At 43.4% G+C, this 288,358-nt stretch overlaps 3 protein-coding genes across 6 annotated transcripts; all 3 read right to left on the reverse strand.

Moving 5' to 3' along the window:
- Nucleotides 1-37,234: 37,234 nt before the first annotated feature.
- On the reverse strand, nt 37,235-50,049 carry LOC139754257 (uncharacterized). Its single transcript, XM_071671606.1, has 3 exons — nt 49,819-50,049; nt 45,693-45,869; nt 37,235-39,321 (listed from the first exon to the last, which is right to left on the reverse strand). The coding sequence occupies exons 2-3, from the start codon at nt 45,867-45,869 to the stop codon at nt 38,776-38,778; spliced, it is 723 nt and encodes a 240-aa protein (XP_071527707.1). The 5' UTR covers nt 49,819-50,049; the 3' UTR covers nt 37,235-38,775.
- A 2,024-nt stretch (nt 50,050-52,073) lies between these two features.
- LOC139754256 (uncharacterized) lies at nt 52,074-68,435 on the reverse strand. 2 transcript variants are annotated; one of them, XM_071671605.1, is made up of 8 exons: nt 68,304-68,435; nt 66,438-66,589; nt 64,989-65,110; nt 62,861-63,115; nt 61,918-62,199; nt 60,801-60,908; nt 59,077-59,163; nt 52,074-52,209 (listed from the first exon to the last, which is right to left on the reverse strand). In XM_071671605.1, exons 1-8 carry the CDS (start codon nt 68,322-68,324, stop codon nt 52,202-52,204), a joined length of 1,035 nt encoding a protein of 344 aa, XP_071527706.1. In that variant the 5' UTR covers nt 68,325-68,435; the 3' UTR covers nt 52,074-52,201. The 2 variants fall into 2 exon arrangements, with proteins under 2 accessions (XP_071527706.1, XP_071527705.1); XM_071671604.1 differs by lacking the exon at nt 52,074-52,209 and having other exon boundaries at nt 56,524-59,163.
- A 5,633-nt stretch (nt 68,436-74,068) lies between these two features.
- Nucleotides 74,069-232,340, reverse strand: LOC139754258 (neuroligin-2-like). Of its 3 annotated transcripts, none has more exons than XM_071671609.1 (10): nt 232,242-232,340; nt 214,076-214,225; nt 145,452-145,649; nt 122,235-122,428; nt 97,221-97,450; nt 95,883-96,105; nt 94,162-94,313; nt 93,293-93,405; nt 83,931-84,105; nt 74,069-79,626 (listed from the first exon to the last, which is right to left on the reverse strand). In XM_071671609.1, the coding sequence occupies exons 3-10, from the start codon at nt 145,591-145,593 to the stop codon at nt 78,879-78,881; spliced, it is 1,977 nt and encodes a 658-aa protein (XP_071527710.1). In that variant the 5' UTR covers nt 145,594-145,649; nt 214,076-214,225; nt 232,242-232,340; the 3' UTR covers nt 74,069-78,878. The 3 variants fall into 3 exon arrangements, with proteins under 3 accessions (XP_071527710.1, XP_071527711.1, XP_071527708.1); XM_071671610.1 differs by having other exon boundaries at nt 83,949-84,105; nt 94,162-94,316; XM_071671607.1 differs by having other exon boundaries at nt 94,162-94,316.
- Between the last annotated feature and the right edge of the window lie 56,018 nt (nt 232,341-288,358).

Raw genomic sequence — 288,358 nt, forward strand, 5'->3', positions numbered from 1 at the left:
ATTTCCATGAAGTCCTTTCTCAGCTCAACACAGATAATCACAGGAATATGGTTTTAAAAGACAAAATACACAAGTTCATAAAAAGAGCTACCTCCCACATGATTAGGGATATATATATATATATATATATATATATATATATATATATATATATATATATATATATATGTGTGTGTGTTTTCTCCAAGAAAAATGAAACAAGGGCATGAATGGACCCAGCAACGTCTCCACACAAACACAGTCATTTGTGTGTAATATCCAGCAGAATATTCTGGACAGTCTCCTCTTTTCCGTGCGGGAATAAGAAGTAGAGAGAGAGAGAGAGAGAGAGAGAGAGAGAGAGAGAGAGAGAGAGAGAGAGAGAGAGAGAGAGAGAGAGAGAGAGAGAGCGAGAGCATATTCAATGTTTACACTTTTTTTTCCAGTTTCATGATATAGGCTGCACACGACCGGATATTGCTCCCGCCATTGATGGCCTGTGATCATACATATGTATACACTCACTCATGGGGATACACATTCATACAAGTTATAACGTTCAGCATTATGTGAATATGACAACGCTTGGAGGTCTTCCTTCCCTCACTGTGGCTCTGTAACTAGAAGACCAACAATTATGATCTCTCGTTATTTTTTCTCTTCCATCGCTCGCTCGTAGTTTCCAATACTCAAGCACTCGGTGTAATCATGGTGGCGTATCGTGGTGTACTACGTTACATCGTAGCAGCTAGTGTTACATTAAGGGAGCCCACCTTACTCCCCAGATGGTTGGGGAGGTTCTGCCATACCACCAGTGGTAGGTCGTCTTCCTCTGTGGTTGATAATGGCTGATAAAGCGTGGACTGTTTGTTTCCGATAATTGGCGCTCTTCCAGAGCGCAAATATTGCTCGACAAAGATTAGCATAAACTCTTCGCTCTCGGTGTTCTTCAGTGGGAGCTGATGCTATCTGATAGCGGCTCTAAGGGTTTGAATACTGCAAGGGAGAGTGGGGGGTTTAGCCCATACCAGCGGTGATAATACGACCACACCCTTTCGCTGTTTTGACAGTAACCAATGGTTTATCAGCGGGTGTTTGTTCCACAGTGACAAATCTCGCTTTGAAAACTCAATGTGACTCGGACGGGTGTCACCAGAAGCACAACTGGGTTCACCACGCATCATCACTAGTCTACAGCCAGATCACTCATGGCCAGGAACTTTCTCATCTTTCCTTCATCGTTTAATATTCCTTCTTGGTTTTCTTCTTTTTTAGGTGATCGGCTCTCGTCACTTCTCAAGGACTGTTGCTGCCTCTCGGTGGCTTTTGTTAAACCTGAAGTCGTCATTGTTTCTTTGAAGGGGGGTACATCTGGTCTAACCCTGGTGATGTACCACGACTTGCGATACAAGAGTATATAATGCTGCGTGCTTTGTTCCCCCCCCCGACCTCGTGGGCTGCATTAGCTAAATACGTTCTGCGTCGCAACACACCACTGTGAAATAACAAGCCCCACCACATTCACCTTGGGGGAAGGAGAGTGGCAACTCCCCTTAATCTGATGGATAAATCTTTCTTTTCTAAGATAGGATGGAGAGAGATCTTTTTCCATGAAGCTGTCTTTGTACACTGCAAAGTATTGCATATGCTCCAACGTTGTATACATCTGGTGCGTAAGCATGTAATTGCTCTGTTACCAGAGGTATCAGGTTAAGTCCTAGGGTTATCAGAGTAAGGGGGTCATCTATATCGTCTGAGGCAAATGGAAAAATTGAAATAGTCTGGCGAGTGTAGCCCATTCGTCCCCCTGGTGAGAGTGCCGGGAACTAACATCATCAATGGTCATTTCAGCACCACTCGATGTTGCTTCCAACATCTGCTGCATACAGGTCGCGTCATCGTCTTCAGAAGTCAGTCATCACGTAATATTCTTAACAGAAATTCCTTAGACGCCTTCATCACCACCACACGTCATCACCACTCTGACAAAACACGTCACTATTACAGTCACTGTCACATGGACCCACAGTCAGCTGATGTCAGCCCCATTTCAACGTCGAACACCATCAACACCAGACTTCAAGCCTATCGTCAACATCCCATCAAAATACGTCGCAAAGCTACGGACTTTGAGCCACAGCGGAAATATAAGTAAAGACATTGTTGAGCTCTTAATTGGGCTAGATCTCCACCGTTCCACCCTCCTCCAGGCAACCACAACAAGGTTCGTTCCGCCGTTCCCCCTCCGAACGTAATCAGCTCGTAAGGGATGCAGGAATATGGTCTCGAGGACGTCGGTGTGGTTTATGGCGCTTGGGGGGGGGGATTCGCAAGGATGTAATTGGGTCCTTCCCTTGAGGGGGTGGGGGGGTTAACACTCCTTTCTCCTGAAAGGCACTACTAGGACCATAAAGCGTGGGGGGGGGGGGGGGGGGTCAGATAACAGGATTATTTTTCTCTAAATGTACTCTACTTTAAATGACCTAAGTTACATTTCCAGGGATTATTTTAGAAGTACCATTTTCTCGATCAGTGATCTGGATTTCTCCACCCGTTTCGCCTCCAAAGTAATCTGGATTCTGAAAAGTACGAGCCTGAGTCCAGTCGCCATATTATAAGTATTTCATGACGTGGGATTTCAGCGGGCAAACTCCCTCACTGGGCAACAAGATGTATTATGAGCGACAGACCACAGGAGATTACGTGTCAGCAGAAGCTGCTTTATGCAGATGGTGGAAAGCGTTTGCTGCCGATGACATCAGGGGTCCTATTTTCCTGCGTCTGGTGCTATTTTCCTGCATCTGGTGCTATTTTCCTGCATCTGGTCCTATTTTCCTGCGTCTGGTCCTATTTTCCTGCGTCTGGTGCTATTTTCCTGCGTCTGGTGCTATTTTCCTGCGTCTGGTGCTATTTTCCTGCGTCTGGTGCTATTTTCCTGCATCTGGTGCTATTTTCCTGCGTCTGGTCCTATTTTCCTGCGTCTGGCCCTATTTTCCTGCGTCTGGTGCTATTTTTCTGCGTCCTGGACAAGGCAATAATTCATTAATGACATATGGGAAAGCGTAGTTCACTATGTATAGCTTCCATAGCGAATTATACGACTTTTCGGCAATCTTTTTTTTGTTTTCTTTTGCCTCGTACACCCAAATGCACGTTACTTTAACACAGACACCACACAGATTATCAATGTAAGTCTCATTAATCCTTCAAGACCCTTAGAAATGGTTAGCCAAGCAAGCGGCAGAGCGATGTGCTGAATTATCAATTATATCTCATTACTATACACGTATGTAGTACCTTCAAGTCTCCATTATATACGTCCTGCCCAGTATGTGGAGAGAAATGCTCACTTTTCCACCTCGACAGCAGTGAATAATGTCTATGCACTGAGCTATCCATATCCCCAACATCTTCCCACATACGCTAGGAGGCCCCACATAGCCTCTTTCATAATTTCCAGTCTTCCATAGACCCAGTTCAGCTAAGAGCCCTGTCACAATTAATTCTATATAGCTCGCCCAAGTCCCCAGTCCCTTACGACACCTCTTCCATACTCATCAACCTCTGGCACTAATTTTCATTTGCACAAGAATAATCTGATATCCTTCACCTTTCAACTCCCATCATCTGGTTCTAATGGCACCTTAGCATTCAGATTTAGTATTCAGATGTTTTATTCAAGGCGTCCCACGACCCGATCTTATCTTCTTAACTCTTATTCAAGTCATACTTATGCTTTCTGGAAACCCCAGAATCGTCTTTTATAAGCCATCGATTCTATTTACTGTTTCGTACCAACATTTCGATCCCATTTCTCACACTTATGTTCCCTCTTATTTTTTCACCTTTACATTAACCCTAGTATATGAGTGTTACGTCATCAATGAATGTCCTTTGTTCTTCACCTAGAGAGCTCTGTGACTCCTTCTTCCATCATGCTGTACCCTTCCATGACTTTCCGATCTTTCTCACTTCACATAACCTCGTCTGTTGCGGACGATAACAGCCCCCGAACGTGTCTCATCTGTTACCCAATGCTTTCATTCACATCACGTTACCAAAAAGATCACCGACGTATCATTTTCTATTATTCCTGTCAACACCTTGCCTTATTCTGTTGGCTGCTTCTTCTCCTTGTTTGAATTCTAACCAACACAAGGTTGTCCCCTCTCCCACCAAGCGTCGTAGAAAAAGGCTCAGCTCATTCTGCATTATCTGTAGCGTATATGTTCTTATCAGTCATACACGTCTTAGAATGATTAATTTGGTGACAGTAGATATGCCGTACACACACACACACACACACACACACACACACACACACACACACACCCTTCCAGCAGGCTCCCACCAAATTCCATTTCCCCTCTGCTTTCAGCATCCCTAACCAACACCATCCTCAATACATCATTCACAACATCTGATATCCAAATCTTTTCATCCATCCTTCCCGAATATCATGGTTTTAATATTCGACCTCTTTCTATACCCTCAAGACGAATATCTCAATATAAATTCTATCTTATCGCCTTCTATACCTAAATTCGTCCTTAGCAATATAGATTGAGTCTTTCATATCGAAAGAGAAATTGTGCTTGAGTCTTCCCTCCCCTTCCATGCAAAGTCAACGCTTCCGCTGCGCATCACTCTCATCCTAAAGGTGATATAAGAGACTGAGTCACACGCCTCATACCTGCATGAAAGACTGAGTCACATCCGCCTCACGCCCCTCATAAGAGACTGAGTCACACGCCTCGAACCCGTATGAGAGACTGAGTCACACGCCTCATACCTGCATGAGAGACTGAGTCACACGCCTCATACCCGTATGAGAGACTGAGTCACACGCCTCATACCCGTATGAGAGACTGAGTCACACGCCTCATACCCGTATGAGAGACTGAGTCACACGCCTCGTACCCGTATGAGAGACTGAATCACACGCCTCATACCTGCATGAGAGACTGAGTCACACGCCTCATACCTGCATAAGAGACTGAGTCACACACGCCTCACGCCCGCATGAGAGACTGTCACGCCCGTCTCACCCCCGTCCCTGGTTGGGTGAGGTGAGAAGGATGAATAAGACCACTGCTTATGTTCACTCACCCTTCCCGTCTCTTACCGTCTCGTGGTGACACCTACATCCCCTCTGCTTCCTCTGTTAGTCTATATATTGCTCTGTTACATCCTGTTTATCCGTAACAGTTAACGGGAGAGATTCACTGACCCTAGCTGATCCTGTGAGGGAAACTGGAACAGACGGTTATCAAGATAACAAAACGGAACTACATGGATGACAAAGTACGTGTAAGATCACCCCAATTATTACGAACTCCTTACGTTTGACAGTCATTAACATTGTTACGTTTGACAGTCATTAACATTGTTACGTTTGATAGTCATTAACATTGATACGTTTGACAGTTATTAACATTGTTACGTTTGATAGTCATTAACATTGTTACGTTTGATAGTCATTAACATTGTTACGTTTGATAGTCATTAACATTGTTACGTTTGACAGTCATTAACATTGTTACGTTTGACAGTCATTAACATTGTTACGTTTGACAGTCATTAACATTGCAAAGATTTTCTGATAGACGAGTGGCAACCGGAATAATCATATTCCTTTCAAACCCTTACTAAGTGTTCTTGGTGATACGCGGCTCACTAGATCAATAAGAACATGGTGGAAGAGGGTCTGTGAGCACTGTCAAGGGAGGTGAAGTGTTCTTCAGCTGCCACGAATTACTAAATACTATAATCCTTTCACTGGGAAGGGGACTGCTATATACTCCTATGCCAGGGACAACTATGTATCTTTTCTATACATACTGTTCAACAGAACGACAACGGGTACTATGACCAAATGACACTTGATTGTACCTTAATGGTGCTATGAGGCACAGACGACATGCGACAGACTTCTACATGCGTTTCAACAGAGAACTAATCATAGAAAATCTTGTGTGTGTGTGTGTGTGTGTGTGTGTGTGTGTGTGTGATAGGCCAGTGTTAGTCTTATTAAGCAACAGATCCGTATTGAGCTGCGGTTACCAACCAAATGCATTTGAACACACACACACACACACACACACACACACACACACACACCAACGACTATTTCATTTCACTGCAAGCTCTCCGGTTCATGGACGGAGGTCCTGAATAAGGAAGGAAAAATAAGAAAGGGGGAGGAAAAAAACCTAGGGTGAAAAATGTCTCAAGAATCTTGGGAGGAAAGAAAACGAGAGCCTTAGAAAACGAGCATAATGATAGGAGATAAGAGATGGCAGGATGTGCGCAGTGCACGTAAAGGGGAGGGAGAAAAAAAGAGTATAGCCAGGTGGTTCACTCGTGATGAGAGAGAATGTAAAACCAGCATTTCTCTAACGGCGGAAGCATAATGGCTCCCAGGGGCACTTCACCCACGTAACCACGGAGACGGTCAGACACATAGATATCATACCGAATTGTGGCACATCATAAACTACGAGGGAACATCATTAATAAATGATAAACTACGCGAACACATCACCATCAATAAATGATAAATTACGAGTACACATCACCATCAATAAATGATAAACTACGAGGGGACATCACCATCAATAAATGATAAACTACTAGTACACATCACCATCAATAAATGCGGAGAAAACGGAAGATTTAATATTTTTCTTGTATTAAATTCAGGGCTAACTGATCTTTTCCAAGCATTCTGTCGACCGATCGAGACTCCAGGCCCGTCTTCGTTAATGACACTGCAGGTAAGCTTGACAAATGGTCAGCTAATTGTCAGTTCTTCTTAAGGGCATCATTAGACCCGCGGACAATCTAAGGTATGTCGCTCGGCTTCCCTCCTGCAGCAGAGAGAGAGAGAGAGAGAGAGAGAGAGAGAGAGAGAGAGAGAGAGAGAGAGAGAGAGAGAGAGAGAGAAACTCTTACATGTAAGAAAACGAAGCAGTTTTCAGATTTTTTTTTCTAATGCTAAATTTCCAAGGAAAATTCATCATTTTGACTCTACAATAAACCACTGTAATCATTTTTGCAACGATTGGTCGATCGTTTGAATAACATCCTCAACCACTTCTGTATAATAGGAGGCCTTCAATATGGTATTTCAAGTAAACCTCCTTAAAATAGCTTCCCCTCCAAAATGATAAATGATACAACGTTGTGGAACAGTCTCAACCCACCTTTGGTCACAAAGAAAACGGTGCCTTCATCTGTCATCACCTAACCTACCGCTCTACCGGCCGAGGCTACGACTTGATTACGTGTTTGCTGGTACGAATGATACGATCAATGAACAAGTGGAACTCGAAGCACATGAAACTCTAATTAGAAGTAAGGTATCAGCTGAGTTAGTGTCTAGAAATCCACACCTCGTGTAAGCCTTTATAAATTCCATGAGTACTTCCTTACGAAGACATAGAAAGAATCTAACCCTACTTTATGTCTAACTACGTCTATATCTCGACTATAGTTTCATCTTACAGAGAAGTCCTGAACTCGAGATCAACACGCTTGGATTCAATGAATGAAGAAATTTTCGACAATTACACCACGTGAGAAGCCAGACAAATGCGTCAAAGATCCCTCAAGATTCCATTCGTCAAGTTGACTTAAATCCAGTAATTTGCGTAACGTCTCCTTCACTTGCATACGCAATCTCACAAACTCGAGCCGCCCGCCGTAAAACGAGAGGAGAAGATTTGCACGTCCCTTGAGATTATACCACAGACGTTTGAATTCGGAATTACCCATTTCCATTCCACATATCTGGAATTCATCAGTGCCTCATCTGAGAACGTCTTGAACCATGCAGATTTCTCCATCTCATAAAGATCGTGTGTGTGTGTGTGTGTGTGTGTGTGTCTGTGTGTGTGCTGCTGTGTGTCACATTATGGCTGGAGGACTGATTAAGGTTCGCTGCTGCTCGCTCCCCCAAGACGCTCTCACAAAGTCTGGCTTAAATCTTCACTTCTGTCGTATTACCCGGGATGTCACACCTCGCCTCTGGTGCTACGTATATTACTAGACAACTCAAAAATCCATATACACTTGTTTCTTCAGATGTCACTGATCTATTGGCTTCAATATCACGATAGATATGAAGGTGGACATAGTACTTTCAGATGAAACGGACACTGTGATCCTTCAGTCTCTCTGTCCGTCTGCTTGTCTGTATCATCCCGTCGGGTGTTGTACACACCCAAGTACATACGGTTACACTGACGTCAACGGTCTTTTCTGTGACCCTTTCTCTTTTTATACTATGATTTCTGGTCATTCTTTAAGCATGCCAGTAGGTCAACAGAGTTCTACGTGCAGTGGGATCAGTGCCGATCAGTTTTATGATAATCTTGCAATGCCTTTAATCTGCAGGTTAGAATGCGGAGACAGACTGACCTTTGAGGAAAAGCTGGCTGCAGCTACTGATAAAACTGAGACCGAATGAATCGTCTCATTCGTAGATTCGTGATGGCAGACACGCAAATGACCCCAGCTTTCGTCATACACGAACACGCATGTTCGTAAAGTTGTGGGTTATTGGGAGAGCAGAGACCCTTTGGAAGAAAGTCTTCGCCTCTCATTTCAAATTCGTTTTAAGCCTTCTCGTTCCATCAAATATCTTTTTTGATCAGTGAATCCCGAGGTTTCTTTTTTTCTTATTGCCCCTCTCTTGGGAACGTTGCTAGGGAACATACAATACGGATCTCGACTCCTGTGAAGATATATATTCTGTTTCTACCGACGGACTGTGGTGGCTATTTCAGTTCTTCGACAGACCAATTGACTGTCACTCGAGAGGACCCAGTGTCAGCCCCGAAAACACTCCTGGTCTGGTCCTCTTTAGCTTCCTTTTCGTATTCCCTTAACCCTTTCAATCACTCATTTTAAACCCCCCGCCGTTTGGAAATTAGGCATCGTAACCATTCTTTATCCCTGTGTAATCATTGTCTCTGGCTGCAAAGCACACACACACACACACACACACACACACACACAGACACGAGCGCGCGCGCGCAAAACGAATTATCAACGATGAGTGGAAAATACAGGTTTTAAAGTCCCTCATGATTAGTACATAATTCGCCCGATGTTCGACGGCGCCGAACAAGGCCCCTTCCCGCCAGAGGTGTGATGTAAGCAGCGCGCTTGCGCACATGTCAACAGATGCAAGCAAGCAAGGACATCGTTGTACACGGTGCCAGGTCTCCTGTCACTAACCCTGAAATAAACGTACCATCTGTAGCCTCATCGTAGTTACAAATGTCAAAAAAAGATTTTGCAAACTATATTCATGTTATTTCAGAACATTCTCCATATGCCGATATACAATATACAGCCCATCCCAAGTTATTCATAACGCTTAGAACTTTAAGATGAGGTCACTTAAAATATTCATAATATAGCAGTGCCATGAATTTTACTGAACAATATGTGTTTCTCGCCATGACACACTCAAGTCTGGCTGATGAACAACATGTGTTTCTCGCTATGATACACTCAAGTCTGGCTGATGGCAGTGTTATAATGATATTTGGGTACTATCAACAGCTGAAAATCTAGGATGAGGACTAATGTTATCAAGGATGATTTCTGGTACTTCATTTTTGGTAGTGGTCAAAGGGAAGATATTCAAGAGTTCATCATCGCTGCCTCGACCTCTCTAGTCATGGAGCATGGGACACCCTTCCTTTCCCTTCACTTCATAACTTGAGTATGCGATGAAGATCATGGCTGAGATGCTCCCGGCGGGAGATAGGCAAGTGTACATCAATTCTCCCGATGAAATTCGTGGCTCACAGGTGAGTGATCGACCTCTCTCTCTCTCTCTCTCTCTCTCTCTCTCTCTCTCTCTCTCTCTCTCTCTCTCTCTCTCTCTCTCTCTCCTGCATAAATCCCACTCATCAAGGTACATGGCACATCACTCACTCACACAAGTTTCTTACGAATCGCCTGTTTTTCCCACCACCATTACACACACACACACACACACACACACACCAGTTTGAGAAGGGGGATAACCTACATTTGCATAATATATTCAACGAAGTCTAAGGTTTTCAGAAACTATCTGAAAGAAGAAGAAAACCATTAACCCAGCCGGGGGAACTTTCGCTCATGGCGGAATTAAGTTCGCCTTAAGATGGCTTACGACATATTAGTTTAGCAGTTAACTGCCTTAACATTAGCTAGGATGGCGTGACAAGTGACCCCGCAGTGTCCAGAGCGAGCTGTGTGATACTGGGTGCCTTTCCGGCAACACGTCCTAGAGTTAATGGACTATCAATCAAATACTGAGGACTGGAAGTTGTTGTGACAGGGTACCACTCTCTAACGGATGTCTCCGAGTTAAGTTGAATTCAGCTAAGTTGTAAAGATAAGCAGAGGCCCTTCAGTGATCCACATTTCGAGCAGGTCTTTACGTCTCCAAATCATCATATATTCCTCCTCGTTCCAACTTCCTGGACAGGGGTTTTCTCCCAGCGCTTCCTCCTAGCTTTAGTATTTCAGCAGCAGTTTGTAAGTATTTTGTACAGTCACACGAATCTTAAAGAGCTTAACATGCTAAGCAGAAAAGCCTTAGTGATATATACATAATCTGACTCAGTGTTTCCCAGTTGGATTATCCTCAGTTCTCAGTCGTGTTAAGTTCCTCGGTATTATGCACAATGGCCAGAGGCTACTCCATGTTTTGCATGATGGCCAGGGCGTAGCTGGCCTTATGAGAGGGCAAGCCTAGCCCGCTCCCAACAATTTTTATATTTTTCGTAAACAGTTTAATACATGTCTATCACTCCTACTAGTGATATTGTATTAAAACTCTTTCATTGTAGTTTGATGTTTAAGTCAAAGTGAAATTGAAAATGGTTAACTTGACAGATCATAACAATTAAGCCTCTAAGGGACTCCCAACTGATTCTCTTACCCAGAGGCCCAAGAATTTTATCGCCATCTCTGGCCACAAGTTCCTCCATGCCTTCCAAGGTGGTCGAATACTCACGACTTTCCATTGATACTATAAGTTCCTCGGTTTATGTATTGTATCTTAGATTTCTAGGTGAATCTCGATTACCTTCAGTGTTTCAAAGAGTTTTGAGTCCCATCTTGATCAGATTCTAGCCATTATTGCTGCGTGAATCCTCTTTATCACCATCGGTTCTTCTTTGTTGTCTATCAATGTCCCTAAAGACACACCACTCCTCTGTATCATGACCGGGAGTTCTTTGTTAAAAGATGGGAATCCTATTTTCTATGAGATAGACAGTGTTTCCTAAGCGTTCCTGAATCATCATCTTTAAGGTACCTTAAGACTTTATCCTCAGCGTTCCATCTGAAATCCAAAGCTTCCTCGATTGTTTTTAATCGAGGCGTGTACGATCTCTTGGCGCAGCATAATAATCAAACGACCCTCAGATATTGCGTCCTTCAAATGCTCATTAGAATTACCTCAGCCTCACAGCCCTTGTGTGAGAAACATTCGGGCGAATTAAGGGAAATCTTGGGCATCAACGAAAGGAAAGTTGTCCCGAGGACGACAGAGGGAAAAAAGAAAATAAAAATCATAATTTGCAAGAGCTGTTAACGGCAGATGTCCCCGAATGGTCGGGAACTGCGCCCTGCTATTTGACTGGCGACTCGTATTATGAAAGCAAATACCAGCACACGCCCATGGAACACTACAGAAACTAACAGCACTTATGGTTGTGTCTGCTGCCCGGACACCAGTCCCCGTAAAGTCTGGCTTTGATTTTCATTCCATGGCAAGATTTTTTTTCTGTCTTATGTAGGGAACGCCAGACCTCCACACACACACACACAAACACATACACACACACAGACAAACACACACGCACACATACACAATCGAAGTGAATTTGTAGGGCTGATCAACTCGCAAAGTTAGAAAACAATACACACACACACACATACACACACACACAAACACACACACAGCTGTCTGATCGAAGTGAATTTGTAAAGCTAATCAACTCGCAAAGTTAGAAAACAATACACACACACACACACACACACACACACACACACACAAAAGCGGTGGGATAGTATCCCCGTAACACTGGCGTGTGTCTGCTGGCAAGAGACGTTTTAATGACACACCGCAGTCGGGATTCGTTGGCTTTATTTGAATTTTGCACTTAAAAAATGAGACAGCAAACCCTTGCGCTTTTATACTGAGGAGAGAAAAATCTCTATGCAATTCTTTACAGCAAGCATTTCCGTGTCGTATTTCAGAAGCCTGTGACTGAAGCAAAAAGAATTTTCTGTACACACACTGATGACTGACGAGAAATGATAATATCTCACCTTTACAACCTGTTCTATTTACAGAAATGTAATTTCCTCATTGGCTCGTCCCTCCATTCGATTTATGAGTTCTAGTAAGAGGAAACACCGTGGAATAAAATCAGACATGACCTCAAAACGTTTGCAATATTGCATCATAATCAGATTGATAACGTTTCAAGGCAGACGACACGCTAGAGATAAACGTTTGCCCTTTTGCATCATTATCAAATGACAACAGGCAAAGTGAACGTTCACTCTGGAGATAAACGTTTAGGGTGCTGCCTCATTATCAAATAATAATACCTCAAAATAAACCACACACTTGAACTAAAAAACGTTTGCCGGCACTACTTCGTTATTAGGTGATAATCATTCCAAAAAAACGTAACACTTGAGCAAAACGTTTGTGATATTTCCTCCTTAGCAGATGATAACAAAGTAAGCGACACACTCTCTCGAGTTAAATCATGAAACCAGCGAAGTCTTCACAGTAAGCTTTAAGAGACTTTACATTCAGCTGAAGAACAGCAGACCCAAGCGGGTCTTACAGGTGAACCCCGAAGCAGGATGTGTGAGTTGTGTGGTGAGGGGGAGGAGGACTTACTGAGGAGGACTTACTGGAGCTACATTGCTACTGGCTTGTGAGGAAATCCTCTCGATACGGGACTGTGTGGCGTAAACTCAAGAAGAACTATGGTACACCACGTACTTTCGCTCACAGACACACACACACACACACACACGGGCATTTCTCGGTCCATACACGCAAAACCTACTTCACCACACAGTGATACAATCTAAAGCTTTCCTAAGCATCACAGACTTAAAGAAATCGTTAATACACTCATTAATCAGTACTTTTTAAATGCTTCATTTACCCACGTGTCCATGTGAGTACACTAACGACCACAGTGTCAAACAGAGATTAATTACGCTACACCTTCCACAACCCTTCAATATAAGACCACGTCGGTCCCTGCTTCAGTGTGGGATTTTCGTAGATCGTTTTTTTTTTTCCCCCCCGTCCATACGTTCCTCCTCATTAACATATCAGGGGGGGGGGTCTTTATGTAAATGAAATTAAATATATAACAGCCACTTCACTCTCCGCCGAATCTTGGCAACAATTTGTACCCATCACAGGCTACAGGATGAATGAGGAGGAAAGGCTTCCTGCTCTTCCTCCTCCTCCTCCTGTCATGATTGATTAGACTGAGCTTGTGGAGGTGAGGAGGCCCAGGTTTGCTAACCCCACTTACGTATGAACCGAGTACCCACAGCCACGCTCTGGTGAACACAATTATTTATTTCGACGCTTTTAACGCTCGAGGGGAAAAAAAAGAAATCATCAGGCAAATGGACTGGCAATTCACATACTGTTTAATTAATGGCGACAGTACAATATATATATATATATATATATATATATATATATATATATATATATATATATATATATATACTGCTTTGCCGTTTTCCGTGATTGAAGGAAGCGCCAATAGCAGATCAAGGACCCTACAAACGTTTCTGTGGTTTACCTCTGGCATCTACATATGCCACAGTTTAGCCCACTGATAACAATTTGCCCCCACATCGCCCGAATTCTTCTATCCCGTGCACGTTTCACACCCTCCTGCATGTTCAGACCTCAATGCATCTTTCACTCTATTCTTCCATCTCGCTTCCCCACCTGCTTCGTTCCGTACGATTCAGTCTGTCACCTCGCGACCATAGAGGACTAAGGTGATGCTCGGGCTGGGGTGAGTCTGTACCAAGGACCCGTCTTACAACTCCCTCTTTATGGGCGTTCATTCTCTCGGCACACTCTCCCTTCCTTCTGCCACTAGTCCCCTCCACTCTCCACACCTAGTCACCAAGAAGTAAGACACGAAGCGCAGGGAAACGAACACAATAATTAAACAGCGGTAGGAAATAGCGACTAATCTTACGTGGTCTGTCCATGGACACGATAAAGTAAGCAAACTTTTATGAAAGATCCGGAGCCACTTTGGCAGAAATATAGGAAAGGGGAAATTTCGTTTTGAGAAAGATATGCTGCTGTTCTCTGGGTCTGCTGGCGTTGCTGACAGTCACCTGGCGAACAATAATCAAGTCACCACCAGTTAGTCTACAGGATCCATGTACCTCCCAACGACCTAACTGATCCAGTTAGCCAAATCCAAACGACAGGCGGAATTAATCTAAAGTACATCCACAGCCCCTGGAGTTATATATATATACACACACTTCTTCCTCCAACAGTGTCGGCTTCAATGCTTTTACCCACAACCTGGAACCAACTTACCATGGAATACATGGCTGCTGGAATAATACATGATCCTCCTTAAAAAGGATTAATGAACATGGCTACTGGAATCATACAGGATCCTCCTTAAAAAGGATTAATGAACATGGCTACTCGAATAATACAGGATCCTCCTTAAAAAGGATTGATGAACATGGCTACTGGAATCATACAGGATCCTCCTTAAAAAGGATTAATGAACATGGCTACTGGAATAATACAGGATCCTCCTTAAAAAGGATTAATGAACATGGCTACTGGAATAATACAGGATCCTCCTTAAAAAGGATTAATGAACATGGCTACTGGAATAATACAGGATCCTCCTTAAAAAGGATTAATGAACATGGCTACTGGAATAATACAGGATCCTCCTTAAAAAGGATTAATGATTGAGTGTTTGCTGTGTTATGCTCCAACATCCAGAGCGAGCCCGGAACATGAAACATTCATAATGACAGGCAGGAGTACTGTTAATTCAATCATGGAGCTGCTAATGACTGTGAAACGAGAGAATTCGCGCCAAACACAAAGGGTTCATGCTCTTTATTTCTCCTCAATTTTCTTGATTTTTTTGTGGAATTCGGTGAAGGATACGAGTTTTGAAACCCTCTTGTAATTTTGTTTTGAAACCCTCTTGTAATTTTTAGGAGGATGATGTCTGATACATTTTATAAATGAATGCTTCACTGTAGCGCCTTAAACGATAACAGACGGAGAAAAAAAAAATTCTATTCCCAATTTTTAACAAATTTATCATAAACTAGAATTTTTTTTTCCCGATTTCTAACGACTTTATCATAAACTAGAATTTTTTCCCGATTTTTAACGACTTTATCATAAACTAGAATTTTTTTCCCGATTTTTAACGAATTTATCACAAAAAAAAATTGGTTCTTACAGGAAAAGCTAGAGATAATACGATACGATTTATCTTTCTCGATGGAATTCAAGCTATAATACCTTGCTAGAGACAAAAAGACAACAAAATCCATAATGCTTTATGGCTCAATCCCCAGCCAGGTTTGAGGGAGACTTATGTGCTTTTTATACACATTCGCCATTTCCTGCGTTAGCGAGGCTAAGAACAGAGGACTGAGCCTCAGAGGGAGAAATCCTCACTTGGCCCCCTTTTCTGTTTCTTCTTTTGGGAAAGGAAAAACTTACAAGTCTTGTTCATAATCATTATCTCCTCTTACATATGAGTTAGTGCAGTTTCTATTCGGACACTCGACACCTATAATGGGGAAACTGATTATTACAAGTTGGAGCCCAAAAATAAGATCGTATAGTCTTAGATTTAATGGATGATAAGAGGTAATGGTCACTGAGAGATCTCGAGAGCTAATTGTCACTAGTGGATATCAAAAGCTAATGGTTGTTAATAACGTCTTCAGCACAACAATACGACCCTCGGGTACGACGGTACAACCCTTGAATACGACGGCACGATCCTTGGTTACAATGGCCTGGATTTTGAGGTGACCTTATATGTTAGGTTGAAGGTTACGCCACCCATGTATCTAAGGTTTGTACCATTATACTTAAGGGTCGTACCATTATACTCAAGGGTCGTACCATTATACTCAAGGATCGTATCATTATACTCGAGGATCGTACCATTATACTCAAGGATCGTACCATTATACTCAAGGATCGTACCATTATACTCAAGGATCGTACCATTATACTCAAGGGTCGTACCATTATACTCAAGGATCGTACCATTATACTCAAGGGTCGTGCCATTATACTCAAGGGTCGTGCCATTATACTCAAGGGTCGTACCATTATACTCAAGGGTCGTACCATTATACTCAAGGGTCGTGCCATTATACTCAAGGGTCGTGCCATTATACTCAAGGATCGTACCATTATACTCAAGGGTCGTACCATTATACTCAAGGATCGTACCATTATACTCAAGGATCGTACCATTATACTCAAGGATCGTATCATTATACTCAAGGATCGTACCATTATACTCAAGGGTCGTATCATTATACTCAAGGATCGTACCATTATACTCAAGGATCGTACCATTATACTCAAGGATCGCACCATTATACACAAGGGTCGTACCATTATACTCAAGGGTCGTACCATTATACTCAAGGATCGTACCATTATACTCAAGGATCGTACCATTATACTCAAGGATCGTACCATTATACTCAAGTTGCCTACCCTAATGAGAACAACTCACTGTTTTCAGTCTAGAGGATAACTAATCCCACGATCTTACAACACTTACTTATCCTACTTAATTCTGGTACCAGTATCATGATAGAGAGAGAGAGAGAGAGAGAGAGAGAGAGAGAGAGAGAGAGAGAGAGAGAATGTCCCTCCGTCAACGACTTCGGAGGAGGATCGACCAAGAAGGAAAACACTGGGGAACCCCCAGCGAACAAACACAAACTGAGAGGTCGAACGAAGTTCAGGAAGCGAGGACTTGTGCCACACCCTCTTAAATGCTTTTTTGAGACATCGAACCCCGTATCAAAGGCTCACCAATTTCCCCTGAGAGGAGGAAGAGGAGGAGGAAAGCCGCGAATCGAGAAGGCGAGACGACCTGTAGCCCTTGCACAGCGATAGCCGCAGTGATGATGTGACAGAAGGGAACGAGACGATGTATATCACCCTACCCCAGGATGCCTTTTGTGAAGGAGTCTTAGGGGGCTACTACTTCAGAACCCCATCTCCAGGGGGCCTCTGACTACATAGCCCCCATCTTCTGGGGCTCATTTAACTCCAAGGCTGCGTTACACTCAGTAGCAGGGACAGGATGGACACCTCTGAAACGAGGAGTTCTTTGGAGAGATTGACGTAATCTCTTTCGTCAACTGACAAAGACGTCTCCCGCTCGCCAAAGGTGACTCTTCACTCGTGGCGTAATCTCCAACAAGTGGACCCCTGTAACACCTTCATATATAAATATATAGACAGATAGATAGATAGACAGATAGATAGCAATATGCATAGAAATATAGACAGACAGATCATCCATCACTAAAAGCAGCACAGAAAACAAAGAATGGCAGAACTTATGGCAACCATTATCCACAAAAACAATTCTATTTGTGCTCGCTGACCCCTTTTGCCTAACTGGCAAAACAGGTTGACCACCATCAATCCCTAATGAGCAAATAGATGACCTTGTTCACCAGAGCTTACGAGCCCATTACCTGCTTAGGCTAACCATCAAAGCGACTGCCCAATAGAATTAAGCAGCAGTTCTGAGGGCTGAGTCCATATATATATATATATATATATATATATATATATATATATATATATATATATACATATGTGTGTGTGTGTGTGTGTGTGTGATGGGGAAAACATCCCCAATAATTGATCAAAAATCTGTAAAATTTCCGAGGACAGGACAATATGATGTAATTGGCTATGCAAGAGTGATTAGAGAAGTATCCTAAACGATGCTAACTACCTGTTAAACTGATACGAGAAGTGATGGACGAAAAACCTATAAAAAATAACATAGCAATATAAAGTAATGCATTTAGGAAATAAACACATGCAAAATACGAATTCAGGGTATCTGGAAACTCACTCCCAGAGGTTCGATGGAGAGACAAATAATTGAATTACGATTTGAAAAGTAAAACTACATGAAATACACTAACGAAGTAGTTACCGCTCGTAAGGCGAACACAGAGCCAGGCTTCACTGCAAAAGACTATCAATAGAAAACGTTTATATATCTAATGACGTTCATCCTGAGTATCATAATTGTTGCCTCTACGTTATCAAATAGACGGTATATGACAGAGAGAAAAAAAGAAAAAATACAAAGAATAACTAACAAGCCTATTCTGGGCAGTACTGGAACACTAGCCAGTGGTAAACTGGAACGAAATTTAACCAAATTGCCCAATCGTTTCTTTCGGCAGAAAACTCTATATACAAGACAACAGGTCCCCCTGTTGGCCAACTTGTCGTCTCTCTCTCTCTCTATCTCTCTCCCTCCCTTAGAGATATATATCAAGCCCCTCACCTTCCCACCGCACACATAAAGAAAGCCATCAACCCCAGACTTGGGGACTATTCCGGCTGGAACTGCCTCTCCATTAAGAGGCCATCCGCTACTGTCCAATTTTTTTTTTCTTTTTTCGTGTGCGCGCGTCGGAGAGATTCCCCTGACTAGCAGACGACGGCGGGAGTGGACGCGGAGGTATACAGGTGGATATAATCCTTGAATGGAGATTACCTTTTCGTTTTTTTTAAAGGAACTACTGAAAAGGATACGAAGCTTTTAAGGGTAAACCATTCTTACTCAGGGACAGACGACACTTTCATAAAAAAAAAGGGGCATAATTTGTGAGATATCGACAGGAAAAACAAGACGATCTCTTTAAGGAAAAGGAAGAAATATTCATGAAACCTCTTTCAGGGGCACGACCTGTCACTGAACAATCTTCAGGGGAGGCGACCCAGCAATGCCTTAACTTCACCTTTTTTGGTTTCACAGAATAACTAGGGACACGAAATAATTACCTTGGTCATTATTTTTGGTCTTAGAGAATACCTAGGGACACGAAATAATTACCTTGGTCATTATTTTTGGTCTTCTGTCGAAAACACAAGAGGTAACTTTCCTTTGAATTCTCTCTGACGGACATAATGTGCTAGGATGATAAATGGTATTCCCTGGGGCATATGAGATTCAAAACATTCGACCATTTTCAAAAGTTATATTTTAATCTGTGTGTCATTTTCAGTGACTCTGCACCAGCCACAATAAAGCATTCTGGCGGAAAAATATTAAAAGACATAACGTTAAAGAGAATGTCACCCTAAAATTAATAGGTTTACAATTAACAGTTAACAGGTTTAAGTTTGTTTCATATTTCTTAATGTACGTTAGCTTGCATTTTGTCAGTCATATGTCACTGTTCTGACACATCATCTGTGTATTTCGGGAGGCTATGCAAACTATGCAAAGCAGGTATGAAAATACTGCATTTGGGACCCAATACTGTGGAAAGGATCGGATCCTGTGGAGAGGATCGGATCCTGTGGAGAAGATCGGATCCTATGGAGAAGATCGGATCCTATGGAGAAGATCGGATCCTATGGAGAGGATCGGATCCTAGTGACACACAGCCACATCGGATCCTAGTGACACACAGCCACATCAGAGTTGAGTCTTATTCTGCATTCGGGCAGTGACCCCAAACATGACAGATTGTTCAGTCCTCACCATCAGTCTGGATAAAAAGAGGAAAAAATACTTTTCGGTGGAAAACAGAGCAATCTTTCAAAGTCTGTGCAACATTCATCATCTCTCTCGGAAGCCCACCACATTCCCACAGAACTGTAGGTTACTCAGTTGATTCTAACCACTGGGATGCCACTACGAAACACACTACGTCAACATGCCAACACCTTCGTCCATACAAGTGTCAAGATGGGTGCTGGAGCTGTGATATCATCCTCCCACCAAAGAATATGAACAAACGTTAAAGGCAGTTATCAGGAAAATAATGTGTTAGAGAGAGAGAGAGAGAGAGAGAGAGAGAGAGAGAGAGAGAGAGAGAGAGAGAGAGAGAGAGAGAGAGAGAGAGGACTTTTTTTTCCTATTTCACTAACCCACGTATTGCAACCCTCCCATAGTCTCAGGGGCCCCTCAAAAAAAAATGTGATTTAAAGTCCATTTTCCCCATAAACCCCCCCTTAAACTCGTTCTAAATTGATACTAACTACTGTGACAGCTCCTTGTGGACTTAGATAGTGCTATTCACTCCGGTTGTGAATAACATTTTTCCCTTATGGCTTCCTTATCATCCATGGAGAGAGTATAAACAAACCTTACATGCCATTCATGAATCGTGGCTTCTGGGGAGGAACGAAGCCATCAAGTTGGATTTCTTTTGGCATCCTACCAACAACCAGATAAGTGGGATGGAACCGTTTCTAAGCGGCTTTAAGGACGATGGAAAACTACTGTAGTCTACAGTGTTTTGTTTCACCTGATACTCTGATTCCCTTCCTCAGAGGTGGAAACAGGACACTTAGTGGTTGACAGACAAGAACCACTTAAGAGATAAAGACAGACTTGAGGTCGCTGTATATAACTATATGATTTCAGTCTGAAATTTTGAGGTACTGGAAATAATCCTTTGGAGTATAAAGACGTTTTATACTATTGAATGTTATATATTGCATGTGAGGCATTAATGGAGCTAATACAGTGTGGGATTCTCTTGACATAAATAACACCTTACGTTCTAGTGATGACCTTCGGTACGATTATAAACTAACACAACAGGATCATAAGTTGGGCCAATAGGTTTAGCAAGTTGAAGGAGTCTTATAATCTGATCACCTGGTTAGTTAAAGGAGGGATTGAACCCTACATGTCCCTAAGATTATACTGTGCCACTCACCAGATCTAAACTAGCTACCGCCAACGCTTCCTGTATCCCTTCACACTTGCTGTTTAAATTCCTGTCGCTCTAGGACTCTACACTTCTTTATCACTCAGTGAATTTCGACCGATCGATTGATAGATTCATGTATCTATGAGTCTCATTACTAGTCTGGGCTTCAAACCTCATCAGAATATACGATACGAATCAAGTTACAGGCAAGGCTATGACACCCAAGAGTTGTAGCTTCTCAGGGTTGCTGTCACAACGGTATAAAGGCGTTCTATACATTTTCTAACAGGGAGCAACGAAGCTGATCTCATTTTTTCCCCGAGAGGTCTGAAGGTTTCGTCGGTCAAATATCTGACGCTTATTCTCTCCAGAGAAGTCTCTGAGAGCGTGGAAGAGGTATGAAGACTGCAGAAAGAAAATCACGACTATTCTCTCCACAGACAAGACCAAAAACATTGTGTAGGAGCGACGGAAGGAGGAATGATCCGTCCTCACAGTATGAGTGAGGTTCCTTGCTAATATGACATCAAGGCATGAAGTCAACATCCTCGAAATCCACGTCTCATCACCCTTAGATAATCAGATTCCAAGTTCCTGCCTAAGACGAGGAACATAAACCCCTTTGACAGGAAGATCAAAGTCCACGCCCTCTTTGTACGAAGTGATAGCGTAGACTGCAAGACTTTCGTTCAAAGTAACTTGGCACTGTGGATATAACAAACCTTGGTCATGATTAAAAGTATAAACTCAAACCGTAACTCAAAAGTTTTCAGGATCAGTGCGTGGGGGCTCTCTCGCAGCTGACACTACGTCAAGGAGCATCATCATCATGAAACTGGCCCGATCATACATCGCAAAACAATTTTAAGATGTTGCCTCTCGTCTTTAACACGCGGTTTAGCTCTGTAATACCCAGTTCCGGTAGCGCCTACAGCTCTAGCTCATCTGTACTTCAAAGCACCACCACGAGCTAGCTCGAGCGAGGACTTATAATATTCAGGGATAGGTTTGTGTCAACGGGACGAAAGTACATGGGGATCATCCGTTCGCTAGCAAGTCAGGCGACGACCAACAGACGACCTATCTAACTGATAACCGAGGATAACAAGATCATCCCAACAATATAGATATGCCAGTAAGACCAACTCCCAACCTCAAAGTTAACGAATTTGGCGTAAAACATATGACAACACGGAACACAGTGTCTTTGTACATACGTACAAATACTTACATCTACTTTCGTCATCCATTCAACAGCTATAAGCACATAGCGCACGAGACACACCCCCATCGTCACATGTAATATGATGAAACATCAAATCGATACATACTAAATGTGAAGCATATAACACTACTTATCAAAAATTAGAGTTAAGTTCTTATTAGCCATTATAACCAAATTAAGTGTCATAATCATAATAGAGAAATATCGGAGGCATATTAGACAATGAACATATCCGAAAACTTTCTGATAGATTAGATATTGAAAGGCACTGTCCATCCAGGTACAACTCTGAAAAATATGGTTTCAACTGGCCCCGTTGTTTCAGAGGAAAAGAATCTTGTGCGAGTCAAAGGCAAACTGTGATGGAAACAACTCAAAATTTACAGAAAATCCTATGTTATACGTTGGAATCACTTAGCTGAAGTCACGATTTATGTCAAATCTGCCTTGAGATAATGAAGTTTAGGCCCTTAAAAGAAATCGCTTTGAAATATTCCCGATTTGGTTGAGGTGGTCCATGGTTTCAGAGGTTTTTATGTGGCTTTACGTGTGTATATATATATATATATATATATATATATATATATATATATATATATATATATATATATAGCAGGCCTAATTTGCATTATCGATAATCCTATAAGTTTCACTAAAAATAAGTATTATTTGTGAAACAACTACTCATGCAGGTGTAGGTCAAATCTGAGCGAAGTCTCCCTCCAACGAAAAACTCGTTCAAAGAAACATCAACTCTTGGTACCGGCAGCCATCTTGGATGGTGACTGGAGCCACCGGACATTTTGAAATGAGACTTCATGAGGTTAATCCACGCCAAGTTTGGGTTAAATTGGCCCAGTAATTTGGAGGAAAAGACTGAAATGTGTAAAGTTAACGAACGGGAGACAAGGAACGAACAACAGAGGAGGAAGGATGCCAGGCAATTGGTCAAAACTTGCGTGGTCTTTTGACATGGAGAGTTCAAAATGAGATAAAGACAAAATGAAATATATTGCCATCTTTACAGGGGTGGACGAGGGTTCATTGGTTCAGATCCAGAGTTACTAAGGCACGAAGAACATGGGGGAGAAAAAAATAAGCGTTTCAAACACCAACTGCGAAATATAATCCTCATATGCTGGTTATCACGTTTGTTGCATATTCATGAATGAAATGAACCTTCGCGTCACTAAGTCTCATGCATCTACGACGCAAAATACATCGATCTAGACACGAAATGTATCTATAATATGTACCATCACTAACGGGAGGAAAGAGCATATATACACACACACACAGGGCAATGCCTTTCAAACGCTATACAACACTCGAAATGAGGAAGTCGAACACACTCCCTGGGAATATACGCACATTCTTTATTCATTTCGACAGTCAACACGGAAGCTGGATTTGTCTCTCTCAAATGTTACGTTCACTAACTATTAAAGATGGATATCGGCGAAATGTTACGTTTACAAACCATTAAAGATGGATATTGGCGAAATGTTACGTTCACTAACCATTAAAGAGGGATATCGGCGAAATATTTTCAGTTGTTATGCTTGAAAAAGACGGGAAATAAATATAAAGACTTCGTTTTTTTATTCACGCGATGCCTTAAGGGAAGCCCTTGGTCACAATGGGACAACCCTTTGATTATGTGTCCTGGCCTATGCTCTAACGTTTTCATTATGAGATTAGAGGACACATTACCACACCCAAAGGGTATATAGTCACAATTAAAGACCTTAAATATGTTCTTAAGGTGTTCAAGATGCTGAAATTTTATACATATAGTATACCTTACTTTACCTTCCCGTCCCAAGGAGTAGCTTTAAGGAGCTCTCGGAGAGCTCAGGAAGCCATCCACTTCCATCGGGCGAGAAAACAAAGTCATGAAATATGGTGAGGTGTGTATGTCTCTGAGGGCTGAAGACACGACAGCTGAAGAGTCGGCGTTGTATGTCTTCAGTGTCGATGCTGCCCTGAGCATGACGGGTTTTGTGACATTTTGTGAATTGCTGGGGAACGACCCTACTGAGAGAGGGTACACTTGTCCATCAGCACCGACACAGCGCATGGAAATGTACTGGTTCGAAGCACCACTTTAATACACCTGAAGTCGGGCCGGACTGTACTTTCTGAAGCATCTGCTGCATATTCATATACTGACGATAGATATGAAGCTTTCTGAAAGGTATATGAAGTCTATATCACTCAAATAACGACTGTTACAGATGATACAGGTAGTCTAATTATGAAATGCATTTTTAAAAGACGTCTTCGTCCAACACTGGCACAACTCACAAAACGAGCATGTCTGAAAAAACAGCACACACACACAAAAAAAAAAAACACAAACATTAAATCAAGTTCCAAAAAAATTGTGTTTGAATTTGTGAAAAACACAAATTGAATATCCGAAGGGGAATAATCAATTGTGAAAAAAATAGATTACGTTATCATAATGTGTAACGAGGGAGGTAAATTAAAATCTAACGTAAGTGCATCTGGAGGAAGAAAAAAAAAAGAATCTTTATGAACTTTCTTAATAGTCTGGAAGCCCCAGCAATATATTCCATAAAAATTGCAGCTTCGTCTATGTCACTGAAAATCTGGTTGCTATTTTTGAACAGGGAACTCTACCGTATACCACAAAGCAAATGCTGGGAGCTTGACAATTTCCGTAATGCTATTGCGGGCTTTTATATATATATGTGTGTGTGTGTGTGTGTGTGTGTGTGTGTGTGTGTGTTCGCTCGCGCGTGCGTGTTTTTTCAAAGGCAACAAAAACGGTAAAAATTACCAAATTGCTTCTACATTAAGACTGAGAATATTCTTATGAGAACACATTTGATGTCTTTTTAAACATCACTTTTACTTTCAAGGAATATTCAGTGCATTTCATACGGGAAATATATGTATAAAAGACCAAACAGTTTAAAGAGAGAAAGGGGATATACGTTAGGTTTTAAACTAAATATTTCCGAGCCATCGATTAACTCTTTTTATGCATTAAGAGGCCTGTAGGTGATAATGAAAGGCAATTATTTATGGATTAGGCTTCAAATTAAATAATTCATGCAATCAATTCATTCCATTTCCTCTTACTATTAACGTTTTATGTTAGTCTTTATACATCAAAACGCTTGTGGGAGATAGTGAAAGGCATTGCCCTGTGTATGTATACTGGGCTTCAAACCAAGAGACTCATACCGTTAATCAATTCCAAATCCAATCTCTTACTAAAGTTTAATGCATCACGTTGCTTATAGATGACACGGGGAGGTAATGAATAGAAGGTTGCGCTAAGCAATATATGACATGCATCCACCGCTCAGGGGAGTAATGACGGCAAGTAATCGGAATGGTTAGTGATGGGGGTGTGAGCCAGCTAGCACCGTGGCGTTTGTTGCGTACTCCACCCTGGCCCTGGTGATTTTATTTTTCGCTCAATTTGCATCGCCCAGTCCAGAGACTCGTACCCTCTCCATGTCTATCGATCCCAACACTTGACAACACAAGACACACGAAACCCTACACGCTCCACTCCAGGTTTTTCTTCGTCTTATACCAGAAAAATGTTAATCATCACAACTACTGTCATATTCTCCTAAGTTTACATCATCTACCTTCTCTAAATAAGCTACTATTTGATGACATACCCCTAATAGAATTAGACTATTTACATATTCTTCTATGTTAAAGCAGATTACACTTTGGGCAATCGCATCTCTTTTGCTATGTATGGGTACCAACTTCGGCTGGGGTCCAAGCACCATAACTGTGACAGACTTTGCCACTCCCCAACAGCTTATGCCTCGGCTCAAGATAACCCAAAGGGGACATGGCCCTCACAAGACAGTAAACCCGATAAGGATTAGTACTTGCCCAAATCATCACCGACTTATTAAGTCGTATATTTACGATACTGTCAAGACTACAGCCTCCACCGAACATGTAAGAAATTCCTTCGCGAAAAACGAAGGGAAAAAAAGAACTATGTTCCGCGAGTATCGGTGTAAATCTTGCTATGCTGTTGTAGACGCATTCTACACTTCGTAGTCTATGTTGAGGGCGAATGTTCTGGGTCAAATCCTGATCTGATATAACCAATGCATGACTGCTGTGGGCCGGGGAACATGTCCACTCCCACAGTATACCATGATGAGAATAATAAAACTCCAACAAAAAATCTTTTTTGGGGAAAAAATTATGCTACAGTGACATTTTCCCTGACATGTACACATTCTGGGGTCTCAATCCTGTTAGCTCCAACACCTAAACACCCCTATAATCACACTTGCAGAGGGACATTCTGAAGTCTTAACGATGTTAGAGCCAACACCAAATTAAGTCAGTGGCGAGACACGTAGCCCACAGGGAGACATCTCGCCACTAAAGTGGATTAAATTCGTCAATCGCCACACCACATCTAGATATCTGAAATATTAAATCCCCGAGACATGGCAAGCCTCGCACAGGCTGAATATAACATCCCTAAGTTGTAACCCAGCCCGTGTTGACGGTAGGTTAAGAACTCTTCGATATTATGATACTAACAACCTCGCTATATATCTAGTAATAGAACAGGAAGTCTCGATGTTGTAGTTAAAACAGAAGTAATTTTCAATTTATCATATATATATATATATATATATATATATATATATATATATATATATATATATACAGTGAGTGAATAAAGGAAAGCAGGGTAATGATCCTATTACAGAACTGACCTACTGCCTCCGAGTGTTTTTCATTCTTCTGTATATTTACCTATTATTCTTGGCCTTCCCCATCCTTGGAAGGAGGTATTGTAATCCGTAATGACCTACTTGTACTGTCCTGGGTAGGGAGTATGACAATAATGGGGCCCCATCTCTTGAGAGAGAGAGAGAGAGAGAGAGAGAGAGAGAGAGAGAGAGAGAGAGTGTGTGTTCATGGGGTCACGTGTAAGTCTGTAAAAGCAAATCGTTCCGTTGGTACAATTTGCTAGAGTTATGGACCGTTACGAAAGGCCTTGTCTCGGTGAGGCACATACACCAACATACCATATAGCAAAGGTGTGACCTCAGTTTAAGGAGTACATCTGCACCAGCCATCCGTCTCTGTTTAACAAAAACTCTGGCTCCAAAAAGCCAGATTATATAAGCGAAAGACCATATTCTACCATGTGCCAGATCACAGGAAAAGCCAAAGAATACTAATGCATTTCACCAACTATAGTGTTCACTAATTCTATCGCTACCTTCAGTAACACGAGCTGCAAACCTGTGTAGATCCCCGACAATCCTGCAGTAAGGATGTGTAGTCGCTCCTTACCTACAATGCGAAGGAGGAGCCCTCCAGCCAGCAGACGGTAACTGGACGAAGGAACTGACCTTGACTACACATGGATATGGTGTGAGCAACCTGTGGATTCTGTAGAGGACACAACTCCTGAATGAGACCTAAATGTCCTGATTCTGATACAAAAGGATTAGACGAATGTGACCAACGGGCTAACCTTCCAATACAACAGAGAACTGCTCGTACCTCCTGGCTATTCAACCCCGAATGCTCTCTACCCTACGATCGCTGGTCACCTAGATGAATTAGTCACAAAGATCATTTACCCTGGACTCCACTGTATCTGGCGGCGGATCAGACACTGCTGAACTGTTTCTCCAGAATAGAGACGGCCCCAAAGAGCCATGCAAAAGCGATGGAACATCCTCGGGAACAGAGAAAGAATCTCAGAACACTGGAAAAAGAGGGGTCGCATGTACAATGTGCCGGTTGTAACCATTCTCATATGTGGGTGGGGGGAACCGTGTCAAGATGACCAACACTAACAAACAATTGATTTCAGTCATCCAAGGACTTTGAAACGTTTCAAAAGACACCAGGTCGTGTGAAATGACATCATGTGGGCCTCATAGCACTATTCTCGTTTCTTTTTCTTCCAAAAGCTTCTTCATTAATCTACGCGTCTCCACCGCATGCCTGGTGATCGTCACCCATAAAAGAGACTTTGAATAACCTGATCCCTTCAGAGATTCGTCCCGAGGTGATCTCTCGCTGGGACCCAGGGTCTGTGTAATTACGTAACTTACGTAAGGAAGTATACAACAACCATCAGTATTCCCGACGCTAAACTAGGGAGACTCAGAGAACCAAATAGCCTGCTGGTCACTGTCCGAGGCCGTGTTGGTGAGGTATGGACATACGCCTGAGACTAAGAATGGAAAATGAAGTAATACTATTAGCAGTAAAGATAACACCCTTTTGGTTCCTCTTATAACACGTAGCCTATTGGAATGGCACATGTAATCCTGTTTATACTTAATGCACTTCATGTGCTTATAGTATGTGCTCTTGTTTAACTTACACATTCGTCGTACTTATAATTCCTCTTACTCTATGATCCCTTTCGCAGTCTATATAATCATCTATGCGAACACACACACACACACACACACACACGTTTGATCCTTTAAAAGCCACTTAAAAGGAAACAAAAGATTTTACAATTATTACACTGCTGTCTTTATCTTCTTGTTCGAGACGAAAAAAAAAAAAAATCACACGCAGTTGGCTCAAGGAACTTTGTAAAAAAAAAAAGTATCATTCACGTGTGGAAAAAGAAAGTTGAAAACTGTATTGCCATTAGATCACCAATAGAGAAGAAATGACTAAGACATGTTGAATACTGTTATGACCTGATGAGCCTTAGCATCCCCACGACGAATGGTAATCAGAATCTGTTTTTCTTTATTACTGAAGGAGGCAGAACTCTGCGTCCGCGCAAGTCTTGCGAACAGTGGCAGCTTCAGCTGCTGTATTCTCGTCTCTTACGTCATCAAAGCAAGAAATTTAGAAAGGATACTGTGGGTCGCGGACGATGACATTGGACATCATTCTATTACTCTCTTAAAGCCTGTGGATGTAAAAGCCACAATATCTTATAAAAATACGCGAGTGAATTACTTGATAATCTTTTTCCCTTTAGCGAAGTTATAGCGATGATATTTTCAAAAATTCTTTTATAAATATTCATCAAATAATCTGACAACACTTGAGCTAACACCCAATAGAAATAATGAGATATTTCGTGACAAAATATTCATCCGTTCACGACTTAAATATCTTACACCGTTGTGTAACATGTAACAGCGTGTATCCGAATATTAACATTTGTGTTAGTGATCTTAACATATGACTGGCCAGTTTACTGCGCGTTTTCGATGCGCAAGACATACACTCATTAGATCTAAGTCTCCTAAATACTCCGGCTGAGTGTACTTCGTTCACAGGATAACATATACGTATAAGCTGCCTTTAAATACTAGGGAGGATATAATGAAAGGCATTCCCTTACAGTGATCTACAGTTCATATCTACTGATGAAGTTTGTAGTCCTAGAATCAAAAACTGATTCATCATGTCTTCGTAATAAAGGCGAGAAATTCATTAAACATTCTACCTATCAGTACGCAGGCTATCCACTTTTAAACATTTTCAGCACTGATTTACTGAACAGTAAACAAATCTAACACGAAACAATTTGAAGAGATAGATGTCCAACGAGAAATCTACAAAAGAAAAAAAAAATGTTCAAGTTCCCGTTTTCTTTTTTGAACTCTATCCCTGGTTCAGACTTGTATCTGCAAGGGGGACTAATAGAAATTTCTAAGGACAGAGGAAGATCGTTGTTCACTTGTATGTACGAGGTGAAAAAAAAAATTCGCTCTTGTATAAAGACTTTTAAGGCAATATGTTCTCTCTCTCTCTCTCTCTCTCTCTCTCTCTCTCTCTCTCTCTCTCTCTCTCTCATATACAACGCCTAAATTCCACAATTCGTTCTTTTAAAGTCTATATTTTCCTGCGGTGAGCGCTACGCGGCTGCCCTGCCTCTTTGGACAAAACCTTGTCATAATGACTCGTTAGTTCACCCTCTTACCTGTAACCGTTTTCTTCTATTGCCTTTTAAGGGGAATTATACCACACCTGGCTTGGACTCTGGGGTCAGAGTGTGGTCTGTGTATCTCTGCAACACTCTCTCTCTTTCTTTCTCTTCTTCCTGTGTGGTTTGTGCATCTCTGCAACTCTCTTTTTCTTCTCTCTCCAAACTGACGCAAAGAAAAAAAAAAAAGATACCAAAAACTCGCTATGCTGGCTTCCTCCACTTTCACCACAGTAACTTCCCTGGGCGGTTTGAGCGTCCTGGTAAACATGGTTCCCCTGTGGTCACCAGACCAAGTGTTTGAACAACTGGCTACCAACCTCACCAAGCCCTCGAGCACGTCAAACTTTTCACAAACTTAATACGAGAGAGAGAGAGAAAAAAAAATAGTTTAATAAACATCTATTTTTTTCTCATGGGACTACGATTTCAAATATGGAATACAAGAATCATTTTGAAGATAGCTGCTTATACGAGAACGAATCATTCAGGGACTGGAATACTCTCTAAACTACAAAGAAAACGTAAGATTTTGGAAATTTACATACTCGTTTTTTAAACAAATTAGAAGCCTCGCTTAAAGGAACAGGTCCTCACCACTGGACAGCCTCGCTGTCGAACTAGATATCATACGACTGAAAGCTATTGACAGGCAACAAATCAAAAAAAAAGTCTCAATCCTTAACAACTCGACTACAGCCCACTGGGTTGAGAAATTATTTCATAATTAGCGTGGCCCACGCTTTCCTGGCCTAAAAAGACCGATGCCGTAAAGATAAGGAGGGGGGGGGGGGGGGGGAATAGAGTCGTTTTTTTCGTGGTCCACCCAAAAAGAATCTCGAAGTAATTTGGCAACAAACAGGTAATAATTGTTGCGTGAAATAGGACTCATTACCTCCTCGTCAAGAAGAAAATGGGAGCATTTTGGAAATGTGGCGTTTCTTTTGTAACTGTCGCTGCTGGCGACCCCTGGCAATACCTGGAGGTGCTGCCACCGCTGGAGTGTTGGTGGGACTTTTATTGTTGCTGTTGCTCTTGGTTGCTGTTGGTGCTGCTACTGCTGCGGTTTTTGCAGCTGCTCGACTGTTCTGTTGTTACAGATGTTGTTGGTCCCGCTACTGCTGCTGTTCCTTGTGGTGTTGCTCTTAGTGTTGAGACTTTCATACAGTAAAACATGTCCAAGTTTCATCCAAAAATGATTTCAAAATTTTCCGGAATCATCCTTTTTTTCCTCAGTAGCTGGACATACCAATTGCTTTCCTCATTGTTTCTTCTTCTTTTCCATTTGCCTGGATATATTGTTTCCCTGTCGTATATGAACATCAGATGTTTTACTGCCATAAGTCACAGTGGCTTTCCCCTATTTGCCTTTACGTTTAGGTTTCAGTTCTACTCTGGTTTCACTTGTTCATTAGTTTTGCGCTTCATCGGTCCCGAATGCTTCTAGATCCTCTGTTTCTGATGCTCTTATTTCATCTTACAGGTTCACAGAATACTGAACTCGTCTGTCTTATATAATCAACACACCAGTAAATGTCATTATATATATATATATATATATATATATATATATATATATATATATATATATATATAGTAGATAACGATACCTTGTCGAACCGCCTACCGGGTTTCGAACCATCGTCATCATATAATAATATCAGTGATAATGGCTGCGTTTAAGGTATCAGAATTCACGGACAAAACTTAGTTGGGAATATAAAACTACACCAGAGACAAACATCTACATTTTGATACCTAAAATCGACAGTGATGAACCGGACTCAACTGGTAAGTTCGATATTAATAAGCGTTTAACATTGGTATCATACTCGAGAATCAAATTACTGTGCGAATTCTATTGAGCTAAAAATGTTAGTGATGAATAAGACCCAAGTCTGATGACCTAAAATGAGTAAGCACTGAAAATGGCGACAATACTCGGGGATTCACAGAGACCAACATTCAAATTCAGATCAAAGAAACTAGATTTTTTTTCCTCTTTACATCTAACTTGTACAAACCCTGCTTGTTACAAGACACCGACAGAACAGACAAACGTACACTGTCGAGCTAAAAAAGATTATTCCCTGTCTGAGAAACAAGCTAGAGGAAACTTAGAAAAGATGAAAAATTAACATTTTGTTATCACGTATAATCTGCCGCTTATCCACGACCAAGCCCTATAGACCTATCTCTTGTTTCCACTAATCCCTTCATATGCCTTGTTTCAGTCCACTAGAAGCACTTCGTCTCCTGCAAACCACATCACTCTATTTCGCTTTATCCCTTGCATACATTACACCCTCCTGTATGTTCAGACCCCAAGCCTTCACAGCATCTTTCACTCTATCCTTCTATCTCCTCATTGGTTTCTTATTTTTTCTTATTCCTTCCATTTCTGACATTAACATTGATTTGAAAGATTAACATTGATTTGATACGGGTATTCAAAATGGTGAAAGGTTCAGATATTTTCGATATCAGGACCCATTTTAGATGCGTCTGAATTCACTGGTATTAATGGATACAAATCTAATTGGCAATAGGTTTACTTCGAATGAGGCAAAGCACGTATTTCATAAAGTTAGCATATGGAATGATTTACCAATTAAGAGCACTTGCAAACAACACGATACAGACAACTTTATGTAGAAGACTTGACAAAATACTTCGCTTCATACACACGACCAATATCATCTGCGCCTCCTTAACTACATAAAAAGTTTACACGAGTTTCTCCTTACATCAAGTCTGTTTTTCTTCTATACAACACCAAAAAATTTCTGTTTTTGACCTCTTCCACTATCACAAATAGCCTTAAAATCCGTGGTAGTCCTTTGTATTAAAAACACGTGTATGTGCCTGTGTTTCATAGGCCATGAAATGAGAAAGTGAAAGTCAAGAACACATTACTGGCAGCGCAACACAAGGGACCCTAGAAACACGAATTACCGTTTAACAATTTGTCATCACAGGAAGAATCACAGCTTAAACCTTCCCCTCGATTTTTCTTTCCTAGACCCAAGACTCTTTAATGACTGTCTCCAAAACGCACCGACACCTAATCTTCACGGAACACTTCCGCGACCTCGCTAACCCTCACATGCACTGCCGTACTGTATAATTTGGCCACCGCTGGGAATGCGTGCGTGATATTGAGTCGTGTGTTGGGAGAGGGAAGTGTGGCTACGTGTGATTAATTCCCCACGTCAGAGTACACTGCTATTTTGCCTTTAAGGAAAATGGGCGAGTTGTATCGCCACACACACACAGGGCTTCCGTGGTGTAGCGGTCAGCGTCGCTAACAACTTGGACGCGAAAGTCGGCCCACTGTCAACCCACCTGTTCATCTTCCCATCATGATGATAAATGGTTACCTGGCTTAGGCTCGTGTATGGATATGCATACACACATAGGAGTAACGACATGGTGTATATAAGTGTATGAGTTTAAGTGACAGGGCAACACTTAAAAATCTCCACGCAAGAACAGTCTCACTCTCTCATACACACGAGTGGAAAACTCTCCCAATACTACATAAATAGCACACACACAAACACACACACACGAAAATAAGTTCATTCAATTAAATAAACTACTGAAGGCCCTTCACATGCAGTGGATTTACAGATACTAAACAATGCTTCATCCACTGATTTCTTTATGGCCCCACCCTCTCTCTCTCTCTCTCATCTACCTTTCCCCTTGCTAGGCCCTGGAACTCACTCGAGAACACAAGGAGTTTCATAGAAAAATAGTTCCCTTATTGTTTAGACACAAGGAAGGCAATTTTCTTGCATTATGCATAACACAAATCTTCACAGGAGTGCATATGAAAGATAACATAAAAGCCTGTTGGCATAAGACTAAGTCAGCAGTGCCTCTTATCTAAACCCAACGATATCTACTCCAGATACGTGAGGGTATGAGGGTAAATTACACGCCATGTGGCTATATAGGGGTCATACTTTAGTTCGCTTTTACGGTGTATATTTTTGCACTTATCAACACTAAGTTTCAAATGCAGTAGCGAGACGAGCCCCCAGTCTATCAAAGCCAACTCGTAGCTGTAGGATATTCTTCTGTAGCACTTTCCTAATTCTACGAATTCTGATATTTTGCCAAAGAACCCCAGCAAAACAGTGTCACTAATGTACATCAAAAGATATCTGGTCACTAAAGCTGAACCCCTGGGAAAAAAAAAAGGGAGTGGATTAATTCTATACAAATCCATTCACTTTGAGTGGGAATAGATAGAACTAAACACGGTTTCCCCAACCCCAGTCTCGCAGGCATGCATGTCCAATACCCTTAGGGTCAGACATGCTGCCATAGATTATATGTAAATGCATCAACACATGAAAAAAAAAATCAGCCTTAGGCAAGGCATATAAAAGCATATATGGATGAAACTCAATCAGCGAATACGCCAGTTGCAAAATACCCCAAAGCCTGAATGTGCAAATGAGCAGCAGTTATTGAGAATTGCACGACAAACACATTTGCACACACGTTGTTGACGACGCCGGCGGTAAAGAACCAAATTAAATGCCTTAATTAGACTGATGGGTGAACAGTGAGGTGTCCAAGGTCACACCTGGGGACCCTCACACTCATAGTGTCAGTCACAATGAGGCATAATGAGGCTTAGTTACGTCAGCTCTTTTCTGATAGCAGTACAATTATACGTCGAGAGAAATACGACTCTCTTGGAAATATAGAAATTACATTTCCTTGAAAACCAAGACATATATATGATTATATGGATGGTCTTACAATACATATAAATCATATACGGTCATTGATATATTTACGTAATACAGGAGAGTAATGGATAGCTATAGTTATAAAGGCTCTTAATACCATGTGTTCTCCTAAGATTACGTAAAAATATATACGAGAGGTATTCACAAATTAAATTGCCAATATCATCTTGATCATGCAGGCACCAAGGAGCAGCTAATATCATAACCATCACCCAAAGTGTATTATCACCTTCACTATAATTAGATACTGTGGCACTCATTATCCCCACGGCAATATAACGAGGCTTGATGTCACATTATTATCAGGCTAATTGCTTCGTCAGAATCTCCCCCCCCCCCTCTTGTTTTTGAGAGAGAGAGAGAGAGAGAGAGAGAGAGAGAGAGAGAGAGAGAGAGATGTCATACTAGATGGCTGTTTCCCGCGTTAGCAAGGTAGCACCACACACACACACACACACACACACACACACACACACACACACACACGAAGAAAGGTTGCATTCGCTCTCTCATCCATTCATTCTCAAGCTGTCATGTACAATGCACCTAAAACCACTGCTCCTTATCCACAACCAGGCCCTACCTTGAAAATGACTTGAAAACCCTTGAACATTGTTTGAAATACAGTCGAAAGCTTGGAGCTTCTGTGTTTATTATTCCAGCGAGTTTACTTGTATCAGTGCGTCATGTGTGTGTGCAATTTACTACAAGATACATACTCACTGGTACTATTGGTATTAACAAATACATGGAAGGGAGACAGAGCAAGTATTCTGAAGGATTGATCACTGTGTTCAATCACGGGGAGGCGGATGTTGTATCTGCAACGAAGTGGGATGCGGAGTGAGAGAGCCCTGCTGAATGGGTTAGTGAAAAGGGAAGAGGTTGTGAAAGCCTTGCACGAGATGAAATTGGCAAAGTCGTCGAGATTGGATGGGACTGCAAGCGAGTTTCCAGAGAAAGGGGTTTGTTAGTCAAGATATTCGCTGTAGGTACAATTCAAGATGAGGTACCTGACGAATGGCGGACTCCACGTACAGTCCCTTTTGTATAGAGGCGAAGGGGAGAGGAATGAGAATTTGAATCACATAGGTTCAAATCATTTGAGTATACCTGGTAGAGTGTATGGGCAAGTCTGATGGTAGAGTGTATGGGAGAGAAGTAATGGAGGAAGTGGTGTGTATATAAAGCAGTTCCCTGGGGAGGAACCGAGGGACGTCTGGGGAGAAAAAGATATGTAAAACCGGTTTTTGTTTTAGAAAATATACGAGAGTAATACTTGGAGTATGACCACGACCTGTACTGGGGCATTTACGATTTTGGAGAAAGTGTTTGATAGGGGTGGCAAGAGATGTTCTTTCAAAACTTACTATGGATATATAGGGTATAAAAACTAAATACTGTAAAGAGTTTTTGCCTAGAAAGTAAGGCAGGTGTGCGAGTGGGAAGAGAAAAAGGCAAAATAGAATACAGATCCGTGCCAAAGGTGTGAGGGATATCACCATGGGTGTTTAATCTATCTGGATAGGATGGCCACAGGGGCAAGTGCAACTGGTATTGTTCATTCTGACAGACAGGTAGTAAGGTAGTAATGAGACACGAGCTGTCAATCAGGATCTAATTCTCAATGCTTCGTCACTCGTCTTGGTGAGGAGAATATATTCCCCGGAGACAGACGACTGTCGAAACGTTGAGATATCAAATCCTGATTGGCAGCCCGTGTCTCATTGCTACCTTATTGGGTAAATGAAGAGTTCTTGGTGAAAGGTGTCGTTCTACAGTATACTGCACAAAACATATGGGGAAAAAACATTGGAGGCTGAATTGAATCACATGGGGGAAGAGAAGATTTAAGGTCCTGGGAGTCTGTAGGGTATGGATGTTAGACTGTTATATTATACATGGCAGCTCGAGACAATATGAACAAATAAGGCCATTCTTCATCGGTTCCTGACGCTGTCTTGCAAAGGCATGAAAGGCGATTACATACAAAAGAATATATATAACAGTTAATACTCCTACTCTCGTAAATGTTATTCTTTTACGTGTCCTACATTCAAACACATGCTCAAACCAAACACATACTCTCTCTACCCTGCTGAACCTTATCTGTATATCTTACATCATCATATATTTGGTGCAAAATCCCACTGAATTCAAAGGCTTAACCTATAGATAATATATGACAATATATAAAACTTTTTATTAATCTTATTTTGTATATATATATATATATATATATATATATATATATATATATATAAATGCATCGTCCCCTTTTTGTTTATATAACCACACACACACATCTTAAAGACTTCACCTTCATGATCCAGAGCCATTTCGGCCCAGGCATGGTCCCTTCTTAGTGTGGAAAAAAGACACGTACACAAGGTCAAGTAGCCTTTGCATCTGACACGACCTGGAGAATGAGGCGTTTCACCATAAACCGTGACCTGACCTGGGAGGTTAAGGTCATAATAACACAGAATGGCAATCTTACAGATTCATTACAGTATCATGAATTATTCTACTAACAGAAAACTATCTACCCACTCCATGAAATTGTTTGTGGCATTCATAATACCAGGATGAACAATTCTTCTGTCAAGGTCATTAGACTTGAAAGCAATGTGACAGTTACTTCTGTGAATTACGTGATTAAATAATCAAAACAGGATAAAAAAGAAATCACACTTTCTTTTTGATATATTTTCTTATCAATATATTCTAGCGGAATGTGTCTAACAAAAATTTACTCCAAATTAATTTCATGTTTTGTCACCTTGCTTTAATGAAGAGAAGAATCATGAAATAGACTCTACTCCATAAAGAATTTTCTTTCATAAGATGGACAGTTCTCCTTCAGAAACAAGAATCTGTAATGAAGTCATGAATTTGGTAAAATCACCATGAAAAGCAAAGGGAGATGACCCCATCCTATCTGGTCAAGGCTTTTACCTCTCGGGTCAGGTCACAGTGTGTGTGTGTGTGTGTGTGTGTGTGTGTGTGTGTGTGTGTGTGTGTGTGTGTGTGTGTGTATGTTTGGAGGGATAATGCAGCTTTCCGAAAGTCATATGCTAATCAGATGCAAAAGTTATCCGTGCTTGTATTATATCTACTAATCATCTTCTTCCTCCTCTCTCTGCTCTTATTTGTACCAACTGAAAACGGCTAATCTTATATTAACGTCTTAATACTAACAAAATATATACACATACACTGAGGGGGAAAACCTACATAACTAGACAAGTAGCAAAATACATACATTTCACTAAAAAGAAAATGGGGAAACAAGGTTCTTAGGCCGAGATCAACATCAACATTACAACACTCTAAGATAGCCAAGGATTTGGCTCACTGTTGACACTATGTTGCTGACTTCGTCATCCTATACATCAGAGAAACCAGGTCCTCACCCACTCCAACCCACTAACCTTTTACCTCAGGTTATATCCTTAGCATCAGGCAATCTGACCTACATGACAGCTAAAAACATATGCCTAAAGATTATAACAATGCACGCGACCTTCGCTTCCCAACTAGTTTATCTCTAGCTATATTTGGCAGTAGTGGGGAACTTCGTATGCTAAACCTGGTGTTCATTATGACCGGAAAGCAAACGTTTTCAAAATCCAAACAATACAAACCCCTGAGTATTTTTAATATAAACATTAGCAGATCTGATATATCATCAACCAGGCACGTCCTCAGCTTATTCGTCAGTCTAGTCACTGTGGTTCACAGAGGAACCATTGTGGTAGCAGTCTCTCTCTTATCCAGTTAAGGAGCACATCGGACTATATACGGCGGCTGGTTTAGTAGACCCTGTTCCCGTAACTCCTTGCGTAGACACCGCCACCGTTAACACCAGCGTCGTAAGTTCCGATCAATCCACCAATGCCCTGAGATAGGATGCTGTCCACTCCTCTCCTGAAGGAATCCTCCAGGCAGAGACTCTTCGTGCTGATAACGGACTTCGTCAGGAGCTGGGTGGTGCTGATGATCGTGGTGGAAAAGGAGATCTGTGTCTTGATCCTCGTGGTGGCTACGACATTCGTGGTGTAAGAGGTGCTGAGCCGCGTCACGTAAGAGGTATTCCTGATGGTCTTCGTCACGACTTTAGTGTCCGTGAGCGTCACGGGAATATGGGCAGTGTGCGATAGTCCGATAGGCTGGTAGTCAATAGAGGCCTGTGGCAGATACTTGACCTGGGTAGTGGCGACGTTGAGGTAGGCCGTCCTGGTGACGGAGACGATCTTCGGCTGCGTCACGACCAGGGGCACCGCTCGAGTGGTGTACACCGTCTTCAGCACCACATCAGCTTCCACCTTGGGCACCACCTGCGTCACATACACTGGCACCTGTGGAGTACCACCGGCTGGGGATTAGGCAAAGATGTTTCTCCAACACATTACCGACACATATGTAAGCTGGATTTTCCGTGGCTTTGAGCAGAAGAGGGTGATGAAAAATTTACAGCTTTGACTTCAACAGAACATAAGAACAGGAACATCCTTTTAGGAAGGGGGAGGAGAAGGCTTTGAAATGATGAACTGCCGTGATTCAACATTTTTGGTGACAGCAAATTTTTGTTTTCCCGATGAAATGAAAGGGAAAAAAAATATCAACGGAAGAAAAACGTAATTAAGCCTATTCATTTGGCCGGCAGTCTTGTACCTTGAAAAAACCTGCGTATACAGAACCAGATGGTTCAGGTTATCATACAGGAATCTTATTCAAAACGAGAAACCTGATCTTATTCCTATTTCTCGATTATGAACACTTTTACGATCAAGTGACCATATAAAGGTTCCATTCAAGGAAGCAATGACTATGTGATGTGCATAGCAGTTCCGATTCAAAAGATCGATGTCTCAATATTTTGTTTTTTCGCGTTAGCTGAGACGGCATGGGCAACTGAAGCCCTAACCACGGCCATCTCATGAACGCTCTCTCTCTCTCTCTCTCTCTCTCTCTCTCTCCTGTAGCCTGAGCTAAGTACCCATTTCATCGACCAAACCCTAGGCGTGGAGGAACAGCTAAGTTTACTGTGGACCGACTGTTACAAATAGTTTTCGAACCTATACGCTCGACTCTAGGCAGCTCGTGAATGCGTCACAGACAGAAACGCTAACCACCACACCACGGAAGTCCATTACTTCCCACTCAAATAATGAGTGATCTATTGACAATAGTAAATTACCTCTAACCCTAGTGAATAACGATGAAATGAAATGGTTCCGATTCGTCTGAGCAGTACCAAGGGGAAATGATCGATATAATTCTCTTAATGTTCACTGCAGTACTTTCACTTTCAAGTAATAACGCAGCTATAACTTCAGACGGCACCTGTTTAAAGCAGATGACCAAAGCAGGGTCATATAGTCACTGTGTTGCTTACGGCAACTCGAGGATGAATCGTTGTGATGTCTGCCTCTTCTCCTACGCTGCGAAGATTTTGAACCTCTTTAACCCCGACATGTCCTTCCTCACCTACGGTAAAACTTACTATATATGAGTGTTAGCTTATACAATGATTCCATTTCGTTACCCCACGGTAGTCCGACAAAGACGCTTTGTGACCACTATAATCCTTTGTGACCACTATAATCCTTTGTGACCACTATAATCCTTTGTGACCACTATAATCCTTTGTGACCACTATAATCCTTTGTGACCACTATAATCCTTTGTGACCACTATAATCCTTTGTGACCACTATAATCCTTTGTGACCACTATAATCCTTTGTGACCACTATGATCCTTTGTGACCACTATAATCCTTTTGCGCTGTGTTCACAGGATGAGCAAGGGTTGCACCATAAATCCGTCTGTGATACCCGCACAACACAATTTGATATTTTAAAAGTTATTTTTTTTCCATTTACTGCAAAGCTCATATATCCACTTCTAATTCGTTCTCTATAACCTGACTTTTGCATTTCAGTAAAGGCATGGTCTTGATGTGGACTTTGGTCCGTAAATGAGCCTCGAACATCAAAAAATATTAAGTTACAGTCATGGTCTGAGATGGAGCTTAAAAGAGATATATGATTTTTGGCTATCTTTAGCAAATAAAAAAGTGGGGGTGGGAATCACTATGTACCAAAAACAAGGAGAAAACTTGTCCAAAATAAATTGCCTCCCGTTACAAGGAAAGAAAATGAAAGCGCTTTCTGTGTTGGATGGACACACGGGACTCGTTATATCAGTGGTTGTTAGGAGCATACAAAGACCCAACACATGTTACCCAACAAACAACATTGCTCACTGCAAAATACGCATGGCTTCATACACCCGTCAGTCTATCACTTGTTGACGTGGAATTAATGTCGCACAAGTTTCGAATCATTAACTGAAAACAATTACTAGGAACTTAAAAGTAAAACAAAGTTTGGAGAGTTATTATTGCTTCCGGGGATAAACAGGTGGAAAAAGGCGATTGTTATCCACAGTAAAATCTACTAACTAGTATTCCGTCAAGTTGTCGTTTCGATATCGCGAAACAAATCGGCAATAAGGAAACTGACGCAGAATCAACCTCCATTCCCTATGGTAACAGGAAAAAGTCTAACTCGCTCCAATACGTTAAAGACATAGCGTCAAAATGTGTAAACAACATACTCACCGGAACAAAATTTCCACGAGAGGAAAATGCAAATGTAACGAGATTGTGTAAATGAGAATTTAAATAAAAGACCCGCTAATGAACTACATAACAAGCGATCAGAAACCAACTCAGAAAGAAGAATGTTAGCAATGCATCAGATATAGTCAGAGCCAGTAAACACCACGCAGTCCACAGTTACTGCATCCAGACACGAAGCTCAGGTACATGCAATATCCAACATCCTTATCACTACGTAAAAAGACAAAGCAATAAACTACATTCGAGCTAAATTACCACTCATTAACCGTGTACTGACAAATCGGCATCCTCCAAGTTCAAATGGTTCGAAGCAGGCGTCTCGGCGATAAGAAATGGTGGATGGCAATGGAGCAGCAGATTCCACGGAGGCGAGAGCGTTTATATGTGAAATAGCCACCCGGGTCACTCTTCATATTAAAGCAGCGAAATGACGAACGATGAGAGAGTGCAAAAGCTCAAGGAGGTGACACTTGCAGGACCCAATACACAACTTTCACTACGGAGCCAAAGAAGTGGAGCGGTGAAATACGAATTCGCTAGAGTATTGAGGAAAAGTTCAAAACAAGATAGGCGCGCTCGAACACATTGTATGACAAAAATAGTACCTTTAAATCAAACATTCTTAAGAAAACACACTCTCGTCCTCTCAAATGCTGGTAGTGTTAGAAAACATCCAAACCACGTTGCATCATTGAAATTAGTCAGTTACTGGAAATAAGGTTTCTAAGTTTCCACTAACGCGCTGTGACATTTCCAATTTGTTCACGTTAAAAAAATACCCATAGAAGATAAGGCGGCATCTTGTGCAATTTCATGAGAACATAGTTGTGAAGAAATGTATAAAAAAAGATTACTTTTCAGACCCGACTTCAGCGTTCATGCACTACCCCACAAACATGTATACCTTACTCTACACGCATCAGGATATTTTGGAGGTAGAATGAAATGAGAATTCAGGTTATGGACGGGAGAACCTGATGATATTTGCTCTACTAGTCTGTACCTGGCATGAACCCAGGTCAAACAAGAGTGGACCCAGTAATCCCCGTTACGATGACCTATTCAAGCAATTCGAACCCACTAGTTCAAACATAACCTGTAATCACTCAGCATATTCACCAAACACCATCCAAATGGCTACCTATGTTTTAAGTGCTTAATACACTTCGTTGTCATTACTGAAATATCAACTGAAGACCGACCAATCTTTCGTAAAGAATAATATCTTATGCGACAAACATTATATCCTAGTATAAATATACCATCCATACCCGTGAAAGTGTACCGCCAACATGGTAACGGTTGTCAAACAGCCGAAGCCTATGCGATTCCAGCAGCCAATTTAATTTAATTATATAATTCAATTACTCCAGCGACTAAGTGAGATTAGATGAAGTTTTAACACGTCCTTTTGATATCAGTGTATTACATATAAAAATTTTTTTTGTCAATATACATAATACTTATCGTCTCATTTAATGTTCACTAAAATATAATGCTCAATATCATGCTTCACTACTATTACTAAAGTCTAAACATCATACTAACATTGCACAACACAATCAGTCGATGTTCCAAGATAATAACATTACAGAGCTATTCTACATTACTACCATTAATGAATATATAATCGCATCACCATCACTTACCTTCCGCCGCCTAGCTGATGTAGGGGCCTGAACATGCATCATTCGTCTTAAAGTGACGAATCTCTGAATATTATTCACTTTACAAGTTTTCCGAGTAGCAACACACTATTTAAGTAACGTGCTACACAGCAGGGGGTACTGTACACTATATATATCCAGCGCTCTCCTACCAAAGAGGAGGGCAAGACACGACTAAATTGGTACCAGGTTGCAAGGGGTTAATGACGGTTAGTTTGAGCATCGAACCGACCGTTTGACTGGATCATTGTTGACTTGTTAAACTTGATGCTGAGTGTCTCCATCATTATCATCATCAAATCTAAAGCTTTTGAATATCAAATTAATGGTACTTGTTTTTTTTTTATCAATCTTATTAAACCGGCGATCATTTCCTTTACGAGATCAAATCTCATGGAAAAGCTAGTATCATTTCATTGCTACGCTGGTGAAAGAGCTGTGTTCCCAACTTATCGCATAAAGAAATATATATACAAGCCTTTCTTGCTTTGGCTAATAATGTTTCTTACGACCTTTATCATCATAACTTTCCACACAAGCTTCTCCCACTACATTAATCATGGTTCTCTTTGTTTCCATTAGATCCAATTCAGACGGCTGTACAATTTCTTCACGTCATAATGAACGAACTAATCACACATCTCATCCTACGATCGCTTCGTGCAGTTCAAAAGAGCATTACCGCTCGGTCGACACAAACTTGACGGAGGGGCTGAACGGAACGGTATTCACCATAAAACAAAACGACTTCGTAAAATAAAAAAAATAAAAAAGTGACCAATACTTCGAAATATCACCCTGTTGCTGTGACTACCACTAGATACAAAATTTTTAATTTCTTTTGTTTCAATCTCCACAATAAATACTGTCGACGACTTCAGGTCACTTCGAAGTATCACGGAGCTTCATGCTAGCGCCAAGCCAAACATGTTTACATTTCTTCTGATGAATTACTTTCTAACAGCTGAATACATATTCATCTTCACCCAAATGATCCTTAAAAGCCCATAAAGAGTAACTCAAAATAGTAATTTATGAAATAAACGCATATTTCTATATAAATTTGCGTGGTAAACTTTCTTTTAACATTCGTATGTTAAAATGTACAGCATTACGTTATCTACAACAAACATAACTACTCACATATAGTCTATATACTTCATTACAGCATCAGTCAAGATACAACGGTTACTAATGCGGAAACACCACCACCCAAATGAGTCCTGGATCTCAAACTTGGGCTCATTCAGTGGTTCACTCCTTTCAAACCATAATTTTCAACGAAAAACTTCCTTACCTCGTCATGGTCATCCATAATCCATATGGATTAAACGATTATCTTGCCTTTCTATTTCCTTCCTCGTGTGATTAACGCTTGAGATCCCCTGAATGTCCTTACACCAAATGGAGATATGAGCCATTGTTCTTAAACTCACTGGTAAGTAAATAGTTTTCATAACGTAACATTAAGGAAACGCTTCTTAAAACAGAGATAAACAAAATCACAATTGTATAAACACAGGAACACCAGCTACATCCTTAAAACGCCAGTGGTCTGGGTAAACTGAAGCATGGAGGGTGTATTTACGAAATAAAACTAATCCAGATCATTAGCTACAATAAAAAAGTATAAAAAACAATACTGCAATAGCGCCATCAAATCGTTAAAGTACGAACCTATACACAAGAATGTGTAGAAAATGGTTACGTTAGCGTGTGAAGAGCATCACAGAAAACGTGTTTGACGAGGCATATCTTATATAGAACGCTAAGGGTTGACTTTGATCACCCTAACATATATGGTAACCATTGACTCTCCACCTTCTGCAATCCTTCGTAAACCGGCGGAACTTTGCAAGAATTGCATGCAATTCTATTCATTCTGCAGACTTGTTTCGCCACCTTTTCGACTTTTGTAGCGTTATCTTAAAGACTGAGATAGCAACTAAAATAGATACCAGACATCGCTTTAACGCTAGATTGGCACGACACGAGTCCGGGAGAGTTATTCTCCTGAATCAACAATCCTTAGTAAGACCCATGTGCCAACGGTGTAACATCAAGATAGTGGGCGTCTTGTAGCACCTACACCAACACTGTCGCTACGTCAACTAAGTATATGATATGATCTTACGTTTTACCTAATATTTTTCAGAATCACTTCTCTATTACTGGATCTAAATACCATTTTTTTTCAATTGGTACTTTCGTCGAAAATGATACACAAAGGAAAAGGTAGTATAAAAACAAGGGAATTAATGATCTGTTAAATGTCGCCCGCTATCATGATGGCTCCTATTATTCCCACAGTGGGATCTAGAGGATCGAATCTAAATAACCTGCACCAGAGGATCGAATCTAAATAACCTGCACCAGAGTGTTTCACTGTCTTCCCCTCCCCACTTTTTTCCTCACCTGTTTGTAGTCCTTGACGTAGGAGGTGATGTACTCGGTGCGGACGAAGCAGGGGACGGGGATGACTTTAGGTCCCGATGACTGTTTCTTCTTCTTAAATATGAAGGGTTCGGCCGACGCACAGACTACCAGAATCAGCATGAACGCCAGTACCAACACGACCACTCCGCGACTCATCTGCCAAACACCGGTACACTAGTGACACTCGAATTAACAACATGATAAGGTACACATAAAACAGGACAGACAATGATGTGTCACAGACACGATACAGCTAAACTTTTTTCTGTGAAGTCGTATGGATAGCATTATTATTCCATAGGTAAATTTTTCTGTTGGCAATATGATTTCATAGTTTCAACTCCTTGATTGACTACCATCCTCATTTAGTACCCTACCTTTAACTCACATATTCTTGTATACTTAATCACAGTTTCCCGCGTCAGTAAAGTCGCGCAAGCAACAAACGAGAGTGAGTCGCATTCGTTCACATCCATACTTTCATATGTCATAAATATACATTATAGTGTTAAAATGCCCTTAATCTTCTTCGTAATAGTGAAGTTTTTATTGTATGGAAGCACATACGAAAACCAGATAATAGAAAGCCTAATGGTCCATGACGAGGTTATCTTTTGGGGGATAGGAAGAGTATCTCAAATTCCTTATATATATAGATTGTGATATGGTAGCTTACGAGCTTTCAGCTCGACTATCCTGTCTCCTATATAGGTAAAGACCTTTAAGATCCTATTACTCTCCTCCACCAGACAACCTTGTCGTAAACCATTCGGTCTTCTGTAACCTGGCGTGCCAGTATACTCCCACAAAATGAAAAAAAAAAAAAAAAGATCGTACTACCAATAAAGTTAAAGACGCCATCCTTTATCATCAGCTACGTGAGCTTAATGCCTGGAATAAGGGCTCTTAGTACAGGGCGGTGCCTTTATTCTATGCAATGAAATCGTCACATCATGACCTGCATAAACACACAACGCTTTCTCTTTCTCGTTTGTGCCTTCACCTCTCTCTGTTACCTCACACACTCGAGTCATCGTCCACCTGATGTTATTGTTCTCCCTATGGGAACAGCTGACGGGTAAAAATAATCCTGTCTCTCTTCATTTCTTCCAGCACTTTATTTTTCTCTCGCTCCTCTTACTTTCTCCGTTCTCATTATCCGTAGAGCTTTCACGTTATCCACTTCTATTCACGATCACGAATGACACAGTACTCGACCATCTAGGTCCCTAGATTAGGAGTTTACAGACCATCTGTGACATATAATACCCGACTTCAAGCAACACTGGGCATTGTTAGTAGTTCCAGTACTTCGGTGTCTTGCTAAAGGAGGTGAACACGGTGGCGTTGGACAAGGTCATCGAAGAATGAAATATTCTCATGCGTTCGGCGACAAGCTGAGCCTCAGACAGATCGTGTTCCTCCAAGGTAATTGCGCTGAATTATTTTCTCTTCCGTGGCGTGAGACGCACGGCGGAGAGTACGATACCTCACCTTCCCTGGATGAACCGGACAGGACAGGACTCAAGACTGTAGTGGACAGGACATGGCGTTATGGACGACGCCAAACACCGATAGGATACGATGACACTCCGTGGACGGGACAGACCACTGTGGGCGTCACGAAGCACCGACGGACGAGAGAACAGGACGAAGCGCTGCAGATCGGACGGGAGGCGATTACAACGTACGGCCACAATCGACATTGCTAACTAATTCGGGAAATTATGTTGGTATGGAAATGCAATGAATACCTACGGTTTTGCATCAAACTCTCCTCTAATGTTCACCAATAACCTCTATTGTCTTCGGCAATCCCATTTAAATGTTAAATAAATTGACACCATAAAATTTTGTTTCAATAAATCTAGGCTACACAGCTCAGAGTAAAAAGGTGTATAATATTTCAAACATTTTTCACAAGTGAAAAAGAAACAGCTGCTTTAATTAATTATACTGCAGTGGTATTCAGCATAATCAAACACGACCTTCTGCAGGTATATTTCAGTGGATGATTATCATGGGAAAGTTCATTACTGGCTTATCGTTAAGCTACGTCGGGCAAAAGGGGTTGTGGCTAGGCTCGTTGCTGGCCAGAGGCGTCAGGCTCCTGCAGCACTGAGTCACGTCAGTATATTTTGTTCCACAGGAAACAACGTGGTGTTACGTCCTGTTTGGTGCACAGGTATATTAAAGGATATTGCAAACATATCCAAGTAAAAGGGTATATCACTGAATTTTAAGGGTGATCGTATTTCACACCGCTTCATCCATATTGGTATCAGTTTTCTAATTTTTTCGGAGCATCGGTTTTCAGGGAGTGTCAAAACATCTAACCGAAGACATTTACGTCACGACAATATATTTCACTCTTGGTCACGTGAGAAGTTTAGGGAGATACAATCTTATTCCATGTGGCTAGCTTCACTGTTATCTGTTATCTGAGAACATAGGATGTAACTACATTGATCCATTATTTTTCAACAGTTGGTTATGATTCTCATGAAAGCATGAATGTAATTGTCTATGAGGCTTTCTTCACAGTCGATTCTGCTGAGAATACTGGTAAGCAATGCCTTGTTCCACGATACTTGGCTCTTTGCTGGCTCTAGAGAATATATAGTAATGCTCCATACAGCTTGTTTCACTGTTGGTTCTGATGAAAAGATAGGTATGTTACAGCCTTGTTCCAGATGGCTAGCTTCACTGCTGGTCCATGTGAAATTCTACGATGCAGTCTAGTTCCATACGTTTCACAGTTGTTTCTGGTGAAAATGATGTAAGGCTTGTTTCACTGTTGATGCTGGTGGAAATACAGAATGTTCCTGCCTTGTTCCGCGGGGCTTGCTTCACCGCTGGCTTCACTGAAATTATACCTGTCTATTGAAATACCTTTCACAGCTGGTTCTGGTGAGAATACAAGAAGGTAATGCACTGCTTCACTTGTGCCGCGAATTAGGAGCCACACCCACGCTAACTTCCCCTTTCATGATAATGGCAGTCTAGGCAAAGGACAACTTTTGAGTTAAAAACATCAAGTTATTCCTTGAAGTTAGTGGGACACATACACACGAGATGGGGCCACACGAGTATAAAACTCCGACCTCATACAGTACTAATTGGTAATTACAATTAAACACAAACGACATGGGGCCCCACCACTCTCAATCGCCCTCCCTGCACAATGCATATTGGTAACAACACACATTTAGCTGAAAATGTTCGAAATAGGACCCCACTAATGTAAAACAACCTCCTCGTACATTACAAATAGACTACTGAACAGTCTTTTCTAAATAGGGAGTAATCAACTAAAACACAGTACAAGACACTAAGTAACACCCAGAAAAATTATCAACGAAGAGACACTTCTATAGTAGTACACTCATGGAACATGCTTGGAATGCTATAAACATTATATGATAGTAGAGAAACAATGTGCCAGTGAATTCTAAACTCCTTCCTTATATATACACACGTCATCACAATGGGTTAATATCGCATATAAATACACTCACAAACACGTATGCACAAAGATACACTCAAACACATACGTAAGGAAACACGCAAGATACACAACGAATAAGTTACTACCTCATTATATTGCACAAATCGTTAAATCACAAACGCATATTAGTACAAGGGCATACAAAACCACACATACATATGGTTATCAGCTTGTTTGTATGTAACAATACTCAACTATTAGTAACGAATTACAAACACTTGTATTTCTAATGTACGAGCGGAGAGTTTTATACTTTTTTATGACCCATTTTATAAACAGTCTCAGCTACACAATGCGTGTGTGTATGTGTGTGTGTGTGTGTGTGTGTGTGTGATTGCTATTTGCGTGTTACTGTGGCGGAGATCTCCACCCGTGTTGCCCGTTGCTTAACATTGTATATATATGTACCTTATCTTTGCACCTGTATGTGTATACACTCACATCCTCGAGCCTAATCTGCAGTATGTGTGTAAACACACACACACACGAGTAAAGACATTTGCAACTACACAAAGTTAAGACACGGGGCAACACGAGCGTAGACCTCTACCCTGGTAACAGACAAACGGTTATCACACGCTCACACCCACCACCTACCTTGCCTCTGGTCTGGTCAACGGTAGAGTGGCGGCAATCGCGTCGCTGCGGCTTAAATAACCTCAGTGCCAGTGACGTGCGACATCAACTCGAGGATCAAGCTCGAGGGGGTGGAATGGTGGGGGATCAGGAAGTGTTCCCAGGGTAGTGCTGGGAGGGAGAGAGGGAGGGAGAGTCTGAGGTCAGCTGTGCTCCCTGGCGAGTCATAATACTTTCTCCCGCATTTTTTCCAGACGAGAGAAATGTCATGTATTCCCCGTATCTTCTGTTCATCTGTCGTTTTTGGGGAAAAATGAGGCGGGTCTTGTCTTAGAATTTCAACTGTCATGGTTTGCTTTTATTATATCAAAATGCCCTTTCAGTTCGAACATTCATTTTTACTCTCTCTCTCTCTCTCTCTCTCTCTCTCTCATAAACTGTGAAAGTCTAATACACATGTTACCTCGCAATCACATCACAGCACCTTGAAACTACTCTCAGCAAACATTCACCATTACATCAGCAATCAGAATACAGAACATCTGCATCACTATACAATCCACAATTACCCTCTTCACCCTTGAGAATCACGATTCCATCATGTACCCTCCCATCACCATCAATGAACAATTACACAAAATTAAAACTATCCTAAATGTCCCATACGACACACATGACATTCACTCCTACTATCATGAACATAAACACAGAGGCCGTAAAGAAGTTAAACACTCCGGGAACACTCACGGATATACGATTTGATAGAGAAAATCTTTGAAATAACCCGAAAAACAATTTATCTGCTCCACCCTAAACTACGCCTCACCTGCCTAGACATCCATCGACTTTGTCAAAAGCATATACAACAAAGCACGCCTTTCAGAACACTCACAACAATCCCCAGCTGCTTAACTACTACAGACATACAGCATATGCACAAGGAAAGGAGAACACTTCCATTATAGTTTAAATTCGCGTCCTCATCCATGTTCTCCGTACCAGCACTATACCGCTCCCATCCAAATCATTTCACACCCAACCTGTCCATTTCAGCAACATAAACCTACAAATCACTCTTACCCCAACATACATGATACTGACAAAACGGGAAGTCAATGAACAGAACCATGATATGTGAGGCGGCCGGGGTAAACCATGGAAAGGTCTGCAGGTACTGGTTGTGGACGGGGATTGTGGTTTCGGTGCATTACATATGACAGCTTAGAGACTAAATGTGTGCGAATGCCGTCTGCTCCTGGCGCTACCTAGCTAACACAGCAAAGTGCGATTAGGCATGGAAAACATTATGTATGTATATATATATATATATATATATATATATATATATATATATATATATATATATATATAAAAACAACGATGTTACCAGACTCCGCCGGCAAAGGGTAACGCCGCAAGCGGTAAGTAATTCCGGCGAGGATGTCATTGCCTGCGGAAGGAAATGAATATAGCGTCGTCGCTGTCGAGAAGACCCATAAAAACGATACTGCGGTAACTTAATACCTTTATAACTACCTCGCAAACGCGGGAGACAGCGACAAAGCAAAATAAATAAATAAAAGTAAAACAAAGATTATCAGTCCTATATCAAGGCTTTTTACGTACAGCCCGTCAAAAACGAGCAAACCATACAAAAACCATGTATCGCAGAAATACGAAATGATTATATGAAAAGATAAAAGGAAACCTACTCGAAATTAATGTTACAAAAAACTGTGCGCAAAAACAAATACACCCCCCCCCCCCACCACTCCCTTCCTGTTGGCACACACGCCTCTTCTCACGCGATAAAAAACTCGATCAGTAAAAGAAACACAGTTAAACTTGTCATACTGTTTCTCTTTAGTGTTACAGGTCCAGATCCGTTGCTCTCAGAGCAACGTTAATTCAATTTGGTTTTGAATTCATGGTTGTAGATTCCACGCTGGTGTCACAAAGTGGGTAATCAACTATAATAGAGTGGAGAAATTGTAGACTCCGTTAGGGTGGGGTCAATACCTAGCAGAGGTGTTTGTTTACATCCATCTGTCACTCTCACTCGAACCGCACTACAACTGGTACGTCCACTTAAAAGAGCTGTCCATTCCCTACGAACTTTTGCTTGCTCGGTATTTCGCTCTATTTCTCGCTCTCGTTCACGCATACTCATTTCTCCTTTCCCTAAAAGCTTTCTATATCTTTCCTTTCTCATGTTGGCCTAATGGAACAAACTTTCCCTATCGCTTACCATTTTACCAAACCGGTTTACATTGTGCGTCCGCCCAGTCATCTAGGTCACTGCCTTCTCTCGCTGGCACCCACAGCAGACCAGAACCTTAACTGACAGGAGTAACATGACGTTTCCCAAAGTTCACGTCTCTGTCTCTCGTCTTCACCATCACCATCAGCGTCCTGCGTAATCACATTTTCAATTATTTGAGTGGTTAGCAAAACTGAGTGATCTGATGTTTTTCACGATCAATTTTTATGCAGAGGTCTCTAGTTTGGATTTCTTTAAACACACGTTATGAAATAAACTAAATCTTAACACTGCTTAACAGGATATGGAAATAGCTTCACTTACAGTAAAATCCGAGCACAACATTTATCCTGTTTAATCCTACATAAATGAGTAAACCAAGCAAAACACTGATACATCAAAATATAATTTCCCGCCAGTCTAGAGATGAAATTATATTCTCTTGGATAAATTCACGATCAAATAACATTCGAATTACGGGTTTAGATAAGAATATCCTTTGATTGGCTCAATCAACACTTCCTTATAGGTCTACTGTCAGTCAACAGATAATGGCCACCGAACCACAATGCGTGACGTGTGTAAACATAGTGAATATATATATATATATATATATATATATATATATATATATATATATATATATATATATATATATATATATATGAGGGGGAGGGGAAGGTTCAGCGAAGCAGCCTTTGCACAACTTTCCATTTCATCTACGTAAGTGACCATTACTTTCTTTTATCTTCTCAATAAATTCATTACATGGTGCATAGTCAGTTTCTACAATCTTAAGTGTAACACTACATTCAATTCATGTGTGGGTTTCTCCAAATTCGATTGTGAAGACTGTTGCTGGGCGATTATATCGTTACCTTTTGTCAGCTTAGGTTGAAAGCCTTACTTAGGTGGCAAGTACGAAAGTGATCAGGTTGTCCGAGTTTTTCCAAGTAGAAAAGTTTAAGCTAGAACACTTCCAGAGTGCTAAGAGATCGCCCCTGGCGAAAAACAAAAATGATAATCTAGCGTGACTCTATGCAGTCCCCAGCTTCGCCATGCATGAGTACCCATTCCGAGGCATGAAAGGAAAACTTACCTTAAAGCAATTCGTGAAAGTATTGTCTCAAGTTACATACGAAAAGTGAAAGTGGAAGATGAAAAAGTTTATTTAAATGATGCGGGGTAACCAGTTTCCGCTGTTTGAGTCATGTACAGGCAGCCTATGTTATCAGAGCAGGTGCTGTGTTTGTAATTCCTTCCTCTTCTGTTCCCGCAACATTAAATGCTGAATCAGTCATATAAAAGCTACCAGTACCTTCTTATAAGCCAAACCCCATGTCTAGAAAATCTCAAAGTTCGTATGACCGATGATCACTTTCGTATTGTTTGGGTAAAGTCTGACATTCGGCTGTTTATTAGGAATCTTACTATTTACAATGAAACAGACGGAATTCCAGTATACGGGCATTGTACAAAAGCAAGTTAGGTGAAAGTAAATGTTTGGATTACTGATGTACAAGTTTGTTGAATATGGAAAAGTGGTGAATGAGAGGTTGGTGGCATGTGCACAGCTTTGGACTGGGTATGAACAATGTGCATTCACGAGCAGTAGAGGATATGTGGATCAGGTGTCAGCTTTGAAGAATTTGTGAGAGAAGTACTTAGAGACAGAATTTGTATGTGCCATCTATCTTTAGGAAGCATATGATGGGGTTGATAATGAAGCTTTATGGCGGCTTAACCAATTTATGGTGTGGGATAAAAATTACCAGAATCATGGAGAAGTTTCTACCAAGAGAGTACAGCATGTGTGCAAGTAAGACTACGTGGCTCCACTAAAAGGTAGGTCCTGACACCATGGCTGTTTAATCTGTTAATGGTTTAGGAATTGAGAAATGTAAATGCTAGGGTCTTGGAGAGGGGCGGTTTTGTACTTTGTTGGGGTTAGGGGTCATGGAAGATGAGCAAGATGATGTTTCCTAGATGAGAGATATGGTGGAAGACTAAAGTGAAAAATTACAGAAGCAGATGTCAAGTTTGAGAGAGTGTGAGAGGAGAAACAATGTCTGAGTATGGGAGAATGTGAGAAAATCAGAGCTAAGAAAATAAAACTAATGTTATCAATTTTAGCAGGGGGGAGAGACATACTGGTATGAGTGAGAGTTTGAACAGAGAGGACATGGAGAAAGTGCAGTGTTTTAGATACGCAGGAATGGACATGGCAGCAGATGAAACCATGGTTGTTCAAGTAAGCCATGGGGTAGTAAGGGGGGCCAAGTCCTGAGTGCAAAGAGGTGTGTATGCAAAAAGAGGTTACTGTGTGAGGATAAAGGGTATGTATGATGACACAGTAGTCCCATCTGTGTCGTATGGATGCAAGGAATGGGCCCTAAATAAAAAGAATGCACAGGGTGGCTTTCTGGAAAAGAAATGTTTGCAGACATGTTGTGTGAGGAGGAATGGTCAAGTAAGGCATGACATTCTGAGAGGTGTGTGTGTTAGTTGGTGGAGTATTTTTGAGAGAGCTGAGGTTACACCAAGACTGAAAAGTCACCTTTAACAAGGCTGTATCATTGAAAGAATCTCATCAAAGAACTACTCACTGTAAAAGAATAAAGAACTACTCACTTTGAGTCTACATTTCTTTACTATTGGAAGTGGCTAGGCTGCACAAGTCTGATTAAGAAGGTCATGGGTAATGTAAATCTTTCATAAAATTGGTCCTGGAGTCCTTGAAAATGAATATATACATAATGTACTTTCCTCCCACAGGAACAACTTCTCTGAAACATCTGCGGTACACAGGAACCTGGCTGCATCTAGATCTAGCATTTTGAGCAATTTTTATCCTAATGCTACCTCAAAAAGAAACAATCTGCACATTAAAAAACAATTCTCAATAGATATTCAACTGTAGCAACCTCAAATATACTTCATCTCATATAAAAAATATATTCTTGGAATAACAACTATTTGTGAACATCATGATTCTCTAGTCATGCAAAAGCAAAGGAAAAATCTGAGGCGCTGTGGAAGTTTTTATGGATGGGAGAAATCCGAGTGTACAAAGAGCAACAATTATGCTTGAACGAGTACTTATCTTAATGCTCATTATAACTACAAAACCCATGAATATAAGTCATAACATGCGAAAATAAGAGCAATAGAGATGGATAGTTTGCAAAGAACAGTTGGTTAGCATTTCTGACTGTGAACCATGCATAAAAATCAAACCTTTGGAAGAGCAGACAGCTGATGGTCAACACAGGGTTTCTGTCTCTCTGTGCCTGGTCAATAAATTGGTACCTGGCTTAGGGCATTCCATTGCCTGTGCAAAAATTGTGGTGTGAAGTCATTGGAAAGACTTTATTATGGATGGTATGGTCATGAAGAATGTATGGATGATGGTAGGTTTAAGAAGAAAAATGGGGAGGAAGTAGTCCACAGAAGAGGTGAATGTATGTGGTGAGAGCCAATTATGGATAGGAATACTTCTGATAGAGAAGCTATAGATATGACTAGGGATAAGAGGCAATGGAAACATTCTGTGTATGGAGTCGTATTAATGATGATTACTGTCACGAATCTACTTTAGTGTGTAAAAAGAAAAAGCATCATTTTTGTAAAAGTGGCAGCCCACATTTCAAAGAGGAATGAGCTGAGGATGTTTGAGTGATGTAGACAAATGGAGTACTGACAATAGAAAAGAATTGAAGAAATTTCCTCAAACAAAATGGGGAGGAAAAGCATTAAAACTTCTTTTCTCACTCATGATTATGTACTTCAACAGCTAAAAAGTAACAAGAGACCTAACTTTCTTAACTCCCTTCACTTTCTGAACAAAAAATGATCACTAAAAGCATCTTTGTTACCCACAACAGAGGCCAAAAATCTGCAGTACAAGATCAAGCAAAAATCTGTGGGTTACTCATAAATGATCCTGACAATTAATTTTTAGGGAAACAGACAATCAAATAATAAAAAAAAATTCGCATTTTGACAATTGTCAGCTACCAGGTATCAAGCTTATTTAAAAGTTCCATTCTATATCAGCATCATCAACACGGCAAAAATTGCATCTAGTGGTAAATGTACCCACACAAAATCATGCATATATTGCTACTGGCACTGAAATAACAAACATCCACCATTTGCAACTAATAATAAATGGTTACGATTTCAAGGCTGTCAACTGTGGGGACTCAGCAACATCTACATAAACTATGATACCTCCCTCTTCCCCTCAACAGTTAAGCTATATTATTCTTTTCCTTTTTCATCTTTCCCTCTTCCTATGACCTTTCTGACATTAAGGGTCAAGTTTACATACTCCTGCTGATCTCTAACCAAATAACCTGTCTAATTTTTCATTACTTGCAACAATAGACAAACTCCTTAACCTGCATCTTATTTGTATTTCTCTCAGCCTCATACCCTGTATTCATCATAAAAAAAAAAACAAATATTTTGTAATGAATTTATTATGATGGCTTACAAGTCCTTTTTTCTGTCACCATGTGTTATTAATCACTCCCTTCTTTGCATGATGGCTTATCAAAATCTCTGAATATGAATCATAAAAATTAACATAAATGGTAAAAAGCCTAACACAGTAAAAGCAAGCCAGAAAAAAGAATAGTGTGACACCAACAATCATTCAAACTTGACCATATGAGAGGGCCACAGACTGGACACAAGGCTGACTTAGATATACATGTCACCTTATTACTCAGTGTATGCAACCTAAAGGGCAACTGCAATAATTTCTATTCACATCCATATGAACTGATCCTGAAATAGAACACATTCTAAGGACCTATCCTCAACATCTGAGAGATTGAATGAAGCAAAGGTTTGTAAACAAGCCATTTAATGGCCTTGTAAAAAAAAAAAAAAAAAAAAAAACTGGCCCCTTCAGGAAACTGACAAAAGACCTACATCACTGCAATCACAATTCAGGGCAATATGTAATCAAGTAAATCACATACAGAATCCACCTCCAAACTTCCAAGTCCACTCATTAGTAACTACAATTAGGAATGAATGCAGTTTATATCCATTCTTTGGCAATTCACTGAAACCAACAATTCTCTGTTAAATTTCAAATACAAGAAATTTGGCAGTACAGTACTGAGACAAATATCAACCAACCATGCTTTATATACTAAATGGCCAAGTTTGTGAGCCTGTATATGTGTAGATAACTGCAAGGAATCTGGACTAGAATTATTCTTACCAAACAGATGTTAATGATAATCCCCTTGACCTAAAATGCAAATACACTCATGAATAAAGTCACTACCATAGGAGTGCAACTGCTGCTCCAGTCATCTGAACTAAATAAAATGCTAAGAACTGCAAACTAAGGCATTACATTCCTCAATTTTCCAGGACTGAATTTTGGATACAATCAATCTTAAAAACAAAATCCCTTACAAGAGCAGAGGATATTACTTGATCGCATAAAAAAGTTAGAACTAGTAACCTTACAAGTTCATGACCTTGATATCACTAGCAACATAACACTTTCTAATGTAGACAGGCCTCCTCTAGAGATCTGTTGCAGTTTGATCAACCCCATCAAAAGGAAAGATCATCATAATGCCTGCTTCATCTACTCTACGAGTAGGAGTGGTGGCCCTTGGATGAAACACTATGATCATAATATGGCAAACATTCTACATGTCATCTTGCTGTACAGCATGCAAAAAGACTATACGATATGGTCAAAAGAAGGGAAAATTATATAAAAACTACATTCTTACATGTAATAAAGGCAATATTCTTACACCATCACCAAGTTTGACATATCAAAATTTTACTCAAAATCTAACCATTTACAGGGATATCTTAAACATAAGTAGTACACATGATATCTGATGTAAACTACCATTATTCCCCAAGAATCAAACCCAAGTGTGGTAACCAGGCTACCTGGCTACTTCTACCTAATGTTCCTAACTAATGGTCAAACCTACTCCTAATACATTATGCTCGTGCTAAAGTCCCTACCTACCACTTCTACCTAATATTTCCACCAAATGTTCTTACCTACTACTTGTCTATTACTCTTACCATTTTGCCAAAAGGCTGGGCTAACATATGCCAATGACCATAAGAAAATTTAGAGTTACGGAGAAAACAGAGTTAAGTGTTATCCAGTGTTCTAAAAAACAAGGAGAGACTGCGTGTCTTTGGACAAAATGCCAACAGTCCACATGTGGGTGAGGCAGAAAGAAAAGACAGCTGCCTGGATCAGATGAGTGCAACTTAACCAGTGAAGAGCTGGCTCATGAAGCAGCTGTCACTAACCCTCCTGATACCTAGGCAGTTAGTACAGATCATATACCTTCCTGGTTGGTGGCTGCCTACCAACTTGGGGTTTAGTGGTCCATAGTTTACATCAGATTTCATGTGTACATGTTTGAGATATATATGTATGCACATTACTGTAGTGCCTTGTGATTCGATTAAAAAGCCTTCCTTCCTTGTCCACAGTGAGAGCAGCAGTATTTCAATCTTGCAAGGATGCATGACGCATCAAGATATGATTACGAAGGGGATGCCATTTTAAGCTCACCGTAAACTAGGGGTTAGGCTACCTGACTGCCACACAGATGGACTGGCATTCGATTGTCAGGGTAAAGTAAATGGTTTACATTTACAGTTATCTTCAGGAAGAGCTTAGGATTATTCAACTTCAATGTACTGTAAATGTATACCAAAGAAAGTAATTGCAGACAGATCCCACGAGCAAGTAACACTGCTCTTACTACATCAGAGTACAAAACAATGTTAATCATTCAACTTTTCTATATTTGTATATTTACTTGCCACCAGGAAGACCTGCTAGAAGCATCACCATAAAACAAGTACTATACAAATTTTTAATGGGGCAGGACTGGGAGAGGTACTTTTCTTTCAGAGGAGATAAGTGCAATCAATGATACAATACCAAGAGTGTGAGTATTTAGGAAAGATAAATTACACTTGCAGGAGATAAGATGGTAGAGTACCATTATGATCAGCTACATCCTGAGCGCCAAAATCTTTCAGCTTCTCGGCACATCCTGTTTTCCGTGCTCCACTCGCCAACCAAAGAGCTGAAAATAAGCATAAATGCATATAGAGCACAAGACAGTGAAATCAACAAAGCTGAATTTGTAGTTGTAAACATCAAACTACTTCAAAAAAATTCTACTTTCTTTAAACCAAAAAAAATTCATTATTCTAGCATTTTTGATCACTATCAGCTTATGTACAAAAAGAATGATGTCTTCTTTCAAATAAATAATTTGTAAAATGCCACTCAGCTAATCTAAACTTTAAGATGATCACATGATAAGTAAATATGCACTAAAATTCTTTTTGCAAGGCTTTAAGAAAATATACAAAATTCTTTTTGCAAATGCCCTCAACAAGAGTTTCTGATTAATTCAAAAAGGCTTTGAGGCCAGAGTACTTGGAGGGATTTTCATTTTTTCAATAAGACTATGTGCTGGGCAGTTTTATTCAGCCAAAGCAACTGGATGTTCACATGAGAAGTCCAATCACCCAACAAAATATTCATCACTTCTGAAAAAAAAAAATTCTCCCATTCCAACAATCCCACAACCAGCATGTATGGCAAACACTATCGTAACACAAAACCTATATAGAAAAACCACAACCAAAGGTGCTCCTGAAAAGCACAGGGCTTAACTACATTTCCTGCCCTTGGGGCAACCTTGGTTCCTGAGTGCTTCATGGTACAGCAATGATTAAGATGTACAAGTGATTCTAACTAAACCACTGTGACCTGGGGATTATCCTCCTCAAGTTGCTGCCAATAGCCATAACCCTATAACAACAGTATCTACACAAAAGAAAATACCCTTTCTCCCATGACTGATCTACACGAGCCAATTCTCTCCCAAAATGTTGATCAATGTTAATCCAACAGAGTCAAAATTATGGAGGCTTAACAGTCTGAAGTCCTACCCAAGGAATGAAACCAGTGTGATTCTAGGGTAACATTCTAGTCTCTCCCTCAGTGAACTTCCCCATTAAAGGACACACACACTAAGCCTCCATAGGAATAGAAAAACAACACAATCAGGGAACAAAGTAGGAGGATGGGGAGAAAAGTTATTAATTGCATAACAATGTCAATAAATGTACAAATCACAAATGAACATTATACACAATAACCTGACTAAATCAGAAAAGGATACAAAATATTGCACCCTTCCACTGTGGTTATGAATATTTACCATCATTCAAAAGTAAAAATGCAAAAAACAAAAAAATCAACTGTGAGGAGAAACATGAAAAATCTCGAGGTCAGTGTCATAATGTGGCAACTAATGCCAATGTGTCTCCAGGTACACTAGATTTTTTGATATAATGTAGTTTCATGCTATGGTAAACCTATGAACAAACAAATGAAAACCACAAGATGTTTCTGAACGTTAGAAATAAAAGGTAGGCAAGCTCAAGCCAATGTCAAATAACATTCAGTACCAAGCAATGCCAGGTAGCAATAGCTTGGGACCATCTCACTACTGTGCCATGATATCACAGACCTTAGGGGACTTGCTATATAGTCGTTGATGCCTGTGAATCCCCCTATATACACATCACCTTAGAGAGTTGAATAATGCTTTTATTCCAAAGCAAGCAATATCTCTCAGGGAAGGTCAAAGGGCACTGTCATGAATCATGAAAATAAATGGATATTTTGCACACTTTGGACTCTTACCTGTCCTTCCATTGCTATCTTGAGTATTAACTTCACAACCCATTTTTATTAGCATCTCAACCATAGCTATCTGTCCCTCCCTAGCAGCACAATGTAAAGCTGACATTCCTGAAATGAAATCAGATGATTATAAAAACATTATGATAAACAACAGAAATACTTCAGCAAAAATTTTCAAGGAAAATTGGTTTTGTAGATCAAAAAGACAGTCGAGTTTATCTGCATAAGCTGGCTGGGAAAATTTATACAAATAGTTGGTGCTGAAAGGACTTATTTTACATAAGGCCTCTTTTGCCTACTAGCCCAGTACTTCAGCAACAGTTCATGCAATTATATAAGAGGATAAACAGGTGGCTTTTCTGCTTTGGCACTGTGGCATCCACAATGAAAGTCTGAAAAGCCAATAAATTTACAAAAGACCTGTTGAACTGAAACAAGATTACCTGCTGCAGATTCTGATGATATCTACTCATTTCCATCCATTCACTGACAACTTACCAAAAGAATAATAATCTATTCTCATTATGAGTTCTTTTATCCAGTTTTCTGACATTGAGACAGAGCATTCTGGTATTCAGTTTATAGATAAGTTGGTGTCTATTTGAATGAAACCTTTCTCCTAAGATTTATCCTATTCTTTTTTGTTACCTCCAGTAACAGTTGGTGACTGCGGTGTGTGATACTTTTTCCAGCTACGGAAGAAGAATGCTAGGAACATCTATGGCTAACTAGTGGAATCAGGCATTAGTCAATTTCAGACGAGGGTGTAAAATAATTAAAAACAGTAAAAAGACAGACTTTGCAATAAGTATGAAATGCAACTAAGGAGAAATTCAAGATGGTGGTTTAGCAAATACTGGACTCTGCCTGCTTTTGGTTAAACCATGAGTGACAGGTCACCTTTGGCAAGTATGCATCATTAGGAACAGTCTTGTCAAAAAACTTCTCAACAATGGAGCTCATGGAAAAGGAATCCTGGAGTAACTCTCGGACCTTTTCAAGAAAGGGATACTGGGACAATTATGAATAAATGAATCATAATGAAGAAGCTTTTATATGACCCATCTTGAGGTATACCAGAGCCCAACAAAATACAAAAGGAAAATATCTAACTTACCTGTCGATGACAAGAAATTTACGTCCACTCCATATGTTTCAATTAAGCTTCTTACAACTTCCAAATGACCAGCTTCTGCTGCAATGTGAAATCCAGTTCTTCCAGTTTTGTCACGAGCATAAATATTAGCTTGGTGCTCCGATATAAGCAATCGGGCAATATCCATGTGTCCCATGCAGAGAGACTCCATTAAAGGAGTGTTGCCACAGGCATCACTTTCATCCCTTGTATAGTTACCTCGGGACAACAGACATCTGACTGTTAATTCATGTCCATGCATGGCTGTGAAATAAATATGAATATTTTCATCCATTCAATATATAAATTTTTCAATAATGTAACACAATGAGGAATCTAATCAAATACAGTACTTAGTTACCATGCAATGTCTTTCTATGTCATTCCATTCCCAAATAAATGGGGGGGGATTAGGTACAGAGCCTCCACATCAATCACACACTTTTTTTTTCTATATCAGTCTAAGTCAAGCATATTCAAGTGATACTGGAGCTTTTACACTTATTAGAGCACCTTTTCTTCACTTTATGCACCAAGATGATTTGTCAATTCAGCACAAGGTCTTCATCTATACCACTTTCATAAATACTGATTTGTCAGGTGGACCCAAGTTATTCATTCATACCACTTCAATACAAACAGTGCTTGCTTCCAGTGCATTAAAGCTCATCACTCTTCTAACATTTTCATATGAAATATCCCTAGCTCTGATCAAATTTCTCCCTACATTCATCTAGCTCCTCTGTGGTCTACCTCACCTCTTTGTACATTCTAGTGTAATAAAATATGCTTTCTTGAGAAGCCTATTATTTAGCATGTGTTCTACAGGAAAATACCATAATGAAAGAAACAAATAATCAACATAAAACTTATGGTAAATACCTGATAACCATTAATTAAAATACTGTATGTATCACAAACTTACCTGCCGTGTGCAAAGGAGATCTTCCATTCTTACTGACAGTGTTCCATAGTGTATTGTCAGTATCCAGTAAATAATTTATTATTTTTTCATCTCCTTCTCTGCAAGCAAGATGGAAACTAGTCCAGCCATCTTTATTAACCAAGCGTATATTGGCCCCATTTCTTATGAGATGTTCAATTATTTGAAGATTTCTCTTGGTGCAAGCTAACATTAATGGCGTCCAATCAGCACGCTTCAGAGGGTCAATACTTGCACCTGAAATGATCAGTGTAAAATCTAGCTTAAAGATTTCAATGTGATTGTCATAACTTATTTTCAATTACTTGGTATGCCTTTTCAACAATTCTGAGAAAGGTTGTACATTCAGAATGATCTCTCAACATACCAGATGTTAACCCTCTTCACATTTTTGGTGCCAAAACCTAATGCTAACATTCTAAGTGTTAATAGCTGTACATTATATGTCACCAAGGGTTCATGTCTTCTGGTTTGGAGAACATGTACAAGAAGCCTGCTGCATGAAATGCGGGAAAGAATGCATGCTGCCTCACCACAAATCCTGCATGCAGGAGAAAATGGCTATATCCAGAATAATGCAATTCATAAATCTGAAACATTATATCAAGTAGCGTCCCAATGCAAATGTGAAAAACTAGAAAAAGTGCAATACTACATCCTTAACAAACATAGCACTATAGTTATGAATACAAAAGTAGGAAAAGTACAAGACAGTTTTATTTCAAGTTAAGGGCTGACAAAGAAATGGAAAAAATGAAAAAGATCTGCATAGGTACGTGTGTGGGCATTTATGTATATACATGTGTATGTGGGTGGTTGGGCCATTCTTCCATCTGTTTCCTTGCCTGGGAGATAGAGATTAAGTGTAATATAACAGAATCAAGTTTGACAGTACAGAATGATGAAGGATGACTACTATAAACTGTCCTCCTCAGAGATCTATGTATCAAAAGTGCCATCTTAGGGAAATGGGGACTGATAAAATTGAGAAATAATGGAGGTTTGTTGTATTTGTGCAGTGAACATTTTATGCATTAAAGAACCTTGTTTTGACATATGATTCACCTACATACTTGGTAATGACATGTAGGTCATGATAATTTTCTAGATTATCAAAACCACTTGACTCGTACCTAATCTTTCTTACTTACTCTGAATACTATACACTTGATGAAGGTGCTTGTTTGGGAGTCACAAATGAAGAAGACAACACTTGCTTTAACTTACAAAACTACTGGTAAGAAGACTGAGGAATGCCACTAAGTATACTGAAGAGGGAAAAGTAGAGGGAAGGTAGTAAAAAGAAAAGGAAACATACCCATGTTTGATAGATCATGTGGAGTTTGAGAAGAGTACGAAACAAATCATAAGTGGTGGTATTGTGGCATAGATGACAAAAGAGACAAAATTATTATTGTTTGAAATAAGCCTGGAGACTCCCATGGCACTGCTCTCACAGACAACCATGATGAGCTGGTTCATACAAAACTACAGTAGAACAATGTAACAGCAGAACTATGAAGAAAATATCTTTATTGGTAGCTGTAAAACTAGAATGAAAATACTGAAGTGGGATGATATTTCACAGGCACTTTGAGCAGTCTCTGTACCATGACTTAATAAAAATAATCAGTATCAAAGACCAACTTTGTTGCTCATATCTGCCTTTATATGCCTATCCAATACTAAAAGTAACAGGCTTTTGATTATTCCACTTGTTTACATATCAGTACAGTATTCAACTGGCATATACTTTCATTTTGGGAATTTATATTAAACCAATAAAGGGTATCTTCCGTACCTATTATTACTTAATGCCTTCTCTTTGCAGAAAAAAAAAAAAAAAAGGCAGTTACAATCAAACCCAAAGTGAATATATGCACATGCAGCTTTTTGATAAAATATCAATCTGTGCAAACCTGCTCATTCTGTTCCTCTATGACATATATATTACTCCCTAAGAAGACCACTTACTGTACACTATCAGTGGTCTCCTTACCAACAAGTCTATCAAAAGTAAAGGTGTACTGTACATAAATCAATATTTCAGATTGAAATCTAGATTACTCTAACACTGTAACTATTGTTATAGATTTTTCAAAGCCATTACCATGATCTAAAAGGATCTTCACTAGGGGGAGATGTGATGCCTGCACAGCCGAGTGTAATGGTCGCTTGCCATCAACATTTTGTTGCTCCAGACAGATATCACATCCATGCGACAAAAGCCAGCTGTAAAAACAATTTCTATCTGTAAATAAAGTTTAGCAAATGCAAGGTTATTAAATGTAACAAAACCATTCAGTCATTAATTGTGACCTGTTTTTAATTTTAATAATTCTGGTAATTTTGACAAAGAAAATCTTAAAAATTACAGCAGCAAAGATTATAACATTGTCATGTCATCACTGCAAAGAAAAAGAATCTCATGACATGATAAAGCATACAGCTTATCTGACTAGATCCAGGTGACCATTATGGCAATCACAATATCAAGATAACTCCTTTAATGAGAGGGTGGAATTCTTTTTCTTTGGGATGTAAGGGAATCTCATCAAACAGTTTGTGATCCATTCATATCCAGGAATGAGAGCAGGATCGTATTAGAATTACCCAAGTTCCTGTCTAAATTCTTTTCAGATTCACATGCAAGAAGCCAAGCTACCTATACTCAGGGAACAGCACTTCCATCACCTCACCAGTTAAAAGAAGCAATGTCCCCTTTTCCATTCCCAATTAGAAATGCATCATGCAGCGACTTTTGGGCGAAACTTTTTGTATATCTTCAGAAACAGACCCTCTGTGCTGTCAAGGAGACAGAGAAATAGGACCTAAAACAAACACATGAGACTGCACAGTGTTAGCTGTGTCACCAGTATCATAAAACTGCAACAGATGGTGTAATAGCAGTCATCACCATAACACTGCGGAGTCATCATCATTGCACTGCACCAGAATGCATACTGCTAAGTCAATGATCATAATGCACCAGCCTTGATAACTGGCCTAAACTTATTTGTTTTCCCTCATAATGCATCCCTTATACAGGCAAAGCTTTATTCTCCAGCATCTGCTGGACCCAGGTAGTGCCTAATGTGAAAACATGCTGGTTATAAGAGAATTCCCCTCAATATTTTACTGTAAAAATTTCTGACAGTAAATTGCCATTTTCAAGTACACTGCACAGTATTTCATATATTCATACAGGATACCATCAATTGTCTTAAAACATTATTAAAGGTGGACAAACTAAAAACACCACGTGAAAATGGTGTCCCTTCTGATCACTTCAGTTTGGACAGTTCATGCTGTGTTTTGCTTGTTCTTTTTACCTTGAAAAAGCCATTTCTGATCCTGATTTAGCAAAAAAAATCCCAACATGCACTGTGAACAAACTGAACATGCTGGTTAAAATCATATGGGTATCAATTACCACAGTCTGCATTAGTACAAGGAGATACTGGAAGTTTGGATGCAAGAGCTTTCCAGTTAGTTAAATGCCAAATAATAAAGCTTTTACTGAATAATGCTAACAGTGACAAAGATTCACTAGACCTACCCCATGACCTGTGTACAGCCAGCTATAGCAGCAACATGAAGTGCTGTGTCACCAGATTTACTGTGAATGCACTTTTGCCAATCAACTTCGTTATGACAAACATGAGCCTCCAGCCACGACAAGTCACTCCTCTGAACTGCTGACAGAACATCCTGAAATCCATTATGCATCTATGTACATAAACATACATTTTTTTCTTAAATGTGGGTCAGAAAGAAACGAGAAATGTAGGTTTTAAAGAATGAAATATCTTCCTACTATAGGCAGAACACTATGAACAATTAAGAGGGTGCTTTATCAGGATGAAGATTAAAACACAGCCTTACCAAAAGTATATCCATGAAGATTCAAATCCTTCAATTATCATGATTCATACAAGGCCAGCATATGCTTGTTAAAAGCGATTTAATGAACATACAATCAAAGCCCTGGCACAAGATGTCAAAGCAGAAAGGGTGACGTGTTGCTAAGTGGCCACCTACCACCATCACTGACTGACAGCCGTACTGGAGTCAGTGCTTCAAGCCTGTTACTGTACGGGATCAAGACAATTTTGGAAATGAGGAAAATGGCAAGGAGAATAAATATGCTAACCGAGCTCTACAAATGGAAAAAAAACATTTCCTCTAAACAAAATTTCTCATGAAAGGATGGCCACTTGAAAAAAGAGGAACTAAAAGATAAATCAATGGATAAGCTAAGAATCAAATTTGCCTTTTATAACAATCTGTCCTCCATTCCAAATGATCTTCTGAAGGGGAAAACCATCAGGTCTCCTTCCCAAGTACCTCTTCCTTACCTTTCCTCCATGTTACTCCCTCGTATTTACTTTCCTCTTTGACTGCTGAGGAATCAACCTCTCCCCTTTTTATATCAGTGGCATTGTCCCTTAGGATTCTGTTCCATTTCTTACACTCTTACTTTTTAACTCAGACTTCCATTCTTCAAGAGATCACCAAGTTCACACATACTCTGATGACAACATATTCCTTAATTTCTTACAAATCCACAGCATATTACCAAAATTTCTTCATAAACTCATATTTGAGCTGGATATCCCCACAGGGAAAACAAAACCTGGTCTAGTTAATTTCCTCTAACATCCAATATCTGCAAAAGTGCAAAGGCAGCTTCTTATTGCAGCCATACTTAGCCATGTGGGGGAAGGAAGGAGATGGCAATGCAGTTGGTGTTCTTCAAAAGTCACAAGGAAAAATAACGATAAAAGGAGCAGAGTTCTTATAAAATCTACAGATTTCAACAGGAATTTCATTTAATTCTACATTAATTAAACAAACTTTTCCCTGATTTTTCATAACCCTCCCCATTATCATTGACACAAGATGCTTCAAACCACATTCTGCCACTTTCACAGGTCTACACAAGGTCTACTATTGACAAAACAATACATAACAGTTGTAAAGTTATTCTCTGTGGTGAGCCTTAACTTTAACACAATTTATATCACATTTTACCTTGAGATTTTTCTTTATTAGTTGTGCTTATCGGATGTACGATAAGCAAACATGCCTCAAAGGATAAAACTTTTGTGAGGATTTATTCTGGCGAAACAATTAGTCTAACTTCCGTCAGAATGTTATGGTAATGTGCCTCTAAAATAAACTTTTACCATAAAACTCCTCAATCATTTTGGATTTATACACGTCCTTTCGTCTGGTTAATCAAATATATCATGCTTTCATAATACAAGATTCCATATACAACCTTGAGAAAAAACTTGTAGCCTTACACTGAACCACAAACAAGGTGGCCTTTACCTCTACCAGGTTTATTGTCCTTATAAACCAACAGTATTCTAATCCTTTACTGCTGTTTGATCACTTGAAAAGCAGCTGTAAGCCTTACCGAATCAGACTGAGAAGACATGATTAATCTTGTAAATAAATTTGCGAAAAGTTTATGAATCGGCGGCACAATCAAAACTTGTAAACAATGGGAAGGTGGACGCACTCACATCAAGACACTAAATTCAGATTTTTTCCCTAAATTTTTGGTGGTAGTTCGATATTTTGGACAATATATTTCAATTGTTCCTTTCACTAACTACTTGATATAACAGAATTCTTTGCTATGCTGAAAGAACTTTATTAATCCTAGCTTTACATTATACTTCTTAGTACCTTTGTGTGTACATTTGGTAATGATTCTTTTTCATTGCAGTAGAGTACATTTATAGTATTACTTTATCTTTCCAGCTATATTATTATCATACATTTCTTTTTTAGATAGTAAGTGGTTTATTTCCTGTCAATGACAAAGGAAAAGTAGTTATATAAACTCAGTGAAGCTCACAAGGTCATTGCCTGAATGTGTGCATAAAAACATTCCAAATAATGGAGCATTGATTAGGTGCAGATGTATCTTACTTGATTACCTGTACATGGCTTTTTAAATAATAGTATTACTTTGGACGTATCTTATTATCAGACATTAATCGAGTATTCAACGAAAAAAAAGTTTGGCTTCATAATATTGATTAGTGATATATTAAATACTGCAGCGTAAGATTTCAGTTACCCTCGTGTAATATATCTACCGATTTCTTTTTTCAGTTACCATTTAACCCGATTATATTTTTAAACTTAAATCTCAAAACACAAAAACCTTTGACAAAGTTACCTTAGCAATTATAGACATTAAAAGCGGAGTCTAGGGTGGTCAGGTCGTAGGAGGGTGGGATGCCACGCAGCAAAATCGTGTACCACATCATTCGTGGGTCATTACTGTAACATTCATATCACATGTGCGAACGCGCTCTAGGGAAGGTCGGGGCCAGAGAGAAAAGTGGAAAAATATGGGTAACAAATCAACGTTAAATCGGTATGTACAAGTATCTGCAGTTAATGGCGAGCTGCTACTATTGTTGCAGGATCAGGATGAGTAGCAAAGTGGAGCATCAGTAGAGCTCCTGATGCCGCTGGATCCCTTGAACTACTGCAGGAAGAGACACTGATGCCGTGTCCTGCGGAGCGACTGCAAGGTGAAGTGGCAATCATGGGTCTCGTCAGGCTACTACTACAAGAGGAGACAACGATGCTGAGTCCTTTGTGATGGATAAATGTATTTTTAAATGTCTATCTGTGACGTAGTCTAACCATCCATTACAATGTTCATTATATTGACGACAAAATCAAAACCAGTGATGTTTTGTTATTTTCGTCATCATGTAACTTGACATGCCTAACGATCGTATATCATCCGTCATAATTTCGGAGTGTCTTAACTTTGGTAAACAAAAAAAGCTTCTTCATTTCGCTTGGTCTATATATAATACTCTCCTGCCCCTAGAGTCCCTTCTATGGAACTGCCACAGCTCTCAGTAAGCCGGCCATGTCCTCCGGGTGGGACAACAGGTCCTAAAGTGTGGTGATGAGTGCAGAATTGAGTATTTAGCTGTTAAGTCTTCATGTTTTCATCCTGGGCACGTGATATGCTGAAATTGTGTTCGTAATGTTGGAGAGGGGAATGGTGTTCAGTTCAAAGCCAACGCGTAACTGGCACAAATAAGGTGCATAGTTTAAATGGGTGTACGTCTGGTGAGGTGATATTTGAAACTGGATTGGGAGGGCGATTGTTTAGTGCTTGTTTGGATCACCTTGGTGTGAGTGTGTTTCGTCCTGACGTGTTCGCTGTGGGTAAGTTTATCATTCCTGTTTGGGAATGGTGGTGGCTTACTGAATGGTTTGGACACCAATGGTCTAGCACTGCTGCAGAGAACAGTGCTCGATATAGTGAGGTGGTATTGTATAGGGAGGATATTTCATTGTGAAAGTGTTTTGTATATTACAAAGCCCCAGTGAACCCTTCTCAAGGTATTTCTGCAGCTTCAAGGCAGTGTGCTGCGACCAGTAGCAGGGAAAGGGTGGACTCCCTTAGACTAAGCCCCCTTCAACGAGATTGCATTCTAATGGTACGTTCTCACCGAACGTCGTTTTCACACACGGCATAATCACAAGCTTTCGGAATACGATCATACTAATATAAAGTACAATATCAAAATTTTCAGGCAATGACATTTTTTGAATATCGTCGTTAAAATGAAAAACTTCCACTCAGGAAATTTCCCCCGTAGTCGGTCAATTGCTTAACTATCTGGCATATTGTCCTCGGACAAAACCTGTCTATGGCCCGTCATTTTCATTACTTTGACCATTTATTTGCTGGTAGTATATTTGAACTTTACTGTACGTATGTTGCAGAATGTTTTCACGTTAGCATTAGAACTGGATTCGGGATACCAGTTTTGTCATCGTAAATGCAGTAGAGAAAAATCTTTGCCACGGCTTCGTTTGTCAAACAATTTCCTGTAATTGAAGGACCGATTGGTTGGGCAATGATTTAAAACTCTTTAGGGTTTCATTTACCATTTTCAGCTATATATGCGTTATACTGATGTTTACTTTGACGAATGAATCTACCGTTTTTCTGCGTAGACACACCTCTACTTCCAACCGGCGCGGTGGGCGGTGTGTGTGAACTGAGAGAGTATCGACTCTCGCTACTTAGCAATTTGCAGCTCAAACTACTTCCAAGCTCTCATTGTCCGTCTTGCTTATGTCGAGGTCATTAATAGTACCGGTATCGTCTCACTACATGTGGCATTAAGTTCAGTTTTGATGGAGTAACAAGTTCAGTTTTGATGGAGTAACAAGTTATTGTGATATCACTGCCTACGTGGCATGTGAACCCGAGAGTTCGAAGCCAGACGTGGGTAAACGGGGGCGTTTACTGAAATGAGGCCTCGAGAAAAAGACATTCATAATTTTCACCGTTTTGATAACGATTTAACCGCCAAAGTTGGGGTAACCATGGGTGGGGTTGGTAGAAAGGAAAACGTACCGTGAGGGATACAGGAAAGTGAAATATGATTGGACGGGTTTACCTCGCATGAGGCAGCGGAGTTGCCTTGTTACCTCCTCACACACAGGCCACAGTCGCCTCCCGCTCGACTACCCCAGGCTACCCACCAATGAAAGCTTCGAAGCAGCGAGTCGATAGTCTTGATTCACACCTTACTTATCGTTCACTGGTGTGAAAACGGTTTTGTACTGTGTATATACATATCGTTTTGTAGTTTTGATTTACAAATTCAACCTCATGGAAAAAGATGGTTCACTCATCAATCTTTGACAGAACGCTTTTTAAATTGTTCCTGAAATCATGAGAGTTTTGTCTCGAAAATGTCGAATAAGCTGGCGATTTTTTAGTTCCTTCGATAGGTACATATATAAACATGGCCTCTCGGAATTACTCTCGATTATATCACTTCTTACACGGCTACATAACACTTTCATAATGGCAAACAGTACACATTACAAGGTCATTAACACTTCGAAAACAGAAGTGGTCCAAGCCACCGAAGTGACAAGGATCAAAAATTGTCATTTTGGCTACATTTATCTCTAATCTTGCCACCTATCTCACTAATACTTACATGGTTCACGTCCCACAGTGCTTGAAGTATCACTTCACCACTTCCGAGCGTGAGATCCTTCCTTAGACACTCGAAATCACTTTCGAACAAGGCACTGCGTTGTGGTTCGACCCTCGCCGAGCCGGCTTTGCGAATGCCCCAGCGTCTCTTTTACACGATGACGTCACCGCATACTGTGTATTCCTACGCGTTCCTCTGTACGTTATTTTAACAGGGCCTATTGATCATAGTTAAAAGCGATATTATATCACTCAACTCATGCAAATTAGCTCGTGAATCAAAGTATGTATAGCTTTTAGCTGCATTTCTCTCCGTTACCAAGAAATTTACTTCACTCATAAAGGCTTACATTTTAAAAGCACTGCGCGTGACAGTTAAGGAATAAGGACATTTTTTCCGGATTAATAGATTGCTGGTTGCTTCTTAATGACTGTTTTTGTAAAATAGAAATTATTTCCAAAGAAATTATGATTACGTCACATGTGTGACCATTGTGCGTTTGTGATTAAAGGTTTATTTCGTGTTAATGCTTAAAAAGTTGAGTCTCGTTACTGTTGCTGGATGACTGACGTTCAAATCCGAGATGAATTAGATGGTTATGATGTGAGGGGATCAGGTATGAGAATTTCTCTTCTCATAATTTGTTGAGAACGTATTACCGGATAAGAGAAACGAAAGGGATTGTTGCGGTTTAACGTTTTTGGGGTATATCGAGGAGAATCTACTGTTTTGTGTTCGTAGCTTAAGTTTTAATTACGTCGATGATGATGTTAATAGTTGTGCGAGTGTTAAATGGCGGATTAATCACACTGTAAAGAAGTCTTGTATTGGGAGATTTCGCTCGTTTATTTCAGTTTGGCATATATTTTTCGTTTTCTTTTATGACTAGACGGAAACAGATTACAGAAAACAAAAATAAGGGAATGCCAACCTCAACCCAATAGTTTAGTACGAGTAGAGGTTAATGGGTAAATAGAGTTTAATGGGGAGTCATATTACATGTATTTAAAACTAGCACGACATTAACCCAGAATTTATATTACTGAAAATTCCCATTGGTCTAGTAATAAAGATGTTATTAAGTGCAGAGGTTTTGCATCATTCCCCCTTTTGTGCATAATCTGTACATGGATTTTGTTGGATTTATTGGCAAATTAGAAACAAATGCTCTTTCAGTCGTTCCTGAAACACACATTTTGGTGAATAGTTCATCTCGCATCAGGTTCAGTAATACGATTGCGTCGTTATTCACCTTCGATGGAATTGAATGTAAAAATATCATGGTTTGCTGAACAAACTACTCAAACTAACGGAGTTCTAGACTTTATAGCAACCGAACAACGAAACTGAAATACTTTTAGTAGTAGTTTCGAGTTGATTTTCCCGTTAATCACGGCGACACCGTGTTAGAGGCTGGCAATATCTTACCTTCGCCTCATCCCTACGACAGATGTGATAATTGACAACTAAAGGGTCTAATACAGATCAGTATTTCCTTATCCATCCACGATGATTTTGAGACTGCCAAAGCAATGTGATCACACTAGTCCACTGCCCTTAGTAGAGATCAATATCAGGTGTACAAGTAATGAATGTAGGTTCCAGTATCTTTTTTAAAGCCATATTGGTCAAGCGGTAGGTTCAAAGGAGAATTTTAGGAATGTACATCTACTTCTATATCCGATATAATCCCATCCAGAATGCAGTGTGCTCTTGACTCCTTTATCCTGTCATTTGACAGGCCATGTGGACAGACTTAGACACCTTTTGTCTATGTTAAGTTTCTTGCTAGTGTACTGAAGAGGACCCTAGTGTTTGGACCGAAGCATACAGATTCCAGATATCTTCACTCCCAAGATACATTTTCCGAACTAGGCTACTCGAGCAGTCCTTAAATGAGGCTCTTTGTAGCTTCGTGGCTGAACCCCATGCGAAAGCAGGGTAAAGGTAGACGCTTTCGAGATAAGAAGGTCCTTAGAAGTTTGAGTCTCCTGGTGTTAACTCAGGACCACCTCTTGCTAAAGGCTTCTGTATCCCGAAGTTCATAAATGAATACATCGTGATCCAAAATTAGATGCAAAGGTGTTTAGTGCAGTCAAATGTGACCAAATCATCTTTCATACGCAGTACAGAAATAGTCATATAGTAAAAACCACAGGGAAATGAATAATGGGCAGCCATTTGAACAATTTATTAACCCTACTTCATGAGTAACTTATTGCCATCAAAGACAATTCACATAAACAGATTCACAGTGATTTTTTTTTTACCTAATGCCGTATGCAAATAAGTAAAGCTTAACCTTTCACAAATATTGGGAAAGTAATCCTTATTGGCATAAAATATACGGTCCAAAACCACTGACCATCTGACGTACAGATTTTCAACGTAGAATCTCTGAAGGCAAGTGTATTACAATCCAGTACGAAAAAGAAAATATGGGAATACAAGCAAAGTCTCCTTCACGTTATCTACAACTGTTAAAAACTGCCAACCGAGTCAAATAAGGTGGCAATGGCCAACTGTGCAGGTAAATCAGAATGTGCAATGGGTCAAAGGACTGCAGGTAAGGGGTGGGGTGCGGGAGGAACCTCTGTGTGTGTGTGTGTAGATTTGGGTCTTGCTCCACACATACCCCTTTAGATAACACTGTGTTCCCCCCATTCACAGAGGATAACACAGTGCAATACATGGCGAGGTTATGTTCGTGAACTGTGTGTGTATTTATTTGTGTTGTCTTGTTCATAAACGGAGGCGAGTTTACACCTAAGTCCCCCAAAAAAACTTTATGGAGTTTACATTTTGGTGGCTCAACAATGACTTAGAACGAGTTTACATTTGGTGGCCTAACCACTGCGTGGGGAGTTTTCATTTCACACGTCCCAATGCGATGAGTTGACCCTTGATGTGGCCTGATACCTACATAAACATTATGAACCCACTGTGATTTTGATCTGGGAACGCGCCATAACACAAATGACTGATGGTGCTGTAATACCTGTGCATTATATCATCCCAACAACTCGTCAACCTCAAAAGTAAAACAATGAGTATGTACACTTTGAAATGACCCCCAAACACTGATGTGGAAGGCTTGCATTCCGGCTGTCATAAAACACGTGCAAAAAGATTACATTTGAAATGCCCAAGCACCTACGAGATTTTCAGACCTGCACCTAAATCTATCAGTACTTTGTTCCTTTCATCCAATATCGATAGATTCCAGTTGTTCATCGTTATGCTAATGCAAGGAGCGACTCCTGATACTATTTTTAAACTCTCCATTAACATATTGATGTTTATGTTTAATGTCTTGTGTTCCCTAGTCTCACTGATTCCTTCTACTTCATAGCCAAATGAAAACATGCCATTCACGACTCTTTAAATCTTGTAACCATTTATAGATTCCATTTCTTTAAGATCCATTTCGACCTTTACCTTACTTATCAGTTTCCCCGTTTTGCAATGTTTCAGGATCGTGAATGCTGTCCTTGTCATCTGATATATCTACCATTATCATCATCGCTGGGCAGTCAACAAACCCTCTAGTGATATTTTACATGTAAGGTAATTGATATCCTGCTTTTGTATTAACCAATACATTCATAGTTTGACACCCCCCCTTACAGAAAAAAAAAACCCTTTGGTTAAGCATATTGCTCTGCTGGTCATTTCCTTTGACAATATATAGTGTTAATTAACCAGTCCATATTGGTTTCTGTATCAGAGTTATACTTAGATTTTACAGATTTGTAATTAAAATTGAAAGAGCATGACAGTCTGAAATTCCCCAGTTGCAAAGCCTCGTCAAGGGGAACTCTATATTACAAACAGATTTTACAGCAAAAGGCTTAGATCTAACCTCTGCAACTCGAGCACTGTGCTCCACCACACATTCATGAGGTTCAAGGGACACCGTGATACCTAAACACACTCGTTCTCTTCACTGATCAAACTAGGGAACTCCAACGCAGTTGGGCTTCTCATAATTAATTGAATTCAGTGTGCTCCAACTTGGTTCACGTTTGTGATTACCATTTGCGTGTCATGGGGGGAAAGTTTTTCACACTCATGCCAGTCCGTGTGTTGACTTTGTGTATATATGTACCATGTCTTGTCTCGTATGTGTATCACTCACTCACACCCTAGCTAGGTACCTACATATCAACCAGCCCCGAGTGGGGAGGATGAACACTTGAGTTGGGTGTGAGCCACTTGCAACGCCCAGGATTCGAACCTGGGCAGACCCCTACCTTAAGTAGGCCCGTGTTGTCTCAAGGTCAGTAATGCTAATGCACCAATGTGTGTGAGTGAGTGTGCATATGTGTGTGTGTGTGTGTGTGTGTGTGTGTGCAGTCACCAGTACTCCCCACACACACAGGATAACACAGTATAACACAACCATGTTTAGATTAAACGACTCAGCTCACTTGGGGTCTTTGAAGCTAGGATAGTTATTTTCCTTTGAACACGAATGACAGACAAATATTCCACTAGGAGAAAAAAAAAAAAGACCTTTCGTATATAAACATACAATAATACATTCAAGCTGTATGTAAAGTCCTAAAAACCTCTAATTCATCCTGAAGTGAACATTTCCTCCCTGAACCTAACCGAGCTGAGTCTATTTTCAGAAGCGGGACCGGCCACAGGAGGTCCTCACATCAAAGGTCTCGTCTACAAAAGAAAAAAACAAAAAGGGCGTCAGTACAAATGGCTCGTCATGGGGAGGGAAAAATAGTAGACATACGCAACCATACACCAGAAACGTTCCTTTAGGATTTGGGTTAAAACAAAATGCATGATTGGTTAGTGTCACCCCGTCATCCACAGGGCCAGGGAGAGAGAGAGAGAGAGGCTTTCTGAAGCCCTTTAGAGCGAGTCTTAGCTTTCCTCATGAATCACCCAAGATACCTGGGGAAAGCTGTGAGACGAGAGACAGGCACTCCTAACACTGTTTATATTCGTCTTACTTTCACGATCCCCCAACACTGTTGGCGTTCGTGTTACCCTCACGTACACAGGAAGTTCTTGCATTATCATTTCGCGCGTCTTTGTACAAGATTTACACACGCACAATTGGGGACAGCCAGATGTTCGTGACGGTGTATAGATCATCCATGAATTTTCCGTCTACATGGTCATTTGAGGACACTACTACTGAATTGGATGACGTTTTTACTAACAATCATAGTAACCGAATCAGATTGGGTAATGCGATTGGATCACTTATAATCGTAACTGTGCTGTCATGATAGCTTCTTTACCCCTTATATATATATATATATATATATATATATATATATATATATATATATATATATATATTCACACATACCTACTTCATTTTTCATTACAGGATGTTAGGGAGGAGTGAACCGACACGATCAGCCACAGAAAGACTTGAGCACAGAACTGAAGATTCTACTCCTCATCTTTAAGGAGATGTAGACTTTGTGTACATGACCGCTGTAACTCAAGAGTGGCTCCAGTTCTGAAGTGCCTCTTGATGTTGGGGCTACGTCATGGCACTAGTTAGAGGGTACAGGGCAGTAGTTATCACAGATGATGAAAGAAAAAACAATTGTTTTATGAAAAAAAAATGACAGATTTTCATATAAAAAAAAAATCATTAATGAATAATGAGATTGAAATTACAAACTCCCTGTGCCAAAGGGTCACTTTACCCTCAACTGAGTGGCTTAAAGAATAAAGTACTGTACTGCTGGTCACATTATATTTTTTTTCAAGACCTTACTCAAGTCTTGGGGCAGCTGATCGAGTCAACATGGTCGTACAAAAGAAGACTAAAATGAGAACACTTACAAAACCATCAAAGGAACATTTAAAACGAATGATAAAACACTACTGACTTGCACCAACTGGTCAGGAATGTCAAGCAAAAAGCAGCATATTTATTCTCTCAGTCACACTTTATGAATCTATTTTTACAATATCCATTAAAAGAGTAAAAATGGTAACTTTCACGATCGATGCAGCTGACTGCATTGAAGCTCGTCGCTTGGCAACGTTGCATTACTGCTCTGTATATACAAGGATTCCTGTGCAATTACGAGTAACCTGTGTCATACAATCTTTCACCATAAATAACTGTATAAATGTTTTAGGATACCTAAAAGCACAACAATATCGGAATTCATCCAGTGATTGGTTCAGACTTGTACATCTACGGAGTTTGGCCTCTCTATTCACAGAGCAGAGTCACACTGCTGGACTATGGTACAGAGTCTTGGGCACCGCCCTCACACACGCAGACACACACACACACACAGATTCATTTGAGCCTCACTCACTCTGCACCTGATTAATATCTTTTTTTTCTCTGCTACAACGTCCTGGCTTGAACCAGGTCATTATATCTCTCCCACAGTTGAGCCTCACGAGACAGAACCACCGGTGGTGAGTGATGTCGTGAAACGAGCGAGGAAAATAGTCCCTCTTCACCCTCGACTTCTACACTAGTTTGTGCCAACGGCGTTCACTTGTGACCCCATTTATTTCATTAGTAGTCCTTTCTTTTTCGTATAAATGAACCCATAAAACGGGAAATGTATCTTTCTTTTGCATGGTTGCTCCCAGGTTTTGTTTGCCGTTTATATGCCCAACGTTCCAGACAAGTTCCAGACTCAAAATTTTTTCTTTTGGACTGTTGGGCCGCAAGTCTTTGAAGTCTTCGACAACCTTTTGAGCAGCAATGGAGCACAGGGAATGTCCGGCACGTCCTACCCTAATGGAGTTATTTGTCACATTTTATCACACAGATCTCAAGCCTGTATAAATGAAAAACATGTACTAACGACCTTTATCCGCAAGAGTGTGAGAGAGACCGGAGTAGTACCACGTTAAATTAATCAAGAAGCGTGGGATGTGCAGAGGTCTACACAGACTGAGCTTGTGGTAGTGCGGGGATTTGGGGGGGAGCGGCGGGGCGGGCTTGGGCTATGCTAGAGACCCTGTTAGTACCGCTATACTCGTAGTTCGCCTATATTGGAGTCTTTAGTTGGACTCTTGGAGGAGGAGGTGGAGGTGTGGGGGGAGGTGAGAGTAAAGGACGTCTGCTTCAGTAGCGGTTGAGCCTCTGAGCTGTGGCAGGGAACCTGTGGTGGTGGAGGAGCCCTTGGCACAGACAGGGTGAGGCTGGTTCCCCCGTGCTGGTTCGGGCTCTCACTAGTCGCGATTTTTGCCATGGTGCCGCGGGGCAAGGTGTGGAGGTGAGACACCCCGTGGGCCGTGCCGTAGTGCGCTGTCTGATTGGGGTAATCGGCGAATTCTGGCGGCGGGAGATGTGTGGTCTGAGTCATGGGTATGGGCTGAGTGCCCTTCATGCCCGCCGATCCCATGCGGGAGGCCACCTCCGCTTTGACGGACAGGCTGGGCGTGGGAGGGGTGTGCACGTCGCCGCTGATGCTGTGTGCTGGTGCCAGTAACCCTCCGTTTTCCGCCACCTTCTTGGCCTCCATGCGCGACTTGTCTCGCTGGTAGTAGACTCCAGCGAAGATTAGGACGTTGAGGATGAGGAGGGAGCAGCCTATGGCGATGGTGACGGAGAGCGCCGTGGAGTAGGCGGCGAAACCGTCGCTGAGGGAAGCTGGGGAACGGAGGCCCGTCCCGTTGCTACCTTCGGCGCTGGCAGGCGTCGACTGCAGGACCGCAGAAACGTTGTACTGCCGCGTCGTCGTTGCTTCAGTTGTCGTCTCCGGCGGCAAGATTACTCTGAGGGACGACAAATTACTCATTAACAACGTCTTCCTCTTTCAATCATAGACTGGTATCAAAGAGATACAGCAACACAATATAAATAACTCTCAAGCATTGCGTACCACAGAAAGGGAGGCACAACTTTGATTTAAATAGCAGTCAAGATATAATATTTACTGATGAATCTGCAGGAGAGAATCATGAATGGAACTCGACTTTGCAAAGAAACAATCCAGTGTTGTCATGTACTAGCGGGACTAAGAGGTCATTCTTTTGCATGCAATCTACATCAAATCACAATTACATTTCATACCAGAATGGACGAATGAACACTCTGTGCATAGACAGAGTGAGCGCACATAAGCAAAAGAGAAAGTCATAGCTTTAAGAGTCATTCCTCAGCAAACGGAATCGCTGAACAAATTATACATCTTTACAACCAAACACGCACCAAAGGTACATCACCTATAACAGCCAGGCTTGTGTAACCAAAGGGCCGGAGAAGAAGAAATTATCAAGCGAAATCATAAACAGCCAAAACTACAAATACAATAGTATAAAGCACAGATCACAAATTAGCCATGTTGACACTGCAAACACTAACTCACCGCAGACCACACACACAACAATAACACCTCTGTAACCCGGGGATTCTGGTCGACACATCCCTCCCATCCGTCAGGTCAAAGCGGGAGGACAGGGGTCAATACTGGTGTCAGGTCCTCTTCTTCCCGGACTGAGTTCTAAATCGTTCCCCTGCCATTAAGTAAGGGGTAAATATCCTTAAATAAAAACTGACTCGAATATTGGAAGCTTTCGATTGTATCTAAAGCCATTTTCAAGTTTGAAAACGGCTTGAAATACAGTCGAAAGCTTGGAGCTTCTGTATCTGTTTTTCCAGCGAGTTTACCCTCATCAGTGCTTCACGTGTGTGTATGTTTTACTATTAATACAAGAATCATCTGATACATAATGTTGGTGGTGTTCCCAAAGATGTCTTCTGGGGCCTTCTATTTTCTTTTTCTTTTTTTACAAAAAGGACGTCAATGTTACAGACAGCACTGTAACTATTACGAGAACGGAACGCAATATTTCCTGTATTGCAAACTAACAGATAACAATGGTCTTCTTCAATACACCACAGTCCTCATTAGGATTATTCTTCGTGACCAGAGACGATTTCCACAACCTACGATAATCAATAATAATAACTCGATTATCTGGTCGGCAGAATTGCGCTTCACAATAACCTAAAACACACTTGTACTCTGTTACTTTTGTAACAAAACAACACAGATGTGGTATTCTATTATCCCTAGGGAGAAAGGATACGAAAATTGGCAAAACTACACAAATAAATGATAAAGAATAAATATGCTGTCTCAATATGCAAAGTCTGAAAGACAGCGTGCTCCCTAATTTTACACACACACACACACACACACACATATATATATATATATATATATATATATATATATATATATATATATATATATATATATATATATATGACAGTTTTTGAAAGATCGAGTCTCAGAATATGTAAACGAATTTCACAAAACTGAGTAATTCAATAACAGTACGTGAAAAGCACCAATATTCGTTTTCTATGCTGTTAGTTGAATATTACACCTTGCCTCACCGTCTGGCACGGGTAGCGTTTTGTGATTGATGAAAGTCGACCCAAAACATACTTCGTGAAATGGACGCGGTGGATTGCTTGGTCGTGTGGGGGTTAGGCTAATGGATTTCTGATTGTGTACAAGGCTCTGCCGTGTCGCGTGCGTTGTTGGGCGGGATGTTGGGAATTGAGACTGGCTTGGCGGAGTGTAGGCAATGGGAGGACCTCGGCTTTCAATCCCATGTGTTAAAATCATATGTCCATGTTGTATATTATACCATTTTGGAGGCCTGATTACACGGGTACTACTCTACGATGGGCATACAAATTTAACATGCATATCCCTTTCTTCGGCTAAGAACAACTTTTTATATAAGCCTGTTGAATAATCTATTAAATTTCTTACAACAAAATTAAAATCTTTAAATAACCCCGTGCATTTGAGCTCGTGTTTGGATCATGACTTAATAACATACAAGTAACAATTTATAAATCACTGATCCCTTGAATCCGTGCATTCTGTTATTGAAACTTACAGATCACGCGCGACACCCAGTTCAAGGACGCCCGCAGACCAGAGGTGGTGTTTAGTCTTCTGAACCAAAAGAATGCAAGGGATAAGGGGTGTAGCGACTCACTGACACATACGACACTTCATGGCCTGTGGTCCCGACTGGTGGACGTGGCCAGCTTCCTAAGTGATGCAGGAGCCTCATAAGGATAGAAAGGACTCCCAAGGCAGAAAGGTAAGGTAATTATATATGCAGTCGCAGACATGGGAGAGAAAAAAAAAAGGCCCCATCATAATCTTCGATGAAAGGTACGATAAAAAAGTAAGAAAGAAAAGATTAATCAAAGGTCGTGAAGTGTTTGTAGACCGACGGTTGAAAGTGGTAACTCAGGAAGAGGAAAAGACAAGAAGGGAAAGCATTCCGCAACTTCGCTGGGCGAGGAGAGATGGAAAGGTGTCAATCGTCATGTGGTCGGTGTCCCACACACAAAACTATGGTTAGCAGCAGCCAGTTTCAAAGTTCAAGTGCTATACAGTTTGAGGCATAGGCAGACAGATCACGAGAGCAGTGGCCAAAGTAATATCTGCAGAACACGAGTATTAAGCAACATCACAGCAGACGGGAAAGGGAGGGCTGCAGTGTGGTGACTGCAAGGAAGTAGGAAAAGGAGGAAGGCAAAAATAGTGAGGTGGAAGGAGAGCTACGCATGTACCACTCCCTACGGGGAAAGATGAGACCTCTGTAGATATAGAACTGCTCTCGAGAAAAACTAATTACAGCACCTGTACTACACCCATAGCTTTTGGGATGCTGGTTTTGTGTCGTTCATCATATAAAGTTTCCTGGACATAGCAGAGAACTTGCCGATGTTATTGCAGGGCTGAAGTAGCTTTCTTAGTACAGTATTAAGAAAGAACTGACTCAGAGATACGGAGACATGGCGTTTCTTCACTGCTGAATTGAGCCTCGTTATTGTTTCTCTGTTCGAAGATGCATTTGAGGTCTGAATTACGAGAAGATATTGTTCAGTGCGTTAAACGAGGGAGTAGTGAGTGAGGAGAGGAAGGAATGAGAGGTGAGGAAATGCTCCATTAACCATGTGCATTATCATGAAGCTATAAATTGTGGGTTGATCAGCCTCCATTGGAATGTCCGTATCCGCCCCCTACTGATGCTTTACTTGTGAGACCAACTGGCATGTATAGCCGGGGAGGAGGTACACTGGTATCAAAAAAAGAAGACGAACTTTAAGAATGGTGCTCTCAAGGACTTTTCATCTCCGCCATAAACAGGAATGACTAACCTAACCTAACCTATGAGTCTGGAAGGTCCTCAATGATTTCCAGATCTAGTATGATATTACTTATTCTCATGTACTTATCAAACTTATCGATCCTGGGGCATTTCTGATGCGTATCCTTCCTTCCTATATCTCTACGAACAAGTTATGATTCTCCTTTCCTAAAACATACTCATCATTTACACAATATCTAGGTTATAAAAACTTACGTTACCGTAGCATATCTCTAAAATCATGCGATGAATAAACCCGCAAGATGGCTATCTTTGAACATTATAATGGAAGACGACGTATAAGAATTTTCCTCTAAAATGTTAAGGCGAAAAAACAGGAAAACTTTCAAAGCGATGGTGGAGGAAAGGAAGAAACGAGTAAGGAAATGCGGCGAAAACCTGATGGTAGGGATGAGAAACGTGTGGGAGATAGGGAGAAGAGAGGGTTTTCTAGGGGAAGTTTCCTAATACAATGACCCTGGCAACTTCTCAAGATGGATGGTCGTCAAGACAGCACGTACAGCTCCTCCATCATGTACTGGTGGCCGACTAGACCACCTAGACTACATCTCACACGTAAACTAGGTTTGCTTACTAGAACCAAGTCAGGTGCTTCTGAGGTGAATTTAGTTTTCCTAAGTTAATGAGAACGTCATTCGTCCGATTTACTACAGATTGTTAAGGTAACTGTAGTTCACCTCTAATGACGTGTTCTGGTTATTTTTTACAGGATATCACAAGTCATAGTCGGACGACCCTTAACACTTGGGGTTTGGTCATGCAGGGTGTGTGGTACCAGTGCTTTAAGAGTGGCCCAAGAACATCCACTTGGTGCATGAGATCTACAACTACAGTAAGCCATGCAACCTTGCCCGGCCCGGCCCCGGTACCTGGTGACTGGCTCGGACCTGACGAAGCCCCGGTAGGAGTTCCAGTCGTTGTGGTTCTCCAGCTGGTGGTGAGACTCCGGTGCGTCCTCCCCTGCCCGGTGGAGCTGAGGCACCAGCTGAAGCCAGAAGCTCAGCTGGTGCGAGCGGTAGTGGTCCTTCACCCGGGGCTTGACGTCTGCAGGAGACAAACACAAAAGTTAAGGGATCAGATACGTAACGCTTGAGTGGTAGCGTAAAAGGTCGCAGGAGGCAAGCTTTCAACAAGGCCCTACAATGCTAAAAGGGCCAGGTATGTAAAGCCACAGTGGCAAAGTCTATAGGAAAAGAGCATCCAATCAAAAGAAGCAAGAACGTGCATAGTGAAAGAGCAGTTATGCAACACCCTGACGGTAGCATTGAATATGCAGGGAACAAGTCATAGACTCTTTGATATGCCCGGTGATGAACAAGCTGACCTGAGGCACATGGTGGAGCCTGCTTGTCTCTGACGAGTGACTATTAACCAAGTTGCAACTGTCATGTGATGTGTGTTGGGGTAAGTTTAGAATGAGAGCTAAAGTCTCTTATGCATCATAAGAACTAAGAGAAATTCATGATACTATTACCAACAGATAAGCTGCCTCGTATATGGATTTGTCTAACCATCAATTCCAACAATGAGGGATATCATCTGCTGATTACGTTTACCTGGTTCTCAAGAAATCAATCAATAACGTTTATCTAGGACAAATCTTTTTCAAGAAAGGACTTCCTAAAAGTCTGCTATATCGCACAACGGGAGATAAAAACTCGTGCTACTTAAGTCTTCTTGCAACAATGGTTTTCAGTCTGATCTGTAAAACGACGTGAACTGAATAACAGACACACGTTTGTACATTCGTCACCAAAAGGTTAAAATTACGCCTACGGATGCTCGTAATACACTACCCTTATGAGCAAGTCTGAACGAAGACCTATGTTATCTTCATCTATAACGCGGGTATTGCAAACGCGCTGTCTATACCAGCTAATCTTGAGTATCCTCGACATAAAAGCATCTGTGAAAAATAAATATCTAGTTGTGACCAGCACGTAAAATCTGATCAATGAGACTGTATCTCTGAGGTTGACAAGGGTTGAGAACACGACGGGCCAGAGAGGCGAACCGGTAGTGGTAAAAGAGGTTCAGTGTCCAATCGTCACAACACAGGCGAGGGCAAAAAAAAAAAAAAAAAAAAAACATTAGCTAGCGCTACAAGGAAATGAATAAAATAGAGGTCTATTATAAGTTGTGGCTTCTCCTATAACTGAAACATGTGGTCGACATGTATGCTGTAGAGCTGTTGCCTTTGGCATCTCCTATGACCTTGAGCCGTAGCCTTTGGCATTCCCTATGGCCTTGAGCCGTAGCCTTTGGCATTCCCTATGGCCTTGAGCAGTAGCCTTTGGCATTTCCTATGACCTTGATATGTTATGATCGATACGTAAGCTGCGCTTGTAATGTAGGCACGAATAAATCGACCGATGGAAGGCATCTCGCTCGCATATACAGAGTCCTCGAACCCACATGGCGTAATCCGTTGGCATAGCAAAAATATATAAAGTCTCGCTCTCAGGCATCAATAAAGACCTTGTGGAGATCACACACTCGAGACCATATTATAAACATTTTAACGAAAGTGTTGCAACTAATCCAAGCATATCTTTTCGCATCTCGATTCGAAAAATAGACATTAAGAAACGGTAATGCTCGTTCCTACCTTGCGGATAAAATGTGTCAAGAGCCCAGGTAATCATATAAACCCCTGGCGTAGTACCTGAGTTTGTCTGCTGGCTAGGCTACGCCAGTATCAGCAACAGTGAAAATGACAGGAGAAATTAAGGTCAAACACCTCAAGCAAACTCGGGAAACGTCTTGACTGAAAATCACAATGAAGTTTGTTTATTCCTTGCACCAACAAAGAGTCAAGTTACTATACACGTCCTTCAGACTCATTAGCTTTCAGGATGGAAGTGGATAATTAGCTCAAAACAAGCACACGAGAGAAACCCTCCACACACACACACACACCCGGCCCAAGGCAGATGAACGAATGCTAATTAAAAGAGAGACGGAGACAGAGAGAGAATAATTTCTAAAACTATCCCTTCCCGCCTCACGTCTTCTTCCTCTCCTCAAACCAACCAACGTTTTCCTTGCTCTCATGCTTAACCTATTATCGTTTTCTACTCACCTCTTCACAGAGGCTACCATTCTTACTCCTGACCTACGCCAAAACCACTTCCTCTCCTCCGAAGCGTCTACCACGACACTAAACTACCTCTTGAGCTTCCAGACTCCCTCCTTCCCCGCGCCTTTTCCGTCCACCTCGCCGACAAAGCAACCACCCACCGAGTGAACCCGGGTTCCTGGACGGGGCTACTTCCCCAAAAAGGATCAAAGAGGAGGACGCTGCTGCTCCCTCACCACTCCCGCACGACCCGAGGGCATTGTTAGTAAACTGGACGATATATAGATCAGAAGTTCCCTCTGGAGATCCAAGATTTTTACTGCTTTTACGACAAGATCGGGGAGGGACATTTTGTTGCGTGTCTGAGGATTAAATTCACTTAAAGATATTTCCCTTTACGTCAAAGGCAATGTAAACCCGTATTAGAAAAAGGCTCGTTCACTATGGCTAAGAATCTGTATGTTCTACTACGTCAACGGAAGATTTGTACAACGACCAGAAAATATTTCTTCACCGTTTCAGAGAGAGACTTGTTTACACTATCAGGATAATGTTTGGTTCTGTCAGGGGCTTTGTTTTGGTGTCAAGGACAAGTATAACTAAGGTGCATGAGGATGAATGGTACAGTGTGTCCTTCACAGAGGTAGAGAAAGCTTGGCTATTTCATCGAGGGAAGATTTGGTGGTTGTGTTAGATGCGATTTGGTAAGTATGTTATAAATATGGTTTGTTTAATGGGTCATATAAAACAATGGACTTCCGTGGTGTAGCGGTTAGAGTTCCTGATGGTGACGCATTCACGGGCTGCCCAGGGTCGAGCGCATAAGTTCGAATCCTGGTTGCGGCAGTCGGTCTACAATCAACCCAGCTGTTCATCCACCCCTAGGGATTGGTCGATAAAATTAACTCGCACCTATTCTCTAGATGTCATGTGTAATGCAGAGAACCCACAACCCCATCCACAACCAGGTTCACTTGATTGGAAACACGTCGCTCCCTGTATACCACAAAAGAGGACACTTTATTCGCGGTGTAACCTCAAGTAGCTGGAGTGTGCTAATACCATTAATATAATATCAAAAATAATATATACTCAGGATAGGATTTCCTATTATTCATCTTAATTACACCTCCACAGAGGTCTGATGTTGCGTCCTGCAGATCACTTCTGGGTACAACAAACTGTCGAGTCTCGGCCAGGTTGGTAAAAGATGTATTGTGTTGGCGGGTGAGTAATATCCAAACTTGAGGGAGCTGTGCCGGGCCACTCCATCATGGGGGACACACTCAGCTTACCACAACTTCCCCAATCTTCTCTTGCATATTTTGGAAACGACGAATCTCTCTTTTTTCTCTCTCTCCTGTTCCAGAGGACGGTCAGTGTGATCCAGTCACTTCATTACAATAGGTCTTTCTCGTCGGGCGACTGTTCAGGGAAAGGGTCCGCGCATCAGATAAGGCCTTGGTAAACGGCACAGTAGCTCTTAACTCTTAACCCAAGACGTTATCTGTACTTTCCGTCTTCCCCGAGGAAAATATACGGAAGCATTTCATCCTGAAAGACATAAACAAGTGAACTATAGACAATAAAACGATTAGGATCAAATGAATCTCTCCCTTTTCTTTGAATTCCTTGTCAGACTTTGCAAACTTCATGAGGAGAAGGAGGTCCTCACTACAACCATGTTCCCACACACTGAAGCGACGTTACTGTACAAAGCATCAGTCCTTCAGTCTTCACTGGAGGAGTCTTCCATTGAGGCTCCCCAAAGCCACAAGGCCTAAGTCGTCCATTCGTGGTCTCGTGCACAACGATAATAACGCGAGACCTGGTTATGATGACGCTTCCATTGGCTTTGATGGAGCTGTTCGTGCATCAGTGTGTACGAGCTCTGATTGGGCTCCATGCGGTTACAGTGCTGAAATGCAACTTGGGGGCTAGGGATATCTGGCGACAGGTGAAGGTCACGGTGGATTTGGAGCTGCGGTTTCTTACTATTACGTCGGACGAGGTCTAGGTGATAGATGGAAAGCCTCTCAATTTCTAGCATAAGAGGGACCTAGAATGGTTTCGCATGCCTTTTCTGCACCCTTTCTAGTAGCCCTTGTTGTACGGTGATAAAGGACGAAGGGCAAGAAAGGGAGGCACACGCGAGTTAGGGATGGCAGTTGTCAAGATGTTTTTGAGTTCTGGCACTTGAAGTCCACGTTCCTCGAGTCTACTAAAAATAACATATACACTAAATAGAAAATGTGCTGAGGGGATCCGACGTTCCTACCAGTTTCGTCTATCATCAAAGTGACACTGAGAAGCTTGGGGGACTGAACAGCCTGGAAGCGAGTCAGAAGTATTAGGAGAGGGTTCGAAGCAAGGCTGACACGCATACAGTGTTGGTTTGGTTGACGGTGACGGAGGTCCAGTTCTAGAGCCTGTTTTCCAGGGCGATACAGCTGGAAGAACTGTCATCCATGACGATTCCAGTAGTAGAGCCGTCGAAGTCCTTCCATACAGAAGAGTTTACGTTTCTCTTTGTTTCAGGACCTCTGTGTTTTCATCCTCTCATAACATTCTTATTTTATTTCTCTATATTCATCCCCTTATGCCTCTCTCGCTTTTTCTCCTTCATGGGAGCTTTCTATTATCCCTTTTCTACTCTTTATCCTTTTTCCACTTCTCTTCCCCTCTTCTTTCTTCTACCCACTCACTTTTCCTTTTCCAATGCCTTCCCTCCGCTGCTCCTACTCCTAACTCGTTTCTTCCTTATCCTCCCTCTCATCTTATCTTCTTCCTTAATACTGTTCCTTCCAATCTCTTTTCCATTTTCCCCCCTTTCAACCAGCTCCCTTCCTCTCCCTACCCCTGGCCTCTCCCTCCTCCCCTACGCCCCGTTAACGTCGCGCTGGTGAGATACACTGATGCGCGCCAGTCACGGAAGAAGGACGAGTTGCATGGCATGGCACTCAAGAGGTGCTTGCGGAGGATATCTTTTCCTCCTCCTCCTCCATGTCAAGCTCGAGAGATACCCTGTTTCTAGCAACAAACTCCAGCGTCTGTGTAGACAGATTAGCCTGGCGTCTCACGGAAGCACTTCCTGGGCTCAGGACGTTAAAGGAACTGCACTTCCTCAAGGTGATTCTTATCTTCATGAGACACATTTCACGCTCGGTCGCCGCTTTAAAGGTCCAGCAACAGGTTCTTATATATTTCACATCTGACCAGAATTCTTTCCACTCGTTTATCTAACATTTCGTTGCGTTCCCTTCCCTCCAACTTCCTGTCATTTCACGTCTACTTCAGCCTCACTTATACTTGCCCAAAAAATCGGGAGAATTACTTTACGCCAGTGTACGTTTTTTTAAGTACAAGAACTTTGGCTGGAGACTAATGCATAAAAGATGGGGGTCCATCCCCGTTAGACTGCCTCCTTAACTCTTGAAAAATCGTGTAAACCTGAAGAGAGGAATTCACTGTGAATGTTTTCTTTTTTATTTTATTGATGTACCCATTCGTTCACTTTTTCATATATATATCATTCTATTCGCCATTTCCCGCGATAGCGAGGTAGCGTTAAGGACAGAGGACTGAGCCTTTGATGAATATCCTCACTTGGCCCTCTTCTCTGTTCCTTCTTTTGGAAAATTAAAAACGAGAGGGGAGGATTTCCGGTCCCCCGCTCCCTCTCCTTTTAGTCGTCGTCTACTACACGCAGGAATACGTCGGGTCTCCCCTATCCCCAAGGATATCTATATATCTATATCTATATCTATCTATATATATATATATATATATATATATATATTTTTTTTTTTTTTTTTTTATAATTTGGTCATATGGTCATATGGTAAAGATGTTAACCATTTACCTTCGCGTGCCAAGTATTCGAAGTACAATGTGTGAATTACTTCAAAAATACCGGAACTGTGTGATGGAAACCTATACTCGGTGATAAACCCTTCTAAAAACCTAATGGCGGCACTACAATGTGATCTAATGCAAAATAAAGGTACAACACCCTCCAGGGGAACATGACAGTAACATGCACTGAACTTCCGCTGAACATAATAATACTACCTCGGAACACGAAGGCACGAGCTGTGAGCATCGCGGAGCTTACTATAAAAAAAAAAAAGAATGTCTTCTTTCCTTATAGTTCCAGCGAATTTAGTAATGATCAATACGTCCCGTGTCCTCTCGGTGGAGTTGGTTGGTGAGGGCAAAACAGATTTCCCAATAATTCTAGTAGTCCTGCTTGATCGTTATATCCATCGTAGTATAAAATTACCGTCCCGGATTTTGGGAAGAGAGGAATTATCGTGGACATTAAACGACTTAATACGATTTCGTGGACATCAAACGTTACATTACAATATCGTGGACATCAAACGATACATTACGATATCGTGGACATCAAACGATACATTACGATATCGTGGACATCAAACGATACATTAAATATCGTGGACATCAAACGATACATTACGATATTGTGGACATCAAACGATACATTACGATATCGGGGACATTAAACGATACAACATCATGGACATTAAACGATACATTACAACATCATGGACACTAGGGCTATCAGTGTGAGTCCTTAGGACCAGGTATTGCAATCCTAGGTCTTGGACGAGGAGAGCAAGACTTCCCCACTACATCATGAAGCTAGTGAGTTATGGCACGCCCTTCTGGAAGTCTTGGCGCCCTCAGCCACAAGAGGATCCTGCAGCGATGATATTCTTTCATTTCTTTATACCACCTCCGGGTGCATGTGGACTGGTGGTTCATAACTCCTCAAATATCTTACGATATTTCATATTCCTCGGCTGTAAATCACCAGAAAACACACAAACAACATCCACTTTGCCACACAGGTTGTGGCTGTTGTTATTGTAGCAATTGTATCTTTTCTTGGGTGCGTTTGGTGCCTTGATGAACACAAGGATCTTGACAGTGAGGTTCCACAGTGACGACACCTCCAACACACGTCGATGACAAGTGACACTGTTCACCAGTGGTGGCCGCTAAACCGTGCAGGGTACGAGCCCTCTGGTGCTCCGCCGGCATGCAGACCCGTTACAACCACAGTTCTACCGATAATACAGGCATCTACCTCTTCACTCCATGAGGTACTACCTCTCTAGAAACATCAGTCCCTCTTTAAATCATCATTTACCAGGAATCTTTTCTAAAACCTCCATTTCCCCCGTGATCACTAACGCCCCCACAAAACAAAGGCATAACTCTTAGGAAGAAACGTGACTTAAATATCCATATCGCACACCTTCACCCTCCCACCCTAGAGGGATTCTCCCTCCCCGTAACATAAGGCTTTAGCTTCGTCCAGCTATCCATAAGCAGGTCGCAGCAGCCAACGCTCTGACAACTCCATTCTCGGTCAGGGATCTAGCCAGGCTCGTAAAAGTGCAAAGTTCTGACCGAAAGCCACAGCGTCTTTGGTACTCGTCTAAGGTGCTGCTGGCCATGGGCTAAGGCATCACAACAGTGACAAGTTTGGCTACACGCTACACTGCCACATGATACACACACACACCAGGCTGCCATCGTGGATCATGATTCGGACCCTGGGTATTGTAGTGGGCCCACAGTCAACCCAGCCATTCGTCCTCCACTCTGGGCTGGTCGATATATGATTACCTGGCTTAGGCTGCTTACGTGTGTGTGTGTGTGTGTGTGTGTGTGTGTGTGTGTGTGTGTGTACCTAATTCTGCATATGGAGAGGGAAGATTACATTTGTTGGGCCTTATATTTCACCCCGATGATCATTCAATTCCAAGCCTGCTTGTAATTACGCCACGAGTGAAGAGTCACCTTCGGCGAGGCTACATCATCGTCTGTTGACGAAAACGGGAGCACAGTCTCATCAAGGAGCTGCTCATGCCACAGCAATCCATCGTTTCCTTACTACTGGAAGTAGCGCAACCTTGAAGCTGCAGGGAGCCCTTTGAAAGTGGAGGGAATCTAAGCGTTTTAAACAGGATTAATATAAACAGAAATACTTCTCCAATTACCACTAGTAACAGTGATATCGTAAGAAGGATAAGACCTTCATTTGACTAAGGTAAAAACCGCTCTGGTCTTTCGTCCACACCTGCTGTACAACTTGAAAAAGTTATAACCCGTAAACTCCTTTACCATCGATCTATATCATTACGATACCTATCCGGGACATCTTGGGAAAGAATGACCCTACGACAGTTTACTTTCGCCAGGATGTATACCGTCGAGGAAGATGTAAACCACGATTCGTGCGGTGGAGTTTACCTACTACCAGTGCTGGAAACCTCACGTAGCCCAGCATGTTTGTGATGGTTTGTAACACTCTTTTCTCTCTTTCCTTTTTTTTACTGCCAAGTGTCGGGCGCAACGGACTGAGATTTCCTACGTATAAGCTTCGTTATAGGTTGAACATTTTTGAAGTATATATAAACATCTTGTGCGTGAGCTACGAGTCGTAACGAATAATGGGATTAAAAAGTACAATGCGTCGTATAATGAAATCACCATTGCCATATTAATGACGTGCGAACTCTGTTATTGTTATAATGACCAGAACCTTCACGCTTAATGATAAACTTTTAACATTTAAATTAACTGTACAGTTTTGTGATATATATTTTTACTGAAAATTGTACTGATATGACCAGAACCTTCACTCTTCATGATGAGCTTTTAACTAACATTTACTGCAGCACGATCTAGCGTTATGTATATATATATATATATATATATATATATATATATATATATATATATATATATATATATATATATTATCCCTGGGGATAGGGGAGAAAGAATACTTCCCACGTATTCCCTGCGTGTCGTAGAAGGCGACTAAAAGGGGAGGGAGTGTGGGGCTGGAAATCCTCCCCTCCCCTTTTTTATTTCTTTAATTTTCCAAAAGAAGGAACAGAGAAGGGGGCCAGGTGAGGATATTCCCTCAAAGGTCCAGTCCTCCGTTCTCAAAGCTACCTCGCTAATGCGGGAAATGGCGAATAGTGTGAAAGAAAAAAAGAATATATATTATTGCAACCAAACAGTTGCGGTCCTACAGAGAGAGAGAGAGAGAGAGAGAGAGAGAGAGAGAGAGAGAGAGAGAGAGAGAGAGAGAGAGAGAGAGAGACTCACCAATGTCGATGTACTTGCGATGCATGCTGTCGTAAGCCGGCCACTCCAGCGTCCTGAACCTGTTCTTCTCGGACCCCCGGTCGGGCGTCTGATTCGCGGGCTCGTTGGGGTTCCTGCAACACCAAGGTCAAGGTAAGAACAGGTCTTACTCGGGGATGTCAAGGTGCGTGGATGGGAAGGCGCAAATTCCACAGAAAAGGTATATGGCGTGGAGGAGGAGGAGGAGTAGTGGTAAGGATGGCGTGGCGTCGTGGGTATGAGAGGGAAGAAGAGTTGGAGAACCTTGTAACAATATCTTTGAACGTAAAAAACGGAGGTTATATCAGAAAATAAAATCATATAAATTCAAAAGATGTTTCCTGTACCTAAAAGTGAAATAGTAAGGCTTTGCCTCAATGAAGATCTGAGTGACAGGACTTAATTAGCCTTATGAATGCAAAAACAGATTCAAGAGGATGTACTGATTTTCATAGGTTTAGCTATGATGGATCATGCTCGCGAAGGTCTATTGAAAAGATTACAATCTGAAGCTCCCGTACTGAAAAGCATCGTTTAACCTTCTGTAATCTAGCTATGGACTTCAGGGCCGTTTGTGACTGCGTAAGGGAATAAAATACACGGTAAATACGTCAAGAACAGAGTAAATAACCATAATATTGCCTGACGTGAATTCTGGTCTATTCAGTGAAATTTCAAACCACACGTACACACGCGCGAATAGGAGAGACGCCTTGTCCTGTTACGTGAGCTGTCGTAACCCAGACCGCCATCGCAAAAAAAGGCCCAATCTCACATTGTGTCAGAGAGAGAGAGAGAGAGAGAGAGAGAGAGAGAGAGAGAGAGAGAGAGAGAGAGAGAGATCCACTCACCCCGTTCTGGCGAAGTTGGTCCAGTAGGTTAGCATGGCTTCAGAGAGCTTGACCTCCGGTTGGCTGTAGTTGTTGGTGAAGTAGGAGAGGGAGTCGACGAGAGGTGCACCCCACACGTATGGCAGTTCTTCGCCGTGCACGCAACCCAGTCGCTGCTGCGGCCAACAAGACGACTCCATCAGCCGAGATTGTGCGTCCGGATGGACACACAGTGACACAGATGGTGATGGCAGATGTGGGTTGTGGTAGACGTAGTGGCAAGGGTGATGGATGATGTAGTGGTGGGATGGTGGTAGACATAGTGGCAAGGGTGATGGATGATGTGGTTGGTGGGATGGTGGTAGACATAGTGGCAAGGGTGATGGATGATGTGGTTGGTGGGATGGTGGTAGACGTAGTGGCAAGGGTGATGGATGATGTGGTTGGTGGGATGGTGGTAGACGTAGTGGCAAGGGTGATGGATGATGTAGTGGTGGGATGGTGGTAGACGTAGTGGCAAGGGTGATGGATGATGTAGTGGTGGGATGGTGGTAGACGTAGTGGCAAGGGTGATGGATGATGTAGTGGTGGGATGGTGGTAGATACAGCGGCAAAATTGATGACACCGAGTGGTGGCGGTAGCAAGACCAGGATGATACACTGAGTGATCAGGTAGGAACGATGACACAGCGGGTGTTAGCACTAAGGTGATGACACACCAGGTGGTGACAAGGGGAGATGGTGACATAACGGGTGGAGACGAGGGGAGATAATGACACAGCAGGTGGAGAAAATGAGTGATAATAATGATACACTGAGTGACAGCTCATGGAAATGATGACATCAGGTGGTGGAAAGAGGGAAAACAAAGTCGAGGCGAGACATGATGACACTTGATGACGGGGGGACATGATAACGCAACGGACTGAGATGAAGACAGACTGTGACACGGCGGTAAGGGAGATGATACTACGTCAGTTAGGGACGAGAGGGAAAGCGACACCACACAGACGATAAGGGGGAGGCGAGTAATCACATAAATGGCGGTGAAAATCTCAGATGATGGACACAAGAGGAGATGAAAATCGTAGATGATTGGCGTAACAGGTGACAGGATCTATCACAGCATGAGAACAGGGAAGTAATTAGCTCTAACTGACAAGGGGACACTCGGGGAAATTGGATAACCTAGAGGGTCACACAGCGGCTGGAGGAGCCTGCACCTCAGACATATGCATTTGGGCAGAAAACACCGAAATGAAATCAAACTCGAGTGGAAACTCATACAACATTAATTCAAGGGGGAAATGCAGAATAGGGGCTTTCATGTACCCACATCTGTGATGCTAAGGGGTTAAAACTGTGCCACACCACAGTGACAGACCCACAGGCACATAGAACTGCAAAACCAGGACTATACACAGCCAGGTGTTCATACAGTGCCAACAACACCGTGGTATAGAAATGACTGGGTGTTGAGAGTGTAATGTACAACCGTGACAAAGCTGGCCAATTCTCTCGCCAACAAGCGGACGCCAATGAAATAAACATGAATCTTAAGATCACCTTTTGCCTCATCATCATTCCACAATGAATCCCAAACTCCCTTTTATACAAAAGACCGATCATAGAAAGACTAAATGATGTAAAAATACGTACTAGATACGGGAAATCTAACTGCAAATATCTATGGAAGGGAATTCGTGGAAGGATGGTGAGGGAACTTGGAGAAGTTGCCTCACGTGATCGAAGTCGCCGTTCCTGGTCTGGTGATCGAAGACGTACAGGTAGGTGTTGGGATTCGCTAGGGCGTGGAGGTTGCCCGTGTGCATGACGGGGGCGGCGTATAGGGCGTCGGAGAGCAGCGCCAACGTCTCGTCACGGGTGCTGATGGGATGCCGCACAGGTCGGTCCCAATCGGTGTATTCGTTGATCACAGTGTCCATGATCTCCGTCAGGTGGTAGCTGCAAGAGAGGCATGTGTGTTACCTGACGAAGGACAGTAGTAGCTGTACTGGAAAGGTGCTGGTTATAGGTAAAGACGTGGTGGGAGGGAGGGAAAAAGGTGACCCCTGGGGATTAAATTGATCACAAAGGAGGCGACAACTTTAAGGGAAGGTTAGTGGGTATTAAGAGTGGTGTTACGTATTAAGGAGAGTGTCAACTTCATGGGGAAGTGATGGTGACAACAGGAAAATGATGACAATGGAAGATTGTGATGACATACGAGGAACTGTTGGTGGCAGGTGAAGGTGAGTAAATGGGACGATGGCCTGTTGGGGAAAAGTGGTGACCAATGTTACAAGCAGCGACTGTCCTTCAAGCTGGTGACTATGGGGGAAGATGGTCACTATAAGGGTGGATGGTGAGTATTGTTACTGGTGAGGAATGCATAGCAAGTTGGTGTATACGAAGGGAAGTGACGAGGATAAGGGGAAAATTAATGTGCAGGAAGGAGACTGTAGGGGAAGAATGGTCACTATAAGGTAAGATGGTGTGTATACGAGATGGTTCTGGTTGTAGGGGGGATGGTACCGCCTGTAGTGGAAGGTGGAGGTTGCTGGGGAAGGTGGAGATTGCTGGGGAAGGTGGAGAATGTATGGGAAGGGGAGTGAGGTTATCAAAGTGACTTTTGGGGATGGAGGTGGTGTGGTTTAGTTGGTGATGTGCGGTTGTTAGAGTTCTCTACATGTGTACCGTCAGGTGATGTTGTAGTGAACCAATATACACAAAAAGTCACCTGGAAGACATCTGTCACCTGCAGCATTACAATGTTTCCAGAAGTATACATTTTCAAAGATTTGCGATCCTATTCTTTAAAAGCAGAAATCTTACTTTCCGACGTCAGATAACTGAATGAGAATGCATGAAAACATAATGCAAATCTAGGATTACAATACGAATCTGATTTAGCAAAACTGACAAATTTTCATGGTAAATATTCAAGCCAAAATCATGGGACTCGTCATGCAAAAAAAAAAAAAAAAAAATGACTACAATCAGAACACGAAAGACTGAGGATGTTGAAGCCAATCAAGAACATGACTTGAATCCAATGAACACGAAAACCATGATCATACTTGTAGGTGTTCCTGATAAACGTCCTTAATATTTTATTTCTTTTGTCCGTCTCGAAGCCAAACTTGATGTCATCATCGCTGAAGGTGAAGAAGGCGTCGGAGGGCGTGACGCCGAAGATGAGGTCGTAGCTGGCCAGCCGGTTGATGTAGGACTGCCGGTTGGAGTCGAAGTCTGTGTTGATCACCACCCCGTCCACCGTTGGCCCGAACGCGTAGTAGTACTCGGGGACCTGTCGACACAAGGGCTCAGATGTAGTTCGTGGGTAAGTGTTGACAGTTTGAAAGAACTTCCACAACACAAATGTTTATGGTTATCAGAATGGCATAAAACTTATATCCTTCAATAATTTGTGTATATGTCTGCTTAAAATCTCTTTCATCATAGCGTTTAAGTATACCCATTAAGTACCATATTAAAAAAAAGTACTTTTGTTTCATCATAAAGTGTTTAAGTATACTCTTGAAAATACCTGACATTAAAAAGTACTGATGTTTCATCATACAGTGCTTTAAAGTATACCCACTAAAGTACCAGACTTTAGAAGCACAAGTACTGAAGTTTACCTTAAAGATAAATTGATTATACTTAAAAGTGTCTCAGAACCTCGCTCTCCAGGAACTGCGTTTTGCATAACAACATTACTACAGTACTCTGGGAAAATCAGAGGTAACAACAAAATGGAAATTTTCTAAAACGTGGGACGAGTCGAATTACGGGAGTATGTGAGGAAAACTAGATAAAAGACGCCCTGATGACCTACAGCGATCTGCTGCAACACAGCAACAGAAACTTAACTTCCAAATGTATAAAGACAGGGACGTAATTGTGAGGTGTATTTCATATTGCTTTATCGTAGCTGTAACACAAAGCCCTTCAGATGGAAGAGAAAGAAAGGAAATAGAGGTAAGGAGCTTACACAAAACGCACTATACTATTCTGCCTCCCTCTATCTACAAGGTTATGGTTTCTTCCCTTCAGCAGCAAAGCTCGTCACATACATCCCAGTATTTTGTCATTTTGGCTTCGCCATATACGTTGCAGACACTATATAGAACAGTTGGTGCGCGTGCGCGTCCTCAGGGAAAAACCATGGGCACAAATGTATTGTGATAAGCCCGACCCCGTCTCTCGTGCGGGACACAACAGGTGAGGCCTTGAAATGTAAATACGCGGACCATCTTTCAGGGCGGTGGCGGCGGGTCCCTGATGCTGCCGCACCGCCCTGATCCTTCCTACAACATGAACCATTATGTAAATCAAGTCACTGGCGGCTGCAAGTTTGGCTGACTTTTGGCGAGCCTAGCTGACTTTTTTTTTTTTTTGGCGAATTCGGTTTAATTTTGGAGACCAAAGCCTCGTCCTTGGTGGTGGGGCAGACGGACCCTAACTCGCTCATACAGCTGCCTCTATCGACACTGTCTGTTTGAAGATAAAAACAATGAATCTACTGGCATTCAGAACACAGACTGATTGCTCGGTACAGCTTCTAGACGTAGCAACTTTCAGCGAGGGAGATGCACCAGCTTCTTAACCACGTCTTGTCAGGAAAATATGGCTTATTGACATCATACCACTAAGAACCGCAGACGATGTTAGTTGATGTTAGTTGATGGCCCAAGGAGGTAGAACGTCTTGCAGTAGACACAAGGGAGATGCCTTGATGCAATAGTATAAGGCACAATGACTTCATGTATGGAGTAAAATTTCTTTCAGACGTCCGTAGGGAGGAACTGACGAAGTATTCAACTTATGGTCAATCTCTAAGAGAGCCCAGCAACTTCAAATGAATCAGTGTCACATCTGTCACTGTGGACAGTCTCATTATTATCGTGTACGTCTGGGATTTTTCTTCCTAATGCCTTCTGTCTGCAGTAATTCAACTGTGAAGACGGCCTCACTGGATTGCCACGGCAAACAAAGGAAGAAACATCATGAACATCACAATAGAATATTTAGCATAGGAACAGCCTGCCTCCTACAGCATTAGTGACATCATAAAGCGCAATACTGCAGACTTCCCTCAGTGGAGGACGTACATGCACCGAGGTATGAACATTACGAACGTATGTGTCTTGTATATACTCACTATCTCTGTCTCATGCGTGAATGTTGACACTTCTTTTATATGGAACATAAAACGTGAACGTTGACTCCCACCAATAAATGGATGACAAGATATCTTTGCAATTAGATTGCCGACAACAACAGTTAGATATCACAAGGGACGATTTTGTGAAGAATGAAAATACGACAAGGTGTGCTGAGGGAGGAGGCAGAGCCCAAGACGGGTGGATGTTGTGGCAAGGGACCTCAGGAGGTGCTGAACTCAGCGTGTGAGAGAGAGAGAGAGAGAGAGAGAGAGAGAGAGAGAGAGAGAGAGAGAGAGAGAGAGAGAGAGAGAGAGAGAGAGAGAGGCGGGAGCGCACGACCAGATTGAGTGGAAATCGAGTCTCCTTCATGCTGCTGAGAGAGGAAGTCGCACAAGATTGATCGAGAATAAATATCCTTTTTTTTTTTTTTTGGCAGAGCCATCTTTTTCCACGTAACCGATTGACCGAACACAAGCGTTGATGACACTCACATTAATGACCAGTATTTTCACATGTGATCTGCAGACCAAAAGCAATTAACCTTACTCCACCGACATGTGGAATTTTGTGGGTTTTGATAAGTAGGCTGGCTGGCATTGCCAAGGAGATTCCAAGAGCTGGTTGGGTAAACAAGGCGAAAAGTGGAAGTGTGGTACGAGTAAGCACTCTTGTACACTCGTCCAGGACGCTCTTCTAAGCTGGGCAAGAGGGTTTAAAGAGGCTTAATGAGAAATGAAAGAGAAACAATTGCACCTGAGACAGGCCGCGCTCACTCGGAAGCCAAGATTTGTATACCTCCTGTTTCTCCTAGGAGTAGCGGATCGAGTCTTGCTGTAAGAGGCTTCGGTATACTTATGGAATACACTGATTTCCTGATATACACACACACACCTTATTGTCGTCATCATCAAATCAGATGTCTCGAATTCAGTGAGCAGGTCCAGCAAAGACACACAGTGGTATAAGGGGCAAAAGATGAAGTGTATAGCATGGTGAATGAAGTTCTATTTGGTGGCGCGTGAGATACTGTTGTCTCCCCCACCTGCAGCGTGCAGATTGATGCTACAGTAGCTATCGTATCAGCGTGGGAAGCGTTGCTCCTATGTCGTTGTAGCGTGGAAAACGTTGCTAGTGTGGCGCTCTCTATAGCGAGGAGAACGTTGCTAGTGTGGCGCTATCTATAGTCAGGAGAACGTTGCTAGTTTGGCGCTGTCTACAGCGTGGAGAACGTTGCTAGTGTAGCGCTCTCTTACAGCGTTGAGAATGCTGCTTTCATCTTTATGTCGCGGCGTGAAAAGTGCTGCAAATGTCTCTTCGCAGTAACGCAGAAAGCGTTGCTAGTGGGGCTTTCTTAGTAGCGAGGAGAGCGTTGCTACTCTGTAGCAGCTTGGAAAGCATTGTTACTGCCTCTCTTCGTAGAGTGAAGGGCGTTGCTACTGGCGCCACCGACACTCTAGCTCCGCCGGTAGAGCGTGTGGCGTCTCCACTCTGTGCCAGCAGCACAAATACGTAAACTTCTATTTTTTTTTCTGAAGAGTGAATTAACTTACATCTTATAACAAAACTTGGAATACTTACGCATGGCAAAGTTTGTTAATAAGGCCTTTACAGCTGAAACACATTTTTTCACCCCCAGGGCCAACGAGATAGCGATTTCTTTTAAGGGCCGTCGCTTGGCGCCATGTACAGATTTCTTTCGCTACGTCTTCCCTCTTGCGCTGGGCAGTCTTGTGGTAGGCGAACATCTTCCTCAGTGCTTCCTCGTTACTGTTGTTGCTGATGCTTTCACCTGTCTCACTGCTGAAGCTGCTCGTGTCTCATCTTTCCCAACTGATGTCCTCCCAGGTGATGTGGACGTGTCACCAAACAAAGACCAGGTGATGGGGACGTGTCATGATAAAGGAACCAGTATTAGGGTGGCATATACGGGTCACCACACAAGGACCACAAGGTATGAACGTATTATGAAACAAGGACCAAATGGCATGATCGTCTCTGTAAACAAGGACCAGGTGGCCACGAACGTGCCATCCATCATGGACAAAGAGGCAGGAACGTATCGACAAAAGAAGACGCAGGAGCCTTGTTAATGAAGCAAAGGCGAGGAGAGTCACGGTGGCTGATTGGCATCACACTCCCCGAGACGTGATCTTGCTGTAGATTCGAAACATCTTTAGTTGCATTACTTACCCACCTACAAGTACCTACGACGAGATTCTACCAGAGTAACAAGGCTAGCGCGTAGCACTCACCGCATATTTAGCTTAATCATGTTTTTCTTTCTGCCGCCACGCAACCTACATAGCTATCGCTCCGAGGTTCATCTGGAACTGACGTTGACCATTTGCTCAAGTTTTCTTTTGAATGTTTCTTTGGTTCCACGTATGTATCTTTTCTACTGTGAGTGTTTAGGTGTAGTACACATATACTAAAATCTAGTGCATCTAATGAACCCTATCGTCTATGTGGTACTCGTGTGGTAGACCTGAAAGGTATCTTTAAAATAATCACGAACCTAACCGTACGTTTGTAGAGATAACAATGCTACTACTGGCATGAATACTAAGGCCATATTAACATTAATCACAAATTATCAGACAATCAGTTTGCACAGTCTGTTCTCTGAATGAAGAAGAGGTACTTAAAACGAAGAGATATTAGTGATAATCACACATAACAGGATGACAATGACTTAACATCGAAGCTCTGCTGAGGTGCGACAGAACGGAGGGGAAATTCGTCCCATCTGGGCTGAAGTGCGGGCTTAATCTTGGGCTGGAGGACGACGCACTCAAAAGGCAAATATAATCTCGGGGGAGCTGCAGGTGCTGCTATTAAAGACGGAGTTACATTAGAGGTGATGGGACATTGTTGGGAGTTCACCCAAGGGATACGAGATAGTTGCAGGGCAGTGTAAGGTTTTAGGGGGGTCACTGGATGGTCATGTTTGGGGTCATGTAGTCACCCGAAGGCCATGCATGGCTACGAGGTCAGCTGCAGCAGGTGCAAGGCGGATGTGCAGGGTCGTCATGGGCTCAAAATTAAACAAGGAATCGTGGGGGAGACACAGGGGTGGTTGCTGGGACGTCTGCTAGTATACTGGGTTGATCAGGGGAGGGCGCGAGGTCGTCTTAAAAGTCGTGGCGAGGTCATGGAGACGATCGTGGAAGCTTTCGCAAGAAGAACGAGTCATCGCGAAGTTACATTTCCTCGAAGTCAGGTCAAACTAAATATAAAAACCCCCTATTAACTATCTGAGAACTGCAGGAACATGAATTCGCGAACGACAGCTGAACAGGTGATAGAGCCAGCATTACAAATTCATGTCGGAGGTGCTACATGCGACGGACTAATATTATACATTCTGGTTTCGTAATTCACAAGTAATAATTCAATATTAACAGTGCCGAGTCTCAGCGTTATATCTCACACGTCAACATTCATTAATCAAGGTTTGGATGAAACATGGAACAGACTGGCATCACCAATTCAGGATTTATATGTTACATACAATCAACATTTACCGGCCCAAAGTCTATAGTTTCTATGAGCCAGACTACATTATATTTCAAAAGTACAAGGTTTATACGATTTCCCTTACAAGTTCCAATTAGAATAACTAAAGGGGCTAAAACGATAGAGAAGCAAGGGGGAAAAAAGGCGGAAAAAAAACCACCAGTTTTGGAGGCAGTGAGGAAAAGCTTGCTCTCTAAAAACGATCAGGTTGGAGCCATCAAGCTACGGAGGGTGAAGAGTTCCAAATCCTCACGATATGGAGACAGAAGCGTACAACACAACAGGCCACTGTCTGTAGATAGAGGAGTTGGGGAGTTTATACGAGAGGACATATTGGGATGGAGAGTCAGACTCAAGTCCTGTAGGGAGGTAAAGGAGATATGTACAATAGGGAGGAATAGGATGCGAAGCGAAGGAGAAATAGGTCTAGGAGGAGGAGGAGGAAGCCATACCAAGTCATATGAGAAATCCAAGTGAGGTCATCTGGAAAGTGGAAGTCAAAGGAGAATATATGGAACAAGAGGAGGTCAAGTGTTTAAGAGGAAGTCATGGATAGTGATTTGGACACAGGGATGTCACGTGAGGTCATTATGAATTTGACGGGTCACAGAAAGCAATGCATTAAGGTAGCAGTGTTGATTAATGCTAACTCAAGATGGCAGAGGAAAGAGAGGTGAAAATTGGACACTACTGGTGGTAAATAACCGATAAGACCTAAGTGTAAGACGCTTCAACCGAGCGATAAATTCCTCCAAAAGGCTCGACCCTCAAAGGACTTCATCTGTCGAGAATACCCTAGTAAACAAACTCGAAGTAAATCCTCTTAAAAAAAAAACAAAAGTTTGCTTGTTTAACACCTAAAACTTATGTAAACTAATTTTCACCTCAGCCTCCTCCGGAAAATTGCTGATAGCACCCAGAAAAAAAACACAGATCCGTCCATGGCAAGGCTATTGCTGAGCTGAGAAAACACTTTGATGAAACTACTTTAAAAGGACAATTACTCGAAAAACTAGAAAGCCGAGACAATAAGGGTCTTACAACCAGCTCATGTACTTCACGATTTAATTTTAAGGAATCACTTCTACTCTTAACTTTAAGCTTTTCATGGGCAACGCTATCTCAATGTGTGCTACAACCTTTTTGTAAAAGATCCACACAGTATAGGGGATAGGCGTCGAGGGGAGGTCGTTGTAGTGTTATATGTTGTACATAGTCTTCAAGTCCTCGTCCAAGAACAGCCCTATGGTTTGTGAAAGCAATGATGCTACGTAACAGACAGAAATAAAACCTGACCCCGTGACTCTGTCGGTGCAGTTACTCAAATTCTACTTTCAGGTCCAGCTCACGTACCAAAGTTTCAGGTCCTCCTACGCCGTGAAATAACTTCTGGGTCGCTGAGGGCAGGTAGGTGTTGGTGAAAGGAAATTGTGGAAAACACTGCTTCTCTCTCAGCACGTAAGAATTCTAGGAGAAATTACGACTTAAAGATTTGGTGTTATGGGTTTCAGTGCAACTCTCGGGGCCTCGTTCTCGCACAAAATCTAAGAAAGAGACACAAAGGAAGGCAAAAAGGAGACCATTCGCTCCTTTTCAAGGATGTTTGCTATAGTGACAGGGTTGAGAAACATAGTATGGGAAAAGGGAGAAGTACCTTTCAATGCTATGTCAACAAAAGATACGCAAACAAGATCATGATGATAACAGCAATGATGATGATGATGGTGTCTGATGATAGTGATGATGATGATGTCACTGATGATAGTGATGATGATGATGATGGTGATGACTATCAAGGTACTGATGATGATTATGTTCATTCTAGAGACCAGGAAGACCATGAGGACAATGACGATGATAATGAATGTGATAACACTCTTGACAGTGATAAAAATAATGACACGATGACCGCAATGACGATGAGTGAACATGACTGCAATGACGAAGGCTGGAGTCGGGGGTGAGGAGGAACCAGATCACGTGTCGGGAATTACCCCTTAAGCACATAACTTTTTTTCTTTCCAGAATTCAATTTGCTTTCCAGGGAGAGTTGACTCACATACAAGTACATAACATATTCCAGCACGGCTCCTCCTCCTTCTCCGAAGGACTGACGAAATGACAGAGCGAGTAACATCCATAAACTCTTTGCCTAACAGACATACAGCGTCAGAGATCGAAAATAACGGAGAGTTTCGTTCCTGTAATACCTCCAGGCGGCTTCAGCCGCCTACACACACACTTGCGTCGGTTTCCAGAAACTATAAAAAACACACAATAAACACGTGTGGTGCTTACAGACGCTATTACAAAACGCGTAAACTGATCCATTCTCCTTTGTATGAACACATGACCATTCGACTCTTCACTAAGGCTGAACAAACACTTTTTTTGAGCCGATTTTTAAACCCACATATTTGCCTGCTTTGAGAGATCATCGTATAGCGTAAAGAGATCTCATTCATCCCAACAAAAATTCAAGAACCACACGCAAGCATAACTCGTGTTTCAAGCGCCTGGGACAAAATGCACAAGCGTTCCTCATCTTCTTTCAGTCCCCCCGACTCCGGGCGGAAAACCGCAAGCACTCGCGTCTGCTTCCCAGAGACACGAAGGCAAAACACACAAGCACTTGCATCACGTCCTGAGACCTCTGGCCAAACAAGATATCACTGGCGGGGCTCAGACGGACCCGCAAAGCATCAGTCGTCCCCACAACGGTGTTTGTCCTGCTCTTGCCACCGCTTACCTTCTCGAGCCCCCCGAGGGAAACCTCGTGAGCCCTCTCGAACGGTGACACACTTTTGCGTGCCGGAAACCCAGGTCTCGTGGAGAGAGGAGTATCAGCTGATTCCCTCGTAGTGTCGACCTCAGAAAAATCCCAAAGAGCATGGGTGTGTGTGTGTGTGTGTCTTTGGTTGCTTCAGGAGCCGGGAGCAAATGCAAGCGTACACACCGAGTGATGAAATCTTCAATCCAGATAGCATGCAGGAGTCCAGAAAGTTGTCGGAAAGGGTAAATAGTTTATGAGCTGAGGACCCCCTACGAGTGTACAAGTCCCACATACCGTAGCAGTACGAAATTACAGACCAAAACACCCCTCATCTGCCACTATCATCACACACATTCAACAAACCTGCAAAATACTCACTCCATCTCCACGTCATCACTACCTGTTATCACTTCCCCTTTGCCCCCTTCACCGAAGCTCCCATTTGTTCTCACATGAGAGATCTCTCTCTCTTGTGTCGGTGTCTCAAGTAATGACATCGAGGAGATAAGAGCTAGGAGGCGGGAGACGGGCAATGGAGAACAATGTTATGTCACATATGAAGAGTCTCTTCCTGGGGAACAGCCAAAGACAAAAGGGTCAAATGGGTGCGAAGGCAGTGGGTAGAGGATCTAACATCTACTACATGGGATCAGTGCCCATTTCAGTGCTACAATGACTCAGCTGAGCCTACTAATACAGAAGCACAGGGTACACCACCATTATAAAAAAAAACCTTGACTCTACGAACAAAAAAAAGCTTTAGCGTCTGTAAATATGTGACTAGCATTCAAAAGCAGCTTTACTTATGCTGTGTTCCACCTCTGAGCGGTACAGACACATATACTTCTAAAGTTGTACGAAAAACATGGATGCTTCAGTTATTAATATCATAAATAAAACATCGGAAGTTGAAAAAGTCCCTCTCATACAGATTCCTGCAGCTTATTTCTAGCTTTATAATATTAATACCTAGTCTTTCTTTCGCTGTGTCCCATCCTCACTTCCTAACACTTCCTTACTTGGGTTGAACTTCATTTAATTCCTGTGTGTGTGTGTGTGTGTGTGTGTGTGTGTGTGTGTGTGTGTGTGTGTGTGTGTGCGTGCGTGAGGGAGGGAGGGAGTGGATGGGGTTGAAGCGAGTCTTATCTAATATTCTAAAAACCATCCTAGCAGAGCTAACGAAATTTATTCTCCCTAACGTACCCCCGCTAAAGCTGGACTCGGGAGAAGTTTGCCAGATAAGTTTTTCAGCGCAAGACGAACGCTTTAAAACTTCGCTACATCTCACAGCTTCCCCCTCCACTGGAGCTGACACGAAGCAAAAGCAAGAGAGACGTGATCAAACCCAATCTAACTTTACGTAAACCAAAATTCTGGGTATGGCAAGTCGTGTTCATTACTCCTAAATCTCCTTAAAAAAAGATAAAAGTCAGATTCTGAAGTCGATGCCAATATACGACGTGCCTACGTTAGTGTGTCGTCTATTGACAGTATAGATGAAAAGGGATGGAAGGCAATGGTCTTGCTTAGTGACAGTAGGTCAGTGATGGTCTTGAGGGACGTCTGCTGTCGTGTGACCACATACAGACACACATGGCGTCCATCCCAGCATACTAACCCCACTTCTTTGCAAACATACTAACTCCACTCTATGCAAGCGGCTCCAACACCGCCGGTAACCTCAAATGTCATGAATATCTCTGCTCTTTGTCACGACTTTTATCAATCTACTTCATGTCGCCTTCCTTATACTCGTGCATTGTTTTTACCTTCACACAACGAGGAGGACGGGATGTGGATCATACACAGGCGGAGTTCGGTAACACCGAGTAAAGACATGGATATATAAGGTTCAGACATGGGGCAACTTGTTTAAAACTCTCCTCGTCACACACAAAAAAATAGTAATTGAATTGTAAACAGTAATGACGTGGAGACAAAAATACACACAGAGACACACACTCACACTAACATACAAATTATAGCCACACAGAAACATAACGAACTCTCGCATACAAACACAAATACCCACAAACATACACAACTACCTATACAAATACATATGCACACACAAATACACACAGTGTTTTCCTCAAGCGTAGACGCACACAAAAACACTAGCGTCTAACACAATATTCACCTGAAGGTTAGTTTATCCCAGTCTCTTGACAGTAATATCGTAATTTGCCGAAAAAAAATCATCTCCGTTTAAAAAAAACAGAAACAATGGTGTGTTGCGTCTTGTAACACGGACGAGTCCATGGTTACCAAGCGCGGGATTGTAGTTTACACACACACACGATAATTGATGATGGAAAGCACTCGCACCATCCCAATTATCGTGTGTACAGAAGAACCGTTAAACGTGTGTATGGAAAAAGAATTTTCCTTTTTTCCCCCCAGCGACCAATCCCTTCATTATAAGTAAATACGCCTGCCTACGCGTACAGGGGATTCAGTCACTGTACATCAAATACACACGAAGTAAAGAAGTGTATTTGTTGGCACTAAGATAGTCTAGCCATTATGTCAAACATAACCAGCACACAGCTCCCCTTTTTTTTCCTTCCCCATCTTGTTTTTGTCACCTTAAATTTACCTGTTTGCTCGTAATGGCATACAGGGGTAGGATAGGCTGGGTCTTAATAGTGAGCTGATCAATACACAAACAGACGGTGGTGAGGACAGAGCGGCTGAAGATGACGCCCAAGTGGCTCTCACGACATCCATGGGGGAGGGCCAGACACGACCACATCCCTGGCGTCACTTCTCCTTGCGAGGGAGCCTCTACTCTCTACCACGGAGGACAGACTAGGACAAACGCTGTGGCCTAAGTTGACTAGGCCGCTGTGGTCTATGCTGATAAGAATTACATTGGGTATAAGTATCTAAAGGATACACTAGACTGAATGAGACTGGGTTAGCTTGAACACCCCTCCTCCTCTGATACCTGGCTTAATCATATAATATGTTGTTCCTCGAGATCTGACAACAGACGTATTCTGAGGATAAAATCAATGACTATGAGCACTATCAATCATATATGACCCGACACAAGAATCTCTTTCAGAAGAGAATAACAACAACTACGAAATCTAAAGCACAAAATGTTCGCAAAAAATGTTAAAAAAAAAAAGAAAAGAAAAATATATGTGGAAGATCCTGCCCCCTCACTCTAGTGTGGAGATTTCATAAACCCTGGAGGCACACTGCTGACTACAAGGAAAAAAAAAAAAGTTTTTCGGAATTTGCATATATCAGAGACGCATGCAAAATTTCCTTGAAGGGCCTTGCATTAACTTAGGCATGTTAAAGTTAAGCTCGTTTGAATTGGGTTTTGGTTAATGAGGATACTGTTAGTGAGGTTCGTTAACTTCAGTCTGCATGGGCCTAGATATACCTGCATTGTCTGGGTATGCATTAAGCAAATCACTAGTTCAGTGCTTAAGTGAATCGAAAGTCTGGACTCTTGCGAGGCAGGTACCTGGATCAGAGTCTGTGAGGCAGGCGAGTGTCTGTGTGCGAGAGGTGATGGCACTGGGACGTGTACGAACGAACATTAGAATCTCGTTACCAGTGGGTCTCCTGGCACCATTTTCTGTCACTTTTTTTTTTTTTATCACCAAAAAGGTTGTGCCGTAGTATGATTTTTTTTAAGGAATTCTCACCAATTTCAAAAGTTAATTATCTTTCATACTGTAAACACAGAGTTGCTCAAGAGCTGTGCAGAAGTGATTAAAACAAATGTTTTCAACACAAACTATTAACTTTTCCAGAGTTTCAAGTTCCTTATTGCTTCACAAAGTGTAAAGAGAGTGACGTGCTTTTGCAAACTGTTTGTCTTTGTACTGATTATATATATATATATATATATATATATATATATATAACTTTGTATATGCACACATATACATATCAGCTTACAAATGGTGCTCATTTATCGACCAGCCCCTTCGTAGGAGGAACGCCTTCGGTTCGCTGTGACTGATGCTCATAAAACTGATACAAGTCGCAGCCCCGTACCCAGGGTACGTCATGGCCTGCTACAGGATCGTACCGTCGTGCTCAAGTAAGCTGAAAAACCACATGACGTAAAAAGAGTGAGGCGCCGTACTCTCCATCAAGCAAGGGTAAAAAAAAACGCTTCGTTTTTTCATCCTAGTTCATGGACTTAGTCAGCCTGAGCCATGCGAAATTGAATCTGGTATGTACCTCTGGCGGTGGGGGGGAATCAAAAGAGAAGGTTTCCTGTGTGGGATGGTAGCGTTAGTATGGGGGTTTAGAGGTCTCCGCCACCATGTTTTGTGCAGGGCAAATAGAGAATCCTCGTCATTTATGCTTCATGTGGGGTTTATTTGGGCCGTCTCGCTCTGCGCTTCAGAGGTTATCTGGTATAGTACAGAGGCGAGATCAGAAGGAAAAGAGATCCTCGCTGGACTGCTCACAACCAGGACTCAGCGGTGTGGCGACGATCCTTTTGGGGTGGTGGTCGAAGCGCTGTTGTTGCTCTGTTCGCTGCGGGTTACAAAACTAAGTCATCTGTTATTGTTCATGGGTGCGTCGAGAGGTTTAGTACTCCGAAGGCTCCCTCCGGGTGCCAACCTCCCCACAAAAAAAAAAAAGTTTGTTTATGCTCCATGCGACTACTAGCTGGAGGACAGGAAGGAGGAAGTTTGGAAGGAAAGCGAAGGGTATTGTGAGTTTCAAGAGGAGGCGAAGTGGACGAAGTTTTATTTGGCAACGCAAACATGTGGAGGCAGACTGCACATATTGAACCTGGGAATGTGTTAGTAAACAGGAAGCACATAGGAGCCAAAATAGACCTGGACATTTATACATGTTTATTTGCACAGTATCACGAACACAGTAGCAATATTGGGTACACAGAAATGCACTTACCCAAGTACAAAAATACACAAAAGAATATAGGAATATATAAATGTACGAGGCATTGAATGTCTCAATTATTTGATACGACCATAGATTGTGGGTTGGATGGGAAACGTTGACAAAGGGTAGGTGTAGGTTCCAACGGAGATGCGGACGTCAAAGGCTACATCAAGACTTAAATTTTAAGTTACTCCCGTGACCAAAGGACGAGGCTTTCCCAAATCACGTTCTACTTTTTATTCCAAAATCAAGACATCATAATCACAGAGGCTTACTATTCAGAACCCACCATTAGCTACGACTTGAACGTAATTTCTGATTTACGACAACTTCTCTTAAGATTTGTTTCATTCTCCCATCGGGAAAAATCCACAGTCAGGGAGATCATGAAGGACAACATAAGCTTCTTCGGAGCTGAAGGGGGTGAAGGGGACTTAGGTCGTAATAGGATCAGCAAGTCTTAAGACCTGGGACAATTTATCTCAGATGGAAGCAACGATTTAGTACACGTCGGGTGTTGGTGAGCTACCAAGTTGGCAGATTGACTTGTGACAACAACTGAATGACAACTACCACACATTTGGCCATATGTCTCAGTTTTTTTGTCCTTAAACGCTGTTCTTTTGAGGTCAGACATATTAGTTGATCCTAGTCGTACATTAGTTGATCCCAGTCGTATATCAGTTGATCCCAGTCGTGTATTAGTTGATCCCAGTCGTGTATTAGTTGATCCTAGTCGTATATTAGTTGATCCCAGTCGTATATCAGTTGATCCCAGTCGTACATCAGTTGATCCCAGTCGTACATTAATTGATCCCAGTCGTGTATTAGTTGATCCCCGTCGTGTATTAGTTGATCTCAGTCGTATATTAGTTGATCCCAGTCGTGTATTAGTTGTACCCAGTCGTACATTAGTTGATCCCAGTCGTATATTAGTTGATCCCAGTCGTATATTAGTTGATCCCAGTCGTATATTAGTTGATCCCCGTCGTATATTCTGCGATATCTGTTCTACATTAGTGGATGTGATCTCTGTGTTCTTACGCTCGTGCACGCAACATATACAGACAGACAAGCAGAGGACATGTTTTTTGAGCGAATAAGACGTAATATATCTGGCTTATTCTTCTGTTGCAATAGAAGAAAAATTCAACCTGAACAGCAAATAAAAATATGACTTTTTTCGATGATTCATAAGCTAAAGGTACTAAAACAGATAGATAGATAGATAGATAGATAGATAGAGAGAGAGAGAGAGAGAGAGAGAGAGAGAGAGAGAGAGAGAGAGAGAGAGAGAGAGAGAGAGAGAGAGAGAGAGAGAACGTCTTACTAATGAAATGTTCATTTGAAAGATAACAGTCAGTCTTCCTCCCAACCCAAGGCAACACTCAGGAACTCCACAGTAAAGTCACGGGCGCGCAAAGCTTAATTTCCAAAGTAACTCGAGAACGCTACGAAACTATATACGTTTCACGGAATCCGCTGTTTTCCGAGCCCGATCAGCTGATAAGCTCAGGCCCATTAAAAAAAAAAAAAAAAAAAATCCCATGAATTTTACACCGGCTTTTAAAATCTTTTTAAACGTCGAACACACAAATAAAGTTTATTCTGCCGTTGGAATTGGTAATGCATCTGTACGACTCACACTACTAAAATGTTTGTCACTGAATCGTAAATAAGGAAGATTTGATTTACACTAGATTTCACATCCCTTAGTCTAATTACTTTCAAGAATGATTGCAAATAAAAAACATCATTGCCGTAAATCAAACAAATATGACTGTTCTACGACAATTTATTTACGTTTATTTTCAGTCATATTTTCATCCCAAAGTGAGACTGATTTATTCATTCATTTTCATACACTATTTTTTTTTTTCTATCAGGAAAGGCCACCAGTAAGGCAAGTGTCCGGCAGTACAGTGTTGGGTACTATGAAAAAAAAAAAAAAAAACATTTTAACAAGATATCAAGTGTTTAAATGAGCATCTCAGGAGGTTATCGAACAGGTGTACCCTAGTTGGTCTACGCTTCCCTAAAGGCTTCTACCGGTGTATTTGACTCAACTATCGAGTCCTGCAGAACAGATAAGAGATATGGAGAATAGATAAAGAGAGATCGTTATAGATGAAATAACTCAAATATGCGCATCAGTCAGATACCCTTTTCATCACATATACATTACGCAGCAGTGGATATAAGATATTATCTCAGAGGTTCCAGGTGGCTATGCCCTACGTCTGGCCAGACAGTGTTAGGGAGAACATCACAGTATAAACCATTCATCCCCTCCAGATATCTAGGAAATGTGAGGCGCCTACACGAAACCCGGCTTCTCCTCAGACAGCACCAGGTGACTGTCAAAACGTTCTCCTTTCCCACCACACAAACACAAGAGATACACAGTCGAAGACACAGACACAGGCTCACACCCACGTCCTTCAGACAGTGGTAGACGGAGAAACACCATCATCCGCTGTATCACAAGCCTCACACACACATACATACATACCATCCACAGTACCGCCAGCCCCACACACACACACACACACAAACACATACCATCCACAGCATCGCCTGCCTTACACACGCACCACACGCTGCCTCGCCAGCCACGCACCACACGCTGCCTCGCCAGCCACGCACCACACGCTGCCTCGCCAGCCACATACAAACACACAGACACACACACACACCACTGCATCGCCGGCCTCAAACGCCACCTGATGAGAAAAATCTTATCGGCAGAACCAAGCGCGCCCGAGGAGATGGTATGCTCGCCAAATACACCCTTCTCCTCCTCTTCCTCCTCCATCTTCAACTCCTGTCGATCCTTTCTCCTGGCGATGACCAGGACCGACAGGCCTTACACCTAGCGATGACTCACCCTACCGATCACTGTCTTTGGTGATTCGATTTACCAGAACTAGTGATGAGTAGATCTACCAGACTTGCCAGTTGTATACTGAATGACGACCAACTCCGTCAACCATACGGAAATATATATCGTCCTGCCATCACTAGACTATGGCGAGGATCGAGACAGTAAGATGTGTCACTGTGATGACAGACTACTCCGAGATGACATACGGGGTATAGATTCTTGAGGCAATGTACTTCAGAAACGTAGAAGTCGTTGAAACTCCACGTAACAATCATGAAGTGGGATGATATTCAACCTTCATAAAGTAACGGGGAATCTAACATCATAAAGGGATAATACTCTACCTCCACAAAGTAACAAGGGGATAATATTCCGACTCCATAAAGTAACTAGGGATAATATTCTACCTTCAGAGGTAACAAGAGGGACAATATTCAACCATCATAAGAGTAACAGATGGGTAATACTTTCCTCTCATCAAGTAACTGGGGATAACAGTCCACCTTAATAAAGAAACAAAGTTCTCCTACTTTGCTTCCTACCATCACTTGACAGAAGAAAGGGGGCATTTTGCCCCTATGGCCAACAACCCACAACTTGCCTTAGCACCAAAATGCAGAATATATACAAATAAAATTCTCGAGCTCTAGAGGAGATGAAAAATCCCCGTTTGGTTCATCATTTTTCTAAACTGTGAGTGTCCGGGCTCTGCATGTGGTCGATGCCACCCACAGGGATTCTGATAGCCAGGAAGGGGTGGCTGGCGAGGCAAACTGCTAGTCATGCAGCGGTGACTTACCACCTGACAACCTAACAACACTGCATTTCTCTCTGACGACACAGTCCTCTCGGGTAACTGTCTATCATCTGACGAAATCACCTTATGTTAGTGTTTTCTCTGTCAACGGTGCCTTCCCTGTCAACAGGGCCTTCACTTTCAACAGGGCCTTCCCTGTCAACAGGGCCTTCCCTGTCAACAGTGTCTTCCCTGTCAACAGGGCCTTCCCTGTCAACAGTGCCTTCCCTATCAAGTGTCGTCCCTGTCAACAGTCTTCCCTGTCAACAGTGCCTACCCTGTCAACAGTCTTCCCTGTCAACACAGCCTCACTTAACATCACTGCCTTCATTCTCCATGAGTAACTCACTTGGTGTTGGCAGACATCACTACCGAATAGACATCCTTGTTCATCCGACCCTCCGACAATTCAAATCAAAGAGCGATACATAAATATCTAAATGAATAACCTCTTGAATCAATACCTTCCACTCCAATATCTCTCTATCACCAATCCAAAGTGTGATTTCGTAAATATATTTTCAACATGCGGGGTGGCAAACATAGGAGAGCAGTGACTCTGATGAGGCAGCACTGCTTCCTCCCTCTCTCAACTAACGAAGACAAGTTTCACTGTCAACAACACCTTGCACTGCTCGTTTCCCCTCTTCATTAACCCCCCCCTTTTTTTTTAGCACGACTTTGCGATGTCTTGTGCACACGTCGGTACGATCAACGAGTACGACGTATGACCAACGATCGCTTTGACCTTTGACTCAGACCATTCAAGGGTTAGGTCACAGGCGAAGCTACAATACCCCAAGGGTCGTATCGCGATAGTCGGCAATAGTACAAAACTGGGATCGGGTTGCTGGGCAGTGCTCTGCTTAAAGCTGCTGCTTACAAAGCGTCATAATCTGGCGTACCCACATATCAGCGAGCATTTTTAGCCAGCGTCAAATTCATGTGGGTTCTGCCTGAATGCGTGTAAATGACGTACCTTCTCCGGTGTCGACTTTCAAGGACAAATAAACAAATATGAAATAAAAAGCGAGTAAAAGCGGCCTCAACTTGAGCTCAAAAAACTATTCTTTTTTTTAAATCATATTTCTGAGTCATTTAAAGTTTTGAGTTTATAAGTTCTTAAATGCAAGGGAAATACAGACCTCTTGATAAATGTAAGAGAACAGCATTAACTAGACATGCTCGCCACTCGCGCTTTAGCCATATCCAAAGAACTGCGTATCTTTGTGCATGGGAGCGAGACGTGCTCTCTCTCTCTCTCTCTCTCTCTCTCTCTCTCTCTCTCTCTCTCTCTCTCTCTCTCTCTCTCTCTCAGTAAACTGGAGGAGCCAGGGTGTTAGCAAGGGGAGGGAGCTGATGCAGCAGTTTTAAGAGTAACAGCAGAAGCCGGAACAGTGGCGGCAGTAGAGACGTTTTGAAACAGCAGCAGCAGAGGTAGCAGCTACATCAACCAAGGGAAGAGCAATGGTAGCATCACCACTGAAATAAACAGCTGCAGGCGGAAACATTAAAAACAGCAACAGGAACAACAACAACAAGACAGAATACAACAGCAGCAGCACCACCACCAAGACAACAGCAGCTACAAGAACAACAGCAATAGAAAGAAAAGACATAAACAGCAGGTGAAATAGAAGCAGCAGTACTCCCTCTGCTATGGATGGAGAGGCCCCCATCCCATCGCCATTCCACTACGTCATTCCGTAAACGGACTTCACATCGCAGGGAATGAAACAAATCTGGTATACCCGAAAGCGCAGACTTTAATGCCTCGAAACCACGACACATCGACGGAGGCAGAGAGGAGAAATCATGGTGACTTGTGTTCCTATGACGCGACTCTGTTCCTGGATTCAGCAGCAAGAATCTGTTCCTGGATTCAGCAACAAGCGCTGATGACATTCTCAATGGACGAGATACGACGAGTTCAGACACACATCTCTTGGAATAAAGATGGGAGAGAAGATGGCCACATAAAATGATTTTCCAGGGGGAACTAAACATGTCAATATTTGTTCCGCCGTAATGTACAGTACAGATGTTCGTGTTTGTGTGCGAGGCGCGCGCGCGCGAGCGCTCGCCTTCTCTCGGCATTTTAAATGGCCACGCGACACGCAACACGTTATCAAAGGTGTTGAAGTGTTACATCCCTCCATTGACCTGTGCTCTCGCAACCTCACTACTCGACTGTTGGGTGTTGGGGATGTGTTATAACGTCTTCTCCAACACAGTCTCTCCAACGATGATGAATCACTACTCACTGTTGAGCGCCGGCGCTTGCGCGCTTGTGTGTGTGTGTGTGAAATACTTCAATCACAGGCGTGTTTTTGGAGCTTCCACCTTATTCTTTTACTATACAGCGAACCCGACGATAAGACGTGTTCCGTGACGTGTCCTCTTCCTTATGTAGTCTGTGAGGTCTCCTTCCCCATGATATATGTCGTGATTCATTGAGCTATGCTGCCAGACTCCCTGTGCCGTGTTACCCATTCCTCTCTGTTGTGTAGCTACACACAGTCTGCGCTGTTGTCCTGCTTCGTGTTCAAGACTGTCTACCGTAACTGTGCTGATCCTACGTTGCCCGACTACGTGCTGTGTTGTCACACTTCGAAGTGTGATGATTACGTATTCTCTGCTCCCTGGGCTATATTGACCCACTGTCTGTGATGTGCTACACCCATTCCCTGTTGTTTTGGTCAGCTCCGGCATGTCTGCCTTTGCGGGAGTCGAAAGGGAGTTAAGATTTTCATAGTCGTAGCCGACATGTTATATAGCACTTTGGTTGTACTGATGACTGACTCATGTTCGTATGCGACCCTGTCTGACATAGGCGGAGGGTTGGCACTATTGCTTTCGCTGGTGTTGGTGCTTGTATGTTGCTGGTTGTGTATGGCTTGTGTTATGACTGTTGTTGGCACTCTTACGTCATGCTGTAGCTGCCTGGATGTTGGCGTTGGCTGGCTGGATAATGCTGGTGTCTAGCTTGCTTGCAGAACAAGATAATATTTATAACATTTGAATCCCCAGGCCATAAAATAACTGGGAAATACATACTTTCAACAAATGTTAAAATTATGCTTATATTTTTCAGTTGCCGAACGGGTGGTGTCGTACATACTATGAAAGACACCACAAGTGATAAACAAGGAACCATTTTCCACGGAGGTAAAAATCTTCATCGAGCCCAGACCTCAAATGAGATTGAAAATGGATAAAGAGACAGTGACGCAAGGGCAGAAGAAGGATGGGGATGACCTGCCTTTTAAAATGTGGCTCGTCTAGACGTTAGGAAAGCCTTGAGGAAGTAAAGAACTCCAGAGATAAGTGGTACAGGGAAAGGGAGGAATATTTCGAAGAGGTCATCACAGAGTTGCTGTCGGTCATTCATGTGACGTGCTGACTTGCAGAGTATCCCGTGGTCTACCTAATGGCAGGGGTGCAGAAGTAACCAATGCGTGGGATCGAAATCCGAAGCAATACATGTAAAATAGGTGGGGAAAAAGGAGAACCTTCACTGCAGGTGGGTTCAGTTTTAAGGCCAGATAATGTTCACATATTAAGCTGAAGCTAACATTACCTATTTAGATGGTGGGTGTCGCTAAGTCCCGCTGATACCAGTAGATCTGACTGACAAGTGTCAACACTTTGACACCATATTAGCTGATGGCTGGGCTAAGAAACATACATCTGATGCCATCACAGCTGACGAACAGTTATCAAAAAAACAAAAACGTGCAACCGACGCTACTGCACCTCACGTAAGGGTTAACACACACACACACACATATATATATATATATATATATATATATATATATATATATATATATAGTTCCGACACCACCACTGTAGGCGATTAACAGCTGTTAGCATTAGTCACATCAACGACAACATCAACGACTAGTGCTACAGTCCACTCACATCTTCCCTGCTCAAGGGAGAAGGTGCTCCTCCTGCTGTAGCAGCAGTTCCAAGGTATAATGGACATCCCGAGGCTTAGCGAGCTCGTCACCTTCCCCGAATTTCAGCAAATACCTTCATCACGGAGACACTGCTGCAGGGTAAGCCTCAACACCGTGGGGTGTCATTAAGAGAAGTGACCCTAATATCCGGACCTCTCGGGGTTCTGGAGTTTGAAGCGATGGGCACCGAAGTGAAGGGAAAAGGGAACTCGAAAAGACTGGAGAGGGAAGGGAGGAGAGAGAAGACGGAAGGGGCATGGGGGGAAAAGTGGTGGAAGAAATGACTATCATCTCGACGTGAAAGTTAATCATGAAGCTTCGAAAATCAGGTTCGGGATGATTCGAACGGCTTCACGAGATGTATAAACAATAACTTCAACCTAAGTGGGCGAATTCCAGAACAGAGAATCTTGTGGCTACGAAGACAATACTTTACCGGGAGGGGAAAAAAATATATACCCATTTTCACACGAAAGGAGGAGGAGAAAGACAAAGAAAAAGGCACGCAAGTTGACCCCTGGGTGAAGGCGACACTCGAACCCCTCCATCCGCTCGCCTGTTTAGGGTGATACTTATTTACCGGGGGATTCTATCCTGCCGGATCGATAACCAATCTGCCCCAATTTTCAGTTAATTTCGGCAGCCGTTTCTACTGGCGGAGAAGATGAGGTTGTATATCGCAGTCCCCACGACGCAACGCCCACACCCCCTAGTTAATGTAGTGTTGCTCCTTACTCCCTCGCTAGTACTCCGTGTGATTCACACACACAACTCCGCTGAGTAACTCAGGTTGGTATTTTTCACGTCAGGATATACTGCTTCGCTGATGAGCTTCTGCCGAGTGTTTAGAACAGCGATCTACACAGCGTTTCTGATTAGTTCCTGTCCCTGATGACGTTATAACACACACACACACACACACACACACGTAGCCTTGTTCCTAATGAACCCTAGCGAGAATTATGACAATGATTCACAAAGTGCTGCTGATTAGTTCGGAAGGGTAATCCATTAATTAAATACATACCATTGCAGAAAATATATCTTTTAAAATTACGTATATAAACACAATAACTCTTCATATAACCCACTGGAGTTGCTTTGTTTCGGTTGGACTGTAATTTTGTAGAGTCTAGTCCAACAAACGAATCTCGGAAGAAGATCGAAGTCTCTTAAAATCACTTACACGAGTCAGGACGTCCAAGAACTAATCACTAAAGTTCCTATACCTATTTGGATTAATCTCACATTCGTCTCGCCTGCCCTGCGGGTTCATTGGCTGGCGCCAAACTAGGCTTGTGCTAATACTAATCTCAGTCTACTCTCAGTTGCCTGCCGTCACCAGAGGATTCAGCGAACGGCAACTGGGTTACGTAACGTCACATCAACGCCTGTCATCCCCCCGTCACACGTCACTAAAATGTTACGTGTTACATCCTACCGTCCAATCTTATTTAGTCTCTTACTTGGGCAGAAATGTTCAAGATACACATTTTTTTTTTTTTTTTAACCAATCACTATTGGCTTAAGGATTCCTTATCTAAGGTCTTCAACTGATTCAAGGCTGCGCTGAACACAGCAGCAGAAACAGGATAGACTCCTCTGAAAAGCCACGTCTGGTGAAGCTGTGTCATCTTATTGGACGAGAAAAAGGACAAATTTCGTCGAGGAATTTCTCACCCTTTTCACCCAAATGTGTCCATCATTTCCCTGCGACTGAGTGCAGCGCAGTCTCGAAGCTGCAGCAGAGAGAGAGAGACAGAGCCCCGTAAAAGCAGGTGGGGTGTGGGTATCGCATTCTAACCCATGAATAACAACCACCTTTAACGTCGAATAAAACGAACCTTTAAATGTCAATAACGCCCTCTTCAAACGGCACATAACATCCATCCACCTTCAGCGTTTTAAACGAGGGGGTGTCGATGACAACCCCCTTGTGTAACCCTTCCCCCACCCTGCACACACACACACACACACTAGCATCTCTCTCTCTCTCTCTCTCTCTCTCTCTCTCTCTCTCTCTCTCTCTCAGAAAGGCCTATACTTAAATCTTCATGCTTACATAACTTTGTCAGAATTCACATTTTTCTCCCCCTCCTCCCTCAAAGTTCCGTATGCATTACTGAATTATTCCCTTCCGTCAAATTTTCCTTTCATGTTTTTTTTCTTTCAGTTTCGAAGTTTCGTTGAGTTGCCGTGACTATATATTTTTTTGTGGACTTTTTATCTCTCGTAAAAATTTCAGTGAATCATCTCGTTTCATTAGATTTCACATTTTCCCCTGAATATTATCTACAGTACTTCGTTTCAAATTACATTCTAATTACTTTTATATAATACTTTTTTATATATTTCCTTCGTATGATCATATGATCCCGACCAAAGTTTCTGATCCCATCTCAAGAGAAAAATAGTAAATAATCTCTTAAGTGTTTTTTGGGATATGATTATAGCCTGGAATTATATTTCGCCACTCCCAAGTAATTGCTTAAGTAGCTCGCTCGCTAATCTGATTATGAGGTAATTGCCTCCTTCCCCAATTCTATTAGTTCTTCCTCTTGCATCCGTCATAAATCAATTTATTTCCCCCGTCATTCCCTGATGACGCTCGCCTGTCTATGATCTACTATCACTCGTTTCTCGTCTGTGTGAGTGTCTAAGTGTCTGTCTGTCTATCGTGTGGGGGTAAAGTCGACGGATGGTGTAAGGCAAGACATGGCAGGGGTAAACTGCCAGGTCCTTCCCGCTACCTGTACCCGTGCCAGCAGTGCGCGCTGCAGGGAGAGAGAGAGAGAGAGAGAGAGAGAGAGAGAGAGAGAGAGAGAGAGAGAGAGAGAGAGAGAGAGAGAGGTGCCGCCTCATTTCCTGAAGCTCTGTACATCATTTCCCGTGGATGATTCAACGATATATTATTTTTTTTCCTTCCTTGAAATCTACGTGATATCCACACCACTTTTTTTTTTGCAAGTCTTTCGAATTCTTTTTTTTTTTTTACCTGAACGAAAAATATGAACTGAAGTACCAGTAATTGGACAAAAAACAAACTCGAATCAACATAGCGAGTGTAGTAGCATTCATGTTCTCGGCTAAAATAATGGGCAATCCGATTGCTTTATGGATGGCGACAATGCTGTGTGGCGGGTGATCTGCTGGAGGGATACTGTGGCTCGAACCGTGTGAGAGCGGGCGCACGGAGTGTGGAGGGATTGGAAACAACACAGTCAAGTACGAGATAAGGCCACCTCCGTGCACTTCAAGTACCAGTGTTTATAGCCACGACGGTGATGGAACTTATCACACGAGTTGAGGGAAGTGTTTCTTGTCATTTCCTAGACCGTATTAGAACATTTCTTTCACGTGGCTATTACCCAATAAAAGAAATATACTCTTTTAAAAGGTGTCTGTCTATCTGCTATACGTGTTTCCCTTGTCACGCCAGCTATAATTCACTCCTCTCCAACGCTTGTTTCTAACCGATACGTAGGTGTATACATAGACAATCACTGACCTCAAATTCAGTTTTCATCCTCTGCTTCGATAAAACGTCACGAACTGCATTCATGAAAGCCAAAACGGCGAGACGCTTAAAGACAAAATTCTTCTCGACAGACAACAGGAGGAGGGAAAACAGCAATCACCTCCACTGATAACAGGAGAAGGGAAATCAGTAATCACCTCAACTGATAACAGGAGGAGGGAAAACGGTAATCACCTCAACTGATAACAGGAGAAGGGAAATCAGTAATCACCTCGATTGATAACAGAAGGAGGGAAAACGGTAATCACCTCAACTGATAACAGGAGGAGGGAAAACGGTAATCACCTCAACTGATAACAGGAGGAGGGAAAACGGTAATCACCTCAACTGATAACAGGAGGAGGGAAAACGGTAATCACCTCCACTGATAACAGGAGGAGGGAAAACAGTAATCACCTCGACTGATAACAGGAGGAGGGAAAACGGTAATCACCTCGACTGATAACAGGAGGAGGGAAAAGAATAATCACCTCGACTGACTGCAGGAAGGAGAGGGAGAGAGAAATGATCTTCCCAAGTCTCGCACTGCTCAATTCCGTTGAAGAAAATGGTGTATCTTACCTCTACCTGCGCCTGCATGAGCAGGTGAAGGCTCTTGTCCCTGAGGCACTTCTTCAGCTCGTCTCCAAGTGGCGTGTGGGAGCAGTTGACGGAATACGCCACCTGCCGCGTGTACTTGATGGGGTCGTTGACGAGGGACCAAGGTGCTAGGGACGACCCGCTCATCAGAACAGCTCGGTGGAACAGCCGTGGGTCTGTGGGTGTAGACAACAGGTTAGTGGACTGCAGTGAGTCAAGATTATATCTACAAAATTATGCAGAGTACTTCTAGTATGTGTGGTTTGTGTAATGGAACTAACATTTGCCGTCAAGTGAGCTGTTTTATTGGGGCTTTCGAACGATGCCGTGTGATGGCTAACGTGAAAGAGACGGTGACCTCCAGTTCTTTAAGAGCAAAGACTGTGTAATCCAGTTCGTTAAGAAGAAAGAGACTGTGACCTCCAGTTCATCAAGTGCTGTTCACATGATGAATACAATACTGCCCGACGGGAATATCAAAATTAAATATGTTATAGGAAAGAACTCCAAAATTACCATTCATCTTAAACCACTCACCCCCAGACATGCACGAGCTATTCTTTCGCCTCTGTACATCACCCATATCAGCAACACTACAGACATAGCCTAAAAATACCTTCATGCCCACGATACTGCTATAATCACTGAAAACAAGGGGAGTTATGAGGGACCTGTGTGTGTAAAGTCTAAAACAGGTAGTCTGTGGAAGCTGAGGTAACCACGACCCTCCCGCGTTGTGTATGACCTTTCACGACCACTATAAAGAAAGAATAATAGAAAGTTCATAAGAGGACTTCACAGCACATCCAAATCACAGTAACTGGGACACGAGCAATAATCATTCCTCAACAAGTAAGAGAAAAGAAGAGGTCAGGCTAGGGCAGACCAATTGTGAAAAAGGCTCTTGATGTAAAAGCACTTGTGACAGTCCTGTGTAATGGAGTCTCCTCTTAGAGTAAGTGAGGCAACAGGCCAGAAGCACTTCTTCAAATCAAGATTCACTCGTATCCATAATAGAATCCCTCAAAGCCTATTGCTGTATGAGCAATATCCCTATACACATCATCATCGAATACATGCTCTACATTGACCGAATCAATTTGGATCAACAAGCGAGCGAAGTACATGAATACAGTGGCAGCAGGAAAACAGAACATATGAATGTTTGACCATCATGTGGCGGCGATAATAAATGATACAGGAAGCTATCAAATTTCATGGTGCATGATTCTTTCATGAAGTGAATGTATAATGATACACATAATCTGGTCACAATTATTCAGATTTATATATTCTGTCAATGATTACACCAGGGACCAATTTCTATTAAAGATGACTGGTGTTAGCCAGGACCTTTCTAAACTCTCCTACAGCCCAAGGATGCGTTTTTTCCAGGGAAATGTAGACTCCTTTGGAGCGAAATGCTCTTTGACAAGGATATACTCCCAATCATACAGCTTTGCTTAAGTTGTCTTTCCAATCGCGGTTTAACTCGAGCAGGCAGAGTCCGGCAGCCCCAATATATACTTTACGGCACCAATAATAAACTTGAATATTTTTTGGTCTTTCCATAAGAGCCAACCCCAAAACAGTGCAATATATTTGCTGCAATACAATATATTATCCGCTCCTGTAAAGGATAATACTACGAACATTAGCACATACCATAAACAGTTTCCCGTATCAATACCAGAACCTTTCGCAAGGAATCTAAACTGTCAATAAATGTGATACGATGCTGTATATGTCATCAAACGCTCTCAAGTCGGATTCATGGCCATATTTTCTTCGAGCCATTTTTGCTGCAATTTTCTATCATTACCTTTGTTGCTTTCTATTTTCGCTGATACACAAGTTATTCTTCACATGTTTTTGATACGACTGATTGTCTTTCCAAAGAGAATATACCAAGGAATAATTTGCCACCTTTGGGAGAGCAAGCCTTGACATATAAGCATTCGCTCCATACGTTTTATCTATAAATTTGGGTATTCCTTCCTCTCTTACTTTCAGCTTGTTTCTCCACTGCTTCAGCTTGTCTTCTATTTCCATCATCCGTCTCTTCCTTCGCATGCCGATGATCTGTTCACCACAGCGCTTGTAATGGACCCATAATGCCATCCTCCGATTAACTCTGTGAGATCTGGTTTCATCATGAAGCTGTGGTTTTGTCTGTTCCTCTTAGCCAGGTGTCTCTTGGCGAACGCGAGACAACTGCAATCTAGAACACAGCCTGTGTCTTTGAAGCCTGTGCGAACTTCACTGTATTTACCATACCAACTGCTGATGACTCCAAGGCACGTTAAGTCTGTCGCAAAAAAAGTGTAGAACACCTTTTATCTCCCCCTGGCACTAAGTCTTTTAATCTTCTCCACGTAAAATGTTCCAGTCACAAACAGAAGACCTCACTGAAGCCAGGCTAAACATGAAAAAAAGGGGAGGACTTGCCTGTATTTACTATACCAAGTGCTAGTGACTACAGGCATGTTACGTCTGCAGCAAAGAGTGTAGAACACCTTTTATCTCTCCCTGGAACTAGGTCTTTTAATCTTCTTTATGTAAAAGGTTCCAGTCACGGACAGGCGACCTCGCTGAGGCAAAGCTACACACGTTAAAGAAGGGGAGGATGAAATAAGACTTAAGTACAGGGTGTGTAGAAGGCACTGTTGTCTAGTCCCTGATAATGCCTGCTCCACAAGCTAAGCAGCATCACTCATCTTTCACTTGGTCATCATCAGCCAGTACGAGGCATCAGAGTGGACATAACTTGGGTGACAGCTCCCAAAGCTTCCTCTGCTTCCTGGAGACTCGAAGTCAGGAACTATACAGACTCCTGCAGAGGCTCGTACTGTAGCAGCTAGAGAGGAGAGTCTCTCCCACGAGTCTGTCATAAAGAACTTCCCATTGTCCAAGCAAACGAAATCCTGGTTATCATTAGAGTCGTCTAGCCTCATTCACAGCTGCTATAGTTATCTTACTATCAGACTGTGATGTTCTTGCTAATCTTAGCATCCCACAGACTCAGTCTTTCAAGTTCCCCTGTAGCATTCGACATTCGCCATAACAGAATATCTAAGAGACTATATACCACGATGCCTTTCTTAAGATCATTCCTCTCAGCAGAAAAAATAAGAACGTCTGTTCTTGGATTGGGCAACATCTTCTAAAAACCTCCTGTATTAGAGTACGGTGGCTTACAGGCTCTTGTATTAGGATCCAGTGGCTTATAGACAAAACATACTGAGGGATACTGAGGTATTTTTTTGGTGTGTTCCAACATTCTGGTCTTCTTGTCCTCGCTCATAACACCCCGTGTTTCTTATACTCTCAAAAACAAACTCGCTTTATGCCTGAAAAAAAAAAGAGTAAGGCTTCGACACCATCCAGCTGCAGTGGCTCAGCTGACTGCACCCTTCATCACCTGAAGATGAGGAAAACATGTTTTTACTTAGGCAATAATCCCACTCATCCCGCCGCGCATGATATTAAGAAAATCTCATAAGCTACGAAACGATTCAGCATGAAATGCCATCCCCTTGAAAAAGATGTTATTAGCGGAAGTATTCGCTGCTCTTCACCCCGCTTCGCTACGACTCCCTGATAGATATGAATAACTATGCTCTTATGATACTTGACAAGACTATAGGCAATTAATATCCTCAAACGACTCCGTGGATATCTTTTCTGCTCTCAAAGGCCACAGGCATGTGAAGGTCGCTCGTGGAAAGCCATAGACTATAAGGGATTTCTTTCGTCGTCGAATGAGGAAAGGTGTTCAGTAGTCTCTTCAAGAGGATGGACACGAGAACTTTGGTTCGGAATCTTTTAGAGAATGTTCACACTGAGGACGAAACAGCCAAGTTCATCTTCCGACCAAAGAACATCATCCTTATTATGTTTCCTCTACTTTTTTCCCCATAACGAGTCTTCAAAGGTTCCTTTTCACTTCTCATTCCTTCATTACCATTTTTGCTTCACATTCACGGGATTCTGGGTCAAGATCCGGCGACCTATTGACGTCTCCACTGCAGCCACTTCTATTGACGGCTCCACTGCAGCCACTTCCCTAAGCATGGAAGACATATTAGGCCAATCCGTGAGCGCTTGTCGACATAGCCTCCCCAGACGCGCAGAGACAAGAGAAAATTTAACATCCTGTGACATTAACAAAGACTTAACATCCTGTGATATGACAGAAGGATTAACACCTTGTGATATTACAGAAGAACTAACACCTTGTGATATTACAAAAGAATTAACAGTCTGTGATATTACAGAGGTAACATCATGTGATATTACAGAGTAACATCCTGTGATATCCTAAATGATTATACAAAAGAATTAACATCCTGTTAATATCTTTGTTAAGAGGTACCAATATGTTTATAACCTGGTAAGTGATACCCCGCGTTAATTAGCAACCTAACCATTGCTATCCGGTGGTTGATTGGCTACAGAGTTATCAACAGACTGTGATAACTTGGCTCATCTTCTCTAAATCGAATTCAAAACACAAGGACGGATACTCAGTCGCATGATGTGGTGTCGTGTTCCACACCAAGACGAAGAAAGCAATGTAACAACGAAAACAATGTAACCACACCTCCACCAGCAGCATTGAGAAAAGGAATCCTCCAAAAAAGTTGTAAAAAAAAAAAAAAATTGTATATTATAAGTACAGTTCCCAACCAGCATTTTGAGTGTCATAAACCTGAGCTGAAAGGGTTTGGCTCTTCAGTTTTCTGCGCCACAAAGGATCGTCTGCAGTAATGACTCCTGATCCCGTTTTCGTCCATTTATTCTTGTTTTTAAATTCATATAAAAAAAGTAATATCTTGTATGCTCTATAACAACCATTTCCTATTTCTTTTACACATGTCTTACTGTATTTACGTATACGGTGTTATTTTACTTTGCTGGAAGGAAGCGAAGTCTGAAACAAGAGAGATTCTGCAGCATCGTGTCTTGTGGCTAAGATGGCATGGGATGGAGGGGTGAAGGGTGAGGGTGATGAAGCTGAGGCGAGTCTGGGGGGAGGATAAAGTGGTGTGTGTGTGTGTGTGTGTGTGTGTGTGTGTGTGTGTGTGTGTGTGTGTGTGTGTGTGTGTGGCAAGGATGAGGTCGCGAGCGTGGGTGTGGTGGAAATTCTCTTTGTTCAGGGGGATGGGTGGGTGTGTGTGTGTGTGTGGGAGGGCGTGTGTGTGGGAGGGTTTGAGTGAGTGAAGGGTGTCTTCTTGGGAGGAATTAAGGGCGATTTAAGGTAGAGGAGGAGGAGGAGAGGAGGATTGGCGCTCGTGGGAGGAAGAGGTGTGTGTTTGTTCTTGGTAGGAGGACTGGAGGCTCCTGGAAAGAGAAAAGAGAAGGGCGGAAAGAAGGCGAGACGAAGTTGTGGAAGCCAAGGGGGATCAGTGTGCAGGAGGTGGATTTGGAGTGATGTGGAAGGCGGCTGGGTGGGTGTGCTGAGACAGAAGAGTCGGGGGATAAAGAGGATTCAAACAGGGCTGAGAGAGCAGGTGCTGTGAAGCTACATGTAGGAGTATGCCGGTGTTGCGAGGCTGTACAACGGAGGTAATGCTTTTCATCAAGTGTTGCGAGGCTGTACAACGGAGGTAATGCTTATCATCAAGTGTTGCGAGGCTGTACAACGGAGGTAATGCTTATCAAGTGTTGCGAAGCTGTACAACGGAGGTAATGCTTATCATCAAGTGTTGCGAATCTGTACAACGGAGGTAATGCTTATCATCAAGTGTTGCGAGGCTGTACAACGGAGGTAATGCTTATCAAGTGTTGCGAGGCTGTATAAAGTCGATGCTTATCATCTGCTTGACAGCAAGCACGCAGGTGCTGTGCGATTATGTGTTGGGGAAAAAGAGCAAGTGTAGCTTAGTGTAGAAACTGTGTTGTCTGGATACACACAGGAAGGAGTGGGTGTCGTCTAGCAGAGTTTACAGACGAGCGAATGTCATCAGGCGACGAGTATGACAGACTGGGTGTTGTCATGCTGCATGCGGAGGGGAGTATATTTTGTTGAGGCTGCGTGTGTTTTTAAGAGAGAGAGAGGGAGAGAGAGCGCGCGCGCGTGCCGCCATGAAACATGTGGAAGCCAGTGGATTTTATCAAGGAGGGAGCGCGGGGGAGCAAATGACGTTTGTCAGTTGCATCTAAGTGAGAGCGAGTGTCGTCAACAATCATGCATGAAGGAGAGGGCTGCCGTCTAGCTTCGTATAGCATGACCCGAGTGTCTGTTAACGTCATATAGGATGGAGTGGTCATCGTCAGGCATTATACAAAAAGGATATGGGTGTAGGTTAAACTTAACACACGTAAGGGAGTTGTCGTCAAACATCATACATGAGGAAATGGGCGTTTTGAAACTTGTTTTGGGAGGGTGTGTGTGGTCAAGTCTCATTCAAGTTGTCGTAAAGCATGATCAAAGATCAGAATACTTTTCGTTGAACCTCACACAGGGTAAGAATGGGTTGTCGCGAAGCATTACAGACGTGGATATGAGCGTCGTGAAGTATTGTATGTGGCAGGGATTAATGAGCATGGTTAAGCCTCCCTCGCATGGAAAGCATTGGTTCCCGTCCGGTAATATATGCAAGAGAGATCGAGTGTCAAAAGCATTATCCAGGAGGATGAAGATCTCGTGGAGGCGCCTGCAGGCACTGAGTGGGTGTCTTAAAAGACTTGCCCGAGGGAGGGAACGGATGTTCTCACAGACCCCAGGCTGTGGTGTGTAAATGTTGCGAGTCTGTCTGAGGGAGGGAGTGGGTGCTGCAATATTGCGTGGCGAGTTCAAGCTGCATGTTGAGGCGTGTGTGTGTGTGTGTGGGTGGGTGTCAGGCATCACATGGGAGTGAGTGGGCGGCATCAGGAAACATGCACGAAGTAGTGGGTTGCCCTCGCACACATAGCTAACAGTCCTTAACCACAGAGTTATCAGTAGTAAATGGCCACAACATGATCGTTAAGAATACGCAAATTACCTCGTCACGTTGCACGAGTCAAAACTATCTTCAGTCTTGTTCCCGTGTACGAAGCTGGAGAGCCGAGACCTCAAAAGAAAAAAAAAAAAAAATAGAAAGGAAAAGGATTGCTAAAAAGGAACGAAAAAATGAAAATAAGAAATATCAAACGGATGCGGGAGAGAGAGAGAGAGAGAGAGAGAGAGAGAGAGAGAGAGAGAGAGAGAGAGAGAGAGAGAGAGGGGGGGGGGAGGTTGAGGAGTGGGAGCTGTGGACGAAAAAAAAAAAAAGAAATAGTGGGAACTGCAGAGTGGAAATATAAACAGGAATATCGAATATGTTTAAAAGAACACGTGGTAACAGAAGCCACAAGGAAACATGGCACGAGGGGGCGGCGGGCAAGACACGGGCAGAAAAGGAGAGAAAGAACACTGGAATACAAGATACGAGGAAAAATAAACAAAGACGAAATACGCAGGAGAAAAAAAAAGAGGAGAGAGACATGATAACGGGGAGATATGACAGGGAGAGACTGAACACAAGGGAGAGACAAGATGAAGAGACTAAACACAGAGGGAGAGAGACGCAGAGGCAAGTTAAAGGGCACCAAAACATGAGCTGACAAGTCACAGAGGGAGAGAAACCCGCACACCTGGCGATACGGTGAGATAAGACACGGAGAGAGGATATGCGAGAGGAGAAAATACGGCAAGAGGAGTCGCGAGTCAGACCACGGTAGGAGATCACACGGGAAAGGCAGAAACACGGGCTAGAGAGAGGACACTTGGAAATACGGCCGTGTTAAGAGAACAAGATCAGCGACAGGATATGGAGCGAGGGAACACGGTGAGAGCGGTGACTCACTGATCACACGGTTGTGTCATCAAAGATCTTTGGTGGACGTGTGACGACGTGGTATGTAAGAGGGCCGTTATACTACCCTCGGATAGGAACAGGTCAGTAACGCGTTCTGGTCCAGTACGAGAGCTTTATAAACACGTTGCACACGTAGGTCAATCCTGGGGACTGTCTCCCAACTTGACATTCCATGTTCTAACCGAGTGACATAAAATGACTCAGTCTGATGGGCGTGGTCTATCGAAGACCCACGACTATGGAAAGGTTTGGGGTGTCACAGACTCACAACACTGTGAGGGGTTTGGTGTGTTGTAGACTCAGAGCATACTAATATATAGGCTCTCAGACTCAAAACAGGGTTAGGGGTCGGTTGTTATAACCTCCCGGCACAATACGGAGCTGGAGCATTATATTTTCATAATGTCTATCAGGTTAGGTATAATCAACAAACAACACTGGGAAGTGCTGGCGTGTCTTTAAGCTGATAACACTCGAAAGGGTTGTTGAGTCTTGGGTTACCAAGTCCGTAAGGAGCTTAAGAGCTTACGGAAAGAGAGAGAGAGAGAGAGAGAGAGAGAGAGAGAGAGAGAGAGAGAGAGAGAGAGAGAGAGAGAGAGTCAGGTGTCTTAGGCTTTCAACAAAATGGGAAGAGAGGATTGTGTCGGGATGTTGGGGGGGTGTCGTAACCTCACGCCACGTATCATAACAAGAGCCATGCATAAATACCGTGGGCCTAGAACAATATCGGGAGGAAATACGGGAGAAGAGAGAGAGGAGAGACTGGCACTCGTTGCTGATGCAGTGACATTCTCCTCCTGACGATGCAGGACATGGCTAACGGCGGACCCGCGGGCATCAGGACTGTGTCTGACGCCACTAACACCAGCTGGTGCTCGTGGGCGACAGGCGGGCTGAAACCTTCCACTGAAGCCATGGATCAATATTCTGCTGAAGACTAGACCTATGAAATATAATCACCCCTGATTACGCTGAAAGTAACGTTAACACTTCTATGATATCCTATGAGCTGTGAGGAACTAGGATTTGGAAGAAAGCAAGATAAAAACGCGCGCGGAAATGTTCGGAGAGGTTCGTAATATGCAGTAAATATGCACGAACGAAGCATAAAGCAGAGGAAAGAACTGCAAATGTTGCCCACAATGACCAGTATGTCTTGCCTGGTGCCGCCTCGCTCCTCCAGCCTCACCATTAAAAGCTGCACTTATGCTGGAATTTACCATAAATACTTGCTTTACAACCGCAAGTTCCCAGAGGAATTGAAGATACTACCTCATCGCTGACGAGAGAATTCAAACCACCACTGCCTCAGCTTGTTCATCATCCTGTTGCCCTAAGTCTATCAACGATACTCAACATTAACCTTCCCGCTCGACGAAACGCCTTTGAGAAAGGCTCCCGCAGTGCTTTAGGAAGTCGGCCATATTCACTGAGCGGGGCCACTGGTTTAAGAAGTGCGGATGGTGAATTGTGTATGTCTTTGTGTTGCGAATGCAAAGAAGTAAGTAATTTGATTGGATACTTACACACACACACACACACACACACACACACACACACATTATCCCTAACTCGTCCCCTGAATCCCTCCTTAAATGAGAGCATTCAAGGACACCAACTGTCTGCAACCAAATATAAATGCATTCAAGTTCAAGGACAACGAAGCACTCAGCAAGCACTTCACGCGTGAGATCAGGCTACAACCATAATGTGCTTCTCAGATTTGGTCACCTCACCTGAAGAAGCACAAAAGAGATAATGGGGAAGGTCCAGAGGAGAGTTGAAAAGATGGTTTCAGAACAAAAATAGATGAGTTACAGGAAAATGCTAAGGGGAATTCGATTTGCCCGTCTTGGAAGAGAGAAGAGTTTGGGGCGACCTTACCACAACCTTTAAGGTTTTAGAACAGACTGATGACGCAAACAGTGAATAGTTTTTCAAGAGATATAGATGACGTGAAATTAAGCAAGAAACTTAAGACGTGGAGTACTTTTGATGTAAAAATGGTGGATGAAAAAAAAAAAAAATAGAATTAGAGATGGTAAATGCAGAAAGAAAATATTTAAGATTGCCTAACAGTAGAGAATATTCAAAGAAGGTGGCCCCGCGAACGTAAAACCTCACTCTCCGTAGAGTACAAATGGGTAATTACACACGATCTTCCGCAAGGACAAATGGCTAATGACACACGATCTTCAACTTCCAACGCTGGCGCCCCCCCCGGATATTGCTGAAAAATTCTGACCCAAGAGGTACAATCTCTCTGGCAAAGGCCATCAGTCCACACGGTTCTGTCGCTGTTCCTCCGGCGCAACGAAGCTTCTTTTTGAACGAGATTATTTTCGAAGTTAGCAACTCAATGCTCTAGGGCGCGTCGCTAAGCGGATTTACAGAACGCCTTAGTCCCTAACGTGTCGGTGTTAATGTCGAATATTTTTGAGGTTGGGTTTCCAGATACCTTTGAACTTTTTCCCTCAATTCTTTTTAAAGTTCAGTGGCCTCCAGGAGACCTCGAGTACAAGAAATGCATTGGGGGGCGGGCCAGTTGTCTAACAACAGAAGAACGCCACCAGCCCGGCGAAGCAAGATGACGGACGCTTTCAATCAAAATCATTTCCTCTTTCCGCATACGAATAACCACTACTCAACTCGCACCCTTGCCTTTACTAAGAAATGATCCCGCATCTCACTTCCTGACCCTCTCACCCTGGCCTCCACTATGAAAAGACCCGACATCTTAAGAGCTTGTCCACTCAAGCATATTGACTGTGGTCTCGACCTCAATGTTCGTACCGTTAGCCTGGTCTAAGATGCAGGCGAAGGATCTTTCCTCACTTCATGGCACAGCTCGAGGTGTCCACAATATGTCACCTTCGTTTCGCAGCCGTGTGCGAGAAGTGAAGTGACGACGAACTGGTACAGAGGGAGCCGTGAGTGAAGTCCTTGAAAGTCACGGTCGTCGAACAATTTTCCATGGGTGGTTATAAGAAGGTCTCGCTCTCCTGACTCGATAGACACAAACATATGCAAGCAAATACGTGCGAATAAACAAAATTAGTAGATTAGGCTGGTGTGTGTGTGTGTGTGTAAAGCACACACGGGAGTAAAGACATGGTACATGCTTACAGGGCTATGAGACGGGCAACACGTGTGCAAAAGTATCATCATAATCACACACAACCATTCGCGCGCACACACACACAACTCAGATACGCAAATAATGTGCTTTTCTATGCGAGGTGAAGACAATAATGAGAAACCACAAAGCCTTGCTCCTTTTACACACACAGTAAGAACACACGAAAAAAGTGAAAAAAAAAACCAACAATCCTAAGGTAATGTGGAGTTACATTTACCATCGATACATGAAGCGAGTGAGGCTTAATCTTGTCCATGACAGCGACAGAGTAATCCTCCTAGAAAAGACTCCCAAGTCCAGGAGAGACCCCATCCACCACCCGTGGTAAAAGGCCCACCACCAAAATCGCCCACTCTTCCCTGCTCCCTCACGGTGCAGGAGTTGATGGTTATCTTGTTTATGGAGTTTGGCCTCGGCCATTACGGCTCTCTCAGTACGGAGTCGGAGGGCGTCTTCTTGCAGAGTCTTGTCTAGGTCATTAGTGCCTTTCCACCTCCGTCTCCCTCGCTCTCTCTCTCTCTCGTACATGCACTAACGGTACCTTTGCTCTACACAACCCCAGAGGGGTCCTTTTACGCTTCATGCTCTCAGTGCCGGCATTAAAGTGTGCCGTATCTTCTGGGGGGTTAAGCAGACTGTGAGTGGGTATAGGGGAACTTCACGGGCGGTGGAGTTCACGCTTACGGTACGAGATTGAAGTAGGATGGATTTCAACCCTGAGTACATCGATACTCCCTTTATTGTGATTAAGAAACGCTATGTATAACTGTACTAAGTCTCTTGATGCCATACAACATTTAGAAATCGGCCATTCCTAAGATTCGATAATCAAGCAACAGGTTATATCAACTTGGTTTTGGACCTTGGGCGATCTGCACGACTCGTTTAAAACCCAAGCCACGAACCGTGACATATTGGAAATGTGTCCGACCTTGTCTGACATTTAACCTGCTCTGCAGAGGTTTGGCGAGGTGGATTCAAAAGCTTGGTGGAGATTCGTTGGTCAAATTTTTCCTGTGTTTGACATTTTTTTCACCCTTACTCTTAGCGATTTTCTTGTGATAATTGACGATTTCTCCGCGATTTTCACAGTGAGCGATTTTTCCCTAAATGGTTAATATTAATCTTTTCTTCAATTTCTCAAATTTTCATGACAAATTGCTCACTGTTGGTACATTTCTCACTCTCGTGGTTGAAGATAACTCCATCTGCCTTCGCTCATTATTTCCACTAGCAGCGGAAATTTCCCATTTCTAGGTAAAGATGTAAACTTTACGAAACTTTAGAGATTATGAGACCCCGACGAGATCCTTGAGATGGGGATGTAACATAGGATTTCCTAAGTATCCTAAGGAGGATCATCAGACAGAAGCGACACAGGAAACGGTATCACCATTAGATATCGCATCACAAAAACCATACCGATGATGAGAGAGAACACTGAGAGTTGAGAGATGTGGGAGGGGCTGGAAACCTTAGATAAATCGAGGCACAACAGACTTAAGAGAAGTCAAAACAGTAAGAGAATATATGGAAGAGGCACAAAGATCACCCTTTGGAACAGGCTGTCCAAAGTGGATGTTTCAAGGACGAAGGAGCAAGTTCTGATGCACATTATGCAAAAGGCAAAGAGAAGTACCGTCAGGTCCATACGACTCTGTGGTGTCCGAACGAAAATGTAATGGCTTCTGAACTGTGCAGAGAAAAGCTTTACAAGGAGGAAAACGAGCGTCATAAGGAGTAGTGTCCGAATCGACCAGGATGGAGTTAGAGGGTTAAAAGCTACTGTATCGTCTGAGCGGGAAATCGAAAGGAAGAGTGAGAAACAGAGATTGTTAATGATACCTGTGGCCAAAGAATAATAATAATCTACTAATGGAAACAGATGAGAGGTTATCCCGCCTTTGAATAAAGGAATGCTACACCGCACGACGGATACATCTGTAATAACTTCTGGCCAAAAGATTTTCGAAGTCCAGTACGATGGGACATGCTCAAACCAAGAGTAGCGGAACAGCGATTTAGAATAAGAGAGTCTTAAGAGGGAGAAGGGATGGATGCGTCTATTCCTGCAACAATATCTGTGCAATATACTCAGCATTGAGAGTAATATTTAGCGTTCTTTAGTCACTTCATCAACTTCCTTTGCCCTGTGTACGTTCATACACACTACCTCCACTACGAATAACATATAAAATACGAGTCAAATGTACCATAAGCTATAACACTATCAAGAATCAAAAAAGCATTACGAAAAGTAAATACTCAAAAACACTACATGAAAATTCGACCACTAGTTGGTTGAAGAACGAAAACGATTCTTAAAAGTCGACCTTATATGATTAAGGCATCTGGTGGCTGTGGTGTCTCTAGGCAAACTAGTTCTCAAGGAAATACGAACGCGCAAGACGTCCTAAGTCTAGACACAGTCAATAGGTACACACAACAACACAACGCACGCGTGTGTGTGTGTGTGTGTGTAGGTGGCCGCTTGATGCTATCTCACTTCCAGAGCAATGACGTCAAAGGGCCGCCCGGGCGGGTTGCTGTGTGTGTGTGTGTGTGTGTGTGTGTGTGTGTATGGAGGCGGTGTCGCTGTGAACAAACACCTGCCAGCTTCGTGCGCGTCGTGGCTCGGCGAATCCACAAAAGATGCCTCTCATTCTGCAGGCTAAACGCTATTTCTATCTCACGCCCTACAACTAAGCTCTCTCTCTCTCTCTCTCTCTCTCTCTCTCTCTCTCTCTCTCTCTCTCTCTCTCTCTCTCTCTCTCGTAAGGGGTAAAGAGTTATATACACCTCTTACATATTCCAAGAAAAATTTAATCATTTACTTTCTTTACATAGACAAACATCCGATTGTGAAAAATCTTACTGGCTATCTTTTCAAAAGGAGAATCTCATTACCGTGAGATTTTTCGTTTTTCGTTATAATTAAACGTAAACTATAACGCTCTAAAGACTCTAAGCTTGTTTACGCCTATATTTCCAGTCACAGATTCTCTCGATCCGTTTTTCTTTTCGTTATGGTGTTTTCGTCTCTTCTGTAAGACTGCATAAAATGATGCGAGTGAAATAACCGACTTATATTTCTTTCTTGTATCTCCCAAGATGATGTGATTATTACACGAAAGTGCACTTGGGAACTTATCGTGTTTCCTTTCCCCTGTGGACTCATAGGAATATTATATTTTGGAATAATGTATGAATATCCAAATGTGAAATGGACACTTCCTGTCTCGAGTTATGTATACACATAACCCGTGCAGACGCTTTGGCAGGGGGGGGGGGGGATTTAGAATTAAAAACTGTCATGGGATTTAGAATTAAAAACTGTCATAAAAAAAGTAAAATGAAAAAAAGAAAGAAAAACGAAATTATTCCCCCACTGTGAGGCTTCTGGTAAATGAAGTGTACCCAGGCGCGGAGTTCGACGCATTTTCACCGAGGCAGGGAATCGAACGGGGATTCTCTCTGTTGCGAGTCGCCACCACTCAGCCGAATGGTAGCGTCTGGGGCTAATTTTAAACCTCCCTCACACTAGCCGAGCTTGGCCTCGAGATGTTTGAGGGATGTGGGAGACGAAGGGCTGCAGAGGTGGAGGAGGAGGAGTCTGGTTGGTCGTGGAGGTGTGGATGGTGTATGCCAAGGAAGAGGTAGAAGGTGTTTACCGAATCGGTGGGTTGGGGAAAGCCACGTAAGCGCAGGTGAGGTGCACAGGGCAGGTCAGGACGTGATGGTTAGAGGTGCGGAGAGCAAGGGGACAAAGGAATGTAGAGGGTAAAGATGGTGTAGAGGGCCTAGAGAGAGCGAAGGGCTTCTAAAAGAGGGGTGAAAGGCATGTGAAGATGTAGAGGGAAGGGGAGGAGTGGTGGGGAAGAGGTGTGTGTGTGTGTGTGTGTGTGTGTGTGTGTGTGTGTGTGACCGGCGGGTCTATATGTGGCGCTCAGCTTTACTATGGCCTCAGGTCACACACCTCTCTCCCATCCCTCAGGTTATCAGTGGTTGGGTGAGCGTCCTCCCCCGCCACTGAGTGGATGGCCATACACCCGCTTCATGATCAGTGGTAACTGGGAAAAACATGTACCTCACACTCTGGGGCCATGCTAGCCCTGCAGAGCAAGGGGAGAACAGGCATGTCTCCTAAGAGAGAACGAATTTTCAGATGGACGGCACACAGCACTGTGAAATTGGACTCGACTAAGATTATCATTTCCAGAAAATATTGTACACGAGTCGTGACAATTCAAGGAATAACCTAATTAGAATTTCTAAAGTCCTCCCCCCCTAAAGAAAAATAATCAGGTCATTGCAACATAAACCGAGGTCATGCAAAGTAATATGGACGTGTTTCACCTTAGAAGTAAGTACACACATTCGGAGGCGGCAGAAAACAAAAACAGTGTCCTTGAACTGGGACGGGATAATTAGTCCCATTATCATTTACAACAGTGTTAATGACGGGTACATACCTACGGTGCCAAAACTGACGGACGGAGAGACTACAACTAAAGCAATCATGCATCACTTTCGGTAACATCTCTTCTTTCGTGCCGAAAGGTACGACCATACTTCATCAGGAAAGTGAAACTGTAATTCTTAACTCTTCTAAATCATTCTGGTGACACTCGACTCGATCGGTGCCAATCAGCTACTGGCTAGGAACCACTGGAGCCACTCATCCTCCTCCCTTCCGACTCGCACACAATCCTTACTCTCTCAGTAAAAACTCCCAACTGCAATCTGTAGCTAACAAGATATATCTTCACAAATCTCACAATCGAATTATCACCACGTCCAAAATGACGTGGGGGAGGAAAAAATATAGTGCCATTCATTACGCAGGGTAGGTTTAAGAGAACCTGTGGAGTAAACTTTACGTTGCGATGCGAGTGCGTCAGTGAATGAATAGAATCAGATGATTCACACTTTATCAACACTAGCTTATACGCTACTAGATCGGTACCCAATTTAAGGAAAAAATTTTGGACCTATATAAACGTAGGGGATCGTACTGGCACCGTACAGGACATAAAGCCCCGAAAGACTTATGAATCAGAACCATTAATCATTCTACATGCAAATCCACTAACATTACGAAATAACATCTTACATTTTTTTTTTTTCATGTTGGCCGAGACGACACAGGCAGGCGAAGCCCTAATGAAGGCCATCCCATCAACGATATATATCTTAGCCTGAGCTAGGTACCCATTTTATCGACCAACCCCCTAAGAGGTGGAAGAACAGCTGGGTTGACCGTGGACTGACTGCCGCAACTAGTAGTCGAACCTATGCGCGCGATCCCTGTGCGGCCCCGTGAATGCGTCACGGTCAGGAACGCTAACCACTCCACCACGCAGGTTTTTTTTCAAAGGGTCTAGACCCCCACACGCTGCTGCCTTGCGGATCGCGACTCCCAAGTTATATACTTATTCAATAAAGTTCAGCCGACGTTTTCACCGATACCGGGTTGGGATTCGGGATTTGGGAGTAGCAGACGTACGGGAGCTTAGTGACGGTCAATCACTACTGGTCTTGTTACACAGGAATCGAAGGTTATATATCCTAAAGGAAGGGGTATTCTTTTATTCATGTCTTTACCTTGCTCCCTTCCTGTCTACACACACACACACACCTCTATCTATCTATCTATCTATATGTCTATCTATATACACACACACGCGTAACAGTTCATTACACACATTTAATTCGGCTCAAGAGTTGAGTTATCCATATCACATCCTACGTAAACCTCACTACGACACAGCCACCACCACCTTCGCTGGGGGTTAACCTGATGGAGGGAACCAGAAAAAAAAAAAAAAAAGATAGTCTATCAAGTTTCCATAAGTTCCTCATCCGTCGCTCTCTCCCCTCAGCCCGCCCCTGGAGCCAATAACGGTCTCAGCATCTCAATCTGAACTCCGTGCCTAACTCTGGGAATCTATCGACCCCGAGTGGAATAGGATAAGCTGGTGTACTCGTCGAAGACTCGCAAGTCCGATGCTTCTCGTTGGAACAAAAATTCATATGAAGGCCACTGAACCCCTGGGTTAAGTAGCTGAACAACTGCGTAGGCAGGCCACTGAACCCTGGGGTAAGTGGTTGAAAAATTGCGTAGGGAACGCCACTGAACTTTAAGGTAAATGGCTGAACAACTAATCTGAGAGGCCACTGAACACTGGTACAAGTGGCTGAATAACTGTGCAGGGATGCCACTGAACCCTTAGGTTAGTGGCTGAACAGCTGCACATTGAGGCCACCTGACCCTAAAGTTACTGACTGAGCAACTGCGTAGAGGCTAGGGCGTAGGGAGGACACTTAACCTCGACGAAAGACACTGAGACTATGCACAGGAAAGCCATCGACCCTGAGGCAACTGAGGGAGGAGCTGTGCTCTTGTAAGAGGGCATCGCCCGTATCAAGGCAACTCTTCAAAGTAGTCACCAACCCTGAGGCAACAAAGCAACTGCACACACAATCCATCCCAGCTGTATAAAACAGCTGGCGACCCCGAAGTAAATTACAAGGTAGCTACACAGATATGCCATCGACCCCAATAGCTCCTGGTAGAACAGCTGCATAAGAAAAATAAAACAAAAAAACAAGCCATCGACCGTATGCCAAAGGACAGGACAGCTGCACGCACGCACGCACACACGCACACACACACGCACACACACACACACTGACCCTAAGGCACACGACAGCCATCCACACACAGGCAACTGCTTTGAGAGTTACACAAGGAGGAGAGGAGTGCCACATATCCAGGAGGTGACAAGTGCCACACTCCAAGGGAGTGACGAGTGTCATACAGTAAGGAAGTAATAAGTGTCATTTATCAGTGACTGAAAGCCCCATACGCGAGTACATGAAAAAAACACCCTCAATTACCTGGAACCGAGCAAGAGCTGCAGTACAGTGGTGAATAATGCGATACATCTGGGATCCAACAAACGCCTCTTAAAGAGGAGCTGAAAAATATGTGCTACGCAGCAGCAGAGGCAAAAAGTGTCCTTACAAATCTGGCTTAGAATGGGCACAGAAAATCTGGGGAAAAAAACGTAATATATTACTTAGGGGCCGGGAGCTGTGTGGTGCTACGTCTGACGAGTGGACGATTGTTGGAATCAGGTGAGGAAGGAGAGCACTATCACGCTAATCAAGGGTCAGGAAACCGTGAGCTGCGACACACAACGAGTGGGAGTGTGTTAAATATCAAGGGCAAGAAGGAGAGGACTGTACGAGAGATGAGAAGACTCCCAGTGGGTCGTTTGAGGAGACTGCCCCTCACCCGGCAACAAAATGAGGCTAAAATCTCCCTCTCCACTGTAGTTAGTTAACTACCTAATTAATTACGCTGGCAAGCTTCTTCCGTTAGTTACGCGATTCCTGGAGGTGCAGACGACCAACCAATTAAGGTTAATTGGCCTACCCTCTTCCTCTTTCCCCCCCCTACCACCACTACCTCTCTTGAGAAACATGGCTTAATTCCCCATCCGGCAGAAATCGTGGGGTCACAAGTAGTCACTCCGACCTTATCTCTGGTAGGGATCAGGCCACTTGTGAGAGGTCACTTTATTTTTTTTTTTCACCCGTAGCTCCGAAAGGAATTAAGGTCGCACTTCGTAGGATATTAGGTCTAATAGGGGAGGGGGTGATGCAGCAGGATTGGGAGATTAGCAAGATGGCGGCGCATCTTCGGCGTAATGGGGTACAAGGTATGGATAGCAGGCGTCCAGTTCTTGTCACTAGTAATGGCCAAAATCATATGCAGTGGGCGTTCTGTCCTTGGCTGTGGTAATGTCCAGGTCGTACGTACGGGGCGTTCTGATTTTAGCTCTAGTGAAGGTAAGGAAAACGATGGGTAAGCACAGGTGTTGGGACACAGTGTGGCAACACAGGAGGGAGTGTCATACACTACGATACACTGTTGAGTGACTTTTCAGACAATCCTACACTTAGGACAACAAAGGAATACAAAGATACAAAGAAATGCATCGGAATTCAAACAGCAACAGACCACTGGGTCCTTTCCAGGCTGTCTGTGACAGTGGAATAGAGTTCAGAAACTCACAGATTAATGTGGTAAAAGTTGAAAGGCGTACAGATAATTCGGATGGATTAATCTCAAAATTGTCACCCTTTCTATGGAGGCGCAAATCATGAAAGTCGTGGACTTGACGCAAAGTATTTCTCAAGTCTATTTCTAAACGTCGTCTACAGTACTGCTAGCAACCACTCTACTTGGCAAATCGTTCCAAATGTTAACAATTCTGCCGAAGAAAAACTACTTGGGTAAACTGGACATAACATTGGATATCACCATGCAACGAGGTCGTGTCCTTGTGTCTACATCGTCTTATCAATGCCTCCATATTACTCATAAGCCCTGGGACTCACGCGGAGCATGTCGCCGAGACGTTTTCTTTGCATTAGATGTTACCTTATGCCAGCCTCAAGGGCTTGTTCGGATATGCGAAATTAAGGTATTATTAATCTCCTTTCTTTCGTTTTGTCCCCAGTTGAGAGAGAGAGAGAGAGAGAGAGAGAGAGAGAGAGAGAGAGAGAGAGAGAGAGAGAGAGAGAGAGAGAGAGAGAGAGAGGATCAATTCCTTCCTTGTTTCAAAGTCTGACCTAATCTTTTTTGTTTTTGTTTTTTCTCGAAACCTAGATGAACGATCAATATTTTCGGGTAATATCTTCACCCATATGACGAAGAGATCTGCACACAAATACATGCTGAGCGATATACAACTGCCACCATAAGACATGTGATGGTAAATGACAAGAAAGAGAGGATTTGAACTAACCTACACTTGTGATACTAGTGACAACGAATACCTGTAAGACATACATTACATAACATCATAAGTGATATAAGGAACCGGACTCTCTTACTATTAGCTAGACAATCTAGCGCGGTGGATATGGTGTCGAAGCTTCGAAAACCTTAGCGAGAGAGAGACTCTAGTCACTGCACAAGAAATCCCACGGGGGGAACCATAGAGAGGAAAGTGAGGGAGGGAAGTATGTGAATGGTATAGAGAATGGTACACAGTGACCGCCGAAGACCGAGCCAATCTGTCGTTCTCACGTAGGAAGAAATATGATGATGTTCCCAGGTTGTAAGGACACAGTTCTCAGAGCTTACTGGTATTCAAGATGTTGAACCCTGGCAACCAGCACGAGCAGCTCGCTTCCCTAGCTTATCAACATGGACAATTAAAAAACATATGTTACTTAAAATGTGAACTTATTACACAATGTTTGTCCCACCCCCCCTTTTTTTTTGGTAAAATTCTACCTATCTTTTCGCGAGCGGAGGACAATGTTTACGTTATCCAGCTATATTAGACTCTTGACGTGTTGTGAATTTAATGAAGCATTGTGTTGTTCCCTGGGTATACTGTTGCAACAATCTCCTTACGTAAGAATGAGACCTGGTTTGAGCTGGTGGTGTACATATGACCCTTTCTCTACTGGGAAACGAAAACAAGAAGTTACTGTTATTTGGATGTGTCATTCCCTCCCTGTACTGTGAGATTAAGACACTATATTTGTGTTGTCTAGCTTCAATACTACTTCCATGCGCTGCGAGATTAAGACACCCCACTTGCGTTGACATCATATTTGTGTTGCCCCATACTTGTGCTGTCTTGCTTCATTATGCCTTTCCTGTGCTATGGGATTACGTTATCCCGTTGGTCTGTGATGTTTGGCTGTATTTCCCGTCTTCTCTGGCCGAGGACAATATAATGCTCTGTATCTAATATCCACGACCTTTCAAGACATCCACTGGTTCTGCTACATTATAACACCCCCATTGGAAAGATGAAGTAACTAGTGCCACCTTCAGAAGGGCGAACGATTCTCAGTGTGGAAAACAAACGTGGGGAAAATGACCCATGTACCCTTTTGGCAATAGTTAGGTAGCGCCGATCCACTTGCGTTCCACCTTTAATCGTCATGCCTTTATCTTTGGGTCTAATACCAGTCTCATCACTCAGCTCTAGCTAGTGGAGGGGAAAATTAAACCGGATGCCTCCAATCTAATTTTAGCCTTTAAAATAATGGCTTAGTTAAGCTACGGAGTGCGAGTAATAAATCCCTTCACCTGAGGCCAACGCCGGTAGGAGGGAAAGAGAGAAACAATGAGAGGCGGTAGGACGCCAACTTCAGCAGTGTTGGCTATGGTAAGGTACTACAGTGTGGCCAAATAACGCATGAAGGCAGTTGCTTCCTGCACCCAAATCATTCCTCGGTCATGGTGATGTCTGAAGGACCAGCTGCTGTGGTAAGTTAGGGAAGCTGAAGGAGGCAAAAGCAGTTGGTCAACAGCTCTTTAATCAAGTGTAAGGATCGTATCCATGATATGGAAAATACTGCCTCCTACTATGGCTTACAGAGAAATAATTAAGCCTTCGTCAGTATTCTCTCACGACAATGTTGAGACTCGTTTCAAGCGTCTCTTGTTGGCGAGGAAAAAAAGAGATCTTCGTTTGGCACTTTCCTGTATTCCTGTTTTTCTCCAAAAGTAATACAGGTGGGGAAGATTTCCAGCCCTCCCGCTCTTGTTGGTATGTCAATATAATAACGTGATTATGGACTGTTCATTTTTTGTTCTCTGGGAACATATCCTCTCACTGGATACGAGACCCTACGTCTGGAAGAGAAGAGAGAGCGAGTCAGGGGCTGTGGGGAAAGAGCTGCCACACGGGTCAGTCGCAGGGTCAGTGGTGATCTGAATAAACTCCAGCCCACACAATTAACCTACATCATTGTGCAAATGAACAATTAATGGCTGCTATGGTACCACTGTTCCAAACATAAGGCAATGTCAGACGTAGGAGGAGGCAAGACGACCAGAGAACAACCTGGAGGTACCACTGATGCCTGCCACAATCTTTCGTTGGGCTGCTAAACTGTGCACAGAGTAATCTCTTTGCAGTTGGGGCCATTTGGGATCCGGGAGTTGAATTTCGATCACGATCTAAGGCAACTTTGGGCCCGGTCAGTTTCTCGTCGTCATGCCAAGCTCAGGTAGTGGCCAATGTACTTCAAGAGGGATAGCTCTGGAGAGTCACGAGGTGTACAATATGGTGTGGAGAAGGAATGTAAGTCGAGTTGGTGTCTCATACACCAGCATGTACGACCGTTTTCTATATTGCGGACGCTAAAGAAATCGGAGTATAAACAATTGTATATTGCTCCCAAGTTTCCGCTTTCCTTTCCGTTGTCGTTTAACAATCTTATTCAACGGTCTATTATCATTGCTCATTCTTGCTTCTTCTCTGTACAATTGTATGCATTTTCGTTTGGCATCTTTGATATTTTTTTGCGACCTTGGACAGTAAGCAATAACTAACGAGTAAAAATCATTCATGGGTTTATAACCGTGATACAAAGTGGTACGGTTAAGCATAGATTAACAATTTTGTCATCGATCTACTTTTAAATACCCTGAAACGCGAACACATTTTGTTTTTTTCACAGCAAATGCAAAAGACAGACGTCATGAAAGACGCAAAGACCCTGAAAGAAAAAGGGAAAAAGAAAACAATGCAAGAAGATTAACATCTGCAGGGATGTGGAAGGCATCGTAGATGTTAAGAAAGACATAAAGGTAACGAGGCCCATTACTCAGAGGCGCTGGAAGAAATAAATCATCGCGACTGCATACTCTGAGGCTGCCTGTGGCCACATGTTAATCATGGGACGCAGCGGCCAACCTAGTCGAACCGCATGGTCTTCGAGTCTCTCAGACTATAGCTTAATAGGGGAGTCGTACAAGCAGCAAGCCAGTCCTCAGGCGCAGGAAGCCGAAGTAATATGTACAGAATGGAAAGAAAAAAACAGCATCGAAGTGTTGATAACGAGTCAAAATTTCGATATCAAAATAGGGAAATTGATAACATTGATAAGTTGATAAGTATGACTACAGGATGGATCACTCATTTCCCTAATCGGTGCAGTTGATCAGACGCAAATCACCGAAATTTATCACTTTCACATCGAAAACAAATGTTCTTCCTATACATTACCGCCTAAACATGCTAGGCACTCAGTTCTTTGCAACTACATTAGACACTTCTCATCTAAAAATTTTTCACAAAGACTCACCAACTCCCATATCCCGCCTCTGAAATAACGGCAGCAAAGACAGGATGATATAGGGAAGAAATGCGACAAGACTGTACGATTACTTACTTTTGGGTACGGCAGTGGACGTCATGAGGAAATTAATACACGCCGCTCCTGTGCCGTGGCCGAAGATGGTGACGTTGTCCGGGTCGCCTCCGAACTCGGCGATGTTCTCCTTCAGCCAGTGCAGGGCGGCGATCTGGTCCATGAGACCGTAGTTGGTGATGGCGCGGAAGTACGGGCTCTCGTTGGTGTTGAGGAAGCCTGCGGGAGAGAAGCGCACGGTTACACTGTGGGGCAAAGACGAGGAGGTGTGGGTGTAGTGAGATGTGGTGAACGGATGGCTAGCAACAAATGTGTCAGTATCTATCTTATGTAATCTTTCGTACATATACGAACGACAAATGAACATATACACACTCATACACCAACACATACACATACCTGGATTAGGCTGGTGTGTGTGTGTGTGTGTGTGTGTGTAAGCACAGAGTAAAGACAGGGTACATACATATACAACGTTAAGGACAGGGTAGCACGACTGTATAAACTTTTCTCCCAGCTACACATTAATAACAATCACAAACAGCAATCAGAGCTACAAATACAACCATGAAACACTAGCAAATACGTAGACAGACCAACAAACACAAGTCTCTCTCGGATCCCGGACATCTGCGGAAGTCTGTTCATAACAAGACACAAAGTTAAGTACTGGTTTAGGTTACCTACACACTTCGAGGTTCCCGGCCAACAAATTTAAATGAATATTACACGATGGACCTTCAACTCGCCGACATTGTTAAACTCGTATAGCAGGATTAATGCTCAGTTCTCCGAGGGCTTTACAACTACCTTCGAGGCACGATTCTCATACGCCCGAGCACGTTTGCAGAGAGCCTTAGAAACGTTCTTAACGTTTTCCTCCATGTTCTTCCAGTGTTCCAGGATATACAGTCTATGTTACACAGATGCCATCCTGGAACGTTCCGAGCACGTTTGCAGAGAGCCTTAGAAACGTTCTTAACGTTTTCCTCCATGTTCTTCCAGTGTTCCAGGATATACAGTCTATGTTACACAGATGCCATCCTGGAACGTTCCGAGCACTTTTCCAAAACGTCTCCATGGCGTAGACTCTCACAGCACATTACTAATACATCCTCAAGCAAGCTCGATAAAGGAACCAGACACCCTGTGCGTTCTAATAGTCGACTTTCTGCGATCTTTACACGACCGAAGCGTCCCCAACACGCTTCTAGCATGACCGAGGCCAACCTTTTGTGTTAGGGGCCCCCTTTGATTTCTGAGGCAACGTGTGGCATGCATTTCCAAACGTGCTTATCCTTGCTTTCCGATATCGTCCCTCTCTACAACATCACTTGCAGCAAAGCAATGACACCTCTTGTAACACCCACAACATATACCTCCGAGTGCGTGTGTGTGTGTAAAATCTTACTCCTTCGTTTACGTCTGGCTATCATTACGAAGACACTTACCACTCAACAGCACTACACTCTGTGGACGTACACGGACACACAGCACCACAACACTTTATATATAACCTATGGACCCCATAGGTTATATATAGATGTACTACTTGGCCAACTTCCTGAGAGCTGGGAGCCTCATATATACAGAACGGGCACCTGGTACAATAAGTTAGTATATGGAGGGGGAAAAAAAATATCTTGCTTCTACTACTTTACGTCTAGTTCACAGTAACGGGAAAAGATGTGCCACTGTATTAAGCAGTCGTTCACTCCCCTTCTACAGAGCAACCACTCTCAAGTCCTAAGTTTTCCTGAACTAATTCTACAAACTTCCAGTGTTGGGGGTAAAATGAATGTGTTTTTCCCCATACAAGACACAAGTTGGGAGTGTGTTATGTATGTATTTTTTTTCCATCTTTTTTTTTTCTTCGTAGTCAGACTTGTGCAGTAGAGTTTTGGATGTTGGACAGAGTTAGGGCGTGGAAAAGGAGAGTTGGAGAACCTTATTTTTTTTTTTATACTAGTCTGTACATTTCATTGTCTGTAATTCTTTCTATTCTTACCACACTAAAACACATCACAAACAGCCTCGAAAGGATCCACTGGGCTGTTGATGTATGTTTTCCATTTGTCATTGTCTTCGATTCCTGATTATAGAGGTAGCAACATCCACAATCACCGCCTATAACATCACTGACAACCGATATACAAAGCATCCACAACACAACCTTTTAACACCGACCAACAACATCCCCAAAAGGAACAAACACAGCGCAACCAAAACAATCCACAGAAAAAAGAAATTCCGAAGCAACACACGGAGCAACATCACCAAAAACAACCTCCCACAACATCCCACAATACAACACTGTCAACATGCAACACTGGTGGGGACATCCCAAAAACAATATTCACATCATCCGTGGCAACATTCAAAGCACAGCTTTAAGAACATACGGTGCAAGATCAGCAATGTCCATTGCAACATCCTCTTTAAACTCTCAGCAGCAGCGACTACCGAACAACATTTACAGCACCAACGGAAACAGCCGAAGATACATATACGACAGATCTCACACACTCACCTCCTCACTAACACCCAATGGCAGACTTGGCACATCTTCAATAACTCCCACAACACAAACGCATAACTACAACACAACTAGAGCAAAGCCTCTATCATATCCATCAAACACAACCACATTAACAACAGTAACACACATAACACAATTTTAGTAATACAGTCAATATATCCATAACATTCCACAACATATAACTAATCTCAGTAAAACAACAGAAACGCAAACAATTCTACAACCATATCCATCACACAATCACATATAAAAACAACCACAACATACCACAGAAAGATCACAATACGGTTGTAATACATCCACAACAATAACCAGAAGACACCAAGGGCAAAAACCACATCATCCCCACGAAGACAAAGGCAACACAAATTTATCAAAGCCGACACAGCAGAATCACTGGGACCGCAACACATTGAAACTAATTCACGTCAGCACCTGCAATACATCCAACTGAAAAACTAACAGAGCCATCATAACACACAAGCCAACCATAGTAACCCCTGATATATATTCTTATGTCCCCACCCACAACAACACATATACAAGAACACCTCAGAAATAATTACAGCGCACGTACTCCCAAAGAGGACCCCCTCACCAATGCCTACATCCGATTCCACAACAACGACTACAGAGAATCAGTAAGTCCCCAAAATATCGCCCACAGTATCCACAACACTATCGACATTAATCTCCCTCCATAAGCTGCATTTTTATCACCTACAACACACTATACGGGTTCCTCCTCAGCGACAACCACATCAATACCCTAAACATACCTAGGACGTTACCGTCATCAACACTTACATCAACAGAGACCTATAGAGGACCACATGCATCAGACCTACCCCATCTACACCTGTATTATCAACACTCATGCTTGCAACACTCGCAGAAACACCTACAACCACCGGCAAACACCCTAAACCCAACAGCAACACACAATCATCATCCCTAAGGAAGACAACTCTGGTAACACCCACAACACAATAACATTCACAGTTTTACACAAGAGTCCTGAAACACCTACAACCTGGTTACATCAACCTCTACAACAGCCCCTGAAGCAACACACAGCACCTCTGCACTCAATCCGCAACAACCCACTAAAGCAACACTCTTCTGCATCAATATGCAACACTTAAACTAATGGTCTCATCCCCCTGTAGGTCGGAGTTTAGTTACATTTCCTTTACCATTCAGGAGATTGTCAACATGGGACCAGCGCTTAACGAGACGAATCAGCGGACACCAAGGCCAAGCGAGAGGCTCAAATGCCTTTGAGAGCTGTGTCGAGAACAGAGACCGCGAACGCCAAAGTGATGTAAATGATAAATGAAGACAGGAATATAGCAGACTGATCGAAATGAAGAGAAGAAAAACTACTGATGAAAAAGAAGCGAAAGATAAAAAAATTTCTGGTGTATAATCTATATAATGCTTAGAAAATAAGTTTTGTCTACATGTCACGGGCACAAAATAAGTGAGAAGCGAGGACAAAGCAGTTTGATCGGTATTAAAAAAAAATGTTTCCTTTTGAATGGTGCGTAAAAGATGGGCTACGAAATGTTTATATTTTTCTAAGGGCAGAAACTTTCTCGATTGGCTTTTTGCGACAAGGAAAAAATATCAGTGAGTTCCCCCTTTTTATATTTACAGAAATCATATACGTTTTTTTTTTCGTATATATTTGTCATTTCCTGCGTTAGAGGGGTAGCGTTAAAAAAAAAAAAAAAGAGATTGAGCCTTGGAGGGAATATCCTTATTTTGGAAAATTAAAAAACAGTTGGGGAGGATTTCCAGCCCCCCGCTCCCTCCCCTTTTAGTCGTTTTCTACGACACGCAGGGAATACGTGGGAAGTCTTCTTTCTCTCGTATCCCCAGGGAGAACGAGGCAAGAATCCCCGAAGAGATGGTTGTGTCAGCTCTTGATGGGATCGCCTTAAGTGAGGCCGGTAGAAAACTTCGTCGACTCCTCAGCTCCGTATATATGCTGGCAGTGAGATGACTGGCTTCTTTCAAGAGGTGAAGGAAGAACTACGCAAGATGTAACTTGGAGGGAAGCCAGCAGATTGTCTCGCGAGGTGAAATCTACAGGGGGGAAATGTTGCCTCCGTCCGCAAGGGTTGGGAGGTTGTGGTGGATGTTTCCTGCCACCTGGGATTTCGTGGAACCCAAAGAAATCTGGGGATTATAACCGTGCTTGCAGACAAAGCCATCTCAATGGATGCATCGAGAGTCTGTTATAACGAGTGCCTTTACCTCTTGGAATTGCCACTCTGTCTTCCCTGACGGGAAGAATCCTGAAGCCTCCATGACGATTTTCCTGGAAAAAAGAAATATACATACACTGGGCCTTCCAGGAGGGCTCTGTTCTCCCTCCGCTAAAAATAGGTCTGGCTGGTGGGAGGAAGAGGGGGAGGTAGGAAGGTTGTGGCAAGCTAACTGACCCAGTGTTTACGCTTGGGTCAGGGTGGCAAGCTGCCGTGCCGGATACATAGCTATCCCACGAGAGGGGAGGATTGCTGGCCCATGGGAATACACTGGAAGTATTACTGAAGGTCAGTACTTTCAGGACAAAGGAGTGCTACATCCACGCCTGTAGAACCGGGGGGCGGTGGGTTCTCTCTATTCCAACCTTCAGCGCAGTCAGAGGAAGCAAGGAGGTGGTCTTATGTGAGGCGAGAACCTCATCGACACGAGACTGCACAACACGTGCACTAACGATGGTATGGTCTGGCAGAGGGTGGCTTGTCAACTACCGGCGGCTTGACCCCATGCAAGACGAGTCCACTAACAATCTACAAAGACAGAAACCAGAGCTAAAGTTCTCGATATATCTTTATGATAACCACATCCATTTGTAAAATATTCCGATACAAAGTAATAAAACTGTAAAAGGCCGGTAAAGTTGCGACGTAAAACGAAGTAAAGTTTGACAAAGAATCTTGAGGAGGAGTGGTTACACTTTTGTAGAAGACACTGAAGGCTAAGACCGAAGAATCAACGAGGAGCAGCAATGAAAAAAGAACGAAATGAGGTGTAAACCGAACTATACACTGGAATAAATGTTAGTATGTAAACTATCAAGAATGAATACAATCACAAGGAAAGACGTCAAGAGTCAGAATAAGAATGTTGAAAAGTATCAGGTATTCGAGAAAATGTTTAGTTTTAAAAGAGACTGTAGCGCTGGCTAGATATATTGAGAACCGAGAAAAAAAATTCCATAAGAAAATGGCGAGGAAAATTTTGAATAAGACTGACCTTTAGCTGATACTATGATGAAGGACTTTTACTGTATAAAAGGTGGCACCGTCGTGACAAAGGCGGAGGGAGCGAGTGTAGAAAAGAAATGCTCAATGTCAAAGCGGATGGACTTCGAAGCCTGGCGCGTATTAAGTAGAATAATTTATCGCGAAGTCTCCATCGGCGAATCTAATCTCATCGGGGACGCGTATGATTACGAGAATCTTAATATAAACAGGAAGATATTTGGAATGTCCCTCCTCAGCATCTGCACAGCGCGGGCTTGCAATGAGAGCCAGAAAATCATGAGGAGACTCACCGGGTGTCTTCACCTTAGGGAGGATGAGGAGGTTAAAGAACTCTGCATTCTGCATGAAGCTACCGAGGCAGGAGCTGGTTCAGTCTTTCGCCGTCGTGATCCCACGAATGTCAAAACAAACGAGGAATTCACCACAAGTCACCTCGATCCTACTAGTCTCGAACCAAACGAGGAAGTCATCACAAGTCACTTTGAACCTACAAGTGTCAAAGCAAACGAGGAATTCACCACAAGTCACCTCGATCCTACTAGTCTGGAACCAAACGAGGAAGTCATCACAAGTCACTTTGAACCTACAAGTGTCAAAACAAACGAGGAATTCACCACAAGTCACCTCGATCCTACTAGTGTTAAAACAGACGAGGAAGCTGCCACAAGTCACTTTGATCCTACAAGTGTCAAAACAGACGAGGAAGCTACTACAAGTCACTCCCCAGTGTGTCCAGCCTTAGCACAAACTATAAGCTAACGTTGCGTTCTCGCTCTTCCTTAACGGTGTCCCTCCCTCCTTCCCTCCCCCTCTTTCGCTTTTTGAAATGTTTCTAGCAGTGCGTTTCACGAACTATGCCTCCCAGCTATTCCCACAACTGCACTCGCACTAAAATGTTCCAAGTGTGACTGACGTGCATGGAGGTGGTATCCGCTGAGCATCGCTCTGACAGCCTTTGTCGAAAAGGACACAAAAATGTGTAAATACCACAGCGAGGCGAAGTATGGTATACAAGAGAATAGGAGTTCCATCTGGTCGTGTATATGACTTTAACGTCATCTTTTCAGTGTAGCTTTGGTGTATGTCGACAATACGAAGTGTACACCTCTCGGTATCATTGGGCATGAAGGCCTTCGCAAAGCTTAAAGATAAGTGAAGGTGTATGTATTAGTACGGGCACGGGTTTAATGTCTATCTGTTACGGATAAGTGATGTATGTAACACTGTGCGTATTCATAAGGGCACCGGTCAATGTCTATCTGTTACGGATGAGTGATGTAGCGCTTTTCTGTCTATCCCTTTTTCGACACTTGCTCAAATTCAACGTGTGTACTCCATGCAAAATATGTATCAGCTCTGCAGTTCAATGCGAAAGTTCATAGGTGTCAGCTGTGACAATTTTGTTGTGATAAGTGCGAAATGTAATTTTCGCTTCTGATCTGTGGATCTGTTTCCGTGTTAAAAGTCTGCCGTTTATCCCGTGGTGGCGAGTCAGTGATGTTGACAGTTGTTGACGCGATGAATATAATCATAATACTGACACTAAGGAAAAGTTTAAAGCGTTCATGGTACTGTATCACAGAGGTGGGGGTCTCATGACACATCCGTCATTGCTATAGCTGGCAGGTCACCTAATCTGACACGGTTCGTCTTTCGTCATTCGAGTAATCCAAGGCTAAAGCTTTTCGAGTAATCCAAGATGAACGGCTAAAGCTTTTCATCCATAAGTTAAGCTGGCAAGCGTATGGTGTTAACTACAACATTAAAGAATACGACAGAGCGAAAAAAATTTTTTTTTTTTCCTTTTTTTGACATCTACAGCCATTGCTGCCGGTTCGGAATACTGAGCGCTTTGCCGCCACAATGAATTCAAGACACTAAAGTATAATAAGCTTATCATTTACATTGCTAATACGAATTCGTTGACAGGAAGTCAAGTGGAATGTTTGATATCAAATCTGGGGCCCCCGAAAATGAACAGACAGATCGTGAAAACCGGTTTCATATATATATATATATATATATATATATATATATATATATATATATATATATATATATATCTTTGACGCAGCGCTGTAAACAGGATCAGGGAAATTATGGACTCCTTTGGAGAGAGTACTTTAGGAGACTGTGTGTGTGTACTCCCTTCCGACAAATGGTGATGATATAGCCTCGGTGATGGCGATTTCCTTTCCTGTACTCGAGGTGTAACCACACGCAGGCGGAGTCCGGTAACACACACACACACACACACACACACATAAACCAATTATGAATAAAGAACTGACGATTAGAAGAGCAACTTGACCTGGCAGACGAAGAAATGCTGATGGAAATGAGCAAACTTTGAAAGAGAAAAAACGAGAAAATGTAAGGAAGGGGGGAAAATACGAGAAAATGTAGGTAAAGTGGGGAAAAATACGATAAAATGTAGGTAAAGTGGGAAAAAATACGAGAAAATGCAGGGACGGGGGACAATAAATACAAGAAAATGCAGGAAAGGTGGGGTAAAATACGATGAAATTTAGGGAAAGTGGGACAAAAATACGAGAAAATGTAGGAAAGGTGGGTCAAAATACTGGAAAATATAGAGAAAGTGGGTAAAAAATACGAGAAAATGTAGGGAAAGGGGGACAAGAAATACGAGAAAGTTTAGGGAAAGGGAGGGACAAAAAAAATACGAGAAAATATAGGGTGAAAAAAGCATGGATGGTTCTGTGAGTGTGTGGTGGTGGTGATGGTGTGTGTGTGTGACAGATCACTCAGTTGGGCCGCGGTGTGTGAATGGGAGGCTGAGGATGCGGTCCATCTGTGGGGTGAAAAGGGAGACGACTGCACATATACATTTTTCTCCGCCTCCTCCACCACTCAAGGTATCTCCCCCAAGGATGATACAGCCTCCTTCGCTACTGCGATCTGCCGCACTCCCTCCTCAAGTTCCACAGGAACACTCAAACGTCGTTCTGATGTGTTGGTGGAACAGCAGCACCCTGTACTTAACATCACTTAGCCCAGATAAAAATTGGAGACATTTCCTCCCCCCCACATGAATCTACAAGGGAGATAGATAGATAGATAGATAGATAGATAGATAGATAGATAGATAGATAGATAGATAGATAGATAGATAGATAGATAGATAGATAGATAGATAGATAGAGAGAGAGAGAGAGAGAGAGAGAGAGAGAGAGAGAGAGAGAGAGAGAGAGAGAGAGAAACATATGGACTGACTCGATTTTTATTATTTTGTTACCCCTTTGTGACCTCTGATATCCTATTGCTCTACCGCCGACACACATCGAGCATTTGAGTGTACAGTAAATCATGGCTGGGTTACCTGGACAAATCACTCCTTATTTCCAATCACCACCTTGGATCTAGGCTGGTTCTAACGAGTGTCGAGCAGCGTTCTGTGACTGCAGGGGTGACTGAACTGACTGAGCTGCTCGCCCGTGGTGTATGAGAGCTTACGTGGCAAACGCTTAAACATCAGCAGCAGCATCAACTAGCAGCAGTAACAGCAGCTTGGCGCACCTACCTACCACGCCCAAATGTGAGGAGGGGCGCGCCCCTCCAATACTCTTAACGTCTGCTGTAGCAGCCAATACTCTCTGTAGACGCCCGTCAGAGCTGCCCTAGGCAGAAGCACTGCAACTGAAGCGAACCTTTCGTGTGTGTGTGTTTACGATAAGGCAGCTACAGTCATGTAACTGACACGAATGTCTCCTTGGCTACTCATCAATCCTTTCCAATTCCCTCGCGAAAAAAATATACACATCTCATCTTAAGGACAGTCGAACAAGCGTCCGTAGAAAAGCACTTTAAACGATTCATTATCGAACGACGTATATACACGATCGCTGATGCCTGGACATTCGAACCATTTTTGATTACAGGTCGTACGATTTCGTGACTATAAACAAGCTCTGGACGTACGCATGAAGGATGGGGGATCGAAAAGCGAATCGGATTCGTCATGGAACCAAAGCTGATCGGGGGTCGGGGGGAAAAAAGACCATTACTTCCCCCTGACTTTTGTTTGACGAGAATGAAGCCATACCAACTCATTCTGGTGATCCGAAACATACAGTTCGGGACACCGTGTGCTTCGGGATGTGGGTAATACCATTTACCCCGTGAATCCCGCCCAATCCACTATCCCTATTCGTCATGTTTTTGACACATTATTTAATGAAAGTCTGTAAAACAAAAACATAAAAAAAACATGATTTACATTTGTTTTATCTGCGTTTTTGAAATGTTCGAGGGGATTCAGAGTTACGTGAACCCGTGTTTGAAATAAAATGGTGCTTTACATTGTGTTGGATTAGGTACTGATCGGAATTATAAGAGGAATTACATAGGAATAATACCAACGAGATTTTGTCAATAGCTGGGCTATCGCGTAGCAGGCGAGTTATGTGTGCTGTCAAGGGTAATGTGCCAGATGGAAAGGTAACAGGTGTGTGGACTGAAAAAGGCAGAGGGCCAACAAGGCAGAGGGCCACATGTTGGGAGAGAGAGAGAGAGAGAGAGAGAGAGAGAGAGAGAGAGAGAGAGAGAGAGAGAGAGAGAGAGAGAGAGAGAGGCACAGAGGAAAGACTGGGGCCAAAGGAAGTGGCATTCGTCAGCCACTTCGAAAGTACATGTCAGCGCGCAGCCGTCGCAAACCCTCCCTCCCGATGCCCAGGCGGGTAGTAACGGTAACATATTACCTCCCTGGTCGGTGGCTGCCTACCACCTTAACACCTTCCGTGAGAGAGAGAGAGAGAGAGAGAGAGAGAGAGAGAGAGAGAGAGAGAGAGAGAGAGAGAGAGAGAGAGAGAGACTCCGAGCACAAATAGACAAGAGCGGAAGGCACACAGGATCACCCCACCTCCACACTAACCTTGCCCCACACCCCAGCAGACTACTGAGGAAAAATGTAAACCACCAATTTAACACTTACACTGGGGCATCACTTACAACCACATTCACTTACAACCACGTTCAGTTCCGTTCAAGAGTTCATACTCGAGGAATTCTCCCAGTTCTACAAACTCGCTCTCAAAGTGGACGTGTGAAACTGAGTATTAATCTCCCACTGAACTTTCAGTTCTTCATTTCTCCACTTAATAAAAACAATGATAAAAGAAAAAAACTCAAGCCGACTGGAAATAACACTCTGCCCTTCAACCAGATGATGTTACAACGAGTTAAAGGTGTGCCTCATAGCCAACACCGGAATGCCCTTTTACGTTTACGTTAATATTCGTTATAAATCTTGGATTACTGAAATGCAAAGCAACGTCAATGAGACTCTTTCTTTTTCATGTGCGTTAAGCTGTTACCAAATAGGTCACGGAGGTCAAGTGAAGGTCAGCCACAGAGCAGCGAGGATCATGTATTGAAACTGTAGTTAATATACATCTTGAATAACATTCACATCGCCCTCAGTCCTTGGAGAAATGTGATCAACACGCCACACATTCGAGCGAGATCAAACGCAACATCCGAAATCGAATGTTAAATGGCATACGTCCATGGCGAATCTCAGGGTGCCGGTGGCAGTCCGTTCCTACACTCCCCACTATTATTAGCGTCAGCAATTTGTGCTCAACTGGATTACTGCTACTGGGCACGAGACGTTCGCCAGCTGAAGCCACACGAGCCCACACGAACACCAGCCGGACGTAAACCTCGGCCATCTCCGCCTTGGTTAACACACACATATACGGAGTGTGTATACCACTACCCACACTCCAGCGACGTACGGACATAAACAAGACACACAGAGACAAGAGAGAGAGACGGGAAGGGTCCAGTGCACTGCCTCGGTTTAATGAAGGGAACGTATTCAAGTGTCGGAAATGTATATTAATATACATACACGACACAAATTTCCCCAGTCCTCTTTGGGACTGGTCGAGAACACTCCTGGCCTGGGTTCAACCTGTTGACCTCTCTCTCTCTCTCTCTCTCTCTCGACACGACGCAAAAAAAAAGAAAAACTGAAATAAGTTTCATCTTGTGACAGATTCTACATCTGAGGTCCACATACGATAATCATAAATCAAAATAGAGTAACGTAAAATAGAGTAACGACAAAATAGAGTAACGTTAAGTGCCGGCTTACTTCAGAAATATTTCGTTAGCCATCGTTACGTATGCTGCTTACTACAGCAATATTTCGTTAGCCATCGTTAAAGAATGCTGCTTACTGCAGAAATATTTCGTTAGCCATCGTTAAGAATGCCGCGTACTACAGCAATATATCGTTAGCCATCGTTAACAATGCTGCTTACTACAGAAATATTTCACAGTTTTTAATCTTGTCCCGAGGCTTCGATCTCTCCGACTTCGAAACCAACAGGGGACCGCTTCAATCCCTTGCGGGACACTCATACCAAGCGCTGATGAGATCCACACCGTTGATTGTGAATCCTTGCTCGTTATTATCCACGGCATCTGCTCAGTGTGCAGCAATGACCTTGATCTCTTGTTGACATTTCGAACCCCAACCTCAACTTCAAATCAATAGCACTGTCTTCCTCCCAATTTTCCCCCCAGCTTCAAAGCCGAATTTCTTGAAAAATCGGTTAAGTGGGTTTTGTAGTTACAGAGGAAACCGAATTACCGTAGTGGACATACAGAACAAATTCGTTTTGCAGAACCGTAATTAACTGGTGGCAGAAAGGATGGTGTGGGTGGTGGCAGAGAGGTTAGCAGATGTAGCAGCCGAAGGAATGGAAAAGGTGGTAGCGGAGTGTTAGCAGTGGCGGAGAGAGAGAGAGAGAGAGAGAGAGAGAGAGAGAGAGAGAGAGAGAGAGAGAGAGAGAGAGAGAGAGAGAGAGAGAGAGAGAGGATAACGAGAAGTGGTGGTAGGAATGGTGGCACTGGTGGAGGGAAAAGAGAGGGAATGATGAGTGGTGGAAAAGAGGTGATGGTAGCAGCTGATTCAGCGGTGGTGGCAAAGTGGTTGGTTGAGGTGATGGTGGTGGCAGGGGTGATTATGACAAAAGGGGTTGAACAGGCGATGATAATGATAGTGGCAGGCAGGGTTGATGATAGAGGTGGTGGTGGCAGACGGTGGTAGTAAAGGCGTTGGCATATGAGGTGGTTAGAGGTCGTGACTGCGGTAATAGAAGACACTCTTAGTGGTGGCAGAAGATGACATCGTTAATCCATGGTGTATCGGGAAACTGGACTTCGAAGCAAACAAGTATAGCAGTGACCTTGACCCTTGCCTACCCCTTGACCTCAAAATCAACTGAGACCTGCCTTGACCCCATGCGTGCTGAATGTCGATTAAGTCCACCTCGTAAAACTGAAGGTATTCTGGCCGAATCACACAGCTCACAAACCCGGCAGAGACTCTGACCTTTTGGTAAGTCATAATGAAAAGCGAATCTTCTTTACTCTGTGAGAAAACATACGTGGCAAGTCTATAATGAAATCCATTCAGTAGAACGAAGGTTATTGAAGAAACGAGACACCCTCTCTCTCAAAGTGTGGCAGTGACCCGGTGGCCCTCGCCTTGACCTCTGACCTCTTGACGACACAAACAACCGAGGACATTTCTTGTTCTAGGCCTAGTGATGATGGAAGCCACTCACTCGTTGAATTTTTCCACGTAAAAAGAAATTCTCTCGAAAATCCACTCGACAAGTGACCCTGACCTTTGACCTCTTGACCCGCAGATCAATAGCACTTTTCTTCTCCTCTCTCTCCCAAGTATCGCTGTGCCAAATTTGAATACAATCAGACAATGCGGTTTTAACCTTTAATTGTGGACGGTTGGACGGACAGACACACTTATTAGAATAGGCCACCCTGAAACATCTCGTTTTTGTTGTATACAAATAATTTGCCATCATAACGTTTCCTTAAACACAAATGTTCATCCTACCTTCATCATCTGCCTAGTGTCTGTGCCATTCACAAAGTGTCAGAGCAGCTTCCAAACCTATTACGATCAAAATAATAGTGTGGGGATAGTGCGTACGAAACTGGTGGTTACCAATATCCCCAAAACAGGCATCTAGATCACACGATTCTCATCAAGTTCGTATATGCCTAACTCAGGTCGGCGAAACGTATTAGAACTTTAGAAAAAGTTTGGCCGTCCAGCTCCATCAAAAAATCTCAAGAGACTGACGGAGTAATGTCAAGTTTTACCATCTCGTAGCCACCATTAGTAAACGACGTATTTCAGGAACGAAATTCGTCTACGATTTTATCTGAATATCTAACAGCCATGTTACTTCTATGTAATATTATACGAGTAGCAATCACACCTACCACAACAAAGAGGAATATTGTAGGTTAAGCTTCCCTTGAGGAATATCTCTGGCTAGGCTTCTCTCGAGGAATATCTCTGGCTAGGCTTCCCTAGAAGAATATCTCTAGCTAGGCTTCTCTCGAAGAATATCTCTGGCTAGGCTTCCCTTGAAGAATACTCTGGCTAGGCTTCTCTCGAGGAATATCTGTGGCTAGGCTTCCCTCGAGGAATATCTGTGGCTAGGCTTCCTCTGGCTTGTCTGGGGGTTCAGGTCTGGCCTCTAGTTACGCTAGGCCTATACACTGCCTGGGGGTCATTAAGGCCACCGACGTTCACGTTATAATCATTAGATGATTAAGCTTCAACACCTGAGTCCCACGCAGGTATTCGGAATGATTAATCACTGTGTATCCTAAGACACACCAGGCGTCGGGCTACACAAATATCCAGCCACAGAGAAAAATTAATAATCAGAATAGAATGATGATGATACGCGGGATACATGAGAAATGCCACTCGAATTGCCACAAATGCCAACTCGGTAACGCAACTGCGAATCTCAAAAGTAGATGGCGTTGTACTCTGTACAGTTTCGAAGCGTGTTACGAACGAAGCTTATCCTACGTGCCTTATCACCACAGTGAGGTACAAGAATAAGGAAAGATATCTGATGGTGGGGAAATACAAAGGAAATTACGATAAGAGAACAAAGGGGGAAAGAATGTCAGGAAAAGAGAAGATAGGAGGGAAGAAGAGGAGAGGACTCATTCAGTCGTGGGAGTTCAGCGGGTTCGAAGCACACCACTGAGCAGGCAGGGCGTCAAGGTGAGGCGTGAGGCTGGCTGTTCCTGGGAGGGAAGGACGAGGCCAGAAGACAGTGGTTGGGGTCCTGTTGGTGGCAGCCTGGACATGGCCGACAAAGGGAGGTGCCGAGCCATGCGGGGAGGGAACAAAGGACCTGTGGCAATGCTCGTTAGGGCTGCCATCATCAGTAGGGTCGTTAGTGTCTAGCTGTTCCCGGTGTTCCCTCCCAGGCAGAGTAATTAGTGGACAGCTTATAAGGCACCTGCTGCCACAGTCCTTTACTGTACCAGGTATGTGTGTGTGTGTGTGTGTGTGTGTGTGTGTGTGTGTGTGTGTGTGTGTTGGATCTAAGGATAAGGACGTTTTAGATCCGTACTCAATCTCAGCCAAATCTGACATCACCAAAGTCTTCAAAATAACTATATTCATTCCGACAATTCAAGTCTCCCTCCCTTCGCCCTCCCCAGACTCACTGATCCTTCAAAGTCTATTTGTACTGCATTCAACCGCCAGCTGTTCACATCTAGCCGAGACACAAATAGCAGAGCTATTAATTAATGGCACATTCGTACCTATTCGACCTTCCACGACGCACTAACAACCCCAAAAGACAAAGGGCTAATGGAAGGCCATACTGAGAGCATTAAAGAAAATGGGAGCGGTTCTGTATCCACGACAACGTGTGGTGGTCAGGTGTGTGGTGGAGGGTATGGGGTGACTTTTGGGTGTGGTGGCAATTGGATTAAGGTGGCCATGTGTAAGGTGGTCATGTGTGTGTGTTTATTGGTGGCAGAAGTGTTCTGGTGCTCTTCTGCGTATCTGGCAAGGTCGCAGGTGGCCAGGTGTGTGGTGTTCAGGTGTGTGTGCTAACCAGGTGTTTGGCGAGACAGCTTTGTGCTGCTTGGGCGTAAGGAGGACAGATATGTATATTTCTTTCTACTGAACAGTTGTGTGAGGGACAAGTGACGTGCTGGTTTGGCGTGTGGTGGTCGGGTGTTTAGCAGCCAGGTGTGCGGTGGTCAAGTACACAATCGACAGATTAATGGTAGGTAAATGTGGTGTAGTCCCGTGTGAAGTGGTCAGGTGTGTAATAAGGGAAATTTGTTGTCCAGTTGAGTAGTATTTACATGTTTAGCTATCAGGTGTGTGGTGGTTAGGTGTGTAGTAGACTCAGTAGTTTGGATGCCCATATGTGTCATGAGATAGTGGCTTGGTGTGTTAGCCAGGTTTATGGTAGTCAGACGTGTGGTACACAGGTGTGCATAGTGGCCATAAGAGAGTAACATGCAGATGTGTAGTGATCCGTCAGATGCATGGTGGAAAGGTGTCTGTGATAGTCAGGTGTGTAGTGCTCGGATGCGTGATGGACAGGTGTCTGGAAGCTAAATGTGCCTAAGTATGTGTGTGTGTGTGTGTGTGTGTGTGTGTGTGTGTGTAGTGGCAAGGCAGGTGTGGTGGCTAGGTTTGTGGCCCGACCAACTTTATGGTGGCCACGTGTGTGCAGGAGCCAGGTGTTCATGGCCATCACCGCCACTTGGCCTTGGAAACAAACTGTGGCCATAATTCAGGCCACTAATGGCCAACGGGTCTCGTATATCACCACTAGACGCACGGAGGCCATGGGCTCCTGCAGGCACAAACGGAACACCGAGATTACCTCACGGACACGCGCGCACACACACACACACACACACACACACACATACACAGATACACGAACATAAACACATGCACAAACATTTAGACACACAAACAACACACACACACACACACATACACAGATACACGAACATAAACACATGCACAAACATTTAGACACACAAACAACACACACACACACACACATACACAGATACACGAACATAAACACATGCACAAACATTTAGACACACACACACACATACACAGATACACGAACATAAACACATGCACAAACATTTAGACACACACACACACACACACACACACACACATACACAGATACACGGACATAAACACATGCACAAACATTTAGACACACACACGCATTCATCTCTCTCTCCCTCCCAACATTTGGGACGAAGGGCTGCAAATTCTCAGTCTAAGACGGCGCCCTGTGAATCCACGAAGTCTTACAATTCCCTCCCTCCTTGTCTTTCTTATGAAGGTGGTCTATCTTATCTGACTGACGAAGATATACAACGGTGACGCATGAAGGCACTTTGTTACCAGACTTCTCCAGTCACTGACGAAGAGACTTTTGAGGGAGGGTGGGAGGGTGGGATGTGCAATAACATATGAGAGAGAGAGAGAGAGAGAGAGAGAGAGAGAGAGAGAGAGAGAGAGAGAGAGAGAGACTAGGGCGACTTTCACTTCCACCACCACCACTCCCGTGAATGGAAAATGATTCGGATCGAACGAGATGGAGAGAGAGAGAGAGAGAGAGAGAGAGAGAGAGAGAGAGAGAGAGAGAGAGAGAGAGAGAGATAAACTAATATTTTCCTCAATATCTTTACTTCTTGACGGTGTTATGGGAAGTTCCTGGTGCAGATATTTCCTCTGCTTGTTATCTTCCTCCCTTGGCTGAATACTTAATCCTTGCTTCGACTTGTCTTTTTCTCTCTATTTTACGCATATTTCCCTCTATCCGATAAATTCTTCCTGTGAGTAGTACTTCTCGCTTGATAACCTACCTGTTTCAGTGTATCTTCCTCCCTAATTACTCCTCCTTAACTGAATATTACTCAATTTTCATGCTTCTCTCTCTCTCGCTATTTGTCCTTGACGCTACCTCGCTAACGCGGGAAATGGCGAATATGTAGAGGAAAAAAAAAATTCCAGAAATCGTTCTTTCAGTCCTGTTCGTCCCGATTTCAAGAGCTTCGCAAACCCGATATCTTAAACCCAAGAACACAAAGATGATCTCCAGTACGAAAATACATCAAATATCCGTAATATTATATCAAATATCCGTAATATTATTCCAAACATCCGTTAAAATAACATGAGATCCGCATTTATATTGCACGGACAATACGCTGTTATCCGTCATATGATTTCTATGAAATTATATTACGCTCTCCATCTTTCGTGTGCGACCAAATATACCATAGACAGTCGTCTGACCAGAGACGCTGGGCAAGCTCCTTAGAGGCCTAGTGGGTTTGAGGGCCAGTTATACAAGATACAGCTGAAGGAAGAGCCAAGATGGTTTAGGGTGATTACCATTTTCTACTGTTGGGGGGGAGGAAGGAGCGTCACACTCTTTTAACGTTCTCTATCCATCATACAATTTAATTCTATGTATAGTGACTGCATTCACCATGTATATAAGTCATCTTATTCCATGTGTGTGTGTGTGTGTGTGTGTGTGTGTGTGTGTGTGTTTTACGTTCAAATGTGCCGAAACGTTAGTGAAAAAATTAAAAACTTAGAAGAATGAACCAGAATTTTATCATTTTTTCCAGTCTTTAAGAAATTTTCTGATAACACTCGTCCTTTTTTTGTGTGAAACGAGACTAAAAGTGACGTTCTTTATTTGTAGTCAAAAATTTCATTTGCGATCACATTAGCCATTTCATCAGTCAGACGAGCGATGCTTTGAGCTGCAAAGTACACGCTATTAGTGCCATCATTAGTTATGGGTTATTAATTTCCACGCTACTGAAAACGGTAATGCGGCGTTATTAGAGAGAGAAAAAAAAAATTAAATAATATTGGAGTCTAATGGTCGGTCGTTTTAAACCTAATGACTTAATGCTTTAATCAACAACAGAGTAAATATTTGTTGTTTGATATTTTCTCGATTATGAAAAAAAAAAACTGAGACATTCTCATAACTGTCTAAAAGGGGTTTTGGAATAAGGGATCAAATGGTTCAGCGATTAGGTATCCGATTCAACTCCACTTCCGAAGGCAGATCGAGGATGGTTATCTCCTCCATCACCAGTAGTTGAGTCATTCATTGCCTCTGCCATAATTTCACCAATACGCTTTACCTGCCATGACTCTCGTGCCCCTAGAGTTTTACTCGAGCAGGAAGAATAAATCCAAAAGAAAAAACAGAATGATTTCCCATCCTAGGGCCACAAGAACATTCCCCAAGAAATATAATTTGTCCCACCCGGAGCAAAAGAAGAACCTTTCCTTATGAAAACAAATACTTCTCTGTGCTCTCTCTTGCTGCCCTTTCCCCACACTCGGGCCACAAGAACATCCCACAAGAAATATAATCTGTCCCCCCGAAGCGAAAGAAGAACCTCTCCTTATGAAAATAAATACTCCTCTATGCCCTCTCTTGCTTCCTTGATTAGTCACTCCCTTCCCGAACCATCCTCCCTGTCTCCCTGCTTGGCCACACACTCCCTGGCTTTAGTCCTGACCACGATGACTCTCTGGTCTCCCTGCCCAGTGGCCTCTCCCTTTAGCCTCCTCACCCTTACTGTCAGACTAGAGGGCCTTAAACTCCCTGGCAACGCCCTTCTCATGCCTTAACCTCCCTGGCAACGTCCCCCCCTCCCCCCCGTGGCCATGCCCTCCCTGGACACACCTACTCGAGTTCCTGCACGCGTCAAGGATTCAACAATTCGACTGCAAATCTCATGAATTTTGATGACATGTCCCCCTGTGAACTTCTGAGGCAGTCATTACTCCCAGACCCTCGCAGCTGGCTCTGTGTGTGTGTGTGTGTGTGTGTGTGTGTGTGTGTGTGTGTGTGTGTGTAATTACTATTCGTGTTTTACGGGAAGCGAGTTTTACACTCGTGTTGCCCCGTCTCTTAACCTTGTATATGTGTGCTATGTCTTTACTCCTATGTATGCATGTATACACACACACACACACACACACCCTAGCCTATGCCAAGTAACCATTCCATCGACTAGCCCTGAGGGGGAGGATAAACAGCTGGGTGGACTGTGGACCAATTACCGCGACCAGGATTCAAACCTATGCCGGTTTGATCTAACGCGGCCCGTTGGACCTAACTGTACGTGGTTAGCATTCCCGCCTCTGGCACAGGGGTCCCGGGTTCGATCCTGGCTGTTGGAGGTTTGTATGTTCTATAAAGGTGCGCGTTTCTATGCACTATGTTTGCATTCATATACCTCCGCGTTGTACAGTTAGGTTCGGCAAAATGCTATCTGCTGGCTATGTGCGTCTGTTGGGAAATGACCGGTGTAGACCCCGTTGCTCACCAACGTGAGACGAAGGGTATTCGAGTACTTAGTATTCGAATAGTTATTTTCTATTAGCCAGGCCCATAGCCTAGCGGTTAGCATTCCCGCCTCTTGCACAGGGGTCCCGGGTTCGATCCTGGCTGTTAGAGATTTGTATGATATATATACCTCTCCTTTTGTTTGGCAGTGAAATGTCCATTACAAAACAGCTGCCTGATTAAAACTGATAAGAAAAGCAAAGACCCTGTGCGAGAAGGCCCATCGTATTTTTGTAACACCGTCAATACAGCTGTTCGTATTTGATGCATCTAATGGCAACTTGCAGATCTTGCTCACCAATGAGAATTCATGTTGAATGACGTCATCCTAAACCCCTCCCACATTCCCAGTTCCCCGTCGTATATTATGAGCAAAAGACCTAAGAAGGACAAGAGTATTATATATACCCCTAAGAAAAAACAAACAAAAAAAAAAAATCGTCTCTCCATCGGAGCTAATTTCAACACCCAACGTAAGACGAAGCAAATTCAGCTCCTTCTACAGACAGAGGACGCTATATGACCAGTCTGTCTACGTCAAACATCCGTTAGACCGTTAATCAAACGAGTGTCGCTTCATAACAGCAGCTCAGTTGATTGCCTTACACCAGAGTCGAAAAATATGTGAAGCATCAGGAAATTCCGTTTATGTCTCGTAAAACAATTTTATTAGTATTATCATAAAACCGCAGGGCTCCTTTTACAACGCTCCTGCAGCCTTGAGGTTGCGCTCCAAGAAGGAGGAGGGACATGACCGGACATTTTTGGAGCGAGAATGTCCATGCCCGAGACTAGTGTTCCCCGTCTGTCTATTGACAGTTATACAGCCTTACCAAAGGTAAAGTCTGGTAAGGGCTAATATATATATATATATATATATATATATATATATATATATATATATATATATATATATATATATTCTTAGCCCTTGTTCAAGACAATCATGTTTACCAAATGCGTCCTAGCTTCGTCTCTTCGATGTATATCAACTGACTGTTATATTTCTCTCTTGTGTCTCCCCTGATGATGTGATTATTACACGAAAGTGCACTTGGGAACTTAGCGTGTTTCATTTTCCTCGTGGACTCAAAGGAATATCTTGATCACGCGCAAATTTATGATACTTTCCAATATATATATATATATATATATATATATATATATATATATATATATATATATATATATATATATATATATATATATATATATATATATATATATATATATAAAGAATCCGACAACGCCAAAATGCAACTGTCATGATGAAGACAAGACACACACTCTCTACACTCCCCTCACAAAGACATCACTCGCCAACACGCTTCTTGGCCTGTGGTCTCGCCCGGAAGAAGCGGCTGCCTTCCTGGGCGCTGCGCAAGGGGGGAGAGCCCAACAGCAGGGCGATGCTGGGGTATATACTTATAATTTCAAAGTTTCGCCCACTCCAAGTCCAATTTCAGATCTCATTTTCTCAATATTACATATAAACTGGCTCCAATCAATCAATATTAGTAGCACAAATGACACTTTTATAATAACATACAATAATAAATCTGAATAATATTGTAGTAAATTCAGTAACTAACGGCAGATTAATTACAAGTTGAACATAGTTAATTGGAAAAGTTTGCAGCAAGCAGTTCTTAAAGCATCCGGGTAATAACCGACCTTTAAGGCAATAAACCTCACAGTGGATGAACACTGACATCTGATATTCCGTTCACCGCTATATATATATATATATATATATATATATATATATATATATATATATATATATATATATATATATATTACATTTATTTATATCTATTATACTTTGTAGCTGCCTCCCGCGTTAGCGTCCGAATGTTCCAATGTAAATGACTTAAAAACTTACATATAACATGGACATCTTTCAAAAAGATATTGGCATATATGATACGATCATAGCCAACACTGTATTTCAGTGTAAGAAGCGATTACAAGAACAAATATCGACTAACATCAACAGTTTACAAATATCGACTAACATAAACTTACATTTACGCTAAGGTTAATAATAATTCTACGGGTTAAGTGCCCCAAAAGAGACGGTAAAAGAAAATGGGAAAATGGTAGCTGATGTAATGCAAACTAAAGAAAATATAGTCAATGAAAAAAAGACATGGAATTATGACAAACCTTTTCCCTGGGTCAGAGATTTATGTTGCTTTAAGAATTATAGTAGAAATATATTAGAATTAATAATGTTTTGAAAAATTGAACGAGTTTCTTTTTTCTGCCTGAGTACATGAACTTTTTATTTTGCAAGTAAATTTTAGACTGTATTAAGACCATATGATTCATTCATGATACTAGAAATGTATTAGTATGATTAATAACATGACAAAGTGTGAGTTTTTAAATTCTTTCCAGCCTTGTGAGTTCATTAACTTTTTCTTCCATGTAATTTTTGGTCTTGCACATTCTCTGAATGTGAGTCTTGCGGCAAACTGTGGTACTGATGTGGGATATGACCAAGAATTTTTAGTGAATTATAATTTTTTTTTGAGGGGTTAACAGACTACGGTACGGGAAACTGAATATCCTAATTCACCAACCCTTAGATGAGGATGAACAGCTGGCATGACTGTGGACTGACTTCCGCAAAAAAACATTCGAACCTATACACTCGACCCTCCTGGCTTTATCATTGATGGATGAACAGCTGGCATGACTGTGGACTCACTTCCGCAAAAAACATTCGAACCTATACAGTCGACCCTACTGCCTTTATCACTGATCTCAACCGCGTACACTGGCTTCAACAGATGAACTGTGAATCAACATCAAAGACGATCTTGTGTGTGTCGAGTGCCTACAAATTGTTGGCTTCATCAATAACTCATCCCACATCCAACAACTTCTGTAACATTCTCCACCACGACCACACAAGCCAATAACAGCCTCATTTGTACCCAACTTGTTCCTGAACTAATGCCATTTATACACTTATCGACAGAAGTTAACAACTTTTTGTGCCAACTCGTCATTCTCACAGGGAATTGGGAAATATCACATTCTGTCGATGAATGGCTGCCCTCATACCCATACATGAAGTATAATAAAATCTTTCCAACGTAACCAGTTCACCGGAACACCATAAATAATCGTAAATTGTAAAGTACAATAAATTCCCCATTTTCAAAAGGACACAGTAGCTTTCACTTTACAAACTCGATCATAAATCTGCTCGAATCCTATTATGTTAATTATATTCGCAAATCCATAAAATATTTCGTTTTTTTTTTCGTGCATACAGGGAGCCACTGCTCAAAGATCCTGTCTCAAATATCGTATAAAAATTCTCATATTTTCACAGCAATGTCAGGTGTGTTGGAAGCACCATCAAAGACAGTTAAGAAATTAGTGAATACCTTCGACTGTTTCATCTCACAAGCCCACCCTAACCTAGACCATCCCACACCATAATACTATATTCTCATCTACATAATCATGCGCTATGCACTGCTACCTGGGCATTCATTGACGAGGGCAAGTGGGGAGCTATATATGTAAACATTTGCACTGTATATCCAGCAAAAAAAGGCTACAGACTTAACTAATATCTATATTCTTCAGCCTTTACAGAGTGCTTTGTGGATACTCTTCTACACAATCTTTTTATAATCTTTTATATTTTTTTTCGTAATATCAAATTATCATAATCTTACTACATATAGGTTCTTTCGTAATGTGTATATTTTTGTGTTGAATGTTGCTGGCGTGATTTTTTTATTTACCTCGTTCAAGACTTCGTCAGATAGTCTAATTGAAGCGGAATGTTTGATACCATGTTGACGACAAGCAGAAGGGAATACATGTTTCACTAAAGATCATCTCACTCGCAAGACGTCCATCACTTCCCTGCTACTGGCAGTAGCGCAGCCTTGGAGCTTTGTAAGAGCTTTTAAGATTCCCGGGAATCTATGCTTTCGATTCTAACAGCTTTTTAACACGCGTTTTCGGAATCCTTTGGCTCAAAAGGGTTAAACCCTCTTTAATATTCTAAATCCCCCAACTTAAACCGATTTCCAAGTCCATCCGCTTAAATTCCCGAAATCTTGCACCTTAAAGGACTCCATATTGTAATTTCCATTACTGACTCAAAAGCATCATTAACCTGGAACTTCCACACCCAAATGTTGTTGGTATTCCACTGTATGCACTAGAACTAGAGGCACTAGTATCTATTTTACACTATAGACGGCTTCAACTTCGACTAGTAGAGTTATACTTCGTATCACGAGTTCGCCAGCAGTATATAGCAACTGCATTACTCATACGTTACAGTCCCTTCCACCTACCCACCCCAGAGTTACAAGTCCGACTACAAACCTACCAAAAGCAACTCCTCCTCCCACCCCCACGTCCTCATCTAAGCCTCCCTGAAAATCCCGACCATAAGACTACCACTAAATCTCCAGCTGATCCTGCAAGCCTCTGCCTCCCTTAACCTTAAAGGTTCCAGGTCCCACGGCTGTAGCTATTAATGCCAGGGGTCTGGAACTCTCCCAGCCAGCTTCCAGGTTATCTTTAAATTACGGCTAAAAACATTTACATAATCTTATGCCCAGGGATAATAGCCAACTTAGAGCGGCTATTTCTGTACGGTCTGAGAAAGGCGGTAGCGGCGGCGACTGGAGAGATGGCGTGCCTGGAAGAGAGTGCACAGCTGGAACTCAACAAACTTGTTCCATGCTTCTCTGTTCTCTGTGGTGTACACGACTGCGTCGTCGGTAGGTTCAAGAGGAACATACCGTGAACTCATTCCAGAGTCAAAGACTTGAAATTATCATATAATGCCAGTATGTCTGTGAAGACAGGCCTCTGTCTTGGCTACCGTATCTCCAACTCTTTCAAGTCACGATCTACCAATAGCTTTTTTTTTAAAGGCACAAACCACGGGCATTAATTCTCACATTAAGGTTGGACTTCAGTCTACTAATACTCATATATACCTGGCCTATACACCTCCTTCAATGGGTGACGAGAAACAGCTCAGTCTTGTTCAAGCAGGATTCCCCAATGACAATCGAGTACCCAGTAATGAGATATATAAGCACGAAGCAAACCACTGCATTATGAAGGCTTGCATCCAGCCTGATTCTACGAGAACATTGAGAAATGTAACTAAAATCTCTCACGGATTTACTTAATTCTTTTTTCTGACCTTATACAGATTCAGACTCCATTAAACGACTTCCTCTCAAGATTTCACGGCTGAAAACTCTTCATAAAGTGTGAGGGAATATTTGAGAACATATCACTATTCGAGTCCAATGACTTGGTATCACCAGGCGTAATTCATCTCTTAAGACGAAATATGACTGCATGAAGGTATATGTGAAGGAGTGACAGTTTTTAAGCCTACCCTCACAAAATCTGCTACCGGTCCATCCATGTTCTCTTGGCTCAGGGCGAAAAAGGGTATCCACAATAGTGACTCCATATCTTAACTGAGTACGGCTTACTTCCCGGTCATTGGTTCAGCTCGAAACATTCCCTTTCCCTCCCGTTCAACTGGTTCATCTCGACACGTTCCCTTTCCCTCCCATTCACTGGTTCAGCTCGACACGTTCCCTTTCCCTGCCGTTCACTGGTTCAGCTCGACACGTTCCCTTTCCCTCCCGTTCAGTAGTTCAGCTCGACACGTTCCCTTTCCCTCCCGTTCACTGGTTCAGCTCGACACGTTCCCTTTCCCTCCTGTTCACTGGTTCAGCTCGACACGTTCCCTTTCCCTCACGTTCACTGGTTCCTTCCGGATCAGTTCGGCTCAGCACAAAGTGCCCGCCTCTAACCTACGCTGGTGCCAGCTCTTTGAATTTCATTTAACTCGTCTCTCTCTTTCCCCAATTCTAATTCGTCTCGGCAACGTTCTCTCCTCTGGTGTACTTATTAAACTCAACCTTACTCAGTTTGGGGCACATTATACATGACAGGTAGAGAGTGGACGAGTCTAAATGAAGTCATGTTTACGTTTAGTCCTGACGCTACTTCGTTTAAATGGGAAGAGCACATTTGGATGTAAAACACAAACACACACACACACACACCATCTCCAACGCGTGGCGCTGAAACAGTGTCAAAAGTCAAACAGGGTCAGTTTGAGTAAGAGGTGTTGGGTCACAGCTTAACTGACGGGGCAAACACATGGTCTTCGGAAACGGTAAACATTCGGGTAACTCACACTACCTCGGATGGCTGTCCAAATTTTCTTCCACCCGTCGAATCTGAAATTAAGTGTACAACGTACTGTGGGACTGCTCTGTCTTCCTCAAAAAAGAAAGAAGAAAAAAGAAAGAGCCAGGATGAAGTCCGTGGAACACTGAGAAGTGGATCAAAATTGTGTGTCACGAAGGGGGACTTTCACCTTAAAAGTTCTCACCGATAGTCTATCTATCTATCCATGTGTGTGTGTGTGTGTGTGTGTGCGTGTGTGTTTGTTTTACCTAGCGTATGTGCAGATTAAGTCAAAAGTTTTCATTCTGGCAAATATGCTATCTCTTCACCTCTCTCTCTCTCTCTCTCTCTCTCTCTCTCTCAAACTATCTATCTTCGTAGACTGACGTTCACACAGCGACACCAGGAGTCGACTCTCCCGGCCCCTCACCTCCTCCTCCAGCTTGCAGCCCCGACCTCCCTTAACACCTCCCCTTTTCTCTAGGCTGCCACTCGCTCGCCCCCACGCAGCCCCTATCGCCCACACCGCCCCTGTTCTATCGTCCACCCACCCACCCAATGCGTCTTAACCATTCCACCGTTACCGGCCACTCACCCATCTAGTTCTGTCATACCACCCCGTCTACTAACCACCTAACTACCCATCAGCTATGGCTCTCATACCAGTAACCCGACCTGTCTTCATTAGTGAGTTCCCATATGGCTTACCCCAACACACCACACCAGACGAGGCATCTTTCTCTACCTTGCGCCCAACCAAAGTGTCCTTCTGTATCTATAAATGCATTCCAGAAGAAAAAGTGAAGCATTCCCCCTTTCTCTACCTCCCGTGTGATGACTCAAAACCTCCAAAGTGTCCTTCTATATTCATGATTACACTTCAGAAGAAAAGGTGAGGCACCCACCTCTTTCTCTAAGTCCCGTATGATAACTCAAAAGACCTCATATCCTCCCGTATGATAGCCTTCAAAAACATGCCACAACCCCGCTCTGTCTCCCGTATAAGGCTCAAGGCCTCCCACTCCCATCTCTGTACCTCCCGTATGATAACGTACATCAAACTATTCCCCACCTCGGAGTCTTTTTTAACTCCCTAACAGCCTACAACCACTCCCACATCATCTCCTCCTCCTGCATGACAACATACAACTATACCCCACACCGTCTCCGTGCGCACAAACACTCGCAACCCTTCTACTCTGCGTCCTAACCCGGACACATCGTCATCATCTTGTGTATCCCATCCAACAAGTGAAGCACGCCCTCACACCTGACGCGACTGATGGGGTGTTGCTGCTGTCCCAATCTGAAGCATGTGATGCGAAGGTGGCGGCACAAGTGTGTGAACGACTCACGTCACATGACATCAGAACCGTCCTGTATTCGTCGTCTCTGTACGAGGGGTTGTTACGTCAAGGCTAGATGGCTGACGGTAGGGGAAACGAGTTACCCGAGTGTCCTACAGTAGCTGCTCCTTAATTTAGGATGTGTTTACCCAGTTACTAATAGAGAGTTACCCGAGTGTTCTACAGTAGCGGCTCCTTAATTTAGGATGTGTTTACCCAGTTACTAATAGAGAGTTACCCGAGTGTCCTACAGTAGCGGCTCCTTAATTTAGGATGTGTTTACCCAGTTACTAATGGAGAGTTACCCGAGTGTCCTACAGTAGCTGCTCCTTAATTTGTAATATATTATCCGATACTAACCATATTTTTTTTACATGAATGAATACTGCAAAGTCAATATTTCTATAATTTCTAAGAACGAAAAATATGCTCTGTATCTTACCACCAACAATACTTTTACAAACTTTGAATGAAATGAAAAAAAAGAAAGAACACCTGCTTTCACAGAGAAAGAAATCTTCAATCAACTTATCCCTCGTAAACTTCCATTGTGAATTAACTGCTTTCACAAAAGCTTCAGGCCAAACAGCGTTAAACCAATGAATTCATCAGAATGTACGACTACGTACGTACGTGATCATGTCAATTCAGAATCTAGCGGGAAAAAATGCGTTGTAATTTACATTTCAGCAATTGTGATCGACGGTAAAAATTACGGAGAATAATACGGACAACATTGATAAGGTAAATATGTATTTACCTACTGTGACCACTGTTTAAAAAATCTACCTTTTTTAATATTATTCTTCACTATTTTAATCCAGAGGCGGGAAGCTTCTGAGTGGGTATTGTGACGCTGTTGACGTAACTTGGTATGACGTCAATCCATTCAATATAACGAATACAGTTAACACGTCAACCCACACACCCACACACACCTGCTGGACTGATGCACTCAATTCCGGCATTTGTGCAGTGGTCGTGGTGATGGTATGTTGTCTTAACGTCCTAACGCCCGAGAGACATATAATTTGGAGACAGTGTTAGTCTGCAGAGCAGACACTAGGGGGACAGTGTTAGTTTGTTGCGCAGACACTAGGGGGACAGTAAACTCAAGGAGGCACAATGTTCTTTTGCACCGTAAACTCGAGAAAGACGGCGTTCTTTTGCACCGTAAATATCAGGACAATGCAAGATGGCAACGTAGAGAATAATGTATTTTTTTCTATCGCACCACAGACATTGGTGCGACAGTCTCAGTTCACACCACGGCCTAAAAGGAGAGTGCTACTTCGCACCACGGTCTGGATGGACGATGTTCGTTCGCACCACCGTCTAAGAAGGTCAAAGTTGGGTCTCCTCGCAGACACCATATGGACAACAAAAGCTTGCATTGCAGCTCCCGGGCACCAAGAGGGAGGGAGGGACAGACATCCAGTGATCAATCATCGACAGGTGGCGACCATAAGCGAGGCATGGGATCAGCTTTACGAGCCACAACGAGCGGCGAGGGAGCCTGGTGGGCCATTTGACCCACATCGGCTCGACTCCCACACTCCTCGCAACACCAGAAGCGTCTGGTGTACATAGATGACTCTGTCCTTGTGGTAGGCTGGCAGGGGGGAAAACATCCATCATTTGCGCAATTCGTTCCCCGTTCTGTCACAAAGGTTACTCACGCCACATCTTCACACTCACTCGAGTCCTTTCATCGAAGACCCCCCGCCCCACTCCATGTTATATGAACACTTAAAGCAAACTTATGTTTGTTATATGAACACTTGAAGCACACTTGTGTATGATGGTGCCATCTGTTTATCTTCTATCACATATAACAGACGCGCGAACGCACGTGCAATTGAGGAAGATTAAAAACCTGCTGAGAACCGAGTGAAATGTGTTATGAGAGAGAGAGAGAGAGAGAGAGAGAGAGAGAGAGAGAGAGAGAGAGAGAGAGAGAGAGAGAGAGAGAGAGAGAGAAGCGCTCGATCCGCCCACGGTGGAGGAAAAGACGACGACAAAGGAAGATATGAGAACCACCTATAAATTCTTAGGTCACAATGATATCATAAACCAGATGTCTGATAACAGACGAGACTCGAGAACAAGAGGACAGTTCACGAGGCTAAAGAAAGAGATTGCCCAGAGGGACAAGAGGAAACATATCTATTCAGGGTTAAAATATTGGATTCTGCGGCTTCGATAACAGGGGGCCTTGTTAACTACGGCTGTGATAAAAGTGGCTGCCTTAACTATATGTACTCGCTAACAAGTGGCTTCGTTAACTATGGCTTTGCCAACCATGGTTGCTATAAATATGGGTTCGCTAACAATGGCTTCGCTAACAGTGACTTCGATAAGCATGGCTTCGTTAACCGTGGTTTGGCTCACGCAGGGAAGTAGTGACATTCAAAGGCCCACATGACAGGCTATGCTGATAGCAAAATATAAGCTGACGAATTCTGTATTCAATACTTATTACTTCTTAAGCTTTATCGATGAAAAGAAATATTCCATGTAGAAAAAAAAAAAATCACAAACCCGCTTATGTTATTAACAACCTCATAATCAGGTCGTTTACAACATTTCTCAATCGGTTGAGCACTTACAGGGTAAGACCCTGAAGAGGTCAAGCCAAAGTTCACAGCATCATACTATAAAGGTTAGTACCGCTTGCAGCCAAGAGTTGTCCCACCGTCCACCGATCGCGCAACGTCGTGCATGTGCGCATAAAAGGAATTAAACCATCGATGGAATATGTATTCCGTCGGTCGCCGTCCCCATAGAGCAACTTCGAATCAGGTTGATCCTACTGGAGGATAGAAAGTAACACCAGAGAGGAGTGAATATCCCTATCCATCCCCGCCATGGGAATTCGAATATCACTACCAAAACCCCATCATAGGGCGGAATATCACAAGCCTTTCTCTTACAGTACAAAGAATGCCACATGCCATTCCCAGTGGGTTAAGGAATGCCACAGCCCACAGGCTTTCGCAAGCCACTCTCACACACAGCACAAGGAATGCTTTATGCCATTCCTCAAAGCTTGGAGAACGCCACTGGACATTCTCCCACAGCTCACAGAGACTTTCTTAAGCCGGCTCTTCAAGGCACGAAGAATGCCACACGCTATTCCCTACAGCAATAAGAACGCTACAAGCCATCCTCCCACAACACAAAGAATAGCTGCTAATGGCCATCCTCAAGAACACTGCCAAGAGCTCCACAATTAATCCTACCAGAGAATAGAGAACACAACGAACCAGACCAGAGTATAAGGAATGCCTTTGAGCCATCACCCTCTATGGTTCAGAGAAAGCCTAAGAACCTACGCATTACCAGACGAAGAACGCCACAAGCCATCCCTACCATGGAATGCCACAAACCACGCCAAGCAAAACACAGTGAATGCCAAAAGGCCACTCATCCACCCTCTCCCCTCCACCACCACAGCAAAAAGAGCACCACAATCCGCCCCAACAATAACACCACGAAATAATACCCACACACCAGCCTCATCACACCCCACAGAAAATGCAACCATCTCATCTACGGAGTCAGACGCTTTCAGACGCTTAAAGGCCCATACAAGTAAAATCCGCAAGGCGGAGTACCAGCACAAACACCAGGAAACTCTCCCTCCCGACGAAGGCACTCCATCGCATCCCCCACCAGGGTATAAAAATTCCTGCGGGCTTACAATTGGGTCGTTTTGCCTTGCGGTCGCTACGTGAGTCGGCAAGCTAATGAGATCTTCAGCAAAGACACGCGCCGCCCAAGAGCCTCTAAGGTTTTCCAAATCGCAAGGGATATTTCTTCCTTAAAGACACAGTTGTGCCTGTAAGTGGGGGGAAAGAAATCAAGAGAGAGATGAAGTTGGTTTAAGCGTTGGGGGCGAACTTAAGTGGTTGATCTGCCGTAGAAGAGCCTACTTTTGGCCCCTTATAGTTGAGTGCTTTCTATATATTTTTTTCTTGTGGGATGGTATCGTATTCCTGAGAGCCAAGGGAGATCTCCTCAGATTAGAGACTGTGGCTGAAGGATCTAGTTCTATATAAGCTAGGCTACCAGTGGGATCTTTTTCTTTGCGATGGAGGAGAAAATGTGTGTTCCTTCATGTCTCGGAGAGGAGGATCTGCTCCCGTCTGGATGTGCGAGATTAAGGGACTTATTTCTTGCTCGGCGAGTGGAAAAGGATCTCTCTTTTTCAGTGCAGAAAAACTGAGAAATGTGCAACTTTATGTTTGCAACCGAAGCTTCTGTTTCTTTGGCATGTCGGTCGAACAATACATTGTTCAACGCCAGGGGATGGGCATTTGTTGGTCTAGGATAGGATGATACATTTCTTATCTACGGATGAAGGATATATCTATAAGTATCTGAGATAGAACAATCTTATCACATTTAGCTTCTATAGCTCAAGGATTAATCTATGGACTATATAGGGTTCAAACATCACCAGGGATAACGTGAAGAATCTCTTTCATGACAAATGTACGAGTTTCAAGGACATGTTTCTAAATCAGTTTGTGGGGATGAAGAACCTGTATCTTTTTTGCTTATGAGGTTCAAGGAACCAGTTGTATAGTTAAGGGAAACTGAATGCCATCTCTTGGCATCAGGTGAGATGCATTTGTTTATAAATATAAATAAAACATATATATATATGTGTGTGTGTGTGTGTGTGTGTGTGTGTGTGTGTGAGGGGTTGAAGGATCTTTACCTTGGTCAATGCCTGTGGCTGAAGAGAGCATTTTCTTGAGGTTAATGCCAAGGGATTTAAGGACCCATTTACTAGTTAATGTCTTTCATGGTTAGTGCTGGCCTCAGGGGTTCGTCTTCCCCGTCAGTCTACGAGCTAAAGTAACTATATATATTTTGTTTAGCGTCTGAAGTTTAGAGCTCCTGCGTCTCGATTAGTGTCTGGGATCGAAGTGTTTAGCGTTGGACGTGAGAGGCTGAGGGATCGAGCGCCTTGAATAGTTGATCCAAGGCGACGGATAAAAGGATCCGTGGTTAGTGTCTGCGATGGACCTATTTCCTTACCCAGCGAGTCAGGATGAGTCGTCTATATCTTACTATTGCCTTAGGGATAAATCGTACTCATATAAGCGAGTAACCGACGGTTTTGAGATCTGTGTCATCTTAGCGAGTGTCTGGAGCCGAGTAAGCCACTATATCAGAGATCCGTGTTGTCTTAACCAGTGTCTGGAGTTGGGAAACAGTATTCTTCGCAAGTTTATAAGCATGTACTTAGCGGCGGCTTGTGTATGTTACCATCTACATGTACTGCACCAGAGAGAGAGAGTTCTACACACGTGGGGCCTCACCTCTTGAATGTGCGTGTGTGTGTGTGTGTGTGTACTGTATGTGGAGGGAGTTTTACACTCGTGCTCCCTATCTCTTGAACATTTCTACTCACTTCTTTTAACTTAATCCAGCTTAAGAACCAAATGATGAAGATTTGCAAGTGTACCAGTGAGTGAGTGAGTGTGTGTGTGTGTGTGTGTGTGTGTGTGTGTGTGTGTGTGTGTGTGTGTGCGCGCGCGCGCGCGCATATGAGACTACGTACCACCCTTCCGAAAACTCATACACACCCAGATTTAAACACATTGACAAAAATCTCGATACAAAAATCACATAACTTCTGGTTAGGCCGATAGAATAAAACCAATTATTGACTTTTCAAAGAAAGTAATGACCCCCCACCCAATCTGCAGTAATGCCCGAGTGAGTGACAATATGTGTGTGTGTGTGTGTGCTATATTGTATTCGAGACTCTCATGAGGGTGTGGGAAAACATGGCAACTGACCTGATTTTGTACAAACGTCGAGGTACCACACATGTGACAACAATATCTTCAAGACATACTAAATGCTGTGATACTTCAAGTGTTATGTACAAATACAGTGTGTGTGTGTGTGTGTGTGTGTGTTAACTTCTTGTGGGCTACGAGAAGAGGATTTTAAATTGCTGTTGTCATGTCTCTTAACTTTGAACTTATGTGCAATGTCTTCAAGTGTGTGTGTGTGTGTGTGTGTGTGTGTGTGTGTGTGTGTGTGTGTGTGTGTGTGTGTGTGTGTGTGTGTTTAGACACACACACACACCAGCCTAAGCTAGGAGAGTGTGTGTGTGTGTGTGTGTGTGTGTGCCTTTTCAGCTAACTGTTTCTGCGTACACTTATCTCTTATGGGCATACATACACCCCTGTTTGTCTTACAGACTTGCACATATCCTCATACATTTGTTAAATCACTGTCTCAATGAATGACCTCATTCACTATGGGTGAAAACCGTAAAAGGTCATATGGCAATTCGTTGCTTAAGCAAGATTCTTATGACTGGGTTATGATTTCCTATCATAATACTGGCACAAGCTCTTCCTAACAACACTCCTTCATTTCGGGGGTTAAATGCAGGGTCATCTAGCCTTGAGAAATCCTGTCAAACTTATCACACAGGAGATTTCTATACGACGCTTTACCCACTGATGAGAGAGAAGTGTCTGTCTACATGGGGTGTACACGTTTGATAGACAGACAGACAGTGAACAGACAGGCTAGGACAGGAGTGCATCATACCCGTGACGCCAAACTCGTAGCTAATCTTCAACCTCGCAATTCCAGACAAGTGCCTGCTGGATACCCTCTTTCTATATATGCCAGGGACGTTATCATAATGCACCGTGAAAAGAAAAATCTCAGAAGGCTTTTTATTTCGGATAATTACGTTAACATTAGCTCGATTACTGCTTTCCTCTTTCCACCCCGACACACCCCTCACCCGGAGCCCATTGACCTAACCTCTTGAGAACCATAAATAAAGTCCTTTAATCACCTTGAACGAGACTCTTTAGAATGATGTTTTCACGCCAATTTAAGGGACCCGATCCCTCTCTGAAGGGGATCGAGGCTGGGATGGGATATAGATGTCTGAGGCAGGGGGGTTGTGTGATAAGAGCGCATTTAAATGCACCCCAGGGGCGAAGAAGAGGCATGTCTGCGAGTGTGTAGCATGGCACAGTGAGGCGTAACGCAGTGGTGTACGACCCAGTGATGCAAAAGGGTAATGGTGTGTGTGTGTGTGTGTGTGCGGTGTTGATGCATGAGATAATGCAGCGTGGCGGAGTAATGCCTGAGGCAGTGGTGCATGGTGGGCAGGTATGCGACACAGTAGTCGGTGAATTATTGGTGCATGACGTGATAGGCGTCGTGCATGCTGGCTCCTGGTGTCACGGTACATGTTGATATGTGGTGTAGTCGCGCAACATGTAGTGGCGCTTATGATCCATAGTGGTGTATACTGTAGTGGTGGTATGATCCATAGTGGTGTATACTGTAGTGGTGGTTATGATCCATAGTGGTGTATACTGTTGTGGTGGTTATGATGCATAGTGGTGCATACTGCAGTAGTGGTTATGATCCACAGTGGTGTATACTGTAGTGGTGGTTATGATCCACAGTGGTGTATACTGTAGTGGTGGTATGATCCATAGTGGTGTATACTGTAGTGGCAAAGTAGATCGCATATTGGCGATGGTGGTGTGACAATGGCACGAAGCCCTTGTCCATGTGATGCTGAAAATCAGTGATGCCTCATTCGACGATGCGTCATGCCAAGTCCCTCACATAATCAAACGAACCTGATGTGATCGATGGTCTTTGGTATATATATATGGGTTGAGGGAGGAACCTAGCGAGGCACGTGATGAAGAGAGAGAGAGAGAGAGAGAGAGAGAGAGAGAGAGAGAGAGAGAGAGAGAGGAGACACGCATGGTCTGGGACGCTAAGAGCCAAGCGACTCAGCAGCAGGTTCATCGTGGAGGTCCCCTTCCTCTCTCTCTCTCTCTCTCTCTCTCTCTCTCTCTCTCTCTCTCTCTCTCTCTAAGCTGGTTACATTCCATTAAGATTATTGGACGTTACCGTGCACTGCTTTAATATGCAAATTCTGATATACCACCACACCCTACCACCGCCCTACTCACAATGCGCCAGTGGCCGCTCCACACTGCGGGGCCTCGGGAGCGGCCGACGATCTCTGTAAATACGGACAGGATTGCTTTCCCACTATTTACAACGCGCGCGCGCGCGCGCGGGGAGAGAGAGAGAGAGAGAGAGAGAGAGAGAGAGAGAGAGAGAGAGAGAAAGAGAGAGAAGAGGACAGAAGCAGCAGCGTCTGAGAAGGCTGTGGGATAAGCAGGATTCCCAACACCCGAGAGATAAGGAAACACACACACACACACACACACACACACACACACTCACATACACACACACACACACTATCCCTCCCAAGGGGATTTACTTCGGTGATGGAGAGAGAGAGAGAGAGAGAGAGAGAGAGAGAGAGGTGAGTAATGCAAGCGTCATATACTCTTGCCACTACATGGCTATTATACAGGTCCTCTTTTGTTGTTGCTGTAGACCATCAGCCTCATCGTTTCTGACTGTGGGGTTCGTTAAGGTCAACGACAATACGGTGCAGAGAGCATACGTGATTGTGGGGTTCGTTAAGGTCAACGAGAAAACGGTGCTGAGAGAATATGTTATTGCGAGGTTCGTTAAGGTCAACGAGAATACGTGTGAGGATACGTTATTGTGGGGTTCGTTAAGGTCAACGAGAATACGTGAGAGGATACGTGTACCGGTTCCCGAGGTCTAGGTGTTTATGTTGGGGTTTAGTGATGGGTTGTGGCAGGCGTCCCAAGGCCCTGCGCTGCTTCCCTGATAGTGGAAGCCCAAGAGACTAGTGGCTTAGTGCAAGTATGCTGTTTAGATTCTCTCTCTCTCTCTCTCTCTCTCTCTCTCTCTCTCTCTCTCTCTCTCTCTCTCTCTGTGTGTGTGTGTGTGTGTGTGCCCCCTTGTTCCTTGGCTTTTTTAAAAGATGGTGCCAATCTTTCTGACCGTCAGTGTGGGGTTTGTCTGTCTGTCTGTGTCTCTTAAGCTACCAACACAGCAGAGCTCCTACTACACCTCTTCGTCTTTATATACACAGTGGCAGGAACATACATGTAATGTATGACACCACAAACACACACACACACTTCCCTCTTGCCCTTCTGAAAACACAAGCCAGACCCCCCACACTTTGCAATATCGTCGTCTCCACAGAACAGCTGCACTGTATTATACTGCTGTTACAGTGGTCTCTCCCCTCAGTCAGCTGCCTCGAACGACCAGTTTCATCTCCGGCTGCAATCATTACACTGGAGAATTTTTAAGGTCAGGCCCTACAGAGTGGCTGTCTGGGCTACACACAGACGACTTTGGCTGAGTGTTAATAACCATCTAGGGAGCATGGACGCCAACCAAGAGAAGCAAAGGAGACGCGAGACGTCTGTGTATCAATATTACGTATAATTTACGGCACATATTTCGGATGTAATAACTAAAGTACACGAGGAAGGATGTGTCACATAACGGCTTTTCCAGCAACATTTCATATGCCTTAGTTCAGCTCAATGACAGCACGTCGTCCCCTGTATACCATATCACTCCAATTCGCTCTATCCTTTGCATTCCTCACACCCTCCTCCATACATGTTCAAGCCTCGTCCTGCCTGCCACGGGTGCCTGTCCTTACGAAGGCCCGTTCTCAATTGAGCAGACGAAGACGTTGGTCGTTTTTGCATTAACGTTCTTATAAATAACGTTCCTTTAGAATGAATTCTGACGGATTTCAGATATTCTTATTACGAACCAACACAAAAAGGAACATGGGAATAGCGTTACTGATCATGACGCCCTGAAGGGCCACCAGGAGCAAGGCCTGCTTAGGTTTGAATTCTGACCTCGTCATCGAGGACAGTGGACGTGGCTGACGAACTGTGTATGAGGCACGTGCCAATCTAAACAGTCTCGAAATACCATAGAGCTTTTCAAGATCTTCTTTTTATACATTCGAGTTTATATAAGTACTCTCTGCTTAATACGTAATTTACGATAATTCAAGTTTGGAGGAACAAATATCGAGTTATCTGACTTACGTGGAAGGCAATGTGGTGAAAACTAGCCCAGAACAAGGCAGGTTATCGACCTTCTCCTGTGTCTGGTGGCTGTCCATGGGAGGCAATTGCCTCTCAACAAGGATAACCTTTCCTAAATAGAAACCGACTTCGTCCTCTTGGTCGAATCGAGGAGGGACTGCGGGAGGGTTGGTGGCACGGAAGGAATGGGTTGAAGTGGGGGTGTCGGTGAAGGAGGGAAGAAAGAAGGCGAAGATCATGTGTGTGTGTGTGTGTGAGAGAGAGAGAGAGAGAGAGAGAGAGAGAGAGAGAGAGAGAGAGAGAGAGAGAGAGAGAGAGAGAGTAACGAAAACGAAAAAGTTTGGAAGTGAGAAATGCTACTATATGCAGATGACACCGAGCTACTGAATGAATATTCACGAAAAATGCAGAACTCGGTTCACGGCCGCGGGAGGAAGTGTATAATAATGAAAGCGAGACGATATGGAGATGAGAGCTGAGGAAGTGAGCCAAATATTCATTCTACTGTACCTTAAAATATCCAGAGTTTTTAGGGAAGCTGATATTTTTTTCCAAGTTCATAACACAGAGAGACAGTTAAAACTTAGAAAACGGGAGGCGTGTGGCCGATTGATAACAGGGAGGCGTACTTCCCGGACTCTCTCTCTCTCTCCACACACACACACACACACACACACACACAAAGGTTTTAGGTTTACGTCGGCAAGTCTCTGTCCTCAAGATGGTTTTTAAACAGTAGACGGAGGATTAACGAGGCGACAGCCGTGTGGGCGTTAAGTGCCCCCTGTTATGAAGTCGAGCGTGGCAACACATATTTTTTCATTTCTTGGGAATTAGGTGGAGCCTGACTGCAAAATATACGTGTTTTTCGGGGGTGAAGGAGATGCTTCGAGGAACACGAAGTGAGTTCTTCGTTAGGCAGAACCTGTGAGGTCGGTTATTCCAATCCATAACCTGTTCTTCTTTACCGAAGTTTATCAGCGTCTTTTTCTATGGGCGATCATCAGTGAAGTTTATAACCTGAACACTTCTTTGTCCCATGTCACTTCCTCGCTACGCTCTTCCCTTCAAAGCCTTGGCTGTTTTCTTTTTTGTTTTGTCCTGACCTCCTCTAATATTCTAAACGTCCTCTGACCTATTCCAACATTCTGGTCAATTTTTTTTTTGTTGGGGGGGTGGGAGGAAGTTCTTTTAACATTCTGGTCATCTTACATACTTTCCTCACTTCATAGCCGACACTTAACCTTTCCAAACATCCAGCAGTCAGCTGACTTCCCACTCTTCCCCTCCAAAAAAGCTAACTATCCTCCAATTCTCTTAACATCCTAGCCATCCTTTGGCATCCTTAAGTCACTAGTTATCATCTATCTTCTTTATCACACGTCCTATCGATCCTTCGGGCCATCTTCAAACCTACTTATCACACCGATCGTCTTTTGCCTTCATCACCCTCGCCATCTTCAGGCCCACTTAACATACTGATCGTCATTTTGTCTTCCTCATCAACTCTGAGCTTCACTAGAACACTAGTCCTTGTGTAAACTCTGACCTACCCAACACCCCTGGACCATCATTTAGCCTCCCCCAACACACTTGGTTTACCTCCATCGACTCGTGAACACCCTGATCGCCATTTTCGTCCACCACAACAAACCCCAGCTCGCCTCTAGTCTCTCCACCCCACGCCGTAAACCTCCCTCCGCAACCCGACTCAGTCTCTCGATTCTTATCGTCCCCAACGTGGAGTCAGCCACCGCCACCCAAACCACTGCACCACACCGCCCACAGTCACCACTACCGCCACCTCACCGCCCACTATCCACTATCACGCCAGCCTAATGTGCTCAGCGTCGTTCGTCCCGTGTCCATCATCGGATTTGTGTCCACTCACATCTAGCCTGACCCTGGGTGCATCCCGCGTCTCTTTCTCCCCCTCAACCAGTCACTCTATATATACACGAATTTCGCTTCAAAATGTTTAGTGTCCAGGGCCTTCAGTCGCTTGCACAGGGTACCTACAGGTAAGCAAAAGCTCGCTCTTTCTGTGTTTGTGTATATATATATATATATATATATATATATATATATATATATATATATATATATATATTTTTTTTTTTTTTTTTTTTTTTTTGCTTTGTCGCTGTCTCCCGCGCCTGCGAGGTAGCGCAAGGAAACAGACGAAAGAAATGGCCCAACTCACCCCCATACACATGTATATACATACGTCCACACACGCAAATATACATACCTACACAGCTTTCCATGGTTTACCCCAGACGCTTCACATGCCCTGATTCAATCCACTGACAGCACGTCAACCCCGGTATACCACATCGCTCCAATTCACTCTATTCCTTGCCCTCCTTTCACCCTCCTGCATGTTCAGGCCCCGATCACACAAAATCTTTTTCACTCCATCCATATATATATATATATATATATATATATATATATATATATATATATATATATATATATATATATATATGCTCCGTAAACCTTTCTGTGGGTATCCCCAGCTGTTTCATATATATATATATATATATATATATATACACACACAAACACAGACACAAAACCAATGATTATTGTAAAATGTTGATCATCACCTTACTAAGTTCCAGCATGTCTGATGTTGTGTGTCTGGAGAAACAGCAACAGATTTGGATATTCGCCAGGAGACCCGTCTATGCTCGGCGGCTGCCAGGGTCTCTTGAGAAACAAGAACGACTCAAGCACCTGTTAATGTCCCACTCGACCGCAGTGTTAGGTTCCAGCTTCGCAAGTTTACGATTTAGCGAGATAACAGCTGCTGGAAATATGAGGAACTTAAAAAATTTTAGTTTAAAGAAGCTAGGATACATTCCCTGCTTCTGGGGGCAAGGGATCCTGTTGATTTAGAGAATGAAGGATGTACATCCCCGGTTTCTGGGGGGTGAGAATGAAGGATGTACCTCCGGTTTCTGGGGGTGAGAATGAAGGATGTACATCCCCGGTTTCTAGGGGTGATAATGAAGGATGTACCCCCGGCTTCTGGGATAAGAATGAATGATGTACCCCCGGCTTCTGGGGGTGAGAATGAAGGCTGTACCCCCGGCTTGTAGGGGTGAGAACGAAGGATGTACCCTCGGTTTCTGGGGGGTGAGAATGAAGAATGTACCCCTAGCTTCTGGGGGTGAAAACGAAGGATGTACCTCCGGTTTCTGGGGGTGAGAATGAAGGACGTGCCCCCGGCTTCCGAGGGCGGGTAATCTTGTTGACCAGTCTCTCAGGGGGGAGTGTTTCCAGACCTTTGAAGAACAGTAACTTACATCGACCATGGTTAACTTCTTCGTCAGCAATTCCCATTCGCAGTCTTTTTTACCTTGCCGAAACAACTTGAAGGGAGATCAACTCATTGCACAGATGGACTGCGTCTACACACAATTTCAAGCCTGTCACTCTACCTGCTGTCTTGCGAACGCCAAATCTACGACTCCTGGTTTTTAAGAATGATACCCTAAAGCTTATCAAATATCCTATGATCTATCCTGACCTGCCCAGCCTAATCTAGGGAAGGCGCAGTTCGTCACTCCCTCGACAACGAATTAAACGCTTTCTCCTCACACGACCAGCTAGCTAACTTCGTCACTGAGTTCCTCCTCGTTGGCCCAGAGCAGGTCTTCCTAACCAAATCATGGGTGACGCCAACAGCAACTTAAAATAAAGGAACATTAAACTGAATCACAAAGAAAAAAAATAAAATCGTGCTACTTTCTTTGGGAAGAAGAACATCGCCATGACGATAAAAGTTGTAGGAAAAACAGGAACATAATAGAATTCTGCCAACGCCTTTGTTAGCCAGTCTTGTACAGAGTGATAAGACACGGTGATGTAGGCGGAGGTCTCTCGGGGATCTGGTGGGTCGAGAGGAAACCTTCCACACACGAACCACAGATTCGTTTAGTGAGGCAGAATACGTAGAAGATTTTGCATTGTTCCTGTCTCTTCACTACTTTCTTAAAACTCCTCACTAGATCATGAAGATGCGAAATATAAACAGTCTTCTGCTCATATCATTCCACCCTTTAATAAACAATTATAATACCGGGGACAGAAAATACGTAGAGTAAACTTCATTCTATCAAAGCTCTCGCCTTTCCAACACTGATACGTTACTGCCCTTTGTTATTTGGAAAGATTCTTTGGTCGACCTGAAAACCAATACACTCAAAGTTGATCCCATAACCATTCGTCCAGTCAACTGTGACTGCTATTCCAGGAAGGACATGTATCATTAAGATACAGTAGAAACCTTAAGGGACATCGTTGTTGCATTCGTTAACCTGTCTTTGTGTGTATCTGTTGTAGCATTCGTTAACCTGTCTTTGTGTGTATCTGTTGTAGCATTCGTTAACCTGTCTTTGTGTGTATCTGTCTATCTGTAAATATAAATGGCTGCAAACGCCAATTATAGTAAAACACCACAGCTGTGACAGACCTAGCCACCCCGACACCACAGCTGTGACAGCCCTAGCCACCCCTGACACCACAGCTGTGACAGACCTAGCCACCTCGACACCACAGCTGTGACAGACCTAGCCACCCCGACACCACAGCTGTGACAGACCTAGCCACCCCGACACCACAGCTGTGACAGACCTAGCCACCCCGACACCACAGCTGTGACAGACCTAGCCACCCCGACACCACAGCTGTGACAGACCTAGCCACCCCTGACAATTCCTAATTCGGCTCGAGCTAACCCCCAGGAGTGTTCACGTCTGGGAACATGACCCTCACTGACACGCCAGTCAGGCCACTACCAAAGGCTGGTACTTTTACCTCTCTTTCTCAGAGAGAGAGAGAGAGAGAGAGAGAGAGAGAGAGAGAGAGAGAGAGAGAGGAGTTTGAAGCCGCTGACGAAGAAGGAACCGACGGGCACCACACGTCTTACTAAGGATGGAGACTTCGATCGCGTTATGTAATTGTTCCAAGAACTGCTTGGAGACGACTCGAAGACAAGACGACGACTTGCTTCAGGTGAAACGATGCTTCTGAAGGGGTTCTGACGAGAGAGTATAGATCTCTACAGTAAATTTCAATAACAAATACAGCTAGTAGGATGAAATGATATATACATATGAGTTTTCTCAATGAGGTTATCATCCGAAAACGACTGTTGGCTGCCTACCATCCAACTGAATTAAGAGGTTATCTCTGTCCATCAGCGAAAAATACGAGAACACTTATACTGCCACTGGAATTCTACGCGAAAAATACGAGAACACTTATACTACCACTGGAAACCTACGCGAAAAATACGAGAACACTTATACTACCACTGGAAACCTACAGACTTATTAAGTTAAAGGAAAAAAAGATTCTCCCCTCGAGTTCCACAATTCCAGGACGCTCCAAAAACTCTGGCTTTACGGGTTCTTGCTGATAAGGGGGAAATTCGTGCGTGAACTGTGCCAAGATAAGATAAGTTGGACACGACAGCGGTGGCCGCTTGAGATAATTGTCTGACTCGACCCAAGAGCCAACACTGGTGCTCAGTAACAGTGTCGGCTTCAAAAATGGCGGACTAAGAGGGTGGAAAAGAGGATTAGCGAATGTGAGGTAAAATCAGGCACCAGACATCCGTCGATTTACACAATGAAAAGTATTTATCACAGTCAATTCTCTTCCTACACACACACACACACACACACACACACCTAACAACCCACCCACAAACTTCATTCAGACTTGTACCATCTATCTCTATATCCTATTTCTCAATTCTACTTCCCCCGCACTATCTATCCCTTCCTCTATCACTCCCTAACCATCCAATCAGGAATTATAGGAATTGCCATCACCAGTTAGTGCGCCACTAAACGAGGCCACAACATCGAGTTGGCGACACCGTATATGGGCCACATCGGAAGAGACGCACTGGGACCTGCCACAAAACTAGCTACACAAGGCGGACACACTACACAGCTCCTTCACATAGAGTCGTAGACCACGAACGGAGGAAGACGACCCTAACTAAGAAAGACCACAGGAGTGACCATTCAAGAGTCTTAACAGGGCCAAACTACAGAGACCACGCCGGTCCAAAACATCTCGTGTTTTGCTAACGAGGGAGAGAGTGGGGCTCGGATTAATGGGGAGAGTAGAGCGAGGGGCAAGGGTAACCTTCGCCGGTCAGACTCTGTTCGTCATGGCTGACACGAGACGATGATGGATGGCGCCGGGACTTGTTTTTCGCAGTACGTCAGCAAAAGCATTAGCGTCTCCCGAGAGCGGAAGACGTATGCTTCTCTGTCTCCGCGGACGGGGAAGCGTATCAAGTGATGGTGTCCGTTTTTATGTACCGTGCACGGACGTACGTAAGTACGTACGTGTGTGTGTGTGTGTGTGTGTGTGTGTGTGTGTGTGTGTGTTACCATTTGAGGACTTAGGGGGAAATATTTTTGCACTCATGTACCCCAGTCATACCAACAAGCGATTTCTTTCTCAAAGTATTCTACACTCGAAACATTTCACCCCACTTTATGCACCACTTCCCTAAATGCTTTCCACTTCTATGTTACTCTAGTATATAGCATTTTCAAACACTGATACAAGCACAGTGTTACATCTTTCATTCTCAAAGTAGTGTTTAGAATTCAATATAAGAATCATTTCAGAAAATGCTGATACACGTACAAGCCTTGCTGGTAGAACGAAAATAGTAGAATCATCATATGGTAATACTGCATTATATTCTAACACCAGCTGGCATAGCGTTCGAGAACTGCATATGCAATAACCTCTGCACCTCCAATTGGCAACAACTGCTGCTAATGCAAGTACATTAATTTGGGAGCAATAATTGGTTGCATCTCTAATACATGTGCCAATAATCCTAGAATCACTCTCCGGCAACACTGGCTAATCCGTCCATGATAATCCTGAGAACACCATATGACAACACTGGTTCGCTCGTCGGGCGTCTCTGCCTCGAAGCCATGGATTAATTTACTAAACATCCCTTTATGGCTCGTTCTCATACCAGAGTCGTATGTATTTTCAAATGCCGGTAGCTTAGAAACAACAGAGGATATGTCGAGGTGGTATAATATGACTGAAAATAAGGTCTTTGCAGCCTTGCCAACAAATTCTGTATGGCTCCACAGTTCACACACTAGTCACCAGATGGCAGCTGAAGTATTACCAAACTGATCATCTCACCATTCGTCGCACTGCCTCTGCTGTGGCGTTTAGTACCCACTACATTTGCCATTTGGGAAGGAGTTGCAGTGCATCCTGCTTTCTACGCCTATCACGAAGGTATATGCTATATTCCCTCACCCCTACATCTTCGTTCAGTGGGTAGCCACAGTGTTCCACAGTTCCCTGCGAAGGTCGTTGGGGGAAATTCTCTCCTGTATACTCGCTCCTGTTTCACTATCCTGTTTCTACCGTTTTTTTTTTGTTTCTTTGGCAATGCCGAACAGATAACCTCGTCAGAGACCATCAAGGTCTCCTGTTAACTGTCTCCTTCCCATGTACGCCCATGTACTCACGTACGCATCACAGGTGATCCTCACTGCTCCCTCCTCCTTTCACGGGTTCACGTTGCAGAGCTGCAGTGCTCCTTAGACGCTCCACTTGTCATCAGAGGGAAGCTTGCAGTGCTCCGTTCTGCATACACTCGTCAGGGAGCAGCTGCTGTGTTCCCTAGCATTTACAACCGGCCGCCAGTGGGAGACTGCCAGCACTTTGAAGCGTTAATCAAATCATGCTCAACCTTTATATTAATTTGATTTTATAAGACCTTGACGACATTTGAATATAACTTATTTACGAAACTGTCAGCATTAAGTATAAACGAAACTACGAGTTCTCACAGAACTGTTGTAGATGAGACTTGGCCACAAAAATGACCCATGGAGGAAATCCACACCCATCCATACAGAGATGATAGCTGTGGGAGAACATCCTTCTTCATCCAAACAGAAATCATATAATTAGGTTGGGCAAGAGACTTCATCCATACAGACCTGATCCATGAAGGAAGACAATCCACCTTCAATCTCCAATATCCCACAGGTCCAACTGTCTATTGATCTCGACACCTTTCTTAGAGACAAATATTTTCCTTTATCTGAATATTTTCATTCGATCTTTTACCAAATGTCGAACACCTTATTTTCTAAAATTTCCAGATTTCCCCCTTTTCTTGACAAAGTCTTATTTGTCTACGTACTGATCAACGTCTCGTCTTTCTTTTTTTCTCCCCCCCCCCCCCAAAAAAAAAAGAGGACTCGACTCTGTGTATTTTCTGCCGTCTTATTTTCCTGATTTACTCTTTCCCCCCCCCGCGGCCGTCCCCAGTGGCAACCCCTCCCTGACCCGCAGCCTTGCATCAGCGGGACCCAGACACTTCTGTCCACTCGGCATATTTTAGAGAGCGTTTTCCATTCTGATGGAGGCAAGGGAGAGAATGAAGCCTCGCAGTTCACCATCACAGATGCAGTCACAAAAGGAGCTTATGGCTCACCTGTTTTTTCTCTTACATATAATGTTCACATGTAAAATCAACGCAAGTATATTGACCTCTGCACGCCTGAGAGTCGAACCCAGGGTATAGAGAACAGCAGGCGGACCACCGATGGCACAAAACCTCTTCTCTGCAACTGCTATCTGGAACTCCAGGGCCGAGCCCCACTCATTGTGGGCCTGAAGGGGAGTCAGGCCGCCCACACTCTGGCCCAAAGGACGCAGTAAATGAACTCAAGGACATCTCAGTAATGTCTAAGTATCAAAGCTTGTAATGTTCACATGTTTATACACATCACTGGCATCTTCGAAGTTTAATCTCAATACAAAAGAAAACTGTTATATATGACTAACGTGTTGACGGAATTAACTATTATTACATACTATTTTCTCATTCTCGTATCGAGTCATAAACATATGCCTCTATCTCTTGATAGAATTATAAAACGTCTACTTTTTTGGTCAAAAAAATACAAAATAAACGAGAATAGTCGACATCGTATTCGTATTTCTGTTTCCACCGGCAGCTTTCTAAGGCTTTCGCGTTTGTTTTCTCCCAAATCTCCACGACTTTTCCCCTCAAGGGGACGCGTGATGAGGCCTTCAAAGACTTGTCTCCCCCCCCAGCGTACCTCAGCTTACCCTCCCACTAAAGTCACACTCGTCAGACGGCTTATTTAGGTCGTCTCACTCACACCCTCATCAGACACCAACTTTTCTTTTCGCCTCTTTCACTCGCACTCTCTATACACCTCATTTCGTGTGTCTCTTATAATTTCACTTCACTGAGTTTTTGCTTTACACATTATTCACTAGATTAGGAGCGTCTCACAGACAACACAATCATTCTACTCAGTCTGTAGCTCCTCATGATATGTCTCTATGTCTATCATAAACATCGCATTATATTCTATTTACAGTCACGCATTTACTCATCAAATTAGGTCTGTCCCTCACCACACTTATCAGACGTACGCCTTTTACTATAATATCTAGCTTCTGTCTCTCCCTGTCACATCCTCACTGTAAAGCTTGTAGTACATGTGTACTACACAATCTCTTAGCTTGCGCTCCACCCTCACTATACTTCCAAATGTGTGTGTTCATCGCTAACATTCGCTATAAACCTCAGCTCGTGTGTCCCTCACCAGCACTAACACCATATTCTTTATTTCTGAACACTTGGCATTCACATTTTTCATAATATTCCTCAGTCTGTGTCCTACATTTCTCACTTCATGTCACACAAAACACTTAAATTCCAGTCGCTGTAAGTTTGAATTTCGTAAACAGTTCATTAACCTTTTAATTTGCTGTGTGATTCGTTCAATGTTGTTCAATCCTCGTAAACATTTGACTAACCTGTACAGAACACTCGACCACTGGGGCCCAGTCTGTGGATCTATGGTGCCCTCTGTTGCGACATAGCCCACAGGATGGGCGGGAGTGCACGGTAAATTCGTCATTCATGCGATAGAATTTAATCATCTTCCATCCTATGCCTCATTTTGTGTGTCCATCAATCATACTTTCACTCTCTCACCGATTCTCTCTCTCTCTCTCTCTCTCTCTCTCTCTCTCTCTCTCTCTCTCTCTCTCTCTCTCTCTCTCTCTCTCTCTTCTGACAAGGACAGTAGTCTATGCATAACCCAGCCTAACTCTCACAACCCCAGTCTGTGCATACCCTAGCCTGACTTCCAAGACACCCCCAGTCTGTGTATCACTCACTCTGGCTTACACTAATACTCCAGTTTCTGGGTCCATCAATCTCAACTCCCACTCTACACACCCTGGTGTGTGTGTGTGTGTGTGGGTGTGTGTGTGAGTCCCTTCTCCTCCTCCTCCTCCTCCTCCTCCTCCTCACGTGCATCCAAACCCTTGCTGTTGCCTCCGCCTCCTCCATCTCCCTCATCCCGGATCTGCATGACTTGCTGACCTAAGCGCCACGGTATCTTGAACACACATCTCACGCTTTCCCATCTAACTTCCAGCAAACCTTACAATAGTTACTCGAAACTTTTCACAAACCATCATATTCCTGTTTCGTTATGGCTCTCCCCGTAAACCATTGCTCTTACGACCCATTTTATGGCCGGGGCATTTTATTTTCGTCATTTGCCGACAACGGAACACATCTGTAAGAACGGGAATAGGCTATTACCAGAACATAAGAATCGTTGCAATAAAGGAATTTTTATATTCAATCTTTGGTGCGGATTCTGTTGGCAAAAGGAGGGAGAGGTAGGGAGGTATAGAGGATCCTATCCTATAAAGGATTTGCACTTTTTTTTTTTACCACCTGTTCACGCTTCCCTCCACCTATCACTCGCTGTGGCGATTCTTACCTCACCCTGACGATGCTAACCCCTTTTCCTCCTATGCCTGACTAACACAGGCTCAACCTCACCTCCAACACTGTACGTTCGTGCTTTTGAGTCACTGGCTGACACCGTAATCTTTTCAGCAGTCTGGTCAGGTGCGTATAGAGTGGATTCTTGACCTTCATTACCACAGACCGAATCCTGACTGACAAAACAGGTTCAACTGATCAAGATGGGCTACTCGATCCTAAACGTGTTGGTCAGACAAAGCTTCAAGTCTTATCAAGACCCGGCGTGTGTTTACGGGACATTAATCTAGTAAAAGTTGATAAAAAAAGGAAATAGTGTTTGAATACCTATTGTGCTTTCAATGTACCTTGCTCCGCTTAACAGTATAGGTTGAATTCTACATTTGTTAATGTCGTATAGGTAGATGTACTACGCATTCTAATCGTTCCATGTACATTGCTGCCTCGAAGGATAATTAGTTTTAGAACCACCGGAATGAGCTATACACGTATATAGTATCAGGTGGTGTGTACGTGTGCCCTGACTCATCTATTATGTACGATTCCAAAGTGACGTTAGTGTGTACGAGTTATACTCTCGCTCTCTCTCTACGACTACCGTTTTCTACAGTCAGCCTCCAAAGGCTTGCTTAAGAACAAAGCCCCCAGGGTAGTAGAGTTAGTCAGTCAGTCTCTCCCAGCTTTGGGGCTCACATTCCGCTCCAACCTCCTCCTCCTCCTCCTCCTCCTCTCTCTCTCTCTCTCTCTCTCTCTCTCTCTCTCTCTCTCTCTCTCTCTCTCTCTCTCTCTCTCTCTCTCTCTCTCTCTCTCTCTCTCTCTCTCACACACACACACATATCCTCACCGTGTTAATCAAGCAGAGACAGCAACTTTCCTCAACAATCACTCTCCATCTTCACTCGCACTACTCTGCACACTATCCCTCACGCCACACTCTCTCCCTTGCGCCACATTTTCCCCACACGCACCACACCTTCACATTATACTCTCCCTCACGCTACACTCCTACACACACAGAACAGACACACACACACACTTTTGATAGATATTTTCTACAATCCTCTATCTTCGTTGCTACACTTCTTTAGCCTCGTTTTCCCAATCCTTTTCACTGAAATATATTTTCTATGGATTACATTTTCCCAGAGTTCTATTTTCTCTGGAGTACATTTTCCCCTGACTTATATTTTCTCTGGATTATATTTTTCCTGAATTATATTTTCTCTGGATTATATTTTCCGGAATTATATTTTCTCTGGAATACATTTTCGCTGGATTGTATTTTCTTAACCTTGTTTCCGAGATTTTGCTTTGTCTATCATCTTTTGTACAACCAGTTTCCTGGATAAATTATTCTCCACACTGTTTCTCTATTTTTTTTGCTTCCTCACCTTGAATTAAACTAATTTCGTTCTCTCCTCTCTAGAAAGGTGTCTGTTCACCAAGCACAGTTTACCGATGGGGTTCTTACATCAGGTCGAGTTTACTGCAGAGAAAACAGTTTCCTGAAGAGGATCAGATCTTCAATACCAGTTGAACCATGTTATCCTACTGCACCGAAGTTCGTATAACTCGCTTGCTCAAGGTCGTTCGTCCGTTTACCGATTCGTTCGTTAAACCAGTCCACCAGAGCACGTATGTACGTAAATTACGCCAGATCATCCAGGCAAATCAGTTCATTAGGGCAACCTCGCAAAACGTAAATCCACTGTCATTGGATCTCGCTAATTACTTCCTCATTGCACACTACAGCTGAGCCTCCAGTTACCCGACCATCACTCATTCTACTCCTCACACACCTGTTCCAAGCACATTCGTTCCTCATTCATCTGCTCGCTACACATTTGTTTCTCATTCACTTATGGCTTACGTAAGTGTTCCTCGTTTATCTACTCCGTACTCATGAGCCCCCTAATAAACATCTGCGTCTCTCACACCTCATCACTCATATGTTTCTCCCTCATTGATACGTCTGTCATCTGTTCCTCACGCAGCTTACTCACTTCCTCCTACTATATGTTCCTGGCTCTGCTTCTCATGACGTACCTCTTCCTCCATTATCCGTTCCTCATTCCTCAGCACCTTCCTCCCTGCGCAGTATACACCCACGTCCTAACCCACCTTCCTCACTTGCCTAATTTATACTCATCTGTTCCTCATTCATCTCTTCCCAATCTCCCACGGCCCTACCACAGGCTAGAGCAAGTCTGAAGTCTAAAATAATAGGGATTGCAGGACCACAAAGCTGTGGAACCCGAGAGGTTTCAGGCTTGTACTCAAGGCGTCCCCCAACCCATTTGAAACTAGACACGTCACTCAACTGTTTCTTAGCCTTTGTAGTCTGCATACCGGGCGACGATCCCGCTTCGAAGCGTCTCTGAATCTCTTTAAACCTTATAAGAACCAACGTCACATTCCTCGCCAATTTCGTGTGAAATCCGAATCCCTTTATCTACCCCCTGGATGCACTTGGTGTCTCGGTGCTGCTTTATTATCATCTGGCCTCTCCCACTATCACGTTAACGTACAGGATGGAACACACCAAGGTGTAAGCTTAGCTTTGGGTGGAGAGAGAGAGAGAGAGAGAGAGAGAGAGAGAGAGAGAGAGAGAGAGAGAGAGAGAGAGAGAGAGAGATGGGAGAGTACTATGCGTTGAGATTTTTGCTACTAGTAAGAGTTAGTGCGTAGCGCAGGAAAATTACAGTTTTTTTGGGGGGGGAACGAGTCGAATGTGTGTGTGTGTGTGTGTGTGTGTGTGTGTGTGTGTGTGTGTGTTACACCACAGTGATATCTGTGTTGTTGGGGTGAGAGACTGTATGTTTGCAACTTGGGCCAAAGGAATGAAACCTGACAGCTACTGAAGTACTGGTTCACTTGCGCAGCCAGCACTTAAACCCTATCCCCACCAACAGAGTGGAGAAAACAGGTAGAGAACCTCCCTGGTGTCGTTATCAGAGAGAGAGAGAGAGAGAGAGCTCAAAGGAACCACATTTAGAATCTTTCATCTCTCAACATTTCCCGGGGCCGTGTCGACGTCACAGGACTGAAGGATATTCCCCTATCTGGTTGTCGCTTGCAACTCACCGTACGGAATGATACCATTGAAAATGCATTTGTATGCATATGCACCCTCTTCCCATCGCTTGGCTCAGGGGCGAAGGACGGAGGGATGACGGTGATTTTTAGATATACAAGTACTGATGTAAATATGGAGCAATATCTTTTCACACTTAGGGACAATAAGTATTCTTGTGGCTATTGCTCATCCATCATACTGGGGATGTAAGCCGGATACTCGACTCGAATTAATCATATACTAGTCTTTAATATTCATTCAGACTTACTCTTTATTTAATATCTTCCGAGTATTCTAATTTTTGACAGCATCCAAAGCATATTTTTTTTCCATACTTGATCAACTCGCGTCAGCAAGGAATCGCCAGGATTAAACGAAGACAGGATGCGTCTGCATTGTCTTCCTATCCATACTCCGGCTGTTATGTGTGGTGCAACGAAACCTTAGCTCCCTATCCACAAACAGGCCCCAAAGACCTTTCCATGGCTTCCCCGAGCTGCTTCATATGTTCTGGTTCATCCTACCGACAGCACGTTGACCCCTGTATACCACATCGTTCCAATTCAGTCTATCCCATGCATGCCGTTCACCCTCCTGCATGTTCAAAATCTTTTTCACTCCATCCCCAGTTTGGTCTCCTCCTCCTCCTTGTTCTCTCCACTGTAGACACATATATTCTTTTTACCTTTCCTAACTGTCTCCATATTTCCAAACACCTTCAGCCTAATCTTTTCAGTTTTCTCAACCGTCAATTCTATTACCACGCCTCTCTCTTACCCTATTATCACTCACTCGATCAAAGCACCTCATACCACATACTGTCCTCAAACATTTTATTTCCAATACATCAACTCTCCTCCGCATATCCTCATCCACAGCTCATGCCTCGCTTCCAAATAACATTGTTGGGACTTCTACACCTTCCTTCAAACATACCCACCATTTCTAAGCTTATCACCTTCCTTCAAACATACCCACCATTTCTAAGCTTATCTCAGATGAATGCTCTTATCTACAGTTCGTGTTCTTAAACCTCCTTGGTGACTTATGGAATGAACTGCACTGTTTTCGTTTGAAAGACTCTTGCCTGACCCTATTCAGCTGGTGATTAACTTCAGCCAAAAAAAAGAAAGAAAAAAAAAGAATCAGCCTAGTTGCGAAAAAAAAAAAATGCCCACTAAAAACTTTGATATCGGGATCCCTTTCAGGATATTTGCACTCAAAAATCGAAGACTTTTTTTTTTTTTTTTCTTTACGTCTGCAAAGAGTTGATAAGCAAGACTTTTCAGAGAGGAGCTTTTGGTTCTGCTACCGCCGCCGCTGCTCTGGCTGGAGATTTTCTAGCGTGGAAATGTGTGTGTGTGTGTGTGTGTGGGTTTGACGCGCAAAATACGTTACCCTCCCATCTCGGATCATTGCACTTGCTTACGGAGAGAGTTGGCGAGCCACGTCATCTGATGATGTGTATCATCTGAAGAATACTTTCATCAATTCTTAAAGCAAACTGATTTGGTATACTCTTTTCATCCCTGTTCATACTAGGCGACGAATGAAATGAAGTAAAGGAATATAGGAAAAAGGAAAACGGTATATCTAACAATAGAATTGAAATCGAGTCTGTGTGTAGATGCCTCTCTGGGTCACATAAGATATATAACGTATTCTGTTAGACATTAGAGGAATAAGAATATTAATAACACTTGTAATCCTGAGGGGCGCAGGTGTTGGTGGAAAGCTCCTCATCCAATATTTACCCCTAAAGTTTGGCGCCTTGTAAGGGGTAAGGTTCAGCCGTGACGTTGTAACAAGAAAAGATGTACTAGATTAAATCACCACAAGTGAATGACGTGAAATATTTCTCTCTCTCTCTCTCTCTCTCTCTCTCTCTCTCTCTCTCTCTCTCTCTCTCTTCCGGGTGTGGTTAACTTATCAAATCGTTAAACTAACTTCCGATGATTAAAGTACCTTAAGAAGATTGATTTATAAGCAAAATTGCTTCTCGTTAATTCAAGATTAAAGTCTCTCAAATGACCGACTTCTGCAAGATTAATTCAACCCTGAGTTACTGATCAATAAAAAGGCAAAATAACTGTGGTAACGCTTACAACGATTAGCCTTCTTGGGTGATTAATTAAAAGATAAACCTACCTCAAGTGATTAATCCATCATTGAGAAATTTACGCAAGTTGTTTTCCATATAAATTACACAATTTACGTGACTGATGTGTAATAAATTGGCCAAATTACCTACAGGTGACACGCGATTTTCCCCCTTTTATTCAGATAGTAAAAGATTATCTAAGAGCGTTGAATCACTACTATCATTCTTGGATTATTGCCTCCGATTACCTTTGTCAACACCCACAAATATATTTCGATTATCTTTTTAGCTCTAGTTCCTTTGAAGTATCATTAATGTCCCTAATTCCTATAAGAGATATCTTCACATTTACCACCATTACGGATACAGGCTACATCTGAAGGTGGCCTAAAACTGAATCGAAAAATGTACTTCGCTAAGAGGCGAGCTGACGCCAGCGTCTGCCTACATTGTGTGAACACAGATTCCATATGTGATACACCTCAGTCCAGAATGGGGTTTCCAAGCAGTGTTGAGCGACGTGGAACTCACCGCACCTGCTGGGTGCAACAAGAGGTTAAAAAACGTAGTTTATTCGTGGATATACATTTCAACCGTCAGGCTCCTCACACACACACACGTCTCGGATGCGCCTGAGAGTATGACCGAGCCAAGAACGCTTGCACGTACGCTTTGCGAAGGACCCATTGGTAGTAACCCTTTCGACTCGTCATTCACAGCGTCAGTCCTCAACATACACAAACAGATCAGAGGTGTAACGTTGGTCTTTCCAATCCTTGCAAAGTCAAACGTTCAAACAGAAGTATTTGGTATGCAAATGTCGGGTGGAACCGGTCGACGGTAACGCCCCAGTTATTGGTCGCAGCGGAGTACAGCCATCAGATGTGGTGTGTTTTGCTTGTCGTCGGCTTGTGGCGTGCCCAGAGCCATGTGTCACGGCTTACACACACACACACACACACACATATATAATACATATATCAATATAATATATATATATATATATATATATATATATATATATATATATATATATATATATATATATATTGTGCGTGTAGAAATTAGTACAGATATACTTTCATCTTCGAAGTGGGTTTACCCCATATATAGTTGTGGTTACCCTGGGAATGTCGAACACTCATAACTGGTCATTACTATAACTATAAACCATTACGAAAAAAAAAAACTTTTGAACTAAAAAAAAGAAATATGGAAATTACGTTACAGTTGGAGTAGGAGTGAAGGTAGTTTCGTTCCCGATCCACACAGACCACCACTTGGCCACTGATGTTAAACGGCGGTGGACATTGGACGGCGACGATAATCCTAGGAAGGTAAAAGTCAGAAAACGGGAGTCGTCTTCGTGTCGCGTCTCCGCAATGCGAGGCTTGAGAAACAGTTCGAAAAGAAAGTATGAACCAAAGTTTTAAGTTCATCTTTGTTCTTCTCTAATCCATCCTGACATGCGGTGTCATGCTTGAACAAGACGATTTTCCATACAAAAGCCTAAAAAAAAAAAAACCTTTTATGAGCAGAACATAATCCATTTTTCTCCTAAAATTAGATATATCGCCTTTTTACACACGAATAAAAGAACCCCAAAACCACCAGGCACTTCTACAGGAGAGGAGGAGGCTTGCACTTGGCGATAACACTTGTGGTCCTCCTCCTCCTCCTCCAGCCTTGAGAGGGCTGCTTCGGCTTTACGAGAACACAGAGAAGACCCCCAGTCAAGCGGCACATGCCTTGGGGCTTTACACCCACTATTGTCAATAGATGATGCATCTGACGCTTTTTCTTTTCTCCTGCATCTCCACCGCTCTCCATCGCGTCATTGTGAGGGAGGGAGGGAGGGAGAACGCCGCCTCTTGTCTTCAGAACATTGCACCACTTGGTAAACGATGCTTTCGTCAGTGGGAGAAGTGAGGGGGAGAAAGAGAGAGGAGTGAAGCCACACTTGGGATCTCTCTCTCAGCAACAACTGAAGACGTTCATTAGGAGCTACCTCGTAAACAACTTTTTTTTTTTTCTCTCTCCCTGAGATGAAGTAAACCAGGGAGAAAGATAAGTAATTTGTAACCGCGGAATATTTGCTCCCTGGCCATACGAGGACGATAAGTCCAACTCCATCCCTGACGAGAGGTGCTGAAAGGCTCGTGGTGTTTACCATGGGCATAAGTGTTGGGGGTGTCAGCCACAACCTACATCGTTGTCAGCACAAGAGATTCCGTCTAACAGATGCAGTATGTGACCCTCAAAGCGAGTCACTGACAGATGCCTTCATCTGTCCACAGATGCGACACGTAACTCTCAAACTGTCACTGGCAGATGCCTTTATCTGTCCACAGATGCAGCACGTTACTCTCAAAGTCAGTGACTCACTGACACCTTCATCTGTCCACAGGTGCGACACATAACTCCCAAACTGAGTTACTCACTGACGCCCTCAACTGTCAGTAGAAGCATCACGTAACTCTCAAAGTAGGTCACTCTCAAACGCCCTCATTACTCATTGAAGCCCTCATCTGTCCACTATTGGAGCCAGTAACTCTCAAACGCCCTCATCACTCACTCACGACCTCATCTGCCCACGGATGCGACACGTAACTCCCAAGGCGAGTCGCTCACTGACGCCTTCATCTACCCACCAAGCACCTATCGAGGCAACAACACCTTGAGTGAGGACGGATACAGACGCACTCGGTGGGCGCCGCTGGTGAAGTCAAGTGTCAGTAAATCTCAGGTGACCTGAACGACACACGGCCCAACGTCGTGGGGCTTTACTCACAGCTGTTGCCTTGCGAAGGACACATGAACTGCTCCTGATTGTAGCGCAGCTCTTAAGCTTATATATACTCAAGTTCACTACTCCTGAAGGTTCCACGAAGAGCGTGTTCAAAAAAGGGGGCTTCCTCTGAATCACCCAGAAGCCAAAACGACTGGAAACTTGAGCTTAGTTCGTCGAAATACGACTTAAAATACCCACTAATTGGGTAGGATGCTCTTTTATCCGGAGGGGTCTTGGAATAAATAATTTCATGTTCAATACCTCAAGCACTCCGAGATATGAAGGGTGAAGAGGGCATGGAAAGGAAGACGAGAGGGAGGAAAAGCGAATGATATATATATATATATATATATGTATATATATATATATATATATATATATATATATATATATATATATATATACTAACCCCATCCAAGGGCTCCTACAACTCTAAGGCTGCGCTACACACAGTAGGAGGAGCTCTGAAGCGAGAAGTTCTTTGGAGAGGATTGCACTGGAGTCGACTGAAGATGATACAGCTTCGCCAAATGGAACTTTACTCGCGTTATAACTTCAAGGAAGAGTTCGGTAACATTTTATGTATATAAGGGTGAGCAGCTGGGTTGGCTCTGGGCAAGGCAGTCGACCTACTGCTAGCCCATCTGTTCATCCTCCCCTCGGGGTTGGTCGAGAAATGGGTATCTGGTTAAGGCTGGAGAGTGTGTGCGCATACAAAAATGGAAGTAAAATCACATTACTTATATATACAAGGTTAAGACACTGTAGAACACGAGTGTATAAAACTCTTTCCTTCTAACACATAAAAAAAGTCAAAAACACACACACACACACACACAATCATTTAGCAGGATCTACTAAACTTTAGGAATGTGTGTGTGTGCAAGAAAAAGACTTCGGAGTCCACATCCTTAACCACATCCATCGTCCTTAACCTAACGTTCAAGTCCAACCTTAAAGAGAACAGTTAAGGAGGCCAAGGGTGTGTTAGCACAGTGAAATGAAATTCATGGATAACGATATATTCAGAAAGCTGCTCACACCCAACAGAGGTTTTAAAACCATAATACGATTCTGAGATTTGGTCACCAACAGACCTAAAGAAACACAAAGTAAAACTGAAAGTACAGGGTGGGAGAAAAAGAGATATGTTAACATTGTTAACATTGTCAAGAGTGCAGAGTTAATTGGAAGGCTAGAGGACTTAAATTTGGGCAACAGAGAAGAAAGAAAATTGAGGGGTGACCTGATCAAAATCTTAAAAGTTATCAAACCTAGACCAATAATGTACACAGTAAACAGTTCTCCTAAAAATGTAAGGATAAAGTAGCCAAACATATCATGAAATTAAGCAAAAAACGCAAAAAGAAAATACAGAGAAGTACTTCTATATTCTATAAGGTCGTTGGATGATTAATTGGGGGAAATGAATGAAGACATCGCACATGCGGACAAAATACAAAAGTCTAAGTGTTGTACGATAGTAAAGAAATGGAGGCCCGTAAGCGAAAAAAAAAACTCCGTCACAGTAAAGTATAAAAATTTCACTGCATATTTTCCTTTTTGGCACGGCGACAGCGTAGTGCGCACCGCAGTAAACTCGACAAAGAACGAGTCGCGTGAATCACATGTTGGTAAATGTTACGTATGAGACGGGGAGACTGTATGTTTGTGAAACTAAATGCTTGCAACCTACGTGTGGGTGAGGCAGAAAGAGAGAGAGAGAGAGAGAGAGAGAGAAAGAGCCATCAGGGCCAAAGGAGTGGAACCTGACAGCCACTGAAATGCAGACTCACTGAGCAGCCGTCACTAACCCTACCCCAAAAGCGGGTAGTACCGATAATATACCTACTTACCTACTTACGCGCCGAGAGAGAGAGAGAGAGAGAGAGAGAGAGAGAGAGAGAGAGAGAGAGAGAGAGAGAGAGAGAGAGAGAGAGAGAGAGAGAGAGAATTATAAAAATGCTCATCCTGAACATATTTCAACAACAGATCGACAACCGAACTCAAAAGGTACTCTTGAAACTGCCCGAAATCCTACCTGTATGGTCACTTGTGCACTCACACACACACAGCAAACATCCTTCACCACACACCACCATCGGATGTGATCACGTAGTCCGCACTCATTGAGATCCAAACCGCAAATAAATCAGGATCCTTCGGATTAATGGCCCTTTAATTATATTCACTGCCCATTTCCCTTCATTATCGCTCATCTCGACGCCATAAAGGAGAATGTTCGGACGAGGGAACAAAAGCCTCATCATCTGTTTACGATTACTTGAGGTGATCGACTGTAATACGTCATACGGACTAACATTTGGACGGCTGTAGCAACTTATGAACTGGTATAATAAGCCTTCGAGAATACGTGTCTGTGTTGGTATGTGAAATGAGAGTATGGATTCGAAACGCTGCACCTTTCGAAACTTTGAACAAACCGTATGGATTCAGATCTCTCAACGTGTGGATCCGGAACACACTCTGAAGCACCGAGTCTAAACCGTAAACCTTGTGAACTCGAACCTCTTTACCTACGATAGACAAACAGCAGAGAGTCGGAATTCTATACCTAAGGTGTTTAGAATTGATGCTTATGGCATTCAAACCTTTGTACCTGTGGCCTCGTCAACAGACATACATTCTCAAGAATAGAGTGACTACAGATGAAGCTAAAGCTATTGTGAAGCTGTAACGAGACGGCGATTCAGGTTTGTTGGCACAGAGAACCTCACAAGCGACAGAACAAAGGCGTCTGCGCCAATAAGAGTGTCACAGAACCTCACTCCTGCAACCCCAAGGCGGCATCTGGGGTTCAGGTGTCTGACAACCTCACAACAGCAATACACACACACTCACAAAGTACCAACACAGGACACAGGGTCAAAGGCAGTGCTAGATCATGAGCTCCCTTGTGTAATCTTCAGTGATCGTACAGTGTACTCCTCGTCACCTGCCGCGCTACTTTAACAAGTGGATCGAACAACTGCAGAATTGTCGACCCGGCTAAGCTTGTTTTTCTTATCCCCAGTGCGTTCAGACCTCTATCGATAGCATTTGTCTTTCGAGTTGGTGACAATTCAAGAGGGCTGCGCATCGAGAGTATCTTGTGCTCCGCACAAACGATGGAGATGATGGTGGTGACAGCAACGTACTAATTTGCTCCGCCCTTAATTGAATACTGTAATCATTAGGGGGAATCATTAGCCTCAATCACATTCCATTGCGTTCTCTCTTCCTTGTTCTATTCGTTCCTGTCTACTCGTCTCCTAATTCTTCCTTCTACTTTTGTTTTATTCTACTTCTATCCTTACCTCTTCCTCCTCAGTTTTTCCTTCGTTCCCCGTCGTCCAATTCCTCCTCTTCCTATTCTCTATCCTCCCCTTCATTCTTCGTCTCCCTCTCTTCCTTGTCTTCCCTCTACCTTTCCTCCTCATCCTAACCCCCTTCCCTCTTCTTCTCGTCTTTTCTTCTATCTTCCTGTCTCCTTCCTCCTCCATTTTTTCTCGTTCCCCTCCTTCATCATTCACGTCTTTATCTTCCCACCCCATGCCCTTACGCTTGCTTTCCCTCCTACTTTCATACTATCTTTTTCCATCTCGTTCACTCCCTCATCTCCATCGTCGTCTCCTTCTTGCTTTCCCGTCTGGTCTACAATTCGTCTCACCCACTTAAAAGCAGCCTCACAGAAAACGGTCTTGACGCATGCTTTCGGAGACCTTAGTTCAAGCCTTCCCAATACATGGGCCCCACAGGCGTAGTGGGCATGTAATGTGGTCTTGGAATTTTCCTCAACTCCTGAAGGAGGCGCCAAGAGATAATTCGACTGGTAGATGTATCATGAAGAGGATGGCAGTCGACGGGACTGAAGCCCGACCAAACCAACCTCACTAGTATTATCATCTGGTCTGCTGATCTGGGCGAAAACGAACCATCAAAAAAAAGAGAAAAAAAGAAAAACAATTTCGTCAGCAAGGTTACGTTTAACTTTGATGATAATTTTACGGGTCGATCCCTGAACAAACTATTACAAGATAATTTGCTCTGCATACATCAAAGGGGGCGGGGCCCTCGCTTATCCACACCAGATTTGTTAAATCACTAAAAAGTCGAGGAACACACGATTCGATAATGTTGGTCCTTTTTAGAGATCAGACAGGTCAGAACGTCATTATAAATGCAAAACATAAAAGCGCAGATATGAAAAAAAATGAGAATCCTCTTTTGATGCTTGTGGGGGTGAATTTTTTTTCTTTATTCTCGAGGATCTGCTACTGGTGCTCGGAAGGCCGAGGAAAATAGGGGAGAAAGAATACTTCCCACGTATTCCCTGGGTGTCGAAGAAGGCGACTAAAAGGTGAGGGAGCGGGGGTGCTGGAAATCCTCCCCTCCAGTTTTCTTTTTTCTTAATTTTGTAAATGAGAGAACAGAGAAGGGGACCAAGGGAGGATATTCCCTCCAAGGCTCAGCCCTCTGTTCTTAACGCTACCTCGCTTATGCGGGAAATGGCGAATATGTATGGAAAAATATATATATCTATGTATATGAGGTAGCCAGTTTCATATTTCCATTGACATCACAAAAATACATACTGCCATTACGAGACAGATTATATACATGAATGGCTTGAAAATGATATTGAAATATGAGAGAGAGAGAGAGAGAGAGAGAGAGAGAGAGAGAGAGAGTTTCAAAGGCGACCTACCAGATGAGAAGGTCAAGAGGTGATATAATACAGGTACTCAAAATCAAGCTACTGAAGGCAGATCCGTCGAAATTAACTCGTAGTAATGGATGCAAACTAACACACAGACGACTGACCTTGAACGAGGCGAAGTACTTTTTCTTCAACAGGATTGTTAACACATGGAATGAATTACCAATCATTGCGGTTGAAAGCAGTACCTAAACTACGAATGACGCTATTTGCGCCTCGTTTGCTGTAACGAAGCATTTGTATACGACTGATACTCGTGTGGTAAGGGGGAAGAATATTACACTCGTGTTGCCTCGTCTCTTAACCTCGTATATATATACCAAGTCTTTTTAATCTACGTATGTATACATACACACACACGTCTTCCATTCCTACCACACACTTTAAGAGGTTCTGATATCTTCCACTACCACTAACAGCCTAGTTTGGACACTGGTATGTTGCTGTTTGACTTCTTTTTCTTTCTCCCTTTAGCACACTCTCTTTACTACTCTTTTCTCAGGTGCGCTCTTGAAGCTACACTCTCCCGGCCTTGCTATGTCCACACACTACGTTACGCCCAGCCTCACTCTCACCCTCCTCCAAAGTAACTCTTTTCATCTTCCCTCCTCCAAAGTAACTTTTTAGAACAATTTCCTTGTCAATCTCCTACAGTGCCTCTTTCTGGAGGTTCTCCCCACCATCCTTGCCCCAAAGGATCCTCCCAAGCGTTCTCTTTTCATTACTCTTTTACCGGCACACTATACTTCCAGCACACATTCCATCCAGCGCACACACATCCTTGACCTCAACTCTCTCGACATCATCATCATCATCTCTCCTTAGCACACCTTCAAGCATACCTTCTCTCGTAACATCCACGAAGAACCACTCTCCATGGAACTCCCCTCCGGTGCACCCATTCATCATCCTTGACTCTGTATCATTCTCCCTCGAGCGCCCGCCCTCCAGCTCACTGGCCCGATCATCTGCACTCCAACACCTTCTCCTTAGCAGCTCCGACTACAGTGCGCCCTTCCCAGCATCCTCCGACCGGTTGTGTTATGATCTTGACTTTCCTCCCTCAACAACCTCTGCAGAGCAATTTCGTTCAAACACTTTCTCCCGTTCCCTTTCCTTCGAATTTACTCATTCGAACACTTTTCCCCTTAAAACGTACCTCCCCATCATTCCCCTCTAACAAAGACTCCCCCATCAATCCCACCAACAACAGTTGATCCCCAACACTCTCTTCCCTCCCGCAATTTACCTCCTCTATCCTCCACCAAGGACTCTCCTTCCCACCAGCGCACACGCTCTCCATCTAACACCCCCTCCCAGAGTCTTTGCCTCCGACACACTCTCCCCCAGTGCTCTTCTTCCACCCTGCACTCCCGACGCATCAGTCACGCTCCAACACACTCTGCTACCTCCCACTCAACCCTCAACCCCTCCCACCCCACAGCACGCCTCCTCCGTCTGTGTCAAGACCCTTGGTGAGGCCACGACCTCAGCTGACCAAACCAGCCTTGGCTTGCGCCACAGCAGGTCAGGAGAGGTCATTTATCACACTACGTAAGCATATATCGTACCTAAGCTGTGAAATTGCCTTATGGTAACTTCTTAAGGTTTAAGCTTGACACAGAGGGGTGAAAATGGTGGTAAACATATACTGGCAGAACAGCAACAAGAATATCTAATTCTCGTACACCATATTATATATATATTCGCCTGATGTTACCTCCTATGTTACGAAAAACCCATATAACCCCTATACAATCAGTGTACTACAACTTCAACCATGCGAACATGAGGGACAGAACTGTTTACCCACGGCAAATAATCTTCCTTCACGTCAAAATACAGATCTCATATATGTGTTGACCCATCACGGGACACAGACATAGTGCAGCATAGTCCAGACTGTTTACATTGAGGAAGCGAGGGAACAGGGACAAAGGCCACGGCTCCAACTCTAGTCAGTGTGGGTCTACACGTACATCCCTTTAACTCATGCTCAATTACTAACAAGAATTCCAGATGAGTCATGGTAAAACAGTAATGTAATATACAACAGACATATACCCCCTTACGGTATGTATCAAAACGTACATGCAGAGTGAGTGTTCTTGGTCTTAAAATGATCTTAAAATTAAAAGACCTTCAAGTGTTTTGCAGATATATACAGGGGTCCTTGGACTATAGCCCCCAGAACCCAACAGCTCTTGCCCCCTTAGGCAAACCCGTTATCTCGGGTTCAACCCTTCCCACCCTTTGGCCAAACCCTTACTTCTAACCCTCCGATTCCTTGCCACAGCTCCTTTCTGATCCAGTCTCCCCCAAATCCTCCTCCTCATCCACCTACCTCTATAATGGCCCATTCCCCCTCCCACCTCAAGTCTCCCTTCTCCCTCGATCTAGCCACCCTTTTCACCCAACCTCAATCCCGTTGTAGCGGCCCCCCGCCACACAAAACCCATTACAACGGGACACAACAGGAAGACGGCTATCATCACCTCCAATAAATCCATCTATCGTGGCCTCGTTATTGGCCAGCATTTCTCTTCTCCCCATTTATTTCTTTCGTCTTCCTCTGTTGCTTCTTACCCTGCGAGAATCAGTTTATGCTCCTGCGGGCTGTCGCGTATATTCCAGCGGTGTCCTGTATGCTCTTCCACACTGTCATTTATGCTCATAAGCGTCGTTTATGATCCTCTATAGTGTCGTTCATGATCTCTCTCTACCGTGTCGTTCATGATCTCTCTCTACAGTGTCGTTCATGATCTCTCTCTACAGTGTCGTTTATGATGTCTCTACCGTGTCGTTTACGATCCTGTACAGTGTCGTTTATGATCCTCTACAGTGTCATTTTTGATCCTCCACACTGCCCGTTCATGATTCTACACAATGTCGCCTGTGATGCGCTCACATCAAGGTGCTATACGATTCCATATAGTGTTCCTATAGCTCTGCACTCTCATGCCACAACATAGTTCTGCCTCTGTTTCTGAGCCGTAACATTTACATTTACAAATCGTCTTTTGCACCGCCACGAACGATTGTACTTACGGTGTGCCTGATATGCTATCCAAAGCACTATTTATCTAAATCTAAAGTGTTGTATAATGCTCCAGGATTGTCTTTTTTTAATTTGGGCCTCTTAAATACCTTAAAGAGTCTTTCGACTTCATTTCGTAAGCAGTTAGAATAAAGAAAATCTCCAGTGGGCTTTCTTCCCAAGCTCAAGGTTTGTGATCTGAACAACATTAACTCGTCCTTCACTTGTTTTCCAGTGTTGTTCCTGCCCGCCAAAACTACTTCAGTCGTGTCACTTCTTCCTTACAGGGAACAGGAACACAACCGCCCCAAAATTTCTGAACTAGAATAGAAAACGGAAGAAAAAAAAAGGGGGGGGGGAACAAAAGATATCTTAAGAAATAAGATGCCATCTGTTTCGACAACCTCAGCGGCAGCCTTGACGACTCCCACAGCGAACTGCAGAGCCCTGGCCGATCCCGTGACGTCACAATTATACCAACGCTCTTCTTCCTCCTCCTCTTCCTCCTCCTCCTCCTTCAGAAACTCACCTACCCACCGTCTGAAGGATATTTACAGAGCAATATTTTACCAACAGAGCTCAGCTGCCAGACCAGCTTTAGCGGAATAAAAATCTCTTATTATTTTTGTCACTAGCAGAAGCGCCTCTGGGAGAGGAAGGGAGGGAGGTGGGAGAGGTGTGTGTGTGTGTGTGTGTGTGGGGCGCCGGCAAGATGAATGACTGCTGGCAAGACAGATGCAACCGACGGCGGTTGATAAGGCCGAGCTTCCCTTCACGGTGGAATGAGAAATTCGTCCGCCCTAGTGACACGCGCGGATGCATATTGCTCTCCGTCGATCCGCCACCCGCCCCATCCACCCTTCCCTTCCCAGTCCTCAGATCACTATTTTTCACGTGCATTGATAAGATCCGCTTTCAGATCTGGCAGACCCCGCGCGGCAAATACGAAAACAACGGAGGGGAAATCCTCTAATATTCATCCAGTGGTTCATTTTCACCAGTTCTCTCTCGGCTGGAGTGAGCGCAGGTTGAAGGGGGAGGTGGGGAATATAACCCTTGTTGTGGGGCTCATCTGTCGATGGGAGGGAAGGAGGGGATTAAAACTTGAGGCAAACAACAAGTCAAGGCTTGGCGTGGCGTGGCAGAATCTCTTGGCGTGGCAGAACCCACACCTCCGCCAAGCGCTTCACTAGGTATGGCGAGGTTGCCGAAGACTATATAGGCAAGCCCACTATCGTCGACTTCAAAAACCCCGAACCTCGAGATGATGTAGTTCTAACCCCTCGTCAACCTCCCAAGCCATGAATATAGAGGATACATAAGGTAGAAAAAATACTATCCAATGGACTCGAACACGTAGAGAAATCAGTGCCAAACGAATACGAACAAGGAATTCGTGATTCTGTGTAGAAGAGGAGAGGCACACTTGCTATCTTATCCACCTCGGCCACATCAGTCAAGCTACAGAGACGTATTGATACGCGAGAGATGAACCCACACGACATACCGGGGAAGGTACACCCAGACCAAAAGACTCTCACTGACAAAATCCCGCTACTGACTCAGCCCTGGCGAATCTTTACACACACACACACAAACCTACAAACACCGTGTTGAATCCCTCTGGATGTGGAGAGGGATTGTACATCATCCCCGATTTGCCAAGGGCGTACTGCAATATAATCCCTGGTCTGCATAGTGTGTGTGTGTGTGTGTGTGTGGTGCTGTAAATCATGCCGGGTTCGACTTGTGTGTGTTGTAAATGATATCCTGGGTCCCCATGGTATGTGTTGTAAACCAACCCGAGTCTGTAGATACTGCTTCTTGTTGATTATCATCCTGGGTCCGCTTAGTGTACTGAAAAGCCATCCCCCAGCCCATAAGCAAAGCAATATGGGCCATCCCGGTCCAAACTGCGTGCTGCAGATTATGTCTGTACCATAGAGAGAGAGAGAGAGAGAGAGAGAGAGAGAGAGAGAGAGAGAGAGAGAGAGAGAGAGAGAGAGAGAGACTTTTTGTGTGTTGAATGTCACCCTAGCCCCACTCAGTGTCTTCTGAGGGACATGTGGACATATGCAATGTGTGGGAGCGGAGTGAGGTGGAAGGGCAGGGGAAGACAAACGTAGAAGATGAGGAGGAGGAGGAGATGCAGGTATGAACGGGGGAAAAGGCACGTATGGGTGAACAGAAGTAATTACGAGCTTGAGGGGAGATGTATAGTACTCTAAGGGATAAGGAAAGAAAAGACTAGTGGAGGGGTAGTGTGAGGGAGAGGCGTGCGCGATCAATCTCTCTCTGTCCCAGTCTCTCGTCGGAGTAGATGCAGAAGGCGAGATGTGAGGTAGAGAGCTGGGCTATTAGTCACGGGGAACGCTGGGACTGTGGAGGACGAAGGAGTGTGGTAGACAGGCAGCAGAGAGAGAGAGAGAGAGAGAGAGAGAGAGAGAGAGAGAGAGAGAGAGAGAGAGAGAGAGAGAGAGATGTGAGAGATGTGAGACGGGCGGTGTGTGTGGGAGGGAATATCTGGAAGGAAGGCTTTCTGGAGGAGAGGGATTTGAAGCAGTGAATCCTGAAGTAGAGGGGTTGCGAGAGACGTTGTTGCGATGGATGGTGTTGTGAGGGTGTTGCGAAGGAAATGGTGAAGAGGAAGGCTGGCTCTGGAGAAGAAGGCTGCGTAAGGAGGTGATTGCGAGAGATGACGTTGTACGAAGGAGGAAGTCCTGAAATCGAAGTTGTGGGACGGTTGAGGGTGTGAGAGGAGGTAATAACTGCGAAGGCCAAGAGCTGTGGTGGTGAATAGATCCTTGGAGCAATAGGCGTGTAGGGGAATGGAATGGAATGCAAGGGAAGAACGGGCGTAGCGGAGGCAAGATGTGAAGAAGGTATTTGGGATAGAATTTATGAAGGAAGAAGGGGTTATGGTGGGAGATATTTCGAAGGAGCATGATCTAAGCGAGGGGCTTAAATAGATGTACTGACCCCATGAACTGCAATCGAATCTAATTCTTTAAAAAACCCAAACATCTAACGACCCCATGAACTGCAATCGAATCTACTTCTTTAAAAAACCCAAACATCTAACAAGTCTTAGAATAAATCTAGATCATATGACCAGTTCTTACCATCGACCAGAGAAACACCATACATACAAAACACAAATTCCTATAAATGGTACAAATTGTGGAAAAACGAAACTGGATATTTCCGTTTCAATTTCACCAGCATACCATCAAATCGAAGGACTAAATTGTTTGATGAAGTCGATTAGTTGACAGAAACGAATCTACGGAAAGGCCTTTGATAAAGTTTTTACCCAAATACTTCAAATTCTATTGGCAGAAACACCAGCAACGTGAAAAAAATTTTTTTGTTTTAGCTCACAAATATATCTTTTCTCTCTGAAAGTGTTGGTCATTCAGATGATCCTTCCAAAGAGGCTTAGAATTTCTTTAAATCTCTCAGTATCTACCAAAGAATAGTGATTTTTTTTTTTTTAGTTGAGTTTCCCCTTACATATTTACTTCAAATTATGGATCGCTTGCTGTTCTATCCTTACCTTACCTTAATCACTTACATCAGAGGGATGTGTAGCCCTTGACGAAACATGTCCAGTTAAGAGGCCAGCAGAAGCACTTCTGTTAATAGCTTTTCCTGTTTGCGTCCGAACCCCAGACATACACTTTATATTCTGACGTTTGCGTTAAATACATTTGAGTGAGCATTTCGGGATGGGAGCTAGACATTCGTGGAGTCCCGTGTGTGTGTGTGTGTGTGTGTGTGTGTTTATACTAAGGAACACAAACATCTACACACACGCACGTGGTGTATTGTTAAGCGTTACTTACCAAGGGCAGGCGCTGAACCGTACGGGTTCGAATCCGGAGTTGGTCACTCGGCCCACACCCAACCCAGATGTTCGTCATTCCGTCAGGGATGGTCCACAAATGTGTATCTGGCTTGAGCTGTGTGTGTGTGTGTGTGTGTGTGTGTGTGTGTGTGTGTGTGTGTGTGTGTGTCTGTGTGTGTGTGTGCACAGGAGTAAAAGACATGGTAAATATAAACAGGTGTTACGAGACGGGACAACACGAGTGAAAAACTTTAACCCCACGTAACACGCGAATAGTAATTACATAAGAGTAGGGCACAGAATCTATACCCCATACATCAAGACGCATGCTACAGACTTAGGATGGCAAAGACTAAGGCACAGAATCTACGCCCTATACATCAAGACAGTAATCACGCATCATCACTACTGACGAAGGACTCATCAACAATGACGAAGGATTCACATCACTACTGACGAAGGACTCATCACTAATGACGAAGGAACTAACAACTACTGACGAAGGACTCACATCACTACTGACGAAGGACTCACATCACTACTGACGAAGGACAAACATCACTACTGACGAAGGACTCACCGAGAATCCCGAGGCGGAAGTTGACAGTGACGACGACGACGCGTCCGTAGGCGGCCAGGACGGATCCGTCGTACGGGTTGCCGCTGTTCCACTCGTACGACTCCCCGTGGATGTAGACCAGCACCGGGTGACGCTGGTCACGCTTGCTGGCTGTAACACACACAAGATGGCAGGAGTCAGTGGCTGGTGATAGAGACATATAGATAAACACATAGACAGATAAACACATTAGTAGGTATGTAGATAAACAGATTACATATGTTGGTAGATTGAATATGTATATATATATATATATATATATATATATATATATATATATATATATATATATATATATATATATATAGATAGATAGATAGATAGATATATAGGTAGATTAGACAGACAGACATATATACAGTAGGAAAGATAAACATAGATATATAGATAGATAGATAGATAGATAGAGAGAGAGAGAGAGAGAGAGAGAGAGAGAGAGAGAGAGAGAGAGAGAGAGAGAGAGAAAGAGAGAGAGAGAGAGAGAGAGAGAGAGAGAGAGAGCTACACACGAAACAGGTACTGTACAATAACAAGCTATATTCTATCATTTGGTTGTTACGTAAATAACCTCCGGAATTATACACTCAATAGTCAACAACAAAATGCCTGTTGGGATTAAGTGTGGAGAGTTATGGACTTATGAAAATTTAAGGGAGGAGAGAATTCGAATACGTAAATCCTATTATTCTTTTACAATCATTTTCACACACACACACACAGACATATCTGGCTTAAGCTTAACACACACACACACACACACACACAAAGTGAAGCCAGATATGTCATTGTGTGTGTGTGTGTGTGTGTGTGTGTGTGTGCGCGCGCAGGCGCACAGGAGTTGAGACGGGGCAACACAGTGTAAAACATTCTCCTGTATCACATTTGTAGATAAATACAAAAACTAAAGAAAAAATCGAATATAGATTCAAGGACGATTATTCAAAATTGCGTCAAGGACATGTTGAGATTTCATGCAATTACACTGCTATAAACTTTCAATTACGTTAAGATCGTATCTCATGAACATCTAGTATCACTTTGGATGAGAGACGGGACGATCAAAGGAGTGTTGACGAGGGACAACCGATTTCAAATCGAAGCAAAATCTTAAGTTCGCATAACCTTGGATTACCAACGCGCGTTCGCGTAACCTTGGATTACCAACGCGCATTCCAGTTCAAGCTACACTTACCAACACGCATCAACGCGGTGTAAAGGAATTTCTCTACTAGAGAGCCAATAGAGCCTCATATTAAGCTTAATATTTTCAACCAAACTTACAGAAATCTTTCATCTGCTGTACTGAAGGCTTTATTATGCTTAGGAAGACGAAATGTATAAAGTGGGGCCAGAAACGCCTGCACTCCAGTGGTGTCGCCTCTCTACAAAAAAGGAATTTCATGCCCTACAGAATCGTCGAGTAAACCCATTCTTAGCTGCTGTACCACCACCTCCCTAACGCCTGAAGAAATAACGCTAATCGCCAAAAATCACGCTCTTAAAGGTATATAAAAGCACCCGGGAGAGAGACATGTTCACCCGACGAAGACCCACCACTCCGTAACCAGGAACGGTGGAGCGAGGAGAGGAACCATTCAGGATACGTTGGCGCCCTGGAGTCCCATCCCTACCCTCGATTAAGTTCATTAAGGACTCCACTTTGTGCAGACCGAGTCTTGGTTTACAGACAGGGGAATGGATACGGTCGCTGCTCGTGTAGGGAGGGTGGAAAGGGAGACGGAACTACTTTGGAGGCCATTTCTGGGCAAGGTTGAAGAGGACGGCAGAGCCTTAGCATTCCAGTGTCGGTTTGTCTTCACAGACATCGCTAGAAGTCCAGGCTTACATCCTTGTAATCTACTTCTATATTCATAAGACGTTTACGTCCCCCTTCGTCCAGTGGGACGATCCCTTACGGTAAGATCGCCTGGCTTTTGACCTGATCCTTTAATCAGATTAAAAGCCAGAGCCTCCTTACCCAAGCGCTGTACCTTTGTGCTCAAGGTGGTTTGGTTAAAGGCTCTCTGAGGCAGTGGTGTGAACGTAGCCCACGATCCGGCGATCATGAGAATGGGTTCCTTGCATGAGTGCCTTTGTCTCGTACATGCATCGAGGTCATTCAAGACTTTTTTTTTTTGGCAAAGAATGAATCCCTGTTTCCCATACCCAACTCATTTATGATTTCCATATGTATTTTCTTTAAGCATCCAACCCAACATGTCTAACATATCACTACTCTTGTAGAAAAAAAAATCACCCAGCGAGGCCTCCAATCGAAGAACGTTATTACATAACCATGTTCTCCTAAGTCCCCTCTCACTGTCCACGGCCAAATGCATCATCACTACGACCATCACCACCTCAACGTAAGCGCCATGACAACAGACATCACCATGATCAACTGGGAATCCACCCAACATCGCACTAGACATCACCAAGCGCAAGAAACGTCATCAACTTCCACTGGCAACATCAACACGGACGGACGTTACCATCTCAAGGACACGAACATCAATACGAACAACTATTACGAACTCAGATCATCGCGGACGCACCAGCACCGCCACCACGGACATCACCACCACCGCAATGGACACCATTCCTATTACCTTAATCACCGCTATCATCACCAGCACCCACCGTACACCACTACGAGAGACATCACCACCTCGGTCCAAGGCATGACCACCACCATACGTACCATCACAGCCACAGGCACCATTACAATCACCAGTCATCACCACAGCGGGACATCACTACTTTACCTAGGACATCAAAAAGCAGAGGCAGACAACAGATGAAATGAACGCTCTATACCTGCCGTAATTACTGCTTCATTCAAAACGAAGTTTATTGATCTATTCCGTTAGACAATGGTGGGCCCAACTTCCCAGTATTCCATACTCCCAAAAGCTTTTCCTGGAACCTTAATTTTCGTTCAGGGATTTTCTCATAGTCCTCACTATTTTTTTTCTTTACCCAGGGACATGCACGTTATCTCAAAAGCTCTCGTCTCTCTCACTCTACCGCTGACACTTCGTATTTACAGAATTTCTCAAGGAGTTCGACCCCTCAAGTTTCCCCAGACTACCTGAGCTTCTCTCAAAACCCTTATTCTCTCTCTCTCTCTCTCTCTCTCTCTCTCTCTCTCTCTCTCTCTCTCTCTCTCTCTCTCTCTCTCTCTCTCTCTCTCTCTCTCTCTCTCTCTCTCTCTCTCCCACTTGTTTCTCAGTCTTTATCACCCTCTTCCTAAACTTCTTACTTTACACTTCCTACTTTCAACTAGGATTCCCTCCTCCCAAGTCTTATCCAACTCCATTCAAGTCTCTTCAAGAATCCTCAAAGGCACTGAAGACTTTTCCCCTCCCTAACATCCCCCCCGAGGTCCTCCTCAACTCTATACACCCCTCATAATCTTGGTCACCTCACAATCGCCTCAAAGACTTCTCAGGTCGCTCCTAGAAGACTCACTTTCCTCACTCTCCCTCACATTCTTCTAGGCTCCCTACGTTTCTTTTAAGCTACTCATTTTCCTCTTTAGCTTCCTCACTCTCCACTTTATCACCTCACGTTCCTCTTCAGTCATACTCCTTTGAGTAGCTTCTCACGTGCCTTAGCCTCCCTAGATTCCATTTAGCCCCCTTTCAGCTACTCTCCCAGACTCCTCTCCCTCAACACCCTTGCTTTCATACAGAACCCCTCACGCTCGTCTTGGCCTTCACACACACCTCCTGGACTCTACGAATCCTTATGACACTCCTAACGTATCTCCCTACTCCATAAGCCTGTCGTAAGGCAGCCTTATTTGATAACCTGTATCATTAAAGTTTACACTGATAACGCAATCAAACGGAAAACAGAAGAAATGTTCATTATAAACGCTAGACAGAGAATATTCCTCGAATACAAAGAAAAATATCACATTTAAAAATATTAAACCTACCCCTAATCATACTGGGTTATCAAATAGGATAATGAATAGGTTGGGATATATATATATATATATATATATATTTTTTTTTTTTTTTTTTTCATACTATTCGCTATTTCCCGCGATAGCGAGGTAGCATTAAGAACAGAGGACTGGGCCTTTGAGGGAATATCCTCACCTGGACCTCTTCTCTGTTCCTTCTTTTGGAAAAAAAAAAAATAGATAGATAGATAGATATACGTGGAAGGTGTGCCACAAGTCTGAATAATCTACTTTGGTGTGTTGGTCTGACGTTCATGAATTCAACGAAAACACCTTTAAGAACTGCCTCAGGTGCTGGGAAATAGAATCGTGAGGATAAAGTGGGACGTGAGGCGTCAACAATACATTCTCCGAAATGAGATTCAACATGCTATTCGACAAGAAAAATATAGAGAATATTCCTATTCCAGGAAGCTACAGACGCGAGCAAATCCCTCTGTGCTTTACTCACAATGGGATCTAACCCCACCTTACCCACGTATGTGACACACGTTCTCGATTCTTTAAGGCTGTTCCAATGTCTTGCTCGGGAAGTACTTTACGCAGAAGCCCTGAGAAACGCGAGTACGTTAAGGCTTCCTCCGCAAGTCTGAAAATGTCGAGTTTGGATCATTCCGCTCTCTTCTTCCGCTAAAGTGAGCAGGGTCTGCTCAATTTGTCCTTCATCCAAGTGGCGAGAACGTCTGCTCTCGGACCCAGTGGGAGAGTGAGAGCTCTGCCTAATGTTTCCATGGAACACTGGTAGCTCATGGACCGCCCACTCTCTCCGAGGATCTTGTGAAGTGGTGGGCAACCAAAAAAGTGTATACAGACGCATGGAAACGTAGACTCGCTTGTATAAATATACGCCTAGGGATGTTAAGAGAGTTCAACAGCAAACTAAACTTTAACAATTTTCACGGTTAAAAAGACCCTGAATTTGTTCCCCGATGGTCGAAAGACAGACAAACCGTGTCTAGGAACATTACTGCATATATGTTGCAAATCTTTGAGAAAGCTGAAACCGTGTGGTGTATCAAGCCATATTCTCAATTCTACAGATAATGAAGAAGACGGACAGATAGCCTCCAGGTAAAGCGCTCTACTTTATCTCTAGACTTGCCTAAGACATTCTCTCCAGCAACAGAAATGAGCAGACGACCGGAGAATACCCTCATATGTTTCTCCACAACACAGTTCTACTCGCCCCACAGCCTCTCATCATTTGAGCTGCGACCGGCTATCTTCATCCTGATCCCCAGCCTACACTGTGGAACTTTTGTTTCTGTACGGTCATACACAAGACACTTCAAGCTCAACAGTCACTCATCTACTCGATATGAAGACCATCTGCCAGTGAATATATATCTACCGCAGCCTAAAGAAACTGAGCACCTCTGTGGATCTCGCATTTGTTAACTTCGAAAGTTTCTCGCATTTGTTGACTTCGAAACTTTCGACCAAGTAACCGACAAAAATAGTCAACACAGCCGTCAACCTTGGGCTGCAGAGATCTTTCGCTTCTGTTTGCTTGCGTATATCTCCATCGATGGTCTTCAGGCGTAGCGACTGCGAGACGCCATGCCGTCTCCACTTTCCAATCCATCATGTGTGTTATTCCACAGGGCACCAAGATGGGAAAACCAAGTGCTTTCTCAACCTTCTGAATGATGACCTGATAGACGAACATGTTGCGTGGCGGTACGCCAGACTCTACTACCTCTTGGTTAACAACAGTTCCGGCAATAGCTCTTCCCACTACACAGTCATTAACTCGATTCCAACCACACCTCACCTTCTACCGTGTCGCTGCACACCAGCTGCTGTACTTCCTCCCCCAGTGGCTGTTCAGTCAACCAAGCTTCTTGGTGTCAAGTTAAGACGACAAATGAAGACTGAGGGAACATGTTGATACCATCATCATATACACTAGTTATCGTCTCTATATTCTTCGTCGTCTCAGAACGCTCAAAACTCCTCGCACTTCAGCTCGAGAACACGTCCACAACTTTAATTTTCTCAAGACTCGCCTCCTCCTCCTCCTCCCTGCCTCATTTTTCTTCAACCACTACACAACCGAGGAGACTAGATAAAGGTGTAGAAAAAGGTCAGATCAATTCTTGGTCCCTCTTGCATCGCCTATCAAGGGGAGCTCAACATAATGAACCCTCCAGACTTTTAAAAAGACCCACCAGTTCCCAACCTGACACTTCGGGATGAAACTACTCCACCATCTGTCTTCGTCTCTCCCCCTTTCACCCGAGGTGCCTCGTCCTCGAGTCTGCAGTTCGGCTACATTATCTAACATACACGAACGCCTCCAAAGACCGCTACAAGAACTTCCCCATTCCAACTGAATCCTCATCACTGTATAAAGTCCTTCGAATTCGTAGGTGTAAAGAAATGCTACCATCCTTTTTAAAAATCCTCTCGGTAGTTTCTCAGTTATCAGCTACTGGGCGTTCCCAATTCAGTAAACCCTTAATTATCATCTTTATCATCGCGCTCATTACATTTTTTTTTTTTATTCTACCATGTGTGCAAATGAGGCCATTCTTCTTTCGCTCCCGACGCTATCTCGCTAAAACTGCAAAGGTCATTAGGTAGAATGCCATGATAATGACTACTGTTATTACCTCTGGGGAAAGGGGATTAAAAACTGTCACGCACGTATCACCTACGTGTCGTACAAGGCGACTAAGAGGCACAAATGCCGCGGGCTGGAAACCCTTCGCTTCTGTACCATCACCTTCCACAAGAAAGGAACAGAGAAAGGGAACCAAAGAGGATCTTTACCACTAAGGCCCAGTCTTCTCTGTTCCTGACGCGACACACACACACACACACACACACACACATCGTCGTCATCGGCAATAACATGGGGGTAACAAGACGTCAGTGTGGCCTCCGACACTCTGGAACATTTCTGCAATTGGGATCACCAACTGGGCCCATTGGACCGTGGTCAGTGAGTTTATTACAGTCGGGGTTGCCTGTAGCATAAGGGAAGGGAAGTGACATTCACTGGATGAGTAAGATTATAAGGGCTGGGAAGATGTGCCGCCCCCTAAGGCTCAGCTATGGCAATGGTAAAGTAAGTAAGGATATGCTGCTGTGCTGGGTGCTTATCACGCGTTCGTTACCAACAAGGTGCGTTGGCGTATATATACGGGTTGGCTTCAACAACACGAAGTTAACATCATTCGCTGTTAACATCATTCGCTCTTCTACGGAGAGAGAGAGAGAGAGAGAGAGAGAGAGAGAGAGAGAGAGAGAGAGAGAGAGAGAGACGAACACTAAGGGTCTGTAATCTTCACAGAGAAACGTTGGCAGGCACCGAATCATCGAAAACTGTGCAAACAATGTTAAGCGGATAAATGATTTAATTTCTTTTTACCTCTCAAGCGTCGTAATAATCTGCAAGAATGCTGGCAAAGAAAACAGATACACTTCAACGGTAAACAAGCAAATTATTCAAACATGTTATAGCGAAAATAAAGCCAGTTTAAATGTTTTGGTACAATGCTGACTGACCCACGTTATAAAATACGTCGGGGTTAATGACGAGGTTGATCAAATTATAACTTGATTATAACTCCTATGGGATTCAGGAACTCTTAAAAGGAGGGGAAAAAAGAAATACTAACCCGAAGGGTTAACTAGAGACAAGGAGAACCACAGCCATGGTCAAGCCAGCGGGGGGAAAAGATGAGAAAACGGTGATCAATTAGAGAAAACGGTGAATGATGAATCAGAGAAAACGGTGAATGATCAGTTAGAGAAAACGGTGAATGATCAGTTAGAGAAAACGGTGGATGATCCATTAGAGAAAACGGTGAATGATCAAAATCAGAGAAAACGGTAAATAATCAATTAGTAAAAACGGTGACATAAACAGAGGGGCAAAAATCCCATAGTTCCGAGTCGAATCTCTGTGTAGGAAAGTGTGAACAACGACAAACACTGGGAGAGGAGGGAGGTGGAGTGTGGACAGCAGAGGTGAAGGCTGAACAAAAAATGAATTACAGGAGAGCCAGACACACAGTCTGTCAGGGAGGAAACGAAAAGGACTTTACGAAAGGCGAAAAAAAAAGAAACTTTGCTGAAACTTTATTCAAAAGTCAGCAGATATTTTGGAAATGGATCAACACGAGCCAGAAAAACTGGTGTAGATTAATAATTAATCTTAAAGAGAGAAGCCAAAGATGATTATAATTACAGTAATCATTACTCCCACGTCTCGGTTATATATCCTAAATAGAAAAAGTAGAAGTAATGATGAAACTGTCACTGTCTTCAGGGTTTCGAAAAACTGCTACGAGTGAATAGAAATTATAGCTGAAACGGCACTGATCACTGGCCTAAGGAGGTATGAATAAAAAGATCTAATACTCATGGATGGCACTAGCAAGGAGGATTGAAAAGTAAAGAAGGGATGTTAATACTTAATACAATAGAATCTTTATGAGGAAACCTATGGTGATGTACACACGGAAAAAAAAGTACCTTCACAGATTGGACCAATAAACTTCGAGATGATCAATACATCTCGTATAGCCTCGGTAAGGCCGGTACATGTAAACACGAGACATGTTTCCTAATATTGTAGGTGGCCACACTCTTTATCCAATTCCACCGAAATATGAAATCAGTACAATATTTACTAAAGCAAATGACTAAGAAATGTCGCTAGCAATCGATGTAGTGCAATATGAGGCCAGACCGCTGGGGATTTTTCGAATATTTTCGTCTGGTGTGTCACTGCTTCACACAAAAGTGGTTGAAACTTTTTTTTTTTTTTTCCTTTTACCGTGTACCTACCCAGGCCCTACGGTAGCACATAACGACAAATTCATCGAGGCGTCTACACGAAAAGACAAGTGTATGGAGGTGGGTGGTGGAATTAAAAAGAGAACTTTCAGAACCATTGAACAATCCGGAAAATGGAAGAGAGGACCGAAAATGTGAACAATGCATCGTAAGCTCAAACAGATTACGAACATTAAAGTTTATCACAAGTTGATGGATAGACGGGAAATGAGATATCTATTGGCAGGAGGAAGAGAAGAAAACACAGGTCGGTTAATATAGGAGAGATTGGAAAGAAAGAAAACGATTTTTCTCGGGTCAGATACTTGGTAATAAATCACTTTTTACACAACACTTTTAAAGATGATCCGACACACGTAGCATTGCTTTACAAGAACTCGATCCTTTGATAACTGTCGATCGGTAAAAAATCTCTATGAAAACTCTCAAAGTAATTTACAGTAGGATGAAGCGTTTACACAATCTTACCGACAGTCAACAATTTACCGTGGCTGTCAAATGAACAAGAATACATTCCCGTTGGAAAATAATGAGGGTACAATTCTAATGGCACGGGAGACAGCGAGCCTCCTCCTAGACAATGGTAGTAAAGTTCTCATAATGGCCTGCGTTAACTACCGGGAGATAGACTGGGACACGAACGGTCCACAACGCTGGGGACGACACTTGGGAGCCTCAGACTTCCTGGGGACGACACATGGAGGCTCAAGACTTACTGGGGACGACACATGGAGGCTCAAGACTTACTGGGGGGGACGACACATGGAGGCTCAAGACTTATTGGGGACGACACATGGAGGCTCAAGACTTATTGGGGACGACACATGGAGGCTCAAGACTTACTGGGGTAGATACATGGAGGCTCATGACTTATTGGGGACGACACATGGAGGCTCAAGACTTACTGGGGTAGATACATGGAGGCTCATGACTTACTGGGGGGGACACATGGAGGCTCATGCCTTACTGGGGGACACATGGAGGCTCAAGACTTACTGGGGGGCACACATGAAGGTTGGACATACGGGATACATATAAGACACACACACACACACATATATATATATATATATATATATATATATATATATATATATATATACACACACATACATGGAGTACAACGAAAAAGGGAAGGTCTAGACTTCAAAACCTCGAAAGGGAAATGTCACGGTTAAAAGCGAGACGAAATATTTGGTAAATGAGGAAATTAGAAAACGTCTCCATCATTTAAACAGACAAGAGGAGGGAAATGGATAGTTCTCCCAGGCTGGGACTGATTATATTCGCATATGATTTGAAATGCATCCCATAACGGGTTCTACCGTTGGCACACATCATGTGCCAACGGTAAGTACACGAATGCAAGGCGTCCAATGGGCGTTTGAGATCGATGTCCCTGACTTCGATGCAACGGTGCGCATTACATCCGTAAAGCGCAATATGCAGCCGAGTTCCATCTGAACTAGGCTGAGACGAGGTGATTTCTTGAGGCGTAGAGAGAGAGAGAGAGAGAGAGAGAGAGAGAGAGAGAGAGAGAGAGAGAGAGAGAGAGAGAGAGAGAGAGAGAGAGAGAGAGAGAGAGAGGTGAAGGGAGCAAAGGTTAAAAGAGAGTAAAAAAAAAAAAAAAGTTCAAGAACAAAGTTCGTGGGAGGTAAAATGCAGGGAGACGAACGCAGGAGTTAGCGAGTAAGGGACAGCAACAGGTGCGGCTGACGACGAGAGAGAGAGAGAGAGAGAGAGAGAGAGAGAGAGAGAGAGAGAGAGAGAGAGAGAGAGAGAGAGAGAGAGAGAGAGAGGAGTATGGAGGGAGAGAAAGGGAATTGAGAAGGAAGGTGGATGACAAAAGACATGGTGGGTGTGAGGAGAAGCACGGATGAGGGACGGATGGCGAAGAGAGGATACGGTAGGGAAGGAAATTACGAGGAAGGGGGAGGTGAAGAAGAGGGTGCGAGGCGAGGGAGGATAAGATGAGGAAAATAAGCGAGTGGTGTGGAAATGACACAGAAGGAAGCCAAGCTGACCTTAAAGAGGACTCGAAAGTCACGGGTATTGAAGCGTGGGTTCACACACCCACCCACCCACACACACACCCACACCCACACCAGAAAATATCTGCCATGGTCAACACAGCCCGACGCGGGAGCCTCGTAAGTACGAAGCGTCATCACGTCTTCCATGGCTCCTCCTCCGCCAATTCCTGACACTTGACTCAATACCAACCAAGCCCATACCCTGGGTCGGTCGTATGACGGCAGGGTACGGGACCCATCCAGCCACACCCGTTGTTCCCCCTCCATCGCTACCGCTCGCGTGACGTACCGTCGGCAAGACAACACTGACAATACGAGACGACATTGCTGAGGTACACGGTGCGGAGATTAGGACTGACCTCCATCTGAACGGACGATCGTCACCATTCTCTCCGCCGGCCTGTGTTCAAGCTGCCACACATTTAACACCAGAAAACCCAATGAAAAACGTCCTAATTTCCATATGAGAGAGTCGGCGCAATATAAGGCTAATAATGTAGGAGGTTCATTACGATCCATGAGCACGTTCATCGACGCTAAGATCTCCCTTCTTAAGGATTACAAACTTTGGTGGTGGTGGTGGTGGTGGGGGAGAGAACCCCCCCCGCCATCATTATCGTCGTCATCATCGTCTGCGTCCTCCAGTTATTGAGGGCCTCGAGGATTAGGTCGAGGAGGGGATCAGCGGGGCCGGATGGAAGCCAAGGAAGGTCATCTGATTTTCAGAAGAGGATGGGAGGGGAAAATGTCGGCGCTGGCCACATTTTCCATCTCGACTTTTTGATAGACGTATATATATTATTCCTCTCTCTCTCTCTCTCTCTCTCCTTTTTTTATCATCCTTGCTCCTCTACCCACAACGACCCCACCCTTCACCATTTTGTCAAAGGTCTTCAGCGGCCGGAAGCAATTATCTCTCCACTTTTTTTCATCCCGACCCCAATAGCCAGTGCTGGAGTTGCCCTCCCCCAGTTGAAATCCAGCGGAGGATTTGCTCGGAGCTGAACCCCACTTGAAGAGCAACTCAAAAACTGGACTTCCGTGGAGCCACTGCTCCAGCTGGACCCCTCTCTTGAAGAACTGCTCCAACTGGATCCCTGGAGAGGAACTGCTCCAACTGGATCCCTGAGGAGGAACTGCTCCAACTGGATCCCTGAGGAGGAACTGCTCCAACTGGATCCCTGAGGAGGAGCTGCTCCAACTGGATCCCTGAGGAGGAGCTGCTCCAACTGGATCCCTGAGGAGGAACTCCTCCAAATGGATCTCTAAGGAGGAACTCCTCCAAATGGATCTCTAAGGAGGAACTCCTCCAAATGGATCTCTAAGGAGGAACTCCTCCAAATGGATCTCTAAGGAGGAACTCCTCCAAATGGATCTCTAAGGAGGAACTTGCTCCAACTGGATCCTGAGGAGGAACTGCTCAACTGGATCCCTGGAGAGGAACTGCTCCAACTGGATCCCTGGAGAGGAACTGCTCCAACTGGATCCCTGGAGAGGAACTGCTCCAACTGGATCCCTGGAGAGGAACTGCTCCAACTGGATCCCTGGAGAGGAACTGCTCCAACTGGATCCCTGAGGAGGAACTGCTCAACTGGATCCCTGAGGAGGAACTCCTCCAAATGGATCTCTAAGGAGGAACTCCTCCAAATGGATCTCTAAGGAGGAACTCCTCCAAATGGATCTCTAAGGAGGAACTCCTCCAAATGGATCTCTAAGGAGGAACTCCTCCAAATGGATCTCTAAGGAGGAACTCCTCCAAATGGATCTCTAAGGAGGAACTCCTCCAAATGGATCCTGGAGAGGAACTGCTCCAACTGGATCCTGGAGAGGAACTGCTCCAACTGAATCCCTGAGGAGGAACTGCTCCAACTGAATCCCTGAGGAGGAACTGCTCCAACTGATCCCTGAGGAGGAATGCTCCAACTGGATCCTGGAGAGGAACTGCTCCAACTGAATCCCTGAGGAGGAATGCTCCAACTGGATCCTGAGGAGGAACTGCTCAACTGGATCCCTGAGAGGAACTGCTCCAACTGGATCCCTGAGGAGGAATGCTCCAACTGGATCCATGAGGAGGAACTGCTCCAACTGGATCCTGGAGAGGAACTGCTCCAACTGGATCCTGGAGAGGAACTGCTCCAACTGGATCCCTGAGGAGGAACTGCTCCAACTGGATCCCTGGAGAGGAACTGCTCCAACTGGATCCCTGGAGAGGAACTGCTCCAACTGGATCCCTGGAGAGGAACTGCTCCAACTGGATCCCTGGAGAGGAACTGCTCCAACTGAATCCCTGAGGAGGAATGCTCCAACTGATCCCTGGAGAGGAACTGCTCCAACTGATCCCTGAGGAGGAATGCTCCAACTGGATCCTGGAGAGGAACTGCTCCAACTGGATCCCTGAGAGGAACTGCTCCAACTGAATCCCTGAGGAGGAATGCTCCAACTGGATCCTGAGGAGGAACTGCTCAACTGGATCCCTGAGAGGAACTGCTCCAACTGGATCCTGGAGAGGAACTGCTCCAACTGAATCCCTGAGGAGGAATGCTCCAACTGGATCCCTGGAGAGGAACTGCTCCAACTGATCCCTGAGGAGGAATGCTCCAACTGGATCCCTGAGAGGAACTGCTCCAACTGGATCCCTGAGAGGAACTGCTCCAACTGGATCCCTGGAGAGGAACTGCTCCAACTGGATCCTGGAGAGGAACTGCTCCAACTGGATCCTGGAGAGGAACTGCTCCAACTGGATCCTGGAGAGGAACTGCTCCAACTGGATCCCTGGAGAGGAACTGCTCAACTGGATCCCTGAGGAGGAATGCTCCAACTGGATCCTGAGGAGGAACTGCTCCAACTGATCCCTGAGGAGGAATGCTCCAACTGGATCCCTGGAGAGGAACTGCTCCAACTGGATCCCTGGAGAGGAACTGCTCCAACTGGATCCCTGGAGAGGAACTGCTCCAACTGGATCCCTGAGGAGGAACTGCTCCAACTGGATCCCTGAGAGGAACTGCTCCAACTGGATCCCTGAGGAGGAATGCTCCAACTGGATCCTGAGGAGGAACTGCTCCAACTGAATCCCTGAGGAGGAATGCTCCAACTGGATCCCTGAGAGGAACTGCTCCAACTGATCCCTGAGGAGGAACTGCTCAACTGGATCCCTGAGGAGGAATGCTCCAACTGGATCCTGGAGAGGAACTGCTCAACTGGATCCCTGAGAGGAACTGCTCCAACTGGATCCCTGAGGAGGAACTGCTCAACTGGATCCCTGAGAGGAACTGCTCCAACTGGATCCTGGAGAGGAACTGCTCAACTGGATCCCTGAGAGGAACTGCTCCAACTGAATCCCTGAGGAGGAATGCTCCAACTGGATCCCTGGAGAGGAACTGCTCCAACTGGATCCTGGAGAGGAACTGCTCCAACTGATCCCTGAGGAGGAATGCTCCAACTGCAAGAGATTCGCTAACGACTTGTATATGCATTATCACCGCGAGTCTCAGCTGCCAACGCTGACGAACAGCATTTTGCCCAGTGCGTCCTTGGTTCCCAAGTCCACCAGTGTCATTGCTGGGAAAAAAAAACGTGCAATGCTCGAGTGCAAAACAATCAAGTCTTCAACCATGGCGTAACTACGTGCAGGAGGGGCCCGGTAACGCCCATATATATATATATATATATATATATATATATATATATATATATATATATATATATATATATATATATATATTCTACGTATTCTTTTTAAAAGCGCTTGAAACATTTCCAGGAAATTAAATGAATATATTAATTTAAGTTTCAGGAAATTAAGCGTCAATATTGATGGCAATATAGCGCTTTAGCAGTCACAGCCACGGACGAAAGCTCCAGTCACGGACGGGAATACGTCCAATATCAATTCAAGAGACAATGAGCGAGCTTGCAGTATTTTCAGGTTGTACGTAGATACAGAGAGATGAACACACACACACACACACAAACACAACTTTCTGCTTCTCGTGTTCGTTTTACATCTCAACCGTTTTCTTTCATTCTCTCCCCTTCTATTCTACCGGAAACCAGGTTAACAGGAGCATAACAGCTGGGCACTTCGACCCCCCCCCCTGTGTTAGGTCATCGCACATGCTCTCCAACAGTCTCCACCAGCGATGTCCACTCGTTTTGTCTTCTACCACAGCCCTCAGTCACCAGTCACAAAAAAAAACGAAATCTAAAAAAGGAACAGGATACTCATTTGGCATGGCAGTAAACATTATCCATCTAAGCTCAAGGATTATGGAAGCTGGGTAGCTAGCGGTCTCCACATCCACGTCGGCAGAATTCAGCCAGAGAGAGAGAGAGAGAGAGAGAGAGAGAGAGAGAGAGAAATAAGGCTTTTGAACTCACTGTAGCTGAAGGCAGCCGCGCTGGGCCGAGGCGAATGAGTGAGGGAGGAACCCGGGCGTGTGAGCTTTGCTCTCCATATACGTATATCCGCGTCCGTCAAGACTTTAAGAAGGGTAAGAAAGAAAAAAATATCTAGTTTTTCGTCGTCTGAATTATACTGGCGTCGGCGCAATGGCATAGACTCGGTCATGACATATTTTATCAAGGAAAGGACGCAGCGACTGTTGCTAAGGCCTCTATTGATGTAACCTCGGGACCATCAAATAATATTCTGAAACCTCGCTTTCCTTGTGCTCACGGGGGCTCACAAGCGCACTCGGGGGAAACGAAATTGTACTAAAACCTTCTGATTTACTCGGGGACATTAAACTTGCTTCTGGGCAGATTTACGCAACTGAAAGTTGTTCACCATAATAGTTCCAGCCTATTCCAGTTTCTATACGCATTAAAAGAAAGCTGGAAAGGAGAAGCAGCCTTCGACAAGACAAGGAAGGCAGACCACATCATTTTTCCAGATACTGCATGACGAGAAGACCCAGGATACACTCAATGCATCACAGGCACGTGAATGACCAACAGGAAGAATGAAGGCTGCTGGATGAAGACATACCTACCTCTGGACAAAGATCAACCAGAAAGGCCGAGAGACAAAGACAGAGAGAGAGACAGTCACATGGATACTGGGGTCATGGAAGGTTCAGGTCATAAAGAAACTCGCTTTTCTTTAACAATGATGAATGGTAACCCTGGAGTTGCCCCATGACGTAGCTGACTAAGGCTCTTCTCCAACCACGATAGTCCTTTTGTGTCTCACCCCACCACGTCATCACCCTCGCTCCTGGCTCTCATCCTCCCACGTAGTTCCATCATTTTTTTCCCATGGGGGGTTGCCTGTCGTCCACATCACCCATCACTGTCCCACACGGATCTCTTCCTCCCACGTAAAACCTTCACCCCCCGTATTGGTAATCTCCCTTCCACATAACTTTACCACCATAATCTTCCCTAGTGGTAATATTCCTCCCACATTAACTCCAGTAACACCACCTTCCCCAGTGGTAATATTCTCCCCACAATAACTCCAGTAACACCACCATCACCTTCCCTAGTGGTACAGCCTCCCCTCCCACACATCCCCAACAGCACCACCTTCCATCGTCTCTCACGGACCATCCTCTTCCAGCAGAGTCGTCCTCGAATTTCTACAATCGTATCAGACTAGCTGGTCGTAACACTGTCCAGGAGCGATTATATTTCTCCCTCGAGCCCTCCAACACCAACCCTCTAATTATTGCATCCCTCTATTCTCCAACAGCAGCGTCTCCTAACATCTCCCTCACCAAGTCCTCCAGCACCATTATCTCCCTTTACGGTTTTCTCCCTCGTTGCGTCTTTCAATACCAACACCTTCCCTTCACTGTTTTCTCCCTCGTTAAGTCCCCCAACATCAGCATCTCCCCTTCATTCTTTTCTCCCTCCCTCCCTCCATCTTCCAGCATCTTCCATCATGAGATGGTTGACAGGCAGAATACTAGATGACAGCGTACCGAGCCGCCGTGGACCTGTGCACGTCTTATGCTGAATCTAAATTTGGGTTTGCCTTACTCCCATGGCCCCAACTTTCCTTCTGCAATAAGGCTCTGGTGGTGGTGTGGTGGTACATGATGAGGGAGTTGTGGTTATGGTGTGCGAGTGTGGTACGGGTTGTTGTGGCACTGCGCTCGAAGTGATGGTTGTGATGACAGTGGTATAGTCCAGGTGTGTGGTTCTGGTGGATAGTGGTTTGTGGTGGTAGATGCAGTTTTGGTCGTCATAGTCGTTATGGTTAAAGTGGTATTGGGTTGGTAATGTGGGGTGGTTGGGGACGATGGTTTGTGTAGTTTAGGGTGGTGGAAGCGCTGGTTGTTGTACATGCGGCGTTGATGACTGTGGCGTTATAGTAATTGTAGTGGTTGTGTGCTGTGGTGTTGGCAGCTGTGATGTTAGCGGTGCTGATGTCGGTAGCGGTGGTAATGGTGTAAGAAATGATGCTAGGAGTAGCAGCGGGGGCTCATGTACGCACCAGTGGTATTAGTACAGGTGGTAGATGTGATGGTGGTAGAAGCAATGACTGAGCCTTTGATGGTATTTTTCTAGCAACATCTTTCGTGGCAGAGGTATCAGCTGCTGCTGTTATTATTGTTCGTGGTGGTGAAGGTGGTAGAATGATGGAGGTATTTAGAGGCAGTGGTGGCACGAGTGGTGATCATGATGATGGTGGTAGGGTTACTGTTGGAGAAAATCTGCGTAGTTGTGTTGGTGGTGATGGCAGTCGTGTTGGTGGGTGCGAAAGTAATGCTATGCCGGAAGTGTCATACGCACGGTGGCGCAACTGGCAGATAGATATTCAGCCATATTTGTTCACCGATATTTGATATCACCTAAGAATCATATATATGAGCAACACTTGTATCCAGATGCGCGACGTGTGACCGAACAGTTTTCGAAATATCCGTCAAACCATCATCTTCCACTTCCACCACACACACACACACAGAGTTCTGGTAATCATAAAGACTCCCTTGCATCCATCATAAGAGAGACACTGATGGATGATACCTATCAATTCAGACTCGATATATACCGTTATGATGAATCCACTTCTCAGTAACGAAACGAAACATGAAACTTGTAAGTAGTGAACACTGTCTAAAAGCAGCCCAATATGATGTAAACTTATGAAAATTACACGCATAACAACTGTTAAACAATCTATAGCAAAAAAAAAAAAAAATTTACTTGTATACAAAAAGAGACGAGTCAACGCCTTCACGATACTGAACCAGGATTCGAAACAACGAACCTTTACCTATCAACAAAACACACACAACTTAAATTTCAACTCTCTATGTCGACCACAACCAGACATAACTCCCTGCAATATGTAACCACTTACCATGAGAACTTTAAGGACCTTTAAACGGCCCATCACACTGAACATGCCACCCGTTATCTTCTCACTGCGAAAGCCGACGCCTCTCTGACTGTCCACGCGCCAAAACATACCACCCTCACTTCCAACATGGCCACCTCAGTTACCACGTAGTCATTATCAATTTCTCATTCACCATAAAAATTGCAAAACAGAAAATATATCTACAGACTTCAAAAGACAATACTAAAGTCATATGACTAATAAAACAGGTTTACATAAATGAATACGCCAGTGATATCGTAAACAGTTGGTATACAGAATTACATTCAAGCGAAGTAGACTCACAGAGGTTTACGAGGTTGTTTGACAGTATAATCATTACTACATACGACTGTATACTGTCTTTTATACATCGTAACTGAGGTTAAAGGTGTAATCAACATGTACAATTTAACATGGGACACGTCGTGAATAAAAACTCAATATACCACTGTGAACACATATTTCTCGAGCGGTCTAAGCAATTTCGAAATGATCTTACGGCTCGTCTCGTCTTGGCAGGGCTGGTTGGCTGTGTGAACAAGACACGAGTTCTCCACTCATTACGGTGGTCCTCGCTTCTGTTGCTATTTCCATCAAAATATGAAATCAATACGCTGTCATACGACGGGAAATATCGCTAGCATTCGATATATTACAGTATCAGTAAGGGCGACTGATGTGAAGCCAGCCAGACCAATGGACAATTCTCAAAATCCTTCGTCCGTACTGTTATAATGAAGGTCTTGAGACGGGCCGTGTTACGTCGTTGCAAGAACTCTGTCGTATCGGCTATGAATACGGCAAAATCTTTCACCTAAAAAAAGCAGCAAGATTCTTTTTCTTTGTGGGGTACATGTAAACCGATCAATATAATGCTATTTCAAAACCTCTCTGTTGCTTCTCATTCCAATCCTTCTCATATTTCTCTCTTCGTTACTCTCTCTTTCTCTTCGGCCTTTCTCAGCCTCTCTCAAAAGCTGCTGACGAGAGAAGCCACGCAGAGACGGACTCCTTCAGCTTAACTTGGCCCATTTCGTGTGATTCCCCCGTTGGCACTTCGGGTTAAGAGGTCACCCATTACTTGAGAATTAGTTATCGAGTGGGTTGCTCTGTCCCCACAGCGGCACATGCACATTCAATGGGGGTCCCATGTGGTTACGGCAAGAAGGCAATACCCGCAATCACAAGCAGTGATATCAAGATGATCACAAGTTATCATAAGACCAGATGACACAAGAGATCATTCAGAATCAAATGCTAGACCCCTTCAGGAGATCTACCTTCGCTCCAACCTTTTAAGAAAGTTTTCGAAGCAAGACCTAGATACCGAACTCGCACAACCGCTCATCTTGTTATGTTACAAGACACACACACACACACACACACACACACACACACACACACATACACACACTGATGACAGTAATTTGCCATGAGTAGAGTCTTGAGTAAAGCATTCAACTGCAACGCAACCCAGCCATCGACTGCACAAAGAGCAGCAGGTGAGGCAGGAATTTGACAAAGGAAGAAACGTGTAGATAGTCAGTTCTAGCTACACCTTCTAGTTTTGTATCGTCAGCCAAGCTGCAGACCTCAGATAGGATAACTTACTCAAGGTCATTCATGTATATGAAACGAATGGGGTTCAAAGACAAGACCCCTGTGGCACCCCACTCGTCACGGTTCATTCAGTCGGAGGCCTGGCCATTTAGAGCTACATGCTTCCCCCCCTCTGTCGGCGAGTCAGTTACTAATACGTGCACACAGCTCGTCCCCTGTTCCACTTACAGAGCAATCTGTTGTGTGTTGCGATATCGAATGCCTTTCGAAAGCAGAGAGAGAGAGAGAGAGAGAGAGAGAGAGAGAGAGAGAGAGAGAGAGAGAGAGAGAGAGAGAGAGAGAGAGAATGTTTAACCAAACAAACTCACTACAAGTGGACCACCGATTTGTTTGCAAAGTTTGCAGCCTGAACTCGGAAAGTTACAAAGCCTCGTGTAGCCGGGAGGAGGCTATGGCCACTCGGACTCCTACTCTATGGGTCTGAGTGTTGACTTTAATCATCCATTTAGACGAATATGGTGAAATCTTTTACCCTTGGGTTCCCATCCTTTAACCTTTTACGTCTATCATACGAGATTTTTTTTTCCATCGGGCTGTCGCGTTCCTCATCTCTTTCATCAGACGTTTGTTCTATTCATCCATCACTGAATCTAACACACGTGGTTCCTTCGTGGTCCATGTAGCTGATTTTGATGCTGGCCAAGAAGTGGTCTGCCGCCTCTCTCGTAGGACATCAAATATACTATGGTATGAAGTATCAAGTCTACACGTAAACTCGTCTCGCTGCAGTATTACCTTACTCCACCATTTAGCATTCTGACGTTTCACATGCTCCTTCTGAATGCCATTAACTGTGTGTCTGAACAACACTGGAAACAATCCACATTTTCGTTTAGGCTGCTGCAATCAAAAGTACCTCGCACCACTTTTAAAAGCACAACATTAACTGCAAGCATATTAAAGTATAAGACAACTTTGGTAATTCATTAATTATACTCCTATGATAAGCTTAGTGGAAATCAACTAGTCACTTTTGATCGGCTTAAACAAGGTAAGCTTTGATCCATCGAAGATTCCATTTCTTAATTTTGCCCTTTCACTACTCCGTGAGAACAGCCTGTCCAAGCTGATCAATATAAAGCTAACATTTCAACTAATAAAGCCGTTTTGGGTGAATTCTCCCATCTAGTCTCCTCTTTCCCCCATCTTCTACTAAACCTATGTCCTCCCCTACATTCACTAGGGGTAGGATTTTACAAGTACTTTTCCAAAGCGTATGAAACCAAATGGCATGCCTGCTAGTGTCCTGAGTTAGCATCGATCCTCGCTCGCCTGTTTCAGATATTTTTTTCCTTCATGGAAGCATGCCTTGGTGCAGCCCATCGCTAATAAAGGAGATGGTTCTAATTTCCTCTTCTTCCAAAAAGTAAAGCTGTGGCACCCTATTCCTTCTTTCATCTTCCCTTTATCTACAACTTTTCTCCATTTGAGCCGGGTCTATAAGACACAAAGTTACACAAAGACTACAAAGATCCATGGGTCAAGCGAGGGGTGAGTCTGGCCTTAACACATCTGAAAAAGCAGATGAAAAAAAAAGTGAATAGCAAAGCAAAGGTTAAGCCACGGTATACATACAAGGTTAAGAGACACGTAACACGAATGGAATATTTCAGTTCCACGGTATACATACAAGGTTAAGAGACACGTAACACGAATGGAATATTTCAGTTCCTCCTTGTTATACACTAACACTCAACACAGCAAACTAACTTACTCCTCTTTTCTACACCACCAATGAATCTATTCGGCACTTCCTCGTGCCTCGCAGCCGTGGTGTTCTCTGAATACCACGGCGAGGTACCCTGTAAGCCCGGAAGTCACACGAGACCAACGCTAATGCGATGAACAAACTCGGGGTGTCGACGACACTGCCAATGAGCTCACTCAACATTCCAGTTTATCCTCCGCGTAAGATTGAACATTACAACACTGACGTCAGGCAAACCTCACCCACCATGGCAAAAGAAGCCACTCCACACTGTCCCCCAACATTCGTGACACTGACGTTGGGAAAGTGTCGAAGTCGAACGTACTACCGAAAATGGGCGACTCTAGGCAGTCCAATGTTCTGGCTGCCCGCTACGAACGACCAGTCTTACTCTGTCATTAAAGAGGTAGGCCGAGTCATATCCTCTCCCTCCTTCACCTGCCAAAAGGTCGGTGAAGAATTTGAGCTTCTTACTGCCTCCCTCATGCAAGGTTTTGACCAGCCAGGCGCATAGATCCTTCACGAATTTTGACGTGCTCAGTGACCCGAGGATATTACAGTCTTTTATATCTTTTATTTTCAATAGCTCGCTATGAGAGAGACATGCGGAGGGAGCTCACCGAGTTAGCTGAATACCTGGAGAGCGATCTTTATGACTGACGAATACAAGTGAGAGCGAACACCTACCACATCTACTTCAGTTTCATTTGATTTTTCCTAAGCCTTTCATATCGGAGTAAATTCTTCTATTGAATATCGTATTATCTGAGGATCAAATTGGAAGAGTGTCTTGATACGTTATCGTGTTGATATTGCTCTTAGCCAGTGCCTATATACCCCAAAGGATGACATGTAGATACCATCTGTGGTAATGTTATTAAAGATACAAGGAACAGCAAGTGAGCAAGCACATTACCCTGGGGTACAAGGAACAGCAAGTGAGCAAGCACATTACCCTGGGGTACAAGGAACAGCAAGTGAGCAAGCACATTACCCTGGGGTACAGCAATGTGGATAATGCGTTTTCTACGGCTATACATCACCATATGAGATCTGTTTGGTGAGAGGAAAACGTACATCTAACCTTGTGATTCATCAGCTATATCCACAGTACGCGTATCATGTGATCTGATTCAAAGGTCACAAGTTATAGTTTGAGAACACATGTCTCGGCATCTATCATCATCATCTTTCTTCTGTGTGTGTCATCTGGGATCTTAAAATGCTCGATAGACTAAGAGACATGATCTTCCCGAGTCTGTGCCGTCCACGGATCTATAATAGGATCTTTCAACTCTAAATCCAGACTTCCCGGATGTGTAATAGGATCTTCAAGCTTGATTATATCCGTGCCGTCCCCGGATCTACAACAGGATCATCCAACTCTAAATCCGGACTTCCCGGATCTGTAATAGGATCTTCAAGCTGTTTATCCGTGCCGTCTCCGGATTTATAATAGGATCATCCAACTCTAAATCCGGACTTCCCGGATCTGTAATGGGATCTTCAAGCTTGATTATATCCGTGCCGTCCACGGATCTACAACAGGATCATCTAACTCTAAAACCGGACTTCCCGGATCTGTAATAGGATCTTCAAGCTGTTTATCCGTGTGCCGTCCCCGGATTTATAATAGGATCTTCAAGCTCTAAATCCGTGCTCCCCGGATCTACAATAAGATCTGGTACCCCTAAATCCGTGCTCCCCGGATCTATAAACAAGATCTTCCAACTCTAAACCCGTGCTCACCGGATCTATAATAGAATCTTCCAGTTCTAAAACCGTGCTGTTCCCTGACGTATAGGATGCAAGATTTGCTATATTCTATCGTCTTATCATTGACTCATTCTTCAAAAACCTTTTATGACGTGGAAAGTAAGAGCAACTGGCTTGCAGTTTTTTCTTTTTTTTAGAATAGCTTTGCTCTCTCTCTCTCTCTCTCTCTCTCTCTCTCTCTCTCTCTCTCTCTCTCTCTCTCTCTCACCTTTTATGCAGCGAAGCTGCGTCAGCAGTTTTTAAACTATGTGAGGCTAGTTTTAAAGTGCTGAATTTTATTGCCAACTGTATTGTGCACTGTTTTATGACTACAGAGCCCTAGGAACTGGGCTCTGGAGCAGAATGCAGACTTACTTTCTTAAAATTTCCATTTAAAAAATATGTATTATCGTTTCCCACCGGAGGGTTGCTGTCTATGGTGGGTTTTGCTGGCTCGTCCTAAGCGTGTTGAAGTCATTCACTGAAATTATGATTCGTACGAATTTCTCAGGAATTTTTTGCCGACATCTTCACAGCTACTTAAGATACGAATCGTTAACTCTATATTTTCCTCCTGTTTCTTGGACAGTTTCTCTCTCTCTCTCTCTCTCTCTCTCTCTCTCTCTCTCTCTCTCTCTCTCTCTCTCTCTCTCTCTCTCTCGTGCATCTGATTTAAATGAGATGTTTCAATCTTTTTTCCCTCATCTCCCCCCCCCCCCCCAAAGAGAGGTTTCAATTTCGTTCCGCACCATTTGCTATCTCCGGGTGTGTGTGGAGAGAGAGAGAGAGAGAGAGAGAGAGAGAGAGGCGCGCCCGCGAGCTGAGAGGCAACTGTAACTCATTTCCCGTGTCTATACCAGGCACCGTGTTCACTTTCCAACCGTGTTCTCTCTTTTTCTTTTTTTTCTGCGTACCTTTTTCTCCCTCTGGTGATTGTCTTAGAAACCCCACACTGGGAGAGACCCTTCGAGTCTGTTCTTCTCCCATCCCACACTCACTGGCTCACTTCTCTTAACCATCATGATCATTTTTTTCTCTTCCCAAAATACATCCCAAAAAATTCCCAAAGAACAAGAAAAAATATTAACATGAGTAAAGTATCAATTTAAAAACCTACCATACGGAATTTCATACATATTATCCCCCTGAGGCTGAATGCCTCATATATATAGATAACGGAAACTTGACCAAAAAAAAATAGATAGCTGGAACAAACCGACCTCCAAATTGGATCGAGAAAATAGGAGACGCAATACCTGTAAATCCCAAGACATAATTGTGGGAATGCAATTAAACCGGGAACATATTGCTCCTGAACCTTTATCACTAAGGAGGTAATGCTCAATTTATAATTTGCCCGATAAACTCCATCATGGCAATGGAGATGTTAACAGGACATATTACAAGTCGCTTCCGGAAAGAAACTTTGGTATCGAAGGCTGGTTAAATCGGAAGGTTGTACCTTACAGAGGGTTGGATTACCAGGCATTTTTTTTGGATCACTGTGTATAAGATTCTAGTTTATATATATATATATATATATATATATATATATATATATATATATATATATATATATATATATATAGCTACAAGTAACTGAAACAAGAAGATCCGAGCGCTTTTGTGATGATTAACATCTTTAGGGATACAGACAACGAACAAAGTTATATATATATATATATATATATATATATATATATATATATATATATATATATATATATATATATATCAATGCTAAGAAACCTACAACATCTTCAGCACTGGTAAAGCGCCCCCGCTATCTTGGGAGCTTTTGATATGTCTCCATCGTCATCATCACTGCCATTGAGAAGCCAAACCATCTTCACTACTTCTGGAAAGCACCTAACATCTTCACTACGGCCGAGAAGCCCCCCCTCAGAATCTTCACTGCTGCTGAGAAGCATCCACCAGTATCTTAACTGCTGCTGAGAAGCATCCACCAGTATCTTCACTGCTGCTGAGAAGCATCCACCATTACCTTCACTGCTGCTGAGAAGCATCCACCATTACCTTCACTGCTGCTGAGAAGCATCCACCAGTATCTTAACTGCTGCTGAGAAGCATCCACCAGTATCTTCACTGCTGCTGAGAAGCATCCACCATTACCTTCACTGCTGCTGAGAAGCATCCACCATTACCTTCACTGCTGCTGAGAAGCATCCACCAGTACCTTCACTGCTGCGAAGAAGCCAATCATAATCATCTTGGCTGCTACTAAGAAGCCTTTCCCCTAACCCACCATCTACACTACTGCTGAGAAGCCCCTTCATCTTCTTCCCTAAAGCTCAGACATCTTCATCACCTTGGCAGCTGCAGAGGAATCACGTCCTTCCTTCCCTCACCAACCTCCACCTCCCCTCTTTCGTGACTGGTGCTGCTGCATCACTCTTGACTTCCACACTGTGTGTTTGGCTTCATCAGCCAAGCCCCGCCCTGCGGCATAATTGCGTCAAGTATTGTATGAATTATGTATCTGTGGACCAGGCTGCCATGATTGCATTCCCTCCCAATCTCGCCCCGAATTCTTCCTCCTAATTTTACGAATGTCGTCTCTGAACACCTACCCTCCCTCTCCCCACCTTCTCCCAAAGAGCCCCCATGCCCCAACCAACCCCATCTTCCCCCCTCAAAAAAACCATCCCCTCCACACGCAGGCTGCCTTGGGTTTTTGATGATGCTGTTATAGTGGAGTAACAAGAGTGGAGTGGAGAGATTGGGTTGTAGGGGGGAGCGTTCTGGGGGGGGCTGGGGCATGGAAACTCTGATGATCATTTCACAGGGAAAAAAATTCCTCTAAATATCCAAACGAAAAAAAAAAGAAAAGAAAAATCTTTTTGCCATAGGAAAGAATGCTGCTTAAATTTCGAAATAAAAAAAAGGTATCAATTTTCTGAGCAATCGAAATATATTCTTAGTTATTTATAAGAAAAAGATCCACGAATTATCTAAAGATATTTTTCCTCTGCAGCACAGTATTGGAAATATTCCTAAATCATTTTCATTAATATTCAAATACTCAAGATTCATAAAACCAAGGATATTCATTGTGCTCTGGGCAATGAGCAAGGAATAAGAATGTTAAAAAGAAAATACCTTTAACAGTACGTACCCAGTAAGCTTTGGAGGAAAAAGCTTAATAAGCTGAGAAAGAGGTATTCTACGGTGACCTTCCACTTTCATCCTTTCAGTACGTATGACCCCATCGCGTATTTGCTTACTATATCATTCTCACACCTTACCTTACCTAGTTCACAATTTACCAGTGGTTGGTCGAGTACCACTTGAAGGACAAGTGATATACTTTTCGTATACTTCTTTTTCCAAAATGTTAACACCAGCTCGCCTGGCTGATACCTTTTTATCAAACGAAAAGAATGCAAGAGAAAAAGAAAAAAGTAAATTGATCAATAAAAGCAATGGTGCAAAAGAAAAAAAATAAAATGAATAAATTGATTAATAAAAGCAACTCTCTCTATGCATCATCTCATCAACAGACGTCCGCTGCAGGTTTGCAAGTGACTATCATTAATCTTTTTCATATCAGCCGTCCATGTTATATCATCTGGCTAATGGGCTGGTGTTATCCCGACTGGATATGGAAATATCCGCTTGAATACTACAAATCTAATCTCTCAAACCATCTTTCATAATATACTATTTTCAAACTTTTCAATCCATCATTTTTTCTTTTTTTTTTTTTGGTACAATATCATAATGTGTTGCTGATGTCTCCAACGCTTGTGAATGAAACCTCGAAACTCTGTGAATTCATTCAACTCACGTGGATGTGAACCACTAGGTGAACTGGTCGTATTCTGAATAACATGTAGGTACTGATTACACTGTCGTAGTCAGTGCAGCACCGTCTAGCGACAGAATAACGAGAAGTGAGTACACAGCAGCGTCGAGCGTTAGAACAACGAAGACAAGAGAGTACATAGGCAGCCCACATGGATATCATTTAGACCATGAAGCCAAATCAAAAATTCGAGTGGAATGGATGTCCTCATGCCTACGTGGATTTGTTATAGACCGCATGAACAGTAAGGGAGGATCCAAGACATCAAAACAGTGTGGATACCATCGAAAAATATGGGGATTAGACTTTTAAGAGTGTTATCTAAACCTATTGACATCTATCTATTTGGATATACAGTACACATAGGGAAAATCATCTAGATACTCTATGTATCATCTAGATGGTGTAGCAGTTCATCTATACTGAATACTATCTAGAAAAGCGTGTCTTCGACGAAGACCTCTCATCCATGACCACCTCCAGGAACCGAACCATATCTACACGACTCTTGTCTTCAATACAAACCTCGTCCTCAATCAAACTTCGAGGACCTGCCTCGTCAGACGCACAGCACAGAGGGACGAGGCTCGCAGTTATGTGAAGTCCACAAGTTCTAGTTCTTGCGGGGTGGGAAAGCAAGGAAGGGTTCCTGAGAACTGCACAGAATTATGCACCCCTGTTAATGCTACTGGCATGTTGGCACAGGGAAAGGTAAAAGACATGACATACTCGTACAATTTTGGTGCAAGAACTGATAAAGACTGGAGGAATTAAGAAGCATCAATCTTGCAATTTGAAACATTTATCTAGTTTATAACCGGTCAAAGTGAGGAAAGTGAGGTTTGCGAAACGAGACTCAAAGCATGTTTGGAAACACCGACTAATGGCATACTAAAAGAACTGCCTTTCGAGGTCTCGCGACTGAAGAGAAAATAAATCTCAATGGTAGAATAGAAAAAAAAATACAATCGTATTTCTTTAACTACAATATAAGCGGCGCCCATTAAACATCTGACGGGAAAAAGAGAATATATGGATTCATCTCTTCAATCACCGTCGGGAAAGATGCGTGTGTCACCGGAACCAACTCAGTGATTCGAACTGGCACCGAATCCTCTGACCAGATTCAGTGACCTATTTGTTCTGTGATACACTTCAGTTCATCCTGGAAAACTAAACGTTCAGAACTCACTCACTGAACATTATTCTCCAGTGAGTTAAGAGTTCTAAGATCTGAGAGCCATTTGGAATGCCTAACTAGCAATCACGCCTCTAATTAAGACGAACAAATTATAATACAAGTTAGCGGTTCTCATGGTCAGCTCACGATGTACATAAAGTAAGAAATACCGTAGCACCTACATACCTGCTGGCTACACGACCCTAAACACGCCCAGAGAACCACCTCGCCGACGCACCCGTAAGTCTTGTTATATTTTCAGGTGCTACTTCTAGCCAGCTATGACTCCACCGTGCTTGCAACAGCTGTTAAATTTTCGAGGTAGGGAAATCATGGTGGAGACCCAACGAATCCACACGAAACAAAATGCTTTACGGGGAGAATGTCTTAGAATAACGAAGAGAAGCGAGTGCACATCAGCATCTAGCGATAGAATACCGAAGAAACAAGTACAGTGTTGTTGACTGACAGAATAACGAAGAGAAGAGATCACACAGCATCGTCCAGCGATAGAATACCGAAGAGATCGCACAGGGATCAAGCTATAGAATAACGAAGAGATGAGAGCGCACATCAGCATCTAGCGATGGAATAACGAAGAGATGAGAGCGCACATCGGCATCTGGCGATGGAATAACGAAGAGATTTAGATCGCACAGCATCGTCAAGCGATGGAATAACCGAAGTGATGAGAGCGCACATCAGCGTCAAGCCATAGGATAACAAGGCATCCAACGACTCCCTGCTCACAACGACCTTCCTTTTCCTAGACACGTCTTCCTACCTTTTATTATTATCTTTTTTTCTGGCGACATTAATTCCCATTACAGACGGCCGTGTGTGTATGTGTGTGTGTATCTTGGGGCCACCGTACCTTTGGCTTGTGTCCAAACGACTCAGCCAGCCTCGAATTATTTCCCTGTTGGTGGGGGAATCTAGAATCTACGAGGATATAGAGGCTCTCTTATGTGTGTATATGACATTTGAGTACTGGAGTAATTCTCTTCAAATTGCTCCCAAGGTCATTGTCAGTTCGGATAAAGATATTGAGAGACTAAACAGGTTCGGAGGGATGTAGTGTGTATGAAAATAGAAATCAGTTGTCAAAATAGCGAATCTGTGTGTCCTGCTTCAACTGACGAATATTAGTTAATTTACGAAGAATATACGATAATTATTGTATTTCTTTTCTTATTTTCTCAAAAGATTCTTTTCCTCATAACAGTAGTTCTACCCACTTTCTCTAATCGTCCCCTGGAAATCAAGAGTATGGGAATTAGAGTGTTGCATCATGTTCGCCACCGTCACATCCACACCAAATGAGATCCTTTGTCCCTTGTTTACAGCCGGTTCTCACTCTGCCGGAAGCGTTTTTTTTTTTTTTTTCTTTTTAATTACAGTACATTCAGATTTCCCAGAAAATCCAGTTTCCCATCCGATTTTAGCATGTTAGACAGAAAACATCTCTTACATTTTCAAAATACAAATACTAATTTCCATACCATCCGCAATTAAGAGCAAATACGGGGGAATAAAATCGCATGGCAAAAATACCACCCTTGAAAATCTGTATTTGCGATCTTTTCAAGTGGTGTGAATGCTTTCTCGAGCGCGTTACCCAGTGGCAGTACTTCAGCCAGTAACAAAGGTGAACATTGGAAGCACCAATTAACTACTCTACATCAGAGTGTACACATGAACGTCTCTGTACTGTGCTGACGCACCTCAACGCACCGTATCTGAATTACGTAAACTAAAAACCTGAAACAAGTTGATACAAAGTTCATACTGAAGTCATTATAAGCGATACCCTTAAGTCATCTAAAAAAAAGAAAAAATGAAGTGTTTAGGTGAATGTAACGAGGGAGAACGCCTGAAAGACTTCACGAGACATCCACAAGAATTGTTCAATGTGGTAACGACGCAGAATAACGAAGAGACTAATTAATTAACTCATCAACGACCGACAACTTTTTTTTAGAGTTGGGAATATTATATAACGAAATAACGAAATATTTTCTTTTGGTTCGATTGAATCTGGAAATCATTTGAGTGTGTTGTATAAAGGACAAAGCCAATTAAACGTGGTACAGAGATTTCCAAAAGGATTAACTTTTATCATCGAAAAAACAAACATAAATCTAAGTAAATGGATGGTTTAAAAGTGGCGCACTTTTAGTGTGATATCTAAATGTGTGTTACAGGCAAAGTGCCTTATACTCGTGTTGCCCCGTCTCTTAACTCCTATGTATACACACACACACACACACACCAGACTAAGCTAAGTACCCATCTATCGACACCCCCATAATTCTCAGGGGATCAAAAGCTGACATACTCTCCTATGACGGTCGGAAAAGGTTCCCTGACTATTGTAACACGACTTGATCCTTTCACAGTAGTGGAATTTTACCATAACACGGTCGTAGAAGAGTCGATGTTCAGTCTACCACAGAGGTTAAAGCCGTCATTAAGTGTTGTGGCACTAGCACACTAATTAATGTTGTGTATGAACTAGTCTTTTAAAAAAGTTACGAGTGAAAGAAAAAATAGTGCTCAAATTTTGGAGGAAAAATAATGGGACATTTTCCCAAGCTTTCGTCTATTTTCCAACACCCCCAAAAGAGTTCTTGGAAAACAGGCTAAATCTTGGAAGTATATTCTTGTATTCTCCTTGCGAGTTGATACATACGTATATGTATGATACACACACGCATACACACCTCAGAGAACCTGTGTCACAGTGTCCCTGACCTCTGACCTATCACGGGCGACGGAAAGCCCACACCTCGAGCTAGGTCACGCTATAGTGGCCTTCTCTCGCTACACTCGCTTGTATCGCTCTCTCGTACCTCAACAGGGAGGGTGTCCTCTTTCCCTTCCCCAGACAACCCCGGGCATCTTCATGTCGCCTACTCTACTCTCACCGAGATGCTCAACGCCGCCCACACCAACACTGCTGCTCCCCACTTCCCCTCTCCAAACCACTCGTTCGATACACACCTACTCCACCAGGCTACACACCCACACACACGAAGTCTCAAGGTCGCCTCGTCCACATACTTGTCCTTTCCCAAACCTATATCCACATCATCCACCCTCATCCATACGCACGAAATCCTCCACTAGCTCTACAGCCCCGCTTTTCATTTCAGACCAATTACTCCACATTCTCGTCTGTTCCTCCACACGACTTACGCCACCTCACACCTTCAGACGGTCGCATCCACGCCTCTAAACCTCCCGCTTCACTCCTACCTATTCTCTGGCATCACCAATTAATCAACTTACTGTTCTATCCTGGCCTCAGCCGCTTAAGGAATCGAATAACAATTCCTTTTATTAACAACACCATCCACTTCATGCATCAATCCCCTTACAATCTAGGTCTTTTAACAACAGTTCCTCAAGGAGTAACAAATTACTACAATGAATCATAAAACAAAAAAATAAAAGTTCCTTTTTCTGTCAATAAGTCAGCCTCTCTCGAGTCCAGTGAAGTAGCTCTGACCCATCTAAAGTTGGAGATCCGTCTGGGATTTGGGTGATGAGGTAAGACTTTTGTGCTACGCCACGAAGGCCAATTTTCGACCACAGGGTACTGGTATATGGTCCTTTGGGAGGAGTTGAGGGTGAGGAGGAAAGAAGGTCGGAGAGCTGCTGGGACGCGTCGAGTTCACCTCCTTCAGGTTGGGTGTGAAGTAGTTCTTGACAAGTTTCATTCAGGATGAATCATGCTGTTTTATTATATGGTTTATTTCCATCCTGAAGTTTTCAGAATAGGTCACTGACTATTACACACCAAGTAGAGGCAGTGTACGGTAGAATTAGAAAAAAGAATTTTTGGATCTGCTGAAAAATATTCGTAATATTCTTTACAAGAAGTTCGTAACCGAAGAACGGGTGGGTCTTGTTCCCAGCTGAGTAAACACACACGCCACCCATCAACTTTATTCATCTCTCTCTCTTTCTTTCTTCCACCCTCCTCTTGTCGTCCAGCCATTTTCCTCTATAGCCATCATCTTAAATCTTTCTCTCTTCCCCTACTGATCTGCCATTCAGTCTTTGATTATGTTACTTCAGATCGCTTTGAATACATAATCCCTTTCTCCTCTGATCGTCTAGAACTCCTTCTAAACCACTAAATCCCCTCTTTCACCCATTCCTTACATGCGTATTCTTTTTGTAACTCTTCGCTCTCTCTCTTTTCCAGCCTCCATCAGCCGCTTTCCTTAAATCCAGTCACCCTCAATCATTCCTCTCTCACTCTATTCATATCATTGTCTCATCCTTCTATTTCTCAACTTATCGTCTTTATCTTATTCTTCTTTCACACCTTTCATGCACGTCACTCTCTCTCTCTCTCTCTCTCTCTCTCTCTCTCTCTCTCTCTCGTCCTTCCTCTCACACATTTCCCATCGTCCCTCTCCCACTCTCCGTAGCTCCAATCTCTTCCCCTTAATCTGGAACGAGAATGATAATGTCATTCTGGAGTCAAGTTTTCCGGGCGCTCCCTCTGGTAAAGGTGTTCCAGAAGCCATTTCTTTTTTTTTTCTTCTAAGTCTGCTTGAGTGGAAGGGCCATTTCCCTTTGGTTCCATTACTCTATGCTCCAGGTACATGGGTGAGGAGGCAAGATCTAGTTCTTCGGGCTTTATTACTCTTGTGCCTAAGTGATGGAAACAATGTTGGCCAGGTCCTCTCGTTCCTTCCACTATCTGCTGGAATGGGTGGGGATTATACCCTTTAGGTTTCACTGCTCTTTTGAATAGGGAAGATTACATTCCTCAGGCTCTTTTGCTCTGCACCATTAAGGCTATGAAACACAAAAGGATCGTGTGTGTCGGCTAACCCTCGTTATGTGATTTATGCATTACACATCTTCCAGTAATGTTCCTCGAGTATTCCAGGCCTCACAGAGCTGATGCCATTAGTTCCCTTCTGCCTCACAAAAAACCTAACGGTGTCACCTCTCCCTCCTTCCTCACGGCTTTATTCCTTCTTTCCCCTGTGATGATCATAAAGCCTTCCCTCTTACAGACCCGAGGACAACTTCCTTCATCTCTCCATCAAAGGGACTGGGACTCTCATGATTCACTCTCATAAAACTTCGAGAGCAAATCTTCTCTTCACAGGATCTGTTCACAAACCCAGAACAGTTTGGCTGTTGAGCCATCTAACCTCCCCAGGGACGTTAGTGTGGGGTTATCGTAGCTCATAAAACAGGAGGTGTATAACCCATCTCTCTTACTCTATATACTTGAGGGCGCTAGACCTCCTTACAATCCCGTGTGGGTTGGTGGTTTAATTTAGCCTTCAAAACTCGTTTGACTGTACAGGAGATGCTCCTCTTATACTAAAGCAGACGTGGAGACAGACTGCCTTACGCCTCTGTAAAGGTTAAGTGTGCAAAAACTCCACACCACACCCATCATACATGTGAGTTAACACACCACTTGCGTTTTATAGAACTGAAGAGCAGCAGCGATGTTTCTGCTCTCTTGGACCTGTGATATTACATCCTCCTTTAGGGAACTTTAGGTGTCAGCCCTCCTTTAAAAAGCCGGCGCTGGAAGTCTCATCACTCCCTCCCTTGATACAGCACAGTGCTAACATGAAAGCATTCTGTCACCACAGAGCTGGGAGGACTGGTCAGCCTTACTCTACTGTACCCTAGAGTTCATCCCTTTGCTCCCCTACCCATTACCTTAGCGTGTTCCCTTAAGCCAAGGTATCGTGGGGATATTGGAGACTAGACCGAGCTAGGGGCTATGAGAAGGACATAGGGAGAGTCGTCTGCAGCTCAAGGAAAGGATTTGTTCTCGAGATATTCGGCAGTTGAGGAACGAGTGGCAGTAAGGGCTGGTTAGTGGGGTCAGGTCGCTGGCAATCTGGTGAAACCATTGGTGGTGTGGTTGAGGATGATGGCGGGTTGGGGTTGTTGGGAGGGGCTGATGTTTGCCGATAGAGAGACTAACTTAAGTAGAGTGGTCGACCTTCTCTTCTCTCTTCTCCCTTTCCCACTCATTCATCAGTCTATGCCACAACCTCTTACTTTATTTCACCCCTCATCAGAACAGAAATTAAGAGGCAAGAGGTAACATGGCGCCTCATTATCTTCCTCCCTTCTACCACTTTATTTCCCTTCTACCTCCTCCTCTTCCTGCTCCGTCAACCCTCGCCACCACCTGTCGCGTCTTGCGGTGCTCTCGACCCCCTCTCTCTCTTCTGACCCTCCTCGACACCCTTCACCTGCCACTCTCCAGCCTCTCTCCTCCAGCTTGTAAGGAGTGGCGAGGCGACCACCCTCACCAGACACAGCTGAGGCTGGAGGTGATGGCGTTAATGAGGGCGAAGGTGGCGGAGGTCACGGTAAATGATGAGAGGATGAGGATGAGGAGGAGGAGGAGGAGGAGGATGGCCATGAAGGCAGCGGTGGTGGCGACAGTAGCGGAGACGTGCATTAGAAATCGACGAACTCAGGGATGTAATATGAATACTACATACTGACGGTGAAGTGCAGCAGCCATCATCCATGAGCATTTGGTTAGCACGTCGGAGCCTCTGACTAAAGCCACAGGCTCCTCTGGATCGAGACTCCAAAGGCTGTTGCCTCACAAGTCGCCTGCTCTTTGCACTGCACTGCAAAGCCAAATCCAGCCAACTTTCTTCCCTCCCTCCCCAAACCAGTTACAGGGACTGAGACCTGAACTCGTTCGTCACTGGGAGACCAAACCCCCAAAGTCCAACAAGTTGGGATCAATGCAATGGAAACATCGGACTCCGCCGCCCCAATGAAGTTCCAAACGTTAACTCGACGCCCGACAAAATCGTGGCTTCGATTTCCCGAGATGTCAAAGGGATTCTAGCGAGTGACTCTACGTCGTGTCAGACAAACAGAGACAGGTGACTGTGAGGCTGGCCTGATGCTACCGTTGCCCAGTGCTAGGAGGAAGGCACGATAGGGTGAATGCTGACCAAAGGCGGGTATTTCTGCCTTGGTTCAATGCACCAGTCCAAAAGGCCTGTATTGAAGACGATGATTTTGGTGCGGGTGGTTTTCGAGCAAGTTCAACCCACCTCGTATTGCACGAGCTGATTTTCGTGCTGGCTGCTTTCGAGCAATTTAACTAACCTCGTATTGCAGGAACTCGTTTTCGTGCGTATGATTTTCGAGGAGCTTCATCAACCTCGTATATTGCAAGACGTGGCCCTAAATCTCTATCAATCTATTTCGAAAACGAAGTCTTACTTGTGAGGTCGCCTCTGTGAAGGGACGGGATATGCTTACTGGCGCTAAGGAAGCAACTGGGAAATTTCTATGAAGCGAGACATTATAAGTTTGAGAAGCAAACAGATCAAGTACGTCAAAGCGAATAAAGACTTTTCTTCTTGTATTTGCACCTTTTGGAAGTTTCCAGCCTGGATGGCACAGCGTTAAGAACAGGCGACTGGACATTCTAAATCTAAAATTCTCTAAGCTTTTGCTCCAAATCCCTTAAAGTTAAAATTCTCTGAGCTTTTGGTGGCCCTGAAAGTTAAAATTCTCTTAGCCTCTGTTCTAAGGCCTTTAAAAGTCCCTGAAATCTTGCTCTGAAGCCCTGAAGAGTGAAAATTCTCTTAAGCTTTTGCTCTAACGCCCTTAACTTAAAATTCTCATGGCTTCCATTCTAACTTTTCGAGTGATAATAAGATGGGGCACTACCAGCCCCTCATATGTTAAATTAATTAAATTCTACAAGCACTATACCACTGTACCAGACTCATGTAAGGACTTATCATTTCAGAATGATTAATTTCGTACGGTGAACAGCACGATGATATAAGCTTTAATGATGATGATAATTAAGTGTTGAGCTTCATGAAGGCTGGAGACTGAATAAGTCAAAGGGCCAAAGTCAAAACGCTGTCACAGGACGAGTGGTATATACACCATATTCATCCCCCTCTTCTGGCAAGTGTCACTTCAGTTCTGCTGTCATGGTGTTCCTAAACGCAACACACTAACATAATTCTCTCATATAACATACTTTAACTCCCTTCCTAAAAGCAAGCTTCTAATGATTTTCGTCTTACACAACATATTCAAATGCTCCTTCCTCAGGCAACACACTCTAATGCAATATACTCGAATAATATTCCTAAATGCAAGTCACTAACATTTTCCTCTAATGCATCACTCTAATATCTTCCTCTACTACAACACACACTAGTGCTCTATCTATACGCAACACACTCCAATACTTTTCCCTCATATACTCTAATGTTCTTCCAGAAACACACTCTCGCTCTCTAACACAATATGCCCCAGAGGCCTTCCTCGACACAACACACTCTAATACTTCGTCCTTGAACGCAAGACCCGCAACTCAACTATTCCTAACTGCAACACACACTCCCATATCGTTCCCAGACGCAACTTAAAACGCTCTTTCCATACACACACACACACAACACGGATCAGTGTCTCGCACACAACAGTGTCTCGCACACAATCATGTTCCTTTCTAATCTCATTATTCTTTAAGACATCCTTTCGAGACAGAGTCACCCCTTTTTACTGCACCTAATTGGCAACACCTGTTTTCATTTACGGTAACGCAATACGCTAACACTCGCTCACACCTGAGGCCCCCAATCATTATTTTCTGACTGTAGCATATGACACCTTCCTCACGTTCATTCCCCATCTCTGCTTATGTAGACCTTCCCTTATTTCCCGTTCTAAGCTCCCAATATTATCTGTTCACTCCCATAGTAGTTCCTTATCATCTCTGCTTATGTTTCCCGTTCTAAAAACTCAGTATTTTCCGTAAACTCCCCTTATGTTTTTTCTGTAACTTAATATTTCCTGTAACTCCTAAAAGGACGGTCATTCCCTCTATTTACGGTAACTCGCAATATCATCGGTAACTCCCAGTAACGTCGGTAAAACGCAGTTACGACAGCGTTGCGAACTCCACATCAACTACTTGCTGTAAACCATCCACTCATATTCCTCTTACTTTCCCCGTTGCAGAAGTTGAAGTACCTTTTGTAAACTCTTTAGTTCTTGTAAACCCCAATTTCCACCTTCCCTGCTGTAGACCTAATGTGTTATAAACCATCTTCTGCTGTAAACCTTTTTTTTTCTCTCTTTATCATGAGCATTTTGTATAGGTATTCTCATTCACTACCTTCTCTAGTGTAAACACCACTTTCCGAATGTAAACCAGACGTCTTGTAAACTATGACCATTCTTACTCTCGCCCCCTAAGTCCACTGTTGTAAACATTCGACCTTATCTCGAGGCTGAGGACTCATAATAGTGAGTCACTAAACCTCAAGACTGTGGGATCACAACACACCAGTGACTAAACACACGACTCTAAGACAGAGAGTCAGATCACAACACACGAGTCACAGGTGACAAAGAGACTGTGGGATCACAATACACGTCACTCAACATGTGATCATAACACACGAGTATATGACAACATATGACCTTCTCTACAGGCTGTGGGAACCACAAGACACAGAATTCCCATCGAGACACTTGTAAAAGCAAAATCCTGAGTGGAGAGAGTCCCGTGTGTGTCTCCAGACTGGGATAAGTAGGCCGTAAAACAAACTCGGGCTCATAAAACATACACTGCCTCACCCCGGACCACACGCCACCCTGCATACTGGTTTTCTCATTCCTCTACCTTGACCTCTGTCCTCACCCTCCCCCTCAAGTAACTTCCCTCGTCGTTAGCCCCATATCTAGATGACTACACCTCCCTTCAGTCACTCGTCCCCTTAGTCACTCGACCCCTCGGTCATCCGTCCCCTCAGCCACTCGTCCCCTCAGTCACTCGATCCCTCAGTCACTCGACCCCTCGGTCAGCCGTCCCCTCAGCCACTCGTCCCCCTCAGTCACTCGATCCCTCGGTCACTCGACCCCCTCGGTCACTCGACCCTTCGGTCACTCGACCCTTCGGTCATTGGACCCCACGGTCACTCGACCCCTCGGTCACTCGAACCCTTGGTCACTCGACCCCTTGGTCACTCGTCCCCTCGGTCAATCTAAGGCCTCATTAACCCCCCTCTACTTGATCATACTCCCCTCGGCTGCACTTACCACGATCCCACCTTGCACAGGGCAGTCTCACTGTGTATAACTCTGCTTGTATTCAGCAGTAATCAGCCGCCACAAACTGGGTCAAAGCAGGCCCTAATTGAAGTAATGAGTACAATGGGGATTAACTTAAGCCCCTTAGGTGTTTTTCGATCCGACTTAAGAAACTTAAGAGGGGATATTGGAGAAATAAAGAGATTACTTCAGCTCTGCTGAGGAAGGAGGGTAGGAGGTGTCTTAACGACCAATCCTCGTGTGGTTGGTCAACACACACAAAAAACTATGGGAAGAAGCGAGAGCAACTGTGTGGCGCGGGTTCACGACACACACACACACACACATGGGCATCTCAAGAGAAGTAGTGGCTGGAATGATACCTGTGAAACAGAGACGATGGGAAACATGACGGGAGAGAGAAAGGGAAGGTTGAAAAGATATGACCGTTGGAGAGTCAATAAGCCGGATGGCTTTCCATTCCACTCTTGACTGAAAGACAACTGGAAAAGAGAGGAATTCCAGATAGGCCAGTAGCGCTCCATCCACGGGCGGGAAAGATGGTCGTGGATATTCAGATAAAAAAGGTCCCCTTTGTAGCTAAACTATTACATGATTTTCCTATCTATTAATTTATGAAAATTAGGTGTAGCAGGACTCCGCCTACACGAGGAAAAGTAACCTTTGGCAAGGATGTACCACTGGGAGTGAAGTCTCGTCACAGAACTTCTCATTCTAAAGGAGTCTACATTACCCTGCTACTGGAGGTCACGCAGCCTTGGACTACACGAACCTTTGGTAAGGTCCTGCCCACCACCTGGCGCCTCTTTTCACAGCAACTTGTCTTAGAGTAATAATAAATACATTAGGACGAAAATGAAGACACAGTTCCTCAATAAACGTAATTAAATCCACTAAAACATTTAGCCAACATAGCGACACATGCCATCAAAGCTGTATAATATCAGCTTCCTGCTTATCTGAAATTCACTCTCGGTGCCTAGCGAACACTCCAATCCATCAATTTTCAATGACAGAAAAGAGAACTTCGTTCATTATGCCTTTGGCTGGAAAGTCGTTCGTCCTCCAGCTTTTGCAAATGCCACTGTGACTGAAAACATACCAAAATCTCTCCCTGTAAAAACTATTCACTTTAAGACCCTCATTCTCTAACTTGAGCAGAAAAGGCGAAGATTTTCTCATCTGGGAACGACCCAAGATTTAATGGGGAAATTTAGACGCCACCATTCCTGTAACGTAACGAGAAAGTAACATGCGAGACATCTTGAACCGGCAATTGTAAGTCTGGTCTCCGATATCAACAGTCGACACTGGTGACACCTGCGTAATCTCGAGGAAGAATGGCTGTCATACTCGGCAGATTTCATCCTTGGAATATTTTTCCTAATCCGTCTGAGGCTCTTCCATAAGCCAGACATGGCTCAGAGACTTACAAGTTTGATTACATGAAGTCAAAGGTACAATTATGAAGCGGCGATTGTTTTATTTTGCCCCGATGGCTACTGAAGATTGCCCTTTCTGTACTTACAGAACTTTCAATTAACATCAAAGGGATTATCTTTTTTATCCAGTCCTCGTTAACTATGTGATAACTAAGTACCTCCATTAACTCACAAGCTGCTATCCTCAATCATGTAACACTGTGTCTACCATCAAAAAAACGAGAGGTCTATGCCTCTCACATAAGCAGTTATGGGTGGTACTCAACACGTTTAAAATCTATTACATGAAAGATGTGATAGGCATGTGCAACGCCAAACTGCCACGCTCTCTGCACCTAACATGGAATAGGACTTTGGAAACCACACGATATCTGCAAGAGAACTTCTGTGTAGCGAGGTAAGGCAACCCCCTTCTGAAATCCTGCGTTACGTGACTTGATCTTTAAACTTCGGAAAAAAGAAAAAAAATACATATATAATTCTTCTATGCCTCCCAAATTCCAAACAATTACTTTCTACAGCGAATGACCATAACGTAAGAGTCAACTCCTGATAATGCTTCCAAATTACTTAATTACGAAATGATTTTGTAAAGTTCGGTACTCAATAACGTGAATAAACTCCGGTGCTGAACAACGTAAATTTGTTTGGCTACAGATGTCCAGGTATTATTACGGTGTTCGACCTCCTGTAATTTAATACACCGAGCAAAATTGATAAAAAAAAAAAACCCTACTTATTCTCTGTGATCTAACTGTACGTGCACTAATTGCTCTAATTACAGAGCTTACGAGATCACTTCCACCAAATTACCTGAAATAATTATGTGTATGGAACAATTATTACCTGCTTTAATTAAACATGATATAAGGGATTAATTTCTTTTACCTCTTGATATTTTTCAAGAGTATTAATTAGAGGTGCTTTTTACGTCATATTAATTCGACCAGTAAGAGATTGTAAATATATACAAGTATTTACATGCCAGCGCGCCAGCCTATGAACATAAAAAGTCTCTGTCCTGTAAAAACAAAGTTTCTTTGTACACACACACACACACACACACACACAATTTTGTCCAATCCTCGACGGGGTAGGATGCGTGTCGACCTGAGCTCTCTCTCTCTCTCTCTCTCTCTCACCATGATACTTGGATTACACCCGATGGGACACCTACCATCCATCATCACGCAATTAGACCGTGAGAGATAGATAGATAGATAGATAGATAGATAGATAGAGAGAGAGAGAGAGAGAGAGAGAGAGAGAGAGAGAGAGAGAGAGAGAGAGAGAGAGAGAGAGAGAGAGAGAGAGAGAGAGAGAGAGAGAGAGAATGTCCCCATTATATACCGTTATCAGTCAACTAGTGACAGCCTCCTGACGGGTCCCATGTCGAAGCTGGTGTTGCCTCAGCTTAAAGAATACATGACATGGCCATATTCTTCACTCCTATGAGCACTGGAGTTGTGACCCAGCTGACCACAGCGACCGTTGGAGTTGTGAACCAGCTGACCACAGCTACCGTTGGAGTTGTAAACCAGCTGACCACAGCTACCGTTGGAGTTGTGACCCAGCTGACCACAATGACTGTTGGAGTTGTGACCCAGCTGACCACAATGACTGTTGGAGTTGTGACCCAACTGACCACAGCGACCGGTAGAGTTGTGACCCAACTGACCACAGTGACCGCTATGGTTGTGACCCAGCAACAACGACGTACCACCAAGACTATATAATCTCCACTGCCCGACGCCCGTCACCACAATCTTTTGTACCAACCAATGCTCGTCCAGATACGAGAAATCTCCAATCCCTGCTACTGTGAATGACATGAACAATCCACGAACAAGTGCACATATAAGCAAGCAAACAAGCATAGTTTTTCCATAGTTATGTGAATGTCAACTAGGACTTTACTGTGTTACGCAACCAACGTGAAAGTATTCATCACTTAATGTCCACTATTAAATATGCATGTCAACACAGGAGCAATGCATTTCAGCAAGTATTTACATCATTTCATGTTTACCATTATATACACAATGTATTTAATGCAGTTCAACTATCATGTACCTCTACATTAGGTAATGTTCAACGAATCACCACGAAGTGTATAATGTACAAACCATAAAGTATGTTCTGTAAGACTTTCTGTACAATGTAGACAGGACTAAACACAAGAGCTTATCCGTAGCGTAGAAAGTGTCCAGCAGAGGAGAGTCTTAGGAGAGGGATGCGGGCCTACAGAATGTTGAGGTTTTGGTGTTTGTGTGCTCAGTCAGTGGTTGCCGATTGCGAAAGACGTAGTTCTCGTGGTAAGATGCGACAGAGCAATGGCAGAAGCCGCTGTCTGGAATCTGGGTTAGAGTGTAGAGATGATATTGAGAGTAAATGCGAGTGTCTGACTTTGGGAAGAGTCTGAAGGAAGACAAGTCGAGAGTAAATATAAGTAAAAGTAAGGTTATGACGTTCAATAGGAACGTGAGACGAGATGATGTGAGTGAGAGCTACACTGGAGAGAGCCTGGAAGGTGTGAGTGCTTTACATACCAGGAAATGGATATGGAAGCGGATTGAAGTCGAGATGTTTAGAAGCTGAAGTAATCAATAGGGTGGGTGAGGGGGCAAAGGTTCTGGGTGAACTGAGGAAAGTGTGGAAGGATAGGTCATTGCCTATGAGGGCAAAGAAAGGCATGTGTATTGCATCTGGTATAAAAGTGGGACACAGGTCCACATTTCATCACTTAAGGAGACTATACAGAGAAAATTCTTTTGTAACTCACTTGCTCGGAGAAATCTACCCATTTTACGAAATTATTACAAAGATGGGTTGGGGAGAGGAGCTGTACCGTTTACTGTAATCTTCAGTATAAGAGGCCAGACTTTGGTCACACCCTCGGGAAAGAATTTTCTTTAAGGGGATCTGATGATACTTTGGTCTTGGCAGCCTGAGCTCGGCTATGCTCATAAACCTTTTAATTTTTTTTCTTTTTTTTTTACTAGAGTGGCAACTGTTCGCTCAGGGTGAAGAGCAATGTTTACGGAGTGATCATTAAATAAATTGCCAATTATAGTACGATCATTAATTTCCTCATTATCTAGCGACACAGCATGTGGCTTTTTTTTTTTTGGTTCGGCATTATTCTCCCAGAGAGATAGAGAGAGAGAGACAGACAGACAGACAGACTTCCACAGGCCTCCGAAACCTTATGCGAATGCGCACCCATCTGGCATTCCCGACGGAAGCAGGTGAAGCGCTGCGTCATTTTCCGAAGTGTGTATGGTACGGCGCGGCGTCACTGGCGAATGACCAGGAGCAAACTCGAGAGGATAACATTTTCATTACAGACCTTAATAAGCAGTTACGGAGGGCTTATTAACCTCTTGAACATAGAGATGCGGCCTTTGACGACGACTATACGACCCTTAGGTATGAACGGGTGACTTTGGAACCTACCCTAATATTAAGGTCAGGTCAAAGACTTCACATTCCACCCTTGCCATACATTGTCTATTGCTCCTCACAACCAAACACAATCCTTTCGCACCTTTTTCTCTCCTTAATACCCATTAGCCGCTTTCTCTTATTACATCCTTCCCTCCAACATCACATAAAACCTCTCGACACCACATAGTTCCCCTCATCACCACATACTGTCACTCACTATCACACATTGCAGATTAAAAAGACACACTCTTGTTCATCATCATGCGAATCCCGCTGACAACATATGCTTTCCACAACATCACATGTTCTCTCCAACATCACAGACATCCCCTCGACGCCACATACTACGACGCCAACATTCGTCCTTAGAACCACATGATGCCCTTCAACACCACATGCTCTCCCTCAACACCATGTGCACAACATCACATCCTCTCATCACTAAATGCTCTCCCTCAACACCACCTGAACTTCAACACCACAGGAACTCCTCATCGACACCAATTCAGGTGTGAAACCTCACTTTTTTCCCTCAGGCCCTCCAACGTCTCCTTCCTCCCTCCTTCCCCACCCTCTTCCTAGAAATCTTCCTCGGCCGAAGCCCGTTCCCCTCGATCTTAGCTGAGCTTCTAAGCCCCCCTTCTGAGTCCCCTTGTTTTCCCCTCGATGCCCTCGGTGGCGGAGGGGCGTTGAGGCGTAGCCCGGCTGGCTATTGTTGGTGTCTCGCGCCGCGGGAAAGCACAAGCCTCATTCGTATCTCGAGCAAGTTGGCCGAATACTTTTGTCATGTGTTGGTTGACTTCAGACATTCGCAAGTCGTCCTTTTGTCAGTTTGTAATATAATTCATTTTGAGAAACACATCGAGACTGATGATGGAAGCAAAATACACTATATGAAACGAATCGTTACTGAAAAAAAACATACGAGATGGTCAAGTCGAAAAAGCGATTCATTTAATAGCCACAATCATATGCACTGCAGCTCAACTAAATACATAATTCTTTTGTGTTCGTTTCGTGGCTTTGTCCTTGGAACAAGAACCACATTATTTCTTTCTGTTGGCCTAGGACAAACTGGTCGGATATTGAAATTTCATTATGGAGGATGTCTGAGAAATAGATGTGTTGTAAAAAAAACAACTCGCAGAAAGAAAACAGAATCATTAGGCATTGGAAACCAAGTTAAGAGAATCGGAACTGACAGAAAAGAATGGAATCAGCTTTATCGTACGAGAGTTGTTATAGAAACAGAGGCATTAAGATGAATACAATGTAGTAACGATACAGTGGTGGGGTGGGAGGGGTTTATTAGTTTGTCACAAAGGGTTCGAGAAGTGACTTGTTATTGGAGCGCAGGAGTGTTTGACTGGCGTCCTCACGGCTGTAGCCTCTGAAAGTGATGGCCAAATTCGTTAGTGAGGGTCTGAAAGCTTCTGGCGTCTTCAAAGATCCTACATAACTCTTTGCTCGCGATGGCACAACCCTTGGGCCCAAGGGTGCGACTCTTGAGTATCAAGGCCTGGTGGCCTTTGGACATGACACCCTTTTAAAGGTCTGCTCAATGATCACACTACCACACCCCACTCAGACCTTCATGCTCAAAAGTCGTACAGTTTTACACAAAGGGTTAATTCCTCGTGTGGTACAAACTCATGTTGACGAAGGTCAAGTCTCTTGGCGCCAGAGGGTCGGAGGCAGCCCCATTCCCCAATCTTTTTTTCATTGAGGGCTAACGCAATGTTCAACATTCTCAGGAGCAACTGTGTTAGTAACAGAGCTACATGGCTAGAGGTAGATGTTCCATTATTAATGGAATGAGTAGTTTTACAGTGGGTTTAAGTGGTGTTGGTGGCACAATGTGGAGACGACTGTAATGTCTTCATCTTTGAATATGTGATGGACGTCTTCTTGTCAATGTTTACATAAACGACGGGGTAATACTGTCCCATTATCTAGATCCATTAACAAAACGAAGCGACTGAGATATGTTCCTTATTAATGAAGTCTCGTTCCTCCTTTTACGTGATTTTGGTCATAGTTTCTGTTTCCTTCAAGAGCAATTTTGTACGCTGTTCTCAATGCCCTTTCATCATCAATAATAAGATTGGCTGAGCCAAGGGTAGGAACCATCCAACACCACACCGAAGGCTCAGCCGACTGTCCCCCTAACAACTGTCTCTCTCAATGGCAATTGACTTGCCGGAATTTCGTACAGCCACACTCAAAACCAGGGACTCGTCCTAGGGAAAGAAATGAAACAGTCAGGTCCAGAAGGGTCTTCAATACCTTCTCAACATGAAAGCTCTCTCTCTCTCTCTCTCTCTCTCTCTCTCTCTCTCTCTCTCTCTCTCTCTCTCTCTCTCTCTCTCTCTCTCTCTCTCTCTCGCTGCATTTCTCTCCCTGACAGTTATTATACCTTATTACGAGCGGCCGAAGAATTGCGCTACTGTGACTCCCCCCATCACCCTCCTCTCTCCCCCACCACCACTCGCCCCACACCCTGAAAGTCTCTTATTCTCGCCGTAATTCAAGTTTTCTTGTCGACATAACTTTCGGGAACGAGGAGAGAGAGAGAGAGAGAGAGAGAGAGAGAGAGAGAGAGAGAGAGAGAGAGAGAGAGAGAGAGAGAGAGAGGAAGAAAAGTGCGAGATTTTTACGGAGAAGTATTGTCTTCGGCCGCCAAACCTGCCACCGTGGTACGGTTTGTGGCTCAGTGGTTGCTGGTTCTTCGGCCAGGCTTGTGAGGGGGGGTCGTGGTTCGAGAATGGTGCTGCTAATGGGTTAGAAATGTGGTCCTTGGGTCGAAAGTATAGATTGTGGGCTAGATGATGAGTCTGTGGGGTCTACAGTGTGGTTAGTGGGGGGACAGATGTACGGTGTGTGGGTCGTGGGATGAAGGTAATGCTGCTACTGGGTTAGAAATGTGGTCTGTGGGCCGGAAGTAGAGGTTGTGGGCTAGAAACACGGACTGTGGGGTCTACACTACAATACGGGTGTGGGGGTCTGAAAAGTTGCTTCAGTTGTAAAGTAGCGGGAACGTCAATGGACTAGGAGTGGGGTTTTATTGGTCGGGTGTGCGAGATTGTGTGGCCCTGAAGAGGAGAATGTTGGTCTGAAACACAGTCTGTCAGCCAGATATGTCTTTTGGAACAGAGGTGCGAAATGATGGCAGAATATAAGACTTGTGGGAAGAAGAGAAGTCTTGGAGAGCAACTGAAGTGTCGGGTATGGATGCGAATTGTGAGCCAATTATGTGTGTGGTTCGGTTGCGAGAGGTGCAGCTGGTGAGCCACTGAGGTGACGTTTGAGCTAGAGGCATAGTTTGTGAGCCAGAAATGCGGCTCATGCTTCAGAAGTGGCTTGTGAGCTCGGGCGTGGCTGGTGAGCCAAGATATGCAGCTTGTGAGCTTGAGCGGCTGGTTTGTGAGCCAAAGATGCAGTTTGTGAGCTTGAGGTGTACGAGTGACAACAGAGCGGACACTGTACTGAACTAGGGAAGCGCAAGTTGGAAAATCTGTCAAGCTGAAATACGAGTCGGCCTGCTGAAAATTGGGCACAATGAGGTGAAATACGACACAACACACTACTGCAGTGAAGTGGATGATGAATTAGATCACAAAATGTAGAAACGGGGACTAATTTACTAAGTTGATATGCATAATGCTAAAACAGCGAACAGTGTATTGAAATACGATGCAAAATGTCATAATAGGGCCTAATATAGTAAAAAAACCACTACAAAAAGGAGTTTTCTTTTAAATTTATAAGCAGAACTTGAATTAAGGGTCGGTCCAATACGAAACAGGAAAGGGACACTGAAATGGTCGAAAGCATTTGGGACACAAGGCAAATCACATTAGTCATAAAGCAAAACAGGGGCGAAGATAAAAGAAAGCAAGGTGAATGAAAATATGTGAGAGCCTGAATTTCGACACGTAGAAAATTATCAGTGATGAAGACGACAAAAATCTGTACCATGTTACGTCATAAACCAACTCGACTTTGAAGAATTAATGCCATGATATATGGAGGAGCACCCACGCCGTGGCATAATCTGATCCACTTTTTTTTTTCCTCAAAAGCCAGAGGTTAAATATATATACGTAAACGTGTCGAGGTCGTGACAAATTTACAGTCGGCAAACTTAGGCTAGATTTATAAGCCTTTTAGCCATTCAGCTAAATGGGTTAAAGCCATTTGTAGTGAAGGCAGATCCAACGAGAGTAATGGCTTGGTGCTTATCTTTCCAGATAAGCCGGGGCTTGTGTGCGAACTTACTTTAAGAAGGTGTAAAAGTGACCTCTATTGTTCCGTTAAAGGACTTTGCCTAAAGCCATGAACCATACAGAATCAACGACCAGGTTTCAAGGTACCACTGGATCACAAAGTCCAAAAGACATTGTGAAATTTAATGATATGCACAAGAATGCGGAGATCTGCACATTATGTCTTAAGGTAAGAACAGTAATTTGGTGTATCTGTCTTTTGAGAAAATGCTCAGCTGGCCAAGGCAAACACACACACACACACACATATATATATATATATATATATATATATATATATATATATATATATATATATATATATATATATCATTATCATGATTCCAGAACCAATTTTCAGGACAGAGTCCCTTCGTTACCTTGGCCAAAGGTGCGCTACTTCCAGCAGTAGGGATATGTAGACTCCTTTTCAGTTGAGGAGTTCTCTGACGTGGCTGAACGCACTCCAAGTGACAAAGCCTCGCCAAAGGCGACTCTTCACAAGCAGTGTGACCTCGTGCAATTCATAAACATATATATATATATATATATCTTTCAAACTATTCGCCATTTCCCGCATTAGCAAGGTAACGTTAAGAACAAAGGACTGGGCCTCTGAGGGAATATCCTCACCTGGCCCCCTTCTCTGTTCCTTCTTTTGGAAAATGAAAAAAAAAAAAAAAAAACAAGAGGGGAGGATTTCCAGCCCCCCGCTCCCTCCCCTTTTAGTCGCCTTCTACGACACGCAGGGAATACGTGGGAAGTATTCTCTCTCCCCTATCCCCAGGGATAATATATATATATATATATATATATATATATATATATATATATATATATATATATATATATTATATATATAGAGAGAGAGAGAGAGAGAGAGAGAGAGAGAGAGAGAGAGAGAGAGAGAGAGAGAGAGAGAGAGAGAGTAATTCTTCGGAGATGACGGGGGAAACTGGGTGGCGGCGGAAGCCTATTACTTCTCGGGATTTTCTTCCGCCACACTGATGGGAGCAGAATATTTTCGGAACGCACCAACTAATCGCGTTTCAGCACACAATATAAAGTTTTAGCCTTAAGAAAAAAGAGAGAACTAAATGGCTTTTTGAATATCGAAAGCCGAGGCAAAGTGAGGTACTTAATTCTTATGGCTACCAGAGTCTGGATTTGAAAGAATAAATCGATTAATCATAATCTGAAAGAATAAATCGATCAATCACAGTCTGAAAGAATGAATGATTAATCACAGTCTGAAAGAATAAATGATTAATCACAGTCTGAAAGAATATATTGATCAATCACAGATGATATTCCAAGCACTGGATAACGAGCTTAGCCTTGGACATTAAGCAGTTAAGACGAAGTTGCTCATTGTTGGAGCCCCGGATCCCAAGTTCAAAGGTGGGATACACGTAAAATTCAACGTCCCAATATCTAATATCCCTATACCCATTACGTGAATCGACCTTCTTCTGGTACTCTCTTTTGTGGCGTGCGGCGGCCGCTACGCGCCGAATGAACGGTCCTGTTTGGAATAATCTGGGTCTGACTGCAGGGAAAAATGAAAAGCCTTCGATATACGTGTGAAGAAAATGCTCGAAACATCCTGGGTTCTAATACTGCTCCGTGTCGTCCCAAAGGGTTTCAAACTGATCGTAGATCAGATATCAGTAAAAATCTCCGAAAGGATTAGGTATAAGTGAGACTTCTCTTTTTCTCTTATTTCTAATGCGGTAATGTAAGCTTTCTTGAACAGGATTATATGCAGAGGAAAGACAGAGAAAAGAAAATAAGAATGTTTGAGAAAAGGCTTGACAAAATGCTTCACATTAAGTGTGAGTACTCACTCGTCAAATGCCTCAATTTCAAGTCATTAGGCGCCAATGCGTCCCCTTAGCCACAGAGTTTATAAAGGTCTTGGCTTTTCTTCCTCATCCATTTGTATCTCTTCTCCCGCCATATTAAGCTCTGACAACTCTTTTCCTCTTTTAAAACGAATGCTCCAAATAACCAACTGGAATTGAAGCTGGTGTAATACCAGCTTGTCTAGAAGCACCGAGATTATGAAGCGAAAAACCACATCGCTGCTGTGAGCTCATCCTCGGTAATTTACGTATTTGACCACATACATTCTACATCCTTTTCGCAATCTGCATTCCATCGCAAAAAAACCTATTCTTTCCTTCTGCCTTAACGAGTATTCAGTTACTTAAATACCCTGTCAATCTCAATACGGCTGTTCAGAAGTGTAAGTGAAAAGTGTAACTATATACACTTTTTGAAACCGTCATTGTTATATTTGGGTAATGAAAAGTACACGGATACTCATGTCATCTTTCCCTGCAATGGAAAATGGTGAGGAATTCTCATACGTCCTTTATCTTTACTCTCTTCTTATGGAAGTTTCCATCTCTTTATGAACCGGGTTTAAATATACCTAAGGAGCCCGCATTCTTTTTTTTTCCCTTCTTACATTCACCAACTTACGCGTTCACACAAGATGGGCATGAATGCTCACAACACAACATAACAAAGGAAAGGATTTTGAGTGACAAACTCGCTAAGCTTCCAAACTGGAGCATCCAACACTACCACAATAAAATATAAGGGATAAGATTACACACATAGCTCTCTTCAATCAGATGTTAAAAGCATGTTTTACCGTAAGCAATGCTCTACATTCAGAATGTATTCATGGAGTATCCTTCGGAGATGTAATTACATTTTCTGCCTGTGGGTGTGTGTGTGTGTGCGTGTGTGTATAGAGCATGTGCTCTAACACAGCACTGAACCAAAGTCCTTGCACAATAGAAGCGTTCAACACCTTATGGCCAGGAAAATATTGCGGAAATCAATGCACGAACGAAATCTAAGCCACTTGCCTTACGTAGTGTATGAAAGCCAAATTCCGTTGAATACGTTATTCCCACATGCCATAAGAATTAGGCGACTTAAAATTCCATGATTATAGATCTAAAGGCGATTTAATTCCATGATTATGGATCTAAGCGCGTACACATTGTCTCCACCGGGAGTCGAGGTTTAACAGACTCACGATAAGGGAACAAAGAGAGAGAGAGAGAGAGAGAGAGAGAGAGAGAGAGAGAGAGAGAGAGAGAGAGAGAGAGAGAGAGAGAGAGAGAGAGAGATCGTTTTCTAAACCAATAAAGAAAAAAAAAAAAACCCACCATCAATTGTGGGAAAACACCAATATTTCTTCCCGTTTTCTTCAAGGGAAAACGTCCCAGGTTCTTCACAGTTCCCCAGATCCATGAAAAGGGATGACCCCTTTTCCCCCCCCCATGATGGCGAGGATGAGCCGGCGCTATAATCACCCAGTGGGAAGTGGAGTTAATACCTGTGGCGGAGATTAATCTGGCGAGGTCGTCGTTAAGACAGATTATCCTTGGGGGGGATTACTTAACGTTTGAGCAGCCTTTGCTGGGGGTCAGTACCTGGCCTTACCGTCAGGGCTGATGTGTGTGTGTGTGTGTGTGTGTGTGTGTGTGTGTGTGTGTGTGTGGATACTACGGCCGTGCGATGGAAAACGATTTTAATGACCAACACACATACGTGTATATATATATATATATACGCTCACAGCTTGGAAGATTATCCCCACACATGTCGTGCACGATGCACGAGTGGTGACGCTCTTTGGCTCCAGTACCAATCCACGAGATAGAACAACCATAACCCCAGAGAGAGAGAGAGAGAGAGAGAGAGAGAGAGAGAGAGAGAGAGAGAGAGAGAGAGAGAGAGAGAGAGAGAAGGTACTGGCATAAAAAGAAACAAGTACGCACCGTAATGACACTAAAGACACTACACAACCACCCTCCCAAACCGGTCCTAAACTCTCTACTTCACTAAACGTACAACCCCTACCTGAAATTGTCCTCCCTATGCATGTACGTGTTACACTTTCTCGTTTGCGTTCTAGACCTCACTACAAACACCATTCTAACATCTCAAAAGGACCCCTCATGCCTTAGATGCAAATTTCATACCGAAAACTTATTCTTCAAATGTTTTGTGCACATCCAGCAAAGACAAATATGAATCGCTACATTGTTGGCCCAAGTGGTTCTCGTTCGGTGGATGTGGCCGACTTCCTGAGCGCTGCGGGAGTCCTAAAGAAGGGGAACCTCCTTAGGTAAGGTATATCTATATGCGTTTGTGTACATTAGTACATTTATATATATACATTATGTATATGAAGCTAATTCTTTACATAAATATGTACAGAGCATGTTCCTCATTCTGGTCACACAATTTTGAGGAAACAATACTTAATCTATTATTCATCAAACAAGAGATATATATACGGAACAAATTCCTCATTTTGGTCACTTAGTTTTAAGGTAACAATGCGTAATCTATTGTTTATCAAAACAAGAGATGTATATATATACACACGGACAGTCTCTCTCATCCTGGTCACTCAAGTTTAGGGGGAAACAATGCGTAATCTACTGTTTATTAAACAGAGAACATGAACAAAGACGTAAACTGACAGAGGAACAGGCACATGGACAGAAAGCTGGAGAGATTCCGTGTGTTTCCCTCACTTCATGACAACACGGGAAGCCTCTGTGTGTGTGTGTGTGTGTGTGTGTGTGTGTGTGTGTGTATGTGAATATCATACAGGCGTAAAGTGAAAGTCACCAATGCTCAACAGAACAGCCTCATGCTCATTAAGCAATGTACTTACAACGAATTAGGAGTTGTACACAAATCGATAATCGACCAGAAGAAAGAAGTGTTAAGTGTCTCTGTGTGTGTGTAAAAAGTGTACTACTTTCTGAAGGACTTTATTACTTAATGTATAAATATGTTGATACTTTTGGCTCGATATACACTTATATCTTGGAGTACAGTGAAGACGTATTACACACGTTTAATTTGATAACTTCAAGCAAAGAGTACGGGTATGAATGACCTGGCATTTGACCTGAGGGTGAGGTCAAAGTTTACGTCACTACAGTCAAGGGTCGCGAGGCTGTGCTCAGCGGGCGTATACCGTCGTGTTCCCAGGTCGTACCTAATGCTCAAAAGAGTCTAAGCCATGAAAATCCCTTCCCCTCCTCAGCATGTTTCAGGGTTATCGACAGTGTAATTATCATGGTTACCGATACATAATCCCCATCCCCCATACACACACACACACACACACACACACACACCCTCCCTATTACCACACACACACACACACACTACCATTCCCAGTACTCACACAATCTTCCCCTTACCACACATCATCCTCTATGGTTCGTTTGAAGAGATTAAATGGATTTCGCTCACAAAGACGAACGCGTAATTAAACCTCCCTCACCTATGGAACACTATATATATATATATATATATATATATATATATATATATATATATATATATATATATATATATATATATATATATATCATTTATTTATTTTGTTTGTTGCTGTCCCCCGCGTTAGCGAGGTAGCGCAAGGAAACAGACGAAAGAACGGCCCAACCCACCCACATACACATGTATATATACATACACGTCCACACATGCAAATATACATACCTATACATCTCAACGTATACATATATTTACACACACAGACATATACATATACACACACACACACACACACATATATATATATATATATATATATATATATATATATATATATATATATATATATATATATATATATATATATATATATATCCAGACTGACTCCAATGTAACCCTGAAGTAGAAATTCTTGAAATTAGGGAAATGTTCGCATTTCTATCGTTTTGCATTACATTGCCACCTTCATTAGGTTATAACGCCGGCTCATAACACTTAGGCGGCCTTGCCCCGTCGTGCTTAAGGGCCGCCCCGTTGTGCTCTAGGGTCGTACCGTTCTGCACAAGGGTCGTAACGTGGCGTTCAAGGGCCATTCGGTCGTCTTCTTAGGCGGCAGTATATTAGTGCTACAGGGGTCGTGACGATGTGTGTGTGTGTGTGTGTGTGTGTGTGTGTGTGTTTTCTTCTTAAAGGGCTATTCTGCCGTAGTGAGAAGGTCGTACGGTCGTGTTCCAGAAGTGAACGAGGACTTGATTCCTCCAATTCCTCAGGGTTAGGTTAGGTCCTCCAAAAACCTTAGGAGGAGGAGGAGGAGGAGGAGGAGTTTGGAGGCTGTCAAAGAGTGTTCGAACGGTGGGGGACGGGTCGTGAGGCGACTCTCTGCCTGGCGACATCTTGCATGAATTGCCTTTTTGAGTGGCGCCCTAGGGAAGGGCGGTAATTTCAAGCTTAATTGAATAAAGTGTTCATTTGCTCAAGTTCCCCCTAAGCTGCGGGTAGTGTGGCACGGCTAGTGTGGCGAGTGGTGGCAGGAATTGTTGGTGATGAATGGTGGTGGTAGGGCTGTTGGTGGTTGAGGATTGTGGTGACGATGGTGGTGGAGGGGAATTGTTGGTGATGAAGGGCTGTTGGTGGTTGAGGACTGTGGGGACGATGGTGGTGGTGGGGAATTGTTGGAGATAAATGGTGGCATTAGGGCTGTTGGTAGTTGGTAGTTGAGGATTGTGGTGACGGTGGTGGTGGTGGGGAATTGTTGGGGATGAATGGTGGCGGTAGGGCTGTTGGTGGTTGAGGATTGTGGTGACGATGGTGGTGGTGGGCACTGTTGGTGATGAATGGTGGCGGTAGGGCTGTTGGTGGTTGAGGACTGTGGTGACGGTGAAGATATTAGTGAAGTCGGTGGTGTCGAGTTGGAGGTGTTGGGAAGTGGTGGAGGGGATCGAGGGGTAGTGGTGGGGTGGGTTGGTGATGGGGGACTGGTTGGATAGTTGTTGATGGTGTGTGGGGATGGTGGTGATGAGCCAGGCTGGTGGAGGCCCTGAGGGTAATAATGCTGGTGGTGAACGCAGCCGAGCAGCTGGTGATGCGGTTGGGGGTCGAGGCGGAACAGATGGCCACGGTGAGTGGACAGGTGGTGGCGATGTAGCAGGAAGTAATGGCTTTACGGGTGATCAGAGCGGATGGTTGAAGTACGATAGCTGGCAACTGGTAGGGCAGAAGGCAATGCCGGGTTAGATGGTGGTAGGCCAAGAGGCGGTGGTGCAACAGATGGTTATACAGTTGCTGTTAAAGGTGAAACAGCTGGTGATAGGGCAGGAGGCATCGATGAAACAGGTGGTTTTTTGGGGAAGGCTGAGGTGAAAATAGTGATAGCTGGTCAAAGAAGTGGTAAGGGAAGGGATGGATGAAGGGCAAATGGTTGTAGGGCAAATGGTTGTGACGATGGTTGTAAGGCAGGTGGTTGTGAGAATAGTTGTTGTCAGAGGGATGGAAAAAGATGGTTTATGACAAGGTTATGGGGGATGAAGCTGCGGTGGAGCAGATGGCGGTAGGAGGGCATCTGGTGCTAATGGTGGTAGAACAGATGGCTCTAGTGTAGGTAGATAGTGTTGGTAGAACAGATGGCCGTAAGGTCGGTAGACAAGTGGTGGTAGTGGTCTTGCTGGGGGAAAATAGCGAAGGGGTAGGGGGAAAGGTGACGGTTGGAACGGCTAATGTTGGAGATGATGGAGATGATGATGATGACAGTGATGGTGTTGGTGGTTGGAGACGTTGGTGGTTGCCAAGATGGTTGGAGGAATATTCTTAAGACGGGTTAGATCCAGCCTATAAACACCTGGAATGGCAACGGTAATCCTACAATAGCCTTTTATCTCAACTTCTTTTTTTTTTTTTTTCCCTGGAATGGATCTCCATTGCAGCGAAAATGAGCCTTGATCTCCAGCAGGAGGGATCTGGCACTGAGGCAAATGGCCATCTCCCCCCCTTCCCCCCTCATTCTAGAAGCCCAGGAGAGGGGAAGAAAAGAAAGAAAATCTGTTTTCTTGTCAACCGTTCCCTTAAGAAAAATCCTACGATCCGGGTATGGCCGAGGCGAACGCTGGGCGGTAAAACTGTTTACACATTCCAATGCCAAACCATTTACATACCTTAGTCGACCATTCCTTTCTGTTTCAAACGAGGCTTGTGTTATTTTCTTCCCAAACCATATACTTCATTTCATAGTCATTTACATCACTGTAACTTACAGTGCCTCAAGATTCTGCAATGAGCTATATGAATGCAGCGATACAGTGCATGGATTCATAATCATCTTTGAAATACATGAACAAAATGCTCAACCTTTATTTTTAACGATTTGTAGTTCCAAGATGACTTTCTCTGCCTTAATGACCCCCTCACAAGTCGTTAGACCTGCTGCCTTAAAGAACCCACCAATCAACCAGCCAGTCAGCCAACTATCCATTACCCTGATCAGACATTTTATTCTCATTCTACCAGACCAGCTGATTTGTTCAACTAAATCTTTACGACCTTACTGCTGGATCAGTCTATTTCGACCAGCTAAAGTACTCAGGCCATTTACCTAAGCCTACTAAAGACCATTTATTTCCAGCCCTGGCCATTTTCCGTTATCCTGCTGATGGAAACTACAGAGCCCTGTCCGACAATTTACACAATCTAATTTACACCATTTACAATGCTCTACGAAGTTGAGTTTTACTTCATTCTCTTGAATTGTTTTCTGCCACGCTGCTTACACCTTCCTGCTAAATCCTTGCCTTACTGTTTACACTACCTTTCTGGCCAATTTACTCCCCTGCCTGACCATTTACATCATTCCCGATTGGACCATTTACACAGCGTCCCCGCCCGACCATCTAAACTTACAGCTGGGAAGGGGGGGAGGGGAGTTATGGTATACTTCGCAGGAAGAGAATAAAAAGAAAAAAAAAAGGGAACTGTACATGAAAAAGACGCTCATACACCCCCATCATCTCGTCTCACGGCCTCCTCTCTCACCCCTTCCCCATTCAGACTGTTCCATTATAAGACAACGGTAATGGGGTTCCTTGGGTGAAGGAGGAGGAGGGGGAGGAGGATCAGAAGGAAGGAGGAGGAGGAGGAGGGGTGGAAAAAGAGCGTGGTACGAGATGATGAGTGGTAGGCTTGGGCGAGAGAGAAAAGGTGGAGGAAGCCATTGAGAGACCCGTGTGGCAGTATGGCTGAGACATACGATTTACAAACAGTTTAAAAATTCCACTTATCTCACTCAGTTCTGGTAAGCTACTGGAGTATGTGTATTAAGATTCGCCCATTCAAGCCTAGCTCCTCTTCCCAGTGAAAGGTTATACTTAGTGTACCATTGCCACTACAGGGTCAAGTGTGTGTCCGCATGCACTCTTACAGGTACATGTGTGTGTGTGTGTGTGTGTGTGTGTGTGTGTGTGTGTGTGTGTGTTATGCACGATGTATGTACGCTACTGGTGTTACTGGGTGTCCTACTTTTTTCAGATTTACGAACGAGAGATGCGCATGAATAATCTACCAACAGATCTGTGGCAGACAATGGGAAATTAATGAAAGGTAGGGTCGTTAGACAAGTTGAGAATATCAGCATCATACTAATGAATGCTAAATTAGCAGCCATTCAATGCATATATATATATATATATATATATATATATATATATATATATATATATATATATATATATATATATATATACCTCATTACTCACGGAACAGTTCACCACCAACACTTTGTGTCACGTTTCCGAAGCTCCGAAATAACAAGCGAAACCTCGAGACGACTGTGTCCTCCCTTACTGCTTCAGGGATTTCCTTCATATATCGGGAGCGAAGAAGCTCCTCCACACCCCTACAATTCCTACTAACCAGTGCAACCTCGCCTCACAACACAACTGAAGGGGGAAAGCCGTAGGGAGCCAAATGCTGCTGTTTGCTCACAAAACACTGGTGTATTTGTTCTTCAACTCACACACCCACTGGTTCACTCGACTTTGTTTTGAAGCGTTCGTCAAACTCGGGGGTCCCGAATTTGAATCTTTTTTTTTTTTCTGTTCCGTACATGGCCTCGAAAAATGCATCAATTCGGGTTCGATATTACGATACGGCATTCTCCCTTTATGCCATAGTAAAACCTAGGTTTAAACATGGTACGTATCTGTGGCTGTCTAGTTTCGCTCCTTCGGCCACACCTCACACATAACCCAGTGTGACAATACGTAACGCATATGACTCTTTCGTTACGAGTAACTTTAGATCTTCCAGCGGCGAGTGCTACGCGCTTGCCCTGGAATTTGGCAAAAGGATAAAAAAAAAGTACTTCGTAAGTACTCTTAAGCAAGTAATTATACTTATGTTAAGTAATCAAAAAAGCTTAAAGTCCGCCCGTACAGAATTCTTGAGGGGGATCACAATGTTATATCCCTCATAGCAAACCATACTCTAGGTCGTTAATCTTATTACGTAGGGACGAATCATGGGCCGTGAAGGTCACCAGAGGAGAGAGGGCACCATGCCACACGACTACCATAATAGGCAAATTCATCAGGTCAAGTCAGACAATGACACCATCAGGCGGAACTAATCTTCGGTCAGCATTAATCACAGGGTCACAGCGATTAGCACGCAAGATTAACTACCGGGAGATCAAGTCAACGATAAGCGTTAATCACCGGGTCACTGTGATCACCACGCGAGATTAATCCACCACATCGAAATAATCACCGACTGGCATTAATCACCAGGCCATGGCGATCACCACGCAAAACTAATCACCAGAGCGAACTAAAAATCACTTGCCTTAACCATCTACGGGTGCCTTATTAACTACCAAGCTACACCAATCCCCATCGAGCTACACCAATCAGCTCGTCACAGCTTCCAATCACCTTACGAGAAATGAATCACCAGTTTCGAATGAGAGACGCGGCAACAGGCCAGTTTTTTTTTAAGGTGAATGAGGGTCCAAGAATTGATTACGTTGTATAAAATGATAACAAATGTAATCAAAATTAATTAAGATACATGGAGGGTGAGTGATTAATTAATGAACTCACCAGGTGAACTGGGTTGCCAGGTCCTCGTCGCCTCCGTTGTGCTAAAAAGGCCTTACCTGTAGAGAGAGAAGAAAAACCACGTCAGTTTCCCATTTTTTACAATATTAAAAAGAAAACGCACGCACAAATATAATAAAAATATGAACACACACACACACACACACACACGCAAGCAAGCAACTGGATGACCATTTGCAAAGGAAGAATTACCTAAGAGCAACGCGAATTCTTGAAAAGAATGTCTTGTGTAACAAGCCTCTTGGATTTCTACAAGAGAGTGAGCTCCGTTTTAGAAAACGAGCGATGGCTGAATGGACGACGGTGTGTATCTCGACTACCACGAAGCATACAAAACTGTACCATAAATGAGGCTGGTAAATAAGCTGGTTCAGCAAGGAGGGACAAAGGAGATATTCCTCCAATAGACAGACATATGAAATGGCTTACAAATAGATAATTACATCAAAGAATTAAGGTAATGGTGAAACCAGGCTTTCTAGCGTAAACTGACAATTAAAACGCCCCTGTAACAAAATACGAGGCCAGAAAAGAAATCTTATTATCCTTCTATGTTACAAAACCTGAAACAGAGGAATATCCGCCAGAGACATGAGATACAGAGAAGTCAGTGGTTTGAGTTTGGAGTCTCCGTGCTTACAGTCATCGCTTGCACATTAATCACCGACTCAAGACACTTGGATTCCCTGCACCTAAGCTCAAGAACACCTACATGAATTCAGATCCTCCTATACTCGCATTTCCCTTCTCTACTTGGTCTTCCGAGACCTTCCTCCAGTACACAACAGTGATTACTAGAAAAAAAAGGCAATCAAGAAACTGAAGTTCTCGATTCCCTCTCTCTAGTCATTACTAGAACTCCCAACTCTCTCTCTCTCTCTCTCTCTCTCTCTCTCTCTCTCTCTCTCTCTCTCTCTCTCTCTCTCTCCAATCATCACTAGAACTCCCGACTCTCTCTCTCTCTCTCTCTCTCTCTCTCTCTCTCTCTCTAGTCATTACTAGAACTCCGAACTCTCTCTCTCTCTCTCTCTCTCTCTCTCTCTCTCTCTCTCTCTCTCTCTCTCTCTCTCTCTCTCCAATCATCACTAGAACTCCCGACGCTCTCCTCAGTCATTATTAGAACTCTCGACTCTTTCCAATCATCACGTGAGACTCCTCTTGGGATGAAGCTGCGCCACCAATCTCGACACCGTCACCTCCCGACACCTGAGATCCTTTTGTCCTCGAGTTTCACTTTGGCCGCGTAACTTCAACGGATTCGACGCCATTTCCTACAAAATACTACTACGAGAACATCCCAACTCCAACCTCTGCGAAATGACATACGAGAACATCCTCGGAACTACAAGAATATCTTCACTCCAACCTTGTGGTCATTATGAAAATACACGGTAGTCTACGAAGCAACCCTCTTCATCGATTCATTTGTTTAGCCCCCCCTGCTTATTGCCGTGTGCATTTTCTTTGAACCTTTTTAGCTCTTTTGCTGCAATTAATAAATCGTTTATCTATATCATAATCGTTTTTATTGTTATTACTATCTTTTAGTATCATATCACACTCTGATACCCACGCGACAAGGAACACATAGACAAAGAGACGGGATATCGCGTGTATAAACAACTCTCATGGTGCCACGCTCATGTTACACGCACATAACATTTGAAGACAAGGAAATGGTTCGCTGTGCTGCACATCACATACTCTATAACACATTCCTCTCCGTCCCTAACGACGGCGGGTATGTACGTAACCCAAGCCAAGAGTATTAAATATATAAGTATCACAACACCTGCTACACTGAAGCACATACAGACATAGAAACTGATACAGCGTCCCTGAACCTTTTTCCCCCAGAAACAAAGGGTTCCAACAGCATCCTTTAAGCGTTCCACCAGAATCCTTTAAGGGTTCCGCGAGCATTCTTTGAAGGTTCTGCAAGCATCCTGTAAGGGTTCCATGAACCATCTTTAAGGGTTCCACGAACATCGTTCAAGGGTCCCACCAGCATCCTTTAAGGGTTCCACCATCTCTCTCTCTCTCTCTCTCTCTCTCTCTCTCTCTCTCTCTCTCTCTCTCTCTCTCTCTCTCTCCGCAGTTCGGCCTACAATTAATAAAACGAGGAAATTTTTAAACTGCCGCATTTTCTGTCGCAGCAGCCGAAACCTAAGGCCATTTCTGTCCATCGAAAAGGAAAATGGAAACGAATCTTTTCCGTGTAATTTTCATTCGGTATATACTGGAGGGTTTCGCAAGGGGTGGGTAAAGGAAAAAGAGGCGAGGGTATTTCAACGGGATTTTACGGTTTATAAAGGTGAACGTCACTCAAATATCGAGTACTACCACCGCAAGGATGCCAGAATATTCATCCCTTCGTCATCAATAGTTTTCTAGGCGTATATCAAATATCATTTACCCATATTCCAAGATACAGACAAACATCCCAGGCATTACAGACCAGTCTGTACAAACGTTTCTATAAAGAATACAATACAATACATTTCAAACTCCAAAGAATATAATCCCAATCAAATGCTCCGGGCGAATTGTCCTATTAAACAGATAATCAAAAGCCTAATTCTAATCTGACTGACGAAATGAAAGCTCCCCGCTAACGACAAGAGACGCCAGAGAGAATCAGCCCTATTCTGCATCACTCGATTTTCGGGAGATTAAACTCAAAAACACGATCGGCATTCCTCGTTACTCAGCCATAACTGGACAAATCTGGTAAAAAAGATATATATATATATATATATATATATATATATATATATATATATATATATATATATTGCATATGAACGTGCACATACAAACATACAAACCTCCGACAGCCAGGATCGAACCCGGGATTCCTGCGTGGCAGGCGGGAGTGCTACCAACAGGCCATCATAGCCTGGCTGTAGGACTCCCGCATGCCACGCAGGGGGTCCCGGGTTCGATCCTGGCTCTTGGAGGAGACCAGCAGCCCATAATAAACTTGAAGGCCGAGTTCAAGTCTCTCGAGAAGAGCGCCACCGATCACTTCGCCATACAACCACACACAAGAAGGCCATATTATCGTGGGGCTTTTGTATACATATATGACTATGTCATCGTGACCCTGCAGGGGATGCGTGTGTGTTTGTGTGTGTGTGTGTGTGTGTGTGTGTGATTGTAACGTGCTTCATTCATCTATTTATCCATTCATTTCTTTATGACAAAGGTTTCCCTTATCGTCAAGACGTCCGAAGCTAAGCTTGCCTTTATAATAACTGGGATCGGACTGTACCTCATAGCTAAGACGTGTGGTGGTCAAGAGGACTAAAGCTAAGCGAGAGTGGGAAAGAAATAAACATCGCAACGGTCACACCTCGAGCTGCAAATTGACCAAGAAATAATCATACTACACATTAATCTGCCTAGTACTGCAAGGGCAGAGCTAATGGGACTGACGCAAGCATACACTTGTCGGTACCAGAAACCAAAGTAATGCATATAAAGAGAATACGGTTGAGGGAACGCGGGTCAAGTTTTAGGTAAGATTATGGGAGCTAATAAGTCGTCTCCCTGAAATTACCTGCGGTTGGTAGTACCAAAGCGGAACTTCTTCACAACAAAGACGGACGAGTCCAGCGTATAACTGGAGTAACTATTCAAGAGAGATGAAGAATGCCTGTGTCCTGAGCAGGACTTCGAGACGTTATCGATACAGGCTCGGCGATCCATGTAATTTGGATTTCTCAGATAGGTTAGATGTCGCGCTGATATCAGATATGCTTTAATGCGATGAATACGGAACCATCATGTCCGCTAAAGGGAATGAAAAGTCGTCAGGAGACATTCCTTTGAGATATGTATACAATCACCAACATGGAAATCCTTCCCTTCTCTCTCTCTCTCTCTCTCTCTCTCTCTCTCTCTCTCTCTCTCTCTCTCTCTCTCTCTCAACAAAACATCATGAACTAATATCATAACTACGAGTGTTACACAGGCATCATCACTATCTACAACCATCAAAAAATATTCCATCACCTCCATCAGAAACACCCATGATTCGCCATCACTACCACCATAAGCAACACTCATCATCATCATCACTATCGTCAACCAAAAACGGCAAGATAAAGCTACTACGTCTTCATCATTCAACATCACCCCTATCATCACTATCATTATTACCACCATCAGCAACGTTAGGTGATGTAGTCTATATCATTTTAGCATTAATTTGGATTCCCCTTTGTGTACTCGTGTCACAGCATACGTGCTATTTGAATCCCCATTTGTGTATCGCTGTTACATCATACATGACTATTTGGATCCCCTTTTGTGTACTGGTTAGAGAATACATATACCATCTGGATCTCCCTTTGAATATCTGTGCAACAGCATACACACCAATGGTGTATGTCTCTTACACTGGAATGATTTTAAGCTTTGTCTCAATATCATCATCAGAAGCTTCGCTACTGTCATCTTTGTCATTATGTGAATTAACTGTTTACAAATGGCGAATGAATCAATGTATGTGTCGTGCACAACTACCTATTTGTAGTGTACAAGGAAGGAGTAATACACTCGTAGGGCCCTAACTGTGTGTGTGTGTGTGTGTGTGTGTGTGTGTGTGTACACCCCCCTCCTCTCCGAGTGTTCGTCTGTCTGTCTGTTACTGGTCTTCTGTCTGCTCGTGAGTGATTTACTACCATCCATTAAAACACATTTTGAGGTTACCGGGAGAGAAACCCAATTATTCATCCGTATTTTCTCTAGTCTTTTTTCTTTCCCCTTCTCTGGCTTCCAAGGCTATAAGAGGAAAGACACAAGACATACGAAGAGAAACGGAGTGGGAGAGGGAAAGACAACATACGAAGAGAAACGGAGTGGGAGAGGAAGAGAAAAGACAAGGGGCGAGATGAGAGACTTGCGGAATACGAAGAGATGCCAAAATGAGAGGAGGTGGAGGGGAAAGGAGGAGGAGAAAGAGGAAGAGGAGAAGGTGACGTGAAACAGGAGGAAGGAAGGCACAGCGAATGACGAATGAGAGAAACACTCGCAAGAAGAAGTAGATGAGGATGCTGGGAAAGATAAGAGAGGGGAGAATAATTGGGAGGTAGGTTGGAGAATTAGAATGGTAGGCGAGGGAGAAGAGTAAGGAAGGAGGAAGAGAAAGGAAGGAGATGAGGATGGAAAGGAGAAAAAAAAAAATGCGCGAACAGAAATGGAGTGGAGAACTTCAGTGTAAAGTGGAAGAGGAATATGATGCGATGGCTGACAAAAGAAGAGAAGAAAAAACAGCATATGATGATAGATAAGACTATATAAAAGAGAAGAAAGGGGGTGAGGGCTGGCAGAGGAAGAAAAGTAGATAGACAACAAATGGTTAAAGATGTGGAGAAAGCTTGAGCATGAGACCCATAATAATCTGTACATAAGGTAGGTGTCTGTGCTTTCCCCTCGTATTGTACTAAGCAGGGACTCGGCTGTAACTGTGTCATAACAGAGAGTTACTAGTTGCTCTGAGCAGACTGTAACCTGAAAACGCATTTCCCTTCTCCAACACACACACACACACACACACTCGGATACACACACCAGCCATGTGATGAAACAGCGAATTCTGACAGTATCCAAAATTTCAAAGGGTCTAATTACAGAACATTCAAGAGATTGGAGGCCTCACGAGTGTGTATGGTTCCCTCTCCGTATTGTACAAATAGGTTTATTAAAAGTATATTAATTACACACACACACACACACACACACACACACTAAGGGTTGTGTTGTTCAAGGCTTATCTGTAGGGGAGCCACTGCTCTTCCAAACATACGTAAACTTACTGCAGGAATAACGATAATAATACCCCAAGTTCAATCGTACACGATGTTCAAAGTAAGAGAGAAACATGAAGGATAAGCACAGTGACGACTTACAAAGAAACACATACTATAGCACTGGTTAGGTGAGATGATATTTGACCTATTCAAAAGCGAAGCGAAGATGTGGCCTGCAAGACTAGGGCCCCACTGTGTTAACTTGTATGGAGACAACTACAGGAGTCCCCACTGTGAGGCGGGTGCTCGGTCGTTGGCAAAGTATCCTGCCTTTCTTTAGGAACACATTAAGATATATCATCAACGAAGTACAATTTATCTAAGAGGTATTTACAGGGTAAATGAGACCCCCCGAAATTGGAATGCACGACACCACTTTCACCACACTGCTTAAAGATGCATGAACATCTATTTGCTAAAAAGGATCCAAAGAAGAACACTAGAAAAAAAGAAACAACTGGACTGTAGATGAAGTATAGACACGAAGTGAAGACCGAAGAGTCCACGTGAAATCGACTTACTCGAGACGAACAAACGAACGACAAGGAAAATACAGCAGACAACTTTTACGTTCCTCGGTGGCTTTGTTGACCTCGACATGGACTAGGCCTTTGATGCAAGGATGACCCGATCTACCACAGGGAGGACACAGGAGGAACATGAGCGAGGAAGGATTCCGGGAAAAGATGCGAGGACACACATCTATACAATACCAACAGCGTAACGCGTAAATGGAATAATGGAAGACTTTAAAACTAACGGATACGCGGAGGATAAAGATTTTCTTGGGCATTTTTGACAGAAAAAGAGAGGGAGAAGATGGTACCCCACCACTCAAAACAGGTGATCACTCACACACCAATTTACCTTACCTTTTACTGTTAATGAATACAAAAGCTTGCCGCACAACCTAGCAGATCTCTGTATCTATCTATATATGTCTCGTTACAGCCAAGCAGATCTCTGTATCCCTATATATATATCTCGTTACAGCCTAGTCAATTTTGTGTACAACCTTAACGTCTTTTCCGTTGACCCCAGGAACTTTCTCGTGCCTTCAACAGCTTTCTGTAACTTCCAAACAGCTTTTAGTCCTCCGCTTCACATCTCTTTGGCACCTCACGAGTAACTTCCGCAGCACTGACAAACCACCAGAAGAGAACGTTAAGACCCCAAAGAAATAAAGCAACAAATTCTCCTCCTGCTTTGGAAAGAATATACAGCTGCTGCTAATTCCATGAAACGCTTCCTCTCACCACCTCTGTAAATTTCACGTTCATTACTATTCCGAATATGTAATAAGAGTATGTAGGAGACAGGAGGCAAGAAGACGTGAGGTAGGAGAGAGCAGTATGAGGAGGAGGAGGAGGAAGAGGAAGGGAACGGGATGGAAAAGAAACTGACATGGGAGGAGATGGAGATGAAAGGGGGGGGGGGTGGCAATAAGACAAGGGGAAGGTGGGCTCTTAAGATAAGAGAAGTGTATTCATAGGAGAGAGAGAGAGAGAGAGAGAGAGAGAGAGAGAGAGAGGTAGTAGTAGTGTAAGTAGTAGTGGTGTAAGCAGCAGTAGTGTAAGTAGTAGAAGTCGTAGTAGTAGTAGTAGTAGTAGTAGTAGCAGAAGTAGCAGACGCGGCAGGAAGGATTAGGAAGTGCAGCAGAGACAAAAATGAATAAAGGATCCCGTTGTTTTATCAGAGCGCAGCCAGAAGCTCCATTACCCGAATGAGGCTGATGGGGGGAAAAAGGCGAAAGAATATGAACTGTAAATCTCGAGGAGGGATGAAGCAGTCGTCATTCTGCCAGCTCCTGTCATGGAGGTTATCGTGTGGTGCTGTGGAGGTTGTGCACCCAGGACTGTCAAAGGTGGCAGTCAGGTCGTAGGTGACTGGATGGATGGCTCGTGGCTGACTGGTTGGTTGGGTCGTGGATGACTGAATGGATGGTTTGCGGCTGACTGGATGGATGGCCCGTGGCTGACTGGTTGGTTAGGTCGTGGATGACTGAATGGATGGTTCGCGGCTGACTGGATGGATGGCCCGTAGCTAACTTATTGGTTAGCTGGATTGGCCTACTGTCAGTTTGACTGAATGGTTGGCTGATAAACAAGGCTGGTTAGCTGGTTTACTGAGTGGCTGGCGGGCTGGATGGCTGGTTATCTAATTGGCTGATTGGCTGGTTAGCTCACTGACTGGAAAGTCACACTGGTCGACTCGTTTGTTGGTTGAATAGCAGGGGCTGGATGACTGGTCGACTGGCTAATAAACTGGTTAGATGCTACATAAATGACCTATTGTCTGGTCGATATGCTGGTTGTGTGGCTAACTTGCTGACATTACGGTCGACTCCTTTCTAGCTTCCTGGTTTGAGGGACCCCTGGCGAGAGAAATGGCTTATAGGATAGTCTAATGCTTGGCTGAACTGCTGGCGGAATGGCTGACTGGTAGATAGGTAGCCTGCTGTGTGTATATGTATACATGCGTGCATGACCGTGATCCTGAGCCAGCAGCAACTGTTAAAGGTGCCCAAAATCTGATCTTAAGGAAGCCTTCGGCGAGACGAAGCTGAAGTGCAACTGAATGACACGATCTGTAACTACATAAGCTACATAGAGCACCTGCGACATATTCCCGCGACATTAAGATTATGTGTATCTTAGTGACGCTAGCACCGTTCTCAGGCGACTGAAAGAGCACGTTCTCACACACGCACACTCCACCCTCCTTAACGAGAGGCCCTTGTTACGACCAAGCTTACAACTGCGAGTGAACGGTAACGATTCCCTATCCACGTAAGCTACATGATACTCACACACAAAAAAAGGCTCCTGTGGCTGGGCGAGACTTCAAGGGTATCGGAGCAACAAACTGCATCGTTCGTTCTCTGGTGACTGAGGGAACGATTCCCACACACCCAAGCTCCTCCCTTCCTTAAACCCTTGGGTACACACGGTAAGTGGGACAGATCCTACTTGAACTTTGGGTTCCCCCTTCTAAGGAATCAATAAGAATTCAATCTCGCCAAATCACATCACTTTTAATTAGGTTACGATCGTTTGAAAGGAAGAAAGTTTGGCTCCACTCGCTCGGTCCCAGAGGGAAGCGGAGGTCTGGATTATACCCGGGGACAATTTGATCAGCGATGCCGAGGCTTAAGAGTTAATCTGATAAAGATGCTTCTCCCCTTCGACATTTATCTCGGGATGCGGTCGACCTGGGGAACTGCATTCATGGCTTGTTTGCACCACCGCTCTTATTCATACACATCTTTTATTTCCTAATGTCCTTTACTCGTTCATGGGATCTCCTGAATGTCCTTCACAAACTCGATCAATACAGCTGCTTTCTGAAGAGGTGGACATAAAGCAGCACAAGTTTGGTATAAGACTTTTTTTTCTTATCTTTGCAAAATCTTAACGAGGTATTCGGCGTATCTAAAGTGTCAGGAAAAAAAAAGTAATGGCTCTTTGCTAAAAGTGTGGACACTTAAAAGATAAGTTCTAGGTCTTTAAACTATCTACGTTATTACTTTGGACACTACGAATCACCTCCACTGAAGAGGGATCTACCGGACCAAGTTTCTCCAAAGTAAAAGATAACCAGATACACACTCACAAAATATGTCTGCTACAGATTATCTTGTTTGAAGGACTCAAGGACGGTACAAAGCGGTTATGTGAACGTAACCAAGGGGCTTAAGTAAGCGTTCTACAAGTGCTAGTCCCCAGAGCATCTTTATACCCACATTTAATCCACATATCTAACCTCTGCCGAGGTATCTTTCCATCAATAGTTAAGAGTACCTGATGGCACTTGTGGGTTACATATCCAGCATATCCAGTGTAGCTTTGTCCTAAAGCTTTCCTCGTAACTGCAAGCTGGTCTTATCACTCCTTTTTAAAAGACTCAACCTGAAACTAAAGGTAGCTCAACTCGCTCACCTTTCTGCCTACCCTAAAATTTGATCTGTCCAGTAGCCTTACCAAGGCTCTGGACTACGTTCCAGCCTTCTAAGTGATACTTTCAACTTTGTTTACGGCGCTTAAAGAGGAAAACAGATGCGTTTTCCTCACCAGGCGTTGCAGGAAGGAAGCGTAGTGCTCCCGCTGTCGCCTCCTCTCTCAAAAACAAAATCTAAAGCTGGTGGTGATGACGGCACAAGGAACTTGGTGATGACGATAAGGACGAAGATCGAGACGGTGATGCGAAAAGATAAAGGTAGGAACTGAGATGGAAGGTAGTTATAATGAGTGAAACACGATGATCAGAATGATGGCGAGGATTATGATGGAGGTGGCTACGAGGATAGTGGGAATGAAAACGACTTAGTACCCCAAGAAAACTGGGGCTCCCGATCAGGTACGACTGGAAGAGGTAGAAGTTATGGGCATTACCCCACAGTGTCTCCAGGCGTCTCCAGGTCAAGCAAGAGACGCGGACGGGTTTAGACCTCCCGATGTCTCTAATTTCCAGGTTGGGTACAGGAGAGAACAGCATGAACGCTACCCCAACAGCATTTCGTGCCCAGGCAAGATGCAGGAACGGAACAACGTAGGAAACAGAAACGGGACAGGGCGAGAAGCAGTATAAGACAGGAACGGAAGGAAGTATAAGACAGGAACGGAACAAGGCAGGAGACAGGAATGGAACAAGATAAGAGACAGGAACGGAACAAGAACTCAAACTGATGATCGCGTCCAGTCAGATATGAAGAAGGCCAGGTCAATTACTCACACCAATTCCAAGGGTGGTCAAGCATCGTACAGACACAGGGAATAAAATAACACGAGATGACTAAATCAGATCCAGCAGTTCCCATCACATGGCGGAGGAGGAGGACACACACACACACACACACACACACACACACACACACACACTCACAGATCCTCGAAATCTCATTAAATGGTCCTCTCCCGCCCGTCTACACATCCAGCTCTTGTGGTACAATCTCGGCTTTTGCATTTCGTCCACCAAACTTAATGAGGCGAATATTGGAAGCCTGGAGCGCTGGGGGGTTATGAATGGCGTGACGGTGATCGCTTACCAGAGATCCACTCAGTTGTTTAATTAGAGCCGCTGCTACTGCTGTTCCGGGGGTCAGCCTCGCAGTGTGTGATATATGGGGAGCGTGAAAGGCGTCCTGCGAGTTGCGATGTCGCGAAAGATGTCAAGAACGTAGGATGATGATGATGATGGAATCTGTTCTTTTTTTCACTGTGTAGATCGTATGCCGTCTTACGGTATGAGTGAAAGTGCTTTTTTTATCATCAAATGCCAAACATCATTCGTATTCGAACATTGGTTCATTGAATTCAAGAGCGTTTAAAGGGCATTTTCAGATGGGGTTCATCTTTTTTTTTTTTCGATTCTAAAGAACCATTACGTTGGTGTAGGTTCCAAAGCCTTTAAGAGAGAAGCATTCGACGCATTACTGGCTACCCTAGCATCATTTTGCCCCATGTTTATATCTACGATGGTCGAACTCAGTAGATAAAGGGCTGTGGGATGGGAACCTTCAACATTCTCCAGGCAGCCGTGGATAATGTAACGGGCCCTGTTAACGGGTCCCGTTGATGACAACTGGCGGTATGAATGACCCACCACCACACCCATGAAAAGCTGTCGTGTTATTACTGCTCTTACTTTCCCCCAGTCATCCCAGGGTACGAGTTGCGTGATATATGTAGCCTACTCTTCCATAATGGGTGATAATGAGGTTACTAACAGCGATACCTTCACGTTAGCTACTAACATGGGGATTGAACGTCGTGGTAATGTGAGTTAGGTAAAATTAACACTACCATACCTTAAGGATGAAGTGGCATGACACCATACTTAAGGATGAAATAGTATAGGACACCAACGCTCGTCCGCTGTACACTGAGGAAGGAACCATGGAAGTGTTGATGGCCTGGTGGTGTTGGGGTCCTCGTCGGCAGCGATTCATTTTCCCAGGTTCGTCGAGTGACATTAAAGGGTTTAACTATAAAGGAAGATACCGGAACAGAGGCTAGTGGAATCTGAACTCAACTGCAACCTGGGACAGGCAGGAGATTTCTGCAGATCCACCTGCGGAAGCCATGGAGCACACAACGAGACGGGGGAGGTGAAAGTGTGTTACACTGTAAGCTTCGCTGAGAAGAGCTTACGCCGACTGCACTCACCTCAGTCAAACCAACCGAGCTCTGACATGAAGACGCCATCACCTCAGCTGAAATCCTATCTGTGTGTGGTTGCCACTAAATGTTTTAAAACCTGGTTGAAAAAAAAAGATGAGGACATCCATTCCTACGACGACATTCACAGGCGTAAAGAGAAGGACTATGATCGGGCAAGGGTCGAATACACTGACGCTACAAGCTGTTAATGAGGCCAGACGCCAAGCTTATGCGTCGGTTGCTGGCCTCAGATTCGTGAGGATAGGATGGCCACACATTGTAGGGACAAAGGTCATCTCAGTACACATGGTAAACCACGGGACAAGGGTCCTGGTTCCTCCCATTTTATCGACCAACTCCTAGGGGTGGATGAACAGCTGGGTTGATGGGGGACAGACTGCCGCAACTAGGATTCGAACCTATGCCCTCGGCGCTGATTTCTACACACTAAATTCTCCCCCTGAATGGCACTCAACCCTGTTCTCCAAAAGGATCTCAATCAATTAATCATTTCATCTTAACACTGTCTTTCGTTCAGCCATACTCTTTCAAGTTCAGCTACATCAACTCATATATTGCATTTACTGGTTGACAAGGAAGATAAGATGAATTATCTAACTCTATGATGGGCATGGATGGCGTTCAATATCAGCAGAATTCTATCATCAAACCAGTTTATTTTTTCTTCTTTTTTTTTTTTTTTTACATAGGTTAAACAATATGAACATCAATATCAACTGTGCGAGTCAACCAGAAAAACTAAAGGCTTACATAAGCAACGTAAAAATACTACTGCATTGAAACCAATAGCTATTAGCAAATTAAAAAAAAATTAAATAAAATATCCGTCGATCCAAAGCCTTTAGAAAAAAAAAATATCGAGTCAAAGTTTGCACATATTTGATAAACGAAACAAATTAATCGTGCGGGATCATTTCACACGAAATGGGTGTGCGTGTCTATGTTAAACCGTCCAAAAGTAATCCATTAAGTAAACTGACTGACAATCTCTTAACCTAACAACGTGTCCATACAATGCGACGTAATTCAGATGGTTAGCCTGTCAGATGAAATAACGCTACGACGATACAAATTACGTTCATAATATGTGTTACCAGAGGAATTCATGCAACAGGCATCAAAGGCGTTATCCATACGATAGATAACTTTCAGAATCTATTATTGACACAGTTTTTAACAAAGGCAATATTCCTTTTTTTTTTTTTTTTTTACCGTGCCTGATGTAAATACTGCAGCAGCTGCTGTTACTGCAATACTGTTTTATCTCATGTAAGCTTCTTTGAAATGTACAAATGAATGTACAGATGGAATGGCGAGACTGGAATATATATATATATATATATATATATATATATATATATATATATATATATATATATATATATATATATGCTGCAGAGAAGCTTTGATGCTACTGTTGAAAATCATATATATATATATATATATATATATATATATATATATATATATATATATATATATATATATATATATTCCATTTTATCCATGAACGCCTTGGTGTGGATGAACAGCTGGGTTGACTGTGGACTGACTCTCAACAAAAATTCGAACCTTTATAAGTGACGTTTAACTCTTTACACATCAAATACCTTACATCGCTTATATCATTTCACAGACTATCATACAGACTGAAAAACAAAAGACATTCTAGTGACCACTTGTGATATTCTAGAGTTTTATTCACTCCCCTTCAAGATGCCATGTCTTTAGACAATGAAAGAAAATGAATGAATTTCAGAGAGACGTTTCCAATGATGGAATACACAGAAGATTTCATTCCTGTGGCCACCCCACACGTTTTCTCCTCAAGTGTTCATTCCAAGGACGGCAAACAAGCAAGAGCAGCTTAGCTTTGAAAACAGGGGAGAAAATACGGTCAAAGGACACAAACGAGAATCCAAGTTCAGAAACAAGCAAGAGCAGCTTAGCTTTAAAAACAGGGGAGAAAATACAGCCAAACGACATAAACGAGAATCCAAGTTCAGAAACAGAGGTTTTTTTTACACAAGTCCCCCGCCCCCAAAAAAAACCCAACCAAAAGATTGGCTGAAAAAAGTGACTTATTTCGCTTGTGCCTTATCGGGCAACGTAAATTTGAGGACTATCGGGTACTGCCGATCTGCTCTCTTTCTCACTCAGGTGCAGCGCTTTTTCCGTCGACTAAAAACACCAGTAGTTTTATCGTAAAATTTTCAAAGTGGTATTCATTATTTTGAAGGCGTGGAGGTGCGGTGGATGGAAGTGTCCGGAACAAGGCAAAGCTTTCTCACAGGCGTGAGTCTCCTCGGTTATGGATGACCTGAGTCAAAGACAAGGTTGGGGATATGAAGTATGAAGCACCTGGGGGGTCATAGGTGACCTAAGTCAAGGAACAAGGTTGGGATATAGAACGTGAGTCACCTAAAGGGTTATTGGTGACTTGAGTCAAGGAACAAGGAAGGGAATATAGAGCGTGAGTCACCTAGAGAATCATGGGTAACTTGAGTCAAGCTACAAGGAAGGGGATACTGAGCGTGAGTCACCTAGAGGATCATGGGTGACTTGAGTCAAGGAACAAGGAAGGGGATACTGAGCGTGAGTCCCCTGAAGTGGACGCCGACCGTCGAGGCTCAGATGAAGCCATGGTTCGCCTTGAAACACCTCCATTCCCGGGATAAGGGGACTGTTTCAGCGACACTCCGGCAACGTTTGAAGAACGCTCGTCCGGTGATGAAAGACACTCGGAGTTTAATGAATTTTTCTCGACGTTCGAGGCGGCTTTATCCTAGTTGAGGGACAGTTATCTCGTGTTTGAAGACACCCAGCACAAGTGTAATGATATTTACTCTCCACGCCGTTCAAAAGTCCCTCAGATTCAGGGCTGCTCCTTCAAAGAACATCTTCCCCGGACTATGAAAAAGCTGCAGTAGTGACATAAACAGTCATTCAATGTCACACAGACACACATCAACATCCAGGGTCAGGCCTGTGGCACGTAACGTTGCCGATGACAAACTTCAGCTAAACTCATCACGTCACACACACACTGTGGCATCTGAGCCTGGGGTCGATGGACGGACACACGCCACACACACACACACCCAAACACACAGAGAGAGAGAGAGAGAGAGAGAGAGAGAGAGAGAGAGAGAGAGAGAGAGAGAGAGAGAGAGAGAGAGAGAGAGCAGTGATTACGCTAATCATCTGAGTGTCCAGGTGGACTCACTCTTGGCAACTAAGAGACGCGAGCAAGGGCTTAGCAAGTGAAAGGCAGTAAGAGAGCTAACAGCTTTAAGAGTGATCATGAACACTCCGGACAGAACAGCTATAAAACGCTATACCATGCAAAAGTTAGATTATATGTGGAATTTGCCATAATCGCCTTCATGACCGACAAACATGTCTCTTTTGCCACATCTTTATACACTAGACACCGTAGGACGGTTTAATGATGCTGGTCTGCCTTTTTGCAGGTGTATGGCTAAAGTCTTTTACCAACGTCCTCCACCTTCCACTCTCGAAGGCCACAACCTTTAGAGGCGCAATAAGAGCAAAAGGAGTTTCGACGAACAATAACATTGCGCTCCGTAGCACAGCCTTTACTCTAAAAGTACCGCTCCATCAGCTATCTGTCTCATCACACGCCTTCCTTATATTCAAAACTTGTTTTCGAAACAGTTGAACATCAAAGAGATTAGATCCCGTGGATAAACGAAGTTACTTCGTTTATAGACCGGCTCGGGCAAAATCCTACTTCAAAGGTTGTTTGTTATGCTGATAATTAAATCTATTAAAAACTACTGGCAATAACAGT

Source organism: Panulirus ornatus, chromosome 16 (genome assembly GCF_036320965.1).
Source record: "Panulirus ornatus isolate Po-2019 chromosome 16, ASM3632096v1, whole genome shotgun sequence".
NCBI classification, from domain to species: Eukaryota; Metazoa; Arthropoda; class Malacostraca; order Decapoda; family Palinuridae; genus Panulirus; species Panulirus ornatus.

What these genes read in the sequence shown, in the direction of transcription:
- LOC139754258 (XM_071671607.1), bottom strand. Translation starts at nt 145,593, where the DNA reads ATGGACCAGATCGCCGCCCTGCACTGGCTGAAGGAGAACATCGCCGAG. An exon ending in GTCCACTGCCGTACCCAAAA is followed by an intron (nt 122,429 to 145,451) that starts GTAAGTAATCGT and finishes CTACACCCACAG; the next exon opens with ACCCACGGCTGTTCCACCGA. An exon ending in ACCAACTTCGCCAGAACGGG is followed by an intron (nt 93,406 to 94,161) that starts GTGAGTGGATCT and finishes TTGGTGTTGCAG; the next exon opens with GAACCCCAACGAGCCCGCGA.
- LOC139754256 (XM_071671604.1), bottom strand. Translation starts at nt 68,324, where the DNA reads ATGTCTTCTCAGTCTGATTCG. An exon ending in GAAGATCCTTTTAGATCATG is followed by an intron (nt 63,116 to 64,988) that starts GTAATGGCTTTG and finishes TGATCATTTCAG; the next exon opens with GTGCAAGTATTGACCCTCTG. An exon ending in ATCTCCTTTGCACACGGCAG is followed by an intron (nt 62,200 to 62,860) that starts GTAAGTTTGTGA and finishes TTTATTTCACAG; the next exon opens with CCATGCATGGACATGAATTA.
- LOC139754257 (XM_071671606.1), bottom strand. Translation starts at nt 45,869, where the DNA reads ATGAGTCGCGGAGTGGTCGTGTTGGTACTGGCGTTCATGCTGATTCTG. An exon ending in ACGTCAAGGACTACAAACAG is followed by an intron (nt 39,322 to 45,692) that starts GTGAGGAAAAAA and finishes GGTACTCCACAG; the next exon opens with GTGCCAGTGTATGTGACGCA.